At 50.8% G+C, this 253,550-nt stretch overlaps 1 protein-coding gene, 1 non-coding gene and 1 pseudogene across 7 annotated transcripts; 1 reads left to right on the forward strand and 2 right to left on the reverse strand.

Annotated features, from left to right (window-relative positions):
- Positions 1–23,554: 23,554 nt before the first annotated feature.
- LOC147917714 (U1 spliceosomal RNA) lies at positions 23,555–23,707 on the reverse strand (annotated as a pseudogene).
- Positions 23,708–47,977: 24,270 nt separating this feature from the next.
- NFASC (neurofascin) lies at positions 47,978–229,017 on the forward strand. 6 transcript variants are annotated; one of them, XM_087437031.1, is made up of 32 exons: positions 47,978–48,118; positions 131,505–131,613; positions 154,703–154,883; positions 160,926–160,943; positions 161,701–161,806; positions 163,486–163,682; positions 164,157–164,279; positions 165,727–165,897; positions 176,217–176,328; positions 176,738–176,922; positions 178,195–178,326; positions 180,762–180,905; positions 181,565–181,676; positions 182,041–182,207; positions 182,691–182,838; positions 184,287–184,411; positions 185,282–185,326; positions 186,565–186,666; positions 187,226–187,423; positions 188,213–188,283; positions 189,650–189,872; positions 191,899–192,014; positions 193,648–193,852; positions 195,015–195,137; positions 196,233–196,406; positions 199,101–199,115; positions 204,550–204,778; positions 208,338–208,504; positions 209,792–209,944; positions 217,078–217,209; positions 219,321–219,390; positions 222,726–229,017. In XM_087437031.1, exons 1-32 carry the CDS (start codon positions 48,012–48,014, stop codon positions 222,955–222,957), a joined length of 4,392 nt encoding a protein of 1,463 aa, XP_087293157.1. In that variant the 5' UTR covers positions 47,978–48,011; the 3' UTR covers positions 222,958–229,017. The 6 variants fall into 6 exon arrangements, with proteins under 6 accessions (XP_087293157.1, XP_087293140.1, XP_087293151.1 ...); XM_087437003.1 differs by lacking the exons at positions 191,899–192,014; positions 193,648–193,852; positions 199,101–199,115; ... (1 more) ...; positions 208,338–208,504; positions 209,792–209,944 and having other exon boundaries at positions 47,984–48,118; XM_087437014.1 differs by lacking the exons at positions 185,282–185,326; positions 191,899–192,014; positions 193,648–193,852; ... (2 more) ...; positions 208,338–208,504; positions 209,792–209,944 and having other exon boundaries at positions 47,983–48,118.
- On the reverse strand, positions 118,097–118,168 carry LOC147917715 (small nucleolar RNA SNORD112). The gene has a single exon (XR_015549301.1). It is a non-coding gene; the product is annotated as a small nucleolar RNA SNORD112 (small nucleolar RNA).
- Positions 229,018–253,550: the final 24,533 nt, after the last annotated feature.

Here is a 253,550-nt window from a genome sequence, read left to right on the forward strand (position 1 = left end):
TGCCTCAACCTCCCCCTTGCCATTTTACAGACATGAAAACTGATGCTCAGAGAAAAAAGTGACTCCTTGTGTTCATTCTGGTCACAGAGAGACGTTAACGTGCACCTCATCCTTAACACTAGTTAGACCCAAGGCAGAAATGCATAAAGTAATATACAGTCAGATGCAGACTGGGGGAGGGACAGAAATTTAGGGAGAAGAGGAAGAGGTCTCAGAAATCTGCAAACTATGCAGTGGATCTCTAAGACTGACGTGGTCGGTTGTCTCTAGTCTTCCTGTTTCTAAAAAGCGCAGAACCTCTTTCCTTCTGTAGGATCTCATTTACTTTCAGAGCAGTCATGGAATTCAAGAGGGCTGTGGACAATTCTTCGCTCCTGCGTGCATGGGAAATCAGCTGAGCCCCAGAACACTCATTTAATTGGCCCTTGGTTGTATTGCTAGAACTTTGAACCCAGGTCCCCCTTTTTTTTAATTGAGGGAGACTGGCCCTGGGCTAACATCCATGCCCGTCTTCCTCTACTTTATATGGGATGCTGCCACAGCATGGCTTGACAAGTGGTGCATCGGTGCGCACCCAGAATCCGAACCCATGAACCCTGGGCCGCCTAAGTGGAGTGTGGGTTCATGGGTTCACCACGCCACCGGGCCGACCCTGAACCCGGGTCATTGGCTCCCAGCTCCTTGCTCTTTCTGTCCCTGGCTGCTCCACTGTGAAGAGCCACTTTGTCAGTCCAGAAAGGCAGTTCCCCTCCCTTTGGGGAAGCAGGAGGAAGAAGCAACAGGCACATCCCATTGGCTTCATAAATCCTTCTCCCAAGGTGGAGGCATCTCTGCACTTTGTCCGCTTGGCAGATGCCAGAGACCTGGCCAAGAATATCAAGGTAATGGCAGGAGATTGCCACCGTGGGAGGAGAATGGCCCTTATACTGTGTTGCCTGGGGTTCTGACCGTGTGGCAGGGACATGCCACTTTTAGTGCCACCCGCAGGGATTTGGAGGAAATCCCTTGACTGTGTGTCTGTCTACTCTTCCTGCAGCCCAGCTTTCCCACTGCAATGTAACCACCACATTGAGGGATTTTTTTCTTTTTTTGTCTCTCAAGACCCATGAAAATGTGCTGTCTTCTTCCCATTAGCTAGCCCTAAGAGAATACCCTGGAACATAAACCAAATAAACAGAGTAGCATTCTGAGGGATTTGTGTCCTAGTCTGCTACCATCCTTTCTGTGCCTCAGTTGTTCCAACTCTTCAGTGAGAATAACAAAACATGCCTTCGCCATCTCAAAGGGTGACGTGAGGCTCAAATGAGACATAAATACGAAAGAGGCATGAAAATGTAGAATGCCACATAAACACGAGCATCACAGGTGGACAGCCATCATCATGACAACAACAAGTCCTCCCGAGGCTTCCTACTAACCAGCGCTCCTTCAGGACCCTTCCTCCAGAGGCCAGCGATGGTGAGTCAAGCCGGTATTAGAATTTATCTTTTGATAAAGCAACTTCTGTGCTGTGCAGTTCATTCAGCCCTGTCCCCTTCCCTTTCTTTATCTACATTATCACCTTGAGACCCGGTCTTCTGGAAATAATCACCTTGAGGGCCTTTAAGATCCCTGTTCATCAAAGAAAGCATCAGCCATGCTCACTACGCTGTGCTTAAGGTGGGAATAAAGTAGAGTCAGACATTTCCAAAAGATATTTAACAGTTTTCTGAATAAAACTTAGTTACTTAGAAAGCTCAATTTACCAGAACAATTCATTTCATGAATGTTCTGGTTAGTCAGTTATGCTGCATTGTTACCTCCAAAAGCTTTCCAATAAATGTTTGTTGAATTGGACTGAACTCCACTCACTAGGGCTGGAAGAGGATGAAGAATGGAAGGCAGCCAGGGCCTCCAGCCGGCACTTCTCGGAGCCAGCTGGATGTTCCCCTCGGCCCCTGACAAGGTCCTGGTGGGCGGCATTCTAGAGCCATCCCCCACAGGGTCCTGAAATAAGCAGTATTCCTGGGGCATAACAGCACCCAATTTCTTCCTGGTAACAAACCAATCACCTTAGCTCGTTATGGAAACTTCTTCTCTGCCTGTTGGCTCAGTGACAAGAGGAGCCCCAACTGGCCAGGGGGGAGTGTCAGCCTCCAATTTAATGGAACCATGGCTGTGTGTGTTCCCTGTGGAAGGGTTACTTCCCTGGGTACTAGGACCTCAAAACTTGCGAAGACCAAAAGAATGTGCACATCAAGAAAAAATTCTATAAAAGTATTATTAGGTGTAATCATTAGAAGTGTCATCTCTGCCTCTTCCTCTTGGTTTTTGGACCTTTATATTTTGGCTTTGAGGGAAATGGCGCTATCATTTGGTCACATGTTTAAAGCATATATGGCATCCTGTTGGATACGAGGGTGTTGTCACCCAGCTAGAGTCATATGTGAGCCTCTATTGGCCATTCTGTCTTCTATCAGACCCAGCTGCCTCCAGATGATAGGGTACATAGTAGGATCACTGAACACCACAGGCAGGAGCCTAACGCTGCACAACTTTTGTCTGGATGTAAGTCCCTTTGTCAGAGGCACTGTTGTATCAGATACTGTGACTGTGAATAGGGGATTCCGTAGGTCCTCTGATGATAGTATTGGCAGAAGAGTTTCAGGCAAAGAAGGTAAATCTGTATACAGAATATGTATCTATTCCCACAAGACAAAGCACTGCCCCCTCCAAGATGGAAGGAATTCAATAAAATTGGGTGATTGGCTGGTTCCCAAGGGATTGGTACCTTTTCCAGGGCTCAGTGTTGTCCTCTGCTGTTGGCAAGGTGGGCACTCAGCAGTGGTGATTGCCAGAGGAACCTTGGTGAGGGGAAATCCCTGTTGTTGTGATCATTTCTCCTATAGACACTCTATACATGGGCCCATGGAGCAAGCAACAGGGTGGCTGGGGAAGGAAGCTAAATATAGCCACAAGGTGGGTCATCTTGTCTACCTTATTTTGGAAGCTTCTTCTGCAGTGAGTGATCACTGGTGACCATTTCCCTGCGTCGTAAGTCAGTCCTCACTCTTTCCAAAAGTTTCATCCACATCTTTCTTCCCCAGCCCTCTTTGTCATATCAGTCTTCTACTCAATCTTTCCAAGTCTCTGCCCAGTCAAACTAACCTGTTAGTTCCTGCCCATGAGACTATATAGATTTACTTCAGCCCACTTTTCCTTCCAAGCAAATCAGATATTTTGTCCAAGTTTCTGTCCACTGGGAAGTTTCTCTTCATCACTGTCTTTCAGGGCCATCCATGAGTGGGGCTGTAATGCATCAGCCATCCACTTCTGGCTGGTGCCAGGATACAAATAGACTTATCTATGAGCCAGGCCTACAGTTTTTTCTTCTTCTGTTAACTGGTCAGAGGGAAGTCCCCACGAGACCATTTATGTGGGTTGAAGAAGAGATAGTGGAATAGCGGGAGTAGACACAATGGAAGTCTCAGTTTACTTGTGGTTCCCAAACCTACTCAGGCCTGGTTTCATATACACCATCTCCATTTTATAACAGAATGATGCTGGACACACACCTACCTTTCTGATCTGGTGGATAACACTCAGTTCACAGTGAACAGCTCAGGTCACATCATTACCTGGTTTCCTTTGGTCAAAGGTTCAGACACTTCAAGTGGCATTGAACCTTCTGCGTCACAAGGCCTAAGTGGCAGAGCAACTTCTACTTCATCCCGGGCTTGGCACAGAGTCCTCTATTGCTCTGGGACTCACCCTAAAATGGCAGCCTTATGGGTTGCTAAGTAAACGGGCCAGAGTGGAACACCCAAATGTGGCTTTCAAAATTCAAAGAGGATCACTAAGCATTGGGCCTTTTTCTTTGTGGTGCACAGTGCAAAGTGGCACAATTTAACTTTAACTTTGGAAGGGCTGTCCCAAGATGTTCTCGACTACTGGATTCCTAGGCATTCCACCAATGTGTCAGGCTTCCAAATTTTGTGCAGTTTCTCTTCCTATACTCTGTCATGCCTATATCTTACAGAGACCTCAGGGGTTCTTGCTGCCTCCTGCTCACCAGGTCCAATCGACATAATGTTATCAATATAATGGACCAGCATGAAGCACTGCAAGGTATCAAGGCTCCTTTGGGTTATATGAAAGCAGGAGAGTGGACATAACCCTGAAGACAATGACTGTATACCACTGTCTTAGCCAGGTGAGAGCAGGCTGCTTCTGATTGTTCTTACTAATTAAGACAGAGAAAAAAACCATTTGCCAAGTCAATAGCTATATACCAGGTGCCATTGCTCTAGTAAAGACACTACATCCAGAATAACAGCTACAGTCAGCAACAACCACCTAATCAAGTATAGCACGATCCATGGTCATTCTCTACGACCTATATGGCATGTTCCCTGACCAAATAGGTATTAAACAGTGATATGATTGGAACCACCATCCCTTCATCTCTCACAGCTTTGATGGTGACTCTAATCGCTGCAGTACCTCCAGGAATGTGGTATTGCTTCTCGTTGACTCTTTTGGCAGGCAGGAGGATGGGGGCTGTCGGCTTCCAGAGGCTTCCTCTTGGCCTTTCTCACCCACCAGTTCTCATTCCATGGATCAGGGAACCAATGTGGGGATTCTTCCCGTTGCCATTTTGTCTGTTCCATGGGCCTGATAGAGTAACTGTAAGACAGCTCAAGCCAAGATTTCTCTTATCATCAGAACTTGTAAGTCCCCACTCTGACTGAAGGATCATGGTGGTTTTTAAGGTCCCCAGAAGTTAGCATCAGTTCAGAGCTTGTATCCAAGGTCTGTGTATTTCCCTTTCTCTTGTGCGCAGTCACCCTAGTAAATGGCCCCTCAGGTGCCTCTGGAGAAGGCTTGGGAGATATTTGCAGAATACACTTTTGATCACATATCAGACTTCTTCCTTAAAGGGACTCGGCCTCTTCCTTGGTCAAAGGGTTCTGAGTTTGTGAAGAACCTTATCTCAGCAAACTGGATGAGAAAGTAAGAATTATCATAATGGCTGCTTGATTCATATTTCCACTCACCACAACAATAATTTTCCCAATTATATAGCTCTATGTTATTGAATGTGGTAGCTCCTAGCCACATGTGGTTTCTGAGCAATGGGCATGTGGCTAGTCCTAATTGAGATGTGCTCACATGCAAAATGCCATCTGGATTTCAAAGACTTAGTACAAAAAAATGTAAAATATGTTAATAATGTTTTAGATTGATTATATGTTGAAATGATAACACTGTAGATATGAGTTAAATAAAATACATTTAAAATTATCATCATAGTTTCTTTTTACTTTTTAAATATGTGCCTAACTAGCAAATTTAATATTAGAAATGTGGCTTGTATTATATTTTTATTGGACTGTGCTAACAGAGATTAAGCAATATCATAGTAGGTTGCACATCTATTTCCTTCTTTTGAACCCTCTGATCAATCAGCCACCACTGTAGATCCATGTGGGACAAAACAATCTGATTACCATTCTATCCTTGTGGCTTATTAGAGTAATTAAGCCCACCTTGTCTCTGAGAGTCTGTCACTGGGGGTTCCTGTTTTTACAATTAGTATTAGAGATCCTGGTTCAGTGGCAGCATCTCCCACTGCCATCTCTGACCAACAGAGGACAGCCACTACAGAGATTTCAAGGATGCTGGCGTTCTTCTAACTGATGAATTTTTAACACTTTTGTGAAGGAAGTATCCTCAGGCCTTGGAGGAGGGATTAAGCAGTTTACATTTCAGTTTCACATTACCCGAAACTCTGGATTCCTTCTAGAATATGCTAGGGAAGTTCTGGCATAGTCAGCCTCATTAGATACAAGGCACTATTAAATCCATGATTTAATTACTCAACCAAGCCAACTATCAGAGCCACTCCCAGCTGCTTAAGCTAAGATATTACATCTCGAATCCCAGGTGAGCTCACCCATATTGACAAATTTGATCCAATCCAACCGCATTTCATCTTCCTTGGCATAATACTCCTGGAATCTATTTGCATATACATCTTCCCAAGGTTCCTGACAATACAAATGGAAAGATACCACACTTTCTTTGGAGTATAACTATCTCCTCCTAGAGAATATCTTCGCATTTTTCTCTGGGCTATGAAAAGATGTAACTCTCACTATGAGCCTTGAGGCAATGAGATAAGGTGGGGCTAGGTCTTGAGGACAGTAGGTATACCTCTTGCAAGGCAAGGCCCTATGTGAAATCATAGGAAAGTCTTTATGCAAAGGATTGCTCTCTCTAGCAGGGGAGATTCAGGGGGCCTAGGGGTTCATCTATCTCAGTTTCATTTCTGTCATTTCAAATGTCCTTATCCCAGTCTCAACGTCCAGCTCCTTCCCAACCAGTGTGCTAACATTAGCACAGAAACTTGGTAAGGCTATACATCTAACAGGCATTTTAAATCATCATGGAGGAGGGGACACTGGAGGAAGTTGTAGTCCCTAGAGAGTCACAGCCACTGCCAGAAACGTGATACAAGTGAAGGGGAGGGGCAATTCAACTGGAAGTCAGAGGACAAAGGAGCCCAGATAATGCAGTCCCCAAAAGGGTGAGTCTCCAGGCCTAAGCCAGGTGAAGAAGGGCTGAAAATGGATTTGAGAGAGGAGGTAAAAGGAAAGAAACCAGTCCTGCAGGTGGTGCACTTTACAAGAACAATCTCCTTCAACCCTTTTAACCTAATATCAATAAGATACGTACTATTGTTATCTCTGGTTTACAGAGAGGAAACAGGCTTGCTCAGGATTATACAAACAGTAAATGGTGGGCTGCCGCTTTATCCGGGGCAGTTTGAACTTGATATCGTGCTGAATGAGATGAGTCAGGCTGGAGTAGAGGTTCACTTAGAGAGGTGAAGACAAATGTTGGGGTCGAAGTTTGGAAAGCTTGAGAGCTGGTCTAAGGAATTCTTTAGCTCTCGCTCCAAGTTCTGGCAGGTTCCACATCTGCTCCTGCAGTGCTTTCTTAAGCCCTGTAGGAATTAGGAAATCCAGTGACCTTTGCTTCCTCTTCTGAGGAGCCTGAGCCCATAGTTAGCCTTGAAGAACCTGCCCAGCGCTCTTAAGTGTGGTTGACACCGGTTGTTCGGGCCTCCCGTTATGCATGTCCTTTCATGTAGCAATTGTTCTGTCATATTGCTTTGGGGGAACCTTTCTTCCACTCCTCTCGGGCCTTGTGTTTTGGGTTGAGGTCCTAAGCAAGCTAGCATACTGCATCCCCAGTGACAATGATTGGTTAGAGATGGGCGCAGGACCCAGGTCAGGCCAAAAGGAGCCGACAAGAGTCAGTTCCTGGAATTCCACCGGAGGAATAAGAACCTGGGAGGAATTGGGGCACAGCTTTGCTGCCAGATTTCTACAAATGGAGCCAAGACCAAAGCCAACATAGAGGGAGGCAAACTGAGAGATGACCAAAATCCTGTCGTTGTAACAAGTTTGAGCCCTGAATCCAGCCATAGCCACAGCTGGCCTATCCCTGGACTTTTTGTTACACGTTTTTTGCTTAGGAGGTTTCTGCCTGTTGTAATCATAAGGCAAATGTGGCAGGTGAGGAGCTGGCCCTGCCTTCTCCAGAACATGCTCCGACCTTTGCCCTTTAGCCCACAGATTTTAGAACAGGGGCAGTAGAGCTCAGGCTGGAAGAGACCTGCATGCTGGCAGAGGGTGAGAAGGCCTGGGGAACAGGAACGTATCCTCTGGGATCAGAGACAAGATCAATGCTTGATTCAACACACACCCCCACAGAGGTATATTTAGTAAACTTTTTTCTCACAAGGCTTGAAAGATCAAAATTGCTTTTTAAAAAATAATAAAAAGAAAGCAGCCACTGTGGTTGCTTTTGACACCAGCCCAATTTCTTGGCTGTCACAATACTTCCAAATAACATGTGTAAGACTTTGCTGGGTTGTCTCTTTCCCTTAAACCTAAGGCAAAAACAACAACAAAAGTCTGCTGTTCCAGCTGCGTGATAATGTCTGCTCAGAGGCTTCCTGAGATCTCTCACAGTCCTGGATGGTATGGGACCTGATGTTTCCCTGCAACTGCAAAGTGGCTTTATGCAAATATAACGTGGGCTAATGTGCAAACCAGGCTAGCAGCCTGCACTCCTGGGTTCATTACGCAATGCCCTTGGGTCACCTTTGAAATCCACCTAGTCAACCTTCACAACCATAAAAAAACACCAGCCAGGATAACCTTCCTCATGGGAGGTAGGGCCACTGGGCTGTTGAGGTTGCAAGGGTGCGTTCCACTGTGGCCCTGGGGACTTCTTGCTCCACCACCACTACCTACCCACCCCCCAAACACACACATACTCCCCGAGTCTCTATATTCTCCTGCGCTCTCTTTTCTTTCTTCCAGGTTTAGCTCAGAGGAAAAAGTATATCTTGTTTTATTCACGATTAGCCCTTTCATCTATTGTTTTGGTTCCATTTCACACTTTGGATTTAGTCTCCAGTTATTCTCTCTCTCTCATATTTTTAAAAAATTGTTCAATCAGCTTTATTCAAGTATAATTTACATACAATAAAATGCAACCATTTTAACAAATGGGTGAGTTTTGACAAATGAATATGCTTGTGTAAGCACTAGCACCACAATCAAGATATAGAGTAGTTCCGTCACCCCAAAAAGCTGCCTCCTGAGTCAGTTCCCCCCAAACACACACGCACCCCCCCCAGCAACCACTGGTGAGAAGCGACAGATCTACTTTCGTCACTATAGGTTAGTTTTGGCTGTAATGGGATTTCATATAAACGGAATCACATGGCATACACCCTTTCCTGTTTGACTTCTCTCGCTCAACATAATGTTTTTGAGATTCATCATGCTATTGTGTATGTTTAGCCTTTTTATCGCTGAGTACTATTCCATTGTGTAGATCTATTACAATTTATTTATCCATTTACCCGTTGATGGACATTTGGGTTGTTTTCAGCTTGGGGCTATTATGAGTAAAATTGCTGTCAACAATTTTTGTGTGGACGTGTTTTCATTTCTCTTGGGTAAAGACCTGGAAGTGGAATTTTGAGCTGTGTGATGAGTGTATATTTACCTTATAAGAAATCGCCAAATTGTTTTCCAAAGTGGCTATACAATTTTATACATCTGCCAGAAACATGTGAGAGGTCCATTTGCTTCATATCCTGGCCAACACTTGGTATTGTCAGTCTTCTTAATTTTCGCCATTTTAGTGGATGTGTAGCGCTGTCTCATTGTGGTTTTATTTTTCACTTCCTTCATGACTAAGGATGTTGAGCATCTTTTCATGTGCTTATTGGCCATTTGTATCTTCTTTTGTGAAGTGTCCATTCAAACCTTTTGCCCATTTTTTGTTCTCTTATTATTGAGTTGTAAAAGTGTTTTGATATATATATATTTATACATATTTGTCTTTTCATTTTATTAACACTGTCTTTCAAAGAGCACAAGTTTTTAAATTTTGATGAAGTCCAATTTATCTCTGCTATAATTTTAAGCTCCTCTGGCTCCTTCCCTTCAGCATATAAACATGCTCCAGTCCCTCCGATGACTACCAAAACCAAACTCGGCATAAACAAGACCATCACCACTTCCCCAACCACACCTCCTACCTCCTACCCCTTATCACCTCCCCCTACCACCTCCAAAAGCCCTTTATTGAACTCAAATCCCTTTCTTGCTACTGTTGTAGGCCTCTTCCTCCTTTCACAGCCAAGCAGTTAAAAAAACATCTTCATTTACTCTAACCACATCTTCTAAAACCCATTCCCTCCTTAACCCACTCTCGCCAGCCCACTGTGAAATCTCTGGTAGAGTCCTGGGCCCAGAAGCACAGCCAGGTTCTAATATCTAGGGAAGCAGGTGCATACAAATGTTACCACCCTTGGTTGGCGAGGGGGGCTGGGGACAAGGCCGGGATGGAGTTGGGGCCTGTGTAGTTGATGGCGGGGACTGGAGAAGCCATTTGGCTTCTTCGTCTTGGTGTTTCAGAGTCTTGCTTTCTCTTGGTTTCCTCTGCTGTCTTTGTGTTACTGTCTAAATAATCATCACATCAACACATTACCTTAAAAATGACTGATGAGGAGTTACCTTTGGAGAGCGCTTGATGGAGTGACCTTCCTGGCCTCCACTGTGAGTGACACTACCTCCCCCAGCCCTTTACTTCTCCACCACACCACTCTCTTCCCACCTGCGGCATCAAGTGGACTCTTGGGGCTCATCCTTCCTGATGCCCCTGCAGTGCTGGTCAGGGCCAACACTCTCTTTTTCTCCTACTTATTCCCCGTCTTGCTTAGCGAATACCTATTGAGTGTCTATTGCGCGGTAGAACTCAATAAGGAAGGTTGTTGACTTCTGGTTGCGTGTCAGATGATGCCCTAAGAGGGTCTAGTTGTCGAGACAGTTGAGGCATCTGTCACCACACTGTGATGTGTGAGAGTGCAGAGGACCAGCCCCAAGTCGGCTGAGGGGGATGAGGGCTGCTCAAGGAGCTCAGGCACCGGGACAGCACCTGCGAAGGAGCACGAACACACGTGTAAGGTAGTGAGGTGCGAGACAGCAAGTCCTTTCCAGTGGACAGCTCAGACAGGGAGCTTAGGGGACCCGTGGGAAGTGTCACAGAGCGTAAATGTTGTGGATGTGTAGCCTAAGCCCCTAGCTGTCCGCCAAAATCCGTTCTCTCTTTGACCAGAAATGGGATTGTAGCCAAGCATATGGCTGCACTACACTTCCCACCTTCCCTGGTGTTGAGGGGAACACACGACTGAGTTATCGCCACGAGACTGTGAGCAGAAGCGATCGTGCCCTTTGAACTAAGGCTTTTTAAGAGTAGGTATGCCTCCTTCATTCTCTCTTTCCCTTAAGAACTGGTAACAAGGCCCTAGGGAGATAGTGGAGCCACAAAATGGAAGGAGCTCAGGTCTCTGAATGACTGTGTGGAGCAGAGCCGCCCTGCAAACCTGAGTAATTGGCCGAGACTGCTATACGAGCCTCAAATAAACTTCTAATGTGTTCAACCACGGGAAATTGTGAGTAATCTTTATTGTTGCAGTACGGCCTGCCCTACATAATACATTCTGATTATGGTGCACTTGTGAAAACTTTATAAAATATACATATATGTAAAGAAACAAGATGAATGAAATATACAAAGATCTTAACAATGGTGGTTAACTTTAGGTGGTAGAATTATGGGTGGATTTCCTTTTCTTTTTCTTTTTTTTTTTTAATTTTCTGCCTTTTCCAAATTTGCTACAATGAGCACGTGTTTTTTATAGTCATGACAAATATAAATTCTCTCAATTCAGGTAGTTACAGAGATAATAACAAGTTGAGAAAGAACCTCATTATCAGGAGGCATACAGAAAGTCTAGTTAAGTAGTAGAATTTAAGGGTAGGCAAAAAGCAGAGGAAAAAGCAAGAAAACAACTCAGTTCCACATTCATTGAGGACCTGGTCAGGTAAAGAGAAAGAGCAGGGACACAATGGAGGAAAGCCTCAGTCCACACCTCACCTGCGTTCTTACCTCGGTCCACCTTGTGCCATGCCCTGTCGCTGTGGCCAATGGGGAGAGGGAGGTTTTGTTTTAGCTTCTCTTTGTGTTTTCCTTCATGTAGTTGAGGGAGCTGAGAATATACATGAAGTTAACAGAGAGAGAGTTCTAGAACCAGAAGATGAAGAAAAAGGAGTCAGATATGTGAAACCACCAGACACCACCTCTGTCTGGTGGGACAGAGGTGCTGCCCACACTTCCCGAGACTTACTCCTCCCTTGGCTTCCGTGAGGACATGCCCTCCTGAGTGTCTCACGACCCCACTGGCCACAGGCTGCTTTCTCTTCGCCAATCTTTGTGGTTCCCAAAGATCCATCTGTAGGCCTCGTCTCATACCACACTCCCTTCTGAAGCGGTCTCATCCTCACCAGTGTCTCCCCAAGTTTACCTTCCAGTTTAGCTCCAAATCCAGAGGGGCAACCGCCACTTCCTACTTCCTTCCAGGGACCCAATCTCACCACCATCTAGCCAAAAACCTGGGTGTTACCTCCTTCCTCACACCCTTCCTTCTTCTTTAAATCTTGTGAATGTGTCGAGTTCCCTTTATTCCCACTGCCATGGGGATATTCAGGCCACCATGTCTTCTCATAGTTCTAGATCAGTCCCCTAATTCACGTCTAGAACCTTAAGATACTCCATTTTCCCCACAGATCCATGAATGTATTTTTCCATAATTAAAAAAAAAATTACGAAATACTTGTTATATACAGAAAGGGACATTGGGAATAAATAATACAATAAACATCTGTGTACCACCCCTATCCAGAATTAACAAACGAGAACATTTTCTGCCTATTTTCTCACAGATTAATATTTCTAGAACCCAGATTTACAATGTTACTTTCCTGATTAAAAAGTCTCAGTGGATCTAAATGGTGCACAACACAACTTTCAAACTCCTCTACCTGTCTTTGAAGACCGTCTCTGGTATGGTAGCAGGCAAGAGCATGGGCTCTGTAATCCACCACTTACCAGCTTACGGAAGTAGCTTCTCAGTTTCTTAACTTCTCTGAGCCTCAGTTTCCTCATCTGTAAAGTCGAGATAACGTTATGGGGCTGTTTGGGGGTTCCCTGAGATGTACAAGTTGCCTAGCACAGGACCTGTACATCATATACATGTGAGATTTCTAACTCTTCTGTCCTGAATTCCAAGGCAAGAGAGAAAAGTGGAAGGAAGAGGAGGGAGGGAGCTTTCAAAGGAAGAGGAGAGGGAAAGAAAAAGAAAAAGATCAATCGAGTTTAAGGAAAGAGTGGGATAAGAGGGAAAGGAGAGGGACTGAGAAGATGAGAGGAGGGACATCTAAACGGAGGAAAAGAAAATAACCAGGAGAAAAGACAGCAAAGGAGGAGGTACCTTCCCAGGATGAAAGAGGCCTTCCTTAGGATGAAAGGGAACTGGGTGTCTGGGAGGATTTGGTGCCATAATTAGGGCTGAGGAGCCAGGGACAACATCTGGGAGGCTCCCCTGGCCTGGTCCAACCCCACGGCTGGGTCACTGGCCCTGGAGCGGCTCCACCAGGGGCTGGTGTGGAGCCGGTGCTCCTTTGCCCTCAGTCCCCTCCTCCCTGGGGATCCTGGGGAAACCCTGAGTTGCAAATGCCAAGTCCTCAGATAGATTCTGCTACTTGTTATTTGAGGGGTAGGACAGGTATCGAGCTTTCTGGAGATTAATTTTTATTTATTGGTGGTAACGAAGATTTATTCTGATACACCCCCAGGGCAAAGAAAGGGCTGTAAATATTTTAAATGCTGTTAACCGGTGACAGGAAACATCGCTGGCTGGGGAGCAGGGTAGATGGGAATTTCAAACGCCTTCCCTAAATTACTAAAAGGCATCTGTGAACACTTGCCAGTTCGTTTAAGACAGAGGCTGGAGGTGGGGGAGAGAAACATATTAAATTGTTATCATATTAACTCAGACAACATCTTATGTTTTCTCCATAGAGTCCATTTGCTTTTCCTGCAGATTGGATTGGCTTGGCTTTCACAGCCTGCTGAGGCAGCTCAAGGAGGCAGCTTCCAGACTCCTGGAGAAAGCAATGATCAGGGGCAGGAGCCACCCAGCCCAGCCTTTCCAGCAGGATCCGGGGACCCCAGGACTGAGCCATGTGGGGGTGGAGGGGAGCCTTGGACCAAGAGTCCCACCCTGGTAGTGCGACATCAGGTGAGGCACTGACCCAAAATCTCAGTTTCTCCGCCTGTAAAACGGGATGACAATCCTTGCTGGTGCGGCAGCGGGGAGCCTGTAAGGTCTGGGAGCATTTGGTATGATCGTCGGAAGAACCGGCCCCGTGGGATTTGCTTTCCCGGCCTCCTCTCCCCTTGGTTCTCATCAGCCTGGCTTGCAGGCAGAGGAGAGGCGGCTATGTCCTCCCACGACAAGGAAACTGGCTGTGCGATGGAATGAGCGGAAAGCCAGGAGTCAATGGCGGTGACGGTCAGTGTCAGGCTCTCTGAAGCCAGGACCAGGCGGAGGCCAGTGCGTTACTTCCCTTGGGCACAAAATTTAAGGAAGTGCCAAAAAACTCAGTTACCAATATAAATAACATTTTAATGCAATATTTTTAAAAACCAAAATTAATGCAAAAATCCATAATGAACAAAATATCTAACTTTTACGTAAGGACAGGCTCAGTCTTCATCTCATAAAACAAGCTCTTTCTTCCCCTGAGCACAGGCAGGGTTTCCTGGGGGTGGAGGAAACGCTGCCGGACTTGCTACTGGGACTTTGTGCCCCTCGGTCTTTCAGCTGAGGATACGGCTCCTTTTCTTCTCTGACCTCCAGCTTTCCCACTAGAGGCCGGAGAGCCGAGCAGCCTGCTCCTGGGCTCGGGAGAGAGGCGAGGCTGGATTCCAGTCTCTGCTCCACGAGTTATAGCTAGGAGATCTTGGGATAGTTGCCTAACATTTATTATAAGCCTTGGTTTCCTCTCTGTGACCCTCAGTTTTCTCATCTGTGCCTGCTTCGAGGGGTCATTGTGGAGAGTGAGTGAGAGAATGTGCATAAGGTGCCTGACGGAGGGCCTGGTCCCTAGGAAGGGCTCAATAAGCACTAGTTATTCTTTTAACCTGTAAAACGGGTGTTGTGTCCCCAGTCCCAAAGTGAGACAAACCGTATGTTCAAGAGACATAGTAATATCTAGAAGGAGGGAGGAAAACCCCAAGACAGTGCTCCATTCCATTTCCCCTACAGGAAGACAGTTTCGGCCGTTCATCCCTCTGGCTCCTGAAAGAGTTCTGGGCGTGGCCTGGGCATCTCTGCTGGCCCCTCCCAAGGGAAGTGCAAGGCTGGCCCTGGCCTGCTGGGCCGCCGGCCGCAGTGGGTCTGCTGACCCAGTCACATGCTGCCTGGAGCAGCAGCTGCAGGGCCAAGGGCGGTCACCGCGGGAAAGCCGATGTCGGCGCCGCTGAGCCCTGCGGGTCCTGGTGACGAAAAGCTCCCCACCGACACCACGACTGGTCCTGCTTCCCTTCCTGAGTTGGATACTAAGAGCACAGAGCTAAATTGATGGCCCGTCTTTAGCAAGCACATAATCCTTCACTTCATACATTTGGTTACCAACCTCGAACCTCCGTCTAAAACGCGCACCCTTCTTTTCCCTTTGTCTCATTTCCCCTCGCTTGTTTTCATTTACTTTATGCTGCCTTAAATCCTTTTTGAAACAAGGTGAGGAATAAATAAATACATTCTATCTGTGTTTAAACAGCTTCCCATTGTATATGTATATATGCTTGTGTATCTCTTTTCCAAAAATTACTGCCTGCTGATGCCTGCAAATGGCTGTGTTTGCATGCACTAATTGTGTAACTGACTGGATTTGAAATTGGCAGCTTTGATGAGTACCCAGGAAACAAGGAAACAGTGTTTGAGTTTTCAGTATAAAAGGCAGGGTTGGGCCCCGGTGTCTGCCCTAGGAAGAGTCCATTTAAAGCGGTGGTTTCACCAGGGGCCAGTTTTGCCTCTCGGGAGGCATTTGGAAATATTTGGAGACATTTTCGGTTGTCACAACTCAAGATGGGGGAAGCAATCTGGCAGTGCTATTGGCATCTGTTGGGCAGAGGCCAGGGATGCTGCTACATCCCACAATGCAGCCCCCACAACAGGAATTATCCCGCCCAAATGTCAATACTGCTGAGGTTGAGAAAGCCCGACTCAAGGGTGGACTGGTTCTAGGAGAAGAGAGTAGGGGCAGAGGCTGGTAGGTAGTAGGGGTGGTCTAGAAACCAAGGGGCAGCCTTCCTGAACCTGGCCGGGAAGAGGGAACAGGTGAGCTGGCGTCCCCTCAGTCACCAGGAGAACCGGTCTCCCTCTGGGGTCACAGGAGAAGGAGGAGCAACTTGGAAACGAAGCCCTTCTCCAGTACGCCGGGAGGGCAGATTTCGCTTGGCTGGGATGAGGGGACCCTCCCTTCAGCACTGGGTATCTTCCACTTGCCCCTCGGCCTTCCCCCACTGGGCTCTCTGTCCCGAGAGGCTTCCAGCTGTGTTTGGTCAAGGGGCCCCGCAGAGGGTCAGAGGGTGAGAGAAGCGCAAGGAAGGGGCATCGGTTCCTGGCTCCCTCTGTGGGGCTGCCTCAGGCTGGCTGCACACCTCCAGCCCAGCCACAGCTCCTCTGGAGCACAAGGCCCTCTCCTTGTCTGTCCCTACAGTTCTGCTAACCGCCCATAGGCTGCCCCGCTAGAGCCCGCTGTGCCAGTGCTGGGTACTGACCACCCCATTCCCTGCCCACACCTCTGTAAACAGTCCCTTTATTAAGCCTTCCTCAAATCCTCCTAACATGAGTGTCACCTGCTCCTCCGGGGATCTCAGCCATCATATGTTCACTCACTCATTTACCCAGGTGTTGGGTGAACACCTGCCACGTGCTCAGGTGCTGTCGTGGGTGCTTGGGCCACTCAGGTGAACACGACAGAGGCCTACCCACTGTCCTCTCCCCTTCTAGCTGGTACTGGGGGCATCTGCGGGGCCCCACTCCTGGTGGGATGGTGTCCGTGTGTCTGGCTCAGCTTCACACCTGCCGCGTGTGGCCTGAGTGAGGGCTGCTCTGGGGGTGGGCCAGGCGCCTCCTGAGGCTGTGCCCCCCGGCCAAGAGGCAGCGGCTGTCGCCCTGACCACCATAGCTCTGCCACCAGCCAGCTCTGCTCTCCTGGGCAAGTCACTCGCCTCTCTGGCCTTCATTTTCCTCGTTTGTAAGGCAAGGGGTTGGACTAGATAACCAACTTGCAGATGTTCATATTTGCAATTAAATGTCCACACCTGGGTTGCTGGCCCGAGCCTGGGTTGACTGAAGCAGAAGCAAGTGTTCTGCGTACATCCCAGGCCTTCCAGGGAGCCCTGGTGGGGGCGGGAGAGGCCTGGGACCTCCAGGTCCTGCTGGTGGCTGGCCTGCTCACCTTCGGGGGTGAGCTCCTCTGGGTGGTCCAAGGCCCTCTGCCTCCCTCACATCCGTCCCTGCCAACCACGTCTTCTCTCAGGGCTATACGTGCTCTTCTAGGTCCAGGGGCTGCAGGCCTGGCACACCCAGGGTGGCCCTGCTGGTGCCAGCTGACAGGCATGGGCAGCTTCCTAGGCAAACATACAGAGCTTTCCGGATACTACCAGCTGGCAGGGCCTGCCAGAGGCAGTGGAGTTCCCCTGCCTCAAGGGGATGTTGCATCCACCAGCCCAGACTTCCAGGCCTCTCTCCTGCTCTCACAGACCTTCAAGGCTAGACCCCAGCAGACTTACTTTAGAAAGGCGGTGGAGATCGAAGGATGGGTGATGCAGCCAATGGGCAGTGAGCGGTGCCCACGTCGGGCATGAATAAGCACACATTTGCTGAGTGTGCATGGAGTGCAGTGTTCCGTGCTGGGCACCTTCAGAGAGAGCATCTCCTTTCACCTCACAGCTCCTGGGGAGGTAGGATCATACAGCCCTCTCTTGGTGGAGACTCGGAGCTTAGAGAGGCCAGGTGACTCCCAGGGACACTCAGCTAGTACACGGAAGAGCAGGGATTTGAACGCAGGACTACGGGCTCTAAACCCTGAGAGCTCCCCATTGCACCACACACTTCTCTCCTTATGGAGACCAGCCCACCCCATGACCCCCGCAGGATCTGCTCCCCAACCTCACTCCTCAGTCCCAGGGGAAAAGGCAGGGTTAGGTGGGCGCTGCCCGTTGCTGGCGTCCAGTCTGCCGGGGCTCTCCAGGCTCTCGAGGGCCTTCAAGCTTGTCACATCAAAAGGGCTGGGAGTGCCCAGGGGTAGGGAGGCCGCTCCGGGAGAGCAAGACCCCTGAGCGGCTGCTCCTGGCACAGAACTTTCTGGCTAGGGCCCACTCCATCCGATGCTGGGCAGACCAGTCCTGTGGGACATCTTCCCTCAAGCAGAGGGTAAGGCAACAGGGGCCCTGCCCAGGGTCTAAGGAATCTCCACCAGCTTTGCCTCAACCTGGGCTGCTGCCACATGGGAGGTGAATTTCGCTAACCTGTCAATGAGGGACAAGGTCTGTTTTCCCCTTCAAGTCTGCAAGAGGGCGGAGGTGAGAAAATGCCCTTTTCTCTCCTTCCAACTTCTTTTCTTAGCTGGGATGGAGAACGCCCTCCTCGCTCCCTCCCTTTTTCCCTCCTTCCCCTTCCTCTCCCTCCCACATCATACCCCTCCCCCAATAGACTTAGTTATCTCCTTCCTTTGTGCTCCCGAGACTCCAGTGCATACCTTATCACAGCCTTGCCACCTGGCCTTACAATTGCTACTTATGTCTGTCTCCTGCAGCCTCTTTGACCTCATATCCCACCCTGGACCAAGGCCTGGCAGGTAAAGGCCCATCCCAGGGGCCCTTGGGAGAACGCAAAGCCTGTTTGCTTCCTCCCACAGTTGTGGGACCACCTGCTCCAAGCCCGGCCCTGGGCTTGGTGCTGGGAGAGATGTGCGGGAACTAGGAGGCTCACCCCTGCCTTCAAGGCTCCTAGACTGTACACCAGGAGATCATGACAGTGTAGAATCCAGCAGGCATTGTGCAGGAAGCTCACAAATATTATTTTGACTTTTGGAGGGAAGAGATGAGTGAGGAGTGTTGTCAGAGACGCCCCCAAGGGAAAGGTGGGATCCTGAAGGACGTGTGGAGTTGGATGGGAGAAGAGGGGAGCAAGGCCAGTCCAGGCGGTGGGTGGAGGGGCACAGGGAGGGCAGGGTACATGGAGGAGACAGGCCTGGCGGGAGCAGAGGGTCAGCCCTGGGGAGAGGTGGGGGAGGACGTAAGGCCAATTCCTGTTCAGTCCTGCTTGTTGAGCACCTACTGTGTGCACACGCTGACTGAGGCACCTCGCGTGCATGCTCTCACTCCTCACAGCAGCCCTTGGGGGAGGCAGGACGGCCTCTAGCTCCACTTTACAGAACGACGGCAGGGCAGGGCAGGGCAGGGCAGGGCAGGGCAGGGCAGGGCAGGGCAGGGCGTGCGGGAGCTCCCAGCGGTTCAGCAGGTGTTCAAGGTCTGAAGACGAAAGGGCAGAGTCAGTCTAGAGCAAGGCCTGCGGTTCTGCAGTACGGGCACTCAGGGGGTGGTGGCAATGGCGGGCAGCAGTTGGGTGCTCATTCATTTGTTCAACAAGTATTTCCTGAACACAGCTGGGTGCTGGGGCCACGCCAGCAAGCAAGGCAGCAGAGCGTCTGCCTTCATGGAGCCTGCGATCTAGCGAGGAGTCAGACTTTCAATTTTCAAAAAATCACATAAATGTTTATACGTACGTAATTAAAACATGTATTTTACTTTAAATATAAACCTCATTTTTAATACATATGTATGGATTTTGGACAAAAGGTGCAGGGCACTATGAGGGCAAGAAACAGTGTACCAGTGGGTCCAGATTTCTTTGTATAGAAGCTTCTTTTTTTTTTTTTATAATTTTATTTATTTATTTTTCCCCCAAAGCCCCAGTAGATAGTTGTATGTCATAGCTGCACATCCTTCTAGTTGCTGTATGTGGGACGCGGCCTCAGCATGGCCAGAGAAGCGGTGTGTCGGTGCACGCCCAGGATCGAACCCTGGGCCGCCAGCAGCTGAGTGCGTGCACTTAACCACTAAGGCATGGAGCCGGCCCTAGAAGCTTCTTAAGGACCATTATTGGGAACTTCTCTCAGAGCTTTGTTGGACTTTGTTCTTGCATGCAGTCGTGTGCTGGTAAAGGGTTAACAGCTGGCCGGGGATGGGCAGCCCTGATTTGTAACAGTGCCGTTTTCCTCAGTGTGAATACGTCCACCATGACCAGTTTCCTGCCACCCACAGGAAGTGCTGAGCTGGGAAGACACGCACATGATCAGCTCTCAGGAGCTCCTGCGAGCGGCTCCCACACACTGCTGAATTATCTTATTGGGGGTGGAGGCTTTGAAAGGATTCGTGGAGATGATGGGGCTCTGAAGTACCCCCGTCACCCCTCAGCGCTGCCCCTGGGCTATCCTCCTCTGGACAGATAGGAGAGGATGCTCCTGGCCTCCTACTGGGCCGTGTTTGGGGGCTGTGCAGTGGGTCACCTGCTGACCTCCAGAGATGAGCACAGAGTCTAGTCTTGCTACCCTCCCACCCCTTGTATGGTCATGCGTCACTTAACAAGGGGGATACGTTCTGAGAAATGCGTCATTAGGCGATTTCATCATTGTGCGAGCATCATAGAGTGTCCTTACATAAACCTAGATGGCATAGCCTACCACACACCTAGGTTGCATGGTACTAATCTTATGGGACCACCATCATATATGCTGTCTGTCACTGACCAAAATGTCGTTACTCGGCGCAGGACTGTACTCCCAGTCAGGGGGTCAGATCGGATGAGTCTCCTTCCAGGTCTCTATGCTTGCACACGACTCACAGAGCCCCCAGCCCATCTTCAAGGCACCACCTGCAGCAGGTGGCCAGGACGAGTGGCACGCCCCCTGCAGACAGGATCGTGACATTGCCAATGTCTGCGGTGTGTGGTGTTGATGGGGCAGGCAGTAACGTCGCAGAGAAAGGAGCACTGGTTTCTGAGCCAAGAACTTGAATTTATTTGCAGCTCTGCTGCTTACAGACAAGCCCTGTCACCGTTCTGAGTCCCATTTTTCTCCTCGGTGAGCTGGGGAAATGGTGGGTACTAACCTCTGGGCACGGTGGAGGGTGGAATGAGATGACGTCTACGAAAGCACTTTCTTGGTGCCGGGCACATGGAGCTTGACTCCTGGGCCTCCGTGTGTAATTAGCTGTAAAACACAGCGACCATTTATATTCTACAGAATCTGGGCATGGAGCGGGCTGGGGGGCTCGTAGATTTCTCCTTCCCACCCTGTCAAGAACTCCCGTCACAGTGTCCCGGATGGTGGCCACCCTGCCTCTGCTTGATCCAGCCTGGAGGCCCACGTTCACCATGCATTGGAGCCCCAGACAGCAATTAGGGTTAGAACATTCTTTCTTTCACTGAGCTGAAACCTGAACCTTCTGTGTCCATCAGCAGACCCTACCCTGCATACACACATACACTCTGACACACGTCAGCAGGAGCATAAATATTTATGATATGTAGCTAATGCAGTCAGCACAGGATTCCCAGCGCTTCAGATGGGAGCTTTTTGCACAAGAAGGCTCTTATCTGGGGAGGAGTCTGGACAGGGGCAGTGGATGTGGGCAGCAGAGAGGAGCCTCTCGGCCTCTCTGAGTGTTCTGGAAGCCTGCCCGTCACTGCGGCAGCCCGAGCGTCTGAATCTGAAGGGAAGGTCAGCTGGCAGCTGCCACCTTGGGCTCTGGGCATCGAGAATCAATCAGCCTTTGAGGCTTTTACTCAGGAGCCCCCTCCCTGGCTCTGCGGGCCAGGCCTCAAGATGAAGGGATCCGTAATCACAGGGGTCTAACGCACTCCCCACCTGGATGCCTGAGGCTGAGCCCTCTAGAGGGTAGAGCAGAGGGTTCTTACTCCCACGCCCTCTGGCTTTTAGATTTCCTCCAGAGCTGAGCCCAGGGAGGAAGTCCTAGATGACTGCCTCTAACCTTCAAAGATCCCCCGATAAAATCGCCCACCACCTCCCCAGCACACAGCAGGAAATGCACATATTTCAGAGACTTCAAATGGTGTAGCCAAGAGCTCCCACAGGTCCTCCGTGGCTGTACTAGCCAATATCCTCAGTGTGACCACACTTCTGAGCCTCCTGGGACAGAAGGTATAGCATCCTCTGGACTCGGAGGGTGTGGTAAGGAGTGGTGGGCAAAGGAGCAAGAGAGAGGGGTGGGAGAGGAGTCAGCTTAGGCCTGGGCCTCAAGCCTGGGGTGTACCTGCCCAGTGGGCCCTTTTCTAGGGGGCATCCACAGGGTCAGAGCCTGAACTGGAGAGGAGAGTGTCTCCTGGAAGGGAGTAGAATGACTTCCAGCTGGGCTCTTGATAAGGCAAGATTTAATCACCCAGATCCCCATGTCCATCCCCTTCCAACCCTATACCCTAAGCTACTGCCTCTCCCAGCGGAGTCTTAGACCCTGCACACTCTCTACCAGTATGTGGCGTCACCCATTTGTCCCTTGGCAGCCCCAGTTTCCTTTCTCCCACTTGGATAGCTCCTCTGCTGGGGAGGAAAGAAGGAAGGGTGATGAAGAGTATCGAGGCTAAAAAAGACCCCTAGCTGTAAAACCAGGCTGGTGCCCAGCCTCTCATTTATCACTAAGGCTGGGCCATAGAATCTTTTCCAAGAAAGTGTCCCTCATTTCACCCACCCCCGAGCCCAGAGTAAGCCCCTCCTCTGCATTCTCGTGACACCCTGGGCATCTATCACTGTGCTAACGACATTCCACTAATTTTGCTCATGTGACTGTTTTCCCCAAAAGACTGCTAGCTCCTTGAGAGCAGAATCTGTATTGTTTATCTATCTTTGAATTGGGAGTGCCCACCACAGTGTCCAACACATAATAGGCACTTCATAAATACTTGGTGAAAGCTCCTCTAAGCTTGTGAAATTCACAAAAGAAAATGTAAGCCTCGCTATACACGTGTGAATGGTTAAGGCAGGTGCAGTGACTGAGAAAAGAGACCTGCCTGCATTTGCACGTGTTTTCCAGAGGGCTGGGAGGGCGGAGCCGAGGACCAGCAACTGCAATGGTGGGAGAAGGTGCAGGGTTCTGAGCTCCTGGGGATGAGCCAACTACAGGCTGCCCTCTGTGCTGGTCTGCAATTCCACAGCAGGAAAGGACCACAGTCCTTGCAGCATAGAAAGTGTCCACACCTCCAGTCACCCAGGACCAAGTGCCAGTATAAGCTGAGTAAAGACAGCAGGGGTGTTATTCTATGTCCAATGGCCATCCATCACCTGAGAACTCAAGACGTCTTTCTGGAGCACCCACTCTGCTCTTAGCACTGAGGGGTGAAGCCCAGCCCACACCCTGTAGGAGGTCTCGGTGCTCTGATGAGGGTATAACACAGACCGCATTGTGTGGTATGACCAGGAGTGTCCTGGGAGGTCAGGGGAGAGAGGAGGGACTCAGCACCAAAGGCTGGTGGCATTCAGTGAGAGCAGTCCAGACAACTCAAATGGTACATGTAGAGAAGCAAGTAATGCACAGAGTGGCCAGAAAAAAGGGCTACAGTTCCCTCCAGCTACACGTTGAGAACCGGTGAAGGCGGCCTCCATGAGCTTGAGGGAGGGAGTCAGAGGCTTGACTGAGCCTTGAAGAAAAGAAAGGATTTAACTAGGGAGAGAAGAGCATAACAGGGCAGACCCAAGGACACTCCATCCACTCGAGTCTGGGAAGGGAAAAGGGTGTTTGGTCTGCACCACGGAGACTTTCCTCCCTGTGAAAGAATTTTTTTTTTTAAGTTTAAAGTTAAAGCATTTTTAAACTATAAATAGTTTTAAAAGAGAATTCATTGAAAAGCTAAGCTCCCTCCTACCTTGACTATTGGTCCACACTTCCTTTCTCAGATCCCATTGGTACCCCTTTGTTCTCATTCCAGAGACTTCTAAGAATATAAAAGCTTATAATTTAACACAAATGGCAACGTAGTGTTCTGTATCTTTTTTTTAGGGGGGAAGCGTGAACGCGGTCCCCCACTACCACAGTCAGGGGCCCCACATTTGGGGAAATGGCAGGGGTCAGCACATCTGGAGCACAATGGATGAGCCTCCCCTGGAAAACCACCTTGGTGACCATGGCATCTCCTCTGCCAGGGAAGTCTGTCTTTTTTTATTAGAAATATGTAAGTGACTATTCTATTTCAGTCCATAAGGAATTGCCTTATTATTTTTGATGGCTTTATAGTATTCTATTGCACGCAAGTGACAAATTAATTAACCAGATCTTTATTGATGGACAGTTGGGTTACTTCTAATTTTTTGCTATTGTAATTAGTATTTAAATAATATTCTTGAGTATATGTCATTTTACACTTGTGTATCTATAGAAATAGTTGAATCCAGGGGCATAAACATTTTTAAATTGATGGGTGTTGCCAATAGTCCTCCGTAGAGGTACCACTATATGAGAGTACCTGTTTCTTTCTCATTACAATGTCAAACTTACTTGACCTTTGCCAATCTAAGTGAAAATCATGTCTCATTGTAGTGCTAATTTGCATTTTGCATGAGTTAAGTTGAGCATCCTTCCATATGTTTAAAAGGCTTTTATTTGCATTTCCTTTTTTGTGAAATGCTTAAACCTTTTGTCCATTTTTTCTATGAAATTGTTGGTCTTTTTCTTATTGGTTTGTAGGAGCTCTTTATTTATTAAGGTAACCTCCTGTTTATGATGTTGCAAATACTTTTCCAATCTGTCATTTGTTCTTGTGCCTTTTTATAGTGTTTTTTGCCAAGTAGAAGTGTTTGGTTTTTATGTCTGAGCTTATCAGTCTTTTCTTTTATGACTTCTGAGTTTGGGACATACTTAGATCTTGCACACTTCGAGGTTATAAAAATGTACTCCCATATTTTCTTCTGGTACTTGTATAGCTTCCATTTTATAGTCATGCATCACTTAATGATGGGGATACGCTCTGAAAAATGTGTTGTTAGGCAATTTCATGGTTTTGTAAACATCACAGAGTGTACTTACACAAACCTAGGTGGTGTACCCTACTATACACCTATGCTGTATGGTACTAATCTTATGGGATCACCGTTGTACATGAGGTCTGTCGTTGACCAAAACGTCATTATGCAGCTCATGACTGTATTTGTAAATATTTGATTGATGATCCAGAACAAATTTTGATTTTAGGATTGACTTTGCTTTTTTCACGTAACAATGTAGCTTGGATCTCATCCTTACCAGTATATGAGTCATCTCATTCTTTTTACTGTGTGAATAGTTATTCTATCATATGGATTTATTGTAATTTATTAACCAGTTCCCCAAATTATAGTTAGATTATTTCCATATAATGTGCCATTATAAACAATAATGTAATGAGTAACCCACTCAAAGACATCTAAAAGGTAATTTAGTTTAATGCTTCTAAAATTATCATGTGCTTAGAGTCGTGTGGGGATCTTGTTAAGATGCACATTCTGATTCAGAAGGTCTGGGGTGGGGCCTGAGATCCCGTATTTCTAATAAGTTCCCAGGTGATTTTATGATGCTGGTCTATGGACCACATTGTGAGTAGCAATAATTCTTACATTCTTTTTTATGCTTCCCATCCATCCATTGAGCAGGAAGTAGCACTCACGAGCCATCTCATTCAATCTTTCAATGACTCAAAGGCGGCAGGGAGCAAAGGGCCTGCAGAGAAGGTTGAGGTTCTTCTTCATGTTAAGTCAAATCTGCATTTCTTGGCCCCAGTTTTACATCGTGGATCTAGATGGCTCTGGGCTGAACACTCACTCTCACGCCAGCCCTTCAAATGTTCGCTAGACAGTCTTCTTTCGTGTGTCTTTTCTTCAGGCTGAACATCGCCTCTCCCCTGCTCTCCACAGGGCAGGGTTGGGGGGCGAGGAGGGTGATGGGGAAGTGTGCTGCCTGGCCCCAGCCTCCTTCTTTTGAACTCCAGTCTCTGTTGTAAGTTCTTCCCTGTCTGCTTGTCCAGGTAAGGTCACTAAGCCTTCTCAGCGCTAAAGGTCAAAGCCATGTCTTGCATCTCCCCACCTCTGAAGAGGCCTCTCAGACTGACAGCGGTGAGAGTGGCTGGTTGGGGTGGGGGACGAGATCACAGAACTGGAGATAGGAGGAGAGTGGGCCCAGTGGTGTGCTGGCATATGCTTAACAACTGGCTCTCCAAAAGCAGCAGCAGCAGCCACCCTGATTTGTAGCATTTGCTAGTTTGCATGGTGTAAATTCTCCCACCGTGACTGATTTCAGGCCAGCAATGTGATGTCACCGTGCACGGTAGCACAATGTTATATAGCATTTCCACCCTACAGATAGAACAAACAGAAATAACCTCAAGGACATAGATAATAGACTGTAGTATAATAGTTAGAAAGTGATGAGTTTTTAGTGTTTATTACCTTTGTTTTTAATACAATTTATTTAATTGTAAGTTTTTAATGATGGCTATGTTTAACAACCGGCTTGCAAATGTTTTGCAAATTTAACTGTTGGCACTGGTGAGCCTGTATGCGCCAGCTCCAGCACAACCCTGGTGGGCGCCTGTCATGAAGGTCGTCTCTCCTCCTCCCGAGGCCCCTGGAAGAGAGCAGGCAAGGCCACCCTTCTCTGCAGGCCCTCGGCTCCCTGCCGCCTTTGAGACCCCATTACCTCTCGCTCCCAACGTTGAAGCCGGCCCCACACCTCCAGCCTCAGTGTTCTGCTGCCCCCTCGCGGCAGCTCCTGCCCTCTGCGGCGGCCTGAGAGCTGAAGCCCGCCGCAGGACGCCGGCTCCGCAGCAGGATCAGGATCCCGGGGCACGTTCAACAACCGCCTCCTCCCCCTCCAGCCTTCTGGAACCCAGTGGGGCCAGGTCAGAGCGTCCAGGCCCTCCAGCCCTGCTGCTCCCTCCCCCTCCCGGCTTCGTGGGCTCTCACTGGCCCCTGTAGTTCCCTGGGGTGGTGATGAGCAGGGCAGACGAGACTTCCCCTGGCACCGTAGCTCGGCCCAGTGCCTCTGCCGGGAGGGCGGCTTCTGCGCCTGCGTGGTCAGCCTTGTGCCGGGCACCCCGGAGAGGGAGCTGCTCTGAGGGAATTCTGACTCAAGCGCTCAGTCTGTTGTTGTGTTTGTTTTGGGGCCCCATGGGAAACTCTTGCCGGTCATCTGCATTAGAGCCGGGGCTTTCTGTCATCTTAGAGCAGCTGAGAAGAGGAGGGAAAGAGAAGACCAGCACAGCCCCAAAGCTTCCTCTGCATGGCGGCGTCTCCTCACCAGAACAGTCCCAATTAGAACTGAAAGCTCCAGCTGGGAGGACGCTAGGATCTCCTGAGGCAGTGGCCTTGATATTGGCCAAGACCCTCAGTAAGAAATACATTTAACAATGTAACAACCCAGGACGCCTTGTGTAGAGAGAGTACCAGAAGCAATACTTACCTTTACTATGCCCAATGCATTTTGATATTTCCATAAATTTCTATCCTGTCTTTTCCAACAACAACAACAACAACAACAAAAAACCTTGCCACAATTTAATAATAGAATTCACAGCTCATTAATGGGTCACTGTGTGCATTTTGCAAAACACTGGCTGAGGCCAACCTCTCATTTCACTAGAAGAAACAGAGCGCAAAGAAAGAACAAACTTGCCCAAAAGCAAATGCAGGGCAGACCAGATTTAGAATTCAGCCCTCACTGATACTATTTAGATTTTTTCATTAAAGCCCGTCCTGCGGCGGGCTTCAGCTCTCAGGCCGCCGCAGAGGGCAGGAGCTGCCGCGAGGGGGCAGCCCTCTTCTGCCCTCACTCCTGGGCCCCGTCACTCCTGGGTCCCAGGGCTGCCTCTGCACTGAAGCCCAGAGGCCTTGCTCTCTGGCCCTGATCTGTTTAGGACAGATTATTGGGCTCTGACCGCAGGCCCCTTCATGCCCCGGAAGACCGAGTTGCAGCTGCTCTCTCTCAGGTCCTCCCATAAAGAACATCTCCTGTCCCAGCATAAGGTGGCAGCAAAGAGAAGCAAACAGCCTTGCTTGCCGGCAGGAAAAAGGGTGTGGTGGGCTCCCGGCAGGAGCCGTCACCGAGAAGGCAGATGAACAGCGTTAGCAGCTTCACTTGACGTCAGAGCCCAGAGGCGGTATTTTACCAAAGACCTTTGGAACTTACTTTTGTGTGTGTGTGTGTGTGTGTGTGTGTGTGTGAGGAAGATTAGCCCTGAGCTATCCGTGCCCATCTTCTTCTGCTTTATTGTGTCGGTCCCTGCCCGGGATCCGAACCTTCGAACCCCACGGAGCACACGAACTTAACCGCTACGCCACCAGGAGGCCCCTGGAACTTACCTGTAAAGGTTCAAGCACGTAGGGAATACTCTCATGACTAAACAATGCCTGATGCAGTATTTGTTGAATGAGTGTTGACGGGAATATAAATCCCTACGACCGACCTTCCTAGAAAGTACTTTGTCATTATGTTTCAAAATATTTAAATGTTCAAACTCACTGATCCGGAAATCCCACTTGTCCAGTCATTTCCCCCCCAGCGCCCCCGTGGGCAGCAGAGCGGAACCCTGCCGCGTCCTTTCGCTCCATCCTCTGGTGTTCCATCAGACAGTGCTCCCCTGCTCTTCACAGGGTTTTCATGGCTAACTTTTTTCAGCAGTGGGTGGCCAGGTCCTTCTTCCCAGCCTGTCTTAGTCTGGGAGCTCTGCTGAAGCCTGTCCACCATGGGGGACCTGCTGGTATTTGAAATCCTGGTGGCAGAGCTTTCAGCATCACAGCCACACGCAGCCACCACAGTGTGACAACCCACAGACGTCCCTCATAGGAATTTAATATAAGGTGCTAATTATACACGCAAATATGTTCACCACAAAATTATATATTTTTTAATGAAAAAATCTAAATAGTATCAACATGGAACTACTTTTAAATTTTTGCTACCATAACAAAAAAACATATATACAACACAGCCATTAGGTATAATGATGTAGATGGGGCCAGCCCGTGGCACAGCGGTTAAGTGCATGTGCTCCACTGCTGGTGGCCTGGGCTCCGATCCTGGACGCGCACCGATGCACTGCTTGTCAGGCCGTGCTGTGGCAGCGTCCCACATAAAGTGGAGGAAGATGGGCACAGATGTTAGCTCAGGGCCAGTCTTCCTCAGCAAAAAGAGGAGGATTGGCATGGATGTTAGCTCAGGGCTGATCTTCCTCACACACACACACACACAAAAAAGTTATAAAAATAAAATGATGTAGAATGTAAAAAGCAGTTTACAAAATAGCATGTGTGCAACGACCCCATTTGGTCAAGTGTCCAGGGATTCTCTAGGTAGTAGGGTGAAGGTGGAATGCCTCCCTAAAGAAAGGAGTCATACACAGTCACCTGAGGAGTTTTTCTCACCACACAGCCTTCCCCAACCTCTCACCCCAGGAAACTGTGATATGCCCTTCTGGGGGTTAAGGCTTTCCTTTGAGAATCATTGCTGGGGTGGGTAGGGAATTGCTGGAGGTGTACACATACCTATTTGTGTGTGGAGTATGTGTGTATGTGGATGTTGGTGGGATGTTCACCAGAGTGGTCGCAGGAGTTGTCTCTGGGTGGTGAGATTTTCAGATGGTTTTGGATAATAATAATAATACTTTAAAAATAATTATGATAAAAATACAGTTTGTTGGGGCTGGCCTGGTGGCATAGTGGTTAAGTTTGCACACTCCACTTCGGCGGCCAGGGTTCATATCCCAGGCACAGATCTACACCCCGCTCATCAAGCCATGCTGTGGCAGCATCCCACATACAAAATAGAGGAAGATTGGCACAGATGTTAGCTCAGGGCCAATCTTCCTCACCAAAAAAAAAGAAAGAGTGGCCGGCCCAGTGGCACAAGTGGTTGAGTGCACGCGCTCTGCTGCGGCGGCCCAGGGTTCTCAGGTTCGGATCCCGGGCGTGCACCGACACACCGCTTGTCAAGCCAAGCTGTGGCAGCGTCCCATATAAAGTAGAGGAAAATGGGCGTGGATGTCCCAGGGCCAATCTTCCTCAGCAAAAAAAGAGGAGGATTGGCAGATGTTAGCTCAGGGCCAATCTTCCTCACCAAAAAAAAAGAAAGAAAGAAAGAAAAATACAGTTTGTTTAACCATTCACTCATTGAAGGACATCTGGGCTGTTTCAAGTTTTTGGCTATTACAAATAAAGGTGCTGGGCTGGCCCCATGGCTTAGTGGTTAAGTGCGCGCGCTCCGCTGCTGGCGGCCCGGGTTCGGATCCCGGGCGTGCACTGACGCACCGCTTCTCCGGCCATGCTGAGGCCGCATCCCACGTACAGCAACTAGAAGGATGTGCAACTATGACATACAACTATCTACTGGGGCTTTGGGGGAAAAAAATAAATTAAAAAAAAAAAATAAAGGTGCTATGAACGTTCACATACAGGTTTTTGTGTGAGCATAAATTTTCATCTCTCTGACATAGATGCCCAAGAGTACAACTGAGACTTGTTTTATGACCTAGCACGTGGCCTGTCCCAGAGAATGCCCCAGGTGCTCTTGAGAAGAACATACATTCTGCTGTCTGGTAGAGCGTTCCACTGGTGTCTGTCAGGTCTAGTTTGTTTATAGTATTGTTAAAGTTTTCTATTTCCTAGTTGATCTCCTATCTATTTATTCTATTTTTTTCTTTTTTGGAAGATTGGCACTGCGCTAACATCCGTTGCCAATCTTCCTCTTTTTTCTCCCCAAAGCCCCAGTACATAGTTATATATCATAGTTGTAGAGTTGTAGCTCTCCTATATGGGATGCCACCTCAGCACGGCTTGATGAGCGGTGAGTGGGTCCGCGCCCAGGATCCGAACTGGGGGACCCTGGGCCGCCGAAGCGGAGCTTGCGAACCTAACCACTACACCACCAGGCCTGCCCCTGTTCTACTTTTGAAAGTGGGGTATTGAAGTCTCTAGCTATTACTGTTGAATTGTCTGTTTCTCCATTTCTGTCAGTTTTTGCGTCATGTATTTTGGTGCTCTGTCATTAGGTGCGTATATGTTTATAACTGTTATTTCTTCCTGATAGATTGACTGTTTTGTCATCTATTATGAAATGTCCCTCTTTATCGCTAGTAACATCTTTTGTTTTGAAGTCTATTTTGTTTGACATCAGTCAGTATGGCCATTCCAGCTTTCTTGTGGCTGCTGTTCAAATGATGTATCTTTTTCTATCCTTCTACTTTCAGTCTATTTGTATCTTTCAATATAAAGTGTGTCTCTTGTAGACAGAATATTGTTGGATAGTATTTTTTTAATCCATTCTGACAGTCTCTTTTTTTAATTTTTATTTTTTTAAATTGAGATATAATTGGCATACAACATTGTGTTAATTTTAGGTGTATAACGTAATGATTTGATATATGGATACATTGCAAAATGATTACCACAATAAATTTAATTAACATCCATCACTACATATAGTCACAATTTTTTTGTGTGTGATGAGAACTTTTTAGAATTACTCTCTTAGCAGCTTTCAAATATACAATACATTATCATTAACTATAGTCCCTGTGCTATACTTTACATCCCCAGAACTTATTAATTTTAAAACTAGAAGTTTGTACCTTTGACCCCCTTCACCCATTTCACCCATCACTCCAATCTCTGTCTTTTGATTGGATTGTTTAATCTATTCACACTTAATCTAGTTGGATTTACATCTGCCATTTTACTTTTGTTTTCTGTATGTCTCATGTCATTTTTGTTCCTCTGTTCCTCCCTTACTGCTTTCTTTTGCATTGAGTGAATCTTTCTAATGTAGCATTTTAATTTTTTAAATGAGTTTTCCACTATTTTTTTAACTTATTGTTTTAGTGGTTGCTCTAGGGCTTACCATACACATCTTAACTCATCAGAATTAGCTTCAGATTTATGCTAACTTAATTCCAGTGACATATGGAAATGTTAGTCCTATATAGCCCTATTTCCTACTCACCTCTTTTGTGATATTTTTGTTATAGCAACGAGCTTTTTTAAAGTACGGATTTCTACACTCCACCCTAGACCTACAGAATCAGAATCTATATTTTTAAAGTTTTCCAGGTGATTATGATGATTGGCAAGTTTGGGGATACTTTTCTAGCAGGCAAGGAAATTGAGGCCCGGATGTGACAAGGGTCACACCCCCCGGGGAATAAGCCTGTACACAGAGCCCAGGTCTTCCAGTCTGTGCCTGGCGCTCTTCCCTGCATGTTCTGCTGCTTCCCCGGACCCACTGTGACCTCTCTGTCAGTTTCTTGCTCTTGGCTTCTGCTTGCTTCTCAGGCAAGGAGTGGAATAAAACGCTTTGTCGATCATTGAACCTTCGTGGAGATTTGAGGGGAAAGTTGGAAACCTATACAACTTCGTCCATGATGACCAACGAGGAATTGGTCAGGACTCCTTCCAGGAAGGGCTTAGTTGCCCTTGTCTTACCGAAGAGGAATAATCTGGAAACCGAAGAACGATTCACCTATTCATTCAGTGTTTATTAAGTGTCTAGTGTGTGCCAGGAATCGGGGTAGGCATTAGAGATTAAAAAAATAAGACACAATTCCTGCTCTTAAAGTACTTATGAAATATATAAGGTAACAAATATATGGAAAATATTTAACCTACTCTAAAAGTTCTCTGAACTGACTTTTTTTCATAACCTGAAATCATTTCGTAGCAAAACCTGACCTGAACTAATACAAGGCAATGAATTCCAGTCGGGCCTTCCTATCCACAGTTCTGCACCCACAGTTCAGCATCAGGGGACTCAACCACGTGCGGATCAAAAGGCCTACATGGTTGCGTCTGTACTGAACATGTACAGACTGTTTTTTCTTGTCATTATTCCCTAAACAATACAGTATAACAACTATTTACTTAGCATTTACATTGAATTAGGTAGTATAAGTAATCTAGAGAGGATTGAAAGTACACAGGAGGACGTGCGTAGGTTATATGCAAACACTACGCCATTTTATATAAGGGATTGAACATCACGGATTTTGGCATGTGCGGAGATCCTGGAACCACTCCCCCAGATACCAAGGGATGACTGTATGGCTTTATTCATCTTGCTTAGTGTGAATATTCATACATTTCACCACAGAAGTATTAATGTGTCTGATTTACAGAGTGCTGCCGCAGACCTCACTAGGTTGTTACAAACTGTACAGTATCTGCACCAAATTATCCTCCTAAAATCTGAGCAATTCTGAATTCTAAAACACATCTGGCCTGAGGGTTTTTATTCTCCCAAGGGCTTCTGATAAGGGATTGTGCACCTGTATTTCCTTAAGTCTTTTTGGTCCAGGAGGTATTCCAGGTTTGAAGTTCATGGCCACAGTGAAGCCAGAACTCCCAAAAAGAGCCTCTGAATGACCACTGAGACACAAATGGGAGGGATCCAGCACTTGTGTGTGGGTCAGTCAGGCTATGGCCCTTTGAACGTGCTGTGTTGCAGAGCAGTGGACTAAGCTTGGCTGGGGAACCCTCCAGAACATCACGACATCACCTGGGATCTGGTATGACCAGCTTTGACAATGGTGACCAAAGGGGACAACCATACCGCCCTGACCCACAAAGGCAGAGCAGACCCGCTGCAGATGTGGGCAGTGACCCTGAGCCCCTGCCCAATAGTGGGGCCCAAGTCAGGTCGGGGTCTGGCTGGAGGGAGCAATTCTCCCAGCAGCTGGGGGCAACCCAGGGTGGGAAATCCAGGGTGAGGACATGCAGAGTCCATGCCAAGAGGTGGGCAGCAGGGTCCGAGTCCCAGCTGGGGGGCTCAGGGCGAGGCTGCAGTCCAGAGAAGAGCAGGCAGGGCCTCAGCTGAGCAGCCCCCAGGATGAGAGCTCAGGAGACCAGCACAGGAGACCAGGCACCTGCCTAGGATGAAGGCAGGGCCCGGGTCTCTGGAGCAAGGCTCCTGGTTGCTGAGTTGCAGACTAGGGAGCTGGGGCAACCTCAGTCTCTCCCTACTAAGGTCTGGTTTGGCTCCGGAGATTGGACATTGACTGATTCTAGAAAGGCTCCCTCTGTAGGCAGGTCATGGCACCAAGGACTGACGGTTCACGGGAAGGAGAGATGAGGAACCCCTCCAGTTCTAGATATCGTGGTGACCTGGGTTGGTCCCCGTGCCTGAAGTGTAACCTTGCCCGAGGAAAGATTCGGAGGTTGCCCAGCTCTGAGGAGTGACCTCTAAGCCCCGGATATGTATAGGAACATCCCGCCTGATAAGAGTGTCTTTGTTTACCTGGGAGTCTCGGGGCACGCCAGAGAGTTTATGCTAATAAGGTGATATATGGTGGGGACTTGGGCCACATGGTATCAGCTTGACCTCTGGAGGGGCTGGACACCAAGGTCAGCCACGTGGGCTGTCAGCTATACCTATGTGACTGACCCCCAATAAAACACCCTGGACACCGAGGCCTCAGGTGAGCTTCCCTGGCTGCCGATACTCTGTACGTGGTGCCACATGTCGTTTCTGGGAGAAGTAAGGGCCGTCCGTGTCTCCACTGGGAGAGGACAACAGCAAGTCTGGGCCTGGTCTCTCCTGGACCCTGCCCTGCATGTCTATTTCCTCTGCTGATTTTAATCTGTTTCCTTTCACTGTAATCAACCGTAACCATGAGTATAATGGCTTTTCTGAGTTGTATGAGTCCTTCTAATAAGTCACTGACCTGCAGGTGGTCTTGGGGATCTCCAAAACTGCAGTCCCACCTTCCTCCCTAAAACAGACTTCAAACAGACCCCTAATGCCAAGCCCCTGTGTAGTATTCTCCCTCTTCCACCTATCCCCCCATCTCAAGTGCTTCAATGACCAGCTGAGTGCACCCTGCAGAGCAGTGTGCTGGGCTGCCAGTCTTTCTTCAACCCCAAGGCTGGGGCCCGTGAAACCAGTACAGCTCCCTGAGCTTCCCACCGGCACCCAGGCAGAGGGTCCCACTTCCATTTGTCATCCTCCCTTTCTGCTTTTGAGCCACTTCCCAACCACAAGTCCAATTTTGGAATTAAAAATGTGATTTGGACATAACAGTTTATTAGCAATGACTTCATGAGATCCTATATAAACAGCTTGCCCCGAGCGCCCCCCAGTGGAGAAGCTGCGTGGTCACAGTGAGACCTCCAACAAGTCACTTCCTTTCTCCAGGCCTCAGTTTCCTAGCTTTCCTCGCGAAGACTAATTATAACTACAGCGTCTGTAAGCGCTTTGCAAACTGCAGAGTGATCTGCAAACTTCAGGAGAGGACATTTTCAGAGAGAGCACAGAGGGCTCTGCCCTGACTAGCTTGGGACAGAACTCAAAGTTTTGTCTGTTTCCTATGTCTCCAGTTTCCTTACAAAAGAAATACTTCCTTTTATTAGTAGCAAAGAAAAAGAAAACTTCAAGAAGTTTGAGAAATAGAATGCAATGCTCCATGTCACATGTCATCAGAGAAATGCAAATTAAAACAACAATGAAATACCACTGCACACGTATTAGAATGGCCAGTATCCAGACACTGACACCAAACCACTGAAAACTGAATGCTGGTGAGGCTGTGGAGCAACAGGAACTCTCATTCACAGCTGGTGGGAGTGCAACATGGTGCAGCCCCTTTGACAGACAGTTTGGCGGTTTCTTACAAAAGTAAACATACTCCGACCATACAATCCAGCAATCATGCTCCTTGGTATTTACCCAAAGAAGGTGAAAACTTATGTCCACACAAAAACCTGCACACGAATGTTTATAGCAGTCTTATTCATAATTACGAGAACTTGGGAGCAACCAAGATGTCCTTCAGTAGATGAATGAATAAATAAACTGTGGTACATCCAGACAATGGACTATTATTCAATGCTAAAAAAACAATGAGCTATCAAGCCCTGAAAAGACATGAAGGAACCTTAAGTGCATATTACTGAGTGAAAGAAGCCCATCTGAAAAGGCTACATACTGTATGATTCCAACTATATGACATTCTGGAAAAGACAAAACTATGACAATAAAATAAGACAATAAAAAGATCAGTGGTTGCCAGGGCTTATGGGGGTGGGAGGAATGAGTAGGTGGAGCACAGAGGATTTTTAGGGCAGTAAAACTACTCTGTATGATACTGTAAGGTGGATACCTGTCAGTATACGTTTGTCCTAACCCATAGACTGTACACCACCAAGAGTGAACTCTAATGTAAACTATGGACCTTGGGTGATCATGAGGTGTCCATGTAGGTTCATCAATTATAACAAATGTACCACTCTGGTGGGGATATGAATAATAGGGGAGGCTATGCATGTACGGGGGGAGGGGGCATATGGGAAATCTCTGTACCTTCCTCTCAATTTTGGTGTGACCCTCAAACTGCTCTAAAAAATAGTCTTAATTAAAAAAAAATAGAATTTAAGTCAGGGGAACACATTCACTCATGCTTTTATGAGTTCCCTGCCCCTGTTTATTTATAAGCACATTTCTAATTGGCTATGACACAGAGAAATGTTCTCCCCTCTTCATTTTGACATAAGCCTCTCTCTCCTCTTCACCACACAGCCAGCCTTGGCCTTAGATTCCAGTTTCACTGTGATCCCTGCCCCGGTCATTCTAGGGGTTTCCTGCCCCTTTGTCCCCTCCCGTGGTTGCCCCGGCTGATCCCTGCATGGCACAGACACAGCACTCCCATTGGTGGAGGGTTTCTCCAGAACCACCACAGCCCAGGTGGTGAGATAGGTGTCATTACCCTTCCGACTCCAGCAGGTACCTCAGCCCGATCCCTCCCAACGTCCCTAACGAGCTGGAAGACAGAGAAAAATTACCTTCATAAATATGCAGGCGGCATTTGCCCAGATTGGGGTCTGTCCCCGTCCCTTCTTCTCAAAACATCCTCAATCCTTCCTCCCTTTGTTCCTCCTCTTGCTGCCCACCGAGAAGAATAGACCAAGACAAGAAGGATGGAAAAGCCTTTCCCCAACTACCCCGAGGTCACACAGGAGTGCCCAAGCCCCCCCACCCCAAGGAAAAGAAGCCACTCACAGAAAGCTAAAAACCTAAAGTTTTAGCTTAAACAATCATCAAATTTTGCTTCCTACTTTAAAACAAACCTACATTTGCTTGAAGACAACTAGTTTTGGTTAAAGGCACAGACTCTGGAGTCTCTGTGGGTTCGAATCTGGCTCTTCAGTTCGCCAGCTGGGAGACCTTGGGCAAAATACTTCACTTCTGTGTTCAGCCTCGGTTTCCTCACGGCCTTGATGTAAGGATTCACTGCACTTAATAGCTGTCAAGTTCTTAGAGCAGGGACAGGCACACAGGAAGCGCTGCCTGTGTTAGCTATTATTACTTTAATATAAAAATGTGTAAAATTACTTACCAGCTAGATTACCAGACTTCCCCCATCTCACGCCTGTCCCCATCAAATCTGAGCAAAGCTGATGATGGCTGAAGATACGCGATGTTCTAGAACCCATGGTACAGCACTGAGACCCCAGGTTGTAAAGCATGGAGTTAGGAAAAAGCTGACCCAGAGCAACTCTAGCCGGAATCCCTGTAGTTGGGTGTTTGGTGCCTCCTGGCCCCGTTTCCTCCTGCACCGAGCCTAAGACTCCTTTGCCCGGCACCAAAGCCCAGGCCAACCTTGCTTGACCACGGGTTTCCATCATGGTCTCTTACTGCTCCTGAACACCCCAAGGGTAAACAGGCCTTGACTAATCATTAACGGAGCTTTCCCCAAAACCAATATTTTGAAACATCCGTTTTTATACCCCAGGGCAATGCACCACGGTAAAAATTGAGATCGATGAGGGATTTTCCTTTCTTTTGTAAGGTGGGAAAAGGACAATTTTGAGTGCAGGCCCCTTCTCAGACAATTTTAGGGAAGTATAAATATGGAAGTTGAGGGTCTAGACGCCAGTTCCCTTAAAACCACTCTCGTGCACATGCTTCCTGGAAAGTCTTCCGCGACCTATGAGGACAGATGCACCCCATTTTGAAGACCGCTGTTGCAGAGCACAGCGCCTTGAGTGCAGTAGGCACTTGCTACATTTAAATTTATTTGTCTTGAAGAAGAAACAACAGAATCAAAAGTACAGAGACAGGAAAGCCAGGGCAGGTTTGAGGAACAGAAGGCAGTCTGCTCTGGCTGAAGTTGAGGGTGTAAGGAGAGAAATCCTAGGAAGTGGGGCTGGAAAGGAAGGTTGGGTCAAAGCACCAGGGCCCTCGCGTGCCATGCTAAGGAGTTTGGGCTTCAGCTTCCTGCACAGTTGCTGAAATCTTGAGCAGAAGCAGCAGCTGTGGGATGGTAGCAAGAACCATCTCTTCAGAATCCGAAGACCTGGGTTCAAATTTTGCCTCGGTCACTGTGGGACATCAAGGAAGTCCTCCCAAGGCTTCGTGTCTTTGGTCAAGTTTCCTAGAAGCAGAGCCTGAGACAGGAATTTGGGTGCATATGACTTACCGAGGGAGGCTCTCAGACAAGGGGAAGGTGGGAAGCAGGATGAAGAGGAAGTCGCCAAGCCAGGCTGTGTCTCAGGTGAAGACCGTGGCCTGATCCACAGATGCTCTGGTGTAACTCACACCACAGAATAGTCCTCCCTGAGGCCAGGGGCCAGGCTTTGTGCCCTGTGTGAGTTCTCATTGGCCGCCGTAAGCTCCAGCATCCCACGGAGAGGCTGCTCCCATCAGCCAGAGAGGGTCTCCAGAGAAGGACCCAGGCGGAGCCTTGTGCCATAGCTGCAGCACTCACGGCAGCTGGGGTGGGGGCGCAGCCATGAAAGTGGATATTCGTGGACTATTACCAGTGTCTGCTACGTCTGGTCTCCACTTCTTAAAAACAGGTACAGCTCACTGATCTCTCCGAGGTTGTTGTGGGAGCCGTGAAACAGAAATTCTAAGCTGGGAAGTGGCAGCAGCAGGGACTCAAACGTGTGACTGAATGGCTTCAGGGCAGTAGTGTGTCCAAGCCAGCCTGTGTCAGCTCACAAGAGCCAACTGCTCGATATTTTTTTTCCCTGATGATGATTAGCCCTGAGCTAACCTCTGTGCCAATCCTCCTCTACCTTATATGTGGGTCATCACCACAGCATGGCTGACTAGTGGTGTAGGTCCGCGCCTGGGATCCAAACCTGTGAACTGAGGCCGCCAAAGCGGAGTGCACAGAACTTAACCGCTAGGCCACGGGGCTGGCCCCAATTTTCAGGAACTTTCAAGCTGGTTGTGAAACAGCCATTATTAAACATTAAATTATATAAGCTTACAAGTCAATAATGATATTAAAAACAAAAGTAAGAAATAATTCGAAACTCATCATTTCCTAATTATTCTATTACATTTTCCTACTGACTATGATGTTGAGATTATTCACATCTACTGTATGGGTATGGTGGGAATATTATACAGTGGTGAGCCACAGCATCTCTTCCCAGCTCCGTGTTCAATGACCTCACGTTGGTACCCAGAAATGGACCATGGTGGGAGAACTTACACCACAGAAGTTGGAAAACACTACACATCAGGGCTATTCTTTTTTCCCAGTGAGCTGGTTGTTAAATATTTACCAGCATATCACCACTTCAGATGGACGCATTCTCCTCCAAACACACAAACGCATGCACACACTGGTCAAATGCCTGTCCAAGGGAAGGTTCTCCCTAGGCAAGGGGAGGGGTAGGTGAGAAGCTTGTGTTTGTTCTTGAAATTTCTAAAGCTGGGTGTTAGTAAGAGAAGAAATACTTTCTGCCACCTTTGCAGGTAGGATCCACCTGGTCGTGGCACTGGGTCCCTATGAAGCAGAAGTAGCTCACGGCCCGCGAAAACTTCTCAGGTGCTCTGAATAATCTTAAACTATGGCTGCTCATCAGTTCATTTGAAATGTTCTCTTGGTCTGGGAGGGTGTGGCGCCACTTCTTGCAGCCCAGCTTCGACGTCGGAGTGAATGACCAGGGCTCCTTACCAGCCAGGAACTCCCTAGCAGAGGAGAGCATTTCCCCCAGCTCCTAACACTTAAGAACTGAAAGAGCTGGTCCACTTGGAGTCCTGGGAGGGAGGAAGATTTCATTATTAAGGTTATTTTATTTAAAAAGTAATTGTTATTTAATAGACAAATTCTTTGTGGGAAATGAACTCTTAGAGGACCCTTAGAAGGAAGCCTGCACACACACTTGTGAAATTGTGACAAATCTCCTTGGGTTTAGAAGCACATACCACCCATCTGCCTGGTCCACCCATCTGCCTGGTCAGATCTACTCTCCCCGGTCTGCCCACCCAGAGGAGGGCGGGGGCGAGGGCCACCGGTCTTAGACCTGGCCTCTCCCACTGAGCTCAGGTGTAAAGCTTACAGACATGAAGTATAGATGCTTATTTAAAACAGAAACCTCCTGCTCACTTCCCAGGGGTTCTGTGCTAACAGATTGGCATTAATAAGATAAAATAATTGGGGCTGGCCAGGCGCACAGGCAGGGCTCTCAGCTGCTACCCCCTGGCTCCCAGCCCTACTTGGTGCTGATCCTGGCAGCCAGCAGGAATTGTGTTGGGGGAGGGGCCAGAGGGCGGGAGGGGGCCGACACAGAGGGGGGAGGGGGCTGGGGCCTGGGGTCTGGGGCACAGGCCCCCTGGCTTGCTGCAGAGTGCAGGTGAAGCCTCCTCTGCTTTGCCCCAGCCTGGTGGGTCTGGTCCAGTGCAGAAGGAGGCATCCTTAACCATTTGGACTTATAGTGCCTTTGGTAGACTGAAAGCATAGCCTATAGGAGATGCAGAGGACCCGCAAGGAACAGGGACCACATTTTCCTGATAGAAAACCAAGACACATGGTTGGACATTTGCTGAGTGCAAGAGACAGTGTCAGGAAGATAATTTGGAGGCTGGAATGTTGCAATAGATGGGACATTTCAATGGTTTAGGAAAACGACAGGAAAGACCATTGTGAATCTTACCAGGAAACCAGTGGCTGCCGTGTTACAGATCTTCTGTGGTTGCTACATGAAGATAAATATTTTCTTTGGCTGTATTTTAATAGCCAGCATGGTTATTTCTGTCTAATATGTTTATTTCTCCAAGAAACAATTCTAGCCAAGTGATGTCCATTTCAAAACAGATATTAGTTTTCAGGCCGTGAGGACAGCCAAACCTCCTTGCATTTCCTTCTTTTTGTCTGTTCATTCTTTATATATTTGACAACACCTGATCACAATCTGTTTACTTCATCGGGCCTGTATTTTTTCATCAAGGGGCTTTCTTTAGAGTGCTCAGATGTGCCATGCCTGTCTTAGACTACAAATGTCGGTGTGATTCTTTGACCAGCAACTAGCACAGCTCCACACACAGGAAGACACTCCATTAACACAGGCCCACTCTGAACAAGTGTGCAGTTTGGGCACTGCAGAACTCCAGGTGGCACCAGATATAATGCTGTTCTATAGAGCTTTCTACGATGATGGAAATGTTCTTCAGTCTGTGTTATCCAGTACAGCAGACACCAGCCACATGTGGCTCTGAGCACTTGAAATGTGGCTAGTGTGACCGAAGAACTGAATTTGTAATTTTCGTTAATTTCAGTCTAAATAGCCACATGTGGTTGGTGGGACAGTACGGTTTATGCTCATAGCAGCTCTGCTTTTATTCATACATCCATTCATCAACTCAACAAATATTCACGAAGCTTCAGCTATGAGCAGCACACTGTGCTAGGCTCTGCAGATGCACAGAGAGGAAGACCTCCCTGCACTCAGGACACTTCCAGCCTAGTCGGGAGACACACCTAAGAAGAGAGTGTGGTAAGTGCTGTGAGGGGGTTTTTACCGCTGCACTTGGATGAGGGGCTGGGTCTGGCGAGGGGCAGATTTCCTTTCCACAGGAGAGATGCTTAAGCTGGGTCTTAAAATAGGAGCACACCACAAAGATAAAGGGAGCAAGAGGTTTCAGGAAGAAAACTTGTTTAATACGTCTCATCCATTTGATTATGATGACACGGATGCCTTTGTGGTTAGCAGTGCATGATCACTTTCCAGGAGATTCACACAAATATGTTTGCAAGACACCGCAAAAGAAACAGCTCTTTGACGAGGGTTTTCTAAACGCAGGACTAGCTGGGGAGGGATCTCCTTCACTCCCCTGTTTGGGGGCAGGATTATGAAGCAACCTGCTAGAAGATCAGCCCTTAAAGGCCTCCGGAATACCAGAGTTTCATATATTAGAGAGAGAAAGAGTTGGAAGCTGGGCTGTCTTCTTGCAGGCTGGCTAGTTGGAGACAGGAGAGAGAGAAATGTCTGCGTTTGTGACAGTCGATAAACAGGTGTAGGCCTTTCACTGCCTTAGAGAACAGCTCCAAAAAATCCTACTCTCTCTAACACATTTCTGCAGGTGAAATTTGCCCAAAATGATCATTGCAGGTGGTCTTTAAAGGGGGAAATACGCCCTGTATAAAAGCTGCTCCCGTCGCCTCTCTCGCAAAGCAGGGACGGGGCTGCGACGGGGGCCTAGATCCCGGGTTGGCTACCTGCTGTTCCCGGCTTCTCCTCCTCTCCACCTGCCTCCGACGCACCGCCCAGTCTACAGGAATGGGAACTCGCCTGCCTAGGGTGGGAGACTGAGTCCATGTAGCTGGGGGAGGGCTCCGCATCTGGGAGCTAACCGCTTGAACGTGTGTGTGTTCGCCCAAGTGACTGCAGAAGCTCAGCTCTCCCGCCCTCAGCAGTGGTGGGCAGGAGGCTAATTCCAAGGACTTTTTCTTTTTTTTTAATTTCAAAGCAGGAAGTGAGAAAGCAGGTAGAAAGACACACTCCAGCCTGGAACTACACTGGGCCCTTCCTTTCCTTTGGCTGGTCCCCACGGTAGGGGGCAGAAAAGGCTAGGCAGCTACGAATGTGCCAGATGTAGGGGCGATAAGGGGCTTGTGGAAAGCCTGGTGTCTCCACACATGCCACTGCTGAAGACCACCAGCAACTGTGGTCAGCCAAACGGGAGAAGGACCAAGGCCCAGTCTTTCGGTTCCCTCATGTACAAATTGAGACGTGATCTACCCTCCTGGCCTAGGGAGAGGAGAGGAGATGCTGAGGGAGAGGAAGAGAAGAGATCACAGCTTCTAGCTTCTTGGGGACCTAGGGGAAACCTGGGCCCAGGACCCAGGACCTGGGAAACCTAGAGTCTTCTCCCATTGGCTTTCTCTGCACCTGCCTTCCTGCCCTCTTGCACTGTGAGGGGCATAGATTCCTGGAACTTTCCAAACTTTGCTCCTTCTGTATCCCCTCTGAGCATGCTACTCAGCTTGCTTTTCTACATCCTCATCTGTCCACCTTGCCGTTGTTCAGTGTGGCCATGGCTCTATTCTTCTTGTTCTTCCTCATGATGCCAGAATTTCTATCCTTCAGCGCTTGTCACACAATGGGCCAGTGTAAGGGAGTGTGGTGAGGTGGGAAGGGGGCACACTCTGGCTTCTCTGAGATCTTTGTGCAAATCCCAATTCCACACTTACCATGTTTAAAGTTAGGGCGAGTCCCCAAGACCACCCTCACTTCTGACACCAATCGCAAGCTCAGGTGTCCCCAAGACCCCCCTCAGGCTCAATAATTTGCTAGAAGGACTCACAGAACTCACTGACAGCTGGTATATCCTCAGTTATGGGTTATTACAGCAAAAGGATGCAGAATCAAGTCAGCCAGGAGAAGAGGCACGTGGGGCGGAGCCTGGGCGAGCTCCACCTGCAGGGCCTCCAGCTGTCCTCTCCTGGAGAGACATGGGGACAGCACGACTCCCAGCAGTGGGGCATGACAACATGCGCTGAGTATTGCCAACTAGGCAGCTCCCCGAGCCTTAGCGTCCCGAGTCTTCACTGAGGCTCAGGTACGCAGGCACGGCTGACCACCTCTGCTCACCTCAGTTTCCAGCCCCTCCGGAGGTTGAGCTAACACACGTCCAAAGCCCCTGCCATAAACCACACTGTTTGCATCAACTATCTAGCGCGGCCCAAGCCCCCCGGGTAGACAAAGACACTCTCATCAGGCCAGACATCGCAGGGGTTTAGAGATTACCCCCCAGAAACCAAGGGCAAAGGCTGGACCCCTCTCTGGGCAAGGTTAATCCTTTACCACAGCCCAGCTATGTGCTGGTGTGATTTCACTAAGCTCACTGGGCCTCCACCTCCTCATCAGTAACCTGGAGACAACGATCCCCATCTTACTGGGCGTTGGTGAGGACTAAGTGATGTGACAGTGGGTGTCCTGTACGTGAAAGGCTTCAGCAGAAACTGGGGCCCTCCTGACTTCCTGCAGGTGTCTGTTCTCACCTCCTAAACTGGTCCAGGGCGTCGTTCCCTCTCTCCTCTTCTTCTCACCCCTTATACCAACTTGCTTTTATCTTTCCCCCGGAAAATGATAATACCCTACATGTTGTTATTAAACTGCTCTTCTTTTCAAAAGATATGCATGTGTTAGCATTTTTTAAAAGCAGCTCCATACTTCTACATTGCAGGATTATCTCAACGTATTTGATCCCTGCCCTCTGGCTGGGCTGCACTGAACATCCTCGTGCGCACGCATCTTTGTGACGTGTGCTGCTGTTTATGCAGGCTGGATTCTTAGAGGTGGCATCGGTGGGTCAAAGGGTACATTTGAAGTCTTGATGGTACTGCCTAATGGCTCTTCTAAAAGGCTGCATCAAGTTAAACCTCCACCAAAACACATGAACCTGCCTGTTTCCCCATACCTTCTGCGGACCATGCAGAAGTGGGGGGTTTGGAGGGTACAGCAGACACTGGTGCACCCAGCCCTGCCTCTCAGCTTTCAGCATCCCTGGACATGCCCAGTGTCCTGCTGCAAGCACCTGACACTCAATGCCTGTGGGCCTTCTCTTGGCCTGAGCCCCGGATAAGGCAGGGCTTGTGGCATGAGATGCCAGGGAGCCATGAGATCCTAGGGAATGTGAAAATCATCAGTGACTCACCATTCACCATGGCAGAGGATAGAGTGAGTGAGGTTTCAGGTCCAGGGTCAGTAGAGTCCATGCCTGCTGGGGTTTCAGCCAGAACTAGAGATACAAACTCAGGGAAGAAAAGGAAACAGGAAGGTGAGATATATGTCTGGAAAGAAAATAGCAACCACTTTTTGCCCTTGGCCCCGAGAATGTCTGTTCCTGACACACTAGTAGACCAGCCTGCACAGGCCAGGGCTGGTCTTTGTCCCCGGAGTCCATCACCAGCAGGTGGTGCCCCTCCCCTGATCGGGACAGGCCTGTAGCTTGGTGACATACCGGGGACACCGAGGCCAAAGAAACACCTGCTTCTTCACCTTCGGGGCCCTTGGGGCCTCTGCACTCCCCTCAGGCCCAGACAATTTCTTTACACAAAGGCCATGAGACTTGAGTCCCAGTTCAGTTTCAATCACCAAATCACTGTGTGATCCTCTATCCCTCTAGGCCTCATTTTTCTTAGCTGTTAGAAAAAAATGAAGTAAAGGCAGAGCAGGCCAGGCAAGAACTAATATTTGTGCAGAGCCTCTTGGTTTACAAAGGGCCGGGTCTCATCAACACTCTGTATCGCCGTGTTACAGAGGAGAAACAAGCCTTAGAGGGGCGAGGGGATCGGCCCAAGTTCACCCTGCTGGCTAGCAGGACTTTCTTGGCAAACGCTGTGTCCCTTCAACTTGACCATACTGGAAGATTCTAATATTATAAATCCAAGATTTTTTGGGCCCACCCTAAAATGGCAAAGTAGTGTTAAGTAGGTGCCGTCAGACCCATCCGGGCTTTGAACTATTACTTGGGCAGGTTACTTGAGCTTCGTTTTTCTCATCTAGAATAATAATGGGTAATATTTATTGAGCGCTTATTTGATGACAAACACTGTGCTACATGAGTTATTTTGTTTATCCTCACAACGACTCTGAGGTACTAAAATTATCCCCCTTTTATAGATGGAGAAACTGAGGCTTAGGGAGGTCAACAGCAGTGTACTGGGCATAGAGAAACGAACAGAGATCGGAATTTGTCACGAGGCTCCAGGAGAGAATCTTCAAGAAGATAAAATTGATAGAACGCCTGATAGCTCTGAACACATGGACATAGACAATTAACGGGGAAGTTAAAGTTAAATTATAGATAATTACTGTACGTAAAACAAAACAAGGAAACAAAAAATGACAATTATTAAGTCCAAGAAAAACAAAAGTTTGCAGGAAATGAAAAGGTCAGTTGTGAATAGGATTTATGTAGTCATAATAAATGCTAATTCTGATAAAACCAATAGCAACATAGGACTGAACTGGGAGGCTGGGGAGGGGGACAGGAAGGGTAAGTGGGAGGTGGAGGTAGGGGAAATCAGCAGATAATGCCTACACCAGAAGCAAGAAGTAGCACTATAGCAAGTAATTTAGAGATATGGAGGTAAATAGCCTAAGAAATAGCTCAAAAGAGTTGAAAGTGATGACCTCTGGAGAAGGGAAAGCATGAGGAAAATTATTTTATAAGAAATCTTATAGAATGATTTGGCTCCAATTCAACTATGTGCTCATATAGCTTTAATGATACTTTTTTAAAGAAATAAAAGGAAAATAAATAAATTGCCCAAGGTCACCCAGACCCGATGTGGTGGTGGTGTGATTTGAACCCTAGCAGGCTGCCTCTAGGGTGGATGCCATGACCACTACGCAATACTCCCTATAAAATATCTACCTCCTAGCACTGTAAAAACCAAGTGAGTGATCTCGACAAGAAACCCAGCAGCTGACATACAATAGGTGCTTAGAAAAGGAAAATTATTTTCTTTATCCCATGGAACCGGCCACAGCTGGACACTCCCAGTAAGGAGTCCAGGCTGGGTCCAGGCTTGAGGAGCCCTGGTGCTTTGAAGCAGCTTCCTCTAAGTTTTCTGTGTCCTTCCAGTGCCTGGGGCTGGCCGGTGCCAGTAGTGCCATCTGGATGGGGCACCCTGGTTTCCAGATTCTCCCCTTCAGAGAATTTTCCCACCCTCTACGTTCCCTCCTGCCTGTCTCCAGTGGAGTTGACCAGACACCCCCAGAAGCTCCAGGACTGGCTGCTACCGGGTCATCCCAGGGCCTTGTAGTTAGGCCCAGCTCCACTGTTTCGTTTACAGCACGCTATTTCATTCACAGGACTGTGTGAGATCAGGCAGCCAGAATGATGCTGAGACAAGATTTTGAGTGAAATCAAATGGTCTGTATAGACAAGGACCCTGCAAAACCTTTTGCCCAGGGTCCTTGATCCCTACGAGCAGCTGTGCTTTCAGGTCCTGCCATATCAATCTCCCCCTTTCCCATGGCATAGTCTTTGCCAGTAGCTGTAACTGTAGGTCTCAAAGCCCCTAAATGGAGTGGAGCATTTTGTCAGTTACCTGGATGAGTCCATCTATCACTAGTGGTCATTCATTCCTTCAGCAAGTATTTATGGAACACCTACCATGTGCTGGGGCTGGACAGAGTGGGGAACAAGATGCTTGCCTGCTCTCCCAGAGCTCACTGCTGGAGGGGACACAGAGAGGCAGGTGGGAGCAGCTCAGAGAAGGCAGTGACAGAGCAAGCGCTGTGTGAGACAGAGAAGGTGGCTGAATGTGGCCTTGAGGGACCTCAGAGGGAGGCTGCTGAGGGAACTGTGGTTTGGAATGGGGGGCTGGACTAGCAGCTTCCAAGTCTAAGATTCTGTAATTTCCCAGCCCAGATCTTTCCACTGTTTCAGGTGATAACTGAGCTCAGGTCTCTGCCTGTGGACCTTAGCCAGAGCGTAAGGCATGTCTGAGCTAGAAGGGACCTGAAGGGACCATCTAATCAAATTCTCATTGTTCCACTGAGGAAGCTGAGGCCCAGAGGGAGGTGTCTTGCCCTTGTCAGAGTTAATCACAGAGCCAGGACTAACGCTCGGATCTCTGGCCTCCCAGTCCTGGGCTTCTTCCACTCTATCTCAAGTCTCGACAGGGCCTGAGCCCCTACTGGGCAGACGAAATCTCCCATTTTTAAAAGAAGACCACTCCATCCCAGCGGGTGTCACAACCTTTCTCACATCCCCAATTCGGGATCCAACAACTCTTCAATCAACAAACGTTCCTGGAGAGTACACCATAAGCAAGTATCCTTGGGAACACAAGCTCAACACAGATTTCTGCTCCCAAGAAGTCACAGTCTGCTGGTGGAGGGGCATACACAGGACAAACACGTGATACAGCCGGGGCGTCAGCTTATCTGCTCCCTGTACTCGGCGCGCAGTAGGCGCTCAGCGCGCGGAAGCGCGCACCAATAATTATCATTCTCAACGCCAGTCGGCGAAGACGCCGGCGGGTCGGTGAGAAGAGAAACGAGGGCCTTTTTTCTGTCCAGGCTCTGCGAACATCTCCTCAACTCGCCGGGCCGGGCCGCGCCCAGCGTCCCTCCCTCCTCCTCCTGCGTCCTGGTCCCACTCGGCGCGTGAAGGGAGGGGCGCGGCGGCGCGCACGCAGGGTGTCGGGGGCGCGCCGGCCGCCGGGAGACGCGCACGGGCTGGTCTCTGCCCTAATGCGGCGGCTGGCGGCGAGAGGCGCTGCAGGGGACGCGGGGGAGGTGGCGGCGCCGGCCGCGGACAGCACGCACTGCGCCCAGGGCCGAAGCACTAGCCTTTGGAGGTGAGCGAGCGCGGACACCAGAGAGATGGGATGGGGTAGAATAGGGGTCATGGAAACCCATCTAGCGACACCCCCTTGTTCCCGCCCTCCTCTGTGCATCTCTATGCCCCGACCTGTCCCCATCCCCCTCCGTCCACGTCTCTGCCCCTTCTCCTCTCCACACCGTCCCATGCCCTGAATCCATCCTGTTCTGTCCATGTCTGCACCCCACCCCCATCCAGCTCCCAACCCCCTGCCCACCCCAACACCCTTTCTGTCTCATTGGCCGCGTCCCCTCCCCCTTCTTGCATCCTCCTCCTCTTCCCTCTTTCCTTCCGTCCCTGCCTCATCCGGGAGCCCTGCCCTTATACCTCCATTTACCTCCACACCCCACTTTGTATGACCCCATCCTTCTATTTTTCTTTCCCTGCACATCAGCCTCTGTCCTTGCCCTCCCCTGTTCTGGTCCCCACCTCTACTCCCATCACTCCTTGTGCCTGTCTCTCCATCAGCTCCCTCACAATTTCTGTCCTCCCCAGGCCCCCTCTGTACACCCTGGCCCAGCCCCTTCCCAGCTGCCTCTTGGTTTCCTCCTGCACCCTAGTCCCTCTCAGGACCCCCATCTTCTTCTCCCCCTTGGCTGTTAGCTGGCCTGCCACCCATCGCCTTCCCCACCTGCCCTTCCTGGTGCTGTTTGTAGCCACACGGTTTGTGCTGAGACCCCCTCACCTGGGCCCTCCTTCCCTGTGTGGGGAGGCCTAGGCCCTGAAGGCCCAATGTGCTCGCTGTGGTGGAATCCACTATAACCCCTTTCTGCATGTTTGGTCCTATTCATGGCTTGGGGGTGAAGGATGCTGGGGTGAGTAGGCCTCTCTTATGTTCCTCTGCAGCCACTCCTAGCTGTTCAGGTTTGTTTCCTAGATGGCCTGGGGTGGAGGGGAACTAAGCACTGGCAGACTAGGGTGGGGAAGAGGCAGGCTCCAAGGAACAGGCTGAGTAGCCTCTTCCTGGTCTTGATCTGAGCCCTGGGATGCAAAGGTCTGGTTGAGGAGCCCCACTGGAGGGCTGGAGATTTTGGATTTTAGAAAGGGTCCTTCCTCAGCCTCCAGGTCAGCACTTTGGCTTTGGGAGCTGTCGTGAGTGTGGTCCAGGGGCTGGGCTGAGAGTGGGCAGAGTGCTGAATCACCTAGCCTCTGGTCCCCATGGCAGCCCCTCTCCTGCCCTGAGCCAGGTTCTGCTCCTGATTCCTTCCTGGCATTGGGCAGTGGTGTGTGTGTGTTGGGCAGAGATGCCTCCTTCCTCAGTCTGGAGGAGCGGATGACAGTGCCTGTTTTCTGCCTGTCTCCCGGGATGAGGGCCTGGTGTGTCTTGTCTACCCTTGGAGCTTTGGTGAGCCTTGCTGGGCGCCAGTCAAATCTCCAGCAAGGGCAGACCGCAGGGCTCTGAGACCTGGCTGGGCAGGAGTCGAATTGTTTGTATGGGGTCAGACACCAGCAGGTTCAGAACCCACTGCACCTGAGACATAAGTAGGAGAAGCCTGGGGAAAATGTGTGTGGAGAGTGGAGGCCTGGGAGTAGGGCCATCCCAGCTGTGGGTGTGGGGGCAGAGAGAAGGCAGGCAGAGACCTGTCCTCCCCTCTGGTTTGGGAGTGATGGGATCTGGTGGAATTGCACTGCAGGAAGAATTGAAGGTGATGGGGGTCTGCTCCGCATCTAGTACATTCTACCTTTTGTCTTGACCAAGCTAGCACTTCTGAGGGAGTAATTTCTCCTCCTTGTCTTTGGATTCAGCTAAAGGTTGTGTGTGTGTGTGTGTGTGTGTGTGTGTGTGTGTGTGTATAGAGAAAGAGAAAGAATGAGAATAACACGAACGAGGAAAGAGACTCATTCACACTCAGCCCGTGAAATAGGGAGTGGCGGTCCAATTCCTGTCTTGGGAAATATCCCATCTTCCCTAAAACCCTGAGGCTTAAATTGGAGGTAAAGAGCAAATTGCTGACGGGTCCTGCCCTTCTCCGCGAGGCTCCCGCACTTTAGAATCTGAGTGGTTGGACTCCAGCTCATGTGCGGCAACTCTGAACGGCACTCAGGCAGCGCCTGGCAAGGGGGGCGTGCAGTTGGGGGACTGGCTGTCCTCGCTTGGTCACCCTTCTGCGCCCCCTCCCATCATGAGTGGGGGTGGGGTGGGAAGCCTCCCCTGGCATTTTCTGGTCTGGGGAGGAGGCCTCACCTGAAGCTGATGCTGAGAGAGAGCTGATTGGATGAAGGTTCTGATGCTGAAGTGCTTGATTGGGGCTCAGGTTGAGTGGGGGGTTCTGATAACAATGTACATATTTCCTAGTTTTGTGTGATGAATCTCACCCTGCATCCCTTGTTTGACATCACAAAGGCTACGCAGAGATAAACCGAGGCACGCAGAAAGAGGAGCTGGCTCCCCAGATTGCTGGAGCAAGGCCTAGCCAGCTCCCTGAGCTGCCGTGGGCTGGCTTACAGGGCTGGTTCTTTCAGAGGCACATTGAGGAGGTGGCTGAACCTGGGTTGAGGTTCTGGCGTTGGATACCTGAGGGGGCAGGCACAGAGGAGGGTCCTGTTTCTGCAGTGACCGAGGGATGGGATTTCAAGGCTCCCGTCACTCTGTGTCACAACTTGTTCCCTTCTCCTGGCACCACTCTCTTCTAAGACCATGCAAGAGCTGGGGTGTGAGGATCAGCACTTAGTCTTTAGAAAAAGAAATTCTTAGGAAGGCAGAAAGGGGGAGTCCCCAGTCTGTTTGGCCTGGGGGAGGTGAGGAGAAGGAAGTGAGAGGAACTTAAGGCTGCTTCCATACTTACTCATTTAACAAATGCTAATTAAACGCTCCAGTGTGCTGCTCTGCTAGGTGCTGGGATCATAGAGATGAAAAGCAAGCCAGGGTCTGGCCTCAGAGCTCCCCGTGTAATGGAAAGAGAGACAAGTAGCCAGACCAATAGCGTAGATAACTTGGAGTGAGAAGGTCCGGACGGGGATGTGGAACAGCAGCCTCTTTCATTCCACTGGCATCCGCCCCTCTCCCCCACAGCTGTGGAGAGGGCTGGGTTGATTCTATCCAGAACGGTAGGTCAGGGCTGGCCTGAAGCTCACTGTGAGGAAAAGGGTGGAGGAGGAGGTGAGATGCAAGGTTTCCAGATCCCTGGTTGCGGGCAAGAGAAGGGATGTTCTGTGTGCAGCTGACCCCTGCTCAGTGCTGCTTAAGCCTGATTGGGGGGTTGGGTACCCACTGAGAATTCCGGGACAAGATCCAGGCTACTTAACTCTCCCATTCCCATCTCCTAAGCACTTGTATTTAGGGGCGAAGTGTGGTCTGGATATGCTTAGAATGTCAGAGTGAGTCAGAGGAAAGAGGCCCGCTGTCTGCTCTCAGGGAGTTCCTAATCTGACGGGGAAAAAGCACGTACACACAGAGCTATGTGCTCAGAAACAAGGTGAGTACAAATAGTGAGAGCTCTAATGTGTGTGGAAGGGTCTTGGTGTTCTGGGGAGGTCAGAGTCAGGTGGGAGTCATCAGAGAAGTCCAGATAGGGGAAGGGAGGCTAATGGTGAGCAGGGGAGGTACTTAGAAGTTATGCACTTGAGCACAGGTTACCACGGACCACCACAGCTGACCTGGGAGAGAGCCTAAGGATAGAGACCCAGCCTCATCTGTCTGAGAAGTCCCCTCTTCCCCACACACCTAACGTAGTTCATTTCAGTAGTGTGTCCTGAGCCTTTGAGTATGTCCCAGGAACTGTGCTAGGCATTGGGTATGTAAGTGGAGTCGGAGAGACAGAAATGAAAACAAATTGAAATTCAGTACAAGAAATGCTATCACAGAGATTAATGAGTTCCTGGCATTGTGGGAGCGTGGCTGAGGGGTCACGGTGGGCAGTGGATAGACCCCTGCTTTGGCTAGAGCAGCTTGGTGTCAAACTTTTGAGCATTTGCTCAAAATGCGCAGCCAGGGCCCAGGCCTAGCTCACGGGCAGAGGTTAGATGCACATGGCCTGGTCCTTGGGACTGCAGGGAGGGCTCTGGGAGCCGATGGCTGTGCTGGGGGCTTGGGTGGGCACTCCCATAGCTTTGCTGACCTGGGCCATTGGCCAGATTGTGCCAGCCAGCTTGAGAACTCTTGAGCCATCCTCCTCTCCTTAGGTTTGAGTCAAGCCAAGAAAAATAAAAGTGGCATAATAGCAATAGTCACCGTTATAGAGCGTTTACTACGTGCTAGGCACCCTACTGTGTGCCTTATATGCATCATCTCATTTAATCTTCATAAGGGTTAACCCTACAAAGAGAAGTATTGTTAAGCTCCTGGTTTTACAGATAAGGAACCAGACTCAGAGAGGTTGTTAGTTAAGATTGTAGAACAGGTGAGTTGCAGAGGGAGCATTTAAACCTGTGTGTGTTTGACGTCGAAGCCCGTGCTCCTCTCCTGTGTGCTGTACTGAGCTCCCCTACCTGGTAGAAAAGTAAAGAACTGGGAGGTTTCATCTGCTTGTACAAGGCTCTCCAGGAAAATCTATTAGAAGGGCTCAGCATGCACTTTTGAGTACCTGCTATGTCCTTCTGAAGGATGCAGAAACGTGGTTCCTGCTTTCAAATAGGGGAAATACGATGGCAACCCTTGGGAATGCTACAAGACGTTGTGTAATGACGTCTTTAGACCCCAGACAGTAAAATTTCGAAGGAAGGAGTGATCCCTCAGTGTGGTGTTGGAGTCAGGGAGGTCGCATACCGTAGCAGAAGCTGCTTGGCCTTTGAGGTCAGACGGACCTACAGTCAAACCTTGGCCCTTCCACTTACTACTGAGGAGCTGCAGTTTCCCAGTCTGTGAAATGGGGATATTAATATGAACCTTGGAGAGCTGTTACAAGGATTAAATGTGATAACGTAGTGAAGGGCCCACCACAGTTCCTGGCTGGTCCTAAGTACTTGTCAGATGCTAGCTGCTCTCACAGAGGAGGTGGGAATGGAGCTGAGCCTTGGACAGTTGGTAGAATTTTAACAGGGAAGGGAAGGCGAGAGTATTCTAGATGAGGGAACCCACCAGGTGTGTGAGCAAAAACTTGGTGTGTTCAGGTTCTCTGGGGAAGAAGAGACTTGCCTCCCCCTGCCTGCTTTCCCCAGGTCTTGCAGTAAAGTCTTAAGGACACCATCGTGAAAAGCATGAGGGTTTATGTTTTACTTCCAGCCCCATCATAACAGAGCTTAAATGTGTTTCTCTCTCTGTAACACTAGAAGATGGTTGGGGGAAGCCCATGTCTCTGGGATTTATGTCGTTGACTAATTTCTTGTCCTGTCTTTCCTTTCCCAAATGCCCAGCCATGAAAAAGTTGGAGTGCCTGGGGCCTGGTGGGGTCATCCCATCGGGCGGGCATTATCATCCCCTCCTCAGGGAGGCAGCTGCCTGAGCATCTGCCTTCTCCTCTTTCACCTGCTCATCCTCACTCTTTTCCTCCCAGGCTGGGCCAGCCCCTCCTGAAAGGCCTCCCTGGCAGCCCCTCTCTCCCAGTCATTATGATGCTAATCGTGTTGTTAATTTTTCTGAGATGCAGAAAGAAAGCCCCAATCTGTTCTAATGAATTTAATTAGAGAGGGGCTTGGAGGGCTTCAGAACCTCTTACCAGGATCACAATAAACAGAGTTAAGGAGATAAACAGCCTGGGATCAGCGGCTCAGGGGGAGGGCGGGAGGAGGTCCTAGAAGGAGGAAGCCACTGGCACCCAGAGTTGGAGGAAGGCTGCGAGTGCTGTAGTCCTCCAGGTGGGCTCCCTTTTGGGCTGTTTCTGCCTGCCCCATCCAGCCCTATGTACTTAGCTTCATACCTGGTTCTGCCCGCAGGTGGTAGATGACCCTCCAGAGAAGGTCTTCTCATTCTCATCATCATCACCAAGTATTTATTGAACACCTGCTGTGTGGGTAAGGTGTACTGTGCCATCTTCCGGAGCAATGTGGAGGCGCGGGAGACCCTGTCTCCACCCTAAAGGAGATAAGAGATGTGTATTCAAATATAAGAAACGTTTCTGATTCCAGACAGTAAATGCTACAAGGTTGATAGAGGTTACGTTGGGCTTGGGTGATTTGGAAAAGCCTCTCGCAAGAGGAAGTACTTGAGGTGGGTCTTGAGACATTGAGACTTGAAGACTTAATCATCAGAGCTGCTGGAGGAAGAGCAGACGCAAAGGCAGGAATGTGCAGGGGATCTTTGGGTCCTGAGGAATAAATGGCGTGGCTTGGGTGTGAGTGCATGTGATTCAGTAGTAGAGATATGTCTGGGGCAGCACGTTGAGACGTACTCGGGGTCATCATAGAGGACCCAAGAGGTGGAGTCTACTCTTCTAACCTGGTAGTACTGTGGTCTCCCTGCTTTTCTTCTCTGAGCACTTAGGGTGGCCAGCTTAGGGAAGGGCCCAGGACAGGATGGTTGTGGCCCTTATGCTGAGCTGGCTCCCCTGGATCCAGTTTAGGCCAACTGGAGTGGGTTGACCAGATGCTAAGTTTTGTTTTCAGATCTTGTGACTCTCTGGGGTGAGAGTGAATGGCTGGCAGAGCAATTCCAAGGACGTTTCCTGGTGATGAGCGTTCCCTCTGTCTTTACTGATGCCGATTTGCTTTGGCAGTAGTATTTTTTGCAAGTATTCAGTGGAACCTTCCAGTTCCAGGGCCAGTGAGTTTCATAACTCATCTCTTTATATTACTAAGAGTTCTCCAAGTGTGCATGTACATGTGTGTGTGCATTTGTGTGTGCAAGCTGTCTATGTTATTGAAATTATTCTGACTAGATTCTGGTTCTAGTTTGATCTTTATTTGTAACACAAAAGTTATTAAATGTTTCTGAGCCTTAATTTCTCCATGTGTAAGAGGGAGTCATCCCTGTATCTTACTGCGTGTAGATCCGTGAGCTGAATGCTTTGAGAATAGGATTTTAAACATGAGGAGATATTACAACTGTCATTTTGACAAGAAGTATAATGTTGAGCTGAAATTTTAAGTCAATTCTCCCTCCCCCTTGGAACTTCTTGACTTGTGAGACTAGCTACAGTTTTATTTTGGGGTACCAGCAAAGATTATGCTTTTAGTTCTTTTCCATAGTCTCTCTGGGCTTATGCGTAATTAGTGGTGGAGTTGGTGCACTGCTGTCAGGTGTTGGTTGACCTATCCATGTGTGTTTGTGTGAGAGACATTGTTATTATGCCCATTGTGTGGTATTTTTCCACATGTTGGAGGTGACACATTCTTTATGAAGGAGAATGCCTTGGAGGCCACAGGCAATTTTCCTTTGCTGACGTAGACGAGGCCAGAAACTAGATCTCTTTCTGATCGTCATCACACACCGAGTGGAATTGAAGCCTTTGTGACTCATGTTGGGAGCTAACCCAGGTTCTCTGGCTGACTCCAGCCTGGGCTGTGCCCTGGTTTGTTTTACATAATATGCGTTGCATCTGCAGTTAGTCTTTGAAGCTTCTACCACGTGCATAGCACACTTCTAGGTGGCAACATGTTTTGAGAGAATCCTCAACTCATAGAATGTTAGAGATGGTTTAGTCCAAGATCATTATTTTACTGATCAAGAAACTGAGACTCATGGGGCCGGCCCGGTGGCGCAAGCGGTTAAGTGTGCGCGCTCCGCTGCGGCGGCCCGGGGTTCGCAGGTTCAGATCCCGGGTGCACACCGACACACCACTGGTCGAGCCATGCTGTGGCGGCGTCTCATATACAGTGGAGGAAGATGGGCACAGATGTTAGCCCAGGGCCAGTCTCCCTCAGCAAAAAGAGGGGGATTGGCAGATGTTAGCTCAGGGCTGGTCTTCCTCACAAAAAAAAAGAAAAAGAAACTGAGACTCAGAAGGGCGACATGACTTGCTTGTGGCTGCATGGCTACTTGCTGGCAGAGCTAGTTCTTCCACATACTGGACCACCAGGAACTTGAAAAACTACATATGAACCTAGTAATTGTACAAGAGGATATGTAATTAAGTTCCCTAAAAGCATGATCTAAACTCGAAGTGCTTTGGATGTCAGAGAAGAGGAAATCAGTGTGGACTAAAGTCCTTTGGGAAGGTTTTGAAGAGAAGCAGGGGCTGGTTTGGGTGCTGGGGATGAGTAGGATGTGAATAGGTATAGATAAGGAAATGGGCATTTCTGGTGAGGTAAGGTAGCATGATCAAAGGTTTAGAGGTGGGAAGGTTTAGAGGTCAGGCATTGAACTGGCCAGGCTGAAGCAGTGGAAGGTGCAGCTGGAGGGACTGGCTGGGGCCAGACTGCAGGGAATCTTGACTCTGAGGAGTTGGACTTTTCTTGGAGTTGGTGAGGGCATTTGAAGCTCCTTGTCTGTACTTGATCTTTGAAGACAAGGGTGTGGAGTTAGGAGAAGTGAATGGGAAATTCCTTCACAGGCCCCTGGTGCTGTCTGGGGGATAGTTCCTTCCGAAGGGGTGTTTGGGGACAAGGGCAGTGTGGAACTTTTCCTTGAGCCCTGGTAGGGAGCTTATTGCTGTCCAGGGTGCTGACCTGCCATCTGAAAGATTTTTCTCCCCAATGATGCCAGGTTAGAAGGTAAATCCAGGGAATGCTTGGAACCACCCCAAGGGATCTGGAAAACATTTCTGGCCAGGACTAGGTAGCATCTGGGCTTTCTGGCAGCAAACTGGTTTACAGCATCTGACCTCACAGTCCTCGTGGTGAAAGCAGAAGTATGGGGCTGGGGGAAACTAGTAATGGCCCTCTTGAGAAGGAGAGACCATGTGTATGCACATATGCATGCTAAAATGACCCAATTTGTAGCCCTGAAATTGTTCCTTAGAGTCTTTGTATTTACATGAGAATCCCAGTACATTGCTTCTTTCCTTGTGAAAAGTGCACTTAGTCTACTCAGCATTTCAGAGTACCTAAAACCTCTCCAGCAAACAGAGAGAGCAACAAAAGTTCCCAGAAGACCCTGCTCATTACTTTGCATGAAACATCTAAATATTCAATATTAGAGTTGTCCAATAGAGCTTTCTGTGGTGATGGAAATGTTCTGTATCTGTGTCCAACATGGTGGCCACCAGCCACTTGTGGCTACTGAGCACTTGAAATGTGGCTAATGTGACTGAGAATTGAATTTTTAATTTGATTTAAATAGCCATATGTGACTAGTGGCCACTGTATTGGACTGCACAGCTCTACAGTGAGAATTCTTGACCTTTGCCCCTTATTTTTGCTTGTTGGTCCCTCATACCCCATACTTGACCTTTGACATAAGTTGACTTGCGAAAGGGGGCGAATTGCTGGAGAAAGCCCCATACTGAGTCTGAACTGAAAGTCTGCCTCTGGCTGGGAGTTTTGCCCTGACTTTCTTGTTTCACAGTGAGAACAACCATACCTGATGCACTGCGATTTTTCTTTCAAGGGCAGAGAGAGGGCTCCTTGGCTTCTGGCTGGGGTCCCAGGGACCTGACCCGAGGCTTTTTGGAGCCTTGAATGGGCAAGCAATGCAGTGTGTATGGCCCAGGAAACCTGGCTCTGGGGCAAGTTGGCGTCCAGATGATGTGCCCTTGTGTTGGATGTTTGTGGGCATCCAGCAGAGAGAAGTTCCTGGTCTTGATCCATCTCCCCTTCTAACTCTAGGCATCTTTACATTCTCTTTGGCTGGTATAGTGGGCATGGCTCAGCATAGGGTATGGGTGAGTGGTAGAGGTACCAGAGGGAAAAAACGCTTTAAAATGAGAATCAATAAGTAGGTAATAAGCTGTCAAAAGACTGGAGTAGAAAATTTCCATTGTGTTGGCCCGTGCCAATGCCCATGGTTCTGCTTAACTTTATCATAAACATGCTTGATTTCCTTGGGTCTCTGGTCTTAGGCTTGTCATAGATAAATCTGATTTCCTGAACCGGAGTGCATGCTTTTTGAAGGCGTGCCTTATCATTTTCTTGTTTTCTCCCACAGAATCTCAATGTGCTGATAGTAATCCTTAAAAACACCTACTTGTGAGTAGCTCTTTGTTGGCCTGGAGCTATGGGTTTGATTCCTCCAAAATGTATGCACGTGAATACAAATATTTATCGAGCCCCTGCTGGGTGTAAGTCTCTGTACTTGATGCTGTGGGCAGTGACAAAGGAGGAGCAAAGATGGTTGCTCTCAGTCTAATGAGACAGCAAAGGCAGGCACGTGTGAAAAATGACGCACACAACTGATAGAAAGAAAGACAGAAGTGGTAGCAGGGATACAGAGCTGGGAGTGGGGTGCAGGATGCTGGAGGGGCCAGATTATGTGTGTGTCTCTGTCTGGCCTTCTCTTGAGGATCCCCTCCTTCATGAGGCATCGCTGGTACCAGCCGCCTCCGTGTTGCAGTGACAGTGCTGCCTTTATGGTTGTGGTCAGGCAGCTTGCCGGCTCCCTCGGGCTGTGCTGAGGCGCTGCTGTCCTGAGCTCGCCTCTTCTGTGGGAGGGGGGAGTGGACGAGAGGACTGTGTAGAAGGGGAAGAGACTCCTTTTTCTTCGTGTCATTTAAATGGTGACACATTTAAGTCCTAGTCACTGATGAGGCTTGTTGGGACTCCAGCAGCTCTTGTGCATGGAGCACCATGATGCAGGCCCCAGTGCAGCTCTGGAGGAGACAGGAGCTTGATGACATGGCTCACCACAGTCACTTGAGTCCCCCAGCTCTACTCTCTAGGGGTATGGCTTCCTGGCGGGGGGCAGATGGGCTGCATCTCCCACCTGGGGAGGGACTTCTCTGGTTGACTCACTGGGAGGAGCCTGCCCTTTTCCATCCTCCATGTGTGCAAGAGTCACCTGGGATCTTGTTTAAGTGCAGAGGTGGAGTCAGTAGGTCTGGATTGGGCCTGAGATTGCGCATTACTAACAAGCTCCCAGGCAAAGCCAGTACTGCTGGTCGGCAAATCATGCTGTGATTCGCAAGGCCCTACACATGGGTTCTCACCCTGGCAACACATTAGCCTCACTTGGGGAGATTTTAAAATATGCTGATGCTGGGACCCGCTCTACTCCAAGTAAATCACAGTCTCTGCAAGTTGGGTCTCGGCTGGCACTGGAATGTTTTAAAGATCTTCCAGGTGATTCTAATATACAGCCCAGGCTGAGAACCACTGGCTCTCTGGGTGGATTTTCTCCTCCCTCTGATATGCTCCCTCTGATATGCTCCCTCTGATAGGCTATGCCTTCCTTACCCCAAGAGACTGTAAGTAGCTGGAGGGCAGAGAATGTCCTATATCCTCTTACCCTTCCTGCCCTGCAGTGGTTCTCTGTCGGTATGTGGGTGGTTAGCTCAGCTGGTTACGCCATGATGCCCAGGGGCTCTGTCACTCCAACCACTGCTCCCGTGGATGTACCATCAGCCATGAGGGATCAAAGAATGTGACTGGCTTGGAGCAGGCCAGTTCTTCTACTAGAACCACAAGTCAAAGTGGGCATCCAGTGCCTGGAACCATGCCTGGAACCTAGTGAACCTTCAGGAAATACATATTGAATGGATGATTATTCCAGTGTGGAGTGGCAGAAGGAGCACTGGATTAAGGATCTGAAGACCTGAGGGATTAGGGATCTAAAGGGACAAGAGCAAGTTATTTAACCATCCTTAGCTCTAATTTTCTCAGTTGTAAAATGGGGGTAATAATGCCTACCTAACAAGGCTATTTAAATCAGAATCACGTAGGAGAAAGAGCTCTGTAAGTGCTAGTGTTGTACCACAAGCGATTGTGTAGGACACCTGCCCTGTGTCAGGGACTCTGCTGGTGCTTGGCTTTGGGCATCTCGTTGGTTCATCACAGCCCTTGGATTGGATGTTATTACCTGCTTTGCAATGAGAAAATGGAGGCTCAGAATGGAAACCAACTTGCCCAAAGTAGGACAGTTCTAAGTGGCAGAGCTGGGGTTGGATCTGATTCCAAAGTCTCCTAACCCTGGCTCATTCCCCAGCAGGCAGCTCTGGGTTCCAGCCCGGCTGAGGGGCCCTTTGTCTGAGAGGCTTCCTTGTCCAGGAGTCACTTGTATTGAAGAATGAGAGGAGAGTCTGGGTGTCACAGAAACTCCAGTCTTCCATTAGGAATGTTAGAGTCTGATGGCACCGGAGCCCTCAGAGTCTTGGCCGACACCACACTGTAAGGCCACTGCTCAGAGTCTTCCTCAGGCCCCGAGGCGGAGGCTGTGACACCCTCCCCATAGAAGAATCACCGTCTGCCTCCACAGTCCCCTCTCTGCTTGTCAGAGCCACTGAACCAGCTCTCGTCTGTTTTGTCTACATAGGTTTACCTTTCATTCTGGTACTGAAAGAAAACGGGAAGGCAGATAATCCCATGAGCCCCCTCCCGATCCCCGGGTGTAATGTCAACAGAATATCCTCATCGCCTTGTGCTAGTACTCCCATCCTGGGGGCTTGGAGGGAACCCATCTCCTACAGTAGGTTTAGCACTGAGAGGAGGTCCCAATGCCTACTGTCCCCCTGCCCACCTCGCTAGCTTCAGCAATGCTGCTTTATTGCAAGGGCACATCCTGGCAGAAGTCAGCCCAGCTAAGCTGTCCAATAAAAGAGGGGGAGGGCTGATTTGTGTTTTCTGACCAGTTACAGAGGGATCCACCTAGTCCAGGTGCTCATCTCTCTGTACCTGGAAGAGACCTTTAACTCAGGACCTTATCAGGTATTAGCTGAGGCTAACCAAATCCACACGGAGAAAGAGAACTATGCATAGTTCACTGGATAGGAAACTCCAGCATGACGACACAGGCACTACAGATATCCCATGGTGGGCTTCAGATATAAATTTCTAATGCTCCTCACTGAGAAAAGACTAACTCTCTGTTCATATCTCGTCCACATTCCTCCTCTTGCTGTGTTCTAATTTGGCTGATGTTTCTTTTACGTGTTCCGTGAAATTCCATGCTGGGAGATTGCTTTCCTGTTTCAGAACCAGTACGACAACATCCAGAACTTTCTTAAGCTTTGTTTATGAATTGTTCAAAGTTTACTTTTAAGTACAGAGGGTTTATCCATTGTGTTGCTTCACTATTTTCTCTGCTAAATCCCCATTTTATATTTTGGCTTTTTTCTCTCTGAGTGTCCCTAGTTTTCTCTGTCCGAGAACTCTCTGTCTCCTCTCTCTGGTTCTGCATGCTCAGCATGCGCCCCTCTGTTAGGCATAAAGACTTCCAGTTAGACCTGGGCTAAAAATGAACCTCCTTATCACCTGGAAGCTTGGCCACCCATGGCCCGTCTGTGTAACACCATTAGTCCCCCATCTGACTGCAGAGGTCTGGGGTCTTAGTGCTTAATCTTTTCACTCCTGCAGGCCTGTGGCTACTCCAGCACAACCTGTCCTGAGTATTTTAGGATTCAGCATGAAGCCTACTGGACGTCTGGGACTTGGATGGTTTGGCTGGTGGGTCCGCATGTGTCTGACTCTTCGCCTTCTCCATCTGGCTGCCCTCAGCAGCGGGCCCCAATGTGTTGTCACACTGCACTGACAGTTGGGGGCCGAGGGGGGATATGCAGGTTAGGGGAAGCCAAGGTTAAAGGTGATGTGTGGCTGGGCCCTGCTGGAAGGTTCTGGAAGGCTGATGTGGGAGTGAGGTCAGGGCCCGGGTCAGGTGCTGGCCCTGTTCTGAGTTAGACTGGGAAAACCCTCTCCAAACACACCCTGTGGTTCCTTTGCATTCCTGAAACCTTGAAAAATAAAGAGGGAGCTTTTAGATGGCACCCTGAAAGGCTGCAACTGGGGCTTCTGAGAGCAAGGATGCTTTGTTTCTCAGCAGGCTGGTGACATCATCTGGGGTCTACCCAGATGCTGGTGTGTCAGGGACAGATCAGAACAGGCCAAGGACTACTCAGTGGTGGCAAGAGAGATCTTGCTGGCTTGGGCTGTTTTTGCTCCAGGTTATCTGCTTTCTCCCCTTTCTTCCCTCCCAGGGTTGTTTTTCTCAGTTCCCGCTGTGAATGCCCAAGGGCATGCCTCTGGTCTTGGAAGCAGAAGATCGTGCAAGAGCAGGCCCGGAATCACACTGCCTGGGTTCAGATCTGGCTCTCTGTTCACTAGTTGTGTGATCTTTGGCAAATGACTTAAATCTTCTCTAATTTTCATCTGTAACCTGGGGAGTTAAATAGTGCCTACCCTGCATGCGGTTGTCAGGATAAAGTTAGAGAAGGCACATGAACCGCTTTGCACAGGGACCGGCAGATAAGAAGTGTCCCGTGCCGTGAGCTAGCTGCTGCTGTGACTTCCCCACCTTCTCTTCCTTCTAGTAGCTTCATGCCCCGCCGTATTCAAGTACACCTAACGATTTTGGTGAGCAATGAAAAAATATTTTGGAGCCTCAAATAGGTGCTCAGTTGTGTGCTTGATACTGTGAGAATTACAGTGGAGAAGAGGAGGCAATCTTTGCCCTCAAAACCCTTGTACTCTGGTTGAGGACGCACACAGCATCCACGCGTGGTGAAGATAACTAACTACATAAAGTAATCAAGGACGAAGGTGAATGGATGGTTCAGACTACAGAGCTCTTGGAGTCTAGGAGAGAGAGAGTCTGTTTTTTATCTATGGCAGCCTGGAGGACTTCAGGGAGGAGGTTTACAGTGGAACCTGTGCTCCTAACAAGCTCAGTAGGAAGTGTCTCCAAAGGGGAGGGTGGAAATTCAGAAATGGGCAGTCCAGTTAACCTCAAGCCCTAATTTTCTAACTTCACGCTGGCTGTACCCACAGGGAAAAAGGATGGTGGCGGAAAGGGATGACTTTTCTGAGGCTAAGAGATGGTGTGGAAACCAACAAGAAATGTTAGTCAGCAAAACAGAGGTGAATTGAGATGCACATCTCAGGCCAGGGAGTGAGAGTCCATTCTCCTCACAAGCCATTTTGGTCCCCTCGTCTTGCTTCCTATGATCTAATTGCATCCCTATCTCAACCCTAGCCACAGCGAGCTAAAACACTAAGCTAGTGTACTATTTCCACTGCAGAGGTGAGAAACCAAGGCCCAGAGAGCGGGGTGACCAGCTGAGGATGCAGCATGAATCAGGGCAGAGCCGAGCGAGGTGTCCACCTCCTGACTCTTGGCCTGAGGATTCCCAGCTCGCTCTCTCCTGGGCTTCTCCTGTGACTCAGGTCTCAGCTGGTATCTGGCATAAGGCAGCCCTGGATCCTTAGATGGGGATGGGTAGCAATCCACTCAATGCGAGACCTCTTTCAGTCGAAGCAGCACATGGACACCATGTGACCATGGCTGTACCCTCCCAGACCTGGCAGGTTTCCAAGTCGTGTTCTCAACAGCCACGGGACTTGGTGGCCAGGCCTGGGAAGAGCCCGTTGTCTCCTTGCATCGCGACTGGCTGGGTGGCTGCTGGCTAGCTTGCTTGTTCATTTGTTATTTGTTTTGTATGCGCCGCTCTGAGCCCTATATTTAGCCGCAGCTGGGCAGCTGGCACCTGCTCAACCTTTGCCCCAGTCTATCCTAGAATTCTCCATGGTACTGATGGAAGACTGCTGGCTGTGTGTGTATGTGTGTGTCAGCGAAGAGGAGGAGAGGAAGGTGTTAAACTTCCTGAAAAGTAGGCGACCTCCTCCTCCGCTAGGGGCGGGTTCTGGGTTGAGATGAGTCAGGACTGATATGTGACTGTCTCTCGGGAGCCCCTGTGGTTTTCTTCTTGCAGATGCGTGTAAATTGACCTAGGTTATGAGCCTGATCAGCAGTGGGAGGACAGGAGGTGTGCTCTGGTCGTGGGTTCTAGGTGGGAATGGCCTGTGACCTCCCCCGTCCGTGGTTATTGTCACGGCAGCAGCAGTAATAGGAAGAGCCGGGTTAGAGTGATGGCTGCTTCCAGTTATTCAGAGCTCGCTGTGTGCCGGGCAGCATGCTAAGGGCTTTCAGTAGATGTCGTCTCGCTCCACACTCCACTTATGGTATATTTTCAGTAGCCTTGTGTCACAGACGAGGAAAGGGAAGCACAGAGAGCTTGAGTGGCTTTTCTGAGGTCACTCAGCTAGTCAGCTGTGCAGTTGGGGCTTCCATTCAGATCCTTCTGATTCTGATCTGATTGAGCGCTTAGACTCCGTGCCATCCCGAATGCTGAGCAGATCTTGCCCAGCCAGGAAGTCCACTGTAACCCTGACCACTGCCCTATTCCCTCCTGCTGGAGTAAGAAAAGGTGCCGGGCTGACCAGTTGATGGATTGGTTATGGGGAAGCCCTTGGTTATGGGGAAGTATCTCATGGGATTCTTAGAAGTCTGAGCTTGGGGAGACTTCGGGATTACTTACGTCAAGTCCCTCATTTTCCCCAGGAGAAGATGAAGCCCGAGGAGGGGCCTCACTCCGAGCTGTGCAGCAGCCTAACGGCAAAGCCAGGAGTAGAGCCCAGCCTCCAGGCTGGTAGCCAGCTTCTCTCACCGCCATCTACTTGTAGAACACCTGTGCTGCCCCACGTCCTGCACCCGCCTGCCTGAGATGCCAGCGTGCGGCAGGAGGGAGGAAGGCGGGCCAGGCCTGATTCTCTTTTACACAGGGCTGCACAGGCAGGGGACAGTCCCAGCTGGCTCTTTCCCCCAAACTACCCCCGCCCCCCCGCCTCTTTTCCTTTGTGTCTCCTCACCCGCTGGTTTGCTCAGGAAGTCAGGAGGTTATAGAGGACTCAAGTCTCTCCTGCCCCTCCCACCCCTTCTACCTTTTCTCTCCAGAAAATTCCACATGCTTGGGAGTTGTGAGTGACTCCGCCCTGGCCCCTGGTTGGGTGCTCCTCCATTTCTACTTGAAGGCAGACCCCTTTATATTTTGCTTCTCTCCCTCCGGGCAGTAGGCTTGGGGAGCGAGGGGCGTGGGGAGCGAGGGGCGGCGGTTGGAGTTGTCAGGTTTGTCTGTTTGTCCCTGTGTGAGGTGAAGCTCAGAGGATCCCTCCACGGACAGAGGAGTTCAGCCGCATTAGTCACAGCTGTGATGTTGATAAGAACATGGATACGAAGACAGGGTGGAGGACCACCTGGGACCCTGGGGCCTCACCTCTGCTCTGCCTTTGTCTCCCCATCAACCCTCTGGAAACAATGATCATTTCCCCATTTCCCAGACTTAGAGGGCCCAGGACCCCAACCAGGGAAGCCTGGAGAACTCGTCCTCCCCGTCTCATCCGTTCTCCATCCAGGAACTGACACTGCCTCTTAGTGAGGCGGCAGGGACTCAGTGGGTGAGATCCCCTTTGTCATTACTTTTTTGTTAATTTTATTAAAGTAAAACATACAGTAAAGTACAGAAATCCATGCTTTTTATTTCTTTCTTTTTTGTGTGTGAGGAAGATTAGCTCTGAGCTAACATCTATTGCCAATCCTCCTCTTTTCGCTGAGGAAGATTGGCCCTGGGCTAACATCTGTGTCCATCTTCCTCTACTTTATATGTGGGATGCCTGCCACAGCATGGCTTGATGAGTGGTGCGTTGGTCCGTGCCTGGGATTCGAACCTGCAAACCCTGGGCCGTCAAAGCAGAGCTCACAAACTTAACCACTACGCCACCAGGCTGACCCTCTGCTTTTTATTTCTTAAACGTTATTTATTATTTTATTATTATTTATTATTTATTTTATTTCTTAAACGTTATTTTTCTGATTATAAAAGTTATAAAATTGGGGGGAAAAAAAGCCCCAATTACTTGGAAATAACAATAGTAAGATTTGATGTGTATGTTTTCAGTTGATCTTATTCTGATTTAAGAGTTGCTGTTAGAAACTGGTGTTGGGGACAGAGAGGATAAGGACAGGGGTCATGGAGGGTCTGTTGTCCCTCCCTGGGATGTTTCAGCTGGTCCCGGCTACAGCCTAGCTTCTGGTCTTCACTTGCAACTTAGAAACATTATCACTCCTGCCCCAACTGTTAATAAGTCAAATAATCAGTGATAACATTGTGCAGGCCATTATTTATTGAACAGCCTGCATTGTTCAAAATACAGAAGTCAGGTCTGACACATTGGGATGAGAGTTCTGGAGCGCTTGGGGGCAGGCGTGTCCCCAGGGAGACCGGTTGGCCTGGGTAAGTGCTGGTCTTCACACACATCTGAATTGGTGTCTCCTCCAGCCTCTGCTTCTCGGGCCTCCCTTCCAGGCTTATGAACAAGCCTTGGAGGGCGGGAGCCACTGAGTGGAAGGATGTGGCTACATTCTTGGGCTTGTCAGCCTCTGCCTTTTGATCCTCCCTACCAAGATGCGCTGGCCATTGTGTTATTTTATGTGACGTGCTCACTGAGAGCTCTGCAGGTGGTCGCTGACACTGTCCTCATCAAGATCATCATTATTTCATTATCCAGGCTGGAACAGAGACTGTCAGGGCCACAGGCTAGTCTGTGACTTGAGCCTGCATCAGAGTCCCCAGGAGGGCTCGTAAGAACACAGCTTCTGGACCCACCACCACAGGAGGTCTGGGGTGGGCCTAAGATTGTGCATTTCTGACAAGTTCCCAGGTGATGCTGCTGGTTCAGGGACCACACTTACAGAACCGCTAATCCAGCTCTTTAACTTTTTTAGGTGGGGGCCTGCTATAGTCTGAATTTTGTGTCCCCCTACCCAAAGTCTGTATGTTGAAAACCTAATGCCCAAGGTGATGGTGTTAGGAGGTGGGGCCTTAGGGAGGTGATTAGGTCATGAGGGTGGAGCCCTCACCGATGGGATCAGTGCCCTTATAAAAGACTCCAGAGAGCACCCTCACCTCTCCAGCCATGTGAGGACACGGTAAGAAGTGGGTAGTCTGCAACCTGGAAGAAGGTCCTCACCAGAACCAGACCAGGCTGGCGCCCTGATCTTGGACTTCCAGACTCCAGAACTGTGAGAAGTAAATGTTTGTTTTCTAGAAGCCACCTAGTCTGGTATTTTGTTAAATCAGCCCAAATGGACTAAGAGCCTGAGGGAAAATCACTTAGTAACAATCTTCATACTATTTGGTTTCAGAGCTGGGAGCAAACCCAGGGGTCCTGACTCCCAGCTCAGTGCTCTAACCACACACTGTCCTGGTCGTCTAGGCTCTGGGAAGTCCCAGCAGCTGGGTGGTGAGGGACTGCTTTCCTGATGACATAGAGGCTGTCTCAACCCTGTGGAAGGGGACCGGAACAGGCACAGCATGACTCGGGGGGCCAGGAGTACAAATCCTGATGCTGCTACAGTTTCGTCCATTTATTCATCCGGTAAACGTTCACCAAGCACCTACTGCAGGAAAAGAGCTGTGCCTGGCGCTGTGCGGGGTAACCAGGCAGGCGGGACGAGTCCGAGCTCTGTGGCAGCTATTTCCAGTCCCTTCCTGTCTGAGCCCTTGACGCCGCCCTACCCTCCAGTGGGCTTTGGAGCCATCCTGTCACTGCTGGGTGCTGAGAGGGAGGGCTCAGGGTCGGGAGACTGGGTACTGGTCCTTGCTCTACTCTGGCACACCAGTGGCCTCAGTTAAGTCATTCTCCTCTTTAGGCTTAGATTTCTTCATTAGAAAATTCATTCCGGCGATGAGTGAGGTGACGGTAGAACAAGACTCCTTCTCCAGCCTGTCGTTCTAAAACTCGGGGGGTTCTCTAAAATGGCATCTGACTTCATTTCTGTTTTTAATCAATTGGGTTAATACATTTATTCCATTTTTCCTCCTTAATATGAAACAGATTGGGACTCTCCTAGTGAGCGAGGTATGAGGAGTTGGGGGAGATTGATAGTGTATTCTCTGCTGAGTGCTGCCGACTGCGGGGGTGGTTTTGCTCTCGTAGTTTTAGTTTGCTTCTCTTCTTAGTCATCTATTGTTTGTTTTACCCGTAATGAGCCATGAGTGGGGACAGGAAACATGGCACGTCACAGATTAGTGAGGAGCACAATAATAATAATAATTCGACAGATTTGCCTGAGGATGATGGTTACCAGATTGAATTCATTTGACCAGTTTTTATGTAGCACATCAAGATGTTTCTGGTACTCAAAACAGTGATAATTATATCTGAAGTGGGTTTCCATTCACTGGAAGTAAACTCTGTCCACACCTATAACAGAGAAGTGCGTGCAGATCAGTCTGAAAGCTGCTCTCTTGTTGAAACCAAATGTAAAACTTCCAAAGCATCAAGGATAAGAATTTCCAACTTGAGAATGTAAGAGCAGCGTTTGCCTATCTTCACACCTTAACATTTGATTAAATTATCATAATGTAATTTGATTCCCAAGCCTGACACGATATAATATGACATCTAAAAATGCATTAACGAATCATGCTTTTTCTTGTCTAGTTAATCTGAACTAAATTGGACAGTATGTGCCACTTGCTAAATGGGGGGGATTGAATTTATGCGTGTAGTAACCATTATTAAAGACTGTATTAAGACTACACTTCATAAAAATTTTAATAATAAGCTGACCTAAAATAGCATATTTTTAAACTTAAAAACATGCAAAAATAACCAAATTATGTGAATATTTCCTTGCGGTGATTACAAAATAAAAGATGAGAAGCATTAGCAAGAACAGTCCCTAAGATTCCTTCTGGCTCTGACCCATAAGGATTCTAGAATGATGCACAGTCTGAAAACAAATGTGAAGGACAAGAGAGCGTGCGAGTTTGGCTGGGGATGGGGGACATGTGCCCCTAGCCAGAGTGTTGTTGGAAATGGGATTAGACACATTCTTCGAGAGTCCAGATGTCAGAACTACGATCAGAGGGCATCTTTCTGTCCAAACTACCCAAGAACTTTCTCACCATTAGAATCATCGAGTCGTAGAGTTAGAAGGGACATTGGATATCACCTGATCCTGTCAGAGCTGCCCCCAAAGAGAACGTGGAGTGAGAAGCTGTGCGAGGAGTGAGTTTTGCGTCTTAGGGTGTGTTTAAGCAGAGGCCAGTTGACTCCATGGCTGAGGTGATGACCTGCTCTGTTGGCCTCCATGGCTGGAGCCTGCCAGTGGGGCTCAGAAACAAGTGCAGCCAAGTAGACAGTATGCCCTCCTCTGCTCTCCCACCAGTTAAAAGTTGTTTTTGGCAAAGGTCAGTCTGTTAATGGATGAGCTCGGGACCTGGTCCTAGGACTCCTGGGAACACTGCTGTGCCGCCATGGGGTCTCTTACCAGCCTCCTGGGCGTGCCTCGTTTGGTGAGCTGGCTGGTGTGTCTTCAATGGCATCAGAATTTTAGTTACATGTTTCGGGGGAGGGGGCAGCAACCTTTGAAAGAGGCACTGATGGCCTGGTCTGGAGGAAAGGCCCTTGGACTTGGACTCAGGACACACCTGAGGCCTCACCTGGCCCAAAGCATCTTCTGCACTCTCAGTGGACATCTTCTGCACTGTCAGTGCAGTGTCCTCCCAGCCTGGCTTGCTGCTTTGAGGACCACTTTAACAGATGGGAAACAATGCCGTGGAGAGCCCCAATCCCAGATAATCTACAACCCACATTTGGTTTGGGAATGAGCTACTAGATGTCATTTATTTTTACACAGATTATCCTTCCTAATTTTTCTTTTGTTGAGGCTCAAAACAAATGCTTTTATACACTTGGAGTCAATATTAGAAGCAGGCAGCCTAGAGTGCCTTCAAGCTCGGAAATAAGCTGTCCTTGGCCTGAACGTTTGCTGCAGATAATTGAGAATTGCTTTTAGTTCCCCATAATCACATTAACTTATACTTTTATATGTTAATCCTTTTCAACTTGGGTCATTTCCTGTGTGTGTGTGTGTGTGTTTGTGTTTGTGTATGTCCGTCCCATATACCCCATTTAGACTTGACTGGCCTCTGGGAGCCCCAGCCTAGAGCCTTCTTTCTGCATCTCTCTACACCAGGGCTCAGTAACTGGCTGCCATATTATTTTGGGGTGCAGTTAAAATGAAGGCAACTGAAGCATGGGGTTTATAACCCTGAGCAAGTCCTTCATCTACCCCTATCTGGGGGAAACATTTGCTCTGGGTGTGTGTCTCCTGAACACAGCTGTTCACACAGCCCGTAGCTCCTGGTACTGTGTCCCACCCGTGCCAGCCCCTCCATGGCTCGCTGACAAGTTGAGAGAAGTCTGATGCTCTTGGCTTGCCCACTTGGAGAGTGAGGAGGGAATCCCCGTGGTGAGGGTGTGAATGAATTTCTCAGCTGGGCTTCTCAGGACACAGCCTTTCTGCCTGCTCCTGGGTCAGCTAGGCACACTCTGGATCTCTGCTGGCAGGGGGAGCCCACCCGAGGGATGGGAGAGGGGCTGGAGAGAGATGGGCCACAGGAGAGCTGATTGGCTTCTCTGTTCTTCCTTCCGAGGGGCTCCAAGCAAGCAACCTAGACTTAACCATTCGCATAATCTTGCAGCTGGATTGTTCTCTGCCTGCCATTAGGTGGCCCATTGCCCACTCCCACCCTCCAGCCTTCTGTCTGACCTATTCATAGACTCTCAGGGAGCCGAAATCCTTGGGAGTTCTCTCTTGTTCATTCTGTTCCTTGGGCAGTGGGCTCATCGAGGGAATCTATGAGAGGGGGCTGCATGTGGGTAACCTCACCTTCTTCCATTTTCCCCATGCAGGCCCCTTCATCTTTTGGCTGACATTTCACCTGGTAGGTGAGTGGCTGTCTTGGAAGGGGCCAGCTCAGCACCTGGGAGCTTGGCCTGCGACAACAGAGCCCAGGTGGGTTGCCTCCCCCACCCTCCTGACCTGGGAAATCCTCTAAGCCGACCTAATTACCTGCAGTGGGGCCACCATATGGATTCCCAGCAGCTGTTGGCAGTTTGAGGAGGGAGGGGATGCTGGGACAGGTGGGTGTGTGCCACTCTGGGATTAATCCTTAGTGTCTCCTTTCACTTTGCCCTCCTTGTGGGAGTGAACCCCTTTGGAGTTCCTCCAGGCTGGTCAGCCCTCCCATAGGTGTTCCTTGCACCTCTGGGTCTCAAGGAATCACAGTCCCAGCTTAGCACAGATCTGCGCTGACCTGGCGGCATTTCTGTTCCTCTCTCGGCGGGGATCATCAGGAGACGGTATATTTAGCCAGAAGCCCCAGTCTTTGCTCCTCCAGGGTCCCCTCCCCACCCTGTCCAGCCAGGAGCCATTCGGTCTCCTGGGGAGTTCTTGGTGAGAAGCAGTTTTCCACTGAACTTTCTCTGGCCTCACTGGGCTGACAGCTGCTCTTGCAGACTCACCACCTTTAGGGAAGCTGGAACCCTGGAGGGCGGCGTGCAGGGCACGTTCGCTCAGCTCACCCAGCAGGGGAGCCTGTGCCTCATGCACAATGCATAGCGTTCCTGTACTTGCAGAGTCTCATTTGAGCTTCCTTACAGGACTGCAGGAACTCTGATGGGGAGGAGAGGACTCCCTGGAGAGGACCCCTGGGGTTCAGGGTCCGTCAGTGAGTGAGGGCTCAAGCGGGGATCTGCTCTCAGTCCTCCTGACCCCAGCCACATGCTGCAGTGTTAGAGCTTGGCAGATGGAGTGCATGTATGAGACTCAGGCGCTTCCTCAAGTTTATCATGTTAATGTGGGAGCAAGATTTACACATGCAGAAAGAGACTCACGAATGCCCCTCCATGCTCAAATACAATTGACCATGACTGGGAACCCATGGACAGTGATGGGATTAGAAAGGAGAAGGGCCATTGTTGGTTGGAGTCTTGGGGGAATGCTTTGTGGAAAAGCAAGCTTTGAGCTAGGCCTTAAAAGATTAATAATATTTTGACACAGGGAGAAATAAAGGAGAGAAGACCTGAGGAATGAGGAGGAATAGTGAAGAGAGCTCTAATTGCAGGGCAGGGTGTGTCTGTGGAGTAGGGAGACGGTGATACCGGATTGTGGAGGGTGAATTCCAGGGTGAAATCAAACCCAGTTAGACTCAAGAACTGGAGGGGAAGAGGCCAGGGCTGCCTCATACAAGAACTCTTAGAAGAGAGACATAATTCCAACTCCACCTTGCTTCTGACCTGGCCCCAGCGCACCAGCCTATCCTCCACGCTCCCACCCCACCTCTGTTAGAGCTGGAGGCCTTGCTTGTTGATATGGCTGGCTGTCCTGCAGATATTGGAGACCAGCAAGTGAGGCAGCTAAAATGGAAACCTTGTAACTGGGATTGGGCATGAAAATTTTGAGAGAGAAGCAGAAGGTCTTTTATGAAAGACGATTTCTCTTGGGCCTTTTTTTTTTTTTTTTAAAGATTTTATTTATTTATTTTTTTCCCCCCAAAGCCCCAGTAGATAGTTGTATGTCATAGCTGCACATCCTTCTAGTTGCTGTATGGGGGACACGGCCTCAGCATCGCTGGAGAAGCGGTGCGTCGGTGCGCGCCTGGGATCCGAACCCGGGTCGCCAGCAGTGGAGCGCACTCACTTAACCGCTAAGCCATGGGGCCGGCCCCTCTTGGGGCTTTTATATGTATTTGTCTCATTAACCCTCACAGTGACTCTGTGAGGTAACTGTTATCATTCTTCCCTGTTTACATGAGGGGAAAGAAACTCAGAGATGAAAGTAACTTGCGCTTGGTCACACAGCCAATCAGTGGCTGTAGCCTCTCTGGCTCTAACAGGCTGACCTCGGGCTCTCTGCCTGTGATAAGAATGAAGATAGATGCCTTTTGCCCTCACGGGCTTACAGTCCAGTTGGAAGAATCGGCTAAAAAGTCCAAGAAGATCTCTGAGAGAGCTGGGCAACAGAGGGGGTACGGTGGAAGGGGCTACACAGACAGAAAATGTTGGGAGTGGGGATTCAAGGTGGGAGAGCCCCTGAGCTGTTGCAGACAAAGCTTCACAGATGAAGCTGGGCTTCCAGGACATGGGGCAGGGGGTAGACGGGGAGGAGCCGTACTGATAGAGATGTTGCAGAAGCGCCAAGGGGAGATGCAGAAGGGGGTGTGTGTGTGGGTGTCAAACATACACAAAGGTAGAGAGACTAGAATGATCTTCCATATACCTGATGCTTTACTTAAATAAATTATTGAGGTGAGATTTGCATGAAGTAAAATTAACAAATTTAAAGCAAACAATTCAGTGATGTTTAGTAAATTCACAATATTGTACAACCACCACCTCTCTCTAGTTTCAGAACTTTTTTGTTACCCTGCAAAAACACCCCATACCCATCAAACAATCACTTTCCATTTCTCCCTCCCCCCATCCCATGGCAACCACTAATCTGCTTTCTGTCTGTATGGATTTGGCTGTTCTGGATATTTCATATTAAAGAAACCATACAGTATGTAGCCTTTTGCATCTAGCTTCTTGCACTTAGTTTTCACTAATCTGTGTTGTAGCATGTATCAGGACTTCATTCCTTTTTATGGCTGAGTAATATTCCATTGTATGTATACATCATAATTTATCTATCCACTCATCCATTGATGGACTTCTGGGTTGTGTCCACCTTTGCTATTGTGAATAGTGCTGCTATGAAAATGTGTGTATGTGGACTTATTTGAGTCCATTTTCAGTCCCCTTGGGTATATACCTAGGAGTCAATTGTGGGTCATATGGCCATTCTGTGTTTAACTTGTGCAGGAACTGCCAAACTCTTTTCCCCAGTGGCTGCTCCATTTCACATTCCCACTGGCAATGCACTAGGGTTCCAGTTTCTCCACAGCCTCCCCCACTGCTTATCCTCTGACTTGAAGGTGACTCCTCACAATTTTACACACTGGACTCAGTGCAGCCGGTGCTGCTTCTTTCTCAGAATAGGTCCTTCAGCCTGCCCGCTGGGCCAGGGGCCTAGACCCTTCTGGCACTGGTCATTCCGTGTCTCACCCTGGGTCTGCCTTCATTCAGCCTTGTGTTCTCTTGGGTTAGGGAACTGGGCCCTGAGAAGTTGGATGCGTCTGCGACCATCCCGAGCAGAGGGACCCAGGACAGCTGCAGTTTCCTGCACGGGCTGCCCTGCCTGCCCAGCATGGGGTCTGCTGCTGGCTTCTGGGCTGGGCTGTCCTGCCCCCTCATGTTCCCCCTGTCTCCCAGCTCCAGCCCCTGGAAGCCCATTGTGTGAACACGTGGGATCTCAGAGCTGTCTGGCTCTGCTGCTGCAATGATGTTTTCAGTCTGTTTGGGCATCCCAAAACAACAGCTGGCTTTAAGGAGGTCCTTCTTGGCTGTGTATTAGTTTCCTAGGGCTGCCATAATAAAGTACCACAGGCTGGGCAGCTTAAACAACAGAAATGTATTTCCCACAGTTCTGGCGGCTGGAAGTCCGAGATCCAGGTACCGGCAGGGCTGGTTCCTTCTGCAGCCCCGCTCCTTGGCCTGTAGAGGCCGTCTTCTCCCTGTGTCCTCCCACTCTTCCCTCTGTGCATGTCTGTGTCCTAAACTCCTCTCCTTACAAGGACACCAGGTGTATTGGATTTTGGCCCACCCTAACGGCTTCATTTTACCTTAATTATCTCTTTAAAAGGCCAAAATTCAGTCCAAGTTCAGTCACATTCTGAGGTACTGGGGGTTAAGACTTCAATGTATGGGTTTGGGGGACACAGTTCAGCCCATAACAGGTGGATAGGGCAGCAAGGGTACATTATGGCAGGGGAGGCAGAGGCTGGGAGGGGCTGGGAAGATAGGGGCCTGGGCTTCTGTTTGGTTTCAGAGTGATTCTCTTTCAGGCAAATACAGAACAGGTGGAGGAGGGGAGAGTGGTGGTGGCAGCGAAGAGGGCACTAGGGGCTTTGGGGAGGCGGGAAAGCAGTGTCCATGATCAATAATTTATTCCTGGATACCATGCGGGAGGGCGTCGTCATGGCAACAGGCTGGCTGGAGTGGTTGGCCTGACAGTCGCCTCTCAGAGCTGCCTCTCCTCGCTCGGTTCCTCCCCCCGCCCCCTTTCTCCTCACCTTTCTTGTGTCTCAGGAGCCTTTTTGTGGAGTGGAGCCTGCCTGCACCTGGGATGACAGCACTCTGCCTGCTTGGAGCAGGAACTCGGGGCTTACAACAGCTGTAGCTGCTCCTTCTCCACCCCTGTGTGGCCCTGGGCAGAAGACCAGGGCCACAGCCTGACTCCTTTTTCTGGAAAGACCCTCAGAGGTCATCTCACTGGCTTTCCAACCTCTTGCCTTACACAAGCCCTCAGAGTGCTGCTTTTTCTCACAACCTGTCTTACAGTCTCTCGACCTCTCCTGACACGTTGAGTGCATTGCCTTCTGATCTCACTCACTGTGCTGGGTTCCTCTGTCCTCGGAGAGGTCGCCACGAGCAGGGTGAGTCGTCCTCATCTCGGCACTGCCCATCATTGGCACAGCAGTCTGTCCTTCATTCCTTCCTCCTGGCCTCGGTGGATGGGAAGATGCCAAGAGCAGGCAGCTAACCGGAAAGTCTGTACTCCCCACCATGCTGTAAGCTCCATGGTGCCACATAGTAGGTGCCCAGTAAATCTGTGCTGTGTTGTGGGATAAATGAAGGAGGGGTCTGATAACGACTGAGTCGGGAGCAGACCCTCACACCATGCAGGCCCCTTCGTGGGTCTCTCCCAGGTTTTCCCAGAGGCTGGGTGTTAGGTCCAACAGCTGCACTGAGCCTCAGCGCTTGAGACCATTGAATTTTTAAAGTTATCTTTCATATATGCATTACAATTCACTGCTCTCCTGATTCACTGGCTGTCACAACTAATAAGGGATCTGAGTCTGTAATAACCATTTAAGACTTAATGTTATTAGCCTTGTAATTGCTGCTAAGGGTCTTGTCTGTTCTCTGAATCTGTAAATCCTCATGCACAAAGATTAGCAAAACATACCCCTGAGCTGGAGGCTGCCAAGGGGGCTGGGTGGTCGGAGACCAGCCTCAGCTGCCTGGCTGGTGTGAGTTTCCTGAAAAAGCCTCAAGCTGGGGTGCAGATGTGCCTGCGGAGCCTCTGGGAGCCCCCTGGGGGAGTGGGGAGGGCAGGGGGAGTGCCCTGTGGAAGAGTGACAGGCAGCTGCTGGTGGAGAGAAGAGCCTCATCTCCAGGGAAAGGACAGCTCCCTCCCTGCCCCCAGCCCCAGCCCACAAGGTCACGGCCTGATCAGAGGGTCCTGATGCTGCAGGCAGAGATTAGAGTGGACAGGAAAACCAGCTGCAGCAGAAGTGTCCTCCTCTGGCTTCATCTCAGGAAATGGCCCTGCTTCTCCAGAACCACAGGGGCTCTTTTCCCACTCCTGGATCTGCTGAGTCCGCATTGAAAACCGTAGATTATGAGTTTGATAGCTTGGCTGTGGTGGAGGGCCAGGCACATGGCTGATTGTCACTGGTTTGTGGGCCCTGCAGCAGCCTTTCTTCTCTTCCGCCTGTGAGGGTCTCAACACCGCTGCCCCTGCATACCGCTCTCCTGCCAGAAAGTAGCATGGAAACTCGGCCTGCTTCTTTCTTTTTCTTTTTCGTGGTAAAATACACATAACATAAAATTTACCATTTTAACCATTTTCAATATACAGTTCAGTGGCATTTAGTTCTTTCACAATGTCGTGCCACCATCATCACTGTCTCCTTCTAGAACACTTTCATCACCCCAAAAAGAACCCCCTACCAATTAAGCAATCACTCTCCATTCTCCCCTCCCTCCAGCCCCTAGCAACCACTAATCTGTTCTGTCTCTACCACTTGCCTATTGTAGACATTCATATAAATGAAGTCATACGACATGTGGCCTTTTGTGCCTGGCTTCTTTCACTTAGCAGAATGTTTTCAAAGTTTATCCATGTTGTAGCATGTGTCAGTTCTTCATTCGTTTTTATGGCTGTATAATATTCCACTGTCTACATATACCACATTTCATTTATCCGTTCATGTGCTAATGGATATTTGGGTTCTTTCTTGTGAACAAGTGCTGTAATGAACATTTGTGTACAAGTTTCTGTTTGAGCACCTGTTTTCAGTTCTTTTGGGTATATACCTAGGAGTGGAATTTCTGGGTCATGTGGTGATTCAGTGTTTAACTTATGGAGGAAGCACCAGACCTTGCCCACTTTTTTTACACAGGGCAGTCTCTGTCTTTTTTTGAGAGAAGGGGCAGCCTTCTGCCTATGCCCACTCCAGGCTATGACCTTTGGCAGCCGCTTTTGGAAAGTTTCTAGTTCCTAGCCCCTGGTCAAGACACAGTGATGGGGTGGACACAACAAAGGCATCTAGTGGTGACAATGAGTGATTTCTAATTGTTTTACCAGCTCTCATTCACCCACACGTGTGCTGCCCTCTGAAGCCACACCGCTGGGGCTGCGTGTTTGTTCCTGTAATGCAGCTAGTGCGCAGAACCTGTTTCATCCTCTCTCGGAATGCTCCTCAGAGATCTTCCTTGATGATGATTCTGTGCTTCTGACACTAAACCGTATTCCCTACTGCATCACTCACCATCTTTCCCATTCTTGGCCCTATCTTTCAACTTCAAAAAAAAATCAAATCTACCCTCATAGGATAAAAGTTGGCCACCATGGGGCCCATCAAAGGACACGCTCCAGGCTCTGAAAGCAGTTCCAGAAGAGAAGCTTCAGAAATGTTCTAACCCTGGGCAGGTACATTGTTGGAATATGTACATAGCCTCCCGAGGGGACTTCTTTGAAGAAGACAGTGCTGATTTAAATGTATAAATTCTGGTGTGTTCATTTAAAAGATCAGTCAGAAGACTTTATAGGCATACAATAAAAAGATGAGAATGGTTACTGAATCGTGTACACCTCCATGAAATCAAAGAAAGATATGCACTTTAGGAATTTTAGGGAGATGAGGTCCAAAATACAACCTGGGAGTGTGGTGAGATAGTTAACACAAAATAGTATTGCCTAATTGCTGGGGAGGAGAAGGGTCAGTGGGGAGCCCAAAGGCTTAGAACAAGCATCCGCATCTTCATCAGGGCTACGAGGGCAGTTGGGTTATTCCAGCCATCAGTCTGGTTGGGAAGGGGACCACATACAGAATGTCCATTTTGATCATTCTCTGTCTTTGGAGGCAGTGTGAGAAGGGAGACTGGTGAGAAGTACAGATGAGCTGGTATCTTGGGGAGTTGAGTTAAAGTTTTTTAAATAGCATGTCTTTTGCTGTAACCTGGGTAACCCAGGGCTTTCCTTTAAAAGTTAAATATTTTAGCCAGCTGTGAAAGTCTGGCAACGAAGCTTTGGGCAAAGCCCCTAGGCCAGTGTGCTGGGTATGTTTGACCTACTGGGTGGTGGTGGTTTTCCTCTTCTTTCAAAAAGCTGAAGTCAGCAGTGAAGGGGATGGAACTAAGGAAATCTAGAGAGTGGCCTGAAGGGGAGGTGGTGGGTCAGAGATTTCAGAGGCAGGTTGGAGGCTGGTGACATTGCCCTATTTTACAGCCAGGCCTGGGAAGCGGATGACAAGGTCAGCGGGATTTCAGAGCCTAGGGTAGATCTCCCTTCCACTCCATCATCCCAGTAACTCACTCCAGGCTTTGAAGAATATCGTCCTCTGGGGAAATAGTGCTTCTGGAAACTGTTTCCTGTCTCTGTCTCATTTATCCTGGCAATCATTTATTTGAGGTCAGATATTGTAGGATTTGATAGCAGAGCAGGGAAGGATGCTGCAGTGATTTATTTAAAAAATTTTATTGGGCCCGGCCCGGTGGCACAGCGGTTAAGTGCACGGGCTCCGCTGTGGCGGCCCGGGGTTCGCAGGTTCAGATCCCGGGCATGCACCGATGCACCGCTTGTTAAGCCATGCGGTGGCAGCGTCCCATATAAAATGGAGGAAGATGGGCACGGATGTTAGCCCAGGGCCAATCTTCCTCAAGAAAAAAGGGGAGGATTGGCATCGGATGTTAGCTCAGGACTAGTCCTCCTCACACACACACACACACACACACACAAATTTTTATTGTGGGGAGCCCGCCCCGTGGCGTAGCAGTTAAGTGCGTGCACTCCGCTGCTGGCGGCCCGGGTTCAGATCCCGGCCATGCTGCAGTGGCATCCCATATAAAGTGGAGGAAGATGGGCACAGATGTTAGCTCAGGGCCAGTCTTCCTCAGCAAAAAGAGGAGGATTGGCATGGATGTTAGCTCAGGGCTGATCTTCCTCACAAAAAAAGAAAAAAAATTTATTATGGTAAAAACATATACATTATATAAAACATAAAATTTTCCATTTTAACAATTCTAAGTGTACAATTCAGTGGCATTTAGGATATTCACAGTGTTGTGCAACCATCACTACTGTCTATTTCCAAAACTTTTTCATCACGCCAAATAGAAACTCTGTGACCTTTAAGCAATGACTCCCCATTCCATGCTCCTCCCAGCCCCTAGTAACCTCTAATCTACTTTCTGTCTCAATGAATTCTATTCTAGGTATTTCATACTAAGTGAAACCATATGATATTTGTCCCTTTGTGTCTGCCTTATTTCACATAGCATAATGTTTTCAAGGTTCATTGATGTTGTAGCAAGTGTCAGAACCTCATTCCTTTTTATGGCTGAATAATATTCCATTGTATGGATATACCACATTTTGTTTATCTCTTCAGCTGTTGATGGACACTTGGGTTGTTTTTGCCTTTTGGCTATTGTGAATAATGCTTGGATGAACACTCGTGTACAAGTATCTTTGAGTCCCTGTTTTCAGTTCTTTTGCATATATACCTAGGAGTGGAATTGCTGCATTATATGATAATTCTATGTTTAACTTTTTGAGGAACTACCAAACTGTTTTCTACAGTGGTCTCACCATTTTACATTCCCACCAGCAAAGTAGGAGGGTTCCACTTTCTGCACATCCTCACCAACACTTGTTATTTTCCATTTTACTGATTATAACCATCCTAGTAGGTGTGAAGTGGTATCTCATTATGGTTTCGATTTGCGTCTTCGTAATGATTAGCATCATTAGGAATGTTGTTGGACATCTTTTCATTTGCTTCTTGGCGTTTGTATTTTTTCTTTGGAGAAATGTCTATTCAAATTCTTTTCCCATTTTTAAATAGGGTTGTTTGTCTTTCTGTTGTTGAGTTTAAAGAGTTCTTTATGTATTCTGAATATGAAACCCTTACCAGATGTGTGAATTGCAAGTATTTTCTCCCATTCTGTAAGTTGTCTTCTCACTTTCTTGATGATGTCCTTTGATACACACAAGTCTTAAATTTTGATGAAGTCCAATTTATCTATTTTTATTTTTGTTACTTGTGCTTTTAGTGTCACATCTAAGAATCTACTACCAAACCCAGGATCATGAAGATTTACCTCTAGTTATCTTCTAAGAGTTTCATGATTTTAGCTCTTATATTTAGGTAGTTGACTGATCCATTTTGAATTAATTTTTGTATATGGTGTGAGATAAGGGTCCAGCTTCTTTCTTTGTCATGTGGAAATCCAGTTGTCCCAGCACCATTTGTTGAAGAAACTATTCTTTTCCCATTGAGGGGACTTGGCCCTCTGGTCAAAAATCAATTGGTCATAGACGTATGAGTTTATTTCTTGACTCTCAATTCTATTCCATTGGTCTGTATGTCTGTCCTTACGCCAGTACCACACTGACTTGACAACTGTAGTTTTTTTTTTTGTTTTTTTTTTTTATTTTCCCCCCAAAGCCCCAGTAGATAGTTGTATGTCATAGCTGCACATCCTTCTAGTTGCTGTATGTGGGACGCGGCCTCAGCAGGGCCGGAGAAGCGGTGCGTTGGTGTGCACCCGGGATCCGAACCCAGGCCGCCAGCAGCTGAGCGCGCGCACTTAACCGCTAAGCCACGGGGCCGGCCCGTTGACAACTGTAGTTTTGTAGTAAGTTTTGAAATTGGGAAATGTGAGTCTCTGAGTTGTTCTTTTTCAGGATTGTTTTGGCTATTTAGGGCCTCTTGCAATTCCATATGAATTTGAGTATAATCATTCTTGAACATACCCTTTTATGGTTATAAATATTGATTTCTTTGGGGTGAGTACTCAGAGGTAGAACTACGGGGCCGCAGGATGTAAGTATGTCCAGCGTTAGTGCACACTGTCAGACAGTTTCCAAAGCGACTGTGCCAATTTATTCTTCTGCCAGCAGTTCCGGCTCTGCGACATCCCTGTCGACATTTGGTAATGTCAATGCTTTTGTAAAATTTTAGCCTTTCTGGTGGATTGCCCAAAAACTGTGACTGCCGTAGTCTTTGAGGGCAGCGTGAGCATCTGCCTCCTTGTTCAAGTGGTCTCTCTCCTGGCACAGCCTTGGAGGTGCTGTTGCCCCCCTCCCCATCAGGGCAGCCAGGGTCTTGCTCAGCCTCAGAGGCTGGAGATCTGGCTGCTGGGCAGGCAGATATAGTTGGCATCTTTACAGCGCAAAAGCTCAGGCTATGCGAGGGAACCTTGGGGTTTGGAGCATTCGTGTATGGTTGCTAAAGGCTCCGTCCTGGCTGCAGCAGTCGGCCGTGTGAAGTCCAGTGTGGATGGGCTCTTGGAGCTGTGCCCAGCCCTGAGAGAGGTCAGTTCTTAGGTAACCAGGCTTTACGAGAAAGAAGCAGCTGGCAGACATGTCGCGTTTGACCTTGGCCATTTGGTCCCAGAACAGGTTCCTTGAGATACAGAGCCTGAGTGCAGAGAGGGTAAGTGACTTTTCCCAGCCCTACAGCACACCAGGGCTGGAGACCCTCAGGCCTGTGTCTTGTACTTGCCCAGCTCTAAGGGCCCTGAGGCAGTGATGCTCTTTCCATGCTCAGCTTGCTGGTAGCCCCACTCAAGTCGTGTAGCTCAGTGAACATTTACTGCAGGCCTCTGTGTGCCAGGTTCTGAACCAGGCACCTTGGGATCTGCAAAGGACAGGACGAAGTCCCCGACTATAAGTTATTCGTTGACCGGCGGGGGAGGAAACGCTTGTACACGTCACTGCCGTGAAAGGAGAATGGGATCTGTGCTTAGTGAGGGATGTACATAATGGGCTTTGGAGGCGGGAATGGTCGTGTCCGGCCAAAGGGTTGAACTGGCTTCCTGGAGGAGGTGGCATTGGCACTGGGCCTAAGAGGATGAGGAGGGTTTTGTTAGGCAGAGGTGGGGTACAGGGACTCTAGGTAAAGAAACAGAAAAAACAGAAGTGGAGGTGGGGCAGCCCGGCATTTGGAGAAGAGCAAGTGTAGTCAGATTACTGGGTGCTGACTAGAAGTTCCCTAGATGCCAGCTGGGGGAGGTGGATTTTATTCTGCAGACACAGGGAGCCCCTGCATGGTTTGCACATGGAGGATTCATTCAGTGTTCTCCCTGACTGGTGAGCATTCTGGTAACACGGGGAGACCATGAGATTGCCGTGCCTGCTCCTGCGCGCGTACATACACACACATGCACAGATACAGTACACACATCAAGATAGACAGACACATCCACAAACACATGTACAGGGACCGGGACAAATATGCACTGAGACCAAGAGACCTGTACACCAAAACACACGTCCATATGTCAGAACCCACTGCACACACACACACACACACACACACACACTCACTCATGCACACACACAGTGATACCAGCCTGTGAACCCAAGGAGATGCACATTCAGCATCACACACGTGTACTGGAATACCTGTCGACACACTCAGACAGACAGATGTCCACACATATTGAGTTACACTAATAATCTAAGTCACACCTACAACAAGACAGGCAGACACTCTGGGACAGGCATACACATATGCCCACCAAACCAGGCAGTTAGACACGCACACTTGGACATATACACACGCTGAGACACCTTCACACTCACACAGCCGAGCAGTGTACTCACACTCACTGGGGCACACGCATGGGGACTGAAACCCCTCCCCAGGGACACACAGGTATGTGCCTTCACGCACTCATAAATGCACGCTGCCACATTGGCACAACCACAGACACACTCACACACAGCAGTCGCCCCGCAGCAGAGGAGACGCAGAGCCAGGGGCATCATGCTGCTCTGGGGACTCCTCACGTTCTCCTCACGGGCGCGCTTCTGAGCCACCTGCTTCTCGGCAGCTGCCTCCAGCCTGTGTGATCCGGGTCTCGGCGCTGGGTGGGCCTCAGAGGTGCTCTTAGCCCACCTCCACGCAGGGCTGGGATTCCTACAGCTCCTCTGGCAGGGTCATCCAGCTTCTGCTTAAACACTGGAGACAAGGTGCTTCCCGACAGCGAGTTTCCTGTCACAACAGAATTCGCGCTCCTGTCTGGGAAGTGAGGATTCTGTGCCCAGAGATGAGAGTGGACCCTTAGCCTCAACAGTTAACGGTTAACAAATATGGTTTGAGGGCCTGAGGCTCGCCCAGCCCTGCCCTGTCCCCTTGATTCCTGGGGGCAGCCCTTGACCACACTCTGGCAAGATCAGCAGTTCCCCGGATTTTGTTGCTGCTCTTTTCTGGTGTGGGAGAGGGGGTGGGCTAGGCTGGGCGCATCGGTCCTCAGGAGGAGGCAGTCATCCTAGGGGGGATGGGGGCATGACTCGGGTGCCCCGCCTGGAATGGGATGGGGCTCTCCCCCAGGCACACCAGCTGTTCTCACAGCCATTCTGCACTGGCATGGGCTGTCCTCTGCAAATGTGGCCCACATTCAGGCTGGCCAGCCCCTCAGCTCTCTCTCCCAGACCGCACTCCTCCCCTCTTGCTCTGACCCCTCCCAACTCCCTCTGCTCCCCTGAGAGGTGCCCCTGGGTTGAGACATGGGCTGCTGTCTGCAGGTGGCTCTGGGAGACTGGCCTGCATGGCTGCCTCCGTGAGGAGAAAAGCCAAGGGAACTCCAAAGCAATGGATGGTGCGGTGGGCGGGCAGCTACCCTCTGCCCCCCCTGCCACCCCTCACACACCTGGATTTTCTCAGAATCTTACCTCTTTTTCTTCCTCTTCAATGCAGGATAAGTCTGGTCTCTCCATTAACCCCTCTCCATCCTGCTGGTACAGAAAATGGGCTGCCCCTGCCTTCCCCCTGGGACGCACCCCCTATTCCAGCTCTAAGCCTTAGGGCCAGCACTGTCCCCTCTGTTTGTGCCTTTCTCAGCTTTCCTTCCCACACCCTCAGAAACACCACCAGCCCCGTGTTCATTATGGCTCAACAGCAGCCCCTGGGAAAAGGCCACTTGGGGGCAAGGTGTGGGGCTGGAGGGAGCCAGGGCCAGGCGGCTGGGTTGTTGCCTTGAAGCTCAGTAGAGACAACAGTGTGGTGTGATGGTCAAAAAGGCGATGAGCTTTCCAGAGCAAGGGCAGCATCAGGACCAGGGCTGCCCTGTGCCCTGTGCTGGGGAGCTGTGCCTACTCTGGGCACCACACCATCACAAATACTTTTTATTGTTAACAAAAGAAATGTTCTTTGTAGAAAATTTAGAAACTATAAATAAGCACAAAGGAAAAAATGCAAAGTATCCATAATTTCACTCCCCTAAGATAGCCATTCTTATCCTATTCTTGTAATTTGCTGTTTTCACTTAATAATCTTCATATTATTAAAATAGTCTTCTGTATTATTTGATCATTTTAATGACTATATAATATTTCATTGCTTATGATAGTAGTAAGAATCCAAGCTTTCTGTTTTTAGTATTTACCATATGTGTCACACACTGTCATTCGTTGAATCCTTGTAACCTGAGATTGATACCGTTATTATCCCAATTATACGAATAAGGAGAGTGAGGGACAGAGAGGCTAAGTAACTTGCCCAAGGTGACACAGCCAATAAATGGCAGAGCCCGATTTTGAACCCAGGTTGTCTAGCTCCAGAGCCCTGATTTCCACCCACTACTGCCAGTCAAACCAGGAACGTGCCATGGTTTGTTTATCATTTCCCAGTGATGGCTGTTTAGGTGGCTTCTAATTTTTTACCATTATAAACAATATTCTGATGAACATTTATGTAACTTACGTATTCTGATTATCCTTGATTATTAAGATCTACTCCCAGAAATGGAATTTATGGAATAAAGGGCATAAACAATTTTAGGATTTTTAAATTTATTTCCAAACTTTTCCTCTGGAAGGATGTTGTCAAGATACACTTTCATCAGCAGGAAGGAGAGTTGGGCCTTACACTTTAAGAGAAAGCCTGGCCCACTGAAGCTTGGTCGTCGTAGGGAAAATAGGGCGGTGCAGTGGATGGAAATAGTTTCCTGAGGGGCAGCTGAAGGGACTGGAGATATCTGGTCTGGAGAAGAACTGGTGTGTTGGAGGGAGGGTGAGGGCCACGCTCAGGCTGTAATCAAACGTGCGATGGGCTGTCAAATGGAAGAGAGAGGTCTGTCCCAGGCCCTAGAGCAGAAGTGGACCAGTGAGCTGAAGCTGAGGTTGCAGAGAGCCGTTGTCCTGTGCAGGGCCAGCACACAGCCTTGGACAGATGGGGTGGGTGTTGACTAAATGTTACACCACTTGCTGCCATCACTGGCTTGGGTTCATGTAGGGCGTGCACATAGGGGAGGGCCAGTACCACCCACACCATACTGTGCTCCCCCACAAAACATTGTGTCTCCGAATCTTAACTGGAGGGTCTGCTCCTCGTTCCACCCCCACCTTGGGGAGCCTGGCCCAGCCTGGTACTTCTCTCTGTCTATCCCTTTGGAGCCTGAGCAGTACAGCCTGGCTTGTGTCATGGGCCACACAACTCCTCCATTATGCATGAGGGGGACCCAGTGGTGAGCGAGTGAGCAAGCTGGGGTGGGGTGGGGTGGTGAGTGGTTATTAATAAACAAGGTATTGTGTGGCGTTCCATTCACAGGGATCTCAAAGGACTTCGTGGGCTTGAGATAATAAAGCCCTGTTTATGCCATGGAGGGCTGGGGAGGTGGCACGTGGGAGGTGGCAAGGAGCAGGGAGACCAGGAATTATTTTGATTCCACCCAGGGCAGGGCTGCTGTGTGCTTTGAGGCCAGCATCCAGGGGGAAAGTCTAGCTGGGATTTTGCTCAGGCCTACGTCTGCCCGCTGGGATGGCCTGGGGTCTAAGAAACGCCTAGCTTGCCATCCCCACCTGGTCCCATGAAGGGAGACTGAGAGGACACTGGGTGAACTGGACCACGAGTCCTTCAGGAGAGAGGTAGGGTGATGGTCCATACGCTACCTCTTGGCCTCCTGTCCCTACCCCACTCCTCCTTCCAGGTGAGTCCTTCTGCTTCAGCCTCAGAAGGCTCCCAAGTGGTGTGTGTTAGGATTGCGCACTTTCTTGACGATGCTGGAATCTTGTTTGTGTATAAGGTCTGCGAGAAGCTTCCTAGCCAGAGAGTGGGCCAGTTTGGTGTTAGGATCTGGAACATGAAGCAAGTAAGCTAGAAGGGAGAGAAGCGATTATGATGGTCTCATATGCAGAATGAGCTGAGATTGAAGAGAGAGAGGCAAGGAGCAAGGCTCCCGAGCCCTGGTGAGGGGGGTGGGGGCTTTGGTCTGAGGGGTGAAGGTGTCTGGGAAGTGAGATGCTGAAGAGCATTTTGGCAGAGGGAGGAGTTGGGGCTGTGTACCTGATTGCAAAGCCCGCGTTCACTCCGTGACTTGTCCCTCTATGTCAATCTTCCCTGAGCCCCTCCCTTTCTCTCTTTCAGCCCTTTGCTCTGGGCTCCACCATCCCATACCAGCCCTCTCCCTCCAGCCCAGCCTGTCCCACTCAGTCTTGGTATCTCTGGATCTCAGGCCAGGAATGCAGAAGCTGCTGGTTGGGAAGAAGTGAGACTAGGCCGTTTTGTTCTCAGCTGGCTGCTAGGGACGGAGAGCAGGTCCTGTTCAGGGGAGTCTTGGTTCCCTGTCACTTGGCGCTGAACCAAAACAAGGGGGAACCAGGGCCCAGGCAGGCATGGGTTACCTGGCTCCGTCAGGGGCTGATGGTGCTCCCTTTCACCTTTGCAAGTGGCTCTGGCTCAGAGCTACCCTGAGTTAGGAAATCCTTCATCTCAAGACAGCTCTGTCTAAGGAGATGTGTGCTGGTTTGGTTGTGAGTTGGGAGGGAAAAGGAGGCTGGTGGCAGGGACGGTCTGTCCTGCCCTTCTCATGGGTGCAGGGCTCCCTGTGATGGGATTTGGACCAAGTGACTTTCAACTTTTGTTTGGATTGAGGAGTCAGTGACCCCACTTAACCTGGGAAGGTTCGAGGATGTATTAGAGCCAGTGGGCTGATCCTAGGTTATTGGAGGAGCATTGCACCCCTGGCTCCCACCAGAATGGGACAGCCACCCCAGAGGCAGGCCAGACCTCCCCCCGGGCAGAGTATCAGGAACTCGGAGCTGTGCAGGCTGCTTCCTCACCGCGTGCACAAAGCAAACAGTGCAGGCTTCCTTGAGCATGACGCATCCCTGGCCCTGGCCCCGGCCTCAGTGCGGTGGGTGATGATGATGCTCTGCAGAGAACTGCGGCTCCTCCTCGGGCTCTCTGCTTCTGCAGACACTGTGGACACTTGCTTCCCATCCCCCTCCCACAGTCTGAAGAAGCACTGACTGTTTTTAGATGCATCTGCATGCTCCTGGGAGCACTGTCTCTGTGATTTGTGTGCTGGGCTGTGTGCTTTGCTGCTTAGAGAGGGGCCAGAGCTGGTGAAACAGCTGGTCAACCCAAGCACAGTCAGCCCAGCTGGGCACCTGGCCTGAGGAATGACCCAGCATCCTCCACCAAGCCTTCCGGGGGTTCCTACTGGCTGTGTTTTATGGTTGTCAGTTGCCGTGGGAGGTTCCTGGAAGGTCCAGGAACAGAGACTAGGGCCTTCCCCATAGAGGCAGACAGGCTGAGTCATGCTGTGGGCCCTCCGCTCTCTGAGGCGGCTGCACTCATGGCGTACGTACCAGGAGGACTTGGCAAGGTGGCCTTCCCCCGTGATGAGAACGCCATCAGCAGCCGTAACAACAGCAGTGACTGCTCACTGACGATGTCCTCGCGGAGGGGCGCCGCCCCGAGCACTTGCCGCCGGCGTCTCATGTGCTCTCCTTCTTTAGAATCAGGGAGGCTGAGACCCAGAGAAGGTCACACATGGGCCAGTGTCGCATTGTTGGGGACTGAGCCAGGCGTCCACCCCAGCCTGAGCCTGCTCTCTCAGGCCCTTATGCCGAGCTGGCTCCCAGGGGAAGGCAACCACATGCATTGTTTTGGTGGCCACAAGAGAGACCGAGGTCAGATGCAAGGCAAGACTGCCGACAATGAGGGGGCAGCCTGGAATGTTCTTCCTTAGAGGTCTCTGAGAAGCATCTAGCTCTTCAGGAAGGGGCCTTCCTGCAGGCTGGGCTCTGATTTGATGGCCACTCGAGGGATTTTCTTTCAGCATCCTGTCCGTGAAAGATGCTGGACTGCGCATCAGTAACACAGGGCATCACCGCCAGCAGCTTCTGGGCACACCAAGCACGCAACTGGGATTTGGGGTCTGGGAAAAGGCCGGGGAGGCTAAAGAATTCCCCAGGCCTGGAGAGGAAGCCGAGAGAAGGAGACCACCCCTGGGGCTCTGGAACAGCCGTGGTTAATGGACTTTTCATTTCCGTCTTCCAGTCGGAAGATGTGCCTCATTCCCCCAAAAAGAAGTCCTTGGCCTCAGACAAGAATGTGCTGGGGGGGATGGTGCAAGCTCTCCTCCCTTGATCTGCCATGGTGAGGAGGAGTGCAGCCAGGCCCCTGGAGGTAGTGTGGAGGAGTGGTCAGACAGCCAGCCAGCTGCCTGGGTCCAGTCCTAGTTGTGCCTCTAGCTGGTGACTTCCTGGTTTCCTCGTCTGTGGACTTCATGAAGATACGTGAACTAATCCATGAAGTCATTTAGCACAGGAGGAGGAAGGAGGAAGGTCCCTCTGTCCAGGGTCACGTGGCCACTTCAGTCTTTCTCTCCCACCCAGACCCAGGCTGTCTTCCGCTGGAGCCCAGGCCTGCGTGGGGCAGGCAGCTCTGCCTCCTGCTTCTCGCCTTGGCTCTGGTCACATAACCCCGCAGTCTCCTGGCTGCTCCCTGCTCAGCTCCTCAGCTGTCGGAGCCAGTGCCAGCGATGCTCACGGTCCAGGTCTTCTGCTCCCTGGGCTGCCTTCGCCCTGTTTATTTCGAGTTTCTGGAGGTGAGAGTGCTCTTCCGTTTATGCCATGTTCTGACTTCACGGGTCTTCTTCACAGCTCAGCCGGTATCCAGATGTTTGGAATTGAATCACAGCTTTATTCTGCCCCTTTCTGCCCTGTGACAGGCTCTCCAGGGCCCTGCCTCCAGTTACCATACTTCCAACCCACCATCCTCCATCCACCTCTCTCTCTCTGTCTTTCTGGCTCCTCATCCTGATTGTATCTGCCCCAGATCCTTTCCTTTCTCCGCCAGCATCCTTCTCCCCTTCCCAACTCTGCCTTGTCCCTGGTCTGAACATCATCCAGTTTATACTTCTCAGGGATTCAAGTACACTTTGCAGCCTAAAGCAAACATCTGTTGACATTTAAAAATACTTAGAGGCCTACATTTTCATTTCCGTGTGAACACAAGCATACTCTCCTTCTGCTATAGGAAGCTTACAGGAGGGCCTCATGATGGAGTCAGCCCACATCTTTAATCACTTTTGAAAAGCAGAGGTGGCTCTCCATTTTGCCCTAGACTGAGCGGAGTCAGGATGAGAGGGTTGGGTAGAGGAGGGTGGCATAATGCTTTCTGGCTGCCCCAGTCACTGATCTGTGCTTTTTTTTCTTTTTTCTTTCTTTCTTTTTTTTTTTTTTGCTGAGGAAGATTCGCCCTGAGCTAACATCTGTGCCAATCTTCCTCTATTTTGTGTGTGGGATGCTGCCACAGCATGGCTGCCAATGAGTGATGTAGGTCCACGCCTGGGAACTGAACCTGGGCCACTGAAGTGGAGTGTGCCGAACTTAACCACTAGGCCATGGGGCCGGCCCCACTGCCCTGTGCTTTTGGTATTTATCCTCATTCAGTCCCTTCAATAACCTGATGAAGCAGATGCCACAACCTCCATTTTATAGATGGGGAAACAGGTTGAGTGACTTGCCTAAGGTCACACAGTGATTAAGTGGGAGAGTTGGGATTTGAGCGTGGGTCTGTTTCCCCTAGAGGCATGCAGCCTCTAGAAGAAGGTGGGTTAGATAGGGGATGGTAATTCAGGCACCTGAATTTTGATCACCCTGGAGCTGGATTTTTGACTGTGAGCAAATGTAAGTGTCCTGTTCGTGTTCCTTCCTCCTAGCTCCCTATCCCTTGGCTGCGGACCTCTTTGAAGGAAGAGGGGAGACCCCAGCCTTCCACTGCTCTCCATCAGTCTCCAGGTTAGACCAGGAGTGTGGCGACACTGCTGGAGCCATCAGCATCCCAGAAGTCATGCGTGCTTGAAAACAGACTGTGCTGTGCCGGAGGAAGGGGAAAGAGCAGCAGAATGAGGAAACCGGAAGTGCCTGCATAGTACGGTGATAGGAAGTTCAGGTGCTTCTCCTCCCTAAACACAGGCTGTCAGGGGCATTCTGCAACATTTCTGCAGATTGTCTGGAGGCCTGAGTGCTGGGAAGCTGCACAGCCTGTAGGGATAAGTGTCTCCAGCTCTGGGCTCTGCTCCCTTCCCCACACCCTTGGCTCCCTGAGGGGCTCCGTGCAGGGAAGATGTGAGTGATGGGCCTGAGCACACACTGAGAGCCAGTCGTGGGTACCAGGCGCTCGGTCCCCCCTCCGCAAATCCCAACCCATACTGAGTTCTGAGGGAGCGTTTGGTCCTGTAACCTCCATCAGCCCGGGAAGGTCTGATGGGGCCTTTGCCAGACTCTGAAATTCTGGGGTTGGTGGGAGAGGAGGCCTCTTGGACTCAGCACAGAGTTGCCTGGCAATACACAGTCATTGGGGTGCATTGTCTTCCTTCCTGAGCCTTTCAGAGCTGCCTCCTAAATTACTTCTAAAGCATGTGATGCTCTTAACCGGGCTCTTAAGGTTGGGTTTTGATGTTTTTTTTTAACTATGAAAATCAACTGTATTGGGGTATAATTTACATTCAACGAAATATACTCATTTTAAGGATATAGTCAGCTGAGTTTTGACATATGTATACACCCATGTAACCACCACTCTAATCCAGATATGGGGTATTTCTTCATCTTTATAAATTCCCTCCTCCAGTTTGCAGTGAGTCTTCCCTCAGCCCCCGGCCCCAGGCAGCCACTGAGCGGCTCCCGTTGTCGTAGACTGCTTTGCCTGTTCCGGGTGTGTGTGTGTATGTAGTGTGGTGTCTTTGTCTTACTTGGGGTTCAGTAGGCCTCGGGGGAGAAGACTGGTTGTTTGAGGCTCACAGCTCAGGTCTCTGCAGCCTCTGTCGCCTGGCGTGGACTTGGTGTGCCGTGGCCTGTGGTGGGAAGGCCCCACCCGGTCTGTGCTTCACAGTGAGTCCGGGGAAACAGCAGGGAGAGGAGGTCTGAGGGAGCTGGGCCTGTGGCTGAGGAACTCGGGGTGGAGGATTCCTCTGTAGCCATGAAGTGGAGGTGGGTTCTGGGAGGGAAGCCCTGGTAATGGGGGTGGAGAGGCAGTGGGAGGCCGTCCCTCCTGCTGCGGCTCTGGTGCTGCCGTTCTTTGCATCCAGGTGGATGTGAGAGCAGCTCCCCAGGGAACCTTTACACTGGAGTCGGGGCCGCTTTGAGTGAGCTGAGGGCAGGGAGGCAGAGGGCAGCTCCCAGGTGGGGTGTGGGAGCGACCGGCCCAGCTCCTCACACCTGGTCAGGGCCCGCCTGGGGGGTCTGGCAGGGAGGCGTGTGTCCTGCCTGCCAGGAGGTGTTGGAGGACAGGCAGCAGGGAACGTGGCTGGCTGGCTTGCTGCTGACCCGGCCACCAAGGCCGCACTCCTCTGCTTGGGCTCAGGTCTCCAGCTTCTCACGTTGGGAAAGGGCAGCAGCCACGGCGGTCCTGAGGGCAGCCTGGTCGGGCAGGGCACTGGATCTGCCGCAGGAGCCCAGCCTTTCTGGGGTCCAGCTCACCCATCTCTACGAGCGGGCGTATTTCAAAGGTGCCTTCAGCTCTCGGGAAAAAAGGACACAAACTAAAGCCAAGATGTTGTCATTATGGTATTAGTTTTCTTTTCTTTTATCATCATCATTATTTCATTGTGGTAAAATATACACAACATAAAATTTACCATCTTAACCATTTTTAAGTGTACAGGTCAATGCAACCATCACCACCATCCATCTCCAGAACTTTTTATCCTCCCAAGTGAAACTCTGTCCCCGTTGAGGAGCTCCTCTCCATTTCCGCCCCCTCCGCCAGCCCCTGGCACCCGCCCTTCTACTTTCTGTCTGTATGAATTTCACTACTCTAGGTCCCGCATATAAGTAGAATCATACAGTATTTGTCCTTTTGTGTCTGGATTCTTTCGTTCAGCATAATGTCCTCAAGGTTCATCTGTGTTGTAGCATGTGTCAGAATTCCATTTCTTTTAAAGCTGAATAATATCTCATTGTATGGATATACCACGTTTTGTTGACCCATTCGTCTGTCACTGGGCATCTGGGTTTCTACCTTTTGGCTATTGTGGAACATGCTGCTATTATGAACACTGTGTGCAAATACCTGTTCAAGTCATTATGGTGTTTAAATGCTCAGCAGCCCCTCCTAGCAACGCCTCCTGCTTGATGCTGCAGCGTCCCGGAGTGGCGTGCGTTTCTCCTGCAGCCTGCCACCTTGTCTCCTCTAACTGAGTGCTCGTGGCACAGGGTGTGCTTCAGGTCCTTCAGTCCTTGGTGGGTGTTCGGGACTCAGGTGTCCCAGGCAGTGGAGTTTTGAGTCCCTTTCTCTGGGAGCGTTCTTTTCAGTGTGTCTCAGTTGCTCATGGCCACCAGCTAACTTCTGGAGTTGGATTCCATTAAGCTTCTTAATACAAGAATACGCAGAGCGTCTGTGTTTCGTAAAGGAAAGAAAAGAACTTAAATGCTATCAGGCATCTACTGTGTGCTGGGTACCGTTCCAGGTGCAGTGACAGTACCACCAACTTCACCTGCTCTCATAGGGCAGCCTTGTGAGGTCAGGACAAACCTGTGTTTGAAGGGCAAGGAAGCTGAGGAGAGGCTCCGACAGGTTAAGTTACTCTCTACACACCATCTAAATACCTCCCTGGGCCTTCAGATGAAATGAGCCAGAGGAATTTCCTGGACCTTTTCTTATTTTTTTTTTTGTGAGGAAGATCAGCCCTGAGCTAACATCTGTGCTAATCCTCCTCTTTTTGCTGAGGAAGACTGGCCCTAAGCTAACATCCACTGCCAATCCTCCTCCTTTTTTTCCCCAAAGCTCCAGTAGATAGTTGTGTGTCATAGCTGCACATCCTTCTAGTTGCTGTATGTGGGACGCCGCCTCAGCATGGCCGGAGAAGCGGTGCGTCGGTGCGCGCCCGGGATCCGAACCCGGGCCGCCAGTAGCGGAGCGCACGCACTTAACCACTAAGCCATGGGGCCGGCCCCTGGACCTTTTCTTTTACAATGGAAATCCAGGCCTGAAGTCCCCCTTATGATTTGAAAAGAATAACCCTTTGAGCTAACTTTCTGGTAAAATATGGAACTATTAATTAATTAAGCTTTTATTTTGTTTTTCAAAATATACAAAAGTAGAAAGAATAGTTTCATGAATCCGCATGTCCCTATCACCCAGCTTCAGCAATTATGGACACTTGGCCAATCTTGTTTCATCCGTCAGGTTCTTCTTTGTGGTCTGCGGGGTCCTCCCGAGTGGTGTGGCAGCAGTGGGTGTTCTCTGGAAGAGGGAAGGGGAATGAGTAGATCTGGGCATCCTGGATCTCCTCTCTTCCCAGCTGGAAGAGTGTTAATTGCCGGTTGGAATCCCCTCTGATGGTTCACTATTACTGAACACCCTCCAGGAGCAAGGGAAGGGGGCAAATCTTTTGAGAGGCCTGGCAAGACGTGGCGGGTGGGACACAGAGAGGCTTCCCTTTCTTAGAGCATGTTCCTCCTACCGTTTGATTTTATTGGAATTCTTCTGAGTGGGAAGAGAGAGGTTATGTGAGGATAACCATCTCCTTAGGGGAACAATGACAAGGCAGTCTTGGGGCGGAGCAGAGACCAGTGGGAGACAAGCCTATGGCCTCTTCAATAAGATTTAACAAACATTTTCACTTTTGTTTTTTAAAATATCGACAGTGTGGTCGGCACTGAGCTAAATGCTGGGAATTCAACTATGACACATTGGTACCTGCTCTCAAAGGTCATAGTCCACAAAAATAATATCTAATCACAACTAACATTTGTGTGTGCCAGACACTGCCGAAGCGGTTTGTGTACACTGTCTCAGTTATACCCCCCAAAACAATCTGTAAGATAGATACTGTTATCTCCATTTTATAAACAAGAAACTGGGGCTCACGTGGGGCTCAGTGCACCCCATGCAGCCAGCAGGGGTGGAGCTGATGGCTTCCTGCTGCCCTGTCTGCAGAATGAGGAGTATAGGAGGGGAGGACCGAGGGAGGGAGAGGGCAGAGGGGACAGGGGACCCTCTCTTAGGCTGCAGGAATGTGCTTATGTAAAATCCCACCAGATGTGCCTTCTCATAGGATTGGGGGCAGCCAAATGGTACCCTTTCTCTCAACTTCGTAGAGGACCATGGGATTTATTTTTATTTTGAAGACAGGACAGTTCTTTGGCAAGAGGAGAAGAGTGAAGATTGGAATTTGAGAGAGTTCTTTCCTGAGGCTGCAGAAAGGGATGGAGAGAAGAGCATTCGGGTTTGTTTGTTCTGTTTTTATTTAAAAGAAGTTTTGACATCTTTCAAGGGAGAGGTGTTGTGGAAATGAAAGGCAATTTCAAGTATGAGGAGGGAGTGGTTTCTGATCTGCTGTGACTTTGTCCAGTGATCAGACAGTCTGGGGTTCTCGTGGCGGGGTAGGCCCCCAGTCTCAGGAGCAGCCTCTCCTTCTGGGGTGAAGCCGGCTTGGTGTGCCCCGTTTCTGCACAGAGGCCTGCTTCATGCGTTTGGAACATGTTTTCTAGGGTCGGAAAATAAACTCAGCTAGTATCTGGGTGGCAGGGGGCAGTAAGTGATTTATTTTAAAAGAAGACCTATGAACCTCTTTTCCACTCTCCTGCCCCTCATCCCTGCCCACATCTGAGCCATAGCCTGTAGAGTTAGAGTAGAATTAGAGGTCCTGCCTGCCTGAGCAGAAAGAGATGTGAAATATTGAAATGAGAGTCCCAGGCTGAGATCTCCTTTAAGGAACTGAGAGAAAAGCAAAGTGTTTATTATTAGCGTTTTAATTTTTTATTTTAATTGTTAATTCATTTAAAAAAATAGACTTGGGTTTTTCCTGTGAAATGGGGTGAGGTGCCCTGTGGCTCAGACACAGGAGGATGGAACATCCCAAGTTCCTTGCAGATGTGTGATTTTGGTTTTTTCTACTTGTTCGCACCCTGCGTTCCCAGGTAATTTAAAAGCAAGACTTTGTGCAGGGTCAGCTTCAAATAGAGCCCAAGAGAAAATCCCATCTTCAGATCGATGCGTCGTCTCCCTTTGCACCTTGCTGACAGAGAGGGGAAGCAGATGAGAGGGGATGAGGACTCCTCTTTCAGGAATTGACGGCTTCCCAAAGTGGCGAGAGAAAAGCGCGTCTCCTCAGAGTCTCCTCAGAACAGGCGAGCAGAGTGTGGCTGCCTGCCCGCCCTCCTGGGACTGCAGCTCACAAACGCCAGTTGCTATGGATACTGAGGCTCCCCTGGGGCAGTGGCTGAGCGGAGGCAGGAGGCTGTTTGTTGCAGTGATGCAAGGCCTGGTGCTGGTGCGTTTCCCATGGTGGTGCCTTAGCAGGGGGGCCAGGGAGCAGCCTTGCCTGAGCTGCTGCCTGGGCCCTAAAGAGCCCCGGGGGACCAGCCAGTGCCTCTGTCAGCCCAGACCTGGGGGCGTGTGCACCTGAGGTAGGCCACACCTGTGTGGGGCTGCTGCACTTTAGGTGACAGGTAGAGGGCAGTCTGGGTAGGAGGCCTGTCCATTGGTGAGAGATGCACAGTTCTCTCCTCTTTTCCTCACCTTGGAGCCTGCCAGAGCTAATGCTGATCGCTCCCCAGCCCCAGGAGCGCATTTCTGGATTGGAGGCCCTCCCAGCAAAGCTTTACTGTGAGTGGGGCCCCGGCCTGGAGGTGAAAGGGAAGGGATCAGAAGGTGGGGGAACATGGTTCGTGCCATCCGAGAGCCCCTGCTTTGAGAGGGGAGACAGCCCCTGCCCGCAGTGGGCTCGCAGTCTGATGGGGACAATCAGATGTACACGAAGGACACAGGGTAGTGGACAAAGACAGAGATGGAAAAACCAGTCACTTCCTGGTTTCAAACCCTCCAGTGGCCTCTCCTCACACTTCCCAGTAAGTCAGACTCACCCCCACAGTGTAGGAGGTACTGTGTCGGCCCTTCCCGCCCGCCCCTCCAGCTTCACCACTGCTGCTCCTCCCCCAGGCTCCCTGCTTCTGCCACAGGGGCCTGGGCTCTTCCTCAAGATTCGGTGGCTCCTGCCCTGGGGCCCTTCCTCGCTGTTCCCTTGGCCCAGAGCTGTTTCCCATCACCTCTGCTTCCTCACCCCCTCACCCTGTTTATTCACCTCTGCTTTGCTGTCGTTTCCTGCCTACCCCGTGTCAAACCAGCCCTTCCTTTCTTCCTGCACCCTCACTCACTGTCTGTGTCTGCTGTCCTTCTCTTCCCAGCGCTTATATTATTTGCTAGTTTACTGTTTGATTGCTGCCTCACCCGCTGGAAGGGCAGCCCCTCCAGTGCTGGGACAGCGTCTTCTTTACCACTGAGTCCCACTGCTAGGAGCATTGCGTGGCACCTGGAAGGTTCTCAGTAAATATTGGATGAATGAAGGAATGACAGCTGTGTAGCTCATGGGTCTCACTGAATTTTGTGAAAATGTTTACAATATGCTTTCATATTATTCTACCAGCTGTAAAGATAAAACTTCTCAGTTGCAATTCTAATTTGCAAGTGAACGACATTTTTCTTAAAATTAGATTTTGGTTTCTTGAGACAGTATCTCTCACACTGGGATATACAGAGCCATGGGGGTTCCTAGGTATGCTCACAGGAGTTTGGGGGTATTTTTTTCCTCTGGAAGATGTCTGTTGATTAGTCAGGTTTGGGAAGCCTGCAGGTGGCTGTTGGGGATCATGTAGATAAGGGCTTGCGCACTAGGGTGTGTTGGGGGTGGCCTCAGGAGGACTCGCAGGAAGGCGGGTCTTGAGCAGTATTTGGAAGAAAGGGGCAGGTCTTAATACAAGACAGAAGAGCAGGGCTGGCCCGCTGGCACAGCGGTTAAGTGCATGTGCTCCGCTTCGGCGGCCCCGGGTTCACAGGTTCGGATCCCGGGCGCACACCAACGCACCACTTGTCAAGCCATACTGTGGTGGCGTCCCATTTAAGTAGAGGAAGATGGGCACGGATGTTAGCCCGGGGCCAGTCTTCCTCAGCAGACAGAGGAGCACTGGCAACAGATGTTCGCTCAGAGCTAATCTTCCTCACACAAAAAAAAGAAGAGTGTTGGGCGACTTGCTTTGGGGGCCTGGTTTGCAATGCTAAGAGGCCCCGTGGGACAAGCCCTCATAGGACATTGGAGCACGTGTGCTTGGCCTGAATGGAGCCTGAACTTGGGTAGAACAAGGTGAAGCAGTTAAGTCGAGGGTGCTTCATGCCCTGAAAGCCTGGATTTGAGTGACAGCTGTGCACTGGAGCAGTGACCCATAAATGCTGCTTTCTTGCCCCTTCTCCATCACGTATGTCACACTGAAGTCGTGTTGGCAGGATGGGCCCTCCAGGGAGCTCTGGCCCCTCCTGTGGCCTGTGCAGCTGGGGCGTGGAGTGTGTGCAGGAGGCAGCTGGCAGGTGGAACAAGACCCATCCCTCAGCAGGACAGTCCCCAGCTCGCCAGCTTGCAGTCCTTTGTTTAACTGGGAATCACCCAGGCCAGAGGTCGGTGTTGTCCTTGGAATACTGTCAGAGCTTGCCCTTGGTCAAGGGGAGGAGGCCGGGCTAAGGCCTGATCTCCCGTGTCAGCTCTCCCCTGTCTGCAGCCTGGCTGGTGCCAGTGGCGTGTGACTGGCAAGGCGGCTTCCGCAGCCTGGTCACAGGCCTGTAGGCCTGAGCATCTGGGTGGCCATTTACAAGCCACGGTGACCCCCTTGTCCTAGGGATGAGGTGCCTGAGGCCCAGAGAGTGACTGAAGAGCTGGGGCCGGAACCTGGGTGTCCCGACAGCCAGTTCAGTGCTCTCTCTGCCCCTCCTGTTGGAACAGGAGCACATGAGGGCCGTGAGGTGGGGCGGCCGGCCCTCAGCGCCTCCCTCAGAAGTGTTAAGGTCTGCCTTGGGAGGTTCAAGTATCCCACTCTCTGCTGGAGTGACAGTTAGTCTCCTTGGACACGTGGCTATGGTGTGGCTTCCTCCCCCTGTCAGGGGGGTGGAAGGACTGGGTTCCAGGCAGATCTGTGTTTGGGGGATTTTCAGCCCTGGGATAGTGTCTGTGTGTAGAGTGGCCCCAAAATGGAAAGGCCGCCACGCCGGAGGAAGAGAATGTCTGTGCCTGTGAGGCTCTGCCCTCTGTGCCAGCCAGCTTCCTTCCCCACCTCCCCCTGGTTCTGCTGGGGTCGGTCATCTTGGTGGTGGTTCCTGAGTTTTGAGGTCCCTTCCTCCTGCCCTCCCCTCGCCTGGAGGGCGGGAATGCGTGGGGTTAGGAAGGAAGCAGGCAGAACAGGGCTGGGGCAGGGAGAACACCTGAAGCAGAAGATGAGGTGAGGGGTATTCTGATGCCTTCATTGAGAGCTTGAGGAGGGAGCGATGTCCACGTGTTAAGAGCTCGGGCTTTGGAATCTAGGAGACCTAGACTTGCACCCCAGCTCCTCCCCTGGACCTCAAAGAGTCTACTTACCATTTTTGAGTCTCAGTTTCCTTATCTGAAAAGTGGAGGTAAGAGCCCCGGCACGCGATGCTGTGCAGAGGCTTCACTGAGATAGCACACATCAGCTGGGGGCTTCCACAAGCTCCCAGCGCCCGGTAGGCACACTAATAATGTAATTTAGCATCATCGTTACCAACACGACGGCTGACTGTCGCACTGTGCCCGTCACTGTGCCAGATGTTATGGAAAATAAAGAGACTTTCACACACCAGCCATTGGGCACGTAGTCTGACTAGAGAGAGAATTACACATAAGGGAGAGGACAGTGCAAACATACATATCAGCCTAAAATGGGGAGATTCAGACTATAAGGGCATTGGGGAGAGATCCATAAAGGGAAAAAGATGACTTTAAAGGCCTGTTGAGGAGTTGCAGGGGGGATTAGGAAGAAGCTTGATACATATTCCAAATAATATTCCACTCTCCCCCAAAGTGAATACCAGAGGTGGCCCAGGGCCAGGCAGGAGCTCCGAGTGGCCAGTAGCCCGAGGACTAGAACCAGCCATCTTCACCCTCGCCTTGGCCCTTCCGGGGGCACGGTCCCCTGGGCACCTCCTCGCCAAAGACCAGGAAGTCTGCGTGGCTAGGTGGAGAAAGAGTCTTCTACCCTCTTCGCTCTCACTGGACTCTGTAGGACGCTGGAAATATTTTTCAACCCACCGAAGGAGAAAGCATCGACCAGGGCTGGTGCCAGAATATTCCGTTAATTCAAAAGAGTCTTTTGTTTGATGAAGAAAGCGCCGGGCTGGAGCCTCCTCTTCTGATCTGACATCACAGCCTGGTGGGTTGGGCCTTCCTTTCTTGTCCACTCCCAGGCTCAAAGGCAGTGAGCCTGGTCAAGAGTCTTTAGGAAAGCTCATTCTGGTTCCGCCTGTTGGTTCTGTAGCCTTAGACCAATCCGTCAGCCCCTCTGGCCTTCGCTGCTTCACCTGTGAAATGGCCGTGACAGTTGCACCCCCTAGGACGGGCGAGTTCTGACCGATGGTCTCCTGACCCTCTCTGCTCTCAGGGGCGCCCCTTCCAGATGGGCACTCTAGGATGTCAAATATGTAATTCTGTCATTATCCAAATCACGTCTGAGCTCTGCTTTAGAATCTGCCTTTGAGCCTGTGGCACATTCCTTCAGTATCCGCAGTGACAGTAGTCTGCTTCCTTTTAGAGGGAGTTTGATTTCTGGAAGCAGCCTAATGAGGACAAGTGGCATACGATCAGGCTGAATGAAGATGCTTTTAGCTCCAAACAAATGAAGCTGATTTCGTGTGGCTTCTAAACTGATTCTGAGTTGGGTTCCAAATAAAATTTCGAGAATGTTTTGAGCAAGCACTGCATCCTTAGAACACAGGTGGTATGCTCTTAGCATTTTAAGGGCAGCACTCATTTGGATACATTGATTCTGATTTTTAAAAAATGAATTTGCTACTTTATACCTCATGTTTTTAAAAAGTGATTATCCTCTTCATTCCTGTTTGTTTCCTAATGCATTTGTTTTATGTGTTTGGATGTTTGTGCTGTTTATTTTCTCAAACATGTGGCTTAACCAGATCATTACCAGTGATAAAAACATATAATGTCCTGTCTAAGTGGTTCTCAAACCTGTCTCAGTTTATTCAAACCCAGACGGCTGAGTGGTGCACTGTTTCTGGTTCAGTAAGTCTGGGGTGGGGCTCGATAATTTGCATTTTTAATATAATTCCAGGTGATGCTGCTGCTCAGGAACCATATTTTGAGACCCCCTGGCCTAACTGAACAGGGCTTTGGTCATCTAATCCAACCCTTTTATTGTACATATGGGTAAACTGAGGCACAGGGAGAGGTGCCTCCCTTGCCAAGTGTTCTAAACTAGATTAGTGACAAAGCTGGCACTGGAACCCCGGCATGCAATATGCCCAGTCTAGTGCTTCTCGAATTATTATTTCTCGGTTGGAGACTAGTTAACGTGATTGTAGGTTTTTAAGATTTTGTAGGACCTTCCTGATTTCAAATAATCTGGCCTTTTAACCCCTTGAATGCAACGTGTCGTGATTTTTATTTCAACACAGGAATAGCTTGTGTTTGATTTGCTTTTTTTATTGTGATAAAATATACACAAAATAAAATTTACCATTTTAACCATTTTTAAGTGTACAGTTCAGTGGCATTAAGCACATTCACATTGTTGTGCAGCTGTCACCACCCTCCGTCTCTAGAACTTTTTCATCTTCCCAAACTGAAACTCTGTCCCCATTAAACACTAACTCCCCGTTTCCCCCTCCTCCCAGCCCTTGGTAACCACTATTCCACGTTCTGTCTCTGAATTTCACTGCTCTAGGCACCTCATACAAGTGGAATCATACGGTATTTGCTCTTTTACGATTGGCTTATTTCCCTTACATAATGTCTTCAGGGTTCATCCATGTTGTGTCACATGTCAGAATTTCCTTCCATTTTAAAGCTGAATGATATTTCATTGTATGGAGAGACCACATTTTGTTTGTCCATTCTTTGGTTGATGGATGCTTGGGTTGTTTCCATCTTTTGGGTATTGTGAATAATGCTGCCATGAACTTGGGTGTACAGATATCGGTTCGAGTCCCTGCTTTCAATTCTTTAGGTATATACCCAGGAGTGGTATTGCTGGATCATATGGCCATTCTCTGTTTAATTTTCTGAGGAATGTGATTTGTTTTTCATTCTGGGAGCTTGAGACTAGAACTGTGGGTCTGCTATTAACAAATTAGTGAGTAAACATAGCCGAACAGTCCCTGGTTCTGCCCGTCTGGTGCTCATGTTGGAAGGTGAATCACTGCCCTGAGCCCTTGCGATAAAGTGACCCTCTTGTTCACAGTTTACTACCAGAGGCTGCACATGGTCTCCTGGGTTTTCTCTCTTCTACTCCGTGGCTCTCCTCTGACTTCACTGTCACCAGTCTTCATTCATATTTGTCTCTCTCTTTGTCTTTGGGCATTTGTCTGTTTGTGTTTTTGTCCACCAAATCTCACCAGCCCCAAAACACTCCCACTGCTTCGCAGAATAAAGTCTGGAACCAGAGGGTTCAAGCCCATTACACTGCACCTTCAATTCTCTAGGTGGAATGTGATTTTAGTCTGGGGACGCAGCTTGCCAGGTGGTGGGGTGGGAAGACCTCACATGTAGCAGAGATTGAGAAACACTTATAGAATTAAGGAGTGAGTGTGACAATAGTGCTAGCATGCTGTCAGACAGGGTTTTAGGGCTGGGAATTTTGCAAGAAACAGCCAACTACTCGGATCAGTTTTCGCCACCACCCGACAGTCTCTGGGGCTACACCACCTCCAGGGAATCACGTGCTGCCCTGGAATTAGAGGGTGCCTTCTGCTTCCTAATGGGTACCAACGTGAGGGTTGGAGCATGTGTCTTCCGTGGGACCCACCCTCGCCTGGAAAGATCTAGAGCAGTGACTCCCAGAATCAGCAGCGCATTGGGGTCTGAAGGAGAAGAAATAACAGGCTCTAGAATCAACTCACGGTTCCAGCCCAAGTCTGCAAAACCCAAATGTCTCTTCAGCTGACTGGAGAGGATACTGTGAAACTTTGAAACCAAAATTATTACATTTTTAAGTTAAAAAAAATTAAGACTACAAGCATTCTCTTCCTGGTTGATTTGCAAAATCTTCTATCAATGAAGTTAAACCAATAGCAACCAGGTGTAGAGCTCCTGACAGGCACGTGTCCCCATCACTCTTTGACCTTCCCAGCTCAGTTACCCAAGTGGCTGGGTTACTTAAAAAAATTTTTTGAAGCTGCAAGATGCCCATTATTGATGCCATGAGAAATTACTCTTTTGGTCTAGTTCCCGTGCTCCATTATCCAGGTTAACAGAGGGAGAAAGTGAAGCAGATGTGATAGTTAATCCGGAGAATCTCTGTTTGCTCAGAATAGCATTATTTATTTATTTATTTTATTATTGCATTTTTTTATTTTGTATCAGCAGATGGTACTGCCTTTCTGTATAGAGTTTCATGGTTTACATTTCACTTTTACTCCCATGTATCTACACACGGGAAATGTCTCGTCAGATCCGGATCCAGGGACTTTGTGTTTCTCTTCCTCCAGGCCCGTTTCCCGGAAGGAGACATCCCATCCAAGAATGTATTACCTTATTTCCCTTCCTCAGGTTAGAATGGAGGCTTCTAAGAGTTCCCAGATCCCCAGAACAATCAGGGAAGGCAAATGTCCTGGGTGGTAATTGGTCATGTCTATCTGGCTGCTGGGAGCTGTCATCACGTTTTCAGAGTACAGATTTGTAGAATCCATTAACATCAACGCTTGCGGCTAATGGCAACCAGACCCCACCTTATCTCAGGATCATGTCCCTGCTTAAAAGGAGAGTTCCCCTCCAGCAGCTGCCTACCCTTTGCTGCTGTTCTGTGTGAAAATGGGAGGATGTTTATTTCCTCAAGACTGTGACAGTCATCAAATGAGACCAGCAAGGTCTTTGTGGGGCTCCCCAGTCTCTGAGAGCTGCCCTCATACATCTGCTTAGGGTGAGGCAGAACCCACGGGCAAATGGCTGACTTGCCAGGTGTTAGACCAGTGAGAAGAGATTCAGCACATTAAATCCCCTGAGATGGAGGCCGTGACATGCCTCCTTGTGGCATCCATCCCTTCCTTCATCATTCCTTCAGGTTGTGTTTGCCCAGCTTGCAGGTCCTTGTCCTAGGAGTGGCCCAGGGGCTGTGCTGTGTGAGTCCCGGTGTGTGCCTTCACCAGCCTCCAGTGTGCCTGAGGAACCAGGCTGCCCTACACGAAAGTCTAGGCAGCAAGACAAGGCAGGCATTAGGGCAACCAACCATCCTTTTATAGGTAAATAAGGGGAGCATGTCACTCAAGCTCTTGCTCTGAAACTAGGCATGAAGAAGTATCAGGAGAGGAGAAGTGAAGCATTTCAAGCATCCTAAGTAAAGATACTTAAGAAAAATGGTGTCTGTGTCTTTGGACAGTGAGGCCCTTTTCGAAGGGGGTGGCAGAGGGAGTGACATTGCATCATCCCCTGGCACTTGCTCAGTGGTCTGGTGCCCCGGCGGTGGGCCTGGCCTTCTTGGGCAAGCATTGTGGGATGGGCAAAGAAGGTATTCTCTCAGTTGAGAGCCAAAGAAATTTGGGTCTCCAGTTGAAGCAGCTACACATAAGCTGCCTACAGCATATCCGAGGGTAGAGTGTCAAGGTCTCCCTGACTGGAGCCTAGAAGATTACTTGGCATCCTGGCCTGGAGTCCCTAGAACACAGAACCTAAGGCAAGGCCTGCATGCCACAGCCTTGTTAGGGAGAGCAATCCCAGAGAACAGAAGTGAGGGGGAGGCGAGAGGTGCAGGGAAAGAAGGCTAGCCAATGTGAAGGTATGTCATTGATCTGGCCACCACTAGGTATCAAGCCCAACCAATGGCTCAGTCTTTTGGGATTGTAGAAAATGACTGCTCCCCAGGACAGTCAGTCAGGAGATAAAGGGCGACCCTCTCCCACTGGTCAAAGGTTCATCCCCTTGGGCATTAAGTCCCCTGCATTTCCGGGTCACACAAGCCTGCGTTCCCTGAGTAGTTCTGCTTGTCTCACCGCCATTGTCAGTAGGAGGCCCTAGGCTGGAAGCAGGAGGTACAGGAAGTGGGCTTAAGTCTAGGCACTGTGGGGTGGTGCCCGTGTGGAGTGGGTGGCTCTCACAGAGCTGGTTGCTATAGCAGTGTCTGGGGCTGGAAGAAGAGGCCAAAGGCCCTGGAGACAGATGTGGCTGAGAGACACTTGACCACACGCCTGCATAGCACAGTGGACAGGAGGCCAGATAGATTTTCTTTCAATAATGACAAGAGTGTGGGGCATAGAGTGGGGCTGGGGTGTGGGATGCCAGGAAGCATTATTGGTTTTCCTATGGGAGATGGAGATGAAGAAAGATGCCCAGGGAAGCAACAACGGCTGCCCCTTAGTCTGCTGCGGCCAAACCTCTGGTCAAACTAACCCAGCACACAAGGAAACAATGATCTTGTCCCCTCCTGGCCTCTACGGAACCTTGCACCTAACCCAGCCCAGGGAAGAAGATTCTGTGAGCTCCTCTGTTGATGTTGAGCACCAAGATGTGGCTTGTACTGGTGAGGGCATGTGATAGCGTTTTTTTTTATTTGAGTAAATAAATGAACCCCATAGTAAGCAATATATAAACAGAAGAGGGTGGCTCAGGGCTGGTAAAATTGAAACATATTAAACAAAAGTGAATTCTCTGACACTGTCTTCACATTTGAACCCTGCCTTTGCTAGGTTACATTTACCCTTCTATTCACCTCTTGAATAGTTAACCCCTCCCTTCCTTGAACTTTAAGACTTTCAGTTCTTTAGTAAAAGTAGCAAACTATCTACTCCGGTATCAGTTATCTGCTGCTGTCAACAAGCCATGCCAAAACTTAGGGGCTGAAAACAATAACCATATTATTTATTCACAATTCTATGGGTAACAATTTAAGCTGGGCTTGGCTGGGACATTCTTCTGGTGGTCATGCCTGGAGTCACTCGTGTGGCTGCAGTCACTTGGTGGCCCAGATGGGGCTGGATGATCTAAGATGGCCTCATGTGTCTGGCACGGGCTGTTGCCAGCTGGTTGATCTAGGGCTGGTCTGTCTAATACATAGCGACTCGCTGCGTGTGACTTGAGCACCTGAAATGTGGCTGGCCTGATTTGAGATGTGCTGTAAATGTACATACAGGCTGGATTTTGAAGACCTAGTAACTGTGTCTACTGTAAACTATCTCATTAATAATTCTTATATATATATATATATTTTTTTTTCCCCCAAAGCCCCAGTAGATAGTTGTATGTCACAGTTGCACAGCCTTCTAGTTGCTGTATGTGGGACGCGGCCACAGCATGGCCGGAGAAGCAGTGCGTCTGTGCGCGCCCGGGATCCGAACCCGGGCCGCCAGCAGCGGAGCGCGTGCACTTAACCGCTAAGCCACGGGGCCGGCCCCTAATAATTCTTATATATTGATTACACGTTGAAACGATAATATTTTGCATATTGGGTTAAATAAAATATATTAAAATTAATTTCACCTGTTTCTTTTTTTTTTTTTTTTGAGGAAGGCTTGCCTTGCGCTAACATCTGTTGCCGATCTTCCTGTTGTTCTTTTTTCTCCCCAAAGCCCCAATACATAGTTGTGTATCATAGTTGTGGAGTTGTAGCTCTTCTATGTGGGATGCCGCCTCAGCGTGGCTTGTGAGCAGTGAGTAGATCCGCTCGCAAGATCCAAACCGGTGAACCTTGGGCACCGAAGTGGAGCATGTGAACTTAACTGCTATGCCACCGGGCCAGCCCTCACCTGTTTCTTTTTAGTTTTTTAATATGACTATTAGAAAATTAGAAATTACACATGTGGCTTGCGTTACTATATTTCTATTGGACAGAATTGTACCATGTGAACGAAATATATAGTTGTATTACAAATGGAAGTATGGCTTATATTTCACAGCTTACACATATAAGTGATGTATGGCCCACACATTTCACTTCTGGTGGAAGAAGGATCCAGAGTCATTTAAGGATGGGAGCCTGGGCGGGGATGCAGTGTTGTTTTGCCACACCTGTTTATGAGAGAAGGAAACAGAAGCCCGTAGGGTTAAATGACTCGGTGAGAACTGGAACCCGGGACTCCTGCCTTCCAGGCCTTGGCTGTGCTGCTCACACCCTTCACTGATGCTTGGTTGAATCCCAGGCTTCTCAGTGGACCATCTGCTCTTTTCTAGGGGACCATGTCTCTTTCTAGATACCCCAAACCCTTCTTTATCCCCATCACATGTTGTGCCTCATACCACAGGCAGCCCGACGTTCTGTACTCGATTCCAAGCACCAAAAGCAGGTGCAGTAGCTCAGGGTCCTGCAGCTTGAGACTCTGCTGTCATCAGTTGATGTTCACTCACCTGACCTGACCAGGTGGGACGAGACTGGGGCAGGGCCCCCAAACCAACCTGGAACAAGAATGTAACATAGAGACTACAGTTACTGACAGTCCCTGGGCTGGGCTAAAGTACGTCCACCTAGCCTTCTGACCCAAATGCTCCGAGGTCCTAAGGCAGTCTGCAGGGTTCTGTGGCTACAGCAAAGCAGACCTGTACCACACACCTTGTAGGAAGTGGCTCAAAGATGAATATTGTTAGGCAGCAGGAAAACAGTTATCAGGTTTTTAGTGATCCAGTTGAGACTTGAACTAAAGCACAGCAGGAAGCATGAATATTAAGTGACGGAGAAATTACTTAGGAGCCAAAATGGGAATTGGACGGGGGGCTTGGAGAAAGAGAAGAGTCTGGTTCTCAGGTCTAGCTAGGGGAACCCACTGGATGATGGTGTCATTCACTGATAACGTGACTGTAAGGAGGGGGAGAGGGTTTGGTAGAGAAGATCCTGAGTCTGCTGTCGATTTTAAGGTACCTATGGGAGATCTGAGTGGAGATGGTCAGTAAACAGCTGGAAATAAGGATTTAATTGGGAGAGAAGGAAGGACGTGAGAAATCGGTATGGGAGTCATTATTCAGTAGGAGGTGGTTGAAGCCATTAGTGGAGATCAGATTCTCCAGGAAGATTGTGGAGACTAAGACGACGTTGCTGAGAGTGAGACCCTGGGAAGTAGCTGTCTTTGAAGTGCAGGGAAAGGAAACAGAATCTTTAAAAAAGGCCGAGAAGTGATCTAGCAACAGGGCCTGGTACTCAAGCTATAATTGCTAAAAAAAGGAGAGAGATTCCTGGAACACAGTGGGCCATACGTTGTTCATCTTTTTATTCCCCAAAGGGTTTGTATGTAGAAGACGCAGCTAATGTTTGTTGAGTTAGATTAAGGTGCCCTGCGGCACTGCACTGACGGAGCTGCACTGAGTTTGCTGCTTCCTTGGCTGCGCTAGCAGTGTTAGACTTTCCCTTGCTCTGGCCAGCTTCTCCCCTTCCCCCGCTCTTGTTCTCTAAGTCTAGGATACAGCAAGAACTTTGTTGTGCAGCTACGAAGTGTCAGGGTCTTAGTAAAAGCTGGTACAGACTATCTCACCAGTTACCGTTTGCCTGCCTTCAGGTGACTATGATGAGAATACCCAGGTAACAGGCTTACATAAAAGGACGTTTAATTACCTCTTAGAATAAGCTTGTGAAGGTAGGTGTGTCAGTTTGGGGGCAGGACTTTGGTTATAAAGCACCCAGGCATTTTTTGTCTTTTCATTTCGGTGTCTTTAGTTGTCAACATTCAGTTCCCAGGTTGATCACCTCGTGGTTATAAGACGGCTGCGGTAATTCCAAGCATCGTGTCCTAAAATAGTCAAGTTCCTGGTAGGAATAAAATGTCAGGACTCACTGTATCTTCGACAGAAATAAAAATCTTTGTCAGGGCCAGCCCTGGTGACCTAGCAGTTAAGTTCAGTGCGCTCCGCTTCGGTGGCCCGGGTTCGGTTCCTGGGCGTGGACTATGCCGCTCTGTCAGTGGCCGTGCAGTGCTGGTGGCCCACATGCTAAAAAAAGAGTCTTTGTCAGAAGTTTCCCCAGATGACTTCCTTTTATGCCTCATTGGCCAGCTTGGCCACATGTTCATCCCTAAACCAAGTACTGGCAAAGGGTTATGGCATTACCATGCTGGCTTAGCCAGATCAGGGCTCGTTCCTTGGAGCCGGAGGAAGATCCACCATCCCTGAGCAGGGTACCACCAGAAAAACACTGGAGTCTTATAAACTGGGGAAGAAGGAGGGAATGGCTGTTGGGTAGGAAATCAGTGGTATCTTCCATACACATATTTTTGGTCCTTGTAACTTAAGTTTGAAATCATTCAATTCAACATTCATTGAGCGCTTACTGTGTATCAAGAACAGTTACTGCACCACTGAGGCAGATAACAGGTCAGATTTTAAAATACTGAATAGATCCTTCTGCCTTCCACATCTTGTTGCCTTGAGGCATTGCTTAAATGCCACGATGTTACTACTTCCTATTTGTTTTGTCCCCCTAACAAATTTATAAACAGCATAAAGGACACTGTCACATCTTATTTATTTCTATTTACCTCCACAGTATCTTTCTCAGTAAATATCTGTTGGTTTGATTTTAATCCTATTTCCTTACAACGTTTTCTTCATAGCTATATTCTCAACCCAGATCTCACAGACTTGCTCATTTTTTAAATACTTAAGACCCCACATTTGAATTTGAGGGTTGATGTTTCTAGCCCCCTTTATGTAAGTGACCCCTCTAACCCCGTAATCACCTACTTGGAGGTACGGAGTCTTCAAGAACCTTCTCTAGGTTTCTGCTTTTCTCCCTAATATGTAGGAGGTTGAGAATGAAGGGAATTGATTCTGCAAATGAGATACGTTGCCTGGAAATGGCCTGATCAACTATTTTTCTTGAGATGGCTTTGTTTAGAAGCTTCTGAACTGCACACAGCTCTGCCCACTCTCTGGCCTGAAGGAGACAGCATGGAGTAGGCCAGAAAGAGCGAAGCGGAGGCGGGGGAGCTGGAGTGCGGTCATCAGAACCGCTGAATGCGGAGAACTGAGGTCCGCTGCCTGAAGCTGCTGCGAATTGGTGGGAGGGGAGCATGCAGCCCCCGCCCGTGGTGGCTGCTCTGGCTGCTGCTCATTGGGCTCAGTAATTGTATTCTGAGTAGCATTTAGACTGGCCTTTAGACAGGCCTCGAATGTGAATTCTTGCAGGGGAGGCAGCCAGCACAATCCTGCTTTGTTCCAGTTCTTTGAGGACTAAGGAAATAATGTTTAAAACAATACCCTCCTTCCGGGCTATCACTTGTTTATTTCCTCTGAGGATTTCTCAGTAACTCTTTGGTCTCTGTTTGTGTTCAAACTCTGTGCTCCTAACCACAAGTAGGAATTGGTAGAAGGTGGGCTTTGGGTCTATATGGAAGGCCGGTGATGTATTGACTGTGCCGTTCTGCATGTGCTGGACACTCCTAAGGACCGTGGACTAGAGTCTCTCATTCAGTTGTTCCTTTAGGCTTCCATTCAGCAAACACATTCCCGGCCTTGGTTTTGTGTCCAGGACCCTTTTAGGAACTATTTGGGGGTGGAAAAGAAGTAAAAGACATGTTTTTTTGCCTCAAGAAGCTGTAGTCAGTATATAATAATATTATTAGTAATAATGGCTGACACCTCTCACTGAATCCCTTCTACTCTGACCAGAAACCAGGCCAGAGACATTGTAGATACTGCTCAGTTGAATCATCAGACATTTGTTGAGTGCTTCTCATCTTGGCACTGTGCCCAGGGCTGTGTAGGGAGCTTAGTTTAGCAGGAAACAGAACATTTAACAGGTAACATTTACACATGTGCAGGGTTGCGATAGCCGCCCTCAAGGATGCACCTCCCGGCAGCATCTGATCACCTGGAGCTTATTAGAAATAACGACTGCAGGGGTGGGCGGGGGCAGATGTGCTGCATTTTAACGTGATGGCTTGGTGATTCGCTTGTGTGCACACTGAAGTTTGGGAGGCTCTGTCCGGCAGGCTGGCATTTGGCTTGGTCTAGGGTGGGCGATCAAGGGAGGCCTCCTGAGGCAGTGACTTTTAGGCTGAGATGTGATGAGGGCCCAGCAGGAAAGATGACAGGTTAGGGTGGGCTGGAGCAGTTTCAGGCAACACGAGCGGCCTGAGGGGCTGCTGGGCCTGTGAAGTCCAGTGTGATGGCAGAGCTGAGGGCCGGGGGAACCAACTAGGGGAAGGCCTCGTGGACCAGGTTGAGGAGTTGACGCCCGGTGAGAATGGATTGAAGAGAAATACTGTCCCCAGTTTGTAGATGAGGAAACCAAAGCTCAGATAGGTGTTCTAATTGGCACAAGGCCACAAAGGTAGTAACTCATTGGTAAACTAATAAGAGCTGGACTTTGTATCCAGTCTCTAACCAAAAGCCCTTTTTCTGAACCACTATATAATATTCTACCTCTCAGGTCATTAAGAAGACAATATACACAATATAATTTTTAATGCATCTCTGTATTATTTATGATTTGAAGAATCTTATAATAGCTTAAATAAAACAAGAAGATTAAATTTGGAATAAAATAATAAAACCCATGAACTGAGAGGAGATATAAATTCCATTTGAGCACAGATTTTTTTTCACCTAAGTTTTTTAGGAGACACTGTACAAAAGGAGACACTATAAGTTATACAGATAACTCTTGTTATGTGAAAAAATAGACGACTTTCTCAGGAAGAACCTTTTCCTTTATCAGTAAACTATAAGAGGAAGCATACAACGGTTAATTGTGAGGAGAAGGCACTTGATGATTAAACTAGGGTGTGTCCTCCCCCTTGCTGCTGAGCTGAGCAGCCCTGGTGTCCTTCCTGTCTGTCAGCTCAGGTGGGCAGCAGTGCTCATGTGGCAGAAGGCAGGAGGGAGCGGCAGGGAGCGGGCAGAGAGGCGAAGCGCAGCCTGTGTGCTCCACACTTCAGTCCGGATCTGTGAGATGTGCGCGTCGGCACCAGCTCAGAGGATGCGCTGAGGTACGGGATCTCTTCCCAGGAGACTGACCAGGTCTCGTGTGGTACACTGATTTCTAAGAGGTCAGATTGGCCAGCGCAGCCACTGCAGGGGAGGAGAGAAAGCAGACCCCTGTCCTTGGTGTGTGGGGAGGTTAGAAGAGGAGATGGGAGCCCTGGCGCTCAGGGGGATCTAAAGCTATTGGGAGGTCTGACTTTTAACCTTGGGGAGCTTCCAGTCTAATGGGAGAGGCACAGCTCCTGTCTTCATGAAGTCCAGACTGAAGGTGAGCAACAGACCTGCCCCAGGGAGCCCCCAGGCTGATGGGGGACAGACAGTACAGACACAGGAGAATAAATGAGAGCGTGGTTATTGAAGTTACCACAGCTCTGAGAGAAGTCCCAGCAGTCCTGGCTCCATGTGCCGTCAGAGGACTCTGGAATGTGACGGTTCGCTGCAAAAGCAGGAGTGCTCACCACATCTGCAAAATGAGAAGCCAGTGAAGACAGGGATGCCTCAGATTGTGTTCCTCTCGATTAAGGGGTCATCTCTGCCAGGGTCTTTTTTAGGTTGCTACCTATAGCCCTGGCAGGAGAGGGGAAAAGCTCCTGAGGCTGACAGGTAGCTGGGCAACACTCAGGCTGTCTCACCCCCTTTTCCCTCATCCAAACCCCAACTGTGCTCATGGCTCACACTCCAGCGAAGAGCCAAGGCCGGTGGCACCAGTAGTAGCGACACGTTTGCTATCTCCCACCTCTGGAGAAGAACATCAGCCTTCCAGTTGACGCTCTAGAGCCCTGTCTAGCACGCGGTGTATTTATCTGGCCTTGGCAAAAATGGAATCCTTCTGTCCCTGCCCGCCCTCCCCAGCACCTCGCCTGGAGATTGCTGATGTTGGGCAAGAAAGAAAGAAAACGAGGTTTACTGAAAGGGATGTGGATTCATCAGGAGATTCTTGCTTCTGTCCGCAAGTGACTTGCCTGTCACCATATGCAAGTTCTCCTCCATTCCTTTGCTACCAGGACCACCGTTTTCCTGTCAGTCTTGAGCTAAGGAAACATGGTGGACAGGGCAGACCGTGTGATCTGAAATCATGAGACCCAGCTTCCATTCCTGGCTCTACTTACTCCTAGCTGCGTAACCTTGGGTAAGGCAGTTCTATTTTTCCTTAGATAAAGGATTTTTAAAAATTATTTGAGCTTCAGTCTTCTTACCTGTAAGATGAATGATGTAAGAGAATGAAGATGATAATCCCTACCACACTGGGTGGTTACGACAATCAGTTATGCTGAAGACGTTCACATGCTTTGAAAAATTTAGAGCATTTAATAACCAGTGTTATTTTTTTTATTTTTATTTTTTTGTGTGTGGGGAAGATCAACCCTGAGCTAACATCCAATGCCAATCCTCCTCTTTTTTGCTGAGGAAGACTGGCCCTGGGCTAACATCCATGCCCATCTTCCTCTACTTTATATGAGATGCCGCCACAGCATGGCTTGACAAGCGTTGCATCCGTGTGCGCCCGGGATCTGAACCTGCGAACCCTGGGCCGCCAAAGCGGAGCATGTGCACTTAACCACTGTGCCACCAGGCCGGCCCCAACCAGTGTTATTTTTTAAACGGGAGGTAGATATTCTTCCTTTCCTCCTCGCATGGTTGTGGTGTTGATAATATTGAAAAAAAAAAGATCATATATGAAAACAAAAAGATTATTAAAATATAAGAGACTAATAAAAAAGTTGGCCAAAATAAATCCTGAGTCCACTGAGGTTTGAGAGCCCAAGCAGTAGGAACAGCTAATTCATGATCAGTACTGTGTGGGGCTGAGGTGATAAAGGGGAACCAGGTCTCAGGCTCAGAGAACTCAGAGTCTCATGGGAGAAGGACTAAGAATTGCGGCAGGAACACATAGCGTTAAGTGCTGCATCTCAGACTCTTAAGTGCTGGGGGGTTTCAAAGCAATCAGGGAAGCCTGCATGGAGGAAGCACTCTTTATTATAGCTACATGTATGAATGTATTCACTTATTCAACAGATATTTTTTGACCACCTTCTATGGGCTGGGCATGGTTCTAGATGTCAGAGATACAGCAGTAAATAGCTAAAACTCCTGTCTTTCACGGATCGTCCATTTTAGTGGGGGAAAGACAGGCAATAAACAAGGAAAACGAGTAAAATATGTGGTCTGTTAGGTGGTAATAAGTGGAGGAGTTATAACATAAAACAGGTAAGGGGACAGGCAGTGTGGGGGAGATGATTTGCAACTTTAGATAGTGTGGCCAGAGAATTCCTTACTGAGAAGGGACAATGCAACAAAGACCTGAGGGAGAAAAGTAAGACAGTAGGCAAGACTAGAGGTGTGAACAGGAGACAAGCAGGAGAGGAGAGCAGAGAAAGATCCCTTATAATGGAAGAGGCAGTAGGATTTGCTGATGGCTTAGGTGGAAGGTGAGTGGGGGAGAGAGGAGTCAGAGATGACTCTAAGGGTTTGTCATGAACACCTGGAGGAAGAGTTGGCATTAACTACAATGGGAAGGGCTGTGTGGTGGTGGGTAGGGGAAGAAGGTGACAGCGGGAGGTGTGTGTGAGGCTCTCAGACGTCTGTTAAAAACACAGTCAGAGGGGCCGGCCCTGTGGCTTAGCGGTTAAGTGCGCGCGCTCCGCTACTGGCGGCCCAGGTTCGGATCCCGGGCGTGCACCGACACACCGCTTCTCCGGCCACACTGAGGCCACGTCCCACATACAGCAACTAGAAGGATGTGCAACTATGACATACAACTATCTACTGGGGCTTTGGGGGGAAAAAAAAAGAGGAGGATTGGCAATAGATGTTAGCTCAGAGCTGGTCTTCCTCAGCAAAAAGAGGAGGATTAGCATGGATGTTAGCTCAGGGCTGATCTTCCTCACAAAAAAAAAAAAACAAAACCAAAAAAAAAAAAACACAGTCAGAGGTGCTGAGTAGGCCGTTAGGTTTGTGGGTCCGAAGTTCAGGGGAGAGGTCTGACCTAGAGATAAAATTGGGAGTTGTCAGTATATATGTTACCACACAAAGGGCACGATCTGCTCGCTGCGAGACAAAAGCCAATCGTCAAGAGGCAAGATGGTGGCAGAGAAAGGGCAGTTTATTACAGCTTGCTAGCAAGGGGGAAGATGGCAGACTCATGTCCAAAGGAACCATCTCACAGAACAAAGACTGCAGGCCAGTTATATAGAGGGCTGATCTCCCGGTCGGGGAGGCATCTGGTCTCAGAATGGGGGCAGATCCCTACTCTTGGCGGGGAAGGGCGGCATCCATCTGATCTCTGGGTGGAGGGAGACATCTGTTCTTAGTTCCTGATAGTCTTTTGTTTTACTGGATATGCATCAGAGACCAGAGCAAGGCCCCATACCCTGATCTTTCAGTTGTTATTGCTGATGGCTATGAGCATAGACTCTCTGCCTGGGGGTCATCACATTCCTAAGGAACTCAAAAGAACAAAGTTATCAACATATTGCAGCTGGGAGAGGCCATAAAATCCACAGAGCATGTCAGTTAATCAGAAGTCATTCAAAGTGACAGTATGGTTTCTTTTCTACAATATGGCTTCCCTTATGTCAACCTTGTATCGAGCCAGTATCATATAGATGTTATTTAATGCTAGGAGACTAGATGAGATCACCAAGGCAGAGAGCATAAGAAGAGGAGAGACCCAGGACGGAGCCTGGGGCCCTCTAACATTAGAAGTTGGAGGGGAACCAGCAGAGGAGATTGAGAAGGAACAGCAATAAGGAAGGATGAAAACCAGGAGGTTGTGCTGTTCCAGATGCAAAGTGAAGAAAGTGTGTCCAGGAGGACCGAGTGATGACTTGTGTTAGATCAAGAAAGATGAGAAGTAGCAATGTATTTACCGTTGGACTTAACTATTGAGGGGACCTTGGTAAGGCCAGTTCTGGTTGAGTTATGGGGGGGAGTCTTGAGTGGAATGGGTTTAAAAGAAGTTTGGAGAAGAGAAATTGGAGGACATAAATGTGGGCAGTTTTCTTGTGAAGGAAGTTTTCTTATAAAAGGAAGAGAAATAGAGCAGTAGCCAGAGGGGAGGGTGGGCACATGGGAAGGCTCTGGAAGAAATCACAGCATGTTTGTAAGCTGGTGGGAAAGATTTGGTAAAGAAGGAAAGCTTGAGGAGGCAGGAGGAAGGGAAGAATTGCCGGTGCGTTGTCGCTGAGTAGACAGGAGGGGCCCGACCTAGAGCATAGACGGTTCATCCACGGGAACAGGAGAGAAGGGGAAACACACGAGCACAGAAGCAAAGGGGTGGTGGCACCTGTGGAAGTTCTCTTTTGTTGCTTCTATTTTCTGTCGAAGAATAAACCAGGCCATCAGCCAAGAGCCAAAGGGGTGGGGAACCCCAGTATCTTCAAAAAATAAGGTGTAAGGAAAAAAAAGAGAAATGGAACTTACAGATTAAAAGTGACACAATACACATATCAGCTAATGTATAGACCTTATTTGGGTTCTGATTCAAACAGTAAACAGAAAGATATTTGTGAAACCATAAGAAATTTGGACACAATGGATATTTGATGATAATAAAAATTGTTAATTTTGGAGGTGTGATGTTATTGAGGTTATGTTTTATAAAAGGGTCATCTTTTAGAGACAGATGCTGAAATAGCCATAGATGAAATTAGACAGTGACAGCGGTTTGCTTCCAGATAGTCCAGTGGAGAGGTGGGGAGAAGTGCGTGTGTGTGTGTGTGGGGGGGGGGTGTGATTGGCCTTGGGTCAGTAATTGTTGATGTTGGCTGATGTGCACATGGAGATTCATTATACTTGTTCCTACTCCATAAGAAAAAAAGAAAAAAGAATAAGGAAGGAGACGCTGGGGATTTCAGAAGGAAGGGGAAGGAATGAATTACCATCTGGGAGAGCAGATGAGAAGGGAGATGCATTTGATTGTCAGATGCCATTCAGGGCCCACTTGAGATTCGAGAGCGTAAATTTTTTCTTTTTTTTTATGAGGAAGATCAGCCCTGAGCTAACATCTGCCAATCCTCCTCTTTTTTTGCTGAGGAAGAGTGGCCCTGGGCTAACATCCATGCCCATCTTCCTCCACTTTATGTGGGACACCACCACAGCATGGCTTGCCAAGTGGTAGGTCGGTGTGCGCCCGGGATCCGAACCGGCGAACCCCAGGCCGCTGCAGCGGAGCCTGTGCACTTAACCGCGTGCGCCACCGGGCCGGCCTCTCCAGAGCGTAATTTAAAGTGAGGCTAGACAGCATGGAGGTATGTATTTCCTCAGCCTTGTCCAGCTGCACATGTGCAGGCCCAGAGAAGGTGGAGAGCTGGGTTTAACCAGAGTTGTGTGTTTAGCCAACCAAGTCCAGGAATTGAGAGTGTCCTTCTCCCATCACGATGATAAAATCTTGGAGGAGCAAGGTCATGTCTTTGCTTCAGTGACTTCACAGCTGGTTTGACCAGATGATTCCCCAGTCCACCCACATGTTTTAACTAAATTTAATACTTAATTGCAAGTACTTAAAAATGATTTATTTGGAAGTGCTAAAGGGAGGGGAGAAGGGGGACTTATTGTTTAATGGGTACGAAGTTTCAGTTTGGGAAGATGAAAAAGTTTTATAAATGGATGGTGATGCACAACAATGTGAAGTACTTAATGCCACTGAACTGTATACTTAAAATGGTTAGAATGGTAAATTTTGTTATATGTATTTTACCACAATTATTTTTAAAAGATTTGGTTGTATCTATGAGAGCGAAAAAAAGGTGAGAACAGAAGGGTTCCAGTTGCCTTGCATCCCGTGCTCCTCCCCTTGGTCCTAAGTAAGGGAATCCTGGACTGAGTGACCTCTCCCCAGGTGCACATGGCTGGGACAGGGGTGACGTGTTGCCTCTTGAACAAAGACTTCTACATTTTCCCTTGTTAGTTCTGTGGAGGATGTCACTGAGGTCCAGTTGGGAATCAGAGCACCGTCTGAAGACACAAGGTGTTCCCACGTCCCTGATCACAGCTCAGCCACTGTAGAGTACTCCCCTCGGCCCCTCCTGCCCATCAGCTGTGGTCTTTCCCAGGGCTGTTCATCTGAAGCAGGAGCCTGTCTTTCATTGGATCATTTCTTCCTAGGTCCTGGTCAAGGGACTGGGGGGCCAGTCGCTATGGCTTACCTGCTTTATCTTCCTTAAGAAGAGATGTTTCATAAGTCAAAACATTTCTCTGGCCAGGTCATGTTACCAGTACCAATTTGTGTCTGATTCTTGGTGTATTTTAAAACCAAGACATATTGAATATATAAACTAAATATAGTTACACCTTTTTTTCCCTTGGGAATAATAACAATTTTCTGAGATAATCACAAAGAGAACTTTCTGAAGAAACCCGTTGTGTTGTTTGCTCATCTCTGTGTCTTCCACAGGGCCTTTCAGGAAGTACTGGCGGAAATGTGCTGTATTGCTGTGAACTAGGCCTCAGCGTGGCGTAAAGGGGGGTGGGCTTTGGGGACACCAACCTGGGACTGAGTTTTGGCTCTGCCACTCACCAGCTGAGAAACTCTAGACAAACTATTTAACATCACTGGGCTTCAGATTTCTAATGTGTAAAATCAGGATAATAATGCCTTCCTTATAGGAATGCTGTAAGAATTGAAAGGGATAGTTAGTACAAGAATGGACATCTGTTCTTAACTTTCTCTCATCGCTGCTGCCTTTTTTGACAAACACGGCTGGGAGAGAATTAGAATGTAGGTAGCAGTGGGCCCTGAGAGAGATCATTGAACATCTCGGAGCTTCATTCGCATTTTTCATCTATCTGTGCATCACCTTTCTCATCACATTGAACGATGGAATTCAGTTAGAGATTTCCTTCTAGATAATCTAGGGTTTCTTTGACCCATTGGGACAGATTTTCTTTTCTTTTTGGACCTCAGGTGCACAGCATTGGATTAATCATAATCCTTGGTTCCCAACTCATTCTCATCATTGGTCCAGGCATGCCCTGCTGGTTTTCTCTCTCTCCTTTATTCCTGTTCCCTCCCTCCCTCCTTCCCCCTCCCCGTCTCTCCCCCTTGCTTCCTGTCCATCCATCCATCTATCCATTACTTATTTATTTATAATAATATAGTAGGTACCTGCAAACCCATTACCTACAACAAAAGATAGGACTTTGATAATTAGCAAATATCTAATCTTGTGGTCCCACCACCACCGCCAAGCTATTCTCTCTACCTCCTGCACTACCAGAAGAAATTGTTGTCTTTTTGTTTTTTATTTTTCTATTTTTAATTGTGATAAAATATACATGACATAAAATTTTCCATTTTCCTCATTTTTAAGTGTACAGCTCAGTAGTATTAAGTACATTCACATTGTTGTGCAACCAGTCTTCAGAACTCTTTTTATCTTGCAAAACTAAAACTCTGTACAGCTGCTCCCCATTTCTCCCTCCCCATAGTCCCCGGAAACTACCATTCTACTTTCTGTCTCTGTGAATGTGACTGTCCTGGCACCTCCTGTAAGTGGATCGTACAGTACTTTCGTTTTGTGGCTGGCTTATTTCACTTCACGTAATATCCTCAAAGTTCATCCATGTTGTAACATGGGTTAGAATTCTCTTCCTTTTTAAGGCTGAATAATATTCCATTGTGTGTTTATACCACATTTTGTTTATCCATTCATCCATCCACAGACACTTGGGTTGCTTCTACCTTTTGGTATTGTGGGGGAAGAGGGAGAATCCCCCTCTGCCCTTTCCCTTCAGGTTCTTCTGGCTGGCCAAATAATTAAAAGACAAGTTAGCAGGAGAAAATAATACCAAGTTTAATAACATGTGTACATGGGAGAAACCCAGGACACTGAGTTTCTCTACAAAATGGCAGAGATTCTCATCTTAAATACTATCTTCGGCTAAAGACAGAGGAGGATGTTGGGGGTGGGAGGAGTCAGTTATGGGAGATTACCAGAAAAGCACAGTAAACAAGAGTAAGGTTGTTATGCAGATTTAAGGCCTCACCTTCCACATTGATAAGTTTCTAGAGATGAGGTTATCCCCCCTCTTCCCAGTACAGAGAGGGAGATACCTTTACAAATGGAGATTTCCCTTATAAATGTAAATGTTTGTCTGGCAGCTCTTTGCAGGGCCACCTAGAGAATGTGGCCTGGGAGAGACAGAATTTTTGATAAGACGGGCTTGGTGCCTTTCCTATTGTAACGTCTATTTTACATTATACTACAGCCATCATATGATGGCTGGTCCTTCCTGAAACAGGTCTCCTGTGTTAAATTCTTTAGGCAGTTTGGGGGAGGTCACATGTCTGTCAGAGAAAATAATCAAAGTAAAGAGACATATTTCAAGGTGGCCAATTTTGATCTCCCACAGTATTGTGAATAATGCTGCTATGAACGTGAGTGTACAGATATCTCCTCAAGACTCTGCTTTCCATTCTTTTGGGTATATACCTAGAAGTGGAATTGCTGAAACATGGGAATTCTACTTTTAATTTTTTGAAGAATTGCCATGCTGTTTTCCAGAGGGGGCCACCATTTAACATTCCTACCAACAGTGTAGGAGGGTTCTACTTTCTCCACATCCTCACCAACACGTGTTATTTTCTGTTTTTTTATGGTAGCCATCCTAATGGGTATGAGGTGTATCTTGTTGGGGTTTTGATTTGCATTTCCCTAATGGTTAGTGATGTTGAGCATCTCTTCATGTGCTTGTTGGCCATTTGTATACCTTCTTTGGAGAAATGTCTATTCAAGTCCTTTGCCCATATTTTAATCAGATTGTTTGTTTTGTTGTTGTTGAGTTGTAATAATCTTTATCTTGAATCCTATTTTCTTTTATTCTGTCTCTGCTTATTATATAGTTTTATTGATAGTGCTCTAATTCACTTATTTTGCCTGTTGTGTAATATTTCATTGTTTGTCTCTATCACAGTTGAATTATCCATTCTCTGTTGATGAACTTTCAAATTGTTTCTAGGTTTCTGCCATGGTGAATAGTGCTGCTAGGAATATTTTGTACATGTACAAGAATGTCTCATGGGTATATATCTAGGAGTGTATATCTAGACGTTTATGTACCTATGCCTAAATCATAGTTTGTGATGTTCAAATTTCAGAGTTAACATAAAACTTTTTCCAAGGTGGTTACACCAATATATTTATTAGCCATATGTATTCCTGTTTGTCTCCTGCCTGTATTTCTCCTGGATTGTTTATCCTCTTATTTACTTATAGAACTTTTTTTTTTTTTCCTGAGGAAGATCAGCCCTGAGCTAACATCTGATGCCAATCCTCCTCTTTTTTGCTGAGGAAGACTGGCCCTGAGCTAACATCCATACCCATCTTCCTCTACTTTATATGGGACACCGCCACAGCATGACTCAAGAAGCAGTGCATCAGTGCGCGCCCGGGATCCGAACCGGTGAACCCTGGGCCGCCACAGCGGAGCGTGCACACTTAACTGCTTGTGCCACTGGGCCAGCCCCTTATAGAACTTTTTTATATATTCTTGATAGTAATTCTTTGTCAGGTGTATCCAATATCTTCTAGGTTTTAACTTGTCTTTTCATATACCTTGAGTTTTATTTTTCCAGTCAGGTTTATTGAGGTATAACTTACATAGAATAAAATTCACCTTGTTAGGTATACAGGCCTATGAATTTTGCAAACACATACAGTTATGTAACCACCACCATAATCAAGATACAGAACATTTCCATCATCCAAGAAGTTCTCATGTACCCCTTCTTGGTTAATCCTCTCCCCCTAACCCCAGCCCCTGGTAACCACTGATCTTTATTGTGGTCCCTAGAGTTTGCATTTTCTAGCATGTCGTACAGTACATTGTGTAGCCTTTGAGACTTGCTTCTTTTACTTACCACAATGCATTGGAGATGCCTCTAGCTTGCTGCGTGTATCAGTAGATCATTCCTTTTCATTGCTGAGTAGAATTCCATTGTATTGTATACCACAAGTTATTTATCTACTCACCTGTATACAGACATTTGGCTGTTTCTAGTTTTTGGCAATTATGAATAAACTTGCTATAAATATTTGCATGTAGGTTTTTTATGTGGACGTGTTTTCATTTCTCTTGGGTAGATACCTAGGAGTGGGATTCTGGGTCATATGGTAACTGTGTGTTTAACTTTCTGAGAAACTGCCAAACTGTTTTCCCAGGTGGATGTATTGTTTTTTATTCCCATCAGCAGTGTATACAAGTTCCAGTTGCTTCACATCCTCACCAGGACTTGGTGCTGTGAGCTTTTTTGTTTTTGAGCTATTCTAACAGGTGTATAATGGTATTTCATGGTATCTCATTGTGGTTTTAATTTGCATTTCCCTAATAACAAATGATGATGAGCATCTTTTTGAGTGCTTATTTTCCAAAAATGTATCTTCTTTGGTGAAGTGTCTGTTCAGACCATTTGCTTGTTTGTCATTGGGTTGTTTTCTTATTATTCAGTTGAGAATTCTTTATATATTCTGTGACCAGCCTTTTATCAGATTTGTGTTTTTCAAACATTTTCTCCGCATGTGTGTCCTGTCCTTTCATGTCTTAGTGATATCTTTCACATGGCCATGCAGGGCCCCCAGACTATGCTGGTCGTTCCCCCGTCACTGCGGCAGGCAGAGCTGCAGGGGTGTGCTTGATGCTGGGTCCCTACTCTCATCAGCAATCACCCCGGGCACCTTTGGAAGATACTGATTCTCCATGTTGTTGACTGTTCTGTTTGGACTGGTGTCATTTTGCTGGACTATGGGTGAGAGTGCTCACATCTGGTCTTGGACTTTCCAGAGTGAATGCCCATCTTCCTTGCGTTTAGAGTACCTCTTTTTCCTCTTGCTGAAGGCTTCAGAATGCAAGTCCAGTTGTACTGAAATAACAGTGTACGATTTTAGCTGATTTTTTTGCACATTTGGGATGTGAGATCTGCTTAGGGAAGCAAGTTATCAAGCAAGGTTAACGAATCTCTTTTCTTGGAAATGTCATTATTGAGCACTCATGATGCTGCTCTTTGCATTGGGCAATTTATTCTAAGGAGTAATAGTTTTTAAATACATCTGGGAAAGTGTTTTAGTTTTTAGAAATACTGTCAAAATTTTGTAATTCATGCTAGCCCACAATGAGAATACCTTTAAAAAAATTACTTCCAGCCAGTTTGTATTACTTTATGTGGTAGCAGATTTTTCTTCCTAATTTGTTTTTGCATTGGCTAACATTAAATTGACTATGCCAAGAGGAAGAAATGAGGTATAAAAATTGGAAAGGAGATAATATTATAATTATTTACAGATGACATAATTATTTATATGGACTACAAAGAGAATCAACTGAAAATTATCTTAAATTAATTTTTTTATTTTGAGAAAATTATAGATTCATATGCAGTTGTAGCACATAATACAGCAAGAACCCTTATATACTTTGCCCAGGTTCCCCCAATAGTAACATCTTGCAAAACTGTAGTACAATATCACAACTGGGATATTGACAATATACTGTCTAGATATAAAATATTTCCATCACAACAAAGATCTCCCTTGTTGACCTTTTAAAGCCACACCCATCTCCTCTCACCACCTCCCTTCCTTAACCCATGGCAACCACTAATCTGTTCTGCATTTCTATAATTTTTGTCATTTCCAGGAGCCGGCCAGGTGGTGTGGTAGTTAAGTTCACACACTCCGCTTCGGCGGCCTGGAGTTACAGGTTCGGATCCCAGGCACAGACCTACACACTCACCACTTATCAAGCCATGCTGCAGCAGGCATCCCACACATAAAGTGGAGGAAGATGGGCATGGATGTTAGCCCAGGGCCAATCTTCCTCAGCAAAAAGAGGAGGATTTGCAACAGATGTTAGCTCAGGGCTAATCTTCCTCAAAAAAACACAAAAACTTGTCATTTCCAGAATGTTCTATAAGTGGAATCATAGTATTTAACCTTTTGGGATTGGCTTTTTTCACTTAGCATATTTCTCTGGCGATATATCTAAGTTATTGCATGTATCAATAGTTCTTTCCTTTTAATTGCTGAGTAGTATTCCATGATATGGATGTACTGCAGTTTGTTTAACCATTTACTCACTGAAGGATACCTGGGTTTCCAGTTTGGGGCTATTATGAAGAAAGCATGTTTTTGTGTGAACGTAGTCTTTATTTCTCTGGGATAGATGCCCAGAAGTGCAATTGCTGGGTCATATGATAATTACATGTTTAATTTTTTTGGAAACTGCCAAATTGTATTCTAGACTGGATGCACCATTTTACATTTCCAACAGCAATGTATGAGTGACTAGTTTTGCTACGTCTTGCCAGCATTTGGTGTCGTCACTGTTTTTTGTTTTAGCCATTCTGATAGCTTGTAGAGATATCTCACTGGGGTTTTGTTCTTTTCATTGTGGTTTCTTTTTTTTTTTTTTTTTTTTTTTTTTTTAGGAAGATCAGCCCTGAGCTAACATCCGTGCTAATCCTCCTCTTTTTGCTGAGGAAGACTGGCTCTGAGCTAACATCTATTGCCAATCCTCTCCTTTTTTTTTTTCTCCCCCCAAAGCCCCAGTAGATAGTTGTATGTCATAGTTGCACATCCTTCTAGTTGCTGTATGTGGGGTGCAGCCTCAGCATGGCCGGAGAAGCGGTGCGTCGGTGCGCGCCCGGGATCTGAACTCGGGCCGCCAGTAGCAGAGCGCGCGCACTTAACCGCTAAGCCACGGGGCTGGCCCTCATTGTGGTTTTAATTTGCATTCCCCTAATGGCCATTGATACTGAACATCTTTTCAAGTGCTTTTTGCCATCTAAGTATCTACTTTGGTGAAATGTTTTTTCATGTTTTTGGCCATGTTCTAATTGGATTGTTTCATTTTTACAGCTGAGTTTTGAGAGTTCTTTATGTATTCCGGAGCTGGTTCTTTGCCATACATGTGGTTTCTACCACTCTTCATTCTCTTTTACAGAGCAAAAAGTTTTTAATTTTGATAAAGTCTAGTTTATCACTTTTCCTTTTATGGATCATGCTTCTGGTGTCAAATCTAAGAACTATTTGCCTAGCCCTAGATCTCAAAGATTTCCTTTTGTTTTTATTCTACAAATTTTGTCGTTCTACGTTTTACAAGTCCACCATCCATTTTGAGCCCGCTTTTGTATAAGGACTTAGGTTAAGAATGTGTTTTTCCTTTGCCTGTGGATGTCCAGTTGCTTCAGCACCATCGGATGAAAAGACTGTCTCTTCCTCCATTGCTTTTGCATCTTTGTCAAAAATCAGTTGAGCATATTTGTGTTGGTCTGTTTCTGGGTTCTCTATTCTGTTCCATTGATTTGTGTGTCTGTTCCTCTAGTTGTCTTTCCATATAAATTTTAGAATAATCTGTCTATGTCTACTAAAAATCTTACTGGGATTTTGATAGAGGCTGCATTAAACTGGTATTATCAATTTGTGGAAAATGAGTATCTTTACTAGGTTGAGTCTTCCAGTCCAAGAACATTATATTTATTTAGATCTTTGATTTCTTTCATAGGTTCAAAGTTTTCAACATACAAATCTTGTACATATTTTGTTCATTTTATAACTGAGTATTTTATTTTTTAAGGGACTATAAATGGTATTTTATATTTAATTTTTCCATGTGTTCATTGTTTGTATATAGAGATACAATCGATTTTTGTATATTTATCTTGTATCCTGAGACCTTGATGACTCCGTTTGTTAGTTCTAAGAGATTTTTTTATAGATTTCTTGGGATTTTCTACATAGACCATCATCTTATCTGCACATGGAAACAATTTTATTTCTTCCTCTCTGACCTGTATGCCCTTTATTTCCTTTTCTCGACTTATTCCACTGGCTAGAACTTTTAGCACTGCATTGAATAAGAGTGGTGAACGTGGACATCCTTGCCTTGTCTCTAATTTTAGGGGGAAAGCATTCAGTCTTTTGCCATTAAGTATAATGTTAGTTGTAGATTTTTGGTAGATTTTAAAAAATCAAGTTGAGGAAGTTTCTCTCAATTTCTGTTTTTCTGAGAGTTTTTTAATCATGAATGAGTATTGAATTTTTATCATGCTTTTTCTGCATTGATTGATATGCTCATGTGATTTTTCTTCGTTAGCTTATTAATATGGTAGATTACATTGATTTTAGAATATTAAACCAGGCTGGCACCCCTGGAATGAACCCTACTTGGTCATGGTGTATAATTCTTTTTATATATTGCTGAATTCTATTTGCTAATAGTTTTATTTTTTTTCTGTACTGTCTTTGTCTCGTTAGGGTAACACTAGCTTCATAAAAATTGATGAGAAGTGTTCTTTCCTATTCTGTAGTCTGGAAGAGATTTTATAGAATTAGTGTTGATTCTTCCTTAAAATTTTGTTAGAATTCTGCAGTGAAACAGTCTGGGCCTGGAGATTTCTTTTTTGGGAGTTTTTAAAATATGAATTCAATTTCTTTAATAATTATAAAGCTTTTCAAATGATCTATTACATATTGGGAGTTGTGGTAGTTTGTGTTTTTTGAGGAACTGGCCCATTTTGACTAAGTTTTTATATTTATGCAGAATTGTTGGTAGTATTTTCTTATTATCCTTTTGATGTCTGCAAGGTCTGCAATGACGTCCTCTTCTTCATTCCTGATATTGGCAGTGGTGTCATCTCTCCTTTTTACTTCTTCAGTTTTGCTAGAGGTTTGTCAATTTTATTAATCTTTTCAAAGAACCAGCTCATTTCATTGATTTTTCTGTACTGTTTTTATTTTATTTTATTTTCTATTCATTGATTTCTGTTCTTTATTATTTCCTTCCTTCTACTTGCTTTGGGTTTATTTTGCTCCTCTTTTTCTTCTTTCTTGAGGTGAGACCTTATATTGTGGATTTGAAACTTTTCCTCTTTTCTGTTGTGTGCATCTAGTGTGGTAAATTTCCCTCTTGGCACTGCTTTAGCTGTGTCCCACAGATCTGGATATGTTGTATTTTCATTGTCATTCAGTTCAATGTATTTTTTTATTTCCTTTGAAAGTTTCTCTTTGAATGATGGATTATTCAGAAAAATAAAATTCAAAATAGTGGAATTCAAAATTAATATGCAACAATCATTTAAGACAAATAAGTGAAAGATCAAATGCATAGTAATAAACATAACAAAAATGTATATAATCTATATGAGAAAACTTTAAAATGTAATTGAAAGATTCCAAAGAAAATTTGAATGAATTAAAAAGTATGTCACATTCTTAGAGAGATTCAAAATCATAAATATGTCAATTCTCTCTAAGTTCATTTACAATTTTAATATGATTCCAAAAAATTATCATCCAATTTTTTAAAAAGAATTAGAGAATATGACTCTGGAGTTCATATGGGGGAAAAAAGCAAGAATAAACAGGAAAATTCTTAAAAACAAAATCAATTATAAAACTACAGTAATCAAAATGGTATGGTACTAGCACATGAAGAGATAAATACGTGAGTGGAAGAGAAAATCAAGAAATAGACTCAAACACATAAAGGAATTTAGTTTGTGTTGAAGGTGGCATTTCAAACCAGAGGGTAAAAGGTGAATTCTTCAATAAATGGTGTTGGGAAAGTCATCGTATGTATTTATAAAGTTATATCCCTCCCTCCCATGATTTCAGAATAAGTTCCAGATGGATAAAAGACTGAAGTATAAAAAATTAAACCGAAAAATGCTAAAGAAAACTTGGGAACATTTAAAAACAATCTTGAAAGAAGAAGGCCTAAGTATGACACAAAACATAGTGATAAAAGAAAAGATCCATTCAAACTGTAAAAAAAAACAAACAATTTTTTGCATGGCAAAACGACATAAGTAAAGTCAGGATGATAATAATGATCTGGACAATTTGCAGCTCGTCTTATAAATACAGAGGTAATTTTCCTAATAAATAAAGAGTTCCTTCAAACTGATAATAATAAACCAACTACCCAGTAGAGAAATGGGCAAAGAATAGGAACAATTGAAAAGAAAAATGCTCACCCTTGCTCATAATAAGGGAACAAAAGAGACACCAATTTCTGTGCCTTAGATTGTCAAAGATCAAAAAACCAGTAACATAGCATGTGGGAGAAGGAGTGGGAAACAGAACTCTTATATATTGCTGGTGGAAGTGTAATTGTCACTACCTTCTTGGAGAGCAGTTCAGCCATTCCCTTTGACCCAGAAATTCTGCATCCAAGAATTTATCCTAAAAATAGTCTTGCAAATGTGAGAAATCACATTTATCCAAAGATACGTATTGCAGCAATGTTCCATTTTCAGTGATTACAAACATCCTAGATGTCTACCAGTAAAGGACTGACTAAATAATCATGATATGTTCACACAAAGGAACACTGTGCAGCTGCTAAAAGGAGTAAGGCAGATTTATATGAAGTAATACAGAAAGATAGCTAAGATATTTGTTAACTGAAAAAAGCAAGGTAGGGGGAAAATACGTACACTATGCTATACTTTTTAAATATACGTGTATATGTCTATGTGTACATAGACAGTCTCTGGAAGGACACACAACAGACTGGTAACTGGCTGGCCAGGGGAGGGCTGAGTTGAGCTGGGAAGCTGCGGGACAAGGTTGGGAGGGAAATTTACTTATATATACTTTTCCTGTATATTTTTTTGTAACTTTTCAGTTTCATATCATGTGAAGGGATTACCTATTCAGAAAACAAATAGAATAATTTTTTAAGTGTTTAAGAACCTCAAGAGAGAAATAGAAACAGAAACAGAATGAGTGTTTGTTCCCTGAGCAAAGACTAGGTAGCCAGGGGGAGGAGGCACATGACCCAGGAGTCAGGAGAAGTTTGATTTTGTCCTCCTTCAGAAATCTGCACTTATAGAGTCATAGAATTCCAAGGTGAGAAAGTGTGAGAGAATCCCCAGACCCGCTTTTATTCTGTGGCAGAGGGAAGGACAATCTGAGAAGCAGCGTTTGCTGAGGAGAAGTCTGTGCTACTCCCCAGGCAGACGTTAAGATCTGAACGCCAAGAGAGAGCAGTCTGGGAGCTGGCGAGCAACCCCAGACACTCCTTCCTGTCATCAGTCAGTTGGACAGGCTTTGTCTTCCTCTTGTCCCTGGAGAGCACCTTCCATTGCCCACTATGCCCCCTCCAGCCAGGCCTCATTCAGAGGAACCCAGCAGGTGTCTGCTGCCTGGGTGCCGCGCTCTGCCTTCTGGAATCTGGAGGCAGTGCCGGGGACGCTCAGCAACCTGGCCACGGTCCCCACCACGTGCCTGAGAGCCGCTCTTCTTGCAGTCTGCAAGATATCAGCTGTCTTTTTTGATCCCTGTTCTTCCCCAGAGCGTCAGGTGTCCTTCCTGGAATCCTCCTGTCCCTGGGTCAGGTGGAGAGTCTATACCCTGGGTTCAAAGTCTCACTTCTCATTTAACCCTGAAGTCCTATGAGTGATGATAAAAGCATTGGTGGTGGCTATAATCTCACTCATCTCTAAGGGTACTCTGTCTGTCTGTCTTTATGTCTGTCCATCTGTCTTCAAATCATAGCTCTCATTGAATCCTCACAGCAACCCCATAGGGCAGATCTGATCCCCAATTATCAATTGACAGCAAAATATTTGTACAAAGATTTGTTTTCTAAGTGTTTTCCCATACATTATCTCATTGTAGCCCTCCAATACCCTCATATAGGCAAGGAAAGTTTTATTAACCCAGATTTAAAAATGAGGATATTACAGAGACAATTGTGAAGTAGTGGGCCTTTGGGATAAGAACATGTGGGTTTGACCTGACTCAATGGATTCTTTACACCTATTTCCTCTAGTGTAAAGTTGGGATAATAATATCTGTATCCTCTGTCGTTATACTGGATTGTTAGGATTAAATGACTTGGGTTCAAAAGAGTTTCAAGAATTAGCATTCTAATGATTTCTTGTTTCTCAACCTGTTCTGTCATTTAAACTTTATTTTTATTTTGAAACTGTTTTACAAAAGAGGAGAGAATAATATAATGAACCTGATGTATCCATCACTCTCTTCGACAATTATCAATACAAGGCCAATCTTGTCTCAGCTGTACTACGCCTGCCCACTCCTCCTTCTTTTACCTTGTTGACCAGTTTTCAAAATAATTAAGTATTTCCCTAACATCCTCGAAATGCGTTATTTGGGGTTTTAAAAAATATTCTTAGGGATTCATAGATTTTACATATTTATGTTTCAATCTCTTGCAGTTATGATCCTTTTCGATGCTCAGCTTGGCCATGGAAGCCTTACTCTGGTTGGCTTCTGAGTCCTTTTGACGTGACACCAGTAGTCTTTGACACTTGGTTTGCTTTTTTGGTGTGATGAGATGTACTAGGCTCATCTTGTACGTTTGCTGCATCAGACATTTCTCCAAGGAAGCCTGATTCCTTTGGGCGGGATGGTATTTAGAGTTTGTAATCTGATTGCTAGGGGTGCTCATGCTACCAGGATGATCCTCGTTTCTAGGCCTTACAGTGAACAGAGCTAGGAAGTGTGTGCGCATGAATGTGTGTGGGTGCGTGCATGGGTGTGGTGTGTGCGTGCGTGTTTGTGCATGTGTGCACGCACATGTGTGTATGATCAAACATGTGGGGTTCACACTGATACTCCCAGTGCACAATCAGGACTACAGAATTTGTACCTGATCTCATCAATCTTATATTTGTATCTCCTTTCAACAAGAAGCTCTTCTTTCTCAGCAACATCAATATTATTACTCATTTGATTTATCCCATGATACACATACAAAAGTCTCAGAATAACAACAACAACAACAACAATAATACTGGAGTACCATCAATATGATTATTGAAAACAGTTTAGGATTTGGGGGTGAGGGGCAGTTCTTTTTATCCTTAAAATAGATCCTTCTTAGGATCTACAGTCAAATCACTGTGTTTTAATTTCTGTGTGTAGTTATACCAACCGACTGGACACATAGACTCACTTATTGCATTTTATTTTTATGTTAGAAGTTCCTTTTTTAAATATTAATTATATTTTATAATTATGTCAGATATTTACACGTTCCAAAGCAAATCCACAAAACAAGGTCTGTTTTGAGTCCAGCGTATGTCCCTGTCCCCTCCACCTCATTCCTCCCCCTCCCTATAGGTCTTTTAAAATTTATTTTGTGCTTTATCTCTTATTGTCTTTTTAAAAATATAAGCAAATACATATATATCTTTGCATTCCTCCCTCTTTCTTAAATAAGCGGTGGCATATTAAACACACTTTTTCCTATCATGTTTTTTTCACTTAACAGTAGTTTTGGAGATCACAACATAGGCGTATAGGATATATTCCAAGTAGATTCCTAGAACTGGGATTGCAGGGTCAAAGAATAAATGCATACTTGTTTTGATAGGTATTGCTACATTACCCCCTACAAAGGTGGATTTTACAATTTTCTGCAGACACTTTTTTTTTTTTTAGTGAGGAAGATTGTCCCTGAGCTAGCATCTGTGCCAGTCTTCCTCTATTTTGTATGTGGGACGCCAGCACAGCATGGCTTGATGAGTGGTGTATAGATCTGTGCCCGGGATCCAAACCTGCGAACTCCAGGCCACTGAAGCGGAGCACGTGAACTTAACCACTATGCCACTGGGCTAGCCCCTGCAGACACGTTTTAATATTAAAGCAAATGATTAAATGAGATATGTTATCTGTACTGAGAAAAGTTCAATGATTGCCCAAAAGGACTGGACCTGGGACTTGAGCCTCTAAAATGTTAGCTAATGGCCCAGTGGCCTGACCACTCTACTGCACCTTCTTCCCATTTCACAGATGAAGAAGCTGAGACACGTGTAGGGAAGTGATCCACCCTCAATGACATAACAAGCTAGAAGTTACAGTCCACATCCCCTAACCCTAAGGTTAGATCTCCTTTCAATGTGTCATAGATTTGTTTATTGTGAACTCGGTTTGATTAGCTGTAGATGGGGAAGAAAAACAGAATAGTTCTCCTAAGTAAGTTAGGAAAATTAATGAGATAATTATGGGTAATTCTCCCTCTCTTGGATGTAGGCGAGATTCTTTGAGATACAGTTTAAGTCCTTCAGGTGAATAGGGAATCGGCGATTAGATAATGGTGTCAGGGCACTAATGATGATCTGATGTATGAGACAGCCGATCCCCTCCAACGGCTAACATGCCTAGGCATCTTGCAGAATCTGAACAAAGATGCCGTTATGCTATGCAAAACTTTCCAAAGGAGTGTGGGCAAAGATATAATTTCGCCAGTGAATGAACAAGCTGCAAACCACAAAGCCTCCTCTTTTTCTTTCCTAGAGTGACCCTCGGTTTTTTGTGCTTGCTTTGAGACAGGTTGATCAACTTATGTGCAGTTTGGGATACTGGAGTTTTCCTTCCCATTGCAGCCTGGAAGGGAGCCTCCTCTGGTGTTGCAGGGAGGAGGCTGAATGAAGCAGAGACGGTGAGTGGGGCTTGGGCCTGGGGCACAGGTCTCGGGGGAGGGGGTGGGGGAATTCTTGCCTCCTGCCCCTGCTCTTTGATGAGAGAGAGTCTTTGCCTGGTCCCTGAAATCTCCTGAGAGGACATCTCCTTCCTCCTCCCCGGAGTCGGCCACGGAGCCAGACGTCAAGGCTCTCCTTTGCAGGGAGGCTGGCACTGGGGAAGCGTTTGCTCCTTCTTCTCCGTCAGATGCCGTCAGCTGGCGTTAGCCTTCCATTGTCCCGGTGTCCACCTTAATTGAAAGATTGGGAAACAGCTTTTTTTATGACCCACATCCCTTCTTAGCCTGGCCTCCACAACCTGGGAGCCTCCTGAGTGACAGCTCTGGCATATGGGGGACAGTCCGAGAACCCCTCCTCTGGGCAGGGCATTGGGCCCTGGCAGATGGACAGCTGTCCAGGGCACAGTAAGCAGCCGAGGCTGACATCGCTGAAGCCACACACTGTGTCCAAGGTCTGCGTAGTTCCATTCTGGGTTAGAATTGCCTGCTGTTCCCAGCAACTCCTGTGTTAGTCTCAGGCCGGGGTGGACAGGGGAAGACATGCGAGAAGTGAGGGCTACAGTTTTAACTGAGGAGTAATTGTTGATAAATCACAAGCCAGCAGCCTGGAGGCTGCAGGGCTGGGGGCCTCTGACCTGGAGGCCTGAACAGAAAGGTTTCCTTATTCTTGAGTCTGGGCGTCTCTGCCTCAGTTATCTCTCTCACTCCAGCTCCCTTTCCAGATGTGTTCTGCTGTCCCAGAAAGAGTTGGAGATGAGTCTGGGGGGACGCAGGGAGGGTTGAAAGGTAGGAGCAGAGCGTGCTGATGACATGGATTTGGGGTCTGTACCGAGTCCAGCTCTACTTGCTTTGTGACCTTAGGAAGATTTCTAACCGCTCCGGGCCTGAGTTTCCTGGTTACAGTGGGGGTAATAGTGAACATCTTGTTGTAAAGATTAAACCTACACAGAGCCCTGCCCAGTGCCTGGCAGTGAGTATGTCTTAGGTAATGGACATTGTTATTTCTCATATCTTATCAACAGTGGCTCAGATGTGATTGTTCTATGCAGGTAGTTTCTGTGTGGACCCTTTTAGGGCTACAACTTGCCTTAGAACAGTGTCAGGTTTCAGGGACCAGCTGGGAAATCCATCTGACCACAGGGCCTTTTCACCCGATCGTTGTTACTAACCACTGAACTTGATCGTGTTGACCAACAGTGGGGGGGACACCATTCTGTCGGTTTACTGTATTGGGAGGACTCTGATTATGTACTATACCAGGTGATTATAATGGGCATGTAAATATGTGTAAAACAGCATGAGAACAGGTCCCCAGGTTTGTGCCAGGATCGGGAGTTAGTCCAGCTTTGTGTCGCTATGCCGCCTCTCTTGGCACTTTTTCTTGTGCCCTCCCTACTTTCTACCCCTATACCTCCATACCCCCTCCACAGTCCTCCCTGGGCGCAAACACTCTGGCTGCCCTAACCAGATCCCCGCCTAAGGAACCTGGGGCCCCTCCCTTCTCTGATGGTAGCAGCATCGCTGCCCAGCGGCACATCGGGCTGGCAGCTGGTCACACCCTGCCGCATCCGCCTCACGCAGAGCACACCTGTTCTAGCTTGCACCTCTGTACGCTTCCCATCTATTCAAGCAGCCCCTACTCTTGGTTCAGAGTTTTATTTTTATAGTGTGTCCATTTACATTAATTGTGTCGTTTGACATTCACAACAGTTTTGTGATGTGAGCAAGGCTGGTGTCATCCTTCCCATTTGATTGATGAATAAACTGAGGCTCAAGAAGTTATTTCTTCAAGGTCCACAAAACTAATTAGCAACAGAGCCCACACTAGAATTTAGATGCCCTGAATTGTGGGGAGTTTTTCTGGCCATGACACCACATTGCCTCCTGCAGTCTGAGGCACCCACACATCATGAGGGGTCAAAGGGTCACAGGACTTTCAGACATACAGAGAAACCTTAAAAAAAAGAAAAAAGTACAGAGAACTCACACAAGCAGGGAGATGTGGCTGTTGAGGGAAATAAGTTCCAGAGGAGGGGAGCTGATCCAGGTTTCTTTAGGGGGTGATCACCAGCATCATCACCATCATCATCAAAATTTGAGTACTCCCCACGCACCAGGCACCGTGCGCTGTTCTCGAAGTGCATTTCCCATTTAATCCTCCTCACAACAACCCGATGAACTTGGGCCCCTTATTACCCACGTTTTACTGGAGCTCAGAGCTCCACATCTAAGAGTGGGCCAGCACCTGACTTCAGATCCCCGCCGTCTGCCCTGGGACCTGCACGGGTGACCGTTTGGTTTGGGGCTGCAGTGTGTTTTCAGGGTGGCTTGTTGGAGTCTCACTGGAAACACTGCATAGCTGTTTCTGAGGGAGCCTCCGGCCAGGTTCAGGTAGGAATCTGATGTTGTCTCTCCATTTCAGAAGCCTCAAAGGAGTGAGTCTTCCGTTTCTCTGTCCTCCTTCCCTTTGGCTCATCTCCTTTTGTTCCGAGGCCACTGCCATCTGGAGCTGCCCCAGGCATCTGCTCTCGGCTGACGCCTCCCTCCCTACTCCTCCCCCCACCAGCCCCAGCGTGAGGCACCTTCCCACTCAGGCTGATCTCGCCCCTCCCTCCTCTCCGTCACCCCCAGTGCTTCAGCTCCTGGTCCTCACCAGGCACTCAAAGCAGACGCCTGCCCTCAGACGCAGGGCAGAGAAACCGCCCAGCTTCCCGGGGCTTCAGCTTTCCAAATGGATCCGTCTGGTTAATTGCACTCACACTCCTAAGTCCCTCTGCCTGTGCGTGAGAAGCTGGGCCCTCTCTCCAGAAACATTACAAAAGGCCGCCACGGACAACAGACAGCGTGGCTCAGGACACACAGCAGTGGGTTGACTGGAGAAGGGCCCTGCCCCCCAACCCAGGACAGACTCCAGGCCCTTGAGGCAGCACCCATGCTTAGCCACCCTCTCCTGTGGGCGCTGAGACCTGCAGCGCTAGGTGCGGGGACGGGGTGGCAGCAGGGAAAGCTATTCCCCTTAATAGCTTGTGCTGTCTACCTTGTTAATGCTGAAGTGATGCAGTCGTTTCTACCCCCTTCTCTGCCTTTCCTGCTGGCCCACTAAACCTGCCTTGTTACCAGAGGCTGGGCTGTTGGGTTTGAGACAGCATGTCACCCTCTGAATTCTTGTTTCTACTAGGAGGACCACAGGCTGTGGCAAAGGGAGGCCCTCCTACATGCTGGTGTACGCACTTACTCAGGGCACGAGACACAACGCTTTCCTGTGCACTGCTGGAGCCAACAGTGTCTTTGGTGTGAGCATCACAGCTGCCAGCACTGTGCAGCAGACATCTAGACAAATGGTGCATCTATCTTATAATGCAGGAAACCACCCTTCCCTGTCTGTTCCACCTCCACTCCTCCAGGCTCCTATATTTTCACATCTCCTGCAGCCTGTGGAAGCCTGCCGGGATGGCAGTTGGAGCCAGACTGATGTCTGTATTGGATATAAATGCAGAGGGCGGGAGGGAGGGAGGGAGGAACAGATGCTGTTGCCTCCTGCTGGCTTAGTCCTTTCCTCCCTGTGTCCTCTGATCACGTCAGACAGGAATTTTAAAAATGCAACTGGGGATGTGCTATCCTTGGAATATCAGCAGCTAAGCCAATATTGACAGTAGGATGGAAGTCGCCTCAGAAGAACTGACATGGCTCCCTCTGCGGGGCTAACTCCAGCCAAGTGCAGTTGAGGTCGTAGCTCATGGGGCATTGGTGGAAGGAGCTGTCGTGAATAAGGGGGGCATTCTCCAGGAGTCTGAAGTGCTTTGGTTAAGGAGACCATGGCAGAGGCAGGAGAGGAGGAGCCCAGAGCAGCTCTGGCTGGTCTGAGATCTTGCAGGAGCCTTCCCATCTCTCTGGTCCAAGGTAGACAGCGCCTGTGCAGATAACCATACGTTGGCTCTAAGAATGAATAATAACTCCTTGGCCACAGAGCTAATGTATGGTTATTTGCACAGGCATTGTGTATTTTGTAGATCTACAAAGTGGATTTATAGGTTCAAAAACCCAGCTTGTCCAAAGCCATGTGGCAAAACAGTACACCAGCTGTAACTTGGGGGAAAGGAGCAAGGACCAATGGTGTTTCAATGCCAGGTTTGTGCCAGGCCTTGGATGAGATGCTATATATATACTTTAGCTCCTTAACTCATTTTAAATGAATTAAATTAAATCATTTAATTAATAATTGTCACAACCGCCTTGTAATAATAAGTGTATTTATCCCACTCTTAAAGACAAGAAAACTGAGGCTCTGAGAGAAAGTAAACTAATTGCCGAAGGCCGAGCAGCAGGTAAATGGCCGAGGTGTCCGTGCCCTTTCCTCGAGCCGGGGGATCATATGTGACTTCCTCATGAAGCTGCATCTCTGAATCCATGTTGGGTGTGCTTCCCTGGTCTGCGTGATTTCCTAGCTGGCTCATTGTTCAGCTCTGTGGATAAAGCCCAGCCCTGCTTTGCGTTGAGTTGGCGCTCGCTTCTGTGAAGGGTGTGCAGGGAAAAGGTGGAAGATACTGCCCTCGCCCTGAAGAAGCTCCTAGTCTGGTTAAGGGGCTGACGGTCATCTTTCTTTCACCCACCCATCTTTTTTTCCTGCATGAGCTCAGCCCATTGTTTTCAAGTGGCTTTAGAACCTGGGTCTGTTGAAACCAGGCTTGGAATCCCACCAGTAGAGGGTGGTGTAAGCAGTTTAACACTAGTGACGTCGTGAGCAGATGAGTGCAGATGGTAGGTCCTCAGATGGACAGTGGCCTGAACTCCAAATGGACACCCCACTCAGGGAGCCTTGGGAACCCATCGGTCAGTGCCTGGGTGAAGAAGCTGGGTTTTGAAAGAAAGATGACTGGGGGTTTGCACAGCCACCGCCCTTGAGAAGAGCTGCCGAGAGAGCTTGAGGCCTCGGGCTACTCTTTCTGCTATGTCCCCTTCGTACAGCGTTTTGCAGTTTACTACAGAGGTAGGGACTAGACAGTTTGTGACTTGCTCAAAGTGCCATAAAAGAACTTAGCCCTAGGTCTTTTTTTTTAAATCAATATTCAATGTATTAAAGTTATAAACCCCAAAACCTAATTCTTCCTTAAACTTTTAATTTCAACCAACAAATTTTACAATTCTCTTCATAAATCTTGTAAATTTTAACAATCACTTGCTTGATCCCATTAATAAATTTAGTTAATTAAATTCCTTGGAACATTTTAAACTGCATTTATAAATTTAATCATTCACTTTCCTTTTTGAAGCATCACAATTTTCTAACAGTCTTCCAAGTCCTTATACAATTCTTTTTTCTCATTAATTTTTGTGTGTGTCTGTGAGGAAGATCTGCCCTGAGCTAACATCCATCCAATCCTCCTCTTTTTTGCTGAGGAAGACCGGCCCTGGGCTAACACCCGTGCCCATCTTCCTCCACTTTATATGGGACGCCGCCACAGCATGGCTTGACAAGTGGTGCATTGGTGCGCGCCCGGGATCTGAACCCCAGCCCGCCAGCAGCGGAGCGTGCGCACTTAACCACTATGCCATGGGGCCGGCCCCTCTCATTAATATTTTAAATAACAGCTTCATTGAGATATAATTCACATACGATACAATTCACCTATTTAAAGTATACAACTCAGTGTTTTTTAGTATATTAACAGAGTTAGGCACCCATCCCCACAATTAATTTTAGAACATTTTCATTACCTCCCCCACCACCCCAGAAAAACACCATACCCATTAGCGTCTTTCCATTTCCCCCTACCCTGGTCTTCTTCTAGCCCTAGGCAACCATTAATCTACTTTCTACCTCTATAGGTTTGCCTATTCTGGACATGTTATATTAATGGAATCATACAATCTGTGGTCTTTTGTGTCTGGCTTCTTTCACTTAGCATGGTGTTGTCAAGGTTCCTCCATGTGGTAGCATGTATGAGTACTTCATTTCTTTTTATGGCTAAATAATATTCCATCATATAGATATACCACATTTTATTTATCCATTCATCTGTTGATGGACATTTGGGTTGTTTCCACTTTTTGGCTGTTATCAGTTATGCTGCTATGAACGTTCATGTACAAGTTTTCATATAGACAAATGTTTTCACGTCTCTTTGGTATATACCCAGGAGTGGAATTGCTGGGTCATGTGGTAATTCTGTGTTTCACCTTTTGAGGAACCTGAGGTCTTTTCATACTAAATCTAAGCCTTCCTTGCTGGCCTTCTACCATCAGTCTCCATCTTCTCTCTCACCCTGGTCCCTCCTTCTTACCCCTACCAAATCTTGGGCTCCACCCTAGGAGACCTGTCACATAGATTACGATCACTTGCCCCTCCAGCCTTCCTCTGAGCCCTGGGGAGACAGCTGCTGCTACCCCGGGTGTCTTCTTCCGCCTCTAGGAGAGGGTGCGGAGTTTCACAGCTCTCTCTCTCCAGCTGTGAAGCAAGGTGTGTCTCTGATTGCTGTGAAGCTTTCTCCCTGAGGGTAGAGGACAGGGAGCCCAGTCCAGTGAGAAGCTAGGAGCTAAGTTCTTGAGTTGTAGAGAGGTGGGGCCTCCTCTCCTGCTTCCAGAAGGTGGCAGAATTCCTCCCAGGGGAAGGGGGTGCATATTGTTCCCTGCTCTTCCTCCCAGGCGTCTTTCCTCTTGTCAGTTTGGTTTCACTGATGGCTCCAAGGCCGAGGTTATATACCCTACATGTTAACTTCTGTTTCTTTTACAATCTGCTTTACCTGCTAATCTCTATAAGGAAGGAGACTGGTCAGAGCTCAGTTAACCATGAGCAGGGCCAGTGAGTGGAGCCTGGATAATGGAAATGCACAGATATCCACAAACCTTATTTAAGCCAGCCCCTGCACAGCGTGTTAGATCCGCTGATCCACAGCCACACTGACTACATTTCAGGGTCTTTTCCATTCCATGTATATTTCCTAATCCTGCCCTTCGGAGGACGAACAAATAAGCAATAATAATAATGAGAAAATGCACAGCCCCAAAGAGCCTTAGAAAGCTGGCTGGATGGTAGCACCAGCGATGTCCTTCCCAGTGTGCCCAGGAACTACCGGCCTGTGTGGTGAGCTGTCAGCGGGGCGGGCCTGTGCACCAGGCCGCCTGTGTACTTTGGGCTCCCTTGCTATGCCAGGCTAAAATGTGCTGGGCTCCAGCTGGCGTGGGGTCAAAGAGATGGGGTGATGCAGCAACCCTACTTCGTCCACATATCAGGCTGTATGTACTAGGATGTTCACTGCAACGTTGTAATGGGGAGAGAATAAATAAAAGCAACCTAAAGGTCCACTATAAGCAGATGGCTAAAAGATTTGTGATAGGCCCACACAATGCAGTTCAGAAAAAGAACACAGCGGGTCTCCGTGTCCGAGCTCCATGGCTTAGTGACCCAACCAGCTGTGCCATGACAGCGAGATGCATGCACTTGCCACCCTAGAAGTGGCTGCACTTTCTTGATGGGTGCAGCCTTCTTGTGGGGCACCAGCCCGCCCGGTGGCTCATGACGCCAGGCTGTCCCCTAAGTGCTTTGCGCCCCTAGAGAGCCTGGTATGAACACTAGATGGTCATGGTGGTCACCTTGAGGGAAAGGTCTCTTCCCCTTTCTTCTTTCCCATCCCCTCCCTCCCTCACCCGCAATTTCATAAATAGCCGAGTGGCTCAGGTTTCAACCTATAGATTAGTTCTGGGTGTTGAGCAGAAAACAGCTGTTTTCAGCCAAATCCCTAATCCTAAACCCAGGTGTCCCCCTCCACCCGCTCCCCAGGCAGGAATCAGGGCCACCTGATACTGTTGTTCTCCCACCACCGACTCCTGCTGAGACCCTGTGGCCTCTGTGAACTCAGCTGAGACAGGGAGAGGAGGGGCCAGGCCCGCTGGTGCCCCGCCGCCATCCGCACGCAGATGACTATCAGTGGTTAACACACAGCCCTCACTCCTCCCAGATCTCTCCCCCTGACAATGAAAGGGAGCCAAGCATGAAACCCCGCCACAGAGCAGATGGAGACCACCTCCCTCCAGCCCTGAGAAGGGAGGAGGGGGATGGGGGGAGTTGATTCCCATATACAAGGTTTCCTTGGCTATTGGAAAATCCTAGAAGACGACCGGTTGGACCCCACATGGGCGAGGAAGCTGGGCTCTCCTGGGCGTGGGGAGAGGCAGGATCTAGAAGCAGGCTGGTGAGTGCTTTCTTAGGCTGTCAAGTCCTCATGCCCCAGAGAGTTTGGTGCAATTCCAGCCCTTCAAGGGGAAGTGGGAGGACTGTGTGGGCAGACGGACTTTCTTAAAGATGCTGAGACATGCGGTCATTCCGTGGGGGCTGAAGTGGGAGATGTGGCGAGATGTGATTCTTTGGCGGGGCTCTCTGAAGAGGAGGCCAGGGAGCCCCTCCCTGCTGCCTCCCCTTCTACTCTTCTTCCAGAGATCCTGCTATCTTTCTCTTCCTTGCTGGGCGCTCTGTCTCTTGGGGGCAGGCTGATGATCATCAATAGGGAGCATTTCGAGTTTCCTGGGAAACCCACCCCCTGGCCTTCAGATGCCTGTGAGTGGAGGGAGGGGAGCAGGCTGGGGTCACCATCTGTTGCATCATTCCTTCCTTGGTGTGAGAGAGACAGAAGGGAGGTGGCAGTGGGAATCAGAGGGGAGATGGGGAGGAGGGTCCTCCATAGTGCTGAGGGCAATCCCTCTGCTGAATGTAGATTTCAGAACCCAGGGCAGCTAAGCTGAAGCCCTCGGGATGAGGGGGTGGGGAGGCTGGAAACGGAGGTGATGGCAGTTCTGGGGCTAGTGCCTGGACCACTGAATCCCTAAATTCTGGGAGTCTGTCTGTGGGGTAGAGAAAAGAGCATGGCCCTGACTTGAGGTCAGACAAAGCTCTGAAAGGGAATGGAGGGACGGTTTCAGAAAAAAAGGAGATGAGTGTGTCTGCTGAGCAGGGACAGGGTCTACTTCAGAGGCTGCCGATAGATATTATTATTAGGTTATTACTATTTATTACTCAGGCTTATACTGTAACAGTAGTTTTATCATATATGATATTAACCAAGGCTGTATAATATATTATCTAATTCATTGATGGCATAAATATCTTTCAGTAATAGGAAGTATCTGATAAGATGGCTGTTTACTCATCCTACAGATATTTATTGTGCTGTCTCACTGCAGAGGGAGACAAGACAGACTCTGAGCTCAAGAAGTTTAGAGTGCGATGCAGGAGACAGACGCTGGGACGATAACCCCGCAGGCAGGAGGAGGTGACCGCTGGAGCAGAGCAGGGTGGTGTGCTGGGGAGCACATGGGAACTGCAGCCTGCTCTCAGTGGGAGAGAGGGTCCACGTCCCGGAGGCTCGCCTTGTGGGGCCTTGGCGAAGAAGGGAACTTGGGCTATAGAGAAGGAAGGGGTTAGCATTTCCCGCCTAAGCAGGGCGGGAGCCAAGACGTCCAAAGGGGCAGAAAGCGCCTGGCCTGTCTGGGGGTGGCGCGAGGCCGCCTGCACTGGAGATACACCTGTGCAGCCGCTGCAGGAGAAGAGGCTGCCCGGCCGGAGCTTCGTCACAGGCCTTGAGTGCTCCACAGGGAGGGTGGATTTTGTCTCGCAGGCCAGCTCCTCAACTACTTTTCCTGCCAAGACAAATATGATAGAGGGTGGCCACAGGCAGGACACACGCTGGCTCTTTATTCTTCAAGAAAGAAAATGGAAAGTGAATGAGAATGTGATTATTATAGTGGTAACCCGAGCCACTCGGTTTATATGTATGTATAAATAATTTGCAACTGTTATTGGTTTGTACTGGTAGCAAATTACTTGAGAAATACCTTACTTCCCAGTCGTGGGTTCCAGCGAAGAGGGCCTGCGCGCCTGTCTGCGTGGAGCCCTCTAGCCGGAGTGAGATGCATCTGAGCGGTTCAGATCTCCAACGCATGGCCCTTCCCACTCCTTGTTTTGGTGTCTCCATTTCTTCTTTTGTTTCGGCTCCTTTCTCTGGTTTCTGCACAGGTTGCTTCTGGGCATCTCTAGTAATAAGCCCTGTTGTGTTTTCTTTCTTTTTTTTTTTTTTTTTTTGTGAGGAAGATCAGCCCTGAGCTAACATCCATGCCAATCCTCCTCTTTTTGCTGAGGAAGACTGGCCCTGAGCTAACATCCATGCCGATCTTCCTCCACTTTATGTGGGACGCCGCCACAGCATGGCTTGACAAGCAGTGTGTCGGTGCGTGCCTGGGATCCGAACCCAGGCCGCCAGCAGTGAGCACACGCACTTAACCGCTGCACCATGGGGCAGGCCCTGTGTTTGTTTTTTTTTTAATCTAGTGCACAGTGGCTGATTTGTGCTTTGGCTCTGTTGGGCTTTTATTATCTCTCTGTTCCCGCAGCATCTATAGCAGTGATGTGTGAGTGTATGCCTTGGTTGATTCTTGTGATACTGTCCTGGTTATTTCATTAGTTTATTCTGAGCGCTGACCTGTGGGTGTGTCCCTGGGCATTAATTCAGGCACACAGCCGAGGAGTACCGGCAGGACGGTTTTGTTCATGGCTCTGAGGCATTGCAAACTGAACACATTCAGTCCCGAGCTCATGATCTCCCTGCGCCCCAACCACTACCAGATTTATTTCCCTCTCTGTACTTTTGATGCCAGTTATTAGCATCATCCTAATCCAGTTTCCCAACCTAGAAACCTTGATGCCATCCTTCTTCTCACCACTACTACCAGCAGGTCATCATGTCCCATTGATTATAACTCTCATGTCTCGGGGAGGCCATCGTCTGTTGCACACACTTTCTCTCACACCCTGCACAGGGGCACCTCTGGAATCTGAAATCAGGGAGAAAGCAAGTGGAGTGACAGGAAGAGGAGGCGTGGTCTGAGAAACCTCACTCCCAGGGCAGGAGGATGCTGTAGGGCAGAGAGTGGCCTGCGGCTAAGCCCCAGACCAGCCACTCTATGGGCAGAATGCTGGACAGATCACAGGCCCTCTCTTGAACTTAGGTGTACCCGATATTCAGAGAAAACCTGATGGCCTTGCGTGTGGTGGCATCACCTGAGCCCATCAGGAGGGAATGCAGTAAGAACAGTAAAAGCAACTCACGTGTGCGTGGTGCTTCGCGTTCCCGTGCATTGCCCACTTGATTCTCACAGCAGCCAGTTGAAGCAGGCACAGCAGGAATATTTATTTCCATTCCTGAGATTTAAAAAACAGACTTGGCAAACAAGTAATTTACAAAAAATAGTGGCAAGATTGAGACCTATACTTGAATCTTCCATTCCATAAATATTCCCCGCCAGGGACCATGCCAGGCACGGGGGACTCAAGAATGAGCAGCGCGTGGTCTAAGCCTCAAGAGTTCCACAAAGAGGGGAGGACGTTTAAGCCAGTGGTGAGCAAACTACAGCCCTTGGGCCACTTCCAGCCCACCGCCTGTTTTTGTAAATAAAGTTTTATTGGAACATAGCCACGCCCATTTATCACTTACTGTCTATTGCTGCTCTCACACTACAATGGTGAAGTTCAGTAGTTGTGACAGAGACTGTCTGTCTCACAAAGCCTAAAGTATTTACTATCCAGACCTTTACAGAAAGGTCTCAACCCTTAATTTCGACATATGGTTTTTCCAGTGTGCTGAGTGCCCCAGGTTCAGAGGCAGGTTTAAGAGAGAGTGGAGATGGACTCTCTCAGCTCTGCTGGGGGTGGAGGTGCGGGGCACAGAGGGAGCACAGGGGATTCTTCGCTGAGCGGAAGATGTCTGAGCAGCGGGGTCGTGAAGACTGAGTGGGAATTAACCACTTGACAAGGAGGGAAGGCCTTTCCAGACACAGAGGGTGGTGCCTGTAAAGTATGGAGGTTGTAGATGGTGTGGCATGTTTAGAAATGGCACATCCTTCAGTTCGGAAGCATTTAGGGTTTGGGTGGGGTTGGAGTGGCCTGCAGACGCCTGATCTCCAGGAGCCTCATATGCTACACTGGGGAGTTTGGCTCTGATCTTACAGATTGGTGGGGTGCTAGTGAAGAGTTTCAGCAGAGCACTGACATATCAGATGGAGGTTTAGAAAATTCACTGTAATAGCAACATGGAGAATGGACTGGAAGGAGACCAGTTGGGAGGTTGTTGCAGTAGTCCACGAGACATGGTGTATATCAAAGGGAAGATGGGTGGGAACGTGGAGAAGGGAGGGGAATGGGAGATACTGGGGAGGAGACAGTGCAGGCGCCTTGGTGCCTGGGTGTGAGATGTGAAAAGAGGTGGGATTAAGGGTGATTCCCAGGTGTCTGGCCTGGATGACTTGGGTGGATACCACCAACAAAGACGGGGAATACAGATGGAGGGACAGGACCCCAATAGAGACACTGAGAACATCAGGCAGAAGAAGAGGATCCAGCAGTGTCACCAATGCTGCCATGGGTGTTGGGAGGGCCAGAGAGACGAGGAGGCCCCAGAGTGGTGGTTCAGAGGCCAAGGAGGAAAGAACGTTAGGAGGGATGGATGGAGTGGTTAACAATTACTCATGCCTCCAAGAGGTCTGGCAAGATGAAGAGTGAGGACACTGGATTTGGCCATCAGGAGGCCACTGGGAGGTCTGGAGAGGAGAATTCCAGGGTGTGGTTGGATGAGGGTGAATGAGAACTAAATAAGTAAAGGCAGAAGCCATAGACCACTCTTTAAAAAACAAAAACACACAAAAAAAACTTTGATAAGAAGAGATGGAGGTTAGGGCCAGCCCGGTGGTGTAGTGGTTAAGTTCGGCACACTCCACTTAGGCGGCCCAGGGGTTGCGGGTTCAGATCCCAGGTGCAGACCTACAGCACTCATCAAGCCCATGCTGTGGCAGCATCCCACATGCAAAATAGAGGAAGATTGGTACAGATGTTAGCTCAAGGCCACTCTTCCTCACCAAAAAGAAAAAAAAGGAAAAACCATGTATAACAATTACACCTCAACAATTACAACTAATAAAGCTGTTAAAAAATAAAATTTAAAAAAAATGTGTTCAAAAAAGAGAGAGATGGAGGGAAAAAAAATCAGGTATCTATAGGGACGCTGTGGGATACAAAGAATAATCTTTTGGTTTTGTTATGAGAGAAAGTTGGAGATATTTCTCTGCTGAGGCAGGGAGCCAGTTGAGAAAAGTTTGGAAATTGAGGAGAGAGCAGATAGTCCATGGTGGAGGCCCCTGCAGAGGGCTGGGGCTGCGCCCAGACAGGCCGGCAGGAGTGGGGAGGGACACTTTTTTCTATACAGAAAATGAAGGCAGTGGGAAGCCTATGTGTTCAGCCAACATTCTAGGGACATTTTGGGTTCTGGTAGCATTGTCAGTTACAAGTGATAGAAAACTCAACTCTAACTGGCTTAAAAATTAAAGAGAATTGTTTTTTATTGAGGTAACATTGGTTTATAACATTATATAAATTTCAGGTGTACATCACTCTATTTCAACTTCTGTATACGCTATATCATGTTCACCACCAAAGTCTAGTTTCCATCTGTTGCTGTACACACGTCCCCCTTTACTAAAGGGAATTTTCAGTGTAAACATGTATGTAATTTAAAAACCCACAGGTAGGGCTTGCTCCAGGAAATGCTCTGTCAGTAACTCAAACAGTGACACGAAAGATCACTCTCCACCTTCTGCAGGGTTGAATTATCCCCATGTGACACGTGGAGACCCCCTGCTCCCACCCACCTGAAGCTCCATCCTCTCCCTTATGGGGGTTCCTCCCTGGGTCTCTCTCAGAAGAGAAGGGAAACTTGTCTTTCCCAGAGGTCTCAGCAGAAGTCTCCCTGAAGTGCACTGCCTCTTGCTGGATTAGGCGTCCGTCCCCTAATCAGTCAGTGGTGAGAGGGCTGGGAGTGCTATTGGCTTACACGAACCGCAGCCGGACCCTGGAATTGGGGTAGGATCACTCTGAGAAAGGGGTAGAGATGAATTCTCAAAAAAAAAAAATACCGATACTCTTATGGACCGAATTGTATTCCCCCGCCCCCCAAAATCGCTGTGTTGAAGCTCTAACCTGAGATGTGACTGCATCTGGAAATAGGGCCTTTAAAGAAGTAATTAGGGTTAAATGAGGATGGGTCCCTAATCCGATATGCCTGGTGTCCTTTTAAGAAGAGGAAGAGGCACCAGTGATGCGTGTGTACCAAGGAAAGGCCCTGTGAGGACACAGCAAGAAGGCGGACGTTTGCAAGTCAAGGAGAGAGAGGCTGTGGAAAAAACCACCCTGCTGACACCTTGATGGTGGGCTGCCAGCCTCCAGAACTGTGAGAGGTGATTCTCCAGTCTGTGGTATTCTGTAATGGCAGCACCAGCAGACTCAACAGGTACAGTGGATGGGAGGAGGGTAGCAAGGAAGTTGGATAAACATCCAGGAAATGCCCACTAGGTTCTCTGGATGCTTGACATCGTGCAAGTTGAATAGGACACTATCCCCAGCCTCAAGGAACTCATCGTGTAGTAGGGGAGATGACAGTCTACACCAAGACCTAGCACTCGTTACAGTGAGTTGTCCCAGAACTGTCTGAGAGCACAGAGGATGAGGACCTAATCCAGCCTTGGTGAGAAGAGGTGGTGCAGGGAAACCAAGGAAGGCTTCCCAGAGGAGGTGTCACCCACCCTGAGCCTGGAAGATAACAAAGAGTTGGGTGAGAGAGCAGAAAAGGCAGACTAGGAAAAGAGAGTGATTTAGATAAATTAGTGTGGAAATAAACAAAGCCCACCCAAATGAGAACAAGCGGAGGCTACTTATTCAGAGCTGCTGTAGCAAGGCCTCAGCCACCATCACTTGCATTTGGCAGAGACTCAAAGGCAGAGAGGGGAGAGGACAAGCTCTGTAGTGAAAAAAGAAGGCTGCCGGTGTGCTGGGTCTGCCGTGGGCAGCAGAGGTGGGCTGCCTGGGCTGTGTCCTTGATTTGGGGAGCTCTCTCCTCTCCCTGCCCGGTCTTGAGTTGGAAGTGCTGGTGGTGGAATAGGGAAGCTGTGGTCGCTGACCAGGTCTTGACCGTCCTGGGCCGATTGCGACAGAGGTCGTGGGTCAGGCTTCTGTTGTCATACGTGGTCTGGCCACCGTCTGTGTAGTCTTCCCTCAGCGGGTGGGTGAGAGAGGACCATTCATGGAACTAGAAATAATTCAGGGTGACAGAGGGCGAGGAGGGGATGGGGAAAGACGAGAGGAGCAGGGGGGCAAGGGCCTGACCGGGGAGGGCTCTTGAAGCGCGTTTCAGGAGAGACGTGAAGGGTGCAAAGGGCTGTGGTGGGAATGGGAGGGGAGGTTGACTAGGGGCATCGGGGGTTAGGAAGCAGTCCCGAGAAGCCACCGAGCCTGGAGAGCACCCCAGGCCTCAGCGTGGGAAACCCAGGGTCTCCCAAGTCCAGTCCTGCGGCCCCGCCCGGTGTGTTCCTCCTCACACCCGGCCTTGCTGTTGCCCCCGCACATTGTTCCTCTGGGTGCAGGCTTTCTGTATTTGCAAAGTCAGGCTTTTGCACAGGGTTTTCGGTTCTTTGTTTTACTAATAGAATCCTTTCTTCAGATAAAACCTTGTGCAGAACCCCAATGTAAAACAGACTGTGAAGCAGCTCTGGTAAGAGTAGGGTGGAGGCCTGAGTCCCACCTGCTCCCCCCTACCCAAGCGCCCCTTGGAGAAGGCCCCTGAGGCATGTCCAAAGAACCACCGGGCTCCTCTGGACCCAATGAGAAAACCCAGCACTAAGAGATTCTTAAATCTTTCAGCTCTCTCCTCATCTCCCTGAATAGTGTATGTGTAACCCCGGCAGACCATGAGGCCGGCTACACTGGGTGATTTCATGGAAACGGTGGTGAAGATTCTGGGTTTGGAACAGAGGGGCTGGCCTTGCCTGAAGCCTCCTAACTGGTCTCCTGCTTCCACTGTCGCCTCTCTACATTCCGCCCTCCACAGAGCAGCCAGAGCGGTCTTTACAAACAAATCTCATCAGGCACTCCACCACTTAGAACCCTGCAATAGCTTCCTGACATGCTTAGAATATCATTTAAACTCCTTACTTTGACCTTCAAAGCCCTCCGTGAGTGTGCCTTTGACTCTGTCTCTGACCATGACTTGTGCCATTCTTCCTCACGTGCCCTCCAAGCTCCAGCCACACTAGCTTCTTTCAGTTCCTTGCATGGACGCATCTGCTTCCTGCCGCAGGACCTTTGCACAAGTAGTTCTCCCTACCTGGGATGTTTTTCTGACCCATCTTTACAAGGTAGCTCCTTCTTGCCATTTAGATCTTGGTCAACGTCACCTTCTCACAAAAGCCTTCCTTGACCATTCACTTCCCTTTATCACATTGCTGTATTGTGATGTTCTTTTTTTTTTTTTAATAAACTTTGTATTTTAAAGCACTGTTAGATTCACTGCAAAATTGAGTGGAAGGTACAGAGATTTCCCATATCCCCCCTGCCCCAAAACATAGCCTCCCTCATTATCAGCATCCCCCACCAAGGTGATACATTTGTTACGACTGATGAACCTACACTGACGCGTGGTAATCACTCAAAGTTCATAGTTTACATTAGGATTCAGTCTTGGTGGTGTACAGTCTGTGGGTTTGGACAAATGTATGATGACATGTACCCATCATTATAATACCATACAGAGGGTTTTCAGTGCCCTAAATATCCTCTGTGCTCTATCTCTTCATGCCTCCCTCCCCCGAGCCCCTGGCAACCACTGATTTTTCACGGTCTCCATAGTGTTGCTGTTTCCAAAATGCCATATAGTTGGAATCATACAGTATGTTGCCTTTTCAGATGGGCTTCTGTCACTCAGTAATATGCATTTAAGGTTCCTCCATGTGTTTTCATGGCTTGATAGCTTGTTTCTTTTCAGTGCTGGGTAATAATCCATTGTCTGGACTGTACACAGTTGAAACTGTTTATGTACCCATTCACCTGCTGAAGGACATCTTGGTGGCCTCCAAGTACTGGCAGTTGTGAATAAGGCTGCGATAAACACCTGTGTGCAGGTTGGGTTGTGTGCACGTAGTGCCACCTGACTTTTTTGTTCAACCTTTATGTCCTGTGTTCCCTGCTGGAACATGAGCTCCATAAAAGCAGAGAAACCTTCTGTCTTGTCCCCATGTATATTCTCTGGATCAGTGCTTGCTGCCAGGTCTGTTAAGTGAATGAATGGCTCACTGACTTCCGTCCAAAAGTCCAAGGCAGGTTCTGTCCCGGGGACACAGAGCTGCCAGCTGAGCCATGTCTCAGCCCCCCAGTCTTTTCTCCCCCATCACTTCCGCTGTGATGTGACCACCGGCGCAGCCTGCCCAGAATGGGGCTGCGGGAATGTGGGGAGCTCCCGACGGCAACAGCTTGCGGGAGCTGTGGGCCTCTTGTCCGTCCTTCTGCCAGGGACAGGTTGTGGAATCAACACCAGGGGCTCCCCAGTCTGGGCAAAGAAAGCAAACCAGCACCCAGAAAAAAGGAAAAATGGGAAAGCAGGCTGTGATTGTGGCTGGATAATTTCCTTGTGATTACCACTTGCCGCTGTTGCTGGTCGTGTCTCATAGGCAGCCAGAGTGCTTTCTTCATCCCCACGAGCTTCGCACCCTCTTGGGGGTGGCAGCAAACGTTTATGGAGCTCCTACCCCCTGGTCCGTCTTTGCTGAGGGCTTTATAGGAATTGTGTGTTGCCACCACAGCAGCCTCTGAACAGGTGCTGTTACTATCAAAGCTGTGAAGGTTCAGTACTTGCCCGTGGTACCACCTCATAAGTGGGGGGCGGCTTCAGACCCAGGCATCTTCCTGCACAGCCAGTGCTTTTGAACCTGACCATGAGGCTGTCATGTCCAGCGGTGCCCACCAGTGGCTGATCATCACCCAACTCACACACGCTTTCCCAGGCCCCATCTCAGACATTTTGAATCCGAATCTCCCACAAGGCTTGCACATTTAAAGGCCTTGAGTGCAGGGGAATTGCCTAGGTGTATAAAGCACCCCCATGTAAGATAACAGAGGTTCTAAGGGCATTCAAATTAAAAAAAAAAATTGGGGGGGGGGGCGCCGGCCCTGTGGCTTAGCGGTTAAGCGTGCACGCTCTGCTGCCGGCGGCCTGGGTTCGGATCCCGGGCGTGCACCGACGCACCGCTTCTCCGGCCATGCTGAGGCTGCGTCCCACATACAGCAACTAGAAGGATGTGCAACTAGGACATACAACCATCTACTGGGGCTTTGGGGGAAAAAAAAAGGAGGAGGATTGGCAATAGATGTTAGCTCAGGGCCGGTCTTCCTCAGCAAAAAAGAGGAGGATTGGCATGGATGTTAGCTCAGGGCTGATCTTCCTCACAAAAAAAAAAATAGAAAAAATTTTTTTTTAGTCTGCAGGCCTGATTTGGCCCCTGCCTAGAAGTCTGAGGGTCCAGGGATCTGTGTATTTAAATGGTGCCCAGGTGATTCCAATGAGCATCCAGTTCCCTTCCCGCGTGGGCACACTGTCAGCAAAGCGCCTGACCAAATGGCGTTTGGAGTCTTTAGGAACAGTGACCTCTCTACTTCACATGGCAGAAGATTTCATGTTACAGTGATTCTCTTCTCTCTCTTTTTTTTGCTTTTCTTTTCACACCTGGGGTTGGGGGGACCTCAGATACACAATGAAATTAATCATATTCCCCAGTTCATATGCACCATCAGTCCACACAGAATTTCTCTTTTGGTTTTACTTATTTTTGTTCTTTTCCTCACTCTCTCTCCCTGCAATACACCTCCTCTAGTATATTTTATATCCTTACACTGCACCTCTTACCTGGTTGATTCGATATAAAAGGAGCCTTCACACACATCGTGTTGGTAGCGTGTGTGGGTCATGTGTTTCGTTTTCATGGATGGTATTGTAGGATGGCTGTATTTATTAGACAATTCTTCCTTGCATCTCAGAGAAGCACCTGGTCCTAGTTTTGCCTCGTGGAGCTAAACAGAAAAATTCCACGCCCTCTTCCAGCATTCCAAGCCAGTTGTCACGGCCCTTTCTGCAGCCTCGATCTGCCCTCCCACAGGATGTGGGATTTTCCTTGTTCCTCCCCTGGATGTTCCGTAGGTAGATGGCATTCCCGTCGAAGGGCCTTGACTGCTCCACCCCCTGTCTGGGTGGGCTGCTACTCTACCCCAGTGATAACCTCTTGAGTCATTGGAAGGACCAGGAGAGGAACCTGAGATATTATGAGACTGGGCCATACAGCAAGATAGCGCGAAAACTAAGATTTGGTTGGAAGCGTGAATTCACTTGCTTTAGGTTAGAAGCGGCTGCCCTTCCCCTTTTCCCCTGGTTACCAGGATGGGGGAACTGTGAGCCTTGGTGATGTAGGGGTGCCTTCAGGCAGGGCATCTCTCTCCTCACCCTGTGCTGGATTCTTTGTGTGCACACCAGAACCCCTATGCCCAGACAGCGGTTGACTCTCCCCTTCCTTTGACTTGGGTGGAAATTCCCTCAGGATGTACGGAAAGAGTGTCCAGCTGTGTGCCTATCTTCCAGGCTGAGAGGACCTGGTCCCAGGGAGCTGAGGGTGCCTATATGCCCATGTGGAATAACCCACCTTCCTTATCCTCTGCTCTTTTATCTTTATGAGCACATATAGATACCAGTGTTATACATTTATACATTTCTTTTTCATTGGGGTAAAATTCAGGTAACATAAAATTAACCATGTCAAAGTGAACAATTTAGTGCATTTAGTACATTCACACTGTGCAACCATCTCCTCTGTCTAGTTCCAGACATCATCATCATCCCAGAAGGAAACCCCATACCTGTTAAGTAATGCTCCCCATTCCCCCTTCCCCTCTGACTCTGGTAACCACAATTTGTGTTCTGTCTCCATGGATTTACGTATTTTGGATATTTCATATAAATGAGAGCATTCGGTATATGACCTTTTGTGTCTGGCTTCTCTCACTGAGCGTGATATCCTTGGGTTTCATCCACATTGTAGCATGTATCTATCCTTCATTATTTTCTGTGGCTGAATAATATTTCATGGTGTGGATATACTGCAAGTTGTTTATTCATTCATCTGCTGATGGACATTTGGGCTGCTTCCACCTTTTGGCTGTTGTGAATGATGCCGCTGTGAACGTAGGTGTATATGTACTTGTTTGAGTATAGCCGTTTTTAATTCTTAGGAGTAGAAATACGGGGTCATGTGGTAATTCTATGTTTAATTTTTTGAGGAACTGCCAAACTATACATTTGCTTTTTAAATAGCAACTTTACTCTGGAACTTTCCTACCTATCGAGGGAGAGGGAAATTGGGTGGAAAAACTCTGGGCTAGGAGTCAGGAGACCTGGTTTCTTCTCCTAGCTTTGCTGCTAACCAGCTGGGGGACCTTAAGCAAATCACTTCCCCTTTCTGGGCTCTCGTTTCCTTGTCTGAAAAGTAAGAGGATTGCATAAAGCTGGATAATCTTTAAATTCTCTCCCTTTTTTAAGGTTTTATTGGAAAAACTGGATTCCAGAGAGAAGAGTGAGAGAGAATTGTCAAACAGCTAAATGTGATTATCTCTATATTCTTTTTATACTGTGTTTTTAAATTGTAAGTTAAAAGCACCCCAAATAATTGGGCTTTTTTCCTGCCAGTGTGTTTCTAGTTAATGAATAGCTGCTGGCTTCCTTTTTCCATCAAGATTCCCAGAATAAGCTCTCTTTCTCTTTCCCATCGCTTTCTACTGTTTGGCAGCTCCTGAACAAAACATGGTGGTCCTGGAGCCGAGGCTGGAGCCATCCCCACGGTCCTCTCTGAAGGAACACTGAGCCTTCCCCTAGTGCTGGTTCCCTCGGCACTAAGGTTTCAGCTAGATAACCTGAGTCTGGTCTTTGGCGATGTAGGAGCCAAGGAGAGGAGTTAGCGGGCTCTCTGAGACAGTGTCAGGACCATCTCAGGGAGTTAGGAGGAAGAACCAAAGACCTCCTGGGATGCCTTCTAGCTAGAGCTCCCAGGTCCCAAGTAGGTGCTCTCCTGCACCACCTGGTGGTTTTCTGGGGAAACATGAGGTTAAAAACAAAAAAACCACACTTGACCAAGTGGTTTATTTCATCCAGTCAGTCATTCATTTGTTCATTTTTTCATCCATCCATCACGTATTTTTGAGCACCTGCTGTGTTTTAGGCATTATGTTAGATTCTAGGAATACACAAGATGAGGCACCTGCCCTTTTATAGGGATACAGACAAGTGGCCTTTGGGATGAATACAAGTGACGCGTGCTATAACGGGGGCATAAATGGTGTGCAGGAGTGCAGACAAGGGCCACATGAGTCACATTTGGCAAATCCTAATGAGAGAGGGCAGATCCAAAGAGTGTTTTAGACGGAAGTTAATCCGTGCAGAAGGCAGTCGGTACGACAGCACCGTGCGCCGAGAGACCTGGGAGAAGAGCCGTGTTGGCTGGAACACGGAACACGAGGGGAGGGAGATGAGAGGCGAGATGCAGAGGGGCTGCATTAGGCAGGCCTCGGAGCCGTGTCGTGGACTTCAGCTTTAACTTCAGGCTGCAGGGAGCTAGTGAGTTTGCCTAGGGGAGTGGCACGTGTATATTTGTACTTTAGAAGTGACAGCTCAAGTTATGGGTGGAGAATGAATAGACGGTGAGAGTAGAAGTGGGGAGACCACTTAGGAAGCTGCTGTAGTGACTGGCATGAAGTGATGGTGACCAAAACCAAGATGGAAGTAACAGGGAGGGAGGCGAGTGGTTGGAGTCCAGAAATGTACCTGCGGTTGGGGGCTGGTGTTGGGCCCAGCTTCCAGGAAAGAAACTGCTGAAATCTGAATCAGAATCCTTTAGCTTGCCTCATGTCCTGGCAGAAGGGAGGTATCCTCCTCCTCCAGGTCTCAGAAGCATGACCTTGTCTCCCAGGAGCAAGCCTGGAGCCCCGCTCCCAACCCTACACCCCCAGTCAGGAGAGATGGGCGATGGTGGGGGTACAGGGGAGAGCAGGCTTCAAGGTGCTGCCAAATGGAGCAGGAATAGGAGAGCAGTGTGTCCATTTTGGTAGGTGGCTATTAGTCCAGGAAATCTGGGGATGCCACCTCCTGCTGTCCTCTTTGACTTGACCCCATGGTGGACCAGCAAACTGGACCAATTTTTAAGACTCCGTGTTTCAGAACCTTGGGCGATCTTCAAGCTCTGTATGTGAGTGTCAGCTCGAGGTCATTCTTGCTCCTCTCTCCCAGGAGGAGGGAAAAGGAAAACTCATTCCAGGTTCCTTGGACAGCCATGTTTAACCCCTCCCCCTGTAGGCCCTGGAATGATTTCTTGAGGATGTGAACATTGGGCTGTCATAATGTTGCTCATTCTACCAGCCCCCTAGCATCCCCTTCTCCTGGGGATGCCAGGCACTGCCATTATCTCTACAGGGACAACATCAGGGACTGGCGCACCTTAGCTGCGCAAAATAGCTACAGAAGTCATTCATTTAAAAGAAAAAATCCTTGGGCAACCAAGTCTCACCTCTCTCCCCCTGCCCCCCTGGCGTCTTCCCCCTGCCCCCCTCTCCCTGGGTCAGAGGACAGCAATGTGATCTTGTCTCTGTGCCCCTACCCCAAACATACTCAGCCCCAGGCCCACTCAGGACATGTGGTTCAGAGGAGCTGCAAGATTGGTGTGTTTCTTACTGGCCCAGTGCGTGGCGTCCTCTAGATGTGGGCCTAGGGGCCAGTGTTTGTTCTCATGACTGTTATATGCAGAGCTGCCGTTCCTTCCAGAATAGTAGTTCTCAACTGGGGATGTTTTTGTCCTCCAGGGGACGGTTGATAATGTCTAGAGACGTATTTGATTAGGGGCAGGAGTGGGCTTTACTGGTATCTAGTCAGTAGAGGCCAGGGGTGCTGCTAACCATCCTACATTAATACCCAAGACAGTGTCCCACACAAAGAATTGTTGGGTCCCAAATGTCAATAGAACAAGGTTAAGAAACCCTGTTTTAGAACACCAGTCTGTGACCAAGGGGACCCTTGAGGAGACCCTTCAGGCCCTGTAGGATTGCTAGAACAACCATGAGTTCAAAAAACCTCACTTATCGTTGTATTTCTTTCCACAGCTGAGCGCTATCCAGGAGGCCCAGTTACAGCGGCTGGAGGCGGCCAGACCCTGCGGGCTGGGGAGCAGGGAGCGGGGCCCAGTGCTGAGGATGGCCTGGCAGCAGCTGCCACCCTGGGTCCATGCAACCCTCCTCCTCTGCCTCCTCAGCCTCAGCGGGGCCATTGAGATTCCTATGGATCGTGAGTTCTGCTCCGTCCTTTTCTTTTATTCTCCTGATTTAGGGCAGAGGAGTTGAGGGTAGGGGAGGTCAGGGGAGAGTTAAGACCATTCTGAGAAGGTTCGGGAGAGGGGAAGCCATGGATTCTGGGCTTCCCTCCAAAGAATTCGTGCAGCGGGCTCATGTTTGGGAACCTGAGACCAAGTCGTGGCGGGGTCTCTCAGGGCTGTGGCTGAGCTGGTGCTTGGCCTGCCTGGAGCCTGCTGAACAGGACCAGAGGTGGCAGAGTTTGGAAGTCTGAGTGTCACTCGAGACTTCTTCCCTCCACTCCCCTCCAGGGGCCTCTGTGGTTTTGACTTGCCCTTCGAAGCAGAGTTTCCAGGGACCGAGTGTAGTGGGCAGTTCTTATTTGCCTTTCCAATATCTGAACTGGACCCTTCAGGCCCTCTTGACTGGACTGATCAGGAGGATGGATGGCCTGGGGAGGGTTGGGAAAGGGATTATTTTGCAAAAGAGTGTGGCTAAATGAGACATTAAAGTAGAGCCCCATCATAATGCCCCCGTGGGAGAACCAAGCACTGCTTCCCTCTGTTTGTTTCCAGCTTTCCCATGGTAAAGTTGAAAAGTAAAATCTATGTCATGGTTTCCCATAGTACAGGTGTGATTTGGCCATCAGAATCATAAAGTAAGGGGCTCAGAATACTAATCTAACAGCCGTGTCTCCGCCAGTCACATCTGTTGTTACATTCATAAATGGCCCATTGACTGGCAGCTGTGCTCTTTGGCCCTGCATTTAGGTGTGTACCACCTTTGTCACAATTCTGACACTTCTCCCAGGACATCTTGCCATCCCAGTGCTATGATATGGGCACACCATCTCTGTCCCTGATCCTTGCTTCCAGGAATAGATGGGACCCACATGATGCCAATGTAGACTTGGGCTCTCTCCAGGTGACGGATGTCTGGGAGGGTGGGAGGGTAATACAGCCTCCAAGAAGTCCCCACTGAGCTCTCCAAAGCCAGACCCTGGGGCTTGGAATTAGCATAGCCAGTGAAGAGTTGCAGTCTTCTTAGCCCCCTCTTACCCCACTTCACGAATAATAACTGCCCAGAGGAGTGAGCAGTTTGGGATGAGAGAAAGCCGATGGAAACTATGAGTTGGACCCAGAAGCAAGATGGGCAAGGCTCCTGCTGCCTTCCCAGGAGTCCCAAGTGTGTGTGTGTGTGTGTGTGTGTGTGTGTGTGTGTGTGTACACTTAGAGAGTGGGAAGAAGGGAGTTGTGAGAGGAGCCGTTCCCATGGAGACCATCTGCACTGCTGGCTCGAGGAGAGTCTCTCATTAACAGTCCCAGGCAGACAGTCTAATAAGGAGCATGATAAGGCCACGTCCCTGGGGAGGAGGGGGTGCAGAGGAAATTGGGTTATCAAGGAAGTGGTGAAGGCTCATTTCTCCTCACTCACTCGCCTGCCACTTTGATCCCCGGGGCTAGTGGGTGAGGGGTTCCTGAAGGTGAACCTATAGGTCGGTGTTAGGGATCTGAATTTCTAAAGCTCTGTTGGAGCCACGGGCAGGTGCCCAAGCAATCAGTGTGTCCAAAGTACGGCCACAGGGGGCAGAGAGCTGCAAGTGCTGCGGCCTCCCCGCCACTGCCCCTTCACCACCACCACCCCCCCCGCCCCTGCCGCCTCCCCACCACAGTGTCCATGAGGAGGGCCTGGAGGATCCGCCTTCCCGTATTGCCTTCATGGAAACTCAGGGTCACACAGCAAATGGGCGATGGAGTCACAAGGACTCAGGTCTCTTGACCGCCCCCAGTTTGGCACTCGACATGCCCCGCCCCTACCGCTGGTCATGCTGCTTCCTTCTAGTTCTTCTTGGAACTCAGTGGAATAGCAGCTGCTATATGCCTGGCAGAGAGCTAAGTGCTTTACAGGTGTCATCTCCGTGATTCTCACAGCTCATCCGTGAAGTAGGTATCATCCGTAGCTGACAGGTTAGAAAACTGAGGTGCAGAGAAGGCCGTTTTCTCCAGCTCATAAGCGGCAGAGCCAGCATGTGACCACAGCGCCTCTCTGAGTGAAGAGGTGGGTCCTTCTGTGGCACCGTTCCCCATGCCCCACACTGTGTCACCACAGGAAGCTCATGCCGCCTGCCCAGAGCGTGCCTCCTACGCACTGCGCCCCCCTGGTTGCTGCAGGCGCAGTGGCCATGGCGACACCCAGAATGAGCCCACAAGAGCTGAACACAAGACCAGAGAAAGGGAAGCCCTTCAGAGAGGCCCTAGTGTCCTGGGAGGAAGTCCTCTCCAGCCAGGCTTCTCCCTCCCAGGTGATCCGCACCCGTCCCTCCATCTCTCCCCAGGCGGAGGCCAGTGGAATGGGCTGGGGAAAGACCAGGCCTTCTGTTTTCTACCCCCCAGCTTTATTGAGATATTATGGACACATAACTCATGTAAGTTTATGGCGCACAATGTGGTGATTTGATACACGTATATGTTGCTAAATAATTGGCACAGTAAGCTGAGTTAGCACATCCATCCCCTCACATAATTAGCTTTGTGTGTGTGTGGTGATAACTTTTAAGATCCACTCTCTTAACTTTCAAGTATATAATACAATACTGTTAATTATAGCCACCGTGCTGTAATTAGACCCCCAGCACTTACTCATCTTATATTTGGGAGTTTGTTCCCCTTGACCAGCATCTCCCCACGTCCCCTGCCCCCAGCCCCCACCACTCTACTCCCTTTTTCTTTGAGTTTGACTTTTTCAGATTCCACATATAAGTGAGAACATACAGTATTTGTCCTTCTCTGTCTGACTTATTCCACTTAGCATAATGCCCGCAGGGGCCTTCCGTGTTGTCCCAGAAGGCAGGAAAGACATCTACTCCCCTGTGTTCATTGCAGCATTATTCACAAGAGCCAAGACATGGAAACAGCCTAAGATCAGGCACTCTTAATTCGCCCTGTGTGTTGGCTGGGAGGGCCTGGGTGCTCAGGCCAGAGGCTGCCCTGCCAGGTGTGCCCTTCCACTCTCTTGCCCCTTCGGGGGGTGTTATCCATGCCTTGAGGATGGGGAGTTGCTTCTGCTGTTGGGAGTTTGGGCACAGCAGGCTCCCTGGAGCAGAGCCCTGGGCTGCTACACAATCCCTCATTGAAGCCCCGGGCCTCCAGCTCCCACTGCTCTGCCAATGGAGTCATACACACCCTCCTCCTACTCGCCCCTCCGCTCATCACCAGCCCCAAGGAGAACAGTGTGACCTTTGAAGAAAGCAAAGAGTCGCCTCATCAACCAGAGTGGGTTGGCCAAAAAGTGAGTCTGCTGACAGTTTGCCCCTCCATCCTCCGCCCCACATCAAGAGACTCGGCATTTTTCTCCAAGGAACCTGCAGAGGAGGGCAGTGGGGTAGGAGAAACATTTCCTCCTCACCGTCATCCCAAGTAGTGCTGCAGGATGGCCTCAACAACAACAGCCCCCCAACCCCTGCCACATACACACACTCCATCCTTCAAAGGATGGGTGCTGGTGCTGTAGATATCAGAGCCAGGGAAAGAAGAGAGGTACGTGAATCAAGGAAGCTTGCAGACTGGGCAGCCATCTGCCTCACCCCCTGCAGAGCCCATTGGAAGATTCTTCCCCCTTGGAAACCAAAAGAGCAAATTCATTCTCCACTTGACAACGTCATCCAGCCAGTTCCATAGAAGGAGAAAAGGGCAGGTGGTGTGACACAGGAGGGCGGGGCGGGGAGTTGTCCCTAGGCAGGCGGCCCCCCCCACCCCGTCTTCCCGCTGTGGTAGCTTGTCTTCTGGATTGATTGTGTCCCTGTAATAAACTCCTTGGTAGCACAGTGGTGGCTGCAGATGTCATTGCGTCTTTAGGCAAGTAGCTTCTCAAGAGGCCCGTGGCCTGATTTCAATGTGGGGCTGGGGACAGTGTCCTGAGAGTCTCCCCCCCGAGTCTTGCCCCTCACTCACCTCTGTCCAAGATGTCAAGGAGAATAGAGTGCCAAGGCCCCCCCTGGGCAACTCACTTCTCTGGCCGAGAAGTGGATTTGTGAAAAAAGCTCTGGACCAGGCAGCAGGAGAGCTGGTTCTCATTCCAGTTCTGTAACAGACTTCCTGCATGACCTTAACTGAGTGACTTCCCTTCCAAGAATTTGAGAGTCCCTGAACAATGTCTGGGGCTCCTTCCATTGAACCAGCCTTTGATCCCATAAAAGAGAGGCTTGAAGCCCACATGGGCAAATGAGATCCTTTGTCAGACTTCCCATCCAGGGCAAGGACAGAGCCCTCCACTGTATGTGAGGACCCAAGACACGTCAGCTGTGTCTTGAGATGAAGAAAACAAGGGCCTGGGCTGGTGGTCAGAAAAAGTGGGTTAGGTGTCAGCCTTGCCTCTCCTGAAAATGGCCCCTCTCCCCCTCCCCTTCATGCCAACCCCGCTGGCTCCTCAGAATGACCTCTCTTGGTTTTCCTAGCAGGAAAATCACATGTGGATGAAGATGCTGCAGTGGGGAGCTCCATAGAGCATGTGTTCAGAAACCATAGATTTCTGCTTTTCCCCTGGACTTTTCTTCCCTTTTTGTTTCCTGCCCAGGACCCTAGGCAAATGGTAAAGCAGACAGAATTTCTCTTCAGTGTTCCAGCAGGCCACACAACGCTGGCCTGCCTGAAAGAATTGTTTTGAACCTTTTTGTGGATCTTACTCTCAAGACTGTCACTACTGACAGCGTGTGTGGTAGGGCCCTATTCCTGCCACACTCCACCTCTCTTCCCTGATGTCTGTCTTCGCTCTCTCGTGACTCTTCCTGCATCTCTCGGTCCTGTCTTAACTCTGCACTCGCTAGGCTGCCCCCTCCCTGAGCCCCTAAACTCCTCTTCCACACCTCACTGTGGTCAAGTTAGAAAGCCTCTAGGTCACCATGGCTCACCAGCAGCTTCTGCTTCCGCCAGGAGCCCTCACTCTGAAAAGGTCAGCCCACAGCACCAGCACAGTATCTGACATCTGTGCCAGCATGAAATAAGAGTGGCAAGTCACTTTCTCATGTAATCATCAGGAAAAGACATCTTAAAAAGTTACAGCAACACGTTCTCTTTTCTGCAGACAAATGTTAACCAAGACCTTGTCCCCACAAAGAACATACATCTAAAACCTTTCTACTCAAAGCGTAGTCCACAGACCACCAGCATCAGCATTGCCTGGCTGCTTGTCAGAGATGCAGCATCTCCTGAATCAGAGCCTGCATTTTAGCCAGACCCCCCAGGTGATTCATATGCTTGTCAAAGTTTGAGAAGCCCGACCCTCAAACATGCAGACACCTGTACAGGAGCCCTCATCTCAGGTGAGGGCTGGGGAAGAGTTGTGCCACCTGCCCCTTGACCCCCTTTGTGAAAAGCACAGAAAGGAGCGGTGGGCTCGGTTTCATCCCCACAGTGTTCAGAAGCGGGATCTCCAGAGGGCCATGTACTTCTGCCGTGAGCGGGGCAACGACGATTCATCTGTCCCTAGAGTTTTCCAAAGGAAGGGAAAGGAGGAGACGGTGAGGGAAGAAGGTGCCGTGGGAAGAGTGAGGCCTGTGGGCCTGGCTGGGCCCCTGGAGCTTTGCCCTGTGGCAGTGGTCAGATCCACACCCTCCCTGGCACCGTTGGCCAAGGAACCCACTTCCCTTGATGGCGTCTAGAGGTGACGGCGGCATCTCCAGAGCCCGGCCCCTTTCAGGCAGCATTGTCACTTCTGATATTTGGACTCACCTGCAGCGTCATTTGGTCAGAGGCTGGTCTCAACTGTGTGGTTTGATCTCCCCGGAGAGGTGTCATCTTCTCCGTGGCTGGGTTCATGCGTTCAGTGGGTGTGGCCCCACCCCTGCTTGGCTCTTCCACTGAGCTCTGCAGCTGGGAGGAGCGAGCCCCTGCACAGGGACGCCCCCACACCCACCTCACCCCTCTCCCTGCATTCTGGGGCGTGAGGATACCTAGGCGATTAGTCATGCCTGATAACCAATAACCAGTAACTGATGTCTTCTTTTCTCCCCTTCGCAACGCTAACCCATCGGAACTAACAGCAAGCATTCAGAATGAGCGTAAGTGCCTCTGGGAGGTAGGAGGGGTGGGAGAAGGCCAGGTGAGGAGCTCCCTAGGGATTCGTGGCCTCTCCACCTGCCTGCTCGGCCTTCTTGACCCCGGAGCCCTGTAGTGAGGTCCCTTACCACACAGAAAGGGAAGAGGCTCACCCAGAGCATCCATTGTTGGGAAAGGCAGAGGAGCAGGTGGGTAAGAAGGGCCACTGCTCCCCCATCCTCAGGTGGCTGGCACAGGAGCCCAGGATGGAGAGAGAGGAGCTGGCTCTTTGGCATGCAGACAAGTCCCTGGGAAGTCCTCTTGGGACTAAAGCCTCTTTCGGCTCCAGCCTCACCACGATTTGGCCATCTGTTGACCCTCCAGGGTTCAGAACCATTGTGACCACTAGGTTCTGGAAATCTAGCTGCTTTTCGTTCCTTTATCCATTCAACAGACACTTATCAAGAACTACTGTGCACTAGGCGTGGTGCTGTGTGTTGGGATATGAGAATGGGTAAGACAAAAGCCTGGCCTTCAGTTTCCCACTATGGGGGATACTATGCGGTCTTAAAGGGATTCTTCTTATGCTTAGTCTCTGACACACACCCGCTCTCCTGCTGCCCCCTTTAAGGAGCAGTGTCCCTCGAGCTGGGCACTGTCCACACCCTGCTTGCCTGCTTGTCCGTGTGGCTCCTGGAGCTCTTCATTTCAGCCGTTCCCCAAGCCAGGGCCCCGGGCAGGTCCCTGCAGCCCTGACCACCCACGTGTGCACTGTTGCAGTGTCCCAGCCCCCGACCATCACCAAGCAGTCGGTGAAGGACCACATCGTGGATCCCCGGGATAACATCTTGATTGAGTGTGAAGCAAAGGGGAACCCCGCCCCCAGGTGAGCCTGCTGCCAGGGACACCCGAGCAGGGTGGAGGGAAAGGGGCCTGCAAACAGGGCGTTTAAACCAGCGCCTGCCCCTGGGCCTGAGGATAATTGAGGCAGCTGAGAAATTAGACTTATCCTTTCAAGATTTATCCACTTTGGTGGAAGGGACAGTTTGGACAACGAGAAAATTTAGCTGGTAAGGAAACTGGGGGCCAGAAGACTTTAGTGGCTTAAGGTCAAACCAGAATGCCAGGACCAGATAAGAGGTTTTCTGACCTTCAGTGTGACATTCTTCCCACTGCCTTATGTTTCCATCATCCCCATGCTTAGATGATAGGAAGTTCCTCTTCCTGGCTAACTTGAGTCCGTCATTCCGAGCGTGTCTCTGCTTGGACATCAGCATCTCCTGAGATGTCAGCAGACACGAGTTGCAAGCCTGCTGTGTGCCAGGCTCTTGTTAGTGTTGTTCCTCACACCGTCATCTGCGACTGCCTCACTGCCCTTCGGGAAGGACCCATGTCCTCCTGAAGAGGAAGTGAAATGGAGGCACAGAGATATTAGGTACCTTTGCCAAGGTTACCCAGCTTGAAAGGGGCAGAAGCTGGATTTGAACCCAGGCTTCTGACACCCCTCTACCAAATGGTAAGCCCTGGAGATAGGGAGAAGTTACGCTGTCCGTCTCCCATCTTCAAAGCTGCATCCACAGGCTGGACTCTTCAGGAGCCTGGTGCCAGATTCGGACCCAGACGTGACAGGACCCCATGTAGTGTGTGTGTGTCAGCAGGAGAAAGGAGGCAGGGCGGAGCCTCAGGTGTGTGGCAGCCTTCTTCTGTCCCACTGCCAGGTCTGCATGAGACGGTCGCCCAGGAACTGGCAGGGCCTCTTGCCCTCAGTGCGAGAAGCAGGGGTCACCCTGAAGGGTCAGGCAGGGCATAGGTGACCTTGCTTCTGAGGTTTGGTCTTTCTCCCGTGGTCCCTTTTTGGGGCAGTGACTCTGTGACACTGAGCAGCCACTACTGCTCCTGCTTCTTTTAAGGTTATGTCCTGGCAGCCGCAGAAACACATTGCCCGGGAGAAGCAGAGGGATGTTCTAGTCTCTTCGCTCCGGGGCTCAGTTTTATTGTCTGCTTTTTCTTTCCAAGCTGCCCCGCCTGGGCTCTCATGTGTGGCCCTGTTCTATAATCTACACCCATGAGTAGGGGCACAGGTAACCTGAGCCATTTCACTTTGGTTTTAGAGTCGGATTATCAAATAAGGAGGCAGGAGGAGCAGAGCCCGCTCCCTGATGCGCTGGGTTGGGGGAAATATGAATTTGGGTTTGCATTCCTAGTCGGGGGCTGGGAATGCCTGGGGGTGGAAGCAGTAGCTGACCTAGGATTTTAAAAAATCAAAATATCTGCTTACTCCTCCAAAGAACATAATCTCCCAGGGCTACTTGGGTATCTGCCACTTAGAGCCTTGGCTGGTACAAGTTCTAATATCAGGGACCTGCCCCTGGAGAGTCACCTGGGTGGGACCTGGGACTCTGCATTTTATCAGGCTTCCCAGATGGTTCTGTTGCTCAGCCGGGGCTGGGACCCCCTGGGATGGAGGTGTGGTTATGGGACTGGATCAGGGAGGCCCTGCGAGTCTGACCTGGAGCCCAGAGCCCGCCTGTTACTCTTCATTGTCCCTGCCCCTCGTGTCCACAGCTTCCACTGGACTCGCAACAGCAGGTTCTTCAACATCGCCAAGGACCCCCGGGTGTCAATGAAGAGGAGGTCTGGGACCCTGGTGATCGACTTCCGGAGTGGCGGGCGGCCAGAGGAGTACGAGGGGGAGTACCAGTGCTTCGCCCGCAACAAATTCGGCACGGCCCTATCCAATAGGATCCGCCTGCAGGTGTCCAGTGAGTAGCCTGGGGCAGGGCTGAGATCCCTGCTCCTGGGTAAATGGAGGGAGGGCATGGGGGTCGTTCCAGAAGGGCCGGCCCTGCCCTTGGCCTGTTGGTGCCTAGGCGTCCTGCATGTGCTGCTTGCTTTTCTGATTCTGAGCAGGGGCGCGCCTCCCTCAACTCAAAAAGATTCCTAGGCAAGGAAGCTTCCAAACCAGTCTTGAACAACTTCCCTGGCCACTCTGGAACAGGGGGAGGGGAGGGAAAGGAGCCTTTGAAGATGTGCATCCATTCAGACAAAAGGCCTCTCTCCTCTGCCTCTCAAGGGCTGCACCTCGCTTAGACTGGCAGGCCTGTTCCTCTCTGCTGCCTCCCTTGTTCTCCCGTCTCTCCTCTTTCCTCTCCTTGCACGCCTGCCTCTAACCCTGCTCCGTGCCCTGGCCCCAGCCATCACCCTCATTTTGTCCTCCTCTGTCTGTTTCTCCCCAGAATCGCCCCTGTGGCCCAAGGAAAACCTAGACCCTGTCGTGGTTCAAGAAGGCGCCCCCTTGACGCTCCAGTGTAATCCCCCACCGGGACTTCCATCCCCAGTCATCTTCTGGATGAGCAGCAGTAAGTCTCGGGTCCTGGTGTCGTATTTCTGTTTTAATCTTAGGGAATGGGGTGGGTGTGTTAAACGGGGAGGGCTTGCCCAAGGCTGGAAGACCCTGACTTGTGAGCAGCAGATGTAAGGTGGCCACGCGGCTGAGCACGCAGGCTCAGCAGAGAGAGGCTGCTTGGGCTCGTTGGTCTTTCTAAAAACACAAATCTGATCGTTTCATTCATATGCTCAATGCCCTTCCTTGGCTCCTCCATCACCTTGGAAAAAGGCCAGACTCCTTTCTCTGGCACACAGTTCGCTCCTGCTCTGGTCCCCTCTGCCCCTGCCGCCCTCCTCCTACCCCCAGCCCCGACCATGTGCTCTTACCTGTAGCACACGCTGTTCCTGCTGCTCAGAGACCTCTTAGCTCCTCTTTGTCTTCTGCCTGGTAAATGTCACGCAGCCTTCAAGCCTCAGCTCAAGGCCCCAAGAGTGGACGAGTGCCCCTCCTCTCCGCTCCTCTGCTTCTTATCTGGGGCTTCCCACTCGCCACACTGCGTTGGAATTACTTATTTATCTACTGTCTCTTCTGCTAGACTGCAGGCTCTTTGAGGGCAGGAAACTGTCCTTCTTATTCATCTCTATTTCACCAGTACCTAGCACAGTGCCTAGCACATAGTAGGCCTACAGTAAATCGTTAATAAATGGTTGGAAGAGCTGACCAGCCCATCATTGGAAAATTGGCATTGTTAACGTATCCTTTAAGAAATGGTGAATTTAGAAACAGTCGTGAGAGAGAGCAGGAGTTAACTGTGAGCAGTCAGCGTTAGAAGTATATTTTTACAAACCTGACAGCCTGGAAACCTGGTCTTAGAAGTTTACATCAGATGCAGTGCTTGCAAGAAAAAATATAGATAATGTAGTCAGCATTCTCAGCCACTCCTATGATGTCATTAATTCTAAAAAGTACACATTTTCACGTTTTAACATCTCTAAAATTGGAAGGCATCCTAAAATTGATGGTGTGCATCGATTGATATGCATCTTATAATTGGTAGTGCTTTTTTCTTTCTTGGAGGAGGGTGCTTAAAAGTAAAACAGTTGACTTTGACTCCCAATCTGAGGAGCATTTGGAGGCTGGTGTCCTCTCCCTTTGGCCTCGGGGTCAATCAGATCTTCTGTGGCTCGAGCAGGAGATGGAAACGTGTGGTCATAGAGCATGGGTGTGGTGGACAGGTCTGAATCTAAATCCTAGTCTTCCCTCACTGGTTTAGCAACCCAGGACATTTAAATCCTCTGCTTTCTTATCTGTAAAATGGGAATAAGCCCCCGCCCAGAGTTGAGAGGATTAGACCAAACAATGTCGAGCTCCTGGCCCCCACCTGGCCTTCTGTAAGTGTTCAGTGGCCAGAACCATCATGATTATTATTACTGTTCTCGTTACTGCCAGCCTTCCACTGCATCTCTGCTTCCTTGTAGCCATGGACCCCATCACGCAAGACAAGCGTGTCTCCCAAGGCCATAATGGGGACCTCTACTTCTCCAACGTGCTGCTGCAGGACATGCAGACGGACTACAGCTGCAACGCCCGCTTCCACTTCACACACACCATCCAGCAGAAGAACGCCTTCACCCTCAAAGTCCTCACCAGTGAGTGCAGGCCCCCGCCCAGGGCTGGGGCCGGGGTGGCAGCCCACCTAGCCCAAGCAGCCCTGGGTACCTGGGTCTGAGGGAGACTTGTCCCCGAGGCTGACCTAGAAATCCTTCAGCCCGTGCCTGAGCTACTTCAGCTGCTCTTGATTCTGAAGCCTTGAGTTAACCTTGGTCCTACTCTAAGGCAGTGCTTCTCAGACTTTGGTGGGAATTGAATCACCTGGCGAACTTGGCAGCCATCCCCACACCTGGCCTGTCCTGCCTCGGCAGTGCCTGCCTTTGTCCTTCATTAGCTCTCCCGGTGGTTTGGACACCCACCAGAATTTAAGAAGCACTGTTTTCAGTGGTCATCAGCATCTCTCTCACGCACTCAGCTTGGTTATTTCTTTTACTTCTAGCCATTGTTTGGTTATCTTTATGCCTAGAGTAAAGCCATAGCATAGAATATCCAAATTAGTGGGTGCACCATCGTGAATTATATTTGATTCTGTAATATGTATATTCTGGACCATAGAGAATCACTGTGTTTGCACATTGCAGGTTTATGTTTTAGTTTCATCTGTTTTTGTTTTTATTTCCTGATTCTGTGTGGCTGGTACCAAAGTGAACCCGCATTGCCTGACTCACTGTAGTGTGGTGGCCCTCCGTGGAGGAGAGAGAGAAGCGAGTCAGTTCAGAGACACTTCTTGTCAGGGACCCGCTGGCCTGGAGCTGTGGTTGCAGAGTCCTCAGCCTCAGGACATTGCAAGTGGCTGTGGTGTTTCCACCGTGGACTTGTAACATGCCTTCCATAGAAGCGACCCCTAAAGACTTAAATCTGTCTGATTCAGCTGTGAATGTTGTTTTTAACACTGTGGACACTGGTGATTGTGTGGAGGCCAGGCAAAGGGCACCACGTGGGTGCTGGCAGCTTCCACAGGTCGGAGGAAAGAGGCTGACCCCGGCTTCCCGGAGCCCATTCGCCCACAGGTGGTTGACAGTGCCTCCGGGAGGCGGCGGGAGGCTCGGGCGAGCCCACTCCTCACTCGGGACAGGTGGGAGCCTGAGCCCCTCTGCTGTCTTTCCTCACCAGTCCCTGCCGATGATGGAAACAGGTGTGCTGAGTCGGCCCAGCCCCACACTCCGTTTCCACCATGGCATCAAGGTGGATCCACAAGAAGCAGCTTGCTTCCTGGTCCCCTTCTCCTGTGGTGGGGTTTTTCTCTTTTTTTCCTTTCTCTTCATTTTCTTCCCTTTTCTTTTTTACATCCTTCCTCTCTATTTCCCTTCCCTCTTTTTTCCTTTCTTCTTGCCTCCTCTCCTCTCTCTCTCCTTGAACCCCATTTTACCCTCTCTTATCTTCCCCCGTCTGCCTCTGCAGCTCCCCACACACTGTTCTGGGCTGCTGTCAAGCTGCCTGTAATTTGGGTACCAACAGGATGGCCAGAAACACAGGGACAAGCCAGCGTGTTCCTGGCAGGGTCACCCAGCTTCAGGCTGCTTGCTGCCCCTCCCTGCTTCCTTATTCAGGACCCAGGCCCGGAGAGGACCTGGAGAAGAAAGTTGGGTTGTCTAAAGTGTCTCCTCAGTGCAGTCAGGGGTGACCACCTGCCAGCTGGCTGAGCTGGGAGGACAGTGTGGTCTGCCCAGGACCTCAGTGGCCTCCAGAGCCAGGACAGGGCTGGCAGCGTTGGGCTGTGGGAGGGGCAGGGATGTCAAGAGCAGGCTGCGCACTGAGCCGATCCCTGGACGGCCCTCAGTGCCATCACCTGGATCCTCTCTCCCTGCCCGGGGCAATGCTTGAGGTCAGCCTGCTGTTTGGGGACTGACTCAGGTGACCTTCTGAGGTCCTGGGTAGAGTCCCTCACTGCCACACGGGGGAGAGGCAGGGAGATGGAGGTGGTGAAGAGCCTTCCTCTGTGGAATTAAGCTGTTAGAGGTTTCAACAACATTTAGAAGTTGGGCTTTCCAGAAACATCCTTTTCTCTACCAGAGGCAGTAAGGGATATTCGTTTCTGCTTCATTTCTGGGTCCGCTACTCCACTGAAAACTCTTTCCTCTGAGTGCTGAGAAACCCCCTAGGTGGTGGGAACAGAACCCTGGTGGCCTCCTGGAGTTCTTCCAGCGCTGCTTTGGCCTGAGCAAGTTCTGGGCATCCAAGGCAGCCCGGAACTGGGCACAGTTGCTTAAAATAGCACAGTGGTGCTCTCTCTACTTGCCTGCCTGGAAAGGACACAGGCTTTCTCTTGTGTCTTCAGAACCAGGTCTGGGGGTGGGAGGCAAAACAGACGAGTTGGGACAGCTTCAATGACTCGGGTCTCACCTGGGGTTTCTGTCACAGTTTGCCCATTGGGGAAGAAATAAAGCTCATCACAGCCAGCTTTGCATTACCTTCATTAAAGGAAGGGGAGAAAAGTATCCAAGACAAGATATTCGGCAATCTACAGTCATTTTTAGAATTTGTTTTGGGATGCACAGACCAACAGTGGAGTCTGGCCAGCAAAGATGGGCCTGTCCCACTGTGCCCACGCCAGCACAGGTCCTGGTCCCCTCCTGATGCCTCTGCCAAATGAGAGGCATCCATGATGATGGAGGAGGTTCTCCCTGAGGCAGATGTGGAGCACTAACCCTGCTTCCTTGTAATGGCTGTTGTCTAAGTGACCTTCTTAGAAGAGTCAGAAGGTCTCCCTGAATTTCTCAGATGTGCAGGATCCACAAACTGGGAGGTCAGTTCCGAGCTTGCCTCACTTCTCTGGAAAGAGATAGGTTCTGTTTCACCTGGTGGCAGGGGAGCGTGGGGGCATGAAACAAGGGCCCCTTCAGGTGTGCGCCCCACCCCCCAGGAGAGGAGCGGCACCTCCCAAGTGCCTCTTCACTCCTCTTACAGGTCAGTTCCCAACCTTAGCTCCAGATAAACCCCAGCCAACTCCCAAATGCAGGCCAGATATTTTACAGCACACCCCATCTTAAGGGATAGTTCTGAGTAATGAAAATCTTCCTGCAGGGTGTGAAGCAGATTTGGGATGCAATGCAATGCAGGACCCAGAAAAAAGCTCACATAGCCTCCAGCAGTCAGTTGTAACAGGATTCGATCTGTCTTCAAATATGCAACGTTCTGGCATTGCACCCCTCCTCCCTCAGGCAGTTGGACCCTGTTCCTGGCTTCTCCAGGCTGTCTGCTTGGCTTCCAGTCAGCTGTCCCACCCCCCACCCCCTGTTGGTACTGTCAGAACTTGAACCCCATAGCTGAAAGAGGACAGTGGTAGAAGAGTGAAAAACTGTTTAAGGATGTTGGCATGGTTATGTGCCCTATTCCAAAATGTCCTTCTCACTGAGGATTATTAAATGCCTAAGGGTTTTAATTACCTAACGTTGGAACCAAGGCCACTGGTCTTGCTCCTTAAAGAATGTCTTCACCCTCAAGCCAGTCTAGAGAGCTCTGAATCTCCAGCTTAGCCAGCAGGCCTTTCCCAGTCCAAAGTGTAGAACTCACAGCTCACACACTCTCGCTCCTGTCCCAGGCTCTCTTTCTAATCCCCAAATCTGAACCTCAAGCCTCTCTCTCCCTGCCTCCCTTGACCGCTCCTAGCCTCCTCAGAAGGAGGCCTTTCTGCCAACAGATGCGTCTCGGAGACCAGGGTGCTGCCCACCCGGTCGGGTTGGGGGTGGTGCTTGTTGCTGGGCGGCACACGATTGCTGGGTGCTGCCAAGGGTCCCTGTGTCCCTCTTCTTGCCGACGACTCTTTCCCTTAGACCGTCTGCTCCTCTCATTTACTCCTTAGCTTCTGCCCAGGTAGGGCTGTGCCCTTTCCCCAGGGCTCGCTGACACCCCTTTCTCTTTAGCCACACCAGGACCTGGGCTTATCCAGAGTCCTGGGAACTGAGGATTTTGATGGGAAGGAGTTGTTCAAAAGACTGCTTTGGGATACCACTAATCCTTATCTCTTTTGTTTGAAAATATAGTAGGACCAAGCAATTAAAGGTCAAGCCTAATTTTTTTAATTAAAAAAGAAACTTATTATTGCCTTCTTTTGCAGGATTTAACCTTTTCTTCCCTTTTTTGGGCTATTTTGTGTTGCTTGTTCTTCACCAAGCATATTTCCTTTCCAAATATGCCATGTCTTTCCTTTGCAAAAGGCCACCGGTGCTCTCCCTGGTTGTTTTTGTGGCTTTGCGTTTCTGTTTGTTCTCTCCCTGTTTATGCCTCCGCAGCCTCTCTGTGGCCTCCTGTTTGCTCACCCTCTTTTGTTTATTGCAGACCACCCCTATAATGACTCGTCCTTAAGAAACCACCCTGACATGTACAGTGGTGAGTCGCCGCGGTAACCTGGGATAACCTTGCCTGTCCTAACCCCAGTTTGCCTAACTTCACTGATATCATGTCATTAACTCATGCTGAGTGGCAAGTCTGACCATTGGCCGGGCCAGGGTGCCAAGGGGCCACCTCCAGACCGCTGCTCGCCAAGAGGACCGTGGCCAGTTTGGAAGTTTGAGGTGGCTGGTGGTGTGCAAGCCTCCAGTTGCTGAATTCTGGGCAAGTTGTTCAAACCAGGGTAGGATTTCCAGTGAGCTGCTTGAGGAGTTCAATAGAAACTTAGGAATCGGTGGTGGATGGATGAAGACTATCCGAGGCTAGGTGAGTTCCCACAGTGAGGAGGAAGCAGAAAGTCTCATTCCTATTAGTGGTTTAAGAGCACAGAAAGCTTTGTAGTGTGTGTTTAGTTAACTCCTAAGTGTCTGGATGTGAATTGCCTGTGTTGTAGTGTAGTCTTGGTTTGTGGGGGTACCATTTCACAGGCCCCATGTCTCTTTAAAATCCGTCTGGGAAAGATGATTAAGGGTCCAGCTCTGAGTTCTCTTTCAAGGTGAATATAAATGAAGTGGACCGTCCATTGTACTCCATCACCTGGGCCTCTTCTCTCCTCTGGGAGTGCACGCAAACTCAGTGCCCACCACTACACACACTTGCAAGTCATGGAACAATTTCCATGAGGCATATTCCTAACTCATCACACAACTGGTTGCTCAAGCTGATTAGGAGAGTAATGGTCTATTTCCACACCTGAGTCACCACCCCCTACCATGGCTCAAGAGTGTCTTGTTTTTCCTTGAGCAGCCAGAGGAATCATCATTTGCTGGCTCTGGCGAGGCAGCTGGCCCCCATCATCAGTTATACCTCGGAAGCTGAGGCTGCAGGTCCCCAGGGGGCTCATTGCGAGCTCAGATATATAAGAATGATAGACGGGAAGTGTCTGTATTGTGATGTGCTGACATAAACAATGATGGTGTCTCGAGTGGGGGATGGGATGAGGGAGCGAGAGCCAGGGGGAGATGCGGAGGCTCTAACTTGGCACCAGGCAGCCAGAGCCACGCTGAGGTCCTGCCAAAGAGATTTACTGCCGAGGAAGCAGGCACCTTTATTGGATTCTGGGCATTCTCTGTTTTCAAAATAACGGGGCCAACCACCATTGTGTCAGGAGCCCCAGGGCACTGGTGTGGAATGTGCCTTTTTCTAAATTGGATTCTAGGTAATCTATTATGGAAGTATTCTTAAAGCTGGAGTGTATCAGAGCCAGAAGGTCCAAGCTCCTCGCTTTATAGGAGATAAACCATTCAGTGGACATGCACATAGCGTTGTTTTATCAATAGGGTAAGTTAAAGTGATTCCAGCTGCTTAAACGGGCTTGTGACCAGTGGCAGATGTTATTACAAGTGAAAGGTAAGGGTTATAAGAACCATCTGGAACTATGAAACCAAGCAGAGCTCACAAGAGCTCATGTGGAGATTGACCCCTTCTCCTCAATCCAAGGCAGAACGGGGCTGACCACGTGGAAAGCTAGCTGGAAAGGATGTAAACAAAGGACAGCTAGGTTGAATGCTTCTAGAAAGAAATAGGAAGTGAAAAGGAAGAAAGGAAAAGAAGGTCCTTCCTGAGTGCAGGGAGCCGGGCAGGGAGACACAGTGCGATGAAAAGTGCCCACTGGCATTTTTTTGCTTGACTTTGAAATATGGCATCTCTCTTTGTAGCAGTAGAGCCACCCCATAGTTACATTTTTGTTCTAGTGATTTCTACGGTGGTTTGGTATCCTCTGAACATATGCCAGATGCCCCCTGACCTGCTGAGCGGCAGAGGGAAGCTGGTCTGAGATTGTAACTTGCCACTTAGCGTTCACCCAGGCAAGGAGACGGGAAGTTGGGAGTGTGCCCTCTGAGATAGACTGCCTTGAATTAAACTCAGGCTCCAGGATGTGCCGTTGAGAGACCTTGGGCAAGTCACTTAGTGTGTCAGAACTTTAATCTCCTCACCTGCAAAATGGGTATGTTACCTGCCTTGTAGGATTATTGTGAAGATGAAACAGGATAAGGTGCGTATGGTTCCCAGTTTGATGTTGGACACATGTCAATGATTAATAAATGTTACCCATTATTGGTATTAAAGAGAATGGTTTAGTGTTGACTGTGTCAAGGATAATTGTCTGTGCTTCTGAAATTAGGAGGGACATAGAGAACTTGAAGAGGAGCCCGGGGGAGAAAGGCAGGCACAATTATGGGAAGAAAGTGCTACAGAACAAGAAATTTTAGAGCAGACGAGAGAACCAAAAGCTGTTCAGATCCTGAGCTGTGCTAAGAACATGAGGGATTTAGATCAGACTGTGGAGGAGATTTCCTGGAGTGGAAGCTATCAAATATTACTAGACTCAGAGTTCTTCTCATCTTCTGGGGTTGTTTGGTCAGCCGTTCCTACAGCCAGAGAGGTAGAGGAGGTGCCGGGAATCCAGCCCTGTGAGTTTTCAAATCTGAGAATCGAAAGCAGCAAATGGAGGATCCAGCTGCTCCTAAAAGCTGTTTTTGGCAAAGTTTCTCAGATCCATCTGATTGATTGAACTCTCTTCTGCTAACACACAACACTTGACAGAGGGGAGCAAGTCAGGTTTTCAGCAATCTTGACCTTTCCTCTCGCAGGAGACAGTCGAGGCATTTTTCGCTGGCACTTTAAAGCCAAGGTGGTTGAGACGGTGTCATCTCCTGATGTCCCCCTGCTGGCCAGATTCCCCTAGAAACCCATGGGCCCACTCTTGAGCCTTAGCTTGTGAGAGCAAGAGAGGAGTCCGTCCTCGGGCTCGAGGTCAGATGGGCCCACCTGGGAAGCTCCTCCTGAATCCACACAGGAACGAGCTTTAGCATCTGGATTCTGAGTTTGATCAGGCTTTAGGTCTGACCCCAGCCCTGAAGATCAGGGAGAGAGTAAGAGAAGCAACATCAGGACAGGGATCCTCACCTCCAGGGTAAAAGAGAGGGTGTCCTGTGACACTGAGGATTGTCATCTTCCACCATTTGAATCTCACAGAGTCTCATATAGTAATCACCTTTGTCTCCGAGATTCTTCTGAACTACTTCTTCAGGGAAAGACATTAGCCACCCTCCCTTGGGAGCAGTGGCTCCCAAAGCCAGCAGCTGGCTTTTCCTTCATAAATTTTCACGTGAATCCCTCCTGCTGCAGCTGACCATGTTTCTTCGTAACCTCTCCTCTGGGTCCAACCTTCTCATCCCTTAAGGGTACCATGTGTCACCCTGACTCCTCTTCAAGCTTTCCATGGCCTTAAGAGTCCAGTTGAGATGGCTTTGGAGCCTCTTAATTCTCAATCCAGCTGCTTTTTTTTCCAGCTTGGGCCTGGGTTTATTTACTAGCCGCCAAGGAGGGCTGGAGTCTTAGCTGGGACAGTGAGAACGGCATTTGAGGAAAGCGTAGTGGAAGAGTTTCACCACAGCAGCTCACTAAGTCAAAAGTATCTTTCTCCTTCACCTCCTTTGCCTTGGATTTGGTTTTCTTTGGTTTGAGCAGGAAGGAGATCCTCAGAGCTGACTATCAGAAGTGGGGACAGTGGGGCGCCCTGTCCGTCTGGAGAGAGAGAGGCAATGTAGAGTAGATGGTAGAGCACAGGCTTTGGTGCTAAATGGTCCAGAATCCAAACATAACTGGCTTGTGACCTTGGGCGAGTCTCTTGACTCCACTGGGCCTCAGTTTCCTCTGCTGAAAATGGAAGTAATACCCCAGGTTGTCATGAGGATTAAACATGATGCCGATGTCTAGATAGAGCTGTTAGCACAGCGCGTGGCCCATAATGAATGCTCACCAAATGGCGGTCCTGATTATTACCTCTGACTTTTAGGATGTTCTTCCCTATATTTTTGAACTTTGGCTTGTTTCCCAGTAGCTTCTTCTCCTTTGGGATAATTCTGTGGTCCCACATCCTACAAATGAAGTATTGCTATAACCTTTTTATAGTCACAGCTACAGCGTGTCAAGGCACCCACAGTGGGACTTGGTGCTCCTTGCTCCTCCCTCCCATACTTAATGCTTTGCTGTTCATGTGTGCTTGTGGTGCTGCATGCTATGGTGTGAATTAAATGTCCACGGGGTCCCAGATTGGTTTCTGCAGATTTTGTCCCTGCGTAGAAGGAGTGCGCCAACTGAGCTGGGACCTCTTCCACATAATCCCAGGGTTCCCAGCTCTCGACAGATTCGCCAACCTGACACTAGAGCCCTCCTGCCCTGAAATCTCTTCCTCGTGGTGCCCTTCACCTTGTGTTGTCTGACTCTTTTGGTGATTCCATGACGATGGGTGGGAGGAAGCTGCTGCTTTGGTATCAGGCTTCCTTGGTACCGAGAGCTGGATGCTACAAGAGTTATAGATATAGACAGTAACCAATTAACCACATAATGGATTAACCCCTTCAGTAGCCACTGTTGTATATGTGTTGTATATGTGTGTGCTGGTGGGACAGATGAGGACATCTACAGAAAGAGAAATAGCCGGTGGGGTAAATTGCTGCCTTCTTTTTTATTCTCTTTTCCCCTGAATTCATCCATCCTGCAAACACTTATGAGCGTGTGCCGTGTGCCATGTATTGTGCTGCAGCCCAACTCCCTCTGCATGTGTTTTGTCGGTTCTTCCCCCAACAAAAGGATAAAGCAGATGCAAACTCTGAAGTGCACTCTTCCCATGGCCAATGGAGAGGAGCTGAGTGCCCCTAGGACAGGAACCCCGCTGCTCCAGCCAGACACCAGCCAGCCCAGCGAGCTCCATTAGGAAACACCAGTGTCACAGAGTCCCCTGCCACTGTGTCCTCACTCTGCCAGCACCCATTAACACCCCTGCTCAGAAGAATGCCTTTGTTCTCACCCCAGGCATCTCTTAGGGCTCCCATCTCCTGGCAGCTCTTCCTTCCTTCCACCTCTCACCTCTCCAGCTGAGTCGAAGACCCATTAAACCCATCGGTAGGCTCAGCTTATATTTTTAACTTTTCTGGTTTACAGTCATACACCTTTGGGCAAGGGTGTCTCCTCTAGTTTCCCTTTGCTTTGGGTTCCTGGTTGGAAACTCCTTGTTCTCCATTCCTTCTTATCCATTTCCATAGAAATGTGCAGAGAGCTGTAAGGGAGAGGTGAGGCTCAGTCAGGTGGGGTCCACTCTGCTGGGGTACCCATACTTGCGTGACCCTTCCACAGGGAAACAGCCACCCTGACAGTGTCAACCTCTGTGAGCCACCTGGCCTTCAAAACCTGGGTGTGTGTCCTTGATTTCAGACCCCGTGGCTGCTGCAACCTAGTTGAATTGTAGATCACCTCATCCATCTTGGCTGCCACTTTCCTCTCACCCCTCCTCCAGTCTCTCACATCTAATTAACACCCTCCTCCCTAGCCCCCTCCCAAAGTCATTAGTGAAGAAGCAGAATGGTCTTGGCCCCACAGTGATTTCCTGTCGTCTCTGCTCATTAATTCTCTCCATGTCTTTGCTAAACCATTAACAACACTCCCTGCATCTCTGACTGTTCATCTGAGTCTTTGTGGCTTCATCCCAGCTCCTTGTCTCCAGGGTCCCCAAGAGCAGGTTGTCTGTCCTGTGGCCCCAGTACAAGCCTTCTCTTTCTTCCACTGCTGCTAAGATGGCCTCTGGGGCCCCAACACAATATGCTCGGGAGTAAACCGCTCACTGCTCAGGCAACCCCCTCCCCATTCCAGGGAGTGGTTGGTTTACTGAGCTGTGACGGAAGCTGGGCTCCTCTTGGATCCTCGAAGATCCTTTCAGAACGTAGAGCTGCTCACACACATGTGCCGGTGGGGCCGAGGAGCCCCGCGCTTCCTAACACACCTCTCTTAATGATGCCCCAGCCCTTGGGGTGGTTTCAGCTGGGAGGGACCGGGGCTTGGTGCCTCTGAGGGTGAGGGGGTCAGCAGGGCGTGATGACATTTCTTTCTAGCCTGACAGCTTTGGCCTAGCTGGGTCAGCCCTCCGGACAGGAGGCTCACGAGAGCTTGCTCTGTCCTGTTCCAGCCCGAGGAGTTGCGGAAAGGACGCCCAGCTTCATGTATCCCCAGGGCACGGCAAGCAGTCAGATGGTGCTGCGTGGCACGGACCTCCTGCTGGAGTGCATCGCCTCCGGGGTGTACGTACTGTTTGCACCCCCACTTCTGGCTACCCTCCAGGAGGATGGGGTGGGAGTTTGTGCATGCTCTATTCTTGCCACGTTTTGGGGGCCAAAAGAGAAGCAAACAGCCGCTAGTGAGGACTTTGCAAATCATAGTCATCTCCATCGCATTCTGCCATCAATCTTTTGGATAATGAGGAAAGGAGATGGGTAGGCATCCTGTGCATGTGTTAGGGATCTCGTGTGACCTCAGATAAGTCCCTCAAACGCTCTGTGGCTGAGCACCCCCTCTGGATAGGAGAGCTCAGCTCTCAGAGGACATGCGTCCTCCTGGGCCCGCGTACACTTTAAGGACACCCGGGTGTCTTTGGCTCTATATAAGAACAGCAGGGCTAAGTTCCTGTTTCCTGCTTGGTCCTTCTCCTAGCCCAACACCAGACATCGCATGGTACAAGAAAGGAGGGGACCTCCCATCTGACAAGGCCAAGTTTGAGAATTTTAACAAGGCTCTGCGTATCACCAATGTCTCTGAGGAAGACTCTGGGGAGTATTTCTGCCTGGCCTCCAACAAGATGGGCAGCATCCGGCACACGATCTCGGTGAGAGTAAAGGGTACGTTGTGTGTATTTCTCATTATGATGATCTGCCAGCCCTGAACACCATGGCCACCCTTCCCTCTGGGGGCAGTTGGGGGCGGGGTGAGGGGGACAGTTCCAACACACTGGTTAGTGGCAGTAGTGACTTGCCACCCCCTGGATACGAGTGTGTGTGTGCGTGCGTGTGTGTGCGTGCGCGTGAGAGAGTGGGGAGTATCGGGAAGGACAGCCACCCTGACCATCACCCTGCTCTCATTTGTGCTCCGGGCTCCCTCGGCAGGTGAATCTCCTCCGTGGTCCATTTGGATCACCCCCAGAGCCTTTTCTTTCTTCCTTTGCAGTCCTGTTCATGGTGTGTCATCTTAGCCCTGTGCTGTCTGTGTACTTGTGCATGGTTCTTTTTAAAAATGAGGAGTCATCATGGCTCAAATTATTTTTTTAAAAATCCCTTCCCTCCCTTAAAAGCATAGATGGCTCCCCTGAACTATTGCCAGCACTAGAAGACGTGCCTCTCTGGGTCCAGCCGTGGGTGGTGGGTGCACCAGGCCCTGCTGGGCCGGGGGCTCAGGGGTGATTGGGATGATGAGGTCTGACACCAGTACAAGGACTTTCTTAGCACATGCTCAGTTGACCCTGTCACCTTGGCTTCAGCACTACACTCAAACCAGGGGTTCCTAACCTTTTCTGGGATATCAGGATCTTTGAGAACTTGATCCAAAGGACGTTCTTCTCAGAAAAATCCACATATCCCTATATTCACAAAATTTTCCAAACAGTTGGAAGGGGGGCCAGCTAAGAGCTTCTGCTTTAACCAAAGCTCACTGCCTAAAAGAATGAAGATCAGCCCTTTCCTGAATGGTCTGATCTTGTAGCAGCAACAACAGAAATCCAGAGGGCCAACCCTGTGCCCACTTTACCACCTTCCCTGGCTCAAGCCCTTGGGTGCCCATCATGAACACCTGTGGAGCTCTGAAAGCATTTGCCACCCGGGCCTCCCCTGGGGATTCTGACTTAGTAGGTCTAAGACAGGCCCTACTGTCCATGTCTGTTAAAAGCTCTTCACGGGACTCTATTGAGCAGCGCCAGCTTAGAACTATTGTTCTGTGAACTCCAGATAGACTGGTCAGCATCTGTGGTATGAATCGTCCCATGAGGATGAGCCCTGGGCAGGTGGTGAGGGCCAGGGCTGGTGCTCAGGGGCTCCTGTCTTCCTAGAGGGAGCCCGTCTGGTTTCTTCCGCCTGCCCTGTGCCATCTAACTCCCTGCCTGTGCTGTCCTTGTCTTCCAGCTGCTCCCTACTGGCTGGATGAACCCAAGAACCTTATTCTGGCTCCTGGCGAGGACGGGAGACTGGTGTGTCGAGCCAGTGGGAACCCCAAGCCCACCATCCAGTGGATGGTGAATGGGGAACCTTTGCAATGTGAGTAACAAGCCATTGTCCCGCCTGACTCTGCTCTCTCTCCTGTCAAAGGCTCCACTCCTTGTGGGCCAGCCTGGTTGTGCCAGAGGTGAAGTTAACGAGAACCCCTGGGCTGCTGCTTCTGGAGCAGCCCACCTCCCTGGACATCTCAGGAGGCAGGAACCCTGCCTCATCTGTGAGAGAACCGGAGGCCTGTGGTCATGTGCCCATATTGAGGGAATTTCTGCTCCCTTGGGTTTTTCTTAAATCTCTGCTTTCTGCCCTTAACAACTACAGAGCCCACTTGAAGGTCGGGGACGGCACTGCCTCTCCTGAGAGTTTGGGCTCTGAGTGATGCTGGGGCTTGGAAGGGAGAGGAGAGCTCAGTAACCCATTGTTATTGGTTGCCCAGGGCCCAGTCTCTGCTGAGGGCAAAATAAGAGGCAGGGTTACATGACAATATGAAAGATATGGTCAGATATGAGGAAGAACTTGCCCTTGAGAGCAGAGATGCACCAGTGCAGTTACTGAGTATGAACAGACTTGGGGGAGATTTTGTCCTGCCCAGATGGCTGGAGTAGGTGACTCCAGGGACCTTCCAGCCAGAGGTCTTGGTCTACTTTTCACATCATATTCTCTCCAGTAGCATTTACTTTTTAAATGTCCTGTTGTTACTTCTCTGGGGGGTCAGAGGAAATGCCAACAGTGATAGCAACCAAATGGGGCAAAAAACAGATGGCGACAACTCAGAGCCTAACTGCAGAGCAGCGGGGGAGGCGGGGAGACAGTGGAGGGGAGGCTGGGAATGCACTTTCCGGAACGGTTATTGTGTGCCCAGCACCGCACTGGGTGCTGCGTCCCCTTCTCTCTTTAACCTCAAACATGAAAGATGAGGAAACAAGGCTCCCGCAGAGCCGTGGGTTGCCCGGGCTCCCATGGCTTGTCCCGGTGAAGCCGTGGGCTGCTGTGAGGACGCCGCATGCCTGCCCTACCCAGTGCTGAGCACAGTCACCCCCAGCAAGTGCTCTTCCCCTGGACACTGGCAGAGACGTGGATGTTGCCTACACTTCTCCCTGTCCGACAGCACTTGGAGGATGAGGCAGACAAAGGCACTGAACGTCACAGCACCCTTGCACACATGCTGCAGAGCCCTTGGTCCTGGAAAGGTCACCCATCACTTCCCGGGACTGACTGGGAGGAAAGTTGGGTCCATGAGAATTGTTGGGCAGGGAGGTGGTAGAGTTGCTGGCTTTGCCTTCCTGGTGCCTTTCTGCTGAGTAGGGACTTGGGGAAGGATGATAAGGATGCTGACCTTGTCTTCACTTACCTCCTGCTGATTCCCCACGTCTGGGCTCAGACTTGCTATCTGTGGAGTGGCGCCCGGGGGACCAGACCCTGGGTCCTCTGCTGGCTGCCCTTGTGGGTCTGAGTTATCCCGGATGGGTTCACGGACCATGCAAGCCAAGTCATCTGGCCCAGTCCAGAGATCTTACAGAAGAAAGTCGCCTTCTAGTGGGGAAAGATGGGAAAGTGGCAATTCTTTACTTTTCTAGCAACTTTCATTTGTATAGCTCATTATCACTCTCCTATCTTAACCTTCCTCAGAGTAGGGGAAAGATGGGAGGAATTCTCCTCATTTGACAGATGAAGGAAATGAGGCCTTGAAAGATTCACTGACTTGCCCTGAGTCCCAGGTTGATGTGTGGACAGGACGAGGCCCCACCCCACTCCTCAGCCTCTGCTCTCCGCACCCCAGGCCAGCGGTGGCGGGAGAACCAGAGGAGATGTGCACTCACTTTAGGGTGCGTTTCTTGGGACCATCAGGTAGCTTTGGCAGGTACAAGGACTCATTCGGATTTCAGCTGGCATTGGCTTATGGGTTCCACTCTGTGAATGTTGAAGAATGCTCTGCCTGGAGGATGGGAAGGTGATAGGTCCCATCCGGTTGTATGTTGCTTTGTCCTTTCAAAACACATTTGAGTGTATGCACATTGGATTAAAATAATAACAGTAAAGATAATCAGCCTGTGCTGGGCACCCTGCTAATGACTTTATTCATGCATAAAGTCTCAGGTTATCCTCGTTAAACCCCCCGAGGTGCTGTGTTACCCCCATGCTGCAAGACAAGGAAACTGAAGCTGAGAGAGATTGAGTAACACTGGTGGCTGATGTGCTTAGAATTCAAACCCCTTCTGTCTCCTCAGCTTATGCGCTCAGCCACACCTGCCAGCTGCTTTACAGGTGGAGCAGAGATTCGTATTCCATTGGATGGATTGGGAAATGAACCCCAGTCGCTTCAGTGATGGGCCCGAGGTCACAGAGCAGTAGAGGGGCCGGAGGCTGAGCGTTCTGGGAGCCGCCCAGTGCTGCTTATTCCACAGCCCCCCAGTCCTCTTAGGGTGCCCTTCACCCTTCCCTCCCCCGTTTCTCATGAGGAGCATCTTTCCTGTCTGCAGCGGCACCACCCAACCCAAACCGAGAGGTGGCCGGAGACACCATCATCTTCCGGGACACGCAGATCAGCAGCAGGGCCGTGTACCAGTGCAACACCTCCAACGAGCACGGCTACCTGCTGGCCAACGCCTTCGTCAGCGTGCTGGGTGAGGGCTCCCACCTGCCTTGGGGCCTCCTGGGCCTGCTCAACCTTGGGCATACTGGCAGGCTTTCTCCTCCTGACATCAGCCAGGCTGGGTGGGGTAGGAGAGCAGGAGGGTGGGAGAAGCATGGAGACTGAAGACAGGTTTGCTGGGAGGCTGGAAGACTTAAAATCCACAGAGCTGGCTGTGCACACAGTTAATTCCCTGCTGCAAGTCAGTCTTGGTCCCCTCCCCGCCCTGATGAGAGAGAGTGGACCTGTCTCCTCCTGGTGTGTCCATGTTGATGCTCCCTGGGTTCTCAGTGGGTCTCAGAGGGAGATGGTCCTGCGTGTGTTTGTGGCGCTCCCAGAGCAGGGAAGGGGCTGTGGAGGGGCAGCTGGGAGATGTGGAGGCTGTGGAGGGACAGGTAAGAACCTGCTGGATAATTTGGGGAAACCCTTTTCAAAAGCTGCACTGGATGTAGGGTAGGTTGAGGGCAGACGGATAACCTTCCTCCTCCCTCACCTAATCTTTAGAAGCTTCTCAAAGGAGGGAGGTCAATAGGGGAAGGTGTGGTGGCCTTGGAAAGCTACAGTAAGGAGAAGGCACAAAGAGATGGGACCGAGGGGAAGAAATGGAAGAGTCAGACTCCCCACCCAAGATAAGTTCTCTGGGAATTGCAGACGTGCCGCCCCGGATGCTGTCACCCCGGAACCAGCTCATTAGGGTGATCCTGTACAACCGCACGCGGCTGGACTGCCCGTTCTTTGGGTCCCCCATCCCCACGCTCCGATGGTAAGTTCCAGGAGACCAGGTCTCCCCCACAGGGGTTGTCTGTCTCACCTTGCTCATTCCCATCTGGCCCATAATGGGTATTCAGCAAGACGTAGGAACCTTAGTGGGTCGAAGCTGGGAGGAAGTTGGCAGGTCATCTGGGTCAACCCCTTTATTGTGAAAAGAAGGAAACTGAGGCCCAGAGAGGGGCTGAGACTTGCCAGGGCCACCCAGTGTTGGAGGCAGACCATACAAGGCTCAGGGCTCCAGACGCCTAGCGTGGGGCTCCTTCCTCAGCCCTCACGGTCCCTCAAGTGGTTGCTGCCCTGCTCGCTTGGGTCGGTCCTTTCTCAGGATGCTGTGTGTTCTGCTGCTCTGTTGTGAGGTTTAAGAATGGGCAAGGAAGCAACCTGGACGGAGGCAACTACCATGTCTATGAGAACGGCAGTCTGGAAATCAAGATGATCCGCAAAGAGGACCAAGGCATCTACACCTGTGTCGCCACTAACATCCTGGGCAAAGCAGAAAACCAGGTCCGCCTGGAGGTCAAAGGTAAAGGAGAGGGTCATTGGAGGAGGACAGGGTGAGGCAAGGAGGCTGTCTCCTCACAGTTGTCCCCATGTGATAGTCACTTTGGAAATGCACCACACCTACTGCTTAATCCCAGATGGGACCCTCCCTGTGGGTAGGGGCTACTTCCCAGGGCTTCCAGCTGAGCCGGGTACTGGGAATGCCAAGTCATTTTATTATCAGCCTGGTCCAGATGGAATTAGGAAGGGAGACCTGCTGCCCACACAAACTCCCCACTACCACCAGAAATTGCGTTATGTATCCCCGAGCCAGATAGACAGGATTGGGGGATTGTTTACGATTTGGGATCGCCCACGGAGGCCTGCCCCCATTCATAAACTGAATCCTGTTTCTGCCACCTTCCATGGTCATTCTAAGCTTGAGGCCATGCGTGTCACACTGTGTGGCCACATGGGGGTGGTGGGCAGAGAACGTGTCAGTGACGAGCTCCTGTCCTCCCCACAGACCCCACCAGGATCTACCGGATGCCTGAGGACCAGGTTGCCAAAAGGGGCACCACGGTGCAGCTGGAGTGCCGGGTGAAGCACGACCCGTCCCTGAAGCTCACAGTGGCCTGGCTGAAGGACGACGAGCCGCTCTACGTCGGGAACAGGTTTCTGCGGCTGCTCCTCCTCCTGGTGCTAGTTTGGGGGCGTTTTCTCTCCCTTGCCTTTGATGACACGTTAAAGAACTCGGAGATAGGGAACTGTACATGTGGGTCACCGAGGAACTGCTGGACAGGGCCTGGTGGCCTGCATGCCTGCCCCACCTCGCAGCCTTCTCTCTCTCCGCCATCACTCTCCACTTCTCTCCCCTCTGCCTCCTCTCTCTCCCTCTCCTTTCTCTCCCACTCCTTTCTCTCTTCACTTCTCTCTCGCTCTCCCCTCCCTCCTCCCCATGTTTCCACCCCTCCCTTCCTCCTTGTCTGCATCAACCAGGACCCCCTCTATCCGCTCAGCTCTGCTTGCAGTGCCTCCATTCTCCAGCAGAGGGCAGGGTTGGCCCGAGCTGACTATGGCCATGTGGTTGACGGGGTTCTCAGCCCTTACCGCCCTCAGGGCTGCTTTTACTGACCCATGCCTGCCCTCTCCCTCATCCCAGACTCAAATTTAATTGGTGTGGGGGGAAGGCCTGGGCACTGATAGCGGTGCAGAGTCCCCACAGGTGTTTCTAATGTGCGGTCAGGGTTGAGGATGGCTGGTCCAGCCTCCCTGTGCAGGGCTCTGCTGCACCCTCTTCCATCTCGGGGGCAGGTTCTTTCCAGCGATCATCTGGGTTTTGGCAGGGGTCTACCCTACGGTCGGGTGCAGGCACTCTGGCCCTCTGTTGGTGCTCACAGTCCGCCCTGCTCTTTGGTGCCCCTCCCTCCGTGGGACGGTGCAGAGGAGCCGGGCGCCTGGCTTGAGCCTGGGTGCAGAGACGCATACGGGCTGAAGACAGAGCTGGAAGTACTGGAAAAGAAGGGACAGCAATCTGCCTTTTGGGGGGTGGGCCTAAGTGAGCCCTAATTTGGGAGGGGAGCACCGCACAAGAAAGGCACAGAGCAGGGCCGGCCCGGTGGCGTAGGGGTGAAGTTCATGAAGTGCTCCACTTCGGGGCATGGGGTTCATGGGTTCAGATCCCAGGCATGGACCTACACACCACTCGTGAAGCCGTGCTGTAGCGGCGTCCCACATACAAAATAGAGGAAGGTTGGCACAAATGTTAGCTCAGGGCTAATCTTCCTCACCAAAAAGAGAGAAAGGCACAGAGAACAGACCCAGTGTGGAACTGGAGGATGGTGAGCATGGGTCAGGGCCACTTCATCTCCACCGGCTTTCCTTTCCCTCCATCAAGCACCCTAGGTGACTGTGAGGACCCTGCTTCTCCCAAAGCATTGAGGTGGAGCCTCATGTCCCCTGGGAACGGCTGTGGCTGCCCAGCGCAGCCTGTGACGCTTTCCTCTCCCTTCTGACTGGCCATCCCCTCCAGGGAGAAAGCAGCGGGCGGCACTCCCCCCACCTCTCCCTTCACAGTCCCTCCATTCGCCCTCCTCCCAACCCTTCCCCTGCGCCTTTGCAGGATGAAGAAGGAGGATGACTCCCTGACCATCTTTGGTGTGGCGGAGCGAGACCAGGGCAGTTACACCTGCGTCGCCAGCACCGAGCTGGACCAAGACCTGGCCAAGGCCTACCTCACCGTGCTAGGTAACTGCTGCTGTCCGTACTGGCACTGGCCTCCACTCCCATCCCCACCCCTTCCTGCGGCCAGAGAAACCCTGGACTGTTCCGAGGACAGCATCTGTGGTGCTCTCCTGCCTGTTGATCTAAAGGTTAGAAAGCGGCTCCCTTCAGAGCAAGCTGTGCCGGACGACTTAGCTCCTGAGTACAGTCCTAAGCACCCTGGTCCTCGGCCGGTGGGTGCCTGCGTGAGAGAGGGAGGTGGAGGGGTTCCTGGTGGGATCATTTTTACCAACTTCACCGCTAACTCTAAACCGCCAAGTCCATGAAGACCATCCATCCTTGAAGCAAGACTGGAGTTCGTGTTTGTCCTTCCAACCCCCTCACCGGCCTTACGCCCCTTCTCACCCTGCTCCTGGTTCTTGATGGGATTTCACAGGGAGCCACACACTTAGCAAGATGATTCCATCTTGTCCTGCCCCCTGTCCAGGCCAGACTGTAAATACTAAGCCATCCCAAACACAGGGAAGGCAGCCTCTCCCGTCCATGAAGCACATCCCCCATTGTCCCTCGTCACCTCGGTCCTCTCTCTGGGTGCCCTGCTGCCATTACTGCTGGTGCGCCCTTGTCCCTTCCACAGTGGAGGTGCAGTCGCTGCGAGTGGTGGGCCCAGGCACAGCGTAGTATTGGGACGGGAAGGAGAGAGGGATTCCACCCCCCGTCACGCGGGAACGCTGGAAGGCCTCTAAGGGGTGGGGGGTCCCCGTGGAGGGGAGGGTGAAGCTGTGCCTGGGACACGTCAGCCCAGGGGCAGCTGTTCAATCTCAGCTGCCTGCTCCCACCCTTCTAGAACACCTTTAACCCCAGATAACCTGCTAACCTGTCTTACCTTTGCAGCTGATCAGGCCACTCCAACTAACCGTTTGGCTGCCCTGCCCAAAGGTAATGCATACTAATCACGGACCCTCGCCAGGCCCTCTAGGCATCTGGGCGGGGGGTCTAGGAGGAGAAGGGTGCGCAGGACAGGGTGTGCTGTGTGCAGGCAGGTGGGTAGCACTGCCACTCCCTGCTGCATGTCCCACGTGCCCGCCCTGGGCCTGTCACAGCCCTGCTCCCGGCTTCCTGCTCCGGGCCTCCTGCTCCTTGCACAGGGCGAGCTTGGAGTCGTTGGCTGCTGTTCTGCCCCATCTCTTACCTCTGGCCACACTCACCACTCCCTTGGGATGGCCTGTCCTTTCCCCCAGCTAGGCCTCAGAAATGTGTAAGGCCAGTCAGGAAAACCCACTTACTTCGAGTTATCCGTAGGCCCATCTTTTTTGCAGCCTCTCCATATCTGCTACTGTACACCCACTTAAAATCTGTACATGCATACGTGTGCACACACACAAATGTGGGCTCATGTGACTCACCTTCCAGATCCTTCCAGTAACCAGCCAAAATGTGGAAATAGCTAGTTCAAGGAGCCAGGATGGGGAAAAATCATGCCACCCCCCACCAGTCAGTGGCCGGATGGCTTTATCCCCAGCCCGGGATGGCACTTACACTCTCTAAGGAAATTCTCTGAGACTGGAGCCCACAAAGGTGCTTCCCCCTCGCTGTCTGGGTGCCTGCTGGGGCTCTTCTGTCCTGCTGTCCAGCACTGAAACTTCTAGACTCGTCCCTATCTCCTCCCTGGCCTGGTACCCTGTCTTTGTCCCTCCCACTTCCCTAACTAGGCTGCCCCGCTCAGCACTCCACACACCCTCCTGGGCTTCTGCCCCACTAGAGCCTTGGGACACAGAGTAGAAGATAATTATCATGAAAAAATGAGACACAATCCGACACGTCTTCACCGGCTTTCCTAAATGTCGTAAACATGGGTCTAATGAAAAGGGCAGCGTTTCCCAGATGCATGTGCTTGGAGGATCCCCTCGGAAATGGGGTGTGCTGCCCCAGTGCTCTCTGGGGCCTACACTCTCCTGTACTCTTGGGAGTGCTGGAATTTGGGGGCTCCTTGTTGTTCTTTGTTGGCCCCCTAAGGGAAGGGGGTGGTCCCTGCGCTGACCCTCCAGGCAGGCTGGGTGGTGACCTCAGCCCGTCAGGGACCTGTCCGTGCAACAGTGTCCAGGGCTGGGGCCAACACCAGGGCGGGCTGGCTCTCACCTGGGAGCCTCGCATGGTGTCTCTCCCTCTGCTGCCAGGACGGCCAGACCGACCCCGGGACCTGGAGCTCACTGACCTGGCCGAGAGGAGCGTGAGGCTGACCTGGATCCCTGGAGACGACAACAACAGCCCCATCACAGGTCGGCCGGGGGTCTGGGCTCCAGTTCAGAAGAGAGGGGTGGTAGCAGCCTGGAAGCCAGAGGCCTTGCCCTGGCTGCTGCTCCCGCCTCTGCCTCACTGGACATTGCCCTGGGCTGTTCACAGAACGCATGGAGACCTCGGTTTCCTTTTCAGTGTTTTGGATGGGGTTCTCCCTGTACCTTTGTCTACCCAGGGGAGATTGTAAAGATTAGTGGAAACCGCAGGGAAGCGCTCTTAAAAGGAGCTCTGCTGGGGCCGGCCCGGAGGCGTAGTGGTTAGAGTTAGCGCACTCCGCTTCCGTGGCCCGACACTCGCCAGTTCAGATCTCGGGCGTGCACCAACGCACTACCTATCAAGCCATGCTGTGGCGGCGTCCCGTATAAAGTAGAGGAAGATGGGCACAATTGTTAGCCCAGGGCCAATCTTCCTCAGCAAAAAGAGAAGGATTGGCAACAGATGTTAGCTCAGGGCTCATCTTTCTCACAAAAAAAAAAAAAAGAAAAAAAGAGCTCTGCTGACTCAGCTCCCAAAACAGCTCTGTCTTCCTTGCCCACTCAGACTACGTCGTCCAGTTTGAAGAGGACCAGTTCCAGCCAGGGGTCTGGCATGACCATTCCAAGTTCCCAGGCAGTGTCAACTCAGCCGTCCTCCAGCTGTCCCCATACGTCAACTACCAGTTCCGGGTCATTGCCATCAACGAGGTCGGCAGCAGCCACCCCAGCCTCCCGTCCGAGCGCTACCGAACCAGCGGAGCACGTGAGTACTTGAAGGTTAACAGAAGGTGTGGACCCAGGTACCAGTCCCCAGACACACGAACAAGCGACTTAACCTCTCCAAGGCTTGGCTTCCTCATCTGTGAAACAGAGAATAACACCACCACCACCATCATGGGGCTATTGTGAGGATGATGTTTGAAAATGCAATTCAATACTTAACCGTGATGCCTGGCATATAGTAAGCACACAGTAAATGCTGTCATTTTTATTATTACTAATATTGTTAGTAATTCTTGATGATCTGCTTTAAAGGGAAGAGCTATGGCAAAGATTTGTAGTAGAAATATATAATCTGGTGTTATATCAGATTTCCTTTCCTAACACACTTGGGTAATGTTTAGATTTCTGAAATCATACCAGCTCGTTGCAGGTGGTGATGCTCCCTGGAAATGTTAAATTCCAGAGATAAACCAGTCTAGTATTAAACATATTTAGTGGATAATCCCCAAGGGGGATACTCCACACTGAGTTGGGTATATTGATCAGCTAAAGTGTGGAAAGCCTTATGATAAATGCTGTCTGGTAAGGGATTAAAATTCAAAAGGAATTAGCCCTGCTTTCAGGGCTTAAACCTTAGCTAGGAAGGCACATCATACAGATGAGAAAAAGGCAGAGCAAGTTCAGTTGCCTGTGGGACAGAGTGTGTAGAGAGATGCTGATAAAAGATGGAGTGTAGAAGGGACCAGTTGGGTGGGAGGGAGAGAGGTTTCTTACTGTGCCCTGGAAAGGCAGAAATTGAACTTGAACTTTGCATCCATTTGGGTTCCAGCCCCTGAGTCCAATCCCGCTGACGTGAAGGGAGAGGGGACCAGAAAGAACAATATGGAGATCACGTGGACGGTAAGAGTCCCTCCCAGCCCCCCTTGATGGGCCTGCTCACCTGGCAGGTGCCCCTGGGAGCCCCCGCCCTTTCACTCCTCAGACCCCAAGGCCACAGGGTGGCTCAGACTACCTGGCTGGCTTGGTGGCCACTTTTCTCTGTGTTGGGCACCCAGAAACCAAACAGGAGCATGTCCAAGAGCAAGATTTAAGGCAGGAGACAGGAGGAAAGGTGACCAAGGGACATAGACTGCCAGCCTGGCAAAATCAGACAGTGCCAGCAAAACAAAATGGACTTCTTTAAAGAAGGAGTGATTTAGGTTAGACTCCAGGAAAGAGTGAGCCTGGACACCAGTACTGAGCTTCCGTGTGGCCCAGGGTCCTTTCACTGGAGATTGTTGGAGAGACCAGCAGTGGAGACATTTTTCAGTGTGGACCTTCCCTAAGTCCAGGAATGGACCAGATCACTCAAAATACCATTTAGGCCAGGATTGAAAAAATCCCGTCGTCTTCCTGGCTCACTGACTACATTTTCCAAACCAAAATTGGGATACGTCACCTCGAAATGACTTTTTAAAACCACTTCTAAGTCTAAGAGATGCAAATTCAGCCACTGAAATATTCGCCTTTCTGCGTCGTTCCCACGAGTGATGGAAGCCGGAAGAAGACGGTATTTGGAATCATCACCGTCTCCATCTTGCCGAGGGCCTGGTCTCACAGCCTTGGCAACTGGGCTGAGCCTAGACTCAAGATGCGGGGACTCATCTTTGGGACCATGCAAGGGCCGGTTCTTGGTCTGTGGCTCCGTATTGCAGGCTCCAGGAGGAAACAGGACTGTTTCCTGGACCCGGCCCTTAGGGAAAAAAGAACAGAGTTACACTCACTCTTAGCTCTGACCTCTTAGGAAGGACGGGACAGACATACATGGATTTGATAGGACTGAAATCAGTTCTGGAATCTTGAGTTCATTGGCAGGAGGCATGCAGTGGCTAAACCAAAACGCATCCCTTTCCAACGTGGAGAATATTGTATTACTGTCCATATTTTGTTTGCTTGTTGCTCACTCATAGGAGAGAGTCTTGTCAAAGATACAGCTTTTGCTCCCTGCACGCTTGCAGATGTGGGTGGCTCCAGGAGTCAAAGTGAGCAGCTCTTGGGTGAAGCCTTTGTCACAGAAGACCTGCATGCTGCGGAGTTCATAGGATTCTGGGCTTCTGGGGGCTCAGCGAGGGACAACTCAGAGTTGTCCCCCAACTCTGCAAGGGGGCTGGCCAGCGTCGGGCGGATTGGGGAGGAGAGCCCGGCACGGAAAGAGAGTGCAGGCTGTGGGGCTTGGGCTCCTCGCCTGCCCTCCCTCCAGCCCTGCCGTCCGTGTCTCCCTGCTCAGCCCATGAATGCCACCTCCGCCTTCGGCCCCAACCTGCGCTACATCGTCAAGTGGCGGCGGAGAGAGACTCGCGAGAGCTGGAACAACGTCACCGTGTGGGGCTCCCGCTACGTGGTGGGGCAGACCCCTGTCTACGTGCCCTATGAGATCCGAGTCCAGGCTGAAAATGACTTTGGGAAGGGCCCTGAGCCAGACACTGTCATCGGTTACTCCGGAGAAGATTGTGAGTACCCTCCCCCATCCCCAACCCAGGACCCTCATGGCTGGGCTGCAGAAGGCCACCCTCACAGACCAGGAACCTCAGGGTGGGTTCTGGGACTTCCAAGAACATCCTGGGAGGACAGCAGTTCCCAGGAAAGAGAAATCCCCCACAGTGACCTAGAGCAGATGGGCCCCTGATAACGTCAGGGGCAGACATGTTATCATCTGACCGCTAGTTAGGATTACCGGGTGTCATCACCTAGCCGATATTCTCACTTTATGGATGTGAAACTGAGGCCCTGCAAGGGAAAACCCTCGCCAGTATTACACAATTGTCAATATCAGGCTTGAAAATAGAGCCCGGGCCTTCTGATCTTCCTCACTGCCAAGCCTCGCTAGCACCGACAAAGGCTTCAGGACTGTCCATCCCAAAGAGCCATAATTAGACTCCTCTACAGGAAGGGGGGTGCCACACGCCAGACTCCTCCCTGGGCTCCCCAGGAGAAGCCTTGAGGGATGGAGAAGGTCTGCAGAGCCCCAGACTGGAAGGATCCAGACCAGCCACCTGCCAGCATTCTCAGTGTTGCCTTAGCCCTTGGAATTGAGCATAAAAAGAGCAGTTCTTTGGAGGCTGGCACTGGGCAGATCAACAAGATTCTGGGCATATCTGTGGAAGTGTGTGCCTGGTGGCTCTGTCCCCAGCACATCCAGCCAGCAGGCTGCTGAGCAAAGCAGGGGGGTCAGTGGAGCCCCTCCTGGTGGGGGTGATCCATGCGCTGGTGGGTCTGGGTCTGACCTAAAAAGAGATCACGTAGGTGGATGGGGTGACCAGGAGGAAGGGAGGAGCGGAGCCGCATGGCAGCGTTGGGGTCAGCAGTAGGGCTGCTCGTGGTCATAACAGTGAGATGGTAAGCAGCGGGGTGGGCCCTGAGTCCCACTTTCCTGGAGGTGATTATGGATGGGACCCACTCGGGAGATAAGCAGAGGGGATCAGCAGCTTCTCTGTCCATCCTCACTCCTCATCTCCGTGGTGGCAGACACTTGCGGACAGGAGACCGGTGGGGACTGGATGGTAAGTGTGGAAGGGACAGCGTCTAGTCGTGGACTTTGTGGGGACACAGTTTCCATTGCATCCATCTACCCCTACGGTCTGTGCTCTGAGGGGTTAGAGGGAGTGGGGCAGAACTGCTTTTGCAGCAGAGTGGAAAAGGGGGGGGCGAGAATAAGTTATGGGGGAGAGAGTAGTCCTCCGTTTCCAGGTAGTCACAGGATCAGATCCCTGCCTGAACTAGGTTGGGACATCTTCAGTCTGTGGGTAATGTTTCCTGTAGGGCCCTGGCAGGAAAAGGATGCCACTCAAAGGGGACTATTTCTAATGTGAGGAGAGGGTGAGAGGGAAAAAAGCAAGGTATAGTGCACCACCTAGAGGGCTAGCCACAGCAGGATGCCATTATACCGCTCTGAGCCTTGAAGAGGCAGGGGACGGGTGAGTCACCACACAGCCAGTGAGGCCCCCCCACGGGAGCTGTGGCCCTCGGGAGAAGAATGCCACGCTGTCAACCTGCAGCCCCGTCAAGAGGCAGCCAGGGGAATAGATACCCTCCCTCCCTCTCCTCCCGCCCTGGGGTCTCCTTTTTGGCACCTCCTGTTGGGCAAGCCTGTCTAGAAGCCTGAGAACAGGGGAGCTGAGCTGACACAGTCCAGAGAGGGCAGCCTCCCGGGACACGGAGCAGGGTGGGGAGGGGTGGAGAATGGGATGGAGGGGCAAATGGAGGCTACCTGGCAATGAGGGTAGCAAATAATTGCCCTGTAAACCTGTAGGCAGATCCTCCCACCTGGACTGCCATCTTTTTGTCCTGAGCCTTCTCGACTCCTCCAACTACAGTCTGACGGAGGAGGCAGGGCCCCTGCCCTCATGGAGCACCCTTTCCCCACCTGGGCAGAGTGGGGTGGAGGTACAGATCAGCAGAGAGCAAGTCCGAGGGGACCCTAGAGTCCAGGGGCCAGCCCTGCCCACATAATCAGCTCTCTGTCCCAACACATTGCAGATCCCAGGGCTGCACCCACTGACGTTAAGATCCGAGTCCTGAACAGCACAGCCATCAGCCTCCAGTGGAACCGCGTCTACTCCGACACGGTCCAGGGCCAGCTCAGAGAGTACCGAGTGAGGAAGCCAGCTCCCGGCCCAACCTAACCACCAGCTCGCTAACCAGGGCCGGGGGTAGCAGACGCGGGCCATAAATATGTGGAAGGGGTCCTAGGGTCAGTGATTGGAGGCAGAGTTGGTTCAAGAAGATGATGTCTAGGGTTAGCTGCTCAAAAGCTTACCCAGAACAGATACGTATACTCAGACGTGTCCTGTAACAGATCTGCCGAGAGATGCTCTGCAGAAAACCGCGTGAGGGTGGTGGGTTTGGGCTGATGTTGCACAGCACGCTGTGTTTGTCATACGTGTGTGAGTGGACACACGTGCGTCTTCAGAAGCAGTGTTGAGGCACCGCTGAGCTACACCCCTCCCCTCTCCTCATGGCCCCGCTGGGCTGCTTGCTCCCCTAGTCTGATTTCATGAAGCCCCAACTAACAGGCAGAGCCACTAAAAGGGCGCAGGTGCCTTCCCTGTTGTCACAGCCAACTCCGGACTATCCAGCGTGTGCGTTGTCAGGGCCCTCGCTCCTCCTGGTCTTTTCTGCCTGTGAGCAGTTTCTGTCTTTCCTCTGACAGGGTGAGCCGAGGTGGGGAAAGGGGGAGAGGCCCAGGGTATGCAAGGCTCTCCCTGTGATTAGCTCTGTTTAAAAAATGCAGGTTCTGTGACTTAGAAGTCATTGAGAGTTGGCTGATGGACAATGAGGGGCAGAATGGAGGGGTCAGTGTCTTCTTGGGAGATGAATTTGATAAGAGGAGGTGAAGGCAAGATGCTGTACACGCTTGAAAAAACTTCCCCAACACTTGGCTGCACCTTAACCTACTTGCCTGGAGAGTTTTCTGACTAAGGCTCCCATTGGGTCCCCCTCCTAAGTCTGGACTTCCTCCTTACCTTGCCCTCGGGGGCCCGAGTGACACTGATGTGGCAAGCTGCCCTGGGGCGTCTTACCCACTGCTAATCAGACCTCGTGTCGCAAAGTCTCTCCACTGTACCTGGGCCACTGCCACCTTCCATAGGCCATTCCGTCCCATCCAAGCTCTTGCCACTCCACAGCCTGGCGTCCCACTGACTTGGACATGTCACTGTCCCATTCCTAAAGGTCTTCAAACAATACTAAAAGACATCATTTGACTTTGAAGGATTAAATCAACCCTTTCTCATATTCAGACTTCTGGGGGTAACCCGCTACTTTTCAACTCCTGCCTGCTGCCAATCTAAACCATGCTAACCCAGCTCAAGGTGACACGATCTTTGAGCACAGAGCAGAGCTTTCCATGCCTGGACCCTTGGCTCATATTTGTGGTTCTGGCATGGACTCCCTGAGCAACTTGCTCCCCAGCTTGGAAATAAGTGTCATGATGGAGCAGCTCAGCTGTGAGTTTCGCCAACTTGCCTATTCCCCAGAGGGGTGACATGGCTCAGAAACTGATTGAAACCAAAAACCCTATTTCTTGTTTGGCACCAACTCCTACTAACTAGTGGCTAATGGAAGGGGACTCTCAGGCCACTCCCTCAGCCCTGAGTGGGACTGATGAGGTCATTTGGGATTTGGAGCCTGTGGCAAGCAAAGGGAAGACCGGTCACTACCGCCACCACTAATAACTAACCCAGCTGTGCCTGACCGTCCCCTCACCGGCCTGCCTCTGTCCTGAAGGCCTACTACTGGAGGGAGAGCAGCTTGCTGAAGAACTTGTGGGTGTCTCAGAAGAGACAGCAAGCCAGCTTCCCTGGTGACCGCCTTCGTGGTGTGGTGCCCCGCCTCTTCCCCTACAGTAACTACAAGCTGGAGATGGTTGTGGTCAATGGGAGAGGCGATGGGCCTCGCAGTGAAACCAAGGAGTTCACCACCCCGGAAGGAGGTAGGTCTGACCTGCAGCTCTTCAGGGTGGGGCAGGACAAGGGTAGCAATCCAGGGGGCCCTGGAGCAGCCCCAGCGTGGCTTGGCACGGACAGCACCAGTTGACCTCTGCGTGACCTCAAGGAGCTCCCGCCATTCCCACAGCACATTCCAGCACCGAGGTGGCCTGCCCTGACAGGAGGTTGTCTCTCAAGAGAAGACCTGCGCGGTCTGCTGACATAATTCCAGGCGGGCTGTGCAGACGGACCCCCATGGGCACTGCGGGGGCCTCGGCTGCCCCCACACCTGAGGCTGAAGCACAGTCACCCTGACCACCTAGAGGCATCTGGTTTGTTGACCAGCGCCCAGGACCTTCAGCGTTCTCTCGCCACCGTAGTCCAGACTCTCACTGAGATGTCGGCCTGAGGTGGGGTGGCCCTGCAGAGGCGCCCTGCCTGCTGCAGGTTTACAGTCCGCCTGGTCGGGAGGCGGACACCAGCCCAGTCCCCAGCGCGCATCTGCTGTCGCCAGTTCTCCTTCATCGGCTTGGCATTTGCTTGGCCCTCTTCTGCTTCTCCTCCCTCCCTTCTTAACTACGATCTTCCCCATTTTCCTCCTCCTCCTCCTCTCCTCTGCTCTCCCCTCATGTTTTCTCTGTTCCTGTCTTTCCATCCTCCCTGGTTTGGTTTTCATCATTAGCCTCTCCACATCACGCACGCCCTGGGCACCCTGCCCACGTGTTCCATCTTGGGTTTCTTTCTCCTCCCCTCTGAACCCAGCATTCTCACTCAGAGGCCTGGGAACTACAGTCTTTGCACGAAGCCTCCGCAGTCTCAGGCATAGTCCGTCCCTGCCTGGGACCACTCTGCCCAACTTGGAGGTGTCTTTGAGGATCAGAGCCTAATGAGTGCTGCATCCAGGGTCATTACTAAAGGAAAACTTGACTGACTGCTTCCCCATTGAGACAGAATCTGAGCCGCCCTTGTCCCGACCTAGGGGAAATGCCATCCTGGACAGCGAGGGGCTCTGGCCACCACGCAGTCCTCCGGGTTCTGGCTTAGCAGCGACCCAGCGTGGGGTTTCCGGAGGTCAACGCCTTCATACTTGTGCTTTGTTTTTGTGTTTTCCTCGCCCTGCCCGCCCCTCCCACCCCGCATCTCCCTGTGCTCTCCTCCTTCCTCAAGTACCCAGCGCCCCCAGGCGATTCCGAGTCCGGCAGCCCAACCTGGAGACCATCAACCTGGAATGGGACCATCCGGAACACCCCAATGGGATCCTGACTGGATATACCCTCAAATATGTGGCCTGTACGTTCTGCCCCTCCTTCTCTTAGACAATCTGGGAACCAGAACCCTCATTCTCATCACTTTCCTAAGGAATCGAGGTAGAAAACCTCTGGAGGCAGAGGGGCTGTGTGGAGGGAGGGAGGGGCCATGGAGAAAGTTCCCGCTGGGACTGGGGAGGCAGGTGAGACCCAGTCCCTGCTCTCCTGACACAGCTCCTCCTGCAGGAGCTTCAAGTCAGCCGGGTGAAACAAAGGGAACTTCCAGTCTGGTGAGGGAGACAGCCTGGCCCTCAGGGATCTCGCCGTCTCCAATACCTATAAGCCTAGGAGAGAGAGTTCCTCACCTGACGGAGCTTCCGTCCAATGGGGTGGACAGTGCATGAGCAGGAATCCACACAACATCCGGGGACACCTTAATAGGGTGCCATTTATGGTAAGGCAGCTGCATGTGGAGCTGCCGAGGAACGTGAAGGGACTCGATCGGGAGCCGGGTTGGGAAGACCTCACCTTAAGAGCTTGCATCACCATGCGTGGACAGAGGTGTCATTACATTTGAAAAACTTGAAGCCCTCTGAAGTAGGTGATGTACCTCTTTGGGAAGCTCAAAGGGCCAGGTGTTGTGTTGTTAAGGATTTTAATAGCCAACTGTGTGCTTGTATGCTGTTCTGAATCATCTCTGGACCTGACCTTCCCCTTGGAGGTACATTGAATAGGCCTTTCATAAGGGAGGCATTAACAATCGAAAACTCTAGTGGTTTTGCCCTGGATCTGTTGGAAAGGAAGAAAGGAACTCAGAAGTTTTGTCCTTACTGAAAAGGGTTGGGGGTTATAAACTGAATCTATCAGAATCGGCCACATAACTTGGCAGTGAGTTAGAGAGAATGAGATCAGTGGAAGAGTGTTAGCCCTGGTGTGTCACCAGAGCCAGGACACAGTTCTTGCCCAGCACTCCGCCTGTGAGCCTGTCTCCCATCCCCCAGTCTGTAAGGTCATGGCCGGTCCCACAAGTTCCCTCTTCAGCAGTGTTGGGAAGGTTTTCTCCTTCCAGCTGCAGATTATATAATCCATCGTGGTCTGCGTTGCTAAAGTTCAATTCCACTTACCTATCTCTCCCCAGTTAATGGAACCAAAGTAGGAAAGCAGATAGTGGAAAACTTCTCTCCCAATCAGACCAAGTTCATGGTGCAGAGAGCAGACCCCGTGTCGCGCTACCGCTTTACCCTCAGTGCCAGGACGCAGGTGGGCTCTGGGGAAGCTGTCACAGAGGAGTCACCAGCACCCCCGAATGAAGGTAGGTGCGTGGCGACAGCCTCGGGGGTGAAGGGTCCCCGCTCATTCAGATGCCTAGAGAAGCACACCGACCGGCCTTCTGGCTGCCAGCCTCCCTGGATGGAGAGGCGATGAGGCTGCAGGTCCTCAGGCCCTCGAGAGGCGAGAACCGATCAAATATGCCAAGAGGTAGGTGCTGGCCATGTATCTGGGAAACTCAGATCTTAGACTGTTGCAGTCGGACTTGGGTTCCCCCTTTGCCTTGACTTGCTCAGCAACTTCACATCTATCATCTTTCCTTCTAGTGGGGGGGTAAGGAAGAGAGCATGAGCCCACAGTGGGGAGGAGGAGATGAGGGAAAGCGTGTTGGAAGTAAATGTGCTAATGAACTCCAAAGAATCGTGCAAGTGTTCGCCTATGGAGGGAGGCAGCGATGTTATTCTGAGTGCCCCATGAGGATGCCCCTTCTTTCCCCAAGGGTGCGTGGGGCCAAGAAAGGGAGGTGGGGAACAGCCTTGATTGAAGCTACTTGCCCGGATCACGAGTAGAGCAATGGCTGTAGTCCCTCTACAGCCAGTCCAATTGCAGCCTGAATTGGGTGAGTTGTCAGGCTGCGGAGAGGAAGGGGAGTTAAGAAACAGCCATTTGCCAAACCAGCTTCATGAGGAGCAAGTGAGTTCATCTCCTGGGTCCTGGCATCTTCTGGCTGCATAGCACCCCCGACGGGCGCTGCACCTGCCTGAGAACTCCACTAGAGGGCGCGCCAGGCCCACTGCACCTGTGCTGGCTTCCAGTACGGCTCAGGGATACAAGGCTATAGAGCCTCAATTTTGGCAGATCCTGTATGAAAGGGGGGGGGGCGGGGCTCTGCCTCTCCAGAGGTACAGTGGTCTATTCAACAGCTATTCCTTGAGCGCCCACAACATGAGTGCCAAACAACGCTGTGAAAACAACTGATATAGAGGTAAAGCTCACAGAGGGCAGAAGGGAAGACAGCCACAAGAATGTCTAATTGGGGGCCAGCCCGGTGGTGCAAGCGGTTAAGTGCGCGGGCTCCGCTTCGGTGGCGCAGGGTTCACAGGTTCGGATCCCGGGCGCGCACTGACGCACCACTTGTCAAGCCATGCTGTGGCGGCGTCCCATATAAAGTAGAGGAAGATGAGCACGGATGTTAGCTCAGGGCCACTCTTCCTCAAGAAAAAAGGGGAGGATTGGCATCGGATGTTAGCTCAGGGCTAGTCTTCCTCACAAAAAAAAAAAAAAAGAATGTCTAATTGCAATTCAACTTGAGAAATGTCATGTTTAGACGGGGAAAGGGTAGAGATTGTGCAGAGGAGGGGGATTAATTCTGCAAGGCAAGACTTCAAAGAAGAGCTGATCTGAGTAGGGATTCTTGAAGCTGACAAGCTGACAACAGATTATTGTGTTCTAGTGCTTTCCCCAAAAGGCTGAGGTCTGGGGGCCTGACCTGGGCTCGGATCAGACCTCCCCAACCCAGGAGAGCATCAGCGCTTCCTTCGCTGGGGCTGCAGGCCCTGCTGCCTCTGCTGCCTTACCCCGGGCTCCCAGTTCAGCTCCATCAGCAGCCCTGCCTCCCTGGCCAGCAGGCCAGCACTGAGGCAGAGGGAGAGGAGCCAGGCAGAAGCTGGAGAAAGACTGACAGTCCTTTCTGGTCCTGTAAACCAGGAGCCATGCAATAAGCTCCTCCTCAGTGTGCCCTTCCGCCCCCCTGGGCACAGTGTATTAGGGCTGGGGGACCTTGGGTAAGTGGCTGATAGATGCTTGTTACCGAAGACCTGGCCAAGACGGGGGTGGTGCACTTTCTCGATTACTTAATTCTATAAGGAGATACATAAAGAGAGCCCCTTCTCCCTCCCCATCTCCACCCAGTACAGACCAGGTAAACAAAGCCCCGTTGGCCAACCCAGTGACCACCACAGGGAAAATTCTGCAGTCCTCGGGAACAAGGGGACAAAGACTTTCTTCTCAACCCAGGGATTTGCAGCAAATTCAGGAATTCTTTTTAGGGCTGTCAGTCTACACTGGGTTTCTTATTTCATAAAGTACAACTAGGGGGAAAGAAGTGGAGGCAGTAGGCCATGAGGACAGGGGCCTCGGGGCTCCCGTCCATCACAGCTCCAGCCTCCCCCAGCTGAGATGATGTGGGCAGGGTTCAAGCAAATGAGCTCCCCATCCCATCCATCCCCACACCAGTCAATGCCTTCCCCAAAGATACAGGAACCCTCCTTTCGACTGGGGTTAGTGTTCTCCTATACCACCTACACCTGATGCCCTCAATCCCTGGCCTCATGGAGGGTCACTCAGCCTCTTCCTGGAGATCAGCCCAGCCAGGGAAGGACACGTCCTTGGGGAAAGACCTGGGAACGTAGCACTCTTGGTGGGCTGTCCCTGCAGCCACCTCTTACGTGGCAGGCCTTGAGCAGAGGTGGAATCAGAGTGTATTAGAAATGTCTCCAAGATCCAGGTGGGAAGTTTTCTGTAGGAACATACCAGACCCTATGGAGCTGAACATGAGCCCGGGACACTGGTTGGCATCCTCGGGGCAGTGGCCAGCACCTGGCTACACTGTCTGGGTCGGGTCTGAGCCAGAACCTTCTCTGCTTGCTCGTCCTGTGGTTTCACCTGTGCTCTCTTTTCTCTTCCCTCTCGTGTCCTTCCTCCCTCTCTCTGCTCTCTTGGGCGCTGTGTTCTGAAGCTACTCCAACCGCAGGTACCGTACCAGCCTCGGAGGTAATGGGCGTGGCCTGGGGCAACGCAGGTGGAACCCCGCCCAGCCAGGGCGAAGGAGGGAGAGGCTCAGAGGAAAGCATGCTCCAGGCTCACCCTTTCAGCGGCTGGGAAGCCAGGCTGTCAAGGAGCATGTGTGTGGAGGATGGGACCAGGGGAGAGGAAACACATTCTCCTCCTTTCTCTTGCTGTCTGTCCCTACTGAGGGGAGGGTGGCTCAGAAGGAGCCCCACACACCGGGTTCCAGACCTCTTCTCTGGAGCCGAGTGGTTACTTCCCCTGAACCACCTGGGCCCTTGCCTAGGCTCGACATCTCAGGCACAGAGAGAGGGTCCACAGCCTTTGGTGGCTATCCGTGCCCCTAGAAGGAATGCTGCACTGCGAATAGGGGCAGCTGGCTCCTGTCTGCTGGTCGGGCTGCCATCCCCTGAAAGGGAGACCTGTGGGTGAGCACGTGGTGCATGCTGGCCTTGCATGCTGCATGGGGCCCGGCACCGGCTCTGCCATCTGCCGTGGGTTCTGGCCAGTGAGAACGAGTGAACACGTCCTTGGGTAGGGCCAGGTGCTCCAGGACCTGAAGTCTCAGTGGTGCCATGAGCTGAAACCCAGCTTCTCAGAGTCTTCAGCTTTAAGAACAGTCTCCACCCTGGGGGTCTGGAGGTAGATGCACAGCAGAAGTGAGGAGTTGGGCAGGCAGGTCCTGGCTTAGGAGATGACCTGCTAACCAAGGTCCTCCTCTCCAGTCCTCGTGATGTGGGTTTGAGGAGCGTCAGAGAAGGCCTGTCTTCAAGCTGGAGAAACTAGGCAGGGGACCGCAGGGTTCCTTCCCCTGCCCTCCTGTGAAGAGGAGCCTTGAGAACAAGGCTTGCCCCCGCAGCTCAAAGGCCATGGGACAAGGGGTCACAGAGCCTCCTTGAGCTCTAGGCAGCGGGGAGAACGGAGAAGCCAGTGAGGAGTCTGAGGGTTGCCTTATGAAGAGGATGCCCTGGCCAGTTTCGTTTCCTCCCCACCTTCGCTCATCTGTCCCCACCCGCATTTTAGGTTGACTCTGTTTGTGTTGCCACCCTGCTTCATTCAGTGTGCATTTGCTCTTCCAGCCAGATCGGTGGGTAGTGTGCCGCCATCACCCTTCCCGCCCCAGTCCTCTCCATCCCGCCCCCAGTAACCCAGGCTGGCTGGCCCAGTGCCTCCCCACAGGGTCTGAGCACCTCTGCTGGGATGTGAGGCAGAGAGGTGGCCTGGGCCTGGGGACTGGGGATAAAGCCATCCTTGCCCTCTGACAGTTACCCTGATTTCCTGATTCAAGTTGCCTAAGGGTCTCTTCTGGGACTGTGATGGCAGTTGCTCAGGGTAGCCTACTCAGGCTTAGTGAGGACAGAAAGGGAGACACAGGAAGTGCACCAAGAGAATCTGCTAGAAGCTCATCAGTAAAGTAGCTCCCGGTCCACCTCCCCTATTCTGGCACCCTGGGACCCAAGGCAGGTGGGTCTGGTGGCAGGGAGTCTGCCTTGCTTGGTGGGTATCCATGCCAATCTGTGCTGTGCCTCTCATGAGTGGCATTTGCAAGAGGGATGGGTCTAATTCCAAACACCCCACTTCCTATTTGCCACTTAGAAAAGACCCAAGCTCATCATGGTATGCAGAATGAGCTCAAGGTCTCTGTCCATCAATCAAATGTGTGTCCTAGGCGCCAGCTTCCACATGACGTGGTGGAGGCACATTGCACTTCTTGAGAAATGAAATGTGCTGCTAACATCAGCTGTTCTTAGCTTTAGTGCATGAGAACCTTCTGCACAACCTGCAGGTCCGTGTGATGGAGCCCAGGTTCCACATTTTTTTTTTCTTGTGTGTGAGGAAGATCAGCCCTGAGCTAACATCTGTTGCCAATCCTCCTCTTTTTTACTGAGGAAGATTGGCCCTGGGCTAACATCTGTCCATCTTCTTCTATTTCATGTGGGACGCCACCACAGCATGGCTTGACAAGCTGTGTGTCGGTGCACGCCCGGGATCCGAGCCTGCGAACCCCGGGCCGCCAAAGCGGAGCATGCGCACTTAACCGCTACACCACCAGCCCGCGCCCCCACATTTTTGATGTGGGCCTGGTGTCCGGCCCACTGCTCCCTTCCCTCTTATCCTCTCCAAACCTGGGCAGGTTTTCCCCAAACTGATCTGTTCATATCTCACCCAGTGAAGATAATCTCTCCCGTGCACCTGGAGCTACAGTCTCAGGATTGCTGCCCATCTGTGATTTGGCCAGGGTAGTCCATGTGCCATGTGAACATTTTGGACTGAACTTCTACCTTGGAATGTCTGGAAACTGCTGTGCTTGTCTTTGACTCAGCTCAGATCTGCAAATGGTTGGTGGGCAGCTCCATGGCAGGTTCTGGGGTCAGAAAGATGAATACGAGACATGTCTTCTCTCTCCTCATTTCTCCATCTGCTATGTGGCACTCCCGGGAACCCTGGTGGGAAACCCTCGGCCGCAGCTGGAGTCCCTTCCAGTGTCCCATTAGGTTGACACTGTGCTTCCAGCTCCAGGCCCACCCTGGAGCCCCTGATTCTTGGTTGCTAGGCCAGTGGTCTCCACCGAGCACTGACCAAGGTGCCTCTCCAGCCCATAGTTCCTGCTGTGGCTGGAGATGAGATCCTAGCCCAGCAATGTGTCTGTCCGGCCTGTGGGCCACTCTGTTTATAAGCCCACTTCTGGGCCTTATTCTCCTTCTATCTGCTACCCCAACCCCACGCCTGGGGATGAAATCACCCAGAGTCCCCTTTGACCTGAGCACTGGACACTGTCCCGTGGAGAACCTGCCTTCCCCTGCTACCTGTACGAGCCTCTAACTACTCGCTCACCCGACTCCTCTGTCCCTTCCCTCAGAGCCTTGCCTTTTTGCCTCTCCCTCCCTGTCTCTCTTGGCGTGTCCAGCCGAGGGACAATATTCACAGCTAATGAGAGCCAGAGAGAATATTGACCCCCCAGCCGTGACCTCAGCCAGCTAAGGTTGTATCCTCCACAGTGATTCCAATGATGGGCACCCTCTGGGAGGACGCCAGGGAAGTGACTCCTTTCTCTCACTCCCCTCTGTGCCCTCTCACTAAGACCCTGAGACTGTTGCCGTTGAGCCAGAGGAAGGGCACCCAGGTAGCCATCAGCGGAAAGAAAGGCTTCCTTCCTGTCTCGCTTGGCAGAAGGGACCGTCAGAGGGAGGGGCAAGACTGTGTGGAAGCATCCTCAAAGTCATTTCTCATTCTTGGCTCTGACCAGCAGGGCCCAGGCAGAGACTCGCTCTAACCTAGCCCCTCTCAGCATCTCTGGTTCTAGGGCTGCTCACTGGAATGCCCAGGGAAGCGTGTGTGAGTCTGGCTGTGGGCCCTGTGTAAGTGTGAGTGTGTGTATCTCTGTTTGTATGAGGACCAAGGGGCATGTGAGAGTGTGTATAGGTTTGGGGAAAATTGACATTGATTCGAGGGGCCTGGGAAATGTAACACCCCTGTGCGTGTAGGAAGGGAAGCCAGGTCTGTGCACTACACAGAGGGGATGATTTAAGTTAAAAGGGAGTGTTTTTTGATGATGCCTTTTAAATAGTCATAGCAAAAGGGGGCCTGTGAACACTGCATTTGCCAGAAATTATTAGAAAATACACTCAGGCCTTGCTGCGTGTGTGCACGTGTGCGCCTGCCTGTGTTGGTGGGTGGAATGGGCGATTCCCTCGTACTGAGCTTTCACGGCACTGAGTTTACATTCCAGGCCTGGGGCCGCCTTGGGCTGAAACACATCCTTGAATGCTGACTATGAGAGGGAGAGTTGTTCCCACCCCACACCCCTACACCTTCCTGTGCGTGGACCGGGGTCTGGGGAATAAGCCCTGTCTGCTTTGACCTTGCTCAGGAATCTCTGGAATGCGTGGGGCACAGCCAGCTGCCCAGTGTGCCTTCTGTGTGTCACCCTCAGGGCCCAACAACACCTTTGATCTTACAAACAGGGAGGCGACTGGGATCCCAGGGACTGTCCCTCCTTCTCTGTGGGGGACTTGTAATATTGGAGGCCCAGGGGAATGAAAGGGCTTTTGTTGGTCAGGCTCTTGTTGAGAAGGCTTAGGATCTCTTAATTCTTCCCTGAGAAAAGCTTTCTGGCAGTTCTCTCTGTGGCTTCCTCCCTGCCCTGGCCTCCTCCTGAGGGGTGGGGATATTATTTTCCTGAGCTTCTGGAGATTTGAGATAGGGTGGGATGTCGATATCCTTTGGGAATTAAGTTGCCTACTTATGTCTTAACATCCCAGCCTGATGCCCCATTAGCATCAACACCAGCAAGTGGACCGTGATCAGACCGCAGGAGATGGAGTGCAAGGACAGGCGCCTCGCTCGCTCTCTCATTTGCCCTATCATTCTTCTTACACCCTCAGCTCTAGCAATATTGGCGCTCAAGAGTAATAGGACAGCCCTTTGTTAACTTCCATGATCCTTCTATACAAGGAAGGAGGGCCTATGGAAACGTTGTCACATATATAGACTGTCCCCTAGGCTCACTGATGTCAAAGGGTGGCTTTGGATGGGAGATGAGGACGTGAGAGTTGGCACAGATTTGACCCTCCCTGAAGATTTATGCAAAAGAGAAGCCCAAGTGTGTATCTCACTCGCATCCTGGGATTTCTGCGTCTCCTGTGGGCTGGGAAGATCAGGTGGTACTGAGCACAGGCCGTGCTGCGATTCCATCAGTGTGCCTTTCCCACATTCGAAGGCAAAGGGAAAAAACTTGGGGTGCCGGGACCCCAAATGTCCTAGAGAGAAAGGCGGTCACTACAAGTCAGGGTGGATGGGGAAGTTGCAGGAAGGACCATCACTGGGCAGAAGAGAAGGGAGGAGAGGCAGGGGAATAGACAAGAGGAGCTGAGAACCTGGGGAGAGGGTGGGCAGTGGAGGCAGGGAGGCCCGCCCGCAGTGTGGCCGCTGGGTGTGGGTGGTGGAACCCAAGCAGGCACGAGAGAGGGTAATTTTGGAGCGGATGGTTGGGAGTAGCAGGCTTCCTGGTGCTCCTGCAGGACAGGGCCCGCCCGCTGCCCACTTCCAAGGCCAGGGCTCCAGGGCTGGATCCAAGTGGTGCTGCGTGGCCTGGGCCTCCTTGCTGTCCCTGGGGTCTGAGCAGTTCCCATCCTCATCCTCGCCCTTGGCTGGCTGCATGCTGGGTGCTGTGAGCCTGTGAGAAGAAAATGAAACACACGGGGCTTCATTCTCTTCCGCTGCTGTGGCTGTGTTGTCTCGCGCTGTGATCCATCCGACTGGGTCCGTGACGCTTGGGGAGCCTTCTGATTACTAAGCGCCGTGTCTTCACCGGGCTGCCTGCCTTGCACGCGGGGCCGTGTGTCCAGGCTGGGGGCAGCCAAACCAACCAGACTCGGCTGTTTTAATTTCCCTCTCAGCTCCTCCCACGTTGCCCCCGACTACGGTGGGTGCGACGGGCGCTGTGAGCAGTACCGATGCTACTGCCACTGCTGCCGCCACCGAAGCCACAACAGGCCCCATCATCCCAACTGTCGCACCTACCACCATCGCCACCACCACCGTCGCCACAGCTGCTACAGCCACTGCCGCCACCACCACCACCACGGAGAGTCCTCCCACCACCACCGGGACTAAGATACACGAATCCGGTACTGCCCGTTGTCCACGCTCCCCGTCCCCCCACCCGCAGGCTTCCCCAGATAGGAGGGGGCATCTGGGATGGTGCCGGCCAACGCCTCCCTTTGATTCTGCTGTGGAAACACGCATGACTGGATTCTCAGTCTGGCAGCCTGGAGGCACGGAGCACCCCCGCCCCACTCCTTGGTGGTTCTCCACTCTATACCCCTCCTCCTAGCCTCAGATCCCTGTTCTTGAGCAGAGGTCCCCACTCCTCAGGCAGGGCCCCCAGGTCCCGGATGGTAGGGCTGCCTCCAGCAACATGCCGAGCAGGCGGCTCAGGGCTGAGCGCTCCGGAAGTGGGAGAGATGGGGAAGGAAAGGGCCTGACGCTGGACACCAGCCGAGAAGGCTTTCTGCCCCGACCATGTCGCATCCAGCCTTGCAGCATAGAGGGCTGAGGAGTGGGGATTGGCTGACCATGCTCCTTCCTAGAACCCTGCTCCTCCCTTGCCCCCTCTCCCTCCAAGGCACACTTACAGACTTTAAAAAGTCAGAGCTTCCAGGAAACTGTATCGCCAGGGAGTCCTCCGGGAGTCCCGTACTGCCGGAAGGTGCTTGTTGCTCTGCCCACTCCTACTCCCTGTGCCCCCAGATGCACACATGGAGGGGAGTCGCAGCCTTTCTAGGGGACCTTGTAAGAATCAACCCTGGGCTGGCCTGCTGAACCCGGAAAATGTGCTGTTTCTGCATCCTGCAGCCAGGCCAGGAAGCTCTGTTCTTCCAGCATGAGGAGAGCCCTTGGGAATCCAGTGATACTTCTGAGAAGCGAGCCTCAAACAGTCTTTTATTACCGGGGAGGGGAGGGCCTCTAGCTTGCGGAATCCACAGGCCAGCTGTAAAATCGGCATGATGCAGCCAGCAGGGCTGGCGGGAAGCACCCAGAACCCTCCTCAAGCAGCTGTAGAATTGTGGGCCCTGTCTGTTTCCTGGGCGAGTCCCTCCACCTTCCGAGGCCTCACTCTCCCCCACCCCGCCCCACTTCTCTCAGCACCTGAATGAGGATGGAGGCTTAATGTGGGCGCGAGCATGTCCTTTAATTCCGTTCCATGGAGCCATGTGAGCTGTAGGGAGACAGGTGATGTGGAGCTGACCCTGTGCTCCTTGGTCCTGGAAACGCTGATGTGCTTTAAAAATGCAATGTCTAGAATTTACAAGATGCACTCAGGAGAAAGTTGGCTGAGGAGACACCCGCCGGGCTGCTAGAAGCTGCCACCCGCAGAGTGTTGACGGCGTTCTTGGGGGCCGCCTTGAGGCGTCTTGTGCGTTACAGCAGGGCTCCGTGGCCCGTCTTACTGCTTTGAGGTTACAGGAGAGACGGGCGCACGAGAATGCAGGAGGGCAGTGGCTCTTGCTCCCAGCGGAGTTACTTGCCCTCTGGAGAGGTGGGCCTTGGTGCCACATAGGACTAGTCCCCCGGACTGTCACACCCGCCCTCTAACTGTGCCTGAGGTGCTGTGGAGACTGGCCATGCCCCTGGTCTTGTCCTTAGAGCTTGGGGACACCCCTCAACATCCTCTCTTCCCTTGACATACCAGAATGGCTCTGCTGTCCTAGATTTTAAAGTCAATTCTCATCTTTATCATGCCTTACATCTTAGGACAAAACTTTTCCTAAGTTTACTTTTTTCAGGATGAAATGGGACTTTTTATTTGTCCTTAGCTTGTCTCAGATTTCAAGGAATACTCCCTAATTCTCACATTCCAGGAAGCAGCAGAACAATCCATGCTTCCCTTCTCTTGCCCTCTTTGTTTTAGAGTAGTTGATAGCTCTCCTTCTTAGTTCTCCTCTTTGAACTGTTCAGTTCTTCAGTGGCCGCTCTCTTGGTCTCTCGATGGCAGTGCCTTCCTCTGTCTCCCGCCTCTAAGTCATTTGGTTTCCCACGGCCTGGCCTTGCCTAACAGTGCCGCAGTCTCTGTTACCTTTAAGACAGTCAGATTTGGGTCAGTATTGTATTGCTGGTCAAACTGTTTAAACCTAAATTCTCTGGCTATTTCCAGGGCCCAGAGCTGAGGAAAAAGAAACTCAAGTCCCCAAATCATGACCAATCTTAATTCATTCCCACTAGCAAGAGCCATGAGATTCCAAGGAGCTGGGCGTGGGGGTGATTTAAAGCAACCAGTACAATGGAAACATGCGGCAGATAAGTAAAGAAGCTACCTTCTGCCCTCCCCATGGAGAACGCCCTATGGCGCCATCAGTCCAATCTCTTTCTTGGCCCTGCACCTAACATGAATTGTATTCATCTGGGGCACCTGGCAACTGACACGGTTGTGGTTGTAGTCGAGAACGCACTTTGAAGTGAAGACCAGGAGATCTTTTATCACTTCTCCAGCCCTGCAGACTCAATCACATGTCAAATAGATAATGAATAAATGCATTGCCAGTGTACTCTATTCATTTATTTTTGACAAGTGAGTTGGTGACAGTGCCTCCTTGCATGCTAATAAAATATACAGGAGCCACACTTGTAAAGTCTTTGAAATACAAGGCTTCATGCTAGTACTCCACTATTAAATCTTTGCTGGGAAATGGGGTAATCAGACTGCTGGGACTCGTGAAAAATGATTACGTTTGAAGATTAGAGCCATTCTCCTGTCCACAGGCTATGGTTTCAGACGGCACGATGGCTTTGATAAAGTGGCTCCCAGCTCATAGGAACGAGATAATTAATGTCTTCTGTGCTGCACGGAGATCAAGCCTCAAAGATGGTAGTGCTGGGAAGCCAACAGAACAGGATTTTTCTGGTGTCCAGACCACTGAGGGTTGGGTGTCAAGAAGGAGTTATCTTCTCTTGGTCCCACCTGGCCCATGAGAGGGAGACGAAGGGTTCATACTGTCTCTACTTGAGACCCTGGCGTTCTAGGCCCCAAGCCCCCTTAGACAAGCTGAGGCCATTTTCCACATAATCCAGAATCTTGGTGACCAAGAATGACCCCAGGGGCTCCTCAGACCAGAGTCACCCGTCTCAGTTACCGTTCTCCAGTTTCAGGAGTCCACTAAGGCTCTCCCATGTTTGGTCCTGTCCTTCCTGCAAATCTCACCCTGACTCTCGAGTGGCTTTTAAAGAGACCTCTCTCCTGCCTGTAGAGCATCTGTAGCTGAAGGGAAAGAGGCTGGCACATCTCTCCCTCTCCCCCTTTGCATCCTAGCCGGGGCTTTTTCCTGGCCCCTTTCACTCCTAGCCGGGGCCTTTTCCTGGCCCCTTTCACCGCAGCGTTCAAATCCATGACAAGGGATCTAAAAAGGGAGTAAGCCCAGGTGAAAGCCATCGGTGGCATGCACTGAAACCCACTCTCATTCCAGCCCCAGCTGTGTGGCACACAGACGGTTTCCAGCTCTCGCTCACATACAGCTCCCCCTGACCGCACTTGCTCACACCTGGATGGCGACCTCTAGCCTGGCCACCAAGGCTGCAGCTTGGAGCTCTGTCGGGCCCTATGCACAGCCACCTCTGGCTCTACCCTTTCCTAGCTGCCCGTGTGTGTGTGTGTGTCCGTCCGTCCGTCCGTCCATCCGTGTGTCCGTCTGGCACTGCCTCCCTCCTCACCACTAACTCCTCTTCTAACCCGCCCGCCAGCCCCTGACGAGCAGTCCATATGGAACGTCACGGTGCTCCCCAACAGTAAATGGGCCAACATCACCTGGAAGCACAATTTCGGGCCGGGAACTGACTTTGTGGTTGAGTACATCGACAGTAAGCATTGCTGTGCGGGGTGGTGGTGGCGGCGGTGGCAGCTGCGGCGGGTAGCGTAGATGCCATTAAAGCAATCCTGTCAACTCCCTCAGGCTGGGAGAGGCCTCTTAGCCTGGCCTAATTACAGCTTAATGAAATCGATCCGTGCTCAGGCAGGGGTGAGGTGGGAGGAGCAGGTTCAAGGAAAAGGAAGGGGCTTCTGAAGCCATTAGTGACGGTCTAGGGCTTTGTGTGCTGGGGAGGGCCTGGTTAGTGGGGCCTTCCATCCACTTCCTGCCCAGGATGAGACTTCTGAATAGCCCCCAAATGAGCCCAATCCCCCTTCTGAGTGGATCTCCTTAACTCAGAATCCATGTTTCCTGGGGTCTCCACTAGACAGGCTGGGCCAGTTCAGAGTTGGGGTACAACTGTGTTTTGCTCACAGAGGGACGCTAGTGGCCCACAGTCAGAGACAGACCAGGGTCATTAATCAGAGATGGCAGCTTGAGCTGAGCTGTTCACCCTACTGGATCTTAGGACCAAGAGTATAGATTTGTCAGACTGGAGAGTGTGGTCAGGCTATCTGCCTTCTCTGAGTGCAGGCCCCTGCTCCTGAGGGTCACACCCACCACAAGGCCTCTTTGTCATGTGCTCTAAGCAATTAAGCCAGCTAACCCGCTGGGAGTTCCCCCTGGGCTAGCCACTCGACCAGCTCTGAGGAAAGAACAAAGCCAGCTCTCAGCTCTCTGTGGTTGGAGGGGGATTCCCCATCCACAGACTCCACATCCCTAGTTTGGTCCATACTTTTCCAGCTTCCCCCCAGCACCATTCACACTACACCCCTGACACACAGGCACTCATTTGCCCTGATGCGGTGACTTCCCCGCGTGCTGAGAAAGGAAAGATGACACCAGGAGTGAGAGCCGAGAAGCGGGCTCCTCCAGTTACCATGAGGGGTACTGACCGGCTCTCTGCCCCTCTCCAGGATAACAAGAGCGTCGGCTGGCAGCTGACACGCTGAGAGCGTAAGCAAGTAGGTTGTGATATGTTTAGTGCTAAGACTGTGGTGAGGAAAGAAAACCTTGGGAGAGGGACAGTGTCCTGAGCTGGGGGCCGTCGTGTAGGAGAGTCAGCATTGCGTGGAAGGGCTGGTGGTGGAGCTGCCTGGTGACCTCCTGGCCTGCGCGGCCTGGCCCCCGCCCCTGGCCCTTCCCCCATGCATCTACATTCGACAGGTGGCCAGGACCCAAGCACTGCCTTTCCGGCTCCTGTGCCTGGCCCAGGCTGACTGAGGTTTCTGTTCCCCAGGCAACCATACGAAAAAAACTCTCCCTGTTAAGGCCCAGGCCCAGCCTATACAGCTAACAGACCTCTATCCCGGGATGACATACACGTTGCGAGTTTACTCCCGGGACAACGAGGGCATCAGCAGTACCGTCATCACCTTTATGACCAGTACAGGTGAGAGGGGATCTGGCCTGGCCATCCCCTACAAGCATGGGGCAGTTCATTCTCATTCTCAGCGTCCTGCTTGTCTCTTCTTGGAAAGAAGGCTCATCCCCACCATTCCTCACCTTGCATGGCGTGTCTCAGCTCTTAGTGTGTGTCAGGCTGCAGCTCCCAGGAAGACGAGAGGAGCCAGAAGTGCATGTACAGTGGAGAGGAAACCCTGCTCTGACCCTGTGGGGATGAGTGGGGAGTCAGAGGAAATGCGGGGATTGTAGAATGAGGAGAGAGGAGACCGCCTGGCCCCCGCAGTGCGTGAAACAAAAGGGCTTGGTGTATGTGCAAACTTGGTCCCTGTGTGTGAGTCTGGGGGCTGCTGAGTGCAGTACAGCCCGCCCCGTGGGCACAGGGGCTTGCTTACTGCACGTGGGATGAGGGGATAGGATCACCCAAGGGTCTTGACTCAGAAATCTCCCCAGGAACCAAACCGAGGATCAGCATGTATGTCACTGCCTTGCCATTGTCATCTGTTGTTAAAAAATTCCAAAGTGTGTTACACAAGTTGTTTGGGGCTTTGTTTTGATTTAATTTTTGTCCCAAGTTTGTCACTGCTTAAAAGTAGTTGGCCTTTTGTTGTACTGGAGAGGAGAAGGAGCTCTCTAGCATTGGAAGAGTTCTGGCTCTAAAGGGGCTTCAGCTGTGGATGGAGAAGTATCTTCGTTGTGCCAAATGAACAGGCTGCCTGGGCCTCAGTAAAGGGCACAAGGTTCAGAAATCTCTGCTGGTCGGTGTGGCTGGCACGATGGGAACGTGAGGGCACTTGCTTGTCTGTGTACATCTTTAAAATCAGCCAGGCGGGCTGGCCAAGTGTATGCTAAGCCTTGGGGCTAAAGGTGAGGGTGGGGGAAAGAGACAGAGAGAGAAGAGGACCAGTCTCTGCCCCTAGGGATGTGCTAATCAGATGGAGGTTAGTGGACACAAGGATGGAGAAAAAAACACACAATGATTTATATGAACTTCTGAATGTTGACTTAAATGTTCATTACTCTCCCTGTGCCTGTCCTGCTGAGGCTGGTCCTGGTAGCTTGCCGTCTTGAGAGTAACTGCCCATCCGTATAAATCTCACTCCACCCCTTCTAGCCTGGTCCCTCCTGGTCTGGACGTCCTGTCCTCCTCCCTGTGTCTCCGCCTGTCCTATAGATGTCCATGCCATTAAGACTCAGGGAGTCTGAGAGTCCAGCTGCCTGCTTGAGGCTGGCCAGGCCATCCTGGGAGCCAGGCAAGGGAACTAGACAGTTGACCAAGTGGAGCAGGTGGCTGGACTCTGTCTCACCCAGTTGGGGTCCCAAGCTGTTGCTCACCAGTGCGTGCATTTGGCTTTCTGCGTTACAAACCTGCATCCAGCACAGTCAGGAAGCAAGGATGGGACTCGAGGATCGCGTTCTATCCTATGGAGTGCTGCAAGAGCCAACACAGCCTACTTGCAGAGTCAGGCCTCTCCCAGCGCTAAGCCCGGGGGCTATGGGTGAGGACTGGGGAGAAAGAGCCAGAGAGAAAAGGACCAGTTCCTGCCCACAAGGATGTCCCAGTCCACAGCAGGGTATCAAAAACACAGTACAGAAAAAAACAGAGACATTGGGGAATACCCTCTCAATATTGACTCAAGCCTTCGCTTCTCTTTTCCTGCGGTTGGTCTCGGGAGGCTGACCCTGATAGCTTGCTTTCAGGGTGAGCGAGCCTCTCGGCACTTAGAGTTTTCCTGGCTTCCTCCCACTGCGAGCTGGAGTGGGCAAGTTTATGACTGTAGCTCTGAGTGCACACGGCTCACTTCCCTCACTGGCTCGCTGGAAATTTCTATGTGCAAACCACATAGGGAAAGAAAATATTTTCACTTTCTGAAGTTTGTGTGTGCCTGTGAGTGTGTGTCCAGATCCTTCAAAAATACACAGTGTTTCCTGTGGGTGGATCCCAGAGCCGGGTTCACACAATCGCCTAGGTCCCTGTGTCTCATCAAAGCAAGAGTTTGTAAGCATCTCTGGGCCCAACCACTTTTCATGTAGGCAACCACAGGCCATCCCTTTAGTCCACAGACTCAAACATGCTGCAGTCGTTCAGAAAGGAAACGGAAGGAAGCCACCGAGAATGCTAAAGTCTCCCTGATACTCCCTAGAAAGATCCCACATGGGAACTTAATCAGCTCCTTGAAGCTTTTGATGCCAAAGAGACCTGAGGGGTTGCAGACACATCACCCTGGACTCCCACAGGTCCTGGGTGGCGGGCTGGGGTGAGGCAGCAACATGATGGACGCTGATGGTGGGCCAGTGAGACAGGCGACCACCTGCTTCAGACCTCAGGAAGGGGGAAGGAGGGACATTAGGGGACCTAACATAGCCTCTTTCTGCTGTATTTGGGAGAAATCCAGGATGGGACGAGGTGGGGACAGAGAGGTGTAAAATGATGCTGAAGTGAGGCAGCCAAGCCAGACTGCGTTTGAAGAAAGTCTGTCCCCGTTATGTTTGTTCATCTTTGCCTATATCTGAAATAGTATTCTTCTGCCGATGCTGAATGACTGGTCTCTCTTCTGTGACCAGACCCAATTCCTCTGATTGCAGGCAGGAGGCATGGGCATTGCCCATCTCTGAACCGGAGTGTAGGGGGTGGTGTGGAAGGCACAGAGTGAGAGGCATCGGAGCTGTTTGCCAGGCCTGGGGGACTGCCGAGCGGGTGCTATTCTGGCTCAGGCCGGTTCCAGCAGGAGGTGGGGAGTGTGAGTGCACCCCGGTCTTTGAATGTTGGCGTTGCCGTGTCCATTAGGAGTCTTGAGACATGTTGAACAGATCGACTAAGCGTGGTGTTGGCAGCCAAACATGACTGCCCTGAAGCCCTGCTAAGATGCTTCTGCCTCTCAGAGTCCACCGTGGAGGGGCGCATTGTGAGTGAGATCATCATGTCCTCAATTTCTTGTGGTTCTTGACAAGCTACTTCACTTTGATGGGGTCTGGTTGAGGCCACCTTACCCCCTGTCCCACTTGGTTTGAACAGCCTTCCGTGTCCACACTTCACAGAAAATTCTTTGACCTTTTCAGTAAGGACTGAAGGTAACATTGGAACTTCACTGGTGCTGTCCTGACACCACCATGGAAACCTACATTGCTTCCTAGATTGCCCATATGGCCACTTGCCCTGGAATTGTGACTTTCTCTCCCAAGAGAAGGGAGTCTTGTGGAGACGGTGGTCAGGGCATATCAGAACACACGTCAGGAAGATGGTGGAGCAGACAGGCCGCTACAGACCTGCACACCAGCCTCTCTGCACCATCCACACACAAGCTGAAGTGGTCCTTTCATCCCAGGGCCCAGGGGTGGCGCACAGTCAAGCCAATATCCCTTTGACCCCTAGTGGGTATTGAGGAAAAACAAAAGCCATAGCCCAGGTTAACCATATTTTATGGGGATTAAACTGATTGTTAATCAGTAAGTAGTCACTGACCACTTGTCATGTGACCAGCATTGTGCTCAGTACTCAGGGCTCAAAGAATCCCCTGTTCTCAATCCTTTCATAGTAGAGTTGAAATCAGAAGCCAGGAAATGGAGCAATTAAATGTTAGGTTGCATGGAGTAACGGGGTGAAATCAGAGTTCAGAAACTGGTGTGAGCTGGAGGAATGGGAGATTGAGGAAGGAGGGCAGAATGTAGGGAGGGAGAGCAAGACGGGCGCAGTGCAGGCTCTCCTGGGCATGGTAGGAAAGATGCAGGAGGGGAAGACGGGAGCGCATGGAAGGCCAGCATGACGCAAGTGTCCCAGGAACATAATGTGTCATGGTATCCTTGGGATCTGATAGGCATAGGGTGAGGAGACCCCTCTAGAATGGAGCAGTGAGGTGACCACAAGAGGCATTTTGGAAGGAGAAACATTAACCGTTAGAGATGGGACGAATGGGGAAGCCACTGGCAGAAGCGGGGGCGGGGGAGCAGGCAGACACATGTTGAATTTCAAACAACAGGCCATCCAAGGAGATGTTAGGAGGAAGTGCTGGGCTCAGTATGCATGTGGCTGGAGGGACGAGGAGGGATGAGAGGAGGGATGAATAAAGGGATTGCCTCTCGGAGAGTCAGGACTGGAGGACAGGTAAGAAGTCAAGAGCCGAGGGTGGAGAGGCAGGTTTGGGAAAGACCCACTCCGTGATGGTGGTGGAAGCACTGAGCGTAGAAGGGCTTGAAGTTAGCTTGTTGGGTGGAGAAAGGAGTTGGCAGGGACTGGAGACAATGGAAGATTAAGGAGTTTACCCGTAAAAGGACAGTACATGAGCTAGAGCTGAGAAGTCTGGGGGGTTCCTCAAGGGATTCTGTGTGAAGATACAGGAAGCTTCAACGTGTTGAACAGCAGAAGGGGGCAGACCGAAAAGAGAAAGAAATTGAAAATGCTAGAGAGTTCGGAGATCCTTACAGGATTGAGCCATCAAGGAAGTGAGGCATTGGGTCCCACAGCTAAGGCAGGAATAGCCTCAGAGAAGAGGAGAGCCCTCTCTGACCCAGGAGGAAGGGACAGTTGTGGAGACTGTGAGGTTTCAGCCTTCGACAGAGTCAGGTAGGTGAGGTCAACCGCCAGCCCGATGAGGGGAGAGGGTAATGGGGGAGCAGCACGAGAGGGAGGGAGGAGCGGTGCTGGAGGGACAGTGAGAGGAGCAGAAGGATTGCCAGGCAGCAGCGAGAGACCAGTTGAAGTGTGACCCGGTGAGTCTGTGATGGGCCTGGGTCTGTGTCTTCCTCCAGCAGGGCTCATGGCAGGAGCAGGACAATGCAGGCATCGCCACGGAGACCACAGCAGGGAGTGAGTTGCATGCTGGAATGGGGAACACACAGGGGGACAGTGTGGCGTTTAAGACAAGCAGAGGGCCCCTCAGGCCAAGAGAGGGGGAGTGGACGAATGAAGGGAAGGAAATCGAGGGTTCATCTGCTGAGTAGGTGTGAATCGAGTGCCTCCCGTGTGTACGGCTCTATCCCAGCTCCAGGGAGACAGTCCCTCCTTCAAGGAGCTTGCTTTCTGGGTGGAGAGACGAGAGTGGAGGGTAAAGAGCATGGCCAGCCTGGGGTCACGTCTCAGCTCTACCACTCACTAGCTCTGTGGCCTTGAGCAAATCACTTAACCTCTCCGTGCCTCAGTTTCCTCATCTGTAAAATGGGTAATAATAAAAACCCACCTTATGGGGTTGTGAGGATTAAATTAGACGCAGGGTGGGAAAGTCCTTAGAGCAGTGCCTAGCCCACAGGAAGTACTCATGAGTGTAAACAGTTGGTAGTAGTACTATATCAAACGGTTACAAGTGCTATGAAGAAGATATCAGAGCCCTTGTTGGGGAGGGGGTGTCAGATGTAGCTGGGAAAGTCTGGGAAGGCCTCTCTGAGGAGGAGGTGGCATTTGCTAAGGCAGCCATCTGCAGAAAGAGCAGCAAATGCAAAGGCCCTGAGGCAGAAATGACAGAGGCCAGTGAGGCCGGAGTATAGAGACTGTGGAGAGCGCTGTGGCTGACGGACTAGAGAGGCGGCCAGGGCCCACTCGGATGCAGCCTAACAGGTCTTTCCCCAACAGCAAGGAGAAGCATTGGAGGGTGCTTTGATCCCATGTGGTTTTGGGAGGCTGTGACACCATGTGGGGCATGGCCTGTGGGAGCAGGAGTGGGAGCAGGCATGGAACCCTCCACAGCAGGCACGGAGCAAGGCAGTCACAAGCCAGGTTCTCGGGGACGCAGCTGCTTTTCAGCCCGGGCCACCCCGGGCAGCCAGAGCACGGAGGGCACGACAGCACTTGCTCGTTGGTCCTCACTGTTGACTGAGACCCTTCTTGGTGCACTGCCCTTGGTGAGGTGCTAGGAAGGCTGTGAAGACAGTTTCTCACCCAAGAAGACCACGGGACAGGATTGCACCCGGATACCTGCCCCACACGATGGCGTGTGGGACGACCCTGGAGCACAGTGGACCCAGCCCCTCTGTTCCTCGTGCCTCTCCCCAGGAGGAGGCCCCGGCCTGGGCTCTGGCTCTGCAGGCTCGCAGGGCCCGCTGTTGTCTGGCTCTCCCAAAGGCCACCTGGCTCACTCGGCTGGCTCCACGGGGACTTGGGGTCTGATCTGTTCCTCTGATCCTTCCACTCCTCCGAGGCTTGGTGTCCATGGCAGGCTGCAGTTCAGGGGGTGTCACTTTCATTCTCCCAACCATAGAAAGGAGAGAAGCAAGTGGCTCCTACCTTTCCCACACCCCCTCCCGAGCCCTAAGCCCAGCTGTCAGGTCGTCCAGGACACCATCAGATGCCGCTGAGTGTCTGTCCTCTAGGCCCACCCGCGTGCCCCTCGGATCACGAAGGGGTCTGCCCACTTTGAGCCAGGCCTCCACACACTCTAGGCAGGGACTGGGGCTCTCCACGTGTGGAAGTGGTCTGGAGGTGGCACGGGGTGTGCTGCAGGCACGGCCCTGGCCCCGCCCTCGCCGCCGCTGGTCCGGAGGTGCACACGAAGGATTGTCTGTGCTGTCGGGGAGTGCGCAGTCCAGCAGGGGACACATGAGAAAGCACGGGGCATCCTGGAACCGCGCCCCCCCCCCCCCAGGACCACTGCCAGGAGGGCCTGGTTGGCTCTGGGGCCGTGCTGGTGGGAGAGGGTGGTGCTCTGGGCCTGTGCAGGCCTGTGAAGACAGTCTTATAACAGATTTTTGCAGTGTGACCACAGCCCCGTTCCTGGATGGGTGGCATGTAGGCTCCTGTTTCCTCACCCGTCACTCATTCATGAGGAACGTTCCTCCATGGCCAATCCCTGGCCTCCCCTCGATCCCCGCCACTGTGACCAGCCCCTGGCTTGCGAGGATGCCCTGTCTCACCCTAGGAAACTTCCCCTTCCTGAAGCTCCTGTCAGCCTTCTGCTGCTTATTCTGCTCCTTGTACCCCTTTCTTTTGCCTCTTTTATGACCTTTTGACCTTGGCTCTTTAATTATGTCCTTTGACCCTGTAGTGGGGTAGTGTGGGCCAGAGGGCTGCAAGGTGGTAGCGTTAGGCTCCAGGAGGAACATCAACGTGAAATAGTTGAAGTTCTCCCCTCCCTTCCCCCTCAACCTTCTGCCATGTGAATCACTGCCGTGTTTGCTTCTGGCCCTCCCTGCCAGCTTACACCAACAACCAGGCTGACATCGCCACGCAGGGCTGGTTCATCGGGCTCATGTGCGCCGTCGCCCTCCTGGTGCTGATTCTGCTCATCGTCTGCTTCATCAAGAGGAGTCGAGGCGGCAAGTACCCAGGTAAGCTGTGTCGAGGAGCGGGCTGGGAGCCTGGGCCGGCAAGCTGTCCTGTGAGTCACCAGGTCCCCAGCCAGAGCCGGGGGCTCTGTCCTTTCAGGGAGCCCAACCCTTGGCAAGTTTGGAGATTCGGTTCTCTTGCCTGTTGTGTGCATCTTAGAGCTGGCAGAAAGCACTTGAGTTAAGTTCGCCTGAGGTGGGAGGATCGCGGTCCCGGCAGCTCCAGCGAGGGGAGGGAAGGAACCCTGACTCCTATTAGGAGTGACCTTCCCTCCCCGCCCATCTGCCCAGTAAATTGGCCTTTTCCAGCCCAAATCTCATTAGGATCCTGTGTTCCAGGGGAGGAGGAGGGGAGAGAGGCGTCTCCTCTCACCGTGAGAGAGAACGGGGCAAGGAGAGATCTGGAGGGGGCTGCAGAGCTGGGCTCTCAGCTGACGCGGTTGTAATCACACATCCGCTACAGGTCAGAAGCTCCTACGTGAGGAGCGGGCGGAGGCTGAGGGGTGACTGACAGGGACCCCTCGGTCCTTAAAGGGCTTTAGGCTTCCCTAGAGTGCCACAGAGGCGTTCTCTTCCGTGGGCCTCGGGATTCTCTGGCCCAGACCATCCAAGGTCAATGACAAGGGCCTCTGGCATTCCTGTTTCTGGAAATATTGACTGTTTTTCAGACAGGGGCCAGAAAGCCATCCGTCTGCGCTGGGGTGGGCAGGGTGACAGGAGACAGGATTATGGATGACGAGAGTGATGTCCTGCCAACTGCGGGCTGAAATTGCTCCCTGCGCCCCAAGCCCATCACCAAACCCACCCCATGCTCCCCAAACGCCTGCTTCTCCCGTCTCTATGAACAGCTCCTCCTCCGGGATCCCCCTAAAACTCAGCTCAGAGAGCCAGGAGACTGGTTCGTTTCCCTGCCCTGGTACTCTTAAACCCCAGGACTCGAAGGGTCCTGCCTCTCCTGTAAGTGAGGGAAGCCCCTGGGAGGGAGGGCAGGGAACTCTGGTTCCTTCTTGGTGAGTGATGTTTTCTGTCACTCTGTTGTGCTGTGTGGGACTGTTTTTCTTTTGTGAGAGAAAAAGCCAGAGTTGGGGGGAAGGGCAGCCTTACTGAGCACACCCCCTGTTCCAGGTGGAACTGGGACACCAAAGGACTCATCAGGGAAACTTGGAGCCTTCCTTGTCCCTTTGGAAAGTGTCCCATTCCAGGAAGTTCTCCTTAGAGTAAGCTCCTTCCCTCCACTCCCGGGTTGGCCCCCAGTCCGTTAGAAGCCTGAGTGGACCAGGACCCGTGAGGCCTGGCCTCCAGCAGTCACTGGGCTCCATTCAGTTACTCATTAGTTATGGGACATGTTCTTTACTTCTCAAGGCCTCAGTTTCCTTCATCTAAAACGGGGGCGATTATCCTGCCTTGTACCTCAAAAAGGATATGTAAGGAGTCATTCTTGTACGTGTCTGCGGTGCGCCAGGGTCCGTGCTGGGTGTAAGGACACCAGGAGGAAAGATGGTCTCTCCTCAAGGACATTGCAGCCAGCACAGAAGGGAGGTCACAGCACAGGACAGGGCCTTGGGTGGGTGTTTACAAATCACAGAGGAGGCACGGGGAAAGGAAGCCACACAAACACGAGCGGGCACAGATACGAGAGCACCTTCCACTCCTCAGGTGTGTCAGGAGGGTCCTCTCCGCCCAGGGCCAGGAGCTGGGCAGAGCTTTGCTAGGAGCTTGGAAGAAACACATAGTTCCCCACCCTCAAGGAAAGAACTGGCATTGTTACGGGCACAAGAAACAGGCACAAATAATTAGAATACAGAGCAGAACAGGAAAGATGCCCAGGAAAGGCTCACAGCCATTGGGTGGGAAGACCTCATGGAGGTCGGGTGGGGAGCTGGGTGGGAGGAGATTTTAGTTGACAACAGGGATGTAAGGAAACCCTGGCGGTGAGGATCAACGTGGCAACTGATTAAATGTGGGAAACAGAATAAGGGAGGCATCGATGGTGCCTTATTGGAAAGGAGAGTCACTGAACCCAAAGGCGGCGTCCTCTGGCTGTGCATCAGGGCCCTGCAGAGCACGTGACTCCTTAGTCATCAGGTCTGTGTCTGCTTCTCTTATTGATCAAGTGAGAGAAAAGAAGGATGTTCCCCTCGGCCCCGAAGACCCCAAAGAAGAGGATGGCTCCTTTGACTACAGGTGCGTGATCTCTGTGGCTCCTGTTCACACACAGTGGCCCTGTCAGGTGGGCTGTCCCCACTGCTCCTGAGGCCCCACTCAGAGCAGCTGGCTGGGTGAGAGGCCACTGCGTCGATGTCCTCCCTCGTTGGGCTGTCACCCCTGCCTCTCCGACAGCGCCTGCTCGTCCTGATTGTGCCGGACAAGGCTGCCTGCCCCCTGCCCCCGGGAGGGACATTGCCCAACGCGCTCACACCCATTCAATGAATGGCATTTCATTCACTCAACCGTACAACTCAGGTTTATTGAGCTCATTATATGTGCGTTTCCACCTTTTCACTCTCAAAGTAAGCCCTGGGTCCCCCTTGCTGTGAAATGAGCTCAGCTCTCAGCTTTCTTGCTGCCTACACCCGCCCTAACCTTGAAGAGAATGACTGGCAGGGGCGGGGGGGGGGCTGTGTTGTCTTGAAGCCTCCGTTAGGTGAGGGGTGAAGGGCAGTGGTAGTGGGAAGGTGCCTGCTCTAGGCCTTTTCTTCATGAGCTTGACTCATCTCTCTGGCTTCGGCCTACAATAGGCCTTAGAGAGGCCTCTGCCCAGTGCCTGCCCCAAGTGAGAGGACAGAGGCCCAGACCAGGAAGTGACCAGCCTGAGACTCCCCAGCTCGCCACCCAGAGAGCTAGTGGCGGAGATGGAAAGGCCAGGGGCCCGACTCCTAGCTGCTGCTATCATCCTACGCCCATGTGCCCTCTCAGATCTGGACGGCCTTTGCATGTGGTTTAACAAAGTTGTAATCTGTCCATTTTGATGGCAAGTGTATTTGAGTTAAGGAATGATGCAGGGTGGGTTGTGGAGGTCTCCTTCCCAGACCAGAGCCCCCCTTCCCAGCCCCACCCAGTTACCGTGAGGGGCAAGTCACCCCTGTCCTCCTCTGACCTCTCCTTATCCTACCCTGGGCCTCCACCACTCTGCCCATCAGGAGCTTGGCAAGCAGGATCAGATCAATGGGCGGCAGAGCCACTGCCCACACAGGAGCCCATCTGGCGGCTTATGGACCACGTCCATCCATCCAGTCCCCACACCCCCATGAGCCTCCCAAAAGGGCAAGCACGAGAGGCCGCTGCCCTGACTGTCCTCAGCACCCCCAGGAGCCCAGCTTCCCCAGGGGCTGATAGCTGTTTCCTGACCGTCAGTTCCAAAGGCCCTGGGACTTCCTCTCCCCCAGACCCTGAGTGCAGCCACAGAGGGGTGAGGACCTCCTCAAACACAGAGCCAGGCAACCTGCCCTGTGAGAAGCTGCTTCCTCGGGCACCTCTCCTCCCCAGACACCAGAGCTGTTGGGCACGAACACCTGCCTCCTCCTCACCCAACCCGTGTCCCACCGACACTGAGGCTGGAGGTACACACACACGTGCACACACACACCCCTCAGCTTTGGCTCAGGGGTGGGCGGTCTGTAGCATCTGTCCTAGACCCGCCCCCTTGGATGAGTCCAAGAGTCCTAAACTGGGAAAGGGCTGAAATTCATACATCAGAGGAAATCCCAAGTTTCTAGGGGGCCAGGCCAGCGGGCGAGGAGGAGCAGCTTGCCAGGCTCTGCTCTGTGGCCCGCCTGCCAGCGCCCGTCTCTGGTGGGGCTCTCTCTGCTTCTCACTTGCTTTCTGTCCACCTTTTCCTCGAAGGTCTCTTGGAAGGTAGGCTGACAGGTGGCTAGACCAGGGCCCCCAGTCGTTGCAGAGTCCGTCAAGCTTCCCTTAGGAGAGGTCTCTTCTTTCCAGACCTAGATCCTCTTTCCCCGAAAAAAGCCTGGCACGCTCAAGACCCCTCCCCCTGCCTCCATCCCGGCAGGGGCGTCCCTACCCCATGGTTGCATTTAGCCTAGGTGCCTGGAATTACCGAGAGTCACACAGACACAGTCCTCATGTTCCTGCAGGTGGGGAGCAGGGCTCTTGGGAGGGAGTGCATGTGGAAAAGACAGGCAGGTGGGGTGAGGAGCCTGGTAATGAGAATCTGCTAGTTGCCAAAAGGGGAGTCCCACTCCCTGCACCCACTCAGTGTCACCCCAGAGGCCCACTTCCCTCACTCAGGCCACCTCTCCCACAGCAGACAGCACAGTTGGGCCATTAATGGGCTACACGCACACAGCGCATGAGGGGAGTGGGCTAATAGCTTTCCACCTACGAACGCCCAGCTGCCCCTGCCCTCGCGCTCAGCCCTCCCTGACAGCTGTCTCTGCCTGGCACCACTGTTAGAAGTGAGAAGGCACTGCCCACTCTAATAGCAACTCAGCTGGCTGTTTTCCTTCTGCATGCCCAGGAAGTGGACTGGGGGCAGGGGAGAGGAGTGTGTCTGCTCAGACCGCCTGGCACCACTGTGGTTTCCCCTGCTGGGACCCAGATTCCCAGTTCCCACTACTGATCCGTCTGCCTCCTGCCCAGGAGCTCCTCTCCCTTCTGAAGTGCAGCCAGCAGCACCTGGCCCCCACTCTGAGCCTGAAGGGAGAAAGTTTTCCAGCCAGAGGAGGGGACGTGGTGCCTGAGCAGACGCGCAGCCCACGCGGGTGTCTCACTTCCTGGGGGCATGGCAGGCATCCCAGGGGTAGATGCCATTTAACTACCATCCTCCCAGCTCTCCTTGCACAGCAGGGGCTTGAGGGGGGGCGGGGGGGGACCCCGCTCAGCAGGGGCTGGGCAGGATCCTCTGAGCCCTTCTACTCTTTGTCTCCAGTGGCTAGCCTCAGGACTTCTCCACATGCCCCTCCCTCCTCCCACCCTCTTTCACTTGCTAGGCCCGAAGCAACAGCATCTGTTTGTTGATAAACCAGAGAGCTGAGAGAGGCAACACCAAGACAGAGAAGGGGAGGGGCAGGGGAGAGGTTTCTTTAAGGCCCAGACGGTTGCTTTTTGTCAAGGGCAGAGCCTTTCCAGACAGTCACAGATCATGAGAGTCAAAGTCGTTTGACTAGTTCAGTCCTTCTTGATGAAGACACTAATGAGTGAGAAGAAAGGGCTTGCCCAAGGCCACAAGACCACACAGGGACACACTTGGGACTCCCTGTCCTTGACTCGTCCCATCCCACCTGCTCTCATAAGCAGTGGGCTCTGCCTCCCTGCACCAGCTTGCCACCTCACCATGGAGAAGACGCTTGGCCTCTCTAGGTCTGCGTTTCCCTTCTGTAGCACTGGCTGGATGGGGGAGGGTGAACGAGCGCTGGGCTGTGGGATTCCTGGGGTCCTGTCCTCGCTGAGCTGTGTAGCACGCGTGCTTGGCAAGAGGCCGGTGGCCCTGTCCCGCCCAGCCTGGGTTTGGGCTGTGCAGGGCTATGCCAGGCCCTGATTCTTTGTCTCTCTCCGGCCAGCGATGAGGACAATAAGCCCCTGCAGGGCAGCCAGACGTCCCTGGACGGCACCATCAAGCAGCAGGAGAGTGACGACAGCCTGGTGGACTATGGCGAGGGCGGTGAGGGGCAGTTCAATGAGGACGGCTCCTTCATCGGCCAGTACACAGTCAAAAAGGACAAGGAGGAGACAGAGGGCAATGAAAGCTCAGAGGCCACATCGCCGGTCAACGCCATCTATTCTCTGGCCTGAGGGAGCCCCCAGGGCACAGCCACTACTTTGAAAGTAGGAGGAGGGGAGAGGGGGAGACGAAGACACTGCAGACCTAGCACAAAGCCACCACCACCTTCAGGGACAAGGGTACAACGTGGGGTCTGCTAAGCTGTGAGGACCAGTCACCACCCAGCCAACCACAAGCCCCCTCCCAACGACCCCCTGCGCCCCGGGTGCCAGCTGTGGGAGAGCTAGAGCCATGGCTACACTCAGCTGAGGGAGCTGGGTCCCTTGCTCAGCCTCACAGACCCCCTGAGCCTTCACCCCCACTGCCTGCCCTTGACCTCGGCACACACTCACCAGTCTCCGTTGGTTATGGGACTTTTCATTGTCTTTGTTTTTACTCTGTGCATCTTCCCGTCCAGACCCAACATCTCCATTTTCTCTTCCTTTTGAAGAAGTGTCCCTGGAAAAAGCAAGAATAGGTGGATTCTCCCCCAGGGAACTGCAAAGATAGGCAAAAAGGACTAGTTGGTAAAGAACACATAGAAAAGCTGTAGTCGTCAACCCGCCGCTGGGCCAATGTATTTCCGAAGGATGCCTTTCTCGCCATATGCCTCCCCTCTCCCCCACCCCTCCGCTTTGGCCTTGTTAGTTGCTGAGCTGGGCTTGGCTGCTTTCTGAAAAATGACAGTATTTTGGCGAGGAGAGAGCGGGCAGCCTGCTTGCCTCGCTCTGGTTCGGTTGGGAGGTGGGCTTACCTCTTGCTCCTTGCTCTTACCCTGCCCCTTCCTCCAGAGTGCCCAAGACAAGAGCTGCGCTGACTCTGAAGGAGGAGTTTGAGGAACAGGAGTAGGTGCTGATGGAAAGGACCTCAACTCCAGTGACCGTGTACCTCAAGCAAAAGAAAATCAGCATCTGGTCCCTGGGGGGCTGTGCTCACCTCAAGAGAGAAGGAAAGAGCAGGGTTTGGACTTTCTCCCTCCCCATCAGTGAAACCCAGGATGTAGGAGAGAGGGCCACACCCACCTGGTCAGGGGTCTGTGCTGCTGCCCTCACGGCAACTGGAACCCTGTGGGGCAAAAGCTTTGCTGGTGTGTTTGGGTGTGTAGAGCACTGCTCCCCTTTCCTCTCTAGCAGATGGCATCTCCTCGTCGATTCTGTGTGACGTTGAAATATACGTGGTGTGTGGATGGGGCTCTGTGGCCCCAGGACTGACGATGTGTCCTTTCCTTAGGGTGTTTACATATCAGGAGATCCTGCGGGAGCACCGCGCTGACGGTGCTGTGTGCCTGGCCCGGAGGACTCAGTGCTCCCCGTATGCCTTATGCAGCTCTGATCTGTCCCTGCAGTTCCAGGCTCCCCCAACCCCTGCAAGCCTTGAAGCCTCCAGCAACACCTGTCTCAAGGAGAACGGGGCAGCCTCTGCAAGCATCATGGCAGAACCAGAAGCAGCCACTCGACACCCGCCCCGCATCCCGTTGCCCCAGATTGGAGACACTCGCAGACCTGCAGTTCTCAGAGACCGAAGGCGCTGCCTTCATCCTCCCCACCTAGTCCATTTTTGAAACCAAAGGTACCTAGCCTCAGAGAGAGAGATCTTGAGCCTAAGAGTAACCCTTTAGCTGTTGCTGCAGCTAGAGTCGGTTTCAGGAGGGTGAAGCGGACCCCAGTAATGGACCACCTGCCACAGGCACAGCCTCCGATTTGAGCCTCCAGCTGCTTGCCAGGGGGCCTGGGCAGGAATAGGGCTGCGTCCTTCAGAGACTTTATTAAAGCATCGTTTGCCACATGTTTAAGCCACAAAGGTATTAGCAATGCTTGCATCACTTAATAATCAGTCAATTGAAGGTTAAGCCCGTAGACACATACTCTGCAGGTAAGAAACCAGAGCCCAGAGCTGAGCCAATTGTGTTGTTCTAAGCTGAGAGTGAGTAACTGTCCTTTGGCCCAAGCCTGTCCAGGTTTGCTGCCCGGAAGCCCGAGGAGCAGCTTTCTCATGGTGAAAGGGGATAGGGTGAATAGCAAGGGGCTGGGGAGTGAGCTCAGGGGCCCGTTCCGTGGCTTTCCTCAGCACCTGCCTGGATATAGCTTGGCGTTCCTGCAGCCCAGGCCCAGCGTCCCTGAAGGGAACGTCAGGGAAGTGTGCCTGTGAGCTGAATTAAAGGACCGGCCTTTCTAGAAAACACTCTGGATCTGAGCAAAGTAATCAGTTTCTCAGGCCCTCATTCCATACTGCACCATACATGCTAGTGAACTCATTGCACCGAAAACAGGCTCTTAGGGCAGGAAGGACTAAGATGTCATCGTACCCATTCCCCTGCCTCTAGAAGGTGTGCTGTACAACCCGTGACCGGGGAAGGGCTTCTGCTACCATAGGGTCTTGGGAAGAGATGATTCCTCAGCCTGGCTTTGCTCCTCGTTTTTGTCCTGCCAGGCTCTGTACCATCCTCCTTTGTGTATGAAGATAGCGCCCTCAGCCCTCGTGAGGCTGCCGCCCTGAGAGGCTGAAAGCAGCCCACACCACCGCGCCATCACAGTCCCGGCAGGCTGGAGCAAACCTGGGCCTGAAGAACCAAGTTTACCCCAAGCAAAGATGGCAGATGCTTAGCGAGGTATGCGGACTGCAGGGTTAGGGAGGCACCCCTTCCAGGAAGAGGGAAGTCCATTTTCCATGGAGCTCATGCCAGAGTCCACCCAGCTCAGCAGGAAAGCAGTGTTGTCCAGCACCCCCTGCCAGCTGGGGCTCTCAAGCAACACCCTGAAATATACCAACAAGGATGCCAGGAGAGGGCAAGACCATAGGTGTCTCAGCCTCCTGGCCACGGGGAAGAAGTGTAGGTCGTCTTGCAGTGACTCTAGAAATTCCATTGCCTGTGCTGCAATCCCACCTACTGTGCTCAGCTGTAAGAGCTGTGGCTTCTTGTTCTCATTTGTCCATCTGTTCGCTTAGATACTCCTGCACATCCAATCTGAGCCGGGCTCTGAGCCGTGGATACAGGGTGAATAGTCAGGTGTGGCCCTGCCCTGCGGGGCTGACAGGCCTGGAACTGTGTCTTGGGTCACAGTGGACGCTGCCTGGGAGCACTCTGAGTGCTTACGCCACCAAGGCTCAAGGCTCGAAGGGAGAAGCTTTGGAGCGAGGACCTGGTCCACAAGGCTGGGCAGTCCAAACCTGCAGGGTGGGCTTGAGAAACAGCCCTCCTTCCTGGACCCCTTTGCTCTGTCCCTTGGGGCAAGTGGCTTAACTTATCTGTATTTTGGTGCCTCGTCTCCACTATTTGGTCCCTCCTTTGAATACCTCTCCCCACAGAGAGAGCTGGGTGCAGCTGAAGGAGTGGGGAGGCCAGTGTCAGGGAGCACCCCACTGCAGGGCCATGGGACAGCCTGGGTTATGGCGAATGGGACGTGTCTTTCCTCGCCTTGCTTTTGAGGAGATGGTTGAGCTTAAGCTAAAGGGAAAACCAGACTATCTGCTTCCCTTGTCCATTGCCTTTGTCCTGAGAGGTTGGAGGTATCTGGCCCACCCCTTTCCTGGCAAGTCCCGAGGTCTAGAGAAGTGTCCACCTCTCGGAGAGGCAGCCAGGGCCAATACTGCTCGCCCTGCACCGGGTATCTGCAGCCTGGGCCCAGATTGTGCTTTCATAGTTTAGTTAGCCTTAGAAAAGGGGTGGAAACAGATCCAAGGATATTTGTGGGTTTTCCAGCTAAGGGGCTGCCTCCTTGCCCACACACAGTACCCACCCCTGGGCACACCCACACGCACACACAGCAGACTGAGGCCCTGCTGCAGGGCGGCACGTTCAGGGGGAACGATACAGATTATGACATTGTCTTGGAGAGGGTGCATCCGCACCCAGGCCTGCCTGAGATGGGATGCGGAGGGCTATGTGGGGTGCAGTGTGCAACTAAGGGCAAGGGGAAGAGCCTTCCAGGCTGGGCCGCATTTGGGTAATTCCCGTAGGTAGAACTGAGAGAGAGTCTGATCCAAAGGGGAGGGAACCTTCCCCACAAACAGCACCGGCAGCGGCTCTTTGAGGCTCCTGGAGCCCTTTGCAGGGCCAGAGCCAAGTCACAGAGCATCGCAGGCAGCCCGCGAGCTGGAAGCAGTGAGGATTTTCACACGCTTTTGCCTCAGTCTTTGCAAGGCTGCTTCGCTAGCACTCTGAAGAGGTGAGGCTGCGTGGGCTGCCAGTCAGCAGGGCCTCTCCTCTTGGTGGGAGGGCAGCGGGTTCCAGGGATACCGGCACAGAGCACGCTCCCCACTCGGGACACCTTGGTCCCCACTCCGGCAGCTCCTGCCAAACGCACGCAGTTAGATCCGCCAGAAAGGAGCCGCCCGGGGTCCCAGGTGAGCTTTGCGTGGCGGCGTAGGAGTAGCAGGTAGGAGGTTCCTGATTGAGGAAAAAACAGAGGAATCAAACGAATGAAACAAAGAGCTTGAAATGTCAGGAGACTCAGTGCCCTGGGCAGCACCCCCCCTTGAACCAGGCAGGGCCACCCTGTGGGAGTTCACACCAACCTTGCGGCTGTCGCCAGCCAGGGCAGCACCCTTTCCTCCCCTCCCCTGCGAAGAATGGGCCTTCCAGAGACAGGTTCAGAGCAGGATCAGAGGGACAGGAGGATGACCATCCAGGGAAGCCATGAGACCCCACTAAACAGTGTCTCAAGCCAAAAGCAGCGCTCCTCTCTCAGTGTGTCAGCATTAGAGGGATGTTCCATAATGATAAGGGTGGAGATGAAATAGGTACAAAGGCATCTAGTTTAGGACAGTTCAGATGCCAGCATGCGGAGGAATCACAGAGCTGATCTAATCGAAGTGACTCATCATACAGACAAGGACACGAAAACCCAGGGGGTGAAGGGACTTGCCCACGGTCACACAGCTAGTAAGTCAAGGTGAGGTTAGGGCTTGAACTCGGGCCTTCTGACTCCTCGTCCAGTGTTCTTCATCTTACCACAGCTGCCTCCTTGGAAACACAGGAGCCACTTACGACCATCCTGCCGGTGCACCCTCTCATACCTCTGTGGCACTTCTCCCACAGCCCCCTTATTCCTCCCCAAAGGAAAGACACACAGGATTTTTCTGAGTCCAAGACCAGTCAGTCTGTGCCAGCCTGTGGTGAACCTGGCTATGCAGTCAAGGGCAGACGCAGGCCAGGGCAAGAGGGACAAGCTGATGGATGTCTGCACTGTGAAGCCTGGACTGTTCCCTGGAGTGGTATCTCTGCTTCGTAACACGTTGGGCCCCCAGCGTGCTGTGTCCCTCAGAAATGAGGGCGTGGAGAGCTCTCTGTCCACCTGCCCTTGGCCACAGGGTGCTGAGGGGCAGCGGGACCCGGCGGAGCGCTGCCACCCTGGGAATTGCTGGGCTGGAGTTCAGCACACGTAAAGACTTCAGTGAAGCAATAAACACAAAAATCTGGGAGAAGAAATCCAGAAATTTGTGCACTATTCTGTTTCTTTTTCAAAAACGATGCAGATCAGATGACCCTGCCCTGCTCTCTTTTCTGATTCCCAAATTCAGTGTCCTCAGTCAGTGTTGTCCCTCTGCCCGGCTGCCGGCTCTCTGCCAGCTTCTTCACTCTCCTCCTGCGCTGAGCATCAGACACCTGTGACGTGGCCGCCCCGTCCTGGTCCCACCCCAACCCATGCTGGACCCCGGGGGCCTCTCGCGCTGCCCCCGCACACACACATTCCAATTTGTTCCTTTCAGTGGGAAAATTTTCTCCAGTGTCTCCATGCCTTCCCACATACCCACACAGAATTGGTCTGATCTTTTTCCATTAGTTCAATATTTAACTCACCATGGCAGACCTTGTTTTAACCCCTCTCACATCGTGTTCTTTCCTCCTTTGAGTTACTTTGCATTAACCAATGTTGTCAGCAACAGTTGTGTACCTGAGGGTGTCACGCACGACCTTCAGCAGGGAAGACTCCGGGCCGTGGAGGACCATCTAATATATGGACTTAGAAACTGACTGCATGAGCAATGAAAAGGCCAAATTATTCAGAATTTTTTTTTGAATCACTGTAAAAAAAACTGATTTCTTTTGTATAGAGAACACTAAAAGTATAATAAAAGTTGTTCAAAATGGACTCTGGCCATGTGATTTGTTCATTTTCCTTAGTTAATGGGAGAGAGGGGGGATTGATGTCAGGAGATTAATGACAGAAGAGAATCAAGGGGTTTTTCATGACACCTGACAGTATCCATTTACGGAATTCTGTGACATCAGCCCCCATCTTGAAGTCAGTCTTATTCTGGAAAACTCTGGCAGAATTTGTTTTAAATGTAGAGCGACTGGTATAGGAATGTGCACAGCCATGGAGACACCCAATTAAACACCACTGTGTGTGCTAGCGCACCATTTAAGTGCCGTGGCGGGGATGTTGGGAGAAGGAGAGGGCTGCGCATGCCGCTCTCTCCCAGCCACCCCTCCCTCTGCACGCGGCCCTGCTGTGGGGGGACTGAGCACACGCCCCGCGTTGTGCCTGGCATAGGAGAGACATTTAATATTGTCAAAGGAATGGATAAAACTGCTCACAACAAACCAAAAACCCTCTCAGTAGACTCACAGGAATCTCAGTCAACAGGCACATAGAGAAGGGAAGGAAACAGAGAGGGCTGTGCTGGCTGAGGGGCAATGCTCAACTTTCGCCAGCCTTCTTTCTTCACACTTCGGCCTGCGGTTGTGCTAATTCTCACTAAGAGGGGGCCCAAGAGCCTCGCTCAGGCGGGATGAATGGTGAGGGTCCTCCCAGACGTTATAGCCCCCTCCCTTTCCTCAGGGGGTGTGGAGGCTAGAGAGGGGGCGGGCTGGGAAGTGGCTCTGCTCATGTAGAAGGATAACTGATGGTTTATAGGCAGCAGTGGGAAATAAGGGCAAAAAGATTCCCTGCAAATGCAGACCCAACTCTCATGGACGAAGAACCAGCCCACCTGTGATCACTCTCCCTTCAAAGTCCTCAGAACAGATCATTGGCCTGAGGGGTTATTGCTTCATTAGATTAAAATGAGACCTTATTTCCGGGTCTGGCTCCTCCTGAATTGTTGGGTAATCCGCTGGTTATGTCACACAACCCCTCTAAACTGCCCAGTTCCCTCCTTGGACTATGAGAAAGATCTGTTCTCATCACTCTCAAGCTCACATGCTGTCTCTGAGATTTGCCCCTCATGTCCATTTGCACTGTCCCACCATTAGTCCAAGCCCTCGTCCTGAATTAACAGTGTCCTTGCCTCCTGTGTTGCCTACTCTCCCTTGAAACCGCAGCCAAAAGGATCTTCTAAAATACAAATCTGGTCATGTTACTCCTTTACTTGAAACCTTCAAGTTTGCTACAATACCTTCAGTTTGCAGAACAGGATAAAATCTAAACTCCTTGCTTTGGCTCCATGCTAGACCTTTCATGATCTGACCCTTACCTCTGCAGCCTTATTTTTCACCACTCCTCACAAATACCCTAAATTCTAACCCTTCTAAGCTATTTTCAGCTCCCCCTGACATGCAATGATTCTCAGCTTTGGCAATTCAATTCAGCTCAAAAGCACCTATTAATAACCTACTCTGTGCCAATTTATGATGTGAGGTAAGTAGGATAGTGCTCCAGTCCTCAGGAAGCTCAAAACTGTCATGGGAGACTGTCAAGTAAGCAAAAGCAATGTTATAGCATCTGGGGCAAAGGACTCAATAAATGTGGGTTCAACAAATGAATTATCAGGGCCGGCCCGGTGGCACAGCATTTACGTGCACGCACTCCGCTGCAGCGGCCCGGGGTTCACAGGTCCCATATAAAGTAGAGGAAGATGGGCACGGATGTTAGCCAAGGGCCAATCTTCCTCAGCAAAAAAAACCAGAAAAAAAACGAATTATGGCCCAATGATGGGTCTGCTTGGAACATCCTCCTTCTGACCTTCCCTGCCCCACTTCTGCTGGCTAATTCATAATCACTGGAGTTGATGCTCACAGCCAGGCCTTGCCACTCCTGGCACCAGGCTCTTGCCTCTTTCCCATTCCAAATCCCTCAGATCCCCTTTCTCCTTACAGATCACCTCTCCTGGGCTCCTGGAGAGCAGGCTGTGGCCTCTGTGCCAGGTCACACATCTTTAACCATCAGCTCAGGTGACACTGTCTCAGGAAGTCCTCCCTGACTCTAGATCCGGTGTGCACAAGTACACACATGCACACCCACGTCTGCACAGTCTGTTTAGATCTCCTCGCTATGCCCCCAGAACAACTATTTTACATCTCTCACAGGGTCTGGCATATGACATTTATTGTCCTTTTTTTTTTTTACTAAATTGTAAACATTCTAAGTATGAGAGACCATTTTTTCATCTCTGTATCCACAGGCCAGTGTCCGGCACATAGCAAGAACAAAATGAATGAATGAGTGAATGAATGAGTGAGTGAATGAGACAGCTGTTCCTGTGACAGAAGTGGCTAGGTAAATGCAAGATTTTTCTTTTCCTTTTTTTTTTTTTTTCTTTGATGAGGAAGATTAGCCCTGAGCTAACATCTGTTGCCAATCCTCCTCTTTTTGCTGAGGAAGATCAGCCCTGGGCTAACATCCGTACCCATCTTCCTCTACTTATGTGGGTTGCCGCCGCAGCATGGCTTGATAAGCTGTGCGTAGGTCTGCGCCCGGGATCCAAACCTGAGAACCCCGGGCCGCTGAAGCAGAGCGTGCAAACTTAACCACGACCCCACTGGGCTGGCGCCTGAATTCAAGACTTTTGTCATCCTCTTTGGATATTGGATATTGGATAATGGACTGGAAATGACATTTCGGGGTTGGGGGGTGGTCCACTGGCCTGGTTTTAGACCAGCAGCCCCCACTCAAGGGGACAAGTGGAGAGATGATGTGCACATCTTAGTTGAAGAAAGTCAACCTCAGTTCAACTGAGGCCAAACAAAGCGGCTGCCTCTCTTCAGAGCCCCAGGGACCCCTAGAATATCTGGCATCCCTCATCCTGTCGTCTCCCGAAGGCTGCGCCTCCCAGCCCATTAGAAATGCTAATCTCCAGCGTGGAGGTGGATTAACCGACCCGGGGGAGGGACGAGTCGTCTTCCGATCTTTATTAAGAACGAAGGGCTATACCCTCTCTTGCCAGCTGCCCCCGAAGGGATGGGATCTGGGAATTCATTATAGTCCCTCTCATCAAGGCAGCCTCTCCTGCTCACACCATATGAGGTGGAGGAGGGCAGGGAGGGCCCATTTCAGCCTCCCCCTCCCCACTTAATGCATCAGAGCCCATTTGTTTGATGTCAGCTCCTGCTGGAGCAGGGACCAGGCAGTGGGCCTCAGAGCAATTTGGAGCCACAGCTGTGGCCCAACTGCCCAGCCCCCAAGCCTTGTTCCCACCCCCACCGCACCCCCTAGAACTTCTGCTGATTAGCCTCAGACCTCATGGCAGGCATGGAGGCACGTCTTTGTGTAGACAGAGAACAGTCTGGTAGGGTCCATAGACAGACTCAGCCCTGGCTCGAGTCCAGTAGGAACTCCCCTAACCCACACTGAGCCCAAACTGGAATTCGGACCCCTCAGCCTCACATAGGAGACCACAGCAGAGCAGCTGGAGGGCAGGGGAGGATTTCCCTTGAAACAAACAAACAAAATTACTTAGTATAAATATCACAACTACCCTCTAACAAGGCAGAATCCTATTAAAATGGAGGCTCCAGGATTGATCCGGGTGGGGAGTTTGCAGTTGGGAGGAGGAGAGAGTCCTGCGTAATAGAAGGGGGAGATTTTGGAATGCTGGGGCAATGGGGGTGGAGGGTAGGAGCAGATGAGGAGCAGCGACAGGCCGAGGACAGATAGAGCAGTGGTTCTCAAAATATGGTCCCTAGACCAGCAGCATCAGAAACACCTGGGAACAAAGAGCCCACCCCAGTCCGCTATATCAGAAACTCTGGAATCTGCATTTTAACAAACCCTCCAAGTGATTCTGATGCAGGCTCAAGTTTGACCCCTAGATTAGAGGGACACAATGAGAAGGCTGGCACTCTAGGGTAGGACCCTTCCCCGGGCCCCCCAAAGCCTCAGTCAAGTCTACCCAGATGATGAATTTGCTTCGTGTAAGTGGATGTTTTATACAAACTAGCAAAGTTGGTGAATTCCACATCCAAATTGATGCAGGGTGCAGCAGAGACCACAGGAGAATGTAGGGGTCAGAGCACAAGGCCCCAGGAATTAGTAAAAATTGTGGGAGATGCTTTAAGTTTCACAGACTCTTGAACTGGCAGGGAGCTGAGCCGTTTATACATTGATGTTGAAGAGGCAAGAAGGCCCCAGACGATATTTGGGTCACAATACGTTCACATTAAGTGAGCGATGCTGCCCACCACTGTGCGGGGCAAGCGACGTGCACTTTACGCAAATTGTCTCTTTTAGCCCTCACAGCAGCCCTTGGAGGCAGGCAGCTTCATGTCCTGTTACGCGTGAGGAGATTGCAGCTCTGAATGGCCCAATAATTTGCCCAAGGTAAATGACAAAGCCAGAACTAGCTGCCAGGTCTGTCGGACTCTGAAACCTCAGCTTTCACTCCTGCACTTCCTATGAATGGGCATCTCTGTGAAGAATTAGCCCTGGCATCTGTGCTTCAAAGGTGTCCTGCCAGAGCAGCCCACGCTGGCTCGTCCACGTGATCCGGCAACGATTTGCCCCTGACTGCTCTGCTCTGCTCTGCTGTAGTAGGGCATGGAGGCTCCTGACTCCACCTCAGGCGAGCCCTGGGGAGCCCAGGAGAGGGTTGTGGGTGCCATGCAGCTCACAGTCACGTGGTGAGGGGGCAGCGAAGCCCTAGGTGCTCACCCTTCTCCAAGTCTGCCTTGAGTACCAAGAAAGAGCCAGGACTCGGCAGACGGGTCAGGCACTAGCTGTGTTTCTTCATCTATAAAACAGGGAGTGTAATTGTAGCTACCTCAGAGATTGTTGTAAGGATCAAATGAGTTAAAATATGAAAAATTCTAAGAGTGCCCGGTGTCTAGTAAGCACTATATAATAATTTGTTAAATTTAAAAAAATGAATGAATCCCCTTCTTCTGCCTACTAGAATGTTCTCCCCAGCCTCTACTTCTTCCTTCAAAACTCCTCCGCATCCTTCCAGGAAGGCTCCCACCCCACCTTTCATAACCGCCTTAGCCCATAGGACTCTCTCTCCAGGGAGCTTCTCGTGACCTTCCTGCCCGCCCTGCTCCTTGGCCTTCAGCATAAGCTCCCAACTTGTCTCTTCTGTGCCTGGCCAGGCTGCAAACCCCTGGAGGGCAGGACCAGTGCCTATGCCTCTCATCCCTTTGTGGCACCCGCCCTGTACCTCACGAGCAGTGGGTGGTCCACTGATCTTCAGGACTCGGTGGTCCTGCAGGGCAACCAGGCCCTATTTGTGTTCAAGCTGTGTGTCCTGCCTAGCTAGTGGTTTAGTCACATGGTATTAACAAGGGTGGACGGGGGCAGGCAGTATTTGTCTTCCTAAAAGCCAGTTTACCAGGTTCCAAGAGGGTGGATGTGAGGGCGGGTAATGAGGATTGAGAGCTAGAGGTTCACCCCACGGCCCCATTAATTAACTTTCCCAAAGTCCCCTAAGTGCTCTCGTCTTCTTTAAAGCCTAGGAAGCCACCCTCACTTACCAGAAAGGACTGTCCACCTTTCACCTCCCTCCCTGCTGCCCCTTCTAGCTCCAGCCTGGCTGTTAGGACACAGCATACTTTCTACCCACCAGGCAGCCCATGTGGCAGAAGAGGATGAGGCCAGACATCCAGAAGGCCTGGGTTTGTCCTAAGAGAGAATGACCACAGGACAGGACTCAGCCAGTGTTCCTTCCACGGGCTCTTGCAGCCCTGGTCCAGATGGAGCTGGGTGTGCTCACCTCTCAGGGTGATTTTCCCCAAGACTTAGGAGCCCAACTCCCAGGCTTAGCACAAGAGAAACCACCTCTTCCCGGCCACAGGCATAAGACTCAGGGCTCCTTCCTTCTCAGCTCCGACAGCACATCTCTCCAGGGGAGGGGAGTTGGCAAAGACCATTGGCAATGCAATCATCTCTGAGATCCAGAGGAGCTAAAATCTGCCATACTTCTCCCTCCCAAAGCCCAGCAACAACTCCATGAGAAAGAAAAAAAGTTCCTTCCTTCCAAACCATATCGGCCTCCTTCCCAAGTTTCCGCAGGGCTGTGCCCTGGCAGGGTTGGGGTGGTCGAGGCCTCAGGCTAACTGCAGGTGAGAGAGCATGGGCTGGACTGGACGTTCACAGGGGCCATTGGGCAGTCTTTAGTCAGCAGCGTCCTCTCAATTATGCTCATGTGGCTCAGACCCCCGGATGTCAGCGTTCTGTAGATTCTATAGATTCCCCACATCAGATACTAATGCCAAAACCAGCCCCCCCACCACCCGGCCGGTGCACTGGCCTCCCTTCCATATCAGCTGATGCCTCCTTGGGGAAAGCAGGCTCATGTTTCAAATTATGGCCAACCAGGCTGCGTCTGAAAGGGTTGAGGGTTTTTCTAGGGGAAATAAAAATACACGGACTTACAAATATACGCATTCCAAAGCCAGACAGAAATAGTTTGGGATTTTCAGCTGCCCTAGACTCTCCCTAGCCCTCTCTCTCCCGCCAGAGCAGACAGCTGGGAGCTGGGCTGGGTGTGGGGAGGCTGGGGGCAGGAAGAGGCCACGTGGTACTTCTCAGGAATCTCCTTCTCTCCTCAGTTGAGGACTATGTGGGAGTAACTGTAGTTCTCAGGAGCAGGCAGACCCCAGACCAGGGCAGAGCCTCTGCATCCCCTTTCATCCCTCTCCCGACCGACGACCGACAGACCTTCCCCGCCCTTCTGATTCTCCAGCCACTCTTCAGAGCCGTCAGGCACACTCTCGTGGGTCCATCAGTTGCTTTTAACGGAGCCCCCGGCTTTCATCCTATTAGTGAGCCCAGAGTAATTACGACTTCATTAGCCAAATAGGTTCTTGGTTCAGACTCCCCCCACCAAACAAAACACACACCCACTTCCCTCCATCTGAAGTCCATCCCCCGGGGCACAGCTAATAATATAGCAGGCTCCAGGGAAGCGGCAGGGGAGGGGAAGAAGACAGGGACAGGCCACTGCGGGGAGGCCAGCAGCCTCCTCTCTGGGGTACATGTGCCGTGCGTCTGCTGGCTGGCCCCCTGAGAGGTTTTTGACAGGGAAAGGGATGGCACTCCAGCAAATGAGGGGCATGACCCCTGCGTCTGTCTGCTGCCCCTTACCCTCTGGCCCTGCTCCCCTTCCAGGCACGTTGGCCATCAGTTGATGGCCAGTTCACTTTCCGGATGGACAGGCAGCCTCCTCCTCAGGAGGGCTCTCTGGCCAATGCCCAGGGGCCTCTAGTCTCCCATTATACTTCAGCTGCTGCAGCTCCAGGGCTAAGGAAGCAGAGGGTCTGCCAAGCAAGGACCATCTGGCTGGGGGACCTTTAGCCGGCCCCGGCCACCAGACAGGCAGGCAGGGCCCCAACACATGGGAGAGGTTCCACTGCTCCCTGTCACTAATCTGGCATCCCACACCTCAGCGTTAGAAGGAGTTTTCTTTGGGTCTAAATTAGCTCCACATAGCAATTAAAACCATCCCCACTTGGGAAATCGCTTATTGTCCTTCTCTTTTCCTCTTCTTTTAATAGGATTTAGGAACATGGAGTCCAATCCTCCTGCCTCTAAGCAGGACCCAGCTAACCTGCCCTACCCAGAACCTTCCTTAGTTACTCCCCACCACACAGTGTTAATCACAACCTCCCACCTCTCCCGGCAGGCCAGGTAAGCATCCGGGATGAGGCCACACCAGCTCCGGCCACTCCTACTGCCCACTTTCCACCAGGAGAAGGTGCAGGCTCCCTGCAGACCCTCAGACACATGCCTCTTTGTCCATGCAGCTTTCAGAGAGAGCTGGCTGCTCCTTCTTGGGGCTTTGCAAGTAACAGCTGGTGAATTCTCATTCCTGCTGAGGGCCCCTCTGCTTGGATCCTCAGCCGGCAGGACTCCATCTGCTGGGGCTGGACCCAGAGGAGGAGGATAGATGAGATGACCTCCAGACAGCCCTGCCCCTTCCAGACTCCAAGCTACGTGCAGCCTGGCCCTGGCCCTGGCTCTAACCTGACCCTGTTCTGCCCCCAGGCCTGACAGCTCTGCCTTGGCCCTCCCTTCCCCCAGCCCCAACCCACAACCAGCCCAGAGACCAGGCAGGAGGACCCATGCTCCCTGCCTTCAAGGAAAGGGAGTCCCCAGAGGCCAGGCCAGCTGTACACACTGTGCCCCTGCCTGTGTTCCCTGAAAGCAACCATCCTTTTGTTAATTCTGCAATTTCCCAAAGTGCCAGGAGCATCTCATCTGACAGTCACAGCATCTGTTCCTCTCACTCTCCAGAAGGTCGGGTGGGAGCAGTGCCAGCCCCTGCCCTGAGGCCCCCGCCTCACACTCCTTCCGTCAGTGTGGGCGCCCTGCTCACGTGGTCCCCTGGGAGCACTCCCAATTCCTCTCTGTATCCCTGGCCCCTGGCTCCCCTCCCTTTGCCCTTGGTTGGCAGTCTTGATAACCATCTCCCCTTCTGGGACCAAGCTCACCTGCCCAAGCAGATGGGCAACTGTCCTGTTCCTCAAGGGACCGCAGGCAGAGGCTATTCCTCTGTTTGAGGCCTGCCCGGGACCCCTCACAGGTATAGGAGCCTCAGGGCGCCAAGGAAAGTGGAAGCCTTACGCTGGGTCCTTCCTGTTGCCCCCCTCCCTTTACACACAGTCTTTGGGCTGCTCAGTTCCAGGGCAGTGGAAGTCCTGGCCGGTTCCTCAGCCCAAAAGACCTACCGGGAATCTGGCCTGCCCCTGTCCTGAGCTTCCACATAGGGTTTCTCCCCTCGGCACTGCTGACGTGTGGGGTGGGGTAATTCTTAGGTGTAGGCACTGTCCTGTGCATTATCAGGTGTTCAGCAGCAACCCTGATCTCTAACTACTGGATGTCGGTAGCACACATTCCACTCTCATCGTGATAACCAGAAACGTCTCCAGACGTCACCAAATGTCCCCTGCTGGACAACCACTGAGCTAAGGCAAAAAAGAAACCTGACCCCCGGTGTCACTGACTGACACTGCCACCCCACGTTTCTGATTCCCAGGCTTCAGGTGACAGAGGGATGACTTAAGCTAGGGGTTGGCAAACATTTTCTGTAAAAGGCCTGAATATTTTCAGGCCATACAGTCTCTGTTGCAACTAGCCAGCTGCTGCTGTAGCTCGAAAGCAGCCAGAAAATACGTAAATGAGCAGGAGGCTGTGTTCCAACAAATCTCTACAAACACTGAAATTGGAATTTCATATTATTTTCATATATCACAAAACATTTTTATTTTTTTCAACCATTTAAAAACGTGAAATGCGTTCTTAGCACATGGACCATACTCCTGGCTTTAAGGATCCCAAAGGGATCAAAGCACCAGGGTGCCTGTTGACCTGCTCCTAGAGATTGACAAAGCCAAGGGCAGAGGCTGAAGTTGTGGATGGGGTCCTGCTCCCTTGAGTGGGTGGAGGGAATCAATCACCCCCAGTTCCCTTTGGCCCAATAACTCCAGGTACTGTTTTTAGTGGGGTGACCCCACTGACCTCAGCAGGACCAGCTACATAATTTGCGGTGCCCGATGCAAAATGAGAATGCTAGGCCCCTGATTCAAAAATTATAATTCCAAGACAACAGCAGAAGAGCATTAAACCAAGCACAGGCTCTCCTGAACCCAGACCCTCGTGTGACTACACAGGCTGCACACCCACGAAGCCGGCCCTGGACCTCAGCCTTCTCCCAGGAAGGTCTGCACGCAGCTCTCAGTGTTTGCCAGGCGGGGGTGACTGGCACATCAGGCCAATTCTCTGACCTGTAGAGACAGCTTCTCTTGCAGGCCTCCAGGCTGGGCCCCCACATATGATTGTGCCCTGCCTGGCGGCACCAGCTGAGGGGTAGACGGGGTTAGGCCTGGCCCAGGCTCCCCTTGCCAAGGTGTGTGCCCCAGGGCAGTGCTGCATCTGCTTGGAGGAATTTGCACAAAATGGGCTGGCCCTGCCCCCAAGTCACCCAGGATGGGGAAAGAAGTAGCCAACTCTGCCACAATATGGTGTCCTCTACCCCCAGCCTGAACCCCAGAGAGGAACAGGTGACCCACTCATCAATTCATTTAATGAACACGTGTGGCGCACCGGACACAACGCTGAGAGTACAGAGACAGAAGACGCAGCTGGAGACACCCCGTCGCCATGAAGATGAGGAAGAGGGATCCTGTGGAGTGACGGGGGCACTGAACAGGGCCACCCAGTGCCTCAGAGAGGGTCGGGCAGGGTAGGCTTCTCAGAGGGGTGAGCGCTGAACCAATTCTCAAGAGCAAGGAGGATTCAGCCAGGTGTGCCTAAGGAGAGGGATGACAATTCAAACAAGGAACAACACAAAGAGAGTGAAAGGAGAGAGGCCTGCCCCTTCCAGAGGGCAGGCAGTGAGTGTGGCTGGAGTGCGCTGGGGAAAGGTAGAGACAAGGGTGGAGCTGAAGAGGGGCCAGATGACAATGAGCCCGTGGGTCAGAGGAAGGAGCCTGCATCAGCCTGGAGACAAGAGAAGCTGAAGACTTGAGGTGTGAGTGGTCTCGTTGGCGTTTAGGGAGCTCACTCTGACTGCAGCTGGAGGGAGCGGGGACGAGACTGGAAACAGGAAGCCTGGTGAGGACGGAGGGTAAGAATTCAGGCGGAAGCAGGTGATGGGGGAGCTGAGACTGTGGCGGGAGGTTGTGGGGCACGCATAGGAGAAGCTTCAGGAGGCACAAGTGGCAGGACTGAGCAGTGGGCAGGACCCGGAGGTGGGGGTGAGGGAGGGAGGAGTCTCAGAGGAGGTGAAGGTCTGGAGGGTGCTATTCACGGGGGCAGGGAACCAGGAACAGGAGCAGGTGGACAGGGCAAGAGGCATGTATCAGTCAGGGTTCTCTGAGAAACAGAACCAGGAGGATCTGTGTGTGTGTGCATCTGTGTATAGTACACACATATATCATGTATATGTGTGTGTGTACATATATACAGATACACACACACACATATGATTTATTTCAAGGAATTGCCTTACACAGTTGTGCGGGCTGGCTCTGTTTTCTGTGGGCCCAGCTGGCAGGCTGGAAACTCAGCCAAGAGCTGATGCTGCAGTTTGAGGGCAGAATTTCTTCTTCCTCAGGAAAACCTCAGTTGTGCTTTTAAGGCCCTTCAACTGATTGGATGAGGCCCACCCACATTGTGGAGGGTAATCTTTTTCCTTAAAGTCAACAGATTGTGGATGTCAACCACATCTATAAAATACTTTGACAGCATTGCTAGACCAGTGTTTGATTAAACAACTGAGTACTATAGCCTAGCCAAGTTGACACATAAAACTGACCGTCATGGGGGGCTTGGGTCCCATGTAGGGATGTGAGAGGCCCGTGGGCATCCAAGTGAAGACTTCTGACTGGCTGGTGCAAGTCTGAGCCCCATGTCCAAGGACCCTTCCGGGTCCTCATCACCTTTCCTCTGACTATGCCTGACTAGCCGGCCTGCCTCCAGGCTGGTGTCTGCTCTGTGTATTCCACCCTCCTCACCACCCCAAAGTGGACTTTCCAAAGCACACGTCTCAGCCTGTGTCTTGCTTGCTCAGGCCCCTCCAACAGTTCCCCATTGCTCTCGGATAGATCCCCCAGGGCTCATAAGGCTCTCCGTGGACTGGTCCCAGCCTCCGCCTCCAGTCTCCTCCCAGTCTTGCACCCTCGGGTGCAGACATGCTGACGACTCCCCCCTCAAGCCCGCCACACTCTGCCACGCTGCAGCCTTCGCACAGCTGTTGCTTCTTCCCGGAACCACGCCCTCCTCACCTCCTCCCACCCCGTGCCACACACCCCTGGTCATCCTCAGGAGCCCAGGGCCTTCCATCAGGACTCAGGGAGAATGTCGTCTCTATTCCTGAGCCTCACTAGGCCATGGCAGGCACCCCGCCATGACACTTTGTGCAAACTTGAGTGACAGTGCTTACCAGATTGTATTTCGATTATTTTCACATGTCATCCTGCCACTACACTGTGAGCCCCTCAAGAGGCAACCCACAGCTTATTCTCCTCAGCACCTAGGACAGTGCGTGGTACAAGAGGTACTCAGTATTTGCTTAACAAATGGATTAAAGGACGCATGGATGGGTGGACAGATGGGTGGGTGTATGGACGGATGGATACGACAATTTTCTAACAGTTTCTGGCTATTATTTATTTATTTATTTTAGAAATTTTTTTAAAAAATTTTTTTGTTTTCCCCCCAAAGCCCCAGTAGATAGTTGCATGTCATAGCTGCACATCCTTCTAGTTGCTGTATGTGAGACGCAGCCTCAGCATGGCCGGAGAAGCGGTGTGTTGGTGCACGCCCGGGATCTGAACCCAGGCCGCCAGCAGCGGAGCGCGCGCACTTAACCGCTAAGCCACGGGGCCAGTCCCTCGGCTATCATTTATTGAGCACTTCTTTTGTTCCAGGCACTGTGCTAGGAGCTTTAAGTGCTGAATCAGTTCTGGTTCTCGGTTGCAGGCAGTGGAAGCAGACTTTGGCCATCATAAGCAGAGAAAGGACTCACCAGAAGGCTATTGGGTGGATCACAGAATCAATGAGAAGGCTAACGAAGCCGACTCAGAAATGGGCAGAAACTGAAGGAGGCTAGCCAGCAGAGACACATCGAGGCCGCATCAGGGGATGGCCTGACCAGGACGCCATCATTGGCGTCGCTCACACAGGACGCTCCCTCCAACGGTGCCAGAACCTTGAGATTCCCATTGGCCCCTCCACTGCTGTCCAACATGTGTATGTCGCCTTGTCTCATCCGCACAACCCTTTGCGGCAGAGTCTCTCCTCCATTTTATGGATGAGGAAATTGAGGCTTAGAGACGCCTAAGGTCACACAGCACCAATCAACAGAGCGGGCGGAACTGGAATTGATGTCTCTCTGACTCCGAAGCCGATTGCCTTCCACCCTGCTCGGCACTGTCTCCTTCCAGAGGGCACCGCTCACCATTCTTATGTAAATACAGTGCCCTGGACAGGGCTACGCAGCAGCCCCAAAATGCCAATGTGCAGCTTGTTGGTAACTATACATTTTGGGTATGTTCTTGGCTCTGGCAAATTGTAGTGGGGAATGTAAAGATAGCAAAGTCGGCACAAGAAGGCTGTGTAATTGGAGAGAGAGTCTGTGCACTGATGTGGGTTGATGGAAGCTGCTTCCAGGAGGTTATACATTAGACATCCAGGATCCTGGCAAACAGGGGTCTGGCCTGAGGCTCCAGGAGGCCTGCAGAATCTGGTGTCCTCACCTGCCCCTTCTGGCTCCCATGTTCCAGGGCTGCCCTTAGCCACTCTAGGCAGGCTTAGTAAATAACACTCAGAGACCACCGCTCTGGAGCCCAGCCACACCCAGGGCCACAGCTGCCCCCAGCCAGGGACCTTTTGGTCTTGCCAGAAGATGCCCCCACCAGGGATGTCCTTCTCGGACCCAGATGCCCAGTTGGAGTCTAGGGCAGAGCTCCGGGCAGGGAACCCAAGCCCTCAATCCTAGTCCCAGCTCTACCTCCACCGCTCCATGACCTTGGCCCAATCATTTGACCTTCCTGGGTTCAGTTTCCCTATGACTCAGTCTCTCTCCACTGCCCCTGCCTCCCACCCTCCCACCTCCCACAGTGGCCAAATTGTTTCACAAAAAAAGAACTCAGGGTTATTTGAGCTCTTTGGAGAGACCACATAAATGCAGGGCATTATTAGCATCATTACTATTAAATATTAATAATGACATTAGCATTGTCTATTATAAGCCTGAAAAAGAAGCTCCAAGAGCCCTGGGTTGAAATGGCTAAGAGAATAATTAGGCCCCTTCAGGCCACAGACCCCTCCAGTGAAATTAGTTAGTAATTAGCAAATGTAGTCAGAGTACTGAGATTTCCCTTCCAGACCCCCTGCTTGGTTCAACATGGCTCCTCCTGGCTGCACACAGATCATGCTCTTTCTAGTCGCCAACACCCCCACGCCAGGGGAGCACTCCCCACCTCCTCTCTGCTATCCAGGCCCAGTTCAAGATGCACACCCCACCCCACCCCACTGAAGTTTCCACCCACCTCCTAGCTCCCTCCCTCCCACCCTCTGGACCAACAGCAGTTATTCTCCTCCATTCGTTCACTCAGTCAACAAATATGTATTGAGTCCTGACTCTGCGCCAGGCACTGAGTGAGTTCAGCGGGAGGGTGGGGGCTGGAAAGTGGAGACATTAATGAGATAATCCCTACCGTCAGAGACTGCACAGTCGAGGGAGTAATAATTGGTATTTTCTGTGGCACTTGGCTGTACAAAAAGTGCTTTTAAAAATCGTTATGTTTAATCTACGTCTTCATAACCATCCTAAGCAGGAATAAGATTACTCCCATTTTACTGATGAAGAAATGGATTCTCAGAGCAATTAAGTGTCCTTCAGTGACCTGCCCAGTGCTGTCCAGCTAGGAGTGACAGAGCTGAGGCAAAGTCCAGTTCTCTGGACTACAGATCCGAGGCGCCCCAGCCAGCGCAGCAGAGGAGGGCTCAGCCGATGGGGAGGCCGAATCCCACTAAGGCCCAAAGGGAAGTAGTGATTGTATTAAGTACCTGCCATGTGCTTGGCACCACGTGTAAATCAGTGCTCACATCGGTTCGGTGAGGTTTGTGTCTTAATTCCCATTTTCCGGATGTGGAACCTGGGGCTCTGAGGAGGCAAGTGGCTCACCCATGACCACACAGCTCATAAGTAGGATGGCATGTCAAGCTGGTCTGATTTCAGAGCTTTCCCTAACCTGCCTTGTCACTCTTCCCCAAAGCCGCAGATGGCCAGTCCTGTTACCACTGTCAGACTGCTTCCAAGAAGGTTACAGGCACTTTGAAGACAGAGCACATCCCAGAGCTCTTGAGTCCCCGCTGTTCTAGGCAGAAAAGCTGCTCCATAAACACATGGTCTCCTGGGAGCTCTAGAAAAGGGCCTGATGTCCAAAACCAGAGGTCCAGATGCTGGTGGCTGGAGAGGCCAGGAAAGGATATGTGAGGCTTGGGACTCAGGGGCTCAGGGCCAACGTGCCAGCCCCTAAGGAAGACAGACGAGGACAAGGTGGGCAGAGGCAGGAAAGGGAAGGACGTCCCGGAACGGATCTGCACAGCAGCATTCCAAGTCACCAGAGAAAGGCCAGCACAGTCAGATGTCTCTCCACCAGGAACAAGGAAGACTGTCTCCCAAGTGGGATAGCCCTTTGGAGGAGAGCAGGAGGACGGAAGGGGACAGCAGGGGGCACCCAGGCAGGCATTCGGGGCCTTGGAGGCGGGGCAGCAGACCTCCCTGGTTCCAAGTCCCCTCCTCCTTCTCCAGGCCCTCTCACTCACCCTGGTCTGTCCCCAGCCCCCATGCCCCCCTCCACTCAGGGAGACATGGAGCCATACTCCAGGTTTGACAGGTTTGCCATTTAAAACTCTGATGCTGGCCTGGCCCTGCCAGCTGTTTCAGCATCTGGACCGCTCACTGATCTTGCCTGTGTGAGCTGGACAGCAGGTGGACCAGAAGGGGGTGAGCCAACAGTGACAGCCTGACAGGGCCGAGCGCCACCACAGATGGCCGTTCCTCCGTCTCCAGGCCCCAGCCTTCCTGGGCACACCTCCCACATGACAGGAGCAGAGCAGGAGAGATATGTCACTGCCCTGGGTGAGCACCTAGAATGTCAGAGCTTGGCCATCTTTAACCCCTTCAGGTTACCAGTGAGACTCAGAGAGGACAGGGCACTTAGCCTAGCACACACAGCCCATCAGTAGCAGAGCCCACACTACCCTTCAGACATTCAGACCCTCCAGCCTATGAGCTTTTCATGACATCACATTGCTAGTTGATTAAAAATGGGCTTGGATCCATATGTACTAATGTGGAAAGAGGTCCAAGATCTATTATCTAGTTAAAAATATTTTGCAAATCATGAAATATTGTGTAATCCCATTTTCATAAAATACTAATAACTCATGTAATTATACACATGAAAATAATAAACCTAGAGGCATGTAACTCAAATTGGTTAAGGGACTTTCACTGCCTATTTTTAAATTTCCTCTTATGTTTGGATATTTTGACAAAGAGCCTGTGTTACTTTTATAAGCAAGGGAAACAAGAAAGATGTAGGGTGGGCAAGGGAGCCCCCCTCCATCCCACTTGCCCCACTGCAAGCTGAGGATTTCTAATTTGCATCCCTTCCTCTAGTAAGGGATTTCTGGGGGAAACAAGGAGTTGGCTCCCTGAGTCTCCGGGGTTTGAGGAGTAAGAGCTACTTTCTTTTTCCCCTGCACCCCACCCCTCTCCAGCCCCTTCAGCTCTGGGCTGGGTGGGGATGGTGGAGGGGCAGGCAGGCCAGACAGCGCCCGCCCCATGCCGTGAGCTGAACTGCCCATGCATTATGGAAGACGCGGGCGCCCTGGCTCGCTCCCTGCTTCTTAAATGACAGCAAATGAGGTAAAGCCAGCAGGGTGGGGACGGGAAGGGGGTGGGAGGGGGGCAGAGGAAGCCATCTCCAGGGCCCCCAAGCGTTGGCTGAGGACCGGAGCCAGCCAGTGAGCGGAGCCTGGGAGAGGGAGGAGCACATCTTGATGCAGAGATGCTGCAGTGGCTCCGGGCGCGCACACAGACACGCGCCCTCACCCACCACTGCCGCGGCCGCCGCACCAGGACAGCAGCGAGCAGCTGAGGGAGCAGGGGAGGAGAGGAGGGCAGCCAGCGGGCTGGCAGCCGGGCTGGCTCGGCTCACCCTGGGGCGGCATCCACCTGCCCCAGCCAACACCCTTCTCTCACCCCAGGTAGGTGCCAACCGCTTTTGTCTCCTCCAGCCCAGGGGCTTCCCAGGGCACTGTGAGGGCAGGGGCTCCAAGCGCACTTTCCTTGCAACTTGGGAGGGGGCATTGGCAGGGCAGGAACCTCAGCCGGCTGGCTGGGGCCAGTCTGACTTCTCACCCGGGCCCCACAGTGGCCGCGGAGACCAGAGAGCCCCTCCGCCCTGTCTACGTGGGTGGCATCCCGCAGGGCCCTGGCAGGCCGAGCCTGGCCGGGAAGCTGGACCCCAGCAGTGTGTCCAGGAATTCGAGCCAGCCGGCTGCTGGGCTGGCAGCAACAGCTGCCTGCAGAGATGGGCAGCGGCTACGGGCCTGCCTTGGGCCCCCGGTCTGGGGCCAGACAGTCTATGATGCTCTGCCCTGACCCTGACCTGCCCCCAGAAGTCCTTGGATGGAATGGAGCTGGACTGCCCAGACTCTAGGTCGCCCTGGGTCTGCCTCCGCAGGGTGACCTCTTTGCAAAGTCTTGCTTCAGTTCGACAGAGGGGGAGGTTGTGCAAGAGGAGAGACTGGAGCACAAGTTTGGGCAAAGGCCCGTCCAGGAGTGGGGATTTAGAGAGGAGCAACTGAGGTGAGTCACATCCCAAAGGGTGAGAGGCTGGGACCACTGGGGCTGAAATTCCTTTTCTTCCCTCCCCCTCTCCAGCCTTATCTTCTCCTCAGATCCCTCCCTGTCATCCTCACAGTGGGAGGGAAGAACTGGCATGAAGTTTGGCTTTCCAATAAGGAAAGGGGCTTTGGCTGACGGGGGAGGGGCACAGTTTAGGGGGTCTAGAAGGAGACGGCAATTCGTGGGCCTTCAGGAGGGGCCAGAGGTGGGGAAACAGCCCAGCCAGTGTCCAGAGTTGAATCCCATCATCTTCTCCAGGAAGGGGTCCGAGGGCTGGGAAGCAAGGTAGGGGGTGAGATGAGACGGTGCCTGTGGAAGGAGAGTCCTGGCACTCCACGGGAACAAAGCCAGGGACCCCTCTGCCGCAGACCCCCCCTGGACACAAGGGGCTGAGCCTGTGTCCCAGGAGGAAGAGATGTCAGTCAAGGTTGTTTGGATGTTTGGGAATCCAGACAGACCAGGATGGGTGGGCTGTGAGTGCCCATGGCCCCAGCCCTGGAGAAGAGCGGGTTTTCAGCCCCCAAGGTACCTGCCTTGAACTTTCCCCCTCCAGCCTGCAACTGGTCAGACCCTACCACCCTTTCCTTTCAGCCTGACTCCCCAGGCCCGCAAATTCCCTTCTCAGCCAAGCCAGCATCCTTTCTCCTCTGCTCAGAGCAAGATGGGAGGAGGAACACCCCAAATAACCCATTCCCTCGGTGATCTGATCTCCTTCTGGGCAGCAGCCTCCAGCTCCTCTCCCAACCCTCTGGCCAGAAAGCCCTCTTGTCCACTCAGCTCTGCGCCTCCGCCTCCCAGTTGCACTCAGAGGGGCCAGAGTTGCCACTGGAGACCAAGGGCCACCTGTGGGGAGGTGGTCTGACCAGTGCTCCTGCCAGGGGCAGAGAGCTGGTGTCCTGACTCCCGGCCTTGGGAGGAGGGACAGCAGCACCAAGCTGTCCCCAGGGTGCCCCACCAGTGAACCCTTTCTAGCCAGGCTACAGAACCACTCAAGGAAAGCTTTTGCCACAAGGTCAAAGTTCTTCCTAATTTCCTGTGGGATCTATCAGGAGTCCTCAGCCAGCAGGAGGGAGGCAGGAGGTGGGACAGACAGGGAGGGGGCCCTGAGCCCATGACGTCAAAGTCACCCAAGGTCCACCCGTCCTTCCAGTGCTCAGCATGAGTGGGGAGGGAAGCAGAGCCACACGATCTCAGGAGAAGTGTCCCCTGGCCTCTCTGCACTCTCTCCTACTCTCCACCCATCTTCCACTCCCCACCTGGCCGAGCTGTCCCCCACACCCCCTTCCCTGGTCAGTGCACTCCTCCAGCTTTAGCCCTCAACCTACCCCCACACCCTTCCCCCTGCTAGATTTCACTCCTCATGCAACTCCATTCCAGCACCTTCTCTGCCAGCAATTGTTCACATAGAGACACATGTGGGATGGGCCCCTGAGGAACTGTGCTTGACAGGATGGTTGCACATACTGTCTCTGACTGACCAAGCTTACTCCTCAGAAGCGAGTACACAGACGGGGGTGTCCCCAAGGCAGCCTCTGGCTCTAAGGCCACCAGGGAAGCAATATATTTGGGGTGGTTTGGAGGATACACCCCGCCCCCACGGAACCGTCCTCAAGCCAAATGTTTGTGAGAAAGTGTGTCTCAAAGACAATCTCTAGGCCTGAGTGTGGGTGGTATTTGTGTTTTTGGAGGGATTCCTAGGGCAGAACCAGAGGGTTGAGCAAGAGGTGGTTGCTACACAAGGAAAGAAGAACCAGAGCAAAGAATATGCCAGTGAAGCAGGTAGGACTGAAGTTAGACTGCAGGAGACACTTCCTCACCAGGAAGATGAGGATGTGGGGCAATCTTCTTTCCGATGACTCTAACAGGGTGTGGAGAAGTGGTGTCTGGTCCAAGGTTAGAGAGTCCTGTGTGGAGGCAGAGGTGGGGCTGGATGACCCTGTAAATTTCTTCTAGCCTCAGGTTATCCTCCCTCTAATGGTAACAGGTGGAGGCGACTTGGGACTCCATATGGAGACAGGCATCCTTTTCATTCCCTCCTGCATGCTGAGCCCCCTCAGCCTTCTGGACCACTCTAACCTAGACCAGCCTCCCCCGGGCTTTGCTAGCCTGGAACCTTTGTGGGAGTTTCCACGGGCTCCGAGCCCTGATGGGAACTAATCTTGGACTAAAGAAGTCCTTCCTTTGATCTAATGACTTCTCTTGCTACAAAGTGAGCCCATGTTTCCTTGTTTGCCCAAAGGGGTTGCAAACAAAAGCAAAGGTGTGTAGTGTTCTCACCCGAAACTGACGACACTCCACTGCAGGACCCATGCGACCCACGTGCACCTCAGCACCTTCTCATCTAATGAGCCCCCGACACACACAGGGCACCCGGGGGACGAAGCCTGCTGGGTCTCCTCCAGCCCCAGCCCACATCCTCTCACTGTCTGCCGGCCTCAGAGACCAAGAGGCTCCCCACACCGGGTCTGGCTGGAGGTGGCCTTCCTGCAGTGCGACCCAAGAGGTGCAGTTCACCTGGGCCCCAGAGCAGAAACTAGCTTGAGAGGAGGAGCAGGTTGGAACCCACCCCCCCCCCAGCCGTGGCTCTGAACCCACCTGCAGGAAATTGTCCAGAACTGGGGGTTGGCTCCTCTCAGCAGAGATGAGGGCATGTGCAGAAATTGCTCTGCTGATTTCTCTCTGATTTGGTTCTACAGAACGAAGTTGAAACAATCGTTCTTACTCCTGGCCTCTCAAAAAGGGACCCTCCTTCCAAAGCCCACCCATTCTGCCTCATACCACACAGGTGGGCCCGCAGAAAAACCTTGGCTGTGGCCATGGCTTGCTTCTTATCCCAGCCCCTCTCAGGGGATGTGAGGCTCTCCCCTTCGGTCCACCCCCCAAGTCTGAGGGGTCTCTCCAGTGGAGAGGGCCAGGGGGCAGGAGGGCCAGACTTCCCCAGTGCTGACAGCCCAGACAAATCCAGGAGACTGGGAGCCACAGGTCTCCCCAGAGGGCACAGCACTGCCAAGGCTAGGGCCTCAGGGACCCAGCTGCAAATACAAAGAGCCTGCAGAGAAAACTGAGGGCAGGAAGGGGGGAGCACACAGAGGGGGATGGGGAGAGACCCAGCTGCATGCCTCCCCTGTCCCCATCCAGTCCCTGTCCCCAAGCAGGGACTGAGGAGGTCCCCATCATACCCAAATCTGCCCTCAGGACCTCCTCCAGCTCAGGGCACCCGCCTTCCTCACCAAGGCCTCTCAACCACCTCTCAGCCCTCCCCTGGCCAGCTCCTGCCCCACGTGGCACGCGGCCTCACCAAGCCACTATAGACCCCTGTCCTCCCAGACCTTCCTGGAGGACAGCGATCCTGTCCCAGGCAGCAACTCCTTTTGTAGGCAGAGTCCTCCTCCCATCTTAGACCCCACGGGCAGGAGGGGGGTTGAGGGAGAGGACCTGCTTGGGAGCGCCCACGTGGGTGTCCTAGTCAGGTGCTCTCCTGAACACATGGTATCTGGGTGTGACTGTGTGTCCTTGTGCCCTCATCTGGGTGGCATGCTTGCTGGTGCTTGCCTGTGCCCACCACACCTGTGGGGCGTAAAAGGAGGGAGGCGTCTGCCCAGGGAGATGGTGGGAGTCTGTCATGTCCTAAATGTGAGTGAGTGTGGCCTGAATGTCGTGACTGTGCGGCAGGGAGCGCCACCCACAGCCAGGCAGTGTCTGTGTCCCTCAGCATGCTGGGGCCCTGCGCGAGGGCCCACAAGGAGTCTCAGGGACAAGATCTGATCTTTCCCGAGCACTCACTGTGGGCCAGGAACGGTGCCGGCCTCACAAGTGTCCCCTGAGGTGGGGACACACTCCCCTTCTTGTCTCCATTTTGCAGATGGGAGACTGAGGCTCCAAGACGTTAAGTAATGAACCTAACAGCTAGGGTTATACTGGTTACCTACACTAGGGCTACACTAGCTAGTAATCACTAGGCCAGCTGGCACGAGAACCCACCCTGTTAACGGTGTGTTACGCTGCAGGATGCAGGATGGGGGGACCTGAGGAACTCCTGCAATACATCACTCAGTCTCCACCCTCAGCTGGGCTTCAAACTCCCCCTTTTCCTACCACCACCCATCCAAAAGCTGCCAAATCCTGGGATGCTCAAATCTCCCTCGTCCAGGGGGAAGGAGAGACAGATTCAGGGCCAGGAGCTGGGTATTCCAAGTGGTAGCGTTCAGGCAGAGCGCAGCTTTCATTTTCTGACTGGCTCTGTGCAGGGTCCTCGCCCAGCAAACCTGCCATGTGCTGGAGTCCAGCTCACAGCCTTCCACCTCCAGCTGTCCCCCAGGCCCTTTGTTTTCTGGGCCCAGCAATTCAACTTGCTCCCCTGGTGCTCCTGAACCCCCAAGCAACCCTTCCCCCCATGTGCTGGTGCCTCACAGGACCGGCCCCCGAGGGTGACAGCCCGTGCCCGCCTGTGTCAGCCTGTGCCTGCACCCCTGCACCAGGGCAGCTGGCCTGGGCCAGGCTTGGCTGGCTCAGGGCTCACAGGGCCCGCTCTGGGCCTGGCATAGCTCCACTCCAGCCTTGCTCCTGACAAAAGGCCTCCTCCATCCTGGGCATTCTAGAATGTGTCGCAGGGCAGATGGTATGGGGAGATGACTGGCCCCTGTAGCTCATGAGCACATCCTCAGCTGCACTCAGCTGCTCAGGGAGCTCTGCAAAGACAGCATTTTTATTACTGTCTCCCTAGTGCCTAGCACAATGCCCGGCACATGGTAATAAATACTGGGATGGACACATTTGCAGGGCAAGACTGGATGCCAACCGCCTCACCTTCAGGGAGACAATGAGCTCCAACCTTTGACCCAGACTCCGTGTGTGTGTACGCGTGTGTGCATGTGTTCACACAGGCCTTGGCACACAGCGGAGCTCAGTGTACATGTGATGGGGCTGACCAGTCTCTCTCCAAGGGCAACCCCAGGTGCTCCTCGATCCCAGCTCCTCCCCCACCCATGTCTCCTCTGAGGCTGCAGGTCTCAGTCCCCAGGGGGTGCCCCGGGCCCTTGAGCCCAGAGGTGACTGATAAAAGCCTAAATTAAATTGAAGTTTAGGACAAGCAGTGGGATTGTATCATCCATGATGTACGGTAATTACCTATGGCAGGAGAGAGAACAGATCATTCTGACCACTGTGGGGTGGAGGTGAGTGGTCACAGGGAAACAAGGCAGGGGCTGGGTCCTCACACCCTGTGCCAGGCAGGGACCCACACACACACACACACTCACACAGGCATACACATAAAGACCAGACATACCCATACACAGGTACACAGACACACGCACATACAGAGAGACACAAAGACCAGACCACACACATACACAGGGCCATATAGACCTGACACACAGATATAAACATCACATATATGCACGCACATACACAAATGCCCACGCCGCTCTCGCCAGCACGGCTGGTGGGCAGCAACAGACTCCTGCCCCAGAGTCTCCAGTCCCGGCCACAGCTCCCTGGCTATCGGTCTCTGCTTTGCCCTGGCGCACTCAGGACAAGTGCCTGGAGCCCAAGCTCCTCCCCAGAGCGGCACCCTAAGCCCCTCACTGACCTCCTAGGACTGGCAGGCAGACAAAGGGGGAAGCAAACGATGATTAAGCACCTTCTCTGTGCCAGACTCTGGGAGATGGCACACCAGCACCAAAGGGGCGTTTTCAAACTTTTTGGAGCTGCGGAACCCTTTGTTTAAAGGGAACCTCGTGGGCAAGTCCAGTAGATAAAGCAGATATAAGTGGAGCTGCCCTGGATGAAGTGGGCACGGGGCCTGGAGCCCTATCCTCTCTCTATGCCCATATTCCCACTGCAGCCGCAAGGCCAACAGCCCCAAGACTTCCATTGCAGAGCACCCCACCACCTCACTGAGCGCCCAGAACAGCTCCATAAAGTGAGTCACCAGCTCCACTTTGCAGATGAGAAAACTGGCTCCACAGGGGGAATAACTTGTCCACGCTCACACAGCTGTTAGGAGATGAAGTCACTATCACCAACTCCTGTCCCTCAAGTCCGAAGTCTGTGATGGTCCACAGGCCCCGGTGGCCCTGCCATGAGGACAGCTCCCTGCGTCTGTGCAGCATCCAGGGACATACTGCCAGGTTCTCCCATAACCCAACACCCTGCTGACCCTGGAGACCTGAGTGTGTGTGTGAGACAGGGAGTGTATGCAAAGATGTGTGAGAGTGTGTGCAAAAGTGTGTGAGAGTAAGAGACAGTGTATGTGCGTGTGAGAGTGTGTGTAAGAGAGAGAGCGGGAGTTTGTCTGTGAGAGTGCATGTGTATCTGAGAGAGTGAGGTGTGCGAGTTTGTGTGTGAGTGTGTGAGTGCCCCGGGGTTGCCCCAGGGAGCACTGCAGACTGGGACGCCCCATCAGCCATATATGCAGCTCCCGTGTGAGTGTGGGTGTGAGTGTGACATCGTATGCCCACCAGCTCCGGGAGGCACATAATCACAGCTGTTCTCAGTCAAATGCAACGCCATTCTGCGCCAGGCTCTCTGCATGGCACAGGCAACACTGAGCTGAAGGAGACATGGCCCCTCCCCTTGGGGAGCTCACAGCCTTCTGACGGAGGCAGACGTGCCTCCAGGCGCCTCCACGGCAGGGCACCGAGGGGGTGGTCCAGGCCAGAGCTGAATTCTAACTGTGCACACAGGGGCATCTTACGGGCTTCCTAGCAGGGCTGAGGTGAGCAGGGCCTTGAAGGATGAGGAAGGGTGTAACAGGGCAGTGGAGTCACACGAGCAAAGGCACAGAGATGGGGGTGTTGGGGGGATGTCAGAGGGGCTGAAATCCCGAATTTCTGGGTTCAAGTCTAGAACTGAGAGTGGCAAGGATGGGGGGAGGGGCAGGTAGTCAGGAGAGGTGGCACCAGGCCTCCTTCCTGACAAAGGGAAGTGGATATGAGGCTGGAGTTGGGGCAGTGAGGGAGTGCCACGTGTCTAAACACCGCTCCCCCACCCCAACACCCAGCTGCTCCGCCCACATCCTCCCTGACAGGCCCGGGCCGCTTCTCCCCGCTCTCCCAGCTCCTTCAGGTGCCAGCTGCGGCTGTTGAGGAGGCAGGAAAAGGTC

The sequence above is a fragment of the Ceratotherium simum genome, chromosome 2, assembly GCF_057802395.1.
Source record: "Ceratotherium simum simum isolate JZ-2026a chromosome 2, ASM5780239v1, whole genome shotgun sequence".
In the NCBI taxonomy this organism is placed as follows: Eukaryota; Metazoa; Chordata; class Mammalia; order Perissodactyla; family Rhinocerotidae; genus Ceratotherium; species Ceratotherium simum.

Coding starts and splice junctions, on each gene's coding strand:
- NFASC (XM_087437031.1), top strand. CDS start 48,012: ATGCGGCGGCTGGCGGCGAGAGGCGCTGCAGGGGACGCGGGGGAGGTG. Junction 176,923..178,194: donor GATCTCGGTGAGAGTAAAGG/GTACGTTGTGTG, acceptor CTTGTCTTCCAG/CTGCTCCCTACTGGCTGGAT. Junction 209,945..217,077: donor CACCTTTATGACCAGTACAG/GTGAGAGGGGAT, acceptor CCTCCCTGCCAG/CTTACACCAACAACCAGGCT.